The 283706-nt window shown below is 38.8% G+C and overlaps 33 protein-coding genes across 45 annotated transcripts; 15 read left to right on the forward strand and 18 right to left on the reverse strand.

Annotated features, from left to right (window-relative positions):
• Positions 1-7746: 7746 nt before the first annotated feature.
• LOC115620939 (uridine diphosphate glucose pyrophosphatase NUDT14-like) lies at positions 7747-9030 on the reverse strand. The gene is made up of 3 exons (XM_030514451.1): positions 8550-9030; positions 8066-8329; positions 7747-7992 (listed from the first exon to the last, which is right to left on the reverse strand). The coding sequence occupies exons 1-2, from the start codon at positions 8951-8953 to the stop codon at positions 8098-8100; spliced, it is 636 nt and encodes a 211-aa protein (XP_030370311.1). The 5' UTR covers positions 8954-9030; the 3' UTR covers positions 7747-7992; positions 8066-8097.
• A 60-nt stretch (positions 9031-9090) lies between these two features.
• Positions 9091-9942, reverse strand: LOC115620938 (uridine diphosphate glucose pyrophosphatase NUDT14-like). The gene is made up of 2 exons (XM_030514450.1): positions 9462-9942; positions 9091-9406 (listed from the first exon to the last, which is right to left on the reverse strand). Exons 1-2 carry the CDS (start codon positions 9935-9937, stop codon positions 9154-9156), a joined length of 729 nt encoding a protein of 242 aa, XP_030370310.1. The 5' UTR covers positions 9938-9942; the 3' UTR covers positions 9091-9153.
• A 73-nt stretch (positions 9943-10015) lies between these two features.
• Positions 10016-13034, forward strand: LOC115620524 (pyruvate dehydrogenase E1 component subunit beta, mitochondrial). Of its 2 annotated transcripts, XM_030513790.1 has the most exons (6): positions 10016-10130; positions 10197-10431; positions 10772-10933; positions 11931-12342; positions 12403-12522; positions 12586-13034. In XM_030513790.1, exons 2-6 carry the CDS (start codon positions 10243-10245, stop codon positions 12798-12800), a joined length of 1098 nt encoding a protein of 365 aa, XP_030369650.1. In that variant the 5' UTR covers positions 10016-10130; positions 10197-10242; the 3' UTR covers positions 12801-13034. The 2 variants fall into 2 exon arrangements, with proteins under 2 accessions (XP_030369650.1, XP_030369651.1); XM_030513791.1 differs by lacking the exons at positions 11931-12342; positions 12403-12522; positions 12586-13034 and adding an exon at positions 11295-11871.
• Positions 13035-13221: 187 nt separating this feature from the next.
• On the forward strand, positions 13222-15853 carry LOC115620666 (beclin 1-associated autophagy-related key regulator). Its single transcript, XM_030514020.1, has 3 exons — positions 13222-13553; positions 13627-14675; positions 15438-15853. Exons 1-3 carry the CDS (start codon positions 13279-13281, stop codon positions 15590-15592), a joined length of 1479 nt encoding a protein of 492 aa, XP_030369880.1. The 5' UTR covers positions 13222-13278; the 3' UTR covers positions 15593-15853.
• A 6-nt stretch (positions 15854-15859) lies between these two features.
• On the reverse strand, positions 15860-20638 carry LOC115620665 (yemanuclein). Its single transcript, XM_030514019.1, has 6 exons — positions 19770-20638; positions 19510-19713; positions 18726-19449; positions 18514-18658; positions 18206-18445; positions 15860-18148 (listed from the first exon to the last, which is right to left on the reverse strand). The coding sequence occupies exons 1-6, from the start codon at positions 20037-20039 to the stop codon at positions 16837-16839; spliced, it is 2895 nt and encodes a 964-aa protein (XP_030369879.1). The 5' UTR covers positions 20040-20638; the 3' UTR covers positions 15860-16836.
• Positions 20639-21141: 503 nt separating this feature from the next.
• Positions 21142-28214, forward strand: LOC115620573 (CTL-like protein 2). 3 transcript variants are annotated; one of them, XM_030513872.1, is made up of 4 exons: positions 21142-21173; positions 21485-21810; positions 25471-25822; positions 25895-28214. In XM_030513872.1, exons 3-4 carry the CDS (start codon positions 25499-25501, stop codon positions 27932-27934), a joined length of 2364 nt encoding a protein of 787 aa, XP_030369732.1. In that variant the 5' UTR covers positions 21142-21173; positions 21485-21810; positions 25471-25498; the 3' UTR covers positions 27935-28214. The 3 variants fall into 3 exon arrangements, with proteins under 3 accessions (XP_030369732.1, XP_030369733.1, XP_030369734.1); XM_030513873.1 differs by lacking the exon at positions 21142-21173 and having other exon boundaries at positions 21461-21810; XM_030513874.1 differs by lacking the exons at positions 21142-21173; positions 21485-21810 and adding an exon at positions 22029-22131.
• A 1155-nt stretch (positions 28215-29369) lies between these two features.
• On the reverse strand, positions 29370-31691 carry LOC115620574 (augmin complex subunit dgt6). The gene is made up of 3 exons (XM_030513875.1): positions 30741-31691; positions 30232-30678; positions 29370-30161 (listed from the first exon to the last, which is right to left on the reverse strand). Exons 1-3 carry the CDS (start codon positions 31603-31605, stop codon positions 29470-29472), a joined length of 2004 nt encoding a protein of 667 aa, XP_030369735.1. The 5' UTR covers positions 31606-31691; the 3' UTR covers positions 29370-29469.
• A 102-nt stretch (positions 31692-31793) lies between these two features.
• Positions 31794-38635, forward strand: LOC115620184 (V-type proton ATPase 116 kDa subunit a). Of its 8 annotated transcripts, XM_030513310.1 has the most exons (13): positions 31794-31869; positions 32366-32517; positions 32586-32762; positions 32823-32951; positions 34541-34638; positions 35081-35122; positions 35501-35627; positions 35916-37074; positions 37134-37351; positions 37600-37605; positions 37702-37915; positions 37978-38149; positions 38210-38635. In XM_030513310.1, the coding sequence occupies exons 2-13, from the start codon at positions 32401-32403 to the stop codon at positions 38316-38318; spliced, it is 2568 nt and encodes an 855-aa protein (XP_030369170.1). In that variant the 5' UTR covers positions 31794-31869; positions 32366-32400; the 3' UTR covers positions 38319-38635. The 8 variants fall into 8 exon arrangements, with proteins under 8 accessions (XP_030369170.1, XP_030369168.1, XP_030369174.1 ...); XM_030513308.1 differs by lacking the exons at positions 34541-34638; positions 35081-35122 and adding an exon at positions 33683-33834; XM_030513314.1 differs by lacking the exons at positions 34541-34638; positions 35081-35122 and adding an exon at positions 33743-33834.
• LOC115620185 (UDP-N-acetylglucosamine transferase subunit ALG13 homolog) lies at positions 38554-39196 on the reverse strand. Its single transcript, XM_030513316.1, has one exon. The coding sequence runs from the start codon at positions 39193-39195 to the stop codon at positions 38683-38685; it is 513 nt and encodes a 170-aa protein (XP_030369176.1). The 5' UTR covers position 39196; the 3' UTR covers positions 38554-38682.
• Positions 39197-39611: 415 nt separating this feature from the next.
• Positions 39612-49042, forward strand: LOC115621103 (aminopeptidase N). Its single transcript, XM_030514641.1, has 8 exons — positions 39612-39941; positions 45443-46184; positions 46242-46397; positions 46492-47208; positions 47269-47932; positions 47992-48197; positions 48257-48565; positions 48649-49042. The coding sequence occupies exons 2-8, from the start codon at positions 45457-45459 to the stop codon at positions 48884-48886; spliced, it is 3018 nt and encodes a 1005-aa protein (XP_030370501.1). The 5' UTR covers positions 39612-39941; positions 45443-45456; the 3' UTR covers positions 48887-49042.
• A 184-nt stretch (positions 49043-49226) lies between these two features.
• LOC115621104 (UDP-xylose and UDP-N-acetylglucosamine transporter) lies at positions 49227-50483 on the reverse strand. Its single transcript, XM_030514642.1, has 2 exons — positions 50421-50483; positions 49227-50363 (listed from the first exon to the last, which is right to left on the reverse strand). Exon 2 carries the CDS (start codon positions 50331-50333, stop codon positions 49353-49355), a length of 981 nt encoding a protein of 326 aa, XP_030370502.1. The 5' UTR covers positions 50334-50363; positions 50421-50483; the 3' UTR covers positions 49227-49352.
• A 969-nt stretch (positions 50484-51452) lies between these two features.
• Positions 51453-52481, reverse strand: LOC115621252. The gene is made up of 2 exons (XM_030514846.1): positions 52307-52481; positions 51453-52238 (listed from the first exon to the last, which is right to left on the reverse strand). Exons 1-2 carry the CDS (start codon positions 52408-52410, stop codon positions 51578-51580), a joined length of 765 nt encoding a protein of 254 aa, XP_030370706.1. The 5' UTR covers positions 52411-52481; the 3' UTR covers positions 51453-51577.
• Positions 52482-52690: 209 nt separating this feature from the next.
• On the forward strand, positions 52691-53867 carry LOC115620678 (phosphoglycerate mutase 1). The gene is made up of 3 exons (XM_030514042.1): positions 52691-52872; positions 52944-53441; positions 53501-53867. The coding sequence occupies exons 1-3, from the start codon at positions 52770-52772 to the stop codon at positions 53665-53667; spliced, it is 768 nt and encodes a 255-aa protein (XP_030369902.1). The 5' UTR covers positions 52691-52769; the 3' UTR covers positions 53668-53867.
• A 2-nt stretch (positions 53868-53869) lies between these two features.
• On the reverse strand, positions 53870-55801 carry LOC115620676 (eukaryotic translation initiation factor 2D). The gene is made up of 2 exons (XM_030514041.1): positions 55330-55801; positions 53870-55271 (listed from the first exon to the last, which is right to left on the reverse strand). Exons 1-2 carry the CDS (start codon positions 55748-55750, stop codon positions 53941-53943), a joined length of 1752 nt encoding a protein of 583 aa, XP_030369901.1. The 5' UTR covers positions 55751-55801; the 3' UTR covers positions 53870-53940.
• Positions 55802-57006: 1205 nt separating this feature from the next.
• LOC115621439 (putative nuclease HARBI1) lies at positions 57007-58310 on the reverse strand. Its single transcript, XM_030515092.1, has 3 exons — positions 58045-58310; positions 57286-57979; positions 57007-57224 (listed from the first exon to the last, which is right to left on the reverse strand). The coding sequence occupies exons 1-3, from the start codon at positions 58258-58260 to the stop codon at positions 57088-57090; spliced, it is 1047 nt and encodes a 348-aa protein (XP_030370952.1). The 5' UTR covers positions 58261-58310; the 3' UTR covers positions 57007-57087.
• Positions 58311-58558: 248 nt separating this feature from the next.
• LOC115621241 (histone RNA hairpin-binding protein) lies at positions 58559-59696 on the reverse strand. The gene is made up of 2 exons (XM_030514833.1): positions 59431-59696; positions 58559-59372 (listed from the first exon to the last, which is right to left on the reverse strand). The coding sequence occupies exons 1-2, from the start codon at positions 59590-59592 to the stop codon at positions 58713-58715; spliced, it is 822 nt and encodes a 273-aa protein (XP_030370693.1). The 5' UTR covers positions 59593-59696; the 3' UTR covers positions 58559-58712.
• Positions 59697-59907: 211 nt separating this feature from the next.
• Positions 59908-63395, forward strand: LOC115620813 (26S proteasome non-ATPase regulatory subunit 1). Its single transcript, XM_030514239.1, has 4 exons — positions 59908-59977; positions 60044-61012; positions 61086-62393; positions 62448-63395. Exons 2-4 carry the CDS (start codon positions 60079-60081, stop codon positions 63290-63292), a joined length of 3087 nt encoding a protein of 1028 aa, XP_030370099.1. The 5' UTR covers positions 59908-59977; positions 60044-60078; the 3' UTR covers positions 63293-63395.
• Positions 63396-63962: 567 nt separating this feature from the next.
• On the forward strand, positions 63963-71998 carry LOC115620461 (probable multidrug resistance-associated protein lethal(2)03659). Its single transcript, XM_030513692.1, has 7 exons — positions 63963-64444; positions 66991-67221; positions 67285-69270; positions 69338-69764; positions 69929-70079; positions 70145-71093; positions 71157-71998. Exons 1-7 carry the CDS (start codon positions 64365-64367, stop codon positions 71479-71481), a joined length of 4149 nt encoding a protein of 1382 aa, XP_030369552.1. The 5' UTR covers positions 63963-64364; the 3' UTR covers positions 71482-71998.
• Positions 71999-73633: 1635 nt separating this feature from the next.
• On the forward strand, positions 73634-80976 carry LOC115620182 (probable multidrug resistance-associated protein lethal(2)03659). Its single transcript, XM_030513305.1, has 7 exons — positions 73634-73710; positions 74149-74373; positions 75646-77562; positions 77616-77931; positions 77985-78135; positions 78195-79149; positions 80459-80976. Exons 1-7 carry the CDS (start codon positions 73634-73636, stop codon positions 80784-80786), a joined length of 3969 nt encoding a protein of 1322 aa, XP_030369165.1. The 3' UTR covers positions 80787-80976.
• Positions 80977-83545: 2569 nt separating this feature from the next.
• LOC115621239 lies at positions 83546-124246 on the reverse strand. Of its 2 annotated transcripts, none has more exons than XM_030514831.1 (7): positions 124104-124246; positions 99730-100723; positions 93363-93515; positions 90202-90342; positions 90029-90143; positions 88827-89014; positions 83546-84105 (listed from the first exon to the last, which is right to left on the reverse strand). In XM_030514831.1, exons 2-7 carry the CDS (start codon positions 100574-100576, stop codon positions 83864-83866), a joined length of 1686 nt encoding a protein of 561 aa, XP_030370691.1. In that variant the 5' UTR covers positions 100577-100723; positions 124104-124246; the 3' UTR covers positions 83546-83863. The 2 variants fall into 2 exon arrangements, with proteins under 2 accessions (XP_030370691.1, XP_030370690.1); XM_030514830.1 differs by having other exon boundaries at positions 88818-89014.
• Positions 124247-129703: 5457 nt separating this feature from the next.
• LOC115620183 (putative defense protein 3) lies at positions 129704-133663 on the forward strand. The gene is made up of 2 exons (XM_030513306.1): positions 129704-130173; positions 133547-133663. Exons 1-2 carry the CDS (start codon positions 129704-129706, stop codon positions 133614-133616), a joined length of 540 nt encoding a protein of 179 aa, XP_030369166.1. The 3' UTR covers positions 133617-133663.
• A 2594-nt stretch (positions 133664-136257) lies between these two features.
• LOC115620587 (probable phosphoserine aminotransferase) lies at positions 136258-137620 on the forward strand. Its single transcript, XM_030513896.1, has 3 exons — positions 136258-136416; positions 136479-137155; positions 137218-137620. The coding sequence occupies exons 1-3, from the start codon at positions 136372-136374 to the stop codon at positions 137588-137590; spliced, it is 1095 nt and encodes a 364-aa protein (XP_030369756.1). The 5' UTR covers positions 136258-136371; the 3' UTR covers positions 137591-137620.
• On the reverse strand, positions 137605-138311 carry LOC115620588 (guanosine-3',5'-bis(diphosphate) 3'-pyrophosphohydrolase MESH1). Its single transcript, XM_030513897.1, has 2 exons — positions 137827-138311; positions 137605-137753 (listed from the first exon to the last, which is right to left on the reverse strand). The coding sequence occupies exons 1-2, from the start codon at positions 138244-138246 to the stop codon at positions 137637-137639; spliced, it is 537 nt and encodes a 178-aa protein (XP_030369757.1). The 5' UTR covers positions 138247-138311; the 3' UTR covers positions 137605-137636.
• Positions 138312-138443: 132 nt separating this feature from the next.
• Positions 138444-139470, reverse strand: LOC115621490 (cytochrome c1, heme protein, mitochondrial). Its single transcript, XM_030515158.1, has one exon. It carries the CDS (start codon positions 139468-139470, stop codon positions 138508-138510), a length of 963 nt encoding a protein of 320 aa, XP_030371018.1. The 3' UTR covers positions 138444-138507.
• Positions 139471-168028: 28558 nt separating this feature from the next.
• LOC115620187 lies at positions 168029-171220 on the forward strand. The gene is made up of 4 exons (XM_030513317.1): positions 168029-168035; positions 169423-169810; positions 169870-170084; positions 170760-171220. The coding sequence occupies exons 1-4, from the start codon at positions 168029-168031 to the stop codon at positions 171218-171220; spliced, it is 1071 nt and encodes a 356-aa protein (XP_030369177.1).
• Positions 171217-174029, reverse strand: LOC115620641 (bromodomain-containing protein 8). The gene is made up of 2 exons (XM_030513981.1): positions 172238-174029; positions 171217-172177 (listed from the first exon to the last, which is right to left on the reverse strand). Exons 1-2 carry the CDS (start codon positions 174027-174029, stop codon positions 171303-171305), a joined length of 2667 nt encoding a protein of 888 aa, XP_030369841.1. The 3' UTR covers positions 171217-171302.
• A 245-nt stretch (positions 174030-174274) lies between these two features.
• LOC115620807 (nucleoporin GLE1) lies at positions 174275-176681 on the forward strand. The gene is made up of 2 exons (XM_030514232.1): positions 174275-174416; positions 174475-176681. The coding sequence occupies exons 1-2, from the start codon at positions 174414-174416 to the stop codon at positions 176587-176589; spliced, it is 2118 nt and encodes a 705-aa protein (XP_030370092.1). The 5' UTR covers positions 174275-174413; the 3' UTR covers positions 176590-176681.
• A 1081-nt stretch (positions 176682-177762) lies between these two features.
• LOC115620687 (CDGSH iron-sulfur domain-containing protein 2 homolog) lies at positions 177763-179487 on the forward strand. Its single transcript, XM_030514055.1, has 3 exons — positions 177763-177909; positions 178311-178531; positions 179210-179487. The coding sequence occupies exons 1-3, from the start codon at positions 177813-177815 to the stop codon at positions 179288-179290; spliced, it is 399 nt and encodes a 132-aa protein (XP_030369915.1). The 5' UTR covers positions 177763-177812; the 3' UTR covers positions 179291-179487.
• Positions 179488-179742: 255 nt separating this feature from the next.
• Positions 179743-181366, reverse strand: LOC115620686 (elongation factor 1-gamma). The gene is made up of 3 exons (XM_030514054.1): positions 181340-181366; positions 181054-181203; positions 179743-180947 (listed from the first exon to the last, which is right to left on the reverse strand). Exons 1-3 carry the CDS (start codon positions 181349-181351, stop codon positions 179826-179828), a joined length of 1284 nt encoding a protein of 427 aa, XP_030369914.1. The 5' UTR covers positions 181352-181366; the 3' UTR covers positions 179743-179825.
• Positions 181367-182136: 770 nt separating this feature from the next.
• On the forward strand, positions 182137-189392 carry LOC115621258 (ubiquitin carboxyl-terminal hydrolase 1). 2 transcript variants are annotated; one of them, XM_030514856.1, is made up of 5 exons: positions 182137-182237; positions 183637-184224; positions 185389-186418; positions 186756-187362; positions 187597-189392. In XM_030514856.1, exons 2-5 carry the CDS (start codon positions 183648-183650, stop codon positions 188710-188712), a joined length of 3330 nt encoding a protein of 1109 aa, XP_030370716.1. In that variant the 5' UTR covers positions 182137-182237; positions 183637-183647; the 3' UTR covers positions 188713-189392. The 2 variants fall into 2 exon arrangements, with proteins under 2 accessions (XP_030370716.1, XP_030370715.1); XM_030514855.1 differs by lacking the exon at positions 182137-182237 and adding an exon at positions 182293-182559.
• A 1165-nt stretch (positions 189393-190557) lies between these two features.
• LOC115620621 (aminopeptidase N-like) lies at positions 190558-197706 on the reverse strand. Its single transcript, XM_030513947.1, has 7 exons — positions 197101-197706; positions 196192-196347; positions 195731-196130; positions 195410-195673; positions 192394-193146; positions 191375-191892; positions 190558-190949 (listed from the first exon to the last, which is right to left on the reverse strand). The coding sequence occupies exons 1-7, from the start codon at positions 197556-197558 to the stop codon at positions 190685-190687; spliced, it is 2814 nt and encodes a 937-aa protein (XP_030369807.1). The 5' UTR covers positions 197559-197706; the 3' UTR covers positions 190558-190684.
• A 217-nt stretch (positions 197707-197923) lies between these two features.
• On the reverse strand, positions 197924-207577 carry LOC115621847 (aminopeptidase N-like). The gene is made up of 6 exons (XM_030515659.1): positions 207518-207577; positions 202634-203091; positions 201220-201375; positions 199750-201157; positions 198368-198888; positions 197924-198299 (listed from the first exon to the last, which is right to left on the reverse strand). Exons 2-6 carry the CDS (start codon positions 203086-203088, stop codon positions 198071-198073), a joined length of 2769 nt encoding a protein of 922 aa, XP_030371519.1. The 5' UTR covers positions 203089-203091; positions 207518-207577; the 3' UTR covers positions 197924-198070.
• Positions 207578-212335: 4758 nt separating this feature from the next.
• Positions 212336-215997, reverse strand: LOC115621848 (M-phase inducer phosphatase). Its single transcript, XM_030515660.1, has 2 exons — positions 215450-215997; positions 212336-214426 (listed from the first exon to the last, which is right to left on the reverse strand). The coding sequence occupies exons 1-2, from the start codon at positions 215503-215505 to the stop codon at positions 213016-213018; spliced, it is 1467 nt and encodes a 488-aa protein (XP_030371520.1). The 5' UTR covers positions 215506-215997; the 3' UTR covers positions 212336-213015.
• Positions 215998-283706: the final 67709 nt, after the last annotated feature.

Here is a 283706-nt window from a genome sequence, read left to right on the forward strand (position 1 = left end):
AAAATAGTTATGCAGTTTTGAATCCAAGAATTTCAAAAGAATAGTTGAAGGAATAACCTTGGGAATATTTTGCAAAAACTGATAAACCATCCTCTTCGATTCATATTGAAATATTGTATGATGTGATCCATTTGGACCGCTTTTGCGATGCTCATGTTAGGCAAATAGTTTAAAACATAAAATAATACTCATTTATAGAATTATTAAAACGTTTGCCCAGTTTTTGCCGACTCTTAAAATATCGCAGAGCCCATGAATATTCATTAACCAAGCCATAAATTGTAGGCGCCCATTTTTAACACTTTCGCACATTTGTGTAATTTGCATGGACAAGCTCAGACGCTACTTGCTGCCTGCTAGCGCTGCTCAAGTGCTACCAATTTCATTAGGGGGCGGAGCACACGTCAAACTGGCACACACACACACACACACACACACTCACACACATACACAAAAAATTGCCATTTAAGAGCAGTTGGCAAAGAGCGCAACTTAAGAGAAAGGCCCGCTCGCTCACACTAGAGATCGCAGAGCGCAGAGCACGAACGAAAGCTGCAAAGACATTTGACTCTAATTGCGCTACGTCTTTGAATTAAAGCCCGCAAATCAATCATAGACGGACACGGTCACAGGTGCAGTCGTGGCCACGCAGTTTGACAGTCACTGGGCTGTCGGCCGAGCAAGTTTCCTTGTGCGGCGCGTTTGTCAACCGTGCTGTCATAAATCAAAAGCAAAAGTGTGAAATTTTTTATTTTTAGCTGCGGACGAGTATGTGTGTCGCGCGCATTTTTAGCCATTTATGACTTAATTTCAATTATACGCATTTGGTTAAATTATTTGTTGACACTTCGAGGCAATTAAAATGGTAACACGTGCAGACTGCAGCCTTAAAAAACCACCAACCACCACAACATCTACTCGTAGTGTGTGAAATCTGTGGTAGCTGCTTTAAACTTGAAAAAATCTTGTTAACACATTGCCAAATATGGCCTGCTCTGACATTTGCTGCAAAATAACTTTATGTATTTGTGACACTAAAACTGTACCCGTAACCCATTTGGTCGTAAACTTAATTATTTCTCCCAAGCTTAACAACATTGAGTGAATATTGTATTAAATTTTATTTACATGCGAATTATGGGGCACATCCTTCCATTGGAAAGTATAATTCTAAAAAATATATTAGAAGTCTTTAGAATACGTTTTAGGGTGAGTTATGTACGAGTTTGTGATGTCATATTACTATTGAAGCTAAGTATATACAAGTTAGTTTAGTTTTATTACAAACAAAGCTGTAACAAAAGGATTATTAAAGAAAGCTTTTTTTTATTAAAGAATTACAAAATGAAATTCGTTTAGAAAATAACAAATAATACCTATTGCTGAACCAGAATCTTTATTTTCTCACTGTCCAGCTAATTCCCAATAAGTATTCGAAAGCGTTATAAGATGAGCGAAAAATAACATAGTTAAGAATTTAAAAGGAGAAATATTATTTATTTATTATCTATTTATAAGAAGGGTGAGTATATTAGTTTTTTCCAATCGATTAAAAGTGTATTTCAAAAATGAAAAATTGCAGAATATACATACTTATTGTAATATACAATAAATATTAAATGATTAAGTCTGATCAAAATTATTAAAAAACTATTTAAAGTTTAGCAGTAACTCGCCTATAAGTAAGTAAGACAATACATGCCTCAGAACTGAATATTCCATTCAGATTATTGCAGATGGGAGGTTAAAGCAATCGCTTTATCAGAATAATAGTTCACTAATAAGTTCAGTAAATTAGTTTAGTTAAACACTAGACCATTTTCCAATAAGGACTTGTGAAAGTTCAGTTTTATTTAAATTACGTTATTTTTAGACATAGTTCAGGCTAAAAATAATTTACCTAATAGAAATTCCGCCTTTTCTACCATTCTGGCCATAGGTATACTTTACACTTGTGTGGCAAGTCATGAGGTGCCATTCATTATCGTACTGCCCAAGTATCTGAAAAAGGTGTGCGCGCACCTTGCGCAGTCTGAGTTTTATGGCTGCGCCACTTTCGGTGAACAACGCCCCAAACCCAAACCCAAACCTGAAGCTGAACCCAAATCCAAATGCAAACCTTTGGCTATCCTCACCAACAGCAGCAAGGAAACTGATCCATCGATTTTAGAAAGTCCGTTAAAATTAAATCGCTGCGTTTAAAACGGTAAACTTACAGCCTGCAATGCCTTTTCCTTTTGCGACAGCATCGAGCGGCGGAAAAGCAAAGCAAAGCAAAGCGAACCCAAGCAATGGCCAAAATCCGCTGTGCCTACCTACAAGTATGTGTGTATATATGTATGTATGTATATGAATATATAACTCAACAGCAGCATCAGCAGCATAAATTTCATTGCAGACATTTGGCCTTTTATTAATTGTTTGACGGCGCCCGTGCCCATGAAGTGCTGCCTCCCAGAACCCCACCGCGGTCTCTGCTGCTGCTGCTGCTGCATTTTCCTTTAGCCATCGTCTGGGCGTGATGAGAAATTTAATATTGGCAAACGGATAAAACCGCCAGATAATTATACATTTTGAGTGGCCAAAGCTTGCAGTTGGCTGCCGCTCTTGTTGGTGTTGTTGTTGCTGCTGCTCACTGGCTGACTTACTGACTGGCTTAGTGGCAGTTACGGCTGCTGTAGCTGCTGCACAGTTTTCAGTTCATGCGCTTCATGATAGTATAAGATTTCATTTCATTAAAGTGCATCACGACGGACGGGACGACAGACAGCGGAATCAATGAGCGGCGACTACAAGTACATACACAAATGCAATACAAATACATACAAACATACACTTGAAGAAATCTAGACGAAACAGAAGATGATTGATTTGAAGCTAAGTCTGTTGAGATAAAAAGTGAGTAAAACAAATCCATAATTATAGCTTAGATGGCCAATCAAATCATTTTAATTATAATTGTAATTTTTAATTCAAATAACTCTCTTAAAATGTGGCTCTTGGAACACATTCTAAATACATATATAGTCGACTCTCGCTCATTCAAACCTGGGATAATTTTAACCTCTCTATAATTCAAAGTTATCACCAGTTCCCTACAAAATCTCCTTATATTTCGAACTAAATCAATACATTTTTATGCACTTGGTAATTCGAACGAACAAAAATCATTGCTATATAACAAAACGACGCGTTAATCGAACTCATCGGCGTCCAACACTCGACAATTCAAAGTTGCATAGAGAAAGAGGCGGAAAGATTGTATGTAAGTACATTTTGCGACAAGTTCAATCTTGTATCCACGTACAGGTGCTAGTCCCGCCCATCACGCCCCTCTTCATACCACCAAGCAGACCCAAAAATTGAATTCTGCGTATCTCAAGATCCGTCCCGGTAACTTTTATGACTAGATTGGCTTTTTAGCACACACTTCACACGAATTGGTTTGTTTAGTTATCACTCAGTTACTGTTACTCATTTGACATTGTTATATAATAGCAGTTAATAAATAATAATTGGGGGCCTCGGTGGCGTAATAATTGATCAACACTTAATAATTCGAAGCTTTATTTATTTTCTCTCACAAATTTCGAACCATTTCATATATCAAACTCTCGATAATTCGTAACATTTTAAGAGTACCTCGAGTTTCGAATTAACGAGAGTCGACTGTATCTCAAAACAAATTTTATAAGAGCCAGAGTTTTAGGAATATCAGCAGAATTCCTAGTTTTTAAAATATCAGCAATCATAAATCAATTGGGAAATTTCACACGCCCTCCAGAAGAACGATAAATCAAATCTATGAGAAATACTCTACAGTTCAAAAGCTTTCGGCAAAGTTATTCCCTATTTTGGGCTTATTAGAGTAAGTTTGTCTTAATCATCCCACCTAACATCCAAGTTTATTTGCAAACGTTTTGTGACTAACTAATTATAATTAACTAACTAACTAAAATATAATTCAATAAAAACGATATTCAAAAAACAAATTATAATAAATGCATTTTGTTTATTAAATAAATTTACAATATCAACATACATTTTTATTGAAACTAAGCACTAAACCCTTACAAAAAGACATCAAGTTCATTATTTAATATAAAAAAGTTAACTATAGTTATACTAAGAGACTCCTAAGAACATGTTTCGGATATTGAGAAGGGCTCTAATGAGCCGTTTTATCATAACAAGAATCCCCCTTTATGCGTCTGCCCTGCACTTCTTACGAAACGAAACCAGTAATTGGGCAAATGATTCTACGAAGATCTAGGAAAGCAACGACTGAAAGATGACAATTATTACTAATACCACAAGATGGTTCCGAAAAAACTAATTACAAACATAATCAATAGGCCTTTCTGTGAACTCGGTCTCACCAAACCAACCAAACTCTAGTAATGTTATTTAAATGTAGATCGCAGCAATTTGTGAAGCCCTTTCTTTCTGGAATGGCCTAGTAAAGAAATTTTGAAGTGACTTGAGTTATTTTCTCAGTGCAACTGCTAAGCTTCCGCTGCCACTGCCTCCCCCCACTCTTGATACGCTGGCTGCCGCAGTTACTTACCTTACTTACTTCGCTTCTTATTGGCAGATTACGACCGCCTTTTGGAATTGAGGGGGGAGGTGGGTTGGCTGCGACTACGACTGCGACTGCGACTGGGCAACTTATAATCAAATCCGATAAAAAATTTCATTATTGCTCCAGCAGCGTCCAGCAACAACATCAACAACAGCAACAACAATGCTCGTAACTGTTTTGCAGGTAATTTTTGTTGAGTCGTTGCTGTTGCAGCTTTGTTGCTGTTGTTATGATTGTTGTTGCCTGCACTTAATTTTCGCATGCGCACTAAACTTATGATCGCGATTTCTTTTGCTGGCCGTGTGCAGACGCCATTTTAGGTTTAGTTCTCAGCGCTCAGCGCTCAACACTGAGAGATCAGAAACGTCTAAGGAATAGAAAAGAAGCTTTTTGATTTGATATAACCATCGTCAGTTGTTGCAAGTTGCAGTTGCCGTTGTTGTTGTTGTTGGTGCTGGGGCTGGTGTTGCTGCTATTGTTGTTGCTGCTCTGTTGCAACATAAATTGGGACGTGATTATGAAATAATTGTAGATTTTTGTACTTTGGACTTGCGCAATGCCGCAGACTGGATCCGATAATCAACTAGACCTTAGCAGCTAACCATTGCCAGTTGATTTGGAGTCAGTTCATTACGAGAACTCCCTTTGGGAGTTTCGAGTTGTGTGCACACCAAATCAGACCAGTGACGAGCTACAAGCACAGGCTCCAATTGCCGCAGACTAATATCAAAACGGGAACATCGAGAAAGAGCGGAAAACTCTGTGTGTGTTATTTTACATTAAAGCTTAACTCAGCAACAAATGGGAAAGCATAGAAGAATTTTTCCAGACATCTACAAATGTATACTCCTATCAAATTTTTTTTTACCCACATCTACGCCTTTGCCTTCGTATATATTTCTGAAAATGCGTTCTACAATCCATTTTATTGAACTGCTTAATTACTGAATAATGTATTGAATACTAATTAATTAATTTTATTAATTTTTCCATTATTATTTTATATTTATTCATTTACTAGCAGGTCTTGCCTGTCTTTGATGGACTCAGTATTTTTGCTTACAATTATAAGCTTATTTACAACATGCTATTTCCCTTCCGATACTCTCTAAAGTTTCTAAAGGAACTGCCAATAGCAAATTACTTTGTTACGTTCCGAAAGCTAGGACATATATAACAATAAATACTGGGACCATACACGTATTATTTACATACATATGTATATTGTATGTATGAAAATTTCTGTAAAATAAAAATCTTAATATTTTGAAATTATATTGTGAAATTTATAAAAACTTAAATAAAAATATTGTGGCCGCCCTTCTCTGCGATTCTCATACCAAGTAACTAAGCGCTGGCAAATCGAGAATTTAATTGTGAAATTTCTCAAAAATTAAATAATAAATTTGTGGATTTAAATTGTGCATTTTCTGATAAATTAAATAAAAATATTGTGGCCGCCCTCCTCTGTGATTCTCATACCAAGTACCTAAGCGCTGGCAAATCAACAATTAAATTGTGAAATTTCTAAAAAAAAATAAAAAATAAATTTGTGGATTTAAATTGTGAAATTTGTGATAAATTAAATCCAAATATTGTGGCAGCCCTCCTCTGCGATTCTCATACCAAGTACCTAAGCGCTGGCAAATCGAGAATTAAATTGTGAAATTTCTAAAAAATTAAATAATAAATTTGTGGAATTAAATTATTAAAATTTCTGATCAATTAAATTAAAATACTCCATACACGTACTATTTAATAAATAAAATAAAATATCTATATATTTATGTAGTATGATGAAAAGCTCTAAAATTTGGCAAAGATATTTGTTGAACTTATGTATGCAACTGCAAAACAATATTTGAAAGGATATTTGAAATGTTTATGCTTACGTTAAATTTATGCTCGATTATGAAATGTGGAAAATTAATGTGAAAAATGAAAATTGTTTAATTACAATATTTAATTACAAAACAATGCATTTCAGGCAGAATTTTTATTTGTTTTCGTTCCATTCTTTTATATTTAAAGACTATGAAAAAGTCTAGTTTGTTATAGCGCTCTTTTTTGTTGATGAAATTTACGGAAGCTAAATAAATTTGTTTTTCAATTAAAAATCTGCAGCGGTTTTACGTGTCGAATCAATTGATGCACCTGACCAACGAGACAATATGTTACTCCCTCAAAAAATGTGCATTTTGTTCTCAAGTCGAAATCAGTCAATGAGGAAGTAGTGCGTCTTACCGACTGCTCACTGGAGCGCTCCATCCATCCTTCCATCCATGCAACAGTTCGCATGCAAACATATGTACATACATAAGTATGTATGTACATATGCAAATTAAATACAGACGTATGAATAATTTGAACACTCGCATTTTTGCTGAATTTTTGTACAACTCCGACAACTGTATGTCCATAATTTACATGAAGTTAACACGCAATCCAACAGCAACAACACCAACGAAAATGAAGGAGTAGCCTCAGGCACTGGCCTTGATTATCGGCTGCATAATGAATACTACAGTTGCCAATAAGAAACGCATAATACGGAATACACACACAAAAACACAGAACCAAGCAACACAAAAGGTAAGTCGAGTTGAGAAAAGTTTAAGAAATTCTATTACAATGTTGAAATATTGCCAAATCATGGCAACGAAGTAAATAAATTTCCACGCCACCGCTGCCACCGCTCACTTTGACCGCTCAACCTTTGCCGCCAATGATGCCAGGGAGTGAGTGCGCGCCCAGGAGCAGAATGAGCAGCAATGGCAGCGGCCGCGGCAGCTAAAATACCTTGCCGTGTATAAATAAGTAACCTGAGCTGTGCAACACGTTGCCTGACAGCCCAAAAACGGCACACGGTGCTGAAGACCCAGGGACTCGCTCGCCAACTTGTTTAGATAACCGCGCTGCTGCAGAAGCTACAGACAGATGCTATAGACGCTCGAACGTTACAACCAACCGGCTGCTCGACGAGCTCGCGTGTGCGCCGCCGCATCGGCAACGGCAGCCGCAAGGCGGTTTTTGATTTATATGCGATTTATGTACTTTGCTGCTGTCAGTTTGCCAGCCAACCGTTAGTAGAGGTGATGGTGGAGTTGGTGGGTTGGGGTGGGCGATGCCATGCCACTTGACCGATTTCAACGCATCGCAAGGCATTGTGGATATATAAAATTTTTTTTATTTCCGCACACATTTTTAGGAAAATACTCTAGTATACAAGACTCTCGACTGGCTCTGGAAAATCATTTCGTCGCATCAACAGTAACATGCGATTTGGAAAGCATCTGAAGTACTGTACGTGTGTCCATGTGTGTGCGTGTGAAGTTAAGCAACTCTAATAAATATAGTTGCGCACTTCAGCGTTAATATTTAGCTAATCTCTGGAATCAGCTTGCACTTATCTGCAATAATGGGTAAATGTGCTTGAGCATGTGATATATGTAGGCTTATCAGATTATTGTGTTTACTACTTACACACACACGCACACACGCATATGCGGCAAGGTTTATGTGCTAGCGGGCGCCTTATTTGCCAGAAACCACATTAGGCCCATCAGGCAACTGGGCGGACTGTTGTTAACGGCTCCTTGTCGCACCATAGCCCGTACCTCGTCCAGTGAAAGCTCCACGACTTCTATGATTTCATCATCGACACCGCCGCCGCTGTTCACCTTATCCGCATCGGTCACCTCACAGTAATACATTGCCTGTTTAGCGCCCGAGGAGCCCACGCCAGAGCTGCAAGAGATTGCCAAATGAATTATTTATCAACCAAATTATTTCCTTGAGAGTGATTCGCCAAGGCCTCAAATTTTGTACAAATACGTATAGCCAATGCTGGGCTATTCCCATTTCTAAATTAATTACATTTTAAATCACTCAAACTAATTGCAATATCTCAGCTTGCCTCATGATATGACAATAATACATACATATGTATGGATGTATGTGTACATACCGATACACCATGACCTCCTCAATGCGTGACACGGGCACATCATAGCCGCACTCCTCCAGTACTTCCTCCCGCGCTATTTCTGTCCAGCTCTTCGCTTTGTCCACAATTCCAGCACATAGCTCCAAAGTGACTCCAATTGCCGGCGGATAGGACTGCAGGTCGACATCAAATGTGCCGTTTTCTGTGGAAGTGACGTGGCCGTGATAAACCGCAGGCCGGAACTGACGCACCAGCACCAGTTTTTGTCGCGTTGTGTTGTAGAGAACAATGGCCACACTGTCGTGCACCTTCAACAGATCCCAGTTCTTTTCCACCCCATTCTGCACATAGTACATGCGAAAGGGTTTCACATAGGGAGAATCGGCAGGCAGTGGTCCCAGCCAGATCTTTGAGATGTTCTCCATGCCTAGAATAAAATTACTCGCTCCCTATAGCTCCTTTGCGCTTGACTATTAAAAAAACAAAGTACAACTAAAGGTAAACACACACATACACAGCAATTATATAAATAAGCACACAATGGAAGCGAAAAACAGCTGAGTTTGACATTTAACACCCAGTGGAAATTTTGGTTATACTTTGATCACATTTTGACGGTTACAGTTTAATTATCATTCGCGCAGCACGCACGATATTTCGACGCCTTATTGGCTAAAAACCACAAAAAAGCCACCAGCAGTCCGGGAGCCCCATTTATCTCTGTACCCGACTGCACGAAGCATTCCACTTCATCAATTGAGAGTTCCACAACTTCAATGACTTCGTCGTGCACTCCACCACCACTAGCCACTTTTTGCGAATCGTTAACCTCACAGTAGTACAAAAAGTGCCCGCCGCTAGACGCACCAATACCCGATCTAGATGAGAAAATCATTAAGTCAAATTCGGATTCCGTTCGCATTTCATTTATACCTGTATTTATAAATGGGCAATATGCTATCGACAGGAACATCATAGCCGCACTCCTCCAACACCTCTTCGCGTGCTATCTCCTCTAAACTTTTCTGCTTGTCCACCATGCCAGCGCACAGCTCCAATGTTACGCCCAATTCCGGTGGGAACAGCTTCAAGTCTACATCGCCTTCGGGTATATCAAGCGTGTTTCCTGAAATTATGCCATGATAAACAGCAGCTCTAAATTGTCGCACAAGAACCAATTTCTTGCGCGTCACATTGTAAATAAGGATCATTAGTCCATCACGTATTTTTATAATGTCCCGATCCTTTTCCACACCATTCTCAATAAAATGTAAACGACAGGGTTTTATGAATTTGGAGTCCGGCGGAAGTGGCGTAAACCAGACCCTCGTTATGTTTCGAAGCTTTTGCGCACCACTGGAGTTCACGATTGTGCAAAAACGCCGCAATTTGACACAGGTTTTAAGCATTTTATTTCGATTTTGAAATGTCAGCTGGTCGAAACGAATGTAAAATTGGCACCACTGCCACATATTTGGTAGCACTAAAGCTAGTGCTGCCAAGTTTGTCAAGTGTGGGGCCAAAAAAGTATTTGACAACGTCGCAATCGTTTTGACACTTGCATTGTAAAATTTTTGGAGCAGCAAGTTGGGACGAAAGTCGGCAAGTATAAAAATTTGCACTTGGTCGTATTAAATAACTTATGACTCGAAACATTCAACGACACAGACGCCTTCCAGACAGGTAAAAACGTGCAAAACACATTTAGGGAAAGATGCTGCGTTCAAGACTCACACAGGCAGCGTGTGCCGCCCAGCGTGCGTTCTCCACTAGCCCAAGGGTGCTAGCCAAGCAAATGACGGTGCGTGATGCACTGAACAGCGCTCTGGATGACGAATTAGCTCGCGATGATCGCGTATTCCTGCTCGGCGAGGAGGTGGCCCAGTACGATGGTGCATATAAGGTGAGTCGAAGATTTGACTTTGCCAATATGCGACGATTACGTAAAGGGGGCCAAAGTGACAGCTGGCGGCAATGACAGCTAGTGCATCAAGGGGGGGTGAGCTGTATTTGTGGGGGTTGTGCGTGTGCTGCTGTAACTGCTGATTATGATTTGCGCGTCGCCTTCTTGTTGTTGTTGTTGCTATTTTTGTTAGTATGTTTGTGATTGGCAAGGTCAAGCACGCAGAGAGTGTGTGAAAATTGTCAAAATTAATTGACCGAGCTGCTGACTGATAAGAATCCATAACATTTGTTTGGTTTGGCCACGATCTAATAAAAATGTGCGTTTTGTTTGCTTGCAGATATCACGTGGGCTTTGGAAGAAATATGGTGATAAACGGATTATCGATACGCCAATCACAGAAATGGGATTTGCTGGCATTGCCGTCGGCGCTGCCATGGCAGGTCTTCGTCCTGTTTGCGAGTTCATGACCTTCAACTTCTCAATGCAAGCTATTGACCACGTAAGTTCAAAATCCCTCATACATTAACATACGTGGAGAGTTAGTAGCCTAACTACTCATATTATCTCATGGAAAACCTAAACACGCAAACTCCAACTGTCTAGTCTAAATACCAATTCAAGTTTGAAACAAGGTTTGGGGGATAGGTGCTGTGCGCTTTTTTAACGTAATGGGATAATATGGGTTGAGCTGCAATTTTCCAAACAAACAAATTCAATCAAAATGACGCTACGAGTGCAGTTGACCGCGAGCGTCTGGATTTCAAATCGTAATCCACGCCAGTGTCAAAACGACTCGCATATCAACATGCCAATCGAAATGAAAGACTAATTTGTGACCCATATTATCCAATTATGCGCAGGCAAACAGACATAAGCCCTGTAACAGTACGCCAACCCATGCATCATTGTCCTGGCTAGCAGCCCCTGCACTTCCGCGTCCAATCGGTGACCAACAACGACTTAATAAAATCATCGAAAGCCCACGATCCAGTTGGCTAACGGAAATCAATGACATTTTGCATCGAGAGCGCATCGGTGAGATAATTGCGCCACCCATGGATAGTAGTAAGCCAGACAAAATGGAAGCGGCACGACTTATTGTCATACGACGTCGCAAAATGAAGAAGCACAAGTTGAAGAAACTGCGCCGCAAGATGAAATTCGAATGGGCGAAGGTGCGGCAACGTCGTGAAATGCGCAAGGAGAAGGCATTCCAGGCGAAACTAATGGCGCAGATTAAGGATGCGGAGAGTTTCAGTGCTGAGAAGCATGTGGCCGAAGTATTACGTCAAGCGAACGAGAAGCCGCTGCCACGTTTCTGGAAAGGTCGCCGACTTCCAGCATTTATTATTAAGGAAAAGCTAGGCATTAAGTGAACAAAAAAATTGGCTTGAACTCCAAAATAAAATGTGTTGTTATTTTCAACTTGAATTGGTATCAGTTGTGCATCTCCTACATCTCTCTAATTGTCAAGTATTAAATTTGCCTACCACTAGGTCATTAATTCAGCTGCCAAGACGTTCTATATGTCCGCCGGCGCCGTCAATGTGCCTATTGTGTTCCGAGGACCGAATGGTGCCGCCTCCGGTGTTGCGGCGCAACACTCGCAATGCTTTGCCGCCTGGTACGCACACTGCCCCGGCTTGAAAGTTGTATCCCCCTACGACTCTGAGGATGCTCGCGGTCTACTCAAGTCTGCTATACGCGATCCCGATCCAGTTGTGGTGCTGGAAAACGAGCTAATGTATGGTGTAGCATTCCCCGTTGATGATAAAGTCGCCGATAAGGACTTCCTTGTGCCTATTGGCAAGGCGAAAATTATGAAACCAGGCAAAGATATAACCATTGTGGCGCATTCCAAAGCGGTAGAGACGTCTCTGCTCGCCGCCGCCGAGTTGGCCAAGAAGGGTGAGTCCATATAATATAAATATGTATTATCGGAATATATATATTAACTTTCCACTTAAGGTATCGATGCTGAAGTTATAAACCTCCGCTCCATTCGACCTCTAGACGTTGCAACTATTTTTGCATCAGTTCGAAAAACTCATCACCTAATCACTGTAGAGAATGGTTGGCCACAGCATGGTAAGCGATTTCTGTTTTGCACTTTCTTTAAAAATATAGTTCGAACATACATATATTCGATAGGTGTTGGAGCTGAGATCTGCGCCCGCATCATGGAGGATCAAACATTCTTCGAACTGGATGCACCCATCTGGCGATGCTGTGGCGTTGATGTGCCTATGCCATATGCCAAGTCGCTTGAGATTAATGCGCTTCCCCAGGTGAAAGATGTGACAGAGGCAGCCATTAAGATAGTCGGTAACAAGGTTGGCAAAGCCGCAGCGACAGCGGGAAAATAAAGGTCTTTTCGAAACTGCCAGTTCTAGCTATGTAGATGGCAAAATAACCCATTAAGTAACTAAATTTACGGTCCCCTCAACGAAAACTGTGGATACAGGAGTAGTCCAATTATTGCACTGATCTGAATATCGAAAACTGAAATGTAATTGTTTGAAGCGGCACGGATGGCTTTCGTTCCCATTTCAAACATTCTAGTTGAATTTTTATTTGATTATTCGAAATCTCTATAAAAAGAAAAAAAAAAACTTTATTCTTGTTTAAATTAAAAACGGCTAGGGGCATTCCCAACACTGCACTGTGACTCATCACTTAGCTGTGACTAGCATAAAGTCACAATACCTTTTCAGTGCTCGATAATTTTGCGTTTTTATAATTTGGCCACACTCTGCGTCAGCAGTAAAAGTACCCAAAACAATTAATGAAAAACGACAACAAAACATATTGAAAAGAACACACAAGTGCAATGTTCTGATTGTAATGGCAAGTAGCTCCAGCTCTGATGAAAGCTCCAAGGCACCTGAAAACTTTCAAATATCAAGCGTGTCCACAAACGAGGACGAAGATGACATCTGCGATGGCGCAGGATACACAAAGGATCTCAGGAAAGCCCGCGTAGCCTCAACAGCTGCTGCTGCTGGCGCCTCCCCAGGCTTACGTTGTCCACTCTGCTTCAAGCATCAGCGCCGCTTCCATTGTCACAACTGTGTTAAAAATGGCAACATTACTCACAGCACGGCCGAAAGACCCGAAAGGTTATTTACTCATGCCTTTTTTTGCATGTGCGCAATAATGGACATCTGTTTATTTTTTGCTAAATATTTTCAGTTTGACAGAGAAACAACAAAAGTATATTAATCTGCAGGCCAATCTAAAGGCATACAGCGAACGCTATGAGAAGCTCATGCAGCACCTCAAATGCAATGAGAATCGTCAAGTTGAGATTAAACAGAAACGCGAGCAGCTACTGCTGATGAAACAGCTGATTGGAAAGACATCAGAACGTTTGCTGGCACTTGGCGAGCAACGCGACGAACTGCGTCGCGCTAATGCCGAGAAGCGCAAGCACCTGCCAAAGTATCCCATCAAAGTTAGAGAGCTAGAGGACTATGTGCTCGATCGCATTGTAAAAATTGACAAACTGCGTGATGCGAATCAGGGGTTGTTAGACAATATAAAGCAGTCGGCGCGCCGCAGCATTCAACAGCTGGTCGCCTACATATTTCCCATTACAGAAGTGGTGCTTAAGGAAGAACAGCAGCGCAAGGTGGTAGCAGAGCGCAGCGAGGAGGCAGAAACAATTGCAGCTCTCGCCGATGCTAAAAATACATCGTACATAAGGGGCAAATGGGTTTTCCATGGAAGTGGAATCAGTGAGGTGCAATATCGCATTGTGGGCCCCACTCTGCCCGCGAATGGCGACTACTCGGCCTACACCGATTGGCTGGCAGACAACAAGGACGACGTGCCCAAAGCAACGGTCAATGAAATAACACCCAGTCGCTTTGAGGCCTATCGCATTGTAGGCGCCCTAACTTACACAGCCCAACTGACGCAGCTGCTCAGCTTCTATTTAAACGTGCGACTCCCTCATAAGTTGGCCTATGGTGACTTCTGTCGCAAGCTGAACGAGGAAACCTTTCTGCGTAAGGTATCTCGCGTCAACTCCAACATCATGTATCTGGCCTACACACAGCAGGTGAAACTGCGGGCTCTCAACGAAAAGCACACGCTCGAAAATATTTTGGCCATACTAGACCTAGATCGCAGCGATTTGGGTCGTTACGGGCACCTCGATGTTAACAATGCGCCTCTGATGAAATCGGTGGATTCTCTGCTCATTGGCATAGAAACGGCCACAGAATCAGAGTCGGAAGGTATGTAAAAATCAGGATTGTGCCAAGCTAGGGATAGACAGAATTTAATTTAAAATTCATCGATCAGAGCATTGCAAGTTGACAACTAAATGCCACTGTCAAGTAGCACAGCTTAGTTCAATTCAATTTATTATTTTTTTAAGTTTTTGTATTTAATGTGAAACTGCGTTTATTAGCGATGTTTTAAGCCTACCTCTCTGGCTGTCCACTTCAAGTGCCAATTACCGATCTACCCATATTGACTTAATAACAGCCCTCATCTGTAACCATACACTTATTTATGTCTCTATTATTTAAAGGCATAAATACAATTGTACTAAACTTTAAATTGTTCTTCAGAGATGTATGTATAAGGTTTGTATTGTTTAGAGAAAGAGAACCAACTGATTGTCAAAGTGAATTGGATTTAGTCTTCGTACTAGCTTCTAGGTTTTTCCAGATACAAACAAGCATGCTTATAAAATAACATTATTTTTGCAAAATGGACAAATCGAAGTCGAGGAAGCGAACTGAAGATAACAAAAACGATTAAAAGATAAGCAATGCAAGCGGGGAACACTCGTTCTTAATAACACTTTGTATCCAACACCCGATATCAGGAAACAAGATAGATAGTTGTAGTATGACCAACTCTTATCGAGGCTTTGTTTTCTATATTATGTTCATTAACATTTAACTCTGGCTACCACAATCATTACATAGATATAAATTGTACCTTTGGTCGGCGATTCCTCGTTTCTCACGCTTCTCTTTTCCTTGCAGATGAGAATTCGCTGCGCTTGGACTGGGAAGCTGTTCCCAGCTTGGCAGCCCAGCCAGATCTGAGCGAATCAAATCTTATACCCGCGGCTGCCCAACAATCAACCATCGCCATGGCTGCCAATCGGATCACATCAATACTGCGCTGGATCAAGTGAGACGACCTACGATATCGGACATTGACCGCAGTGTTAACTCTTACAAATTAGGCTAGGAATTACTATATACACACATATGTATATAAGTGCATGTAGGTGGGCGCACAACGCCGTGCGCAGATTTCCAAGTTAATCGAACTACATTGATGGAACCAATAGTGATGAATATAGAAAATGGCTTTGATTCCAACCTTTTTATAATGGACATAATCTGTGCTTTGTCGTATATGTAATTAATTAAAGAGGATGTACCCGACAAAACGCACTTTTGTTTTTTATTGTATAACTTATATTTCTTTTATTTAATAAAAATGGTTCGCTATAAATAACTAGATTAACTTGCGCTGATTCTGTCTAAGTACTGGTGTAGTTGGTGGTGATGGGCAACAACAAACAAGAAAGGAACGCAACTTCTACTCACACCGAACTGAGAGGTACCCTTCCCCAAAGTTCTACAAGTTTCGATTTAAATTATAAACTTAAAAAATTAAAATGATATTAAAACCGATTGGACTCAGCTTTAGCTTGTAATTATGAATTGTTGGCTTCTCAACTGGTTTAACAAAATCTCTGTGACGACTTCTGACTAATTGAGAGATTGTTATTTCAATTCTCAACAGCAAAACCATTAGCAACGCAACTTTTTACAAAATAATAAAAAGTAAGACTAGGGCGAAGCTGGATATTAGACTGGTGCGATTAAACAGAAGGACGCATTGACGATTGTCGATCATCTTTGTATAGGTTGGACCTTTTGCAAATGCACATCATGACATTTGTTCACAAACTGTGGGAAAGGATATCCGTGACTCCCCACGTATGAAGCCTACGAGCTTATAATTCTGATCTCAATATGGTAATAGGTAATGGGAGTCTAGGAGATACATACAAATCAGGGCACAATAACTTAGCTTCTTCTAAAAAAACTTTGTGGGTTGTTGCGTTGATGTTGTTTGTGTAATGGATGGTGATAAAGATGCGCCACTACTGCTCATGACTTCGACAGCAGAAGAAGGAACAGCAGAGGCAGCAGCTGGTGGTGGGGAAGGCTTAAGAAATACTTGTGGCAGTGTGTGGGGAGACGTTCCGCTTAAAGTCGTTGCTGGCAAACCACCATTCAGAAGACCCAGATGTTTGTCATAGACGGGCGCACTCATGGACGAGAGCACAAGGGCTGCGGCAACGGCCTGTTCATGATTATAGAATGCCGACACTGCCGTAGACTGTGTGGCATTCAGCGCTGGTCATTGATGAGTTGAAGCACCCGCTCCCGCACCCGTATTGGCACCCTTTAGGCTACCGCCGGCGGGCAATGTGTGGGTGGACGGTGCTGACCACCTTTTCTTCTCTAGCTTTTTTAACTCGGACAACGTTTGCATAATCTGCGGATTGTTCATGAGATCGACGGTACTGACAGCATTCAAGGTGGAGGCAATGGTGGCACCAGCAAGATTTGTATTGTTGTTAAACATATACAGGTTATCCATGCTGAAGCCAAGCGAAGTTCCGTTTGCAGAAACTTGTGGCAGTCTGGGTACAGTTGCCGTAGGCACAGTCTTCGTTTTGTGATTGGCCCTGGATTTGGTGGGAGCTTTTGACTTTCCTGCAGCAGCTGCTGGAAAAACTCCAACAACTTCCACACAATCAGATTCGCTGCTGCTCTCACGACGTCCAACACTGGCCTGCCAATTGGCGCCGTCTCCACGTCCAGCAGTTGTGGTATAGTTTGTAGCTGCCAGCTGCTTTGACGTATGCAATATGTCACTGGGACTCTTGTAGTCATCCAGATTGATGACATGCGGCATTATTTTGGAATGTAATGGTTGTTGGACCTGCTGCTGTTGTAGGTTGCTATTGACAGCCATACTATTGGTCGTAGCCACAATAGGTGGCGTCATAATATTAAAGATACTATGATCGGTCTTCTTAGGTGGCGAGGCCAAATCAATTGTTGTCGCCATTGCCGCATTTAAGGCAGCGGCCTGCGCCGAAGTGCTGGGCATCTCAAGTAAAGTATCCAAATGCGGCACAGCCGTTTGATTGGTTGTCTTTTGAACCTTTCTTATCCTTGGCGCCTTGGCAATCTGTTTAGGACTTGGGGCCGCTGTTGTCGACGCTTCCTTCAACTTGCGCTTGAGACTATTTGATGAGGCACTTGTAGCAGAATCCGTGTCTGAGTTAGCGCAGGAACGACTTTGCGCCGAAGTCGCGAGCTCCTCTACTGCCAGAGGACTGGCACAAGTCGATGTTGTCGTTGAACATGATGCAATCAGCTTCTTGTTCTTCTCCTTGGCCTCCTTAATAGCCGCTTTGTGACGGTCAATTTCGCGCTGTAACTCCTCATAGGTCATCCAACCTTTGGCCCATATATCGACTACCTTCTCCTTCATATACCCATTTATAAACTCCTCCAGCGAATCCTTGCGCTTGCCTAGCACAGCATAGGATGTCCAGCGCGCCTGATAGACTTCGTAAAGAAGTTCGCGTAGCTCAGTGTTCCACTGAAACTTTTTGCGTGGCAATTTCGGTGGATGTTCCGCATTCAATTCGCCAGCTCTGAAAAGAATAATTATTATAATTAGTGCACTAGCCAAATATATTATTTAAACTCACTGCAGCTCGGCATATTTGCGTAGCTTTATTTCATAGTTTTCTATGGCTCTTGGCATAATCTTTGCAATCGCCTTGCGCAGATTGTCTAGCGCCAATGTTGTTTTATTCTTCTCCTCCTTTGCGCGTAAAGCCTTGGACTTGCGCAAGATAAAGTATTTGGGCAGGGTTAGTTGATATTCCAAGTGCGCAAAGACCATGTTGCGCTCATTTCGATCGAAGCAAAGCAGTGCTTCATCGATCCTGTACAATTAACAAACAAACGAACTCATTAGTTTGTGCAAATTTTACATTTAAATCGTAGAACTCACTTGAGTAAGAGTGCCGTCAGCTTGTCATCAAAGACTAATTTTCCGCACATATCCCGACTTCTAACAATTTCTTTGAAAGTATTTATGCACGAAAGGAGTTCTACATCCAATGTGGGTGGCAAAATTGTATCTGCCGATCGCAGGTCTGCAAAATATAAATAAATAATTGCTTAAATTTTCAAAGATTCTGGCATATTTGATTATTAACATACTCTCGGTGATTTCCTTTCCCTTCGTATGCTTATCTGCCCTTGCGCCTTGCTCTGTTGCTGAATCTGTACCGCCATTCTCGCTGCTAGTCTCGACATCCGTGGACGTGCATTTGACTTCGCCATTAACGACACCTTTAACCGCATTATCGCCTTGAGATTTAAGGAAGCTGTCGCGTTTCGCTTTCAACATATCCTTAACGGTGGTTGTTTTAACCACCTTCTTAAGGGCTTGAGCCTGCCTCTCATCGGTGTCCGATGTTTCGAGGACACTGGGACGCGGTGAGTTCGAAGAGGATGAAGTGGTAATGGCTAGCTTTTTGCTTGGCTTCTTGTTATTTAGATTCAGTTTGTTGTCCTTTTGCTTGGTGGATATGCTGGACTTTGACCTCTTCTCTCCGGATTTGTACTTTTTCTTCGACTTGGCAGATGCCGGGCCATCATCCTCATCATCCAAGCTTTCGCTTTCTGAGTCATTTTCATCATCATCGTCGTCATCCTCCTCATCATCATCCTCGTCCTCGTCGTCATCGTCATCTTCTGAAGAGGATGATTCCTCTGAGCTGCTGGAGAGCACACGTTTGCGCGATCGCTCAGGCATTTTTATGATAGCATCCGTACGCGTTGTGTACGATCGCTTGGTAAGGTTTTTAAATTCGAGTGCACCGGAATTGATATAAAAGCCTCCAGCGATTGTTTCGACATCCTCGGGTACGACTTCGTCATACTTTAAGAAACATCATAACAGTTTTAATTTTTCGGCATTAAAAAAAACCGCAACCCTTACCGCATCTGTATTGTCTATAAAGGAGTCGCTCTCATCATAGCCCATGCCTATGTCACAAAAGTCGTCTTTTCTGCGCCCCCTTCCACTGGCATAAGCATTTCCATATTTATTCTCCATTTCCTTAGCAATACGCGCCACATCATCATCGTTATCAGCAAAAGGATCCCCACTGTTCGTTTTTACTTTCGATTTCTTGGCCTTTTTCTAATAGAAAATTTTAAAAAATAATATAACAATTCATTCAAATTGGCGTCACCTACCTTCTCCAAATGCACCAGCTTGGAAAAGTTGAACTCTGGATACGTGGTGGAATCGGTTTCGAACAGCTCAAGATTAAGTCTAACGCACTTATTGCTGTTTTTGCTGGAATTATTTTTGCCGGGTGCGGGCGCTTCTGGCGCCAAAAACTCACCAAACCGTGAGAAGGCCGGCATAGCACCGAGTCCCGCCTCATTGTTCAAGGACGAAGACGCAAGGCTCTGGCTAATGGTGGTTAAAGATACACGCTTGCTCTCGCCTGTTTTCGACATCTTCTATCAGTCTGTGGCGAAGTTGAAAGAGCAAAACACAACGCGACACACAAACTGAAAAACACACACGAACCTTTTTCGCTTGCGCGCCCTTTTCCCGAGCTGCGCGCCACGTGCCGCACGGCAAAAAAATGGGTAAAAACAATGGCAATGCAGAGACAACTACAGCGACGACAACCACAACCCCACCTTCTCCTTCTTGTGCACCGCAGCGCTTGACGATGTCACTTTCTGCACGTACACAGGCGTAATACAACGACTAAGCGAATGCTGCACAATACAACGAATCAACTCATGGCCGCATTCTATTTACATTTCCATTCAATTCATATAGAAAAGGTCGTTTTGGCGGTGATTAGTTATAACTATAAACATAAACAAATGGAGCTATTCAGACTTTTTTGAAGCCGATGAATTGATTAAATGCACACACTTTAATTTCAGTTTTGTCTTCTTTTTCGTGCAAATAATTGTCGTTATTTGCTTAAGAAGAACCGGCGAACGACAATTAACGTTATTATGCAAACATATAAATTACGAGTAATAAATACTGGTACTTAATAAAATCACAGGCATGTGCAAATTATTTTAATCTGGGATTTTTGCACATTTGCTTATGGTTTGGCTTTTCCGTCTTCTCCTTAATAAATTCCATGCCGTCTGACCCCGCTGGCAACTCTACGGCATGCCGAAAAACGCGACGTGCTTAACAACACTGATCGCAATTTTTAAGCACAAGCAACTATCTCGTTCAGGCAGCGCTTTTCACAACAAGAACTTTTACGCATCAAGTTGTTTCAAATTACACATTAATTAGAATGTGTTTTGTAAAAGAGTGTAATTTTTTAGTAACATGAAATATGTTCTTAAAAGAGCATGTTATAGTTATATAAAGAAAAATGCTAAATATTAGCCTGCTAAGAAAATCTAAGCCCCCTCAAATTGAATATGGAGCCAGTCCTATGCAGAGTCAGTGTGAACAATACTGAGAGCTTGTTGTGATTTTTTGCTTGCCATTTTCCAGTACTGGTGCACAAAACAGCTGTTCGCACAATCAAATGGGGGCTTAGTGGGGTCTGCTTTGTACTTCAGTATTTGTGCGTGTTTGGAGCCGTGAACCTCGAGTGTTGATTTGTAAGTGTTAAAAAATAATTAATTTCATAGTTATTATGTCAATTTGTACATATGTATAGGTACTCGCATATGCGCTCCAGAAAATAAAGTGTGCGTGCAGCAAAATTTCAAGTGAAAATGCAAACCGTTATTAAGGGAAATTTATGTTTTTCGTGCAATTATGTGAATATGAAAACAATAAATTGAAGTGTATATATGCACTATAATGGTATTATTGTTAGAAGTTACAATTTTGTTTCAACGAAAGCGCTATTGATAGGGCATGCACTGGCTCTTTCACCTACAAAGTTTGTTGCCTTTTATGTTTGTAGTTGCTGGTACCAACAGCAGCAGCAACCCGTGCCCCGCACACCCTCTACGCAGTGCAAGTGACCGTTGAAAGTGCAACGCTCGCGCCGCAACAAAGGCTCCAATTCAGTCGTTTAGTGACGCCCAAGACGACAACAACGACAAAGACAACGACGCATGAAAGGAGGTGGTCCAGGAGCGGCTCGAGACAAAGCGCCCACTCATGCATTGTGCATCGCGAATCCAATTCAGCGTTACGTGCCACTCGACTGACAGTTGCTGAATAGAGTCACGCTTTGTTTTTTGCCTCGCCAAATACCGTAAGGTTTCAGTTACGCTCATACAAGCGGTGAGTAACACGCTCAATTCATAATTAATGCTGTTTGTAAAACAAATAAACAAATACGGCAAGTGTGCAAATAGACAGGTGGCGATAAGGACTACGTAGACTTGCAAGTAAAAGTTATCTTCTATTTATCTAATTGCTGGTGTGTGCGTCTGTTTTGGACAGGAAACTAAAAAATTGAGTTCATGTTTGTAATTTCTAAATGCATCACTAGTATTGCCCAGACGAGCCTGTGAGACTGTAGTAGTGCGGAAAGTTGAAGGGGGGCACAGTTTCTAAATTCAACAAAAAGCAAACAATTCATAACACGAAACTGATTTTACGGTAAGCGACCCCGAAATGTTGCCTTGCGACCACCAAATATGATTTTTTTTAAATATGTAACCGAACATACGACACTGTGAAAATAGATTCATCCACCTGTATTTTTAAGCACAATGTGGCGCCTGTTTATGGCAGCAACTGGTTTTTCTTTTGGGCCGCTGTAACAACAACCTTGCGCCTTATGCACAGTCACGCATACATATATACATATGTACATGCATACAAACAAATGTAGACGTGTGCATGTATATTTTTCAAACGGCAGTAATTTAATTTACTTTTAAAGTGTCATATAAAGCTAATTGTGCTGTTATCGTTTAGTTGACGCGGTTGATATTTCTGAGTATTTACGGCTGCCTCATCAGGTTTCCTTTCATTGTTGAAGAGCAGTAATGACATCAATGAGACAAAGAAATTACTCCCAGGCAGAATTTACATAAATGTATCTTCGCCTGTGGGCGGCTGACACTTGCACTGTCACTGTCACTATCAGCGTATGTTTCTGGTACCATTTCTAGACATGACGTAAGTACATGGCCCAGTCAACTACATAAATACCTCATGCCTATTTGTGGCCAAAAAATTACATTTCAAAGCAACAAATACAGATCGTAGAGCGAAGCAAAAACATCTTTTTAATTTGTATGATTAAGCAAGTACATATGTATGTAGATATTTGAATTATGTACATACTTATAGAATAGTATAGAATAAGATAAGCAACTTTTGCTCAAAATTTATATCATAATATAAATCGGTTCGTACACAAATCACTTGAAATATAACAAACGAAATACCATAGAAACCATACCACAGCACAGACGAAACTGAAACAAAGAAATTTCTCTTACCTATAAAACTTTATTTTGGGTGCTTATAATATTTACGAATTTAGAGCTCCATATCATAAGGGTTGGTTTTAATCAGCATACTAAATTACTTCCATAGAGAAGTTTTGAATGCCAGCAAATTGAAATAATCTTACTTACCATAAGACGATGTATGTATAGCCAATTATCCCTTAAACGACAGCTATGTGTACACTCAAAAGTTGTACAATTAAATACCTGCAAAATGTTTTTTTTGCTTAATTGCTTAACTTATGTTATATATTAACTTATATTAGTGAGCTTGTATAAAATACGAGTACAAATAGAAAAGTTCCAGCAGACCCAACCACTCAATTTGCAGTGAACATCTGCATGTCGTTAACACTCATGTTACGTTGTACTTAGTAAGTGAATAATAATAAAAAGGAATGAAATGCTAGAGCGCAGCGGGCCTACCTCTTAAGTACTCTGCACCCACTTCCACGAAAAGAAAACATTTTAAACAAATTCATATATAATTGAAGAAAATTAATTAAATTCAATTTCAAGTATATCGCCGTTCCGTCTAAGCGTGTGCGCGTGTATGTGGGCAGTACAGAGTTGAGCCAAACCAGCAGCATTAACAACTTAGGAAGATGACACATAAACACTAACCAATGTAATTGCCAAATTCGAGTTAAAAATGCATAGAAGTTTAGTTACTCTTCCTGCGTGAGATCCTTTCGTTCATAAAGACGGACAGAAAAACGGCCATCGCTATATCGACTCGTCTTGACATACTGATCAAGAGTAAACTTATAAGTATGTATAATTTGTGGGGTCTGGCACGCCTTCTGTGTGTTGCATACATCAACACTAAACTAATATACCTTTTACGCTTTTGGAACAGTGTATATAAATCGCTCATAAATGTGCGTGTTCATTGAATTTGCCTTTTCTCAAAACATTTCAACAAGCTACATATGGTAGATTATATTGACTTTAATAAAATCATTATAAATGGCATAACAATAAAAAAATGTCTAATGTATAGTCAATTGCTATGCCAAATGATAAGTAACATTAGACGATACTAATCAATCAGTAAGACAAAATAATTCTATTACATACTTAATGACTGCATAACTAAAACAGTTTTAAAGCCAGTTTTCTACGATTTTATTTAATTTTATTTAAAAATTCAAAGAATTGCGAGAGTTATGGAAAATGAAGTAGGGAGGTGCGTCAGAAAAAAACAAGAAAGGAATGCTATAGTCGAGCGGGCTCCACACTTAAATACCCTGTACTCCCACAAAAACGGAAAACCATTCTAAGCCAAGCTATTCCCTTGCAATTTTTTTCGTTGAACGGGAATGCATTCGCTCACTGACTAGTCGAAAATTGTTTACGGATCGGAAACTAATACAGCCATGGCCTTAATAGCACAGAACACATTTGCTTAGAACCACAAAAATATTTCTGGTTTTGTAAAAAAAACACCATATGCTTGGTTTATATAAATATGTACCTACATATGTACGTATATATGGACAGATGCCATCAACATCGGCCCCTGACTTTTTGCTCCTTTTTATATTGTTTAGTTTGCGTTTGTGTGAACCATTTCCATATTAGCGTCTTCATTATATTCTTGGTGCTTTTTAAGAAATTTGTCCCTCTTTTTATTGCGCCAATGTTTACTTTTATATTCATAACTCTCTGATTTTTATTTAATTTCTTCACGACTTTCCGTGGAACACTAAAATCTGTCGCAACCATCTCCACTGATATGATGAAAAAATTAATTAAATTGTTAAAAAAATTAATAAAATAATAGAACTATGGAAGCTAAAGCATGCTATATTTTATTTAAATAACTAATCAAATCGGACACAGAGATAAGAATAAATTATTTTATATGACAAACTCAACACTAATTTGTTGTTGATTTAACTAATCCACTATGAAATAAAAATGTTTATTACATGTAAACTTATCAAAATGTTTTACATTTTTTAGTGTGTAGTCATAGGCACAGCCCATTTTTAATACCCTGTACTTGTTGGGTAAAAAGGGAGTAGATAGAACACGAATTAGGTTTGTGCGAAATATGCAACTAGATGAACACATGGATTTCGGAAAAAAAAAGTTTGTTTTATTTTCATTTCCCCCGCTACAGCATTTCGTCAATACAAGTATTATTATATATAGCTACAGATTTGTTTACGCAATCAAAATACTTATGTATAATGGAGTCGCACTTCGCAGAATTTTTTTTGAGCTTGCTGGACTGTAGCATTTCCTCACTTGTTATAAGTATATTCTAAAGATCTGACTTTGGCAGTTAACAAATAACCCAATATTCTGGGGCTATCAGTGACCATTAATTTATAGGGTCCACGAGAACTAGATCGATTGGTGGATAGGGTATAACTTTTTGTATTTAATAATTTTTGTGGCTAGCGCAAAATGTTTCTATGTACTTATGAGTTTGCGATTTGCAATTAAATTTATTTTTATATGTTTACAGAGACTAATCCAGACCACATCTGTTCATAATGGCTGAGAGCAGGGAGCTGGTGAATAAATATGGCGAGCGCTTACCTTACGATCGCAATTTTCGGGGGCCATTTAATCGAAATCGCAGCTGCACTGATTTGGGTTGCCTCTTCATATTCGTGTTGTTCCTCGGTGGCTGGGCTTATGTGTCACTCTATGCCTACCGCCATGGTGATCTCAACAGTCTAATGGTGCCAACAGACATGTTTAATCAGAAGTGCGGCATTGATTCGGGCGTACTTTCCAAGAATAATCTGTTCTTCTTCGATTTGGAAAAGTGTATTGATCCGCTTGTGCCTCTAACTGGGTGTGATACGCCACAGGTGAGTGCTTCAAAATATATCGACTCATAGCCAATTTACCAGTCTGGGGGACTACTAAACATTTTTTTCCAGGTCTGTATAGAGTCGTGTCCCATAGAAGATTTCGATTGGAATACAATGCGTTATAAATACAGCCTGGAGGATTTAAGAAATCGCATGATCTGCCTAAACGACAACATTAAAAACAGTTTATGGACAATTCAAGATATGCAAAATGCTATATCAAGGAATGAATGCGTCGCCAGATACACGAAGAGTAGGGCCTTTCTCAATCGCTGCATGTTCGACTTCGAGATCTGTCAGCGATTCAAACGCTCGCCTCGAGATTTGCTCGCCCTGACCGGCAGCAATGCCACTAAGGAGCCAGAGTCCTTGCAGCGTCCCACGGCACTGTCGCTAAGCATGTCCGAACAGCAGCAACGTGTGGCTCAACTAAGCAATTTGCCGGTGGAAAAACGTGCTTTGGAGTGCGAAAAGCGTACCCAGAACGGCGCTGTGATAAAGGAGAAGATGATGCAGGCGAATACTAAGCTGGTCAAATTTGTGGGAAATCTCGTGGCACACTTCTATAATGGCACTCACGATGCTCAACGACTGGGTGAAGAGATTGTGGAGGATATTATTAATTCTTGGCAAATTGTATTGGTCGTGCTCATTTGCACATTGGTCACCGCATTCATATACATAGCATTAATGCGTTGGCTGTCGGGACCCATTGTCTGGTTCTCCATTTTCGGCGTACTCATCGGCCTAGTGGTGGGCATCTACTACAGCATTAAGAAGTATTCGTTTTGGAGTCAAACGGCTACAACACCCCATCACAGTCTTAATTTGCAGTCGACGCTTCTAAACATACTACAGGATAGGAGGACCTGGCTATATTTGTCCATCTTTCTGTGTGCGTGCTTTGTGATAATTTTGCTGTTGGTGATTGTGCTACGCCAGCGTATTCGTATTGCTATCGCATTGACCAAGGAGGGCAGTAATGCAGTGTCCAGCGTCACCTCGACCATGTTCTTTCCCATATTTTCCTGGCTGCTCTATATTGCAGCCATAGGGTTTTCCGTCGCTGTAGGACTTTATTTGGCCTCTATTGGCAAACCCAAATTTCTAATGGTGCGTCGTGTGATCGATCAGAATGTGGTAACCAATGAGAATTGCATATGCGAGGGTCCAGCTGTGAACTATTCAGTGGGCACAGCTTGTGAGCCGTCCACATTCCAGGAGTATTGCTACATTCCCAGTCCACAAGCGTTACGCTCGCGAGCGAGGTGCATGGATACCACATGTAGCTTCGTGACTATAGAGAATCCGCCGTTCGTGCAATGGTCAATTGTTTACAATATCTTTGGGTTCTTCTGGATGAGTTTCTTCATTTCAGCCTTCTTCGACATGGTGCTAGCAGCCACTTTTGCCAACTGGTATTGGACATTTAAGAAACGAGATGTGCCGTACTTTACGTTGACGCGCGCCCTCTTTCAAACAATCTTCTATCATTTGGGGACGTTGGCCTTTGGATCCCTCATATTAACCATTTGCCGCATGATTCGCTTAATTTTGGAGTACATCCATAAGAAGCTAAAAAAGTTTGATAATCCGGTGACACGAGCCATTTTGTGTTGCATGCGTTGCTTCTTCTGGCTGCTCGAGAACTTCCTGAAGTTCCTCAATCGAAATGCGTACATTATGTGCGCCATACATGGCACGAACTTCTGCACGTCTGCCAAAGACTCATTCAATTTGATTATGCGCAATTTCCTTCGTGTGATCACACTGGACCAGGTGACAGACTTTCTGTTCTTCCTGTCCAAGGTGCTGTTGACGGCAGGTGCTGGTGCAGCCACCTATTATTTTGTCGGCAATAATCCGGCCATAATACAGGTCCACTACAAGGCAGTGCCCACAACAGTAGTGGTGATTGCCTCGTATCTTATGACGAGCGTTTTCTTCGGCGTATATTCCATGGCTGTGGACACGCTGTTCCTGTGCTTCCTCGAGGACTGCGAACGCAATGACGGCACGCCCGAAAAACCCTACTTCATGTCCACTCAACTTAGAAAGATTCTGGGGAAGAAGAACAAACTGCTGCCACGCGAGCGTCGTAGCCAGTAGAGTTCCATTTGCAGGACCACAGCAAAGCTATCCATTGTAAACGAGAGTGCAAATTGTAGCGTAGGAATGAGGGACGCTCTAAAGGGAAGGTATAGATACATAGGTTATACATACATATACGAACACTAATATATAACATAAGTTTACATTTGCATAAGTACACACATACATATATATGTTCAGTTCCACCATCTCGGGGTTGTGCTGCATTGAAGAAAGACAGAAAAGAGTAGCTATACATAACATAGAAAAGAATCTAAACAATTTGCCAACGCTCCAATTGATCTTGACTTTAACTTATACATACAACAACATATAATGTTTAATTGGAACTACGAGTTTAATGTCTTATTATCGTGTATATAATACGCGGCATACACTCATACAGACGTTTACGACATACTTGGATTATGCGGGTGCTTCAATTTTTGTGATAAACAGAAAGTATAAAACCAAAAGCAATATGCATGAGACATACACACATATAAGTACACATATTTATATACATATATATATAACATATCTCAGTCTAAGATACTTAGAAACATACATATTTTGTTCATTATCACACTAGGCAATAAAAAATAAAATCTCAGAGTCCACATATATACATATTTTTTTTTTATGGGCCTGAGCATCCTACGTTTTTATTTTATAATTTACAATATCTTGAGCCAATCTAAATTAGTCCAAACTGATAAGCGCCAACGGTAGTTTCAACATATTTACATATAACCAAATTATCTCCCAGAAAATATCCGGAACTTTGAAGTAAATGCAAGATAAGAATTTTTATTATAAAACTGTAGCAAAAGCTTCGTTTTCATTCTCGTAAATATATATTTATGTATTACGTAATTGATTGAATTGTATGATATGCCAAATTGCGTTGAAATTCCTGAAGAAATAAATATAGAGTTTGTATTATTAAGAATTTACAAATTATCCTTATAGATCGCTCAAGATATAGTACAGTATATAAAGGATTCCTTTGTATTAGTAAAAGATATATATGGATTCTAGCGTTAAATTGTTGCCTAGTGTACTTTGTTATGCACATTGGAATTTATTTTTGCTTTATTTAAATTTACAATTATGTGAGATTTTTATTTGAATTGAATAAAATTGAATTCTGAATTTTTTTGTTTGATGGCATTATTTTCATTGACCTCATCCTCACACATTTCTACATACATACAACATATAGTACATGCATGAAAAAGGAGGATGTTTGTTACTATCCATAAAATAGAATTTACCATTTGGTATTCATGACTAATTGGGAAAAACATGCTCCTTGCAACCATACCGTCTACCACCACGGCCAAAGCAATTGCTCAAATGCTCATTAATGTAAGTCTGATTTTGTATGACAGTGTTCTGTATTTTTGGATAGAGCGTGCATTGCTGTAATATTAATAAATACACACATGGATACTGATTTTACATATTGGTTTTTATTTTTTTTTTACGAATAAATACTGATCTAAATATGTAAGAGTTGGAGGTGTGTTTTTGATTGCAGCCAGATATGGCTATATGGATATGTCATTGAGCACACTGTCGCTTATATTTTGCAGATCATCGTCTTCTTGATAGCCACTCAGATCGAGGGAAAATTTGGGTGGCGACACATTAGGAGCGTTCACATCATTCTCTTTCCGGTTGCTAATATCATCACTCGTATTAAGGCTTTTGTCATTGAGTAAAATGTGCGGCAGAGCTTTATTCTCTTCCTGTTGCAGTTGCTCAATGGTGGCCAACGGCAATGGAACTAACGGTTCTAAGCGACCAGATGGCGAGGTGCTAAGATTTTGCACGTTGAGCGAGGAGTCCAATACTTTCATTACCGGCGCATTCTTCTTAGCATACAGCAATGAGTTGCTCGAATAGTTATTATTGTCTGATGTTCCAGGCAATCGTTCAATGCGCGTGCGATCCATGGAGCCGAGTGGTGTGAATGGCGAATAGGTACCCGCGGAGCTGCGCTGGGGAGACGTGGGAGCTTCGACAGCGTCGAAACCAAATGACGACTGCAACTGTTTCCATTTGTTGCCGAGTGCCGAAAGATTGTGCTGTGACACTGGCCTTGCTCTAGCTGTGTTCTTGTTTATGGTGCGCAGCAATTGCAGTGGATCAACGATTTTGGAACGATTTAGCGTACTGTTCAATTCGGCAGACTGTTCATGGGCCTTGAGTTTGCGTGCAGAGCGAGGAGGTGCGGGCACTGCAAAAATTAAATATAATTATATTACAAATGACAGTAAGAAATGGAAAGCAGTTTTATAAAGACATACCTAACATACTGCTGCCTAGAGCATCGAAAGGCTTAGCATTGAAATCATCCTGCAGAGGTAATCGCAAGTGTGAGTTGCGTGCATTGTTGGGAAAATCTAGTTTGATGGGTGGCGTTGATATGAATTTCATCATTAGCGAATGCTCAGCAACGCCAGTAGCTAGGTTATTGACATTTTTCATCGGCGTTCCCGGCATCTGGGGTGCATTTAGTGTGATGCCACTGCTGGAACTACTGCTATGCTCCTTCACGCGTGCATTTATCCCACGTTGCACATCTGTGAGTTGCGTTTCAATTTGTATCAATTCTTTGTGAAGAGTCTGCAGTTCGTTGGTAACATATTCATTGGAATCGTTGTAGTGATTGTTAGCGTCCAATTGCTCGGCTATTGTACCGCTTACATTATTAAAGGCATTTAACAAAGCATTCATTTTTGAACAGCCACCATCTGTAAAAACAAAATGAATAATAAATGGTATTTTATGTTGTGTTTGTGGAAATTTTTCAAACCTGTTGCTTGGCTGGTGCCGAACATTTTGCGCATGCCGCATAATACTTTGTCAACCGCATCCTGGCTGTGCTTATGCTCCGTTTGTCTGACCAGAAACAACTCGATGTCTTTTTTTAGGGTGCAGAGCGGCTCTTCCTGCTTCGCAATATGTGTAGTGGGATTTGTGATCTTTCGATCACAAAGCTGACGATTGCTTCTCTCGAAGCATTCTATAAAGCAGTCGTCCAGCAATTGCACTTTGTCTATACCAATCTCTATCGAAATTTCAGAAAATATCTGTCTGATCCTTTGTATGCGTTCTTGCAACATAGCCGTATTTTTCTCTAATTCCTCAACATACGCCGAAGCATATTCTTTCAAGAATACGGACTGCCCTGCCATGGTCTTCACACTCAAGTCACTAAAACTGAATGCGTTTGCATCTGAGCCCAGCGTTTTTTCGCGCTGCTTGATCAGTTCCTGTACCACAAAGCCAACCAGATCCAGCATAAATGTGATGAACTTCATGCCACCCGGCATAACAACTAAATAGGATTTGATATTGGCCCATTGCAAATTGTGCTTTTCGTTTAAATGCTTCAGATAGTCAACGGTGGAAGACCGGAAGCTGGCCTCAGCCTTCTTGTCGGTGATGGGCCAGTAGAAACGACGCCTGAACTCGGCCGGGTCTAGCAATCGGAACAAGTAGGGCATCACTTGAAAAAAAGCAGTCTGATTGGGTTTTATAAACATATCCCAGGCCACGCATTTATTCATTTCTTCGCTCATTGGATGAAGCAGGTTCAGGCCCTGAAGTTTTTTGTGCAGTTTCTCGCTCAGCTCCTTCTCCTCTGCCTTCCATGGCGCAATAATTGTGCGATCCATTTCGAGAATAAGAAACTATTTTATTAAATTGCTGGATTATTAACTTACAATGACAGGCGTTTACGCCGCCATATTTTAAAATTTCTGTGATCGAGCAAACTCCTAAGCCGCTAATTTAGCATATTCGCATTTATCGATACAATTATGCGTGCAGAAACAGGGTTCATCTCTATGGTATTGCATCCCTGGATTTGCAGTTTTTCGTTCCTGTGTTTGGAGAATTGTTGTGTGTGGAAGAAAGTTAAATATATTATTGAATAATTGGTAATTTTTTAGTTAATTTAATGTGTAACTATACATAACTATACAAAAACAGACTCTAATGTTTAAGTACAAAGAACAGTGACTGTTTTCTGTATGCAAAAAAGGGGCGGCATTGTGGCGATTTTTCCAACGCAGCACTTTCTTTTTGCCTTTACCTCTGCGGATGGAAAAATCAATAAAATATGAGTATACAACAAATTCATATGCACGCATATAGTACATGGTTATGGTTGTGCTGATTATCAAGTTTATGGCAGTAAAACCTTCCGATTGCTAGCGACAAATGTACATAAAACTGATAAAAAAATATATGTGTAAATAATTAAATATAAACAAGTGGTGCTCCAAACCAAGTGTACATCCGAATTAAGCCAGTTTATTATTTGAACAATTTTGAATATGTGAATCATCATTATCGACAGCAGTACAAAGACCAACAACTGCCGTAGTGTTGACGCATGCATTATTGTTTCTTTATTTTCGATTTCTTTTGCAGCAACTAGCGGCCAATTGTAGGTGTAAGCTGCCAAAATGGGTTCGTTATTTCGCAGCGAGGAGATGACTCTATGTCAGCTTTTCCTACAAAGCGAGGCTGCGTATGCGTGTGTATCAGAGCTAGGCGAATTGGGTCTGGTGCAGTTTCGTGATGTAAGTAATAGGCATATGTAAGGGTCTTATTCGTCATTTTTAATGCTTTAATGAAATACAAATTGCAGCTCAATCCCGATGTGAATGCCTTTCAACGCAAGTTTGTCAATGAGGTGCGCCGATGCGACGAAATGGAACGCAAATTGCGTTACTTAGAGAAGGAGATCAAAAAGGATGGAATACCCATGCTGGATACGGGTGAAAGTCCTGAGGCGCCGCAGCCTCGTGAAATGATCGATTTGGAGGTAGGAGATTATTGCAACTTCTCCTTAACCACACAATTCTTATATGGCTTCCCTTTGCAGGCCACCTTTGAGAAACTCGAAAACGAATTGCGTGAAGTTAATCAGAATGCGGAGGCATTGAAACGCAACTTCCTGGAGCTGACCGAACTCAAGCATATTCTGCGTAAAACGCAGGTTTTCTTTGATGAGGTAAGGCATATCCCATGAGTCAAATAATATAGCATAATATAGCAGATACAACAGCTAACAGCTTGAAAGGTGCACGTGGCAACGGTTTGGTCAACACACAAATCTTTCAATTAACATATTTTGGTAGAAAAAAAGAACTAACCAAGTGCTAAACAATAACCATGTGACAAAACAATTGCTATTGGTTAGTGGTCTATTGGCTACGGTCTAAATGTTTTGCCTCTTCGACCGTTTTGGTCCTTTTTAAATCTGGATTACACAAAAAATATTTGCACGTTTCCCTTCCCCAATGAGCCTCAGACAGTGGGACTCTCGTGTAGAGTGGTCCAACGTTTTTGATTTTGTACAGCAAGTAATTTGTTGCTTTTATATTTTGTATGTATGTTTATTTTCTTGCAAATTATTTTTTAGCACTTTTTAATGCGTTTCGTATGATTTGCTGCGCGCACTTTGTTTTGATTATTGATGAATCCCAATTTGTATATACATATAGATATATATTTATTTATTTATAATTTATTGTTATTCATTGTTTTTATATATTTTTTTGGTTATTTGATTTGTTTTCTACAATTTTGTTCTTCCATCTCAATTAATTATACATGCAAATTCCCTTCCCATAAATCCCGCTCCCTCCCACGTAATCCTGACCATCGCAAAATTTCCCATCCCACACACTCAAACAAAACAAACAACATATATATTCGACCCCTCGCCGGTTGTGTTGCCAGTCGGTGCCCACGATTTATAAGTCGACCTCGCATTCATCAAAATATCGGCGCTATCTGCAGATGGCCGACAACCAGAATGAGGATGAGCAAGCGCAGCTTTTGGGCGAGGAGGGCGTTCGCGCCAGTCAGCCGGGCCAAAATTTAAAACTTGGGTAAATATTGAAACCGCACAACATCAACCCCAATAAATAAAAACAACAAAAACTAGTGAACAATCTACACCCAAAAAGAAATGGAAAACTAAACTCAATACAGCTAACGGCATAAAAACGTTCCCAGCTACCATCAAATCAAGAAATAAAAAAACACCGAAAAATCCAACTCGTCTCTAGAGCTCGCTCGCTCTCTCTGTGTCTGTCTCCTTGGCTACTTTGCATTTTTGCGTGTCATTGTCTATGTACAGTTATAGTTTATATACATATTATAAATTTGGAATGTGTGTCAAATTTATAGATACATAGATGTATGATGTATGTACGTGTGTGTGCTTTTGTGTAATTCTCTGCTTATTTTTTTACCAAATGGAAAATAAGAAGCAATGCAGAAATCTTTGTGCTTGCTCCGGTGGCGGTCTCACTTCACCCTTACTTCACCCTTACTTCACCCTCCTTTTCTCTATCCTCAACTACTCGCTCTCTAATTTCTCTCTATCTGAGTACTGCAACTATACTAATCAACAGTTATATTGTTAAATTGCGGCAAAGGCGTGCAGCTTTTTATACACATACATATGTACATAAATAACTAGCTATGTAGCTACTAACTGTTTAACTTACTACATAAATAACATATCTGCAGTTTAGAAACTGTTTTGTTTTAAATATGTTGCCAACAACAACAACTTTCGACAAATTCTAGCAAGAGGGCGGTCTAAACCACACCACAGAATCGATGACACGCGCCCTAATTACCGATGAGGTTCGCACCGGTGCTTCAATGGGTCCCGTGCAGCTTGGGTATGTATCCAACTCATGCAATGCAGCCTGTATAAAACAATATGTATCCAAATACATATATATACATATGTAATAATGTGTATAAATAATGTGCAACAAAAAATTATTGCTTATTGACAAATGCTCGCGCTGCAACTAATTGTCAACAATAAAACTTACGCCGCTGCTTACATTAAAGAACAAAATTAATAGAAGAAAAAATCGCATTTAGCTTCTATCATAATCACAATGTTCCTGCCGGAGGGCGGATTTATCCTGTGCCATTGGAGCCCGATTTCAAGCAATAATTTTCTGTGCAATTGCAAACAAAACTAAAACACTACTACAAAAACAACAACTAAAACAATCGTCGTTTTCTTCTTCTGCTCCTCTCTTCCCAAAAATTCTTTTCCCCTTATGCCCTCTGTAAAAAAAAATCCCAAACCGATGACTTTACTTTTAGTTATATGGAAAAATCAAATGAACGTGAGGATTATCTACCATGGTTGGTACACAAAATTTATAGACAGACACATATGTACACCAATTCCAAACTAGACTAGGAACTCTTATTGTCTCTCGTTTCCTCATTTGTACATAGACATGTCACCGTGGTCATTAGCTTCGCCAGTTCGCCGCATCAACCTCTGAAAACCATTGAACCATTTTCTCTCCCAAAATGTTTTGCCGCTCCTAAAATCCAAAACACTCCCAAGCCATTAATCATGCCTTAACTTTGCTGCGCCCATTGGTATTTGTGCTTGAGAGTTTAGTTTTCCGTTTGGTTGTCAATAACTACATAAATGGTGTTCCAATTTTAAGAAAATTAACTAATCTTTAACATTTTTCGTTTTACACACTAAAAATAAATTCGACCACATAGCTTTGTAGCTGGCGTCATTCTTCGCGAGAAGTTGCCCGCCTTTGAGCGTATGCTGTGGCGTGCTTGCCGTGGAAATGTTTTCTTGCGCCAAGCCATGATCGAATCACCACTGGAGGATCCTACCAATGTAAGTGATCTCGTATTTGTCACCTTTTAAAAGGTAAAAAATAAAATTCTAAAGAAAATTCGATATAATATAGAATTTAAAAAAAAACAATACCTTTAAAGACGGCCTTAGTCTTAAAAATATGTTGCGTTTGCTCTCCAAAATATATCATCTTTTAAAACTTATGAAAAAATAGATCTTATGAGTAGACCATATTAGTCTTCTAAAACTTATGAGTTGTGTTCAACATATTTGAACCGAATATGATTGATTGGTATTTAATATTTGCTTTCTTTTCTTAATTTGTAGGGTGATCAAGTCTACAAGTCGGTGTTCATCATTTTCTTCCAAGGTGATCAACTAAAGTCCCGAGTCAAGAAGATTTGCGAAGGTTTTCGTGCCACGCTTTATCCTTGCCCCGAAGCTCCTGCCGATCGACGTGAGATGGCAATGGGTGTTATGACACGCATTGAGGATTTGAATACGGTGTTGGGCCAGACGCAGGATCATCGTCATCGAGTGCTTGTCGCTGCAGCAAAAAATCTTAAGAATTGGTTCGTGAAAGTGCGCAAAATCAAGGCCATTTATCATACTTTGAATCTCTTCAATTTGGATGTGACACAAAAGTGTCTAATTGCCGAGTGTTGGGTGCCGTTGCTAGACATTGAGACGATCCAATTGGCACTGCGTCGAGGTACGGAGCGTTCTGGTTCTTCAGTACCACCGATTCTCAATCGGATGCAAACTTTCGAGAATCCGCCGACGTACAATCGTACCAATAAGTTTACCAAGGCGTTCCAGGCATTGATTGATGCATACGGAGTAGCAAACTATCGTGAAATGAATCCGGCACCCTATACCATAATTACATTCCCCTTTCTATTCGCCATCATGTTTGGAGATTTGGGCCATGGTGCTATAATGGCACTCTTTGGTCTCTGGATGATACGCAAAGAGAAGGGATTGGCTGCGCAGAAAACGGACAATGAAATTTGGAACATTTTCTTTGGGGGTCGCTACATAATCTTTCTCATGGGCGTCTTCTCCATGTACACGGGCATGATCTATAACGATATTTTCTCCAAATCACTGAACATTTTTGGCTCGCACTGGCATCTTTCTTACAACAAGTCGACTGTCATGGACAACAAGGAGCTGCAACTGAATCCGGGTACCTCTGACTATGAAGGCACACCCTATCCGTTCGGCATGGATCCGATTTGGCAGATAGCCGGCGCAAATAAAATTATATTCCACAATGCATACAAGATGAAAATATCGATTATATTCGGCGTTATTCACATGACCTTTGGCGTTATCATGAGCTGGCATAATCACACCTATTTCCGTAATCGTCTGTCGTTGGTTTATGAGTTCATCCCCCAATTGCTATTCCTGCTGTTGCTCTTTTCCTACATGGTGCTGCTGATGTTTATCAAATGGAATCGTTACGCGGCCACCAATCCAAGTAAGCGAACGACAATCCTACAGTGTCGCCGAATCTTAATCCTTCTCTTCTTTTTGCAGTGCCGTACTCCGAATCTTGCGCACCTTCGATTCTCATCACATTCATTGACATGGTTCTGTTTAATAAGCCCAAGGATCCGCCCGAAGGTTGCAAAGTGTATATGTTTTCTGGTCAGGGCTTTTTTCAATCACTATTCGTTCTGTTGGCGATTTGCTGCATTCCCGTCATGCTTTTAGGCAAGCCCATTAAGATAATGCAGGCCCGCAAATTGGCCAATGTAAGTACCGACCATGATTATCACGCGCGCTATTCTTCAGTTTATTCATTTAGTCGCCATCACAACCACCAAATACCATAATTTCACATAATACTTTACAAAAGCTTACAATAACAGATATGTGTTTGCAATTCTTGTTTTTTACCTTGTCCCAAACTAATCAATCAACATAAACGCCAATATTAACCAAACTGCACTCCTTAACCACACACCCGAAAATAAATTAAACACCAAACCAAATATTAAAGGAAGAGGTTAGTTGTGTTGTTTGTTTCTCCGATCATTTGATAAACAACTTATTAATTATTTTAAAGTATCGTTTAACTAATGCGTCTCTTTTTTGTTAACAGGTGCAGCCCATAACTGGTGCCACATCCGATGCTGAGGTGGGTGGAGTTTCCAATGGTAGTGCTTCACATGGCGGCGGTGGCGATCAGCACGATGAGGAGGAAATATCGGAGATTTTTATACATCAAGGCATCCACACCATCGAATATGTGCTTGGCTCCGTTTCCCATACCGCATCCTATTTGCGTTTATGGGCCTTGTCATTGGCGCACGCTCGTAAGTTTTCAAGAATTGACCGCAAACTTGCACTGCTCTTATATTTTTTTATTTTTCTGCAGAACTGGCCGATGTCTTGTGGACCATGGTCCTGTCAACTGGTCTAAAGCAAGAGGGCTGGCTCGGTGGCATAATGCTAACCATTGTCTTCGCTTTCTGGGCCATTTTAACTATTGGCATTTTGGTTTTGATGGAGGGTCTTTCCGCATTTTTGCATACGCTTCGTTTGCACTGGTAAGCCGACAACTACCTTGAAATGCAAGGAAAGTCTTCTTCATTTCATTTCTCTTTTAGGGTTGAGTTCCAGAGCAAATTTTATATGGGACAAGGATATGCCTTCCAGCCATTCGCCTTCGATGCTATCATTGAGAATGGCAGTGCTAGCTCCGGCGAGGCCGACTAAGCCGGCGAAGAAAGCAGAGTTGATGTCAGAAAAAAACCAACCAAAGCATATTGAGAGTCTCATCGTCTATGCATCTAAATATAATCAATACGCTAACTTGCTAACAATGAAATGGAATGTACCAATTTCGTCGTTACCGTTAATTGTGCTCGATGTCTATTTAGTGAGATTAATCATGAATTTATTGTCTATCCACGCACGTAGCTTTTGTGCTAGCTAATTAATATATAAAGTGTTCTTCATAGTCCTTTATTGTGTTTATAAACTACAAATAAATAGCAAAAGCGCCCGATGCTCGGGTTAGCCCAAAAACAAAATACGTACATGACCCATTGTCTGGGAATGGATGGGAATGTTGATGTCACTAGCACATTAGCTCGGCCAGCGAAGATACAAATTTGCGCATATTCTCCGTGCCCCTCTCGTAGGGCTTCAGTGCGTTGAAATCAAGAGAGCTCAGTTTGCTGGGCACTTGATTCACTCGACAGTAGTATAAATACTGCTCGTCGGCCAATTGTTGGGCCAACTCCATCTGATGATTGTCCATCAGTTCATCGTTGACAACGATAAGACCGGCTTTTCCGTTCTCCAATATGTCAAGACAAGTACCAGCACCGGCATGGCCTATGATTAAATCGGCTTCTCTTATGTCACTTAGGTTGGGTCGAAAACTGTATTGTTCCAATTTAATGCCGTATTTTTTCTCTATCTCTTGAATCCTTGCCAATTCCACCGGTAAACTGTTTCCTTGCTGCAACACAAGCTTCTGGCATTGTCGCTTTTTCAGTACTTCTAAAACCGTGTCTGATACCATAATAGTGGTGAGTGCATCGAATTTTGTAGTGCCCACCGTAACATAGACGACAGCTAAATTCATTTTTGTAGTGCTATATCAATGGTGCTAAGATCTAAGATTTGCTAAAAACAAAACAGCTGAGCGTTGCGTTCTATGGTCACTCTCATTTTAAAGAGAATAGGTGGCTTGGGTGTCTGCAACGCCGTTGCAAACCGTTACATTTTTGAAATAAATTCAAGGGTATCGGTGGTTCTAAATTTAATAATATATTTCCTAACATACATTATTATAAATTTTTTGTAAAGTCTTACCTTTAATGTATAATAATAATTTAAATACCAACACCGCACAAACTAAACGTCTGTTATATTTCTTTGATCAGCTGCTGAATTGTTTCTCGAGAGTCGCGACTGCTGTCGCTGCACGTTAAAGCGAATTCAGTCTATTCTCAGCCGTTGCGCGTAACGGTTGTGTTCGCTGATGCCGAATTTTTGGTTTTTATTCGAAGACTGCGCGCGATGCTGAATTACCGGCAGTGCAAGCAACAGAAAAGCAAAATCATCCTGCGCTGAAGTGCGATTGTGATTTGTTTATGTTTAATTCAATTAGCAACGCGCGTCTGTAAAAGTGCGGCCGCTGTCCGAACCTTGCTTGGGCATCTTTCTATATACAAATTTTGTGTGGGTGCCATATGCCTCTATTTGCCATTTACATCTTATAAAGAGCATAATTATAACATAAACTAAATAACTGTAAAGGTGTGAAAACGCAAACGAGCCAAAAGAGAGCCGCGAATCAGGAACCTCTAACTTACACAAAAACACAAGGTAAAAGAGTTAATGCAATGACTTGCGGTCGCATATTTGATTTTGCATTGAAATTAAATTGTCCAATTGGACAAATGTGGTTGGCGTGTGGTTGCAGCGCATCTCACTAAAATGAATACAAACATACACATATACATATGTACATGTGTGTAGCTCATGAATAATTTTGTTAATCAACAGTTCATTTACATACTTTATATTTCAACACAATTTCAACTTCATTATTTTGTTTAACACTCACGTAGCTTAGATGTTGATGTAGCTTTATTTATTGTAGCTGTTCTTATAGCTAATTATTTTTTGCATCTGGAATAGATTTAAAAACAATTTTCGCAAATAAAAACTGCTCGCATATGGACAGAAAATTAAATTTATGAAACACATAATTCATGAATCAATAAATATGTGCCAAAACTTTCCTATATTAAGTTTTTTATGGTCCCCAGAATATTGTAGCGCAAGTTTGTTCGAGCCATAAATATTTGGCAGTGACTGCTGAAGACGAAGTGATATTATTTAAATTTTATGTTGATACTTTGCGCTTCAATGCTTGGCACAAAATTCAATTAGACCGCAAGTGCGAATTAGTGTATGGAGGAGTCAGCCCAGCCCAAAAAGCAAGCAACAAGATGATCTCTTCATTTGCCGATCCCGCAATTGTGGGTGGTGTTTCTGGTTAACGGGCATTGGTGGTTCAGCGGGCGTTCGTGCAATAAATTTATTTTTTATAGTCTCGTGCACGTTTCTTGCTGTTGTTGTTGTTATTGTAGTCACAGATAGGCGTGCGTGTGTCTGTGAAAGTGAGAGACGGCATCAGAGCCAAAGTGACGCCGCGGGTGACCAGCGATTAAATGTGTTTTGATGTTTTAATCAACTCTACGTATGTATGTATGTATGTACGTACATGTATATATATATATATATATATATATATATATATACACATATGTATATGTATGTGTGTGTGTGTTTGCCTGCGTCAGTTTCTTTGAAAAAGAACACTTACATATTTATTTATTTATGTACTTACTAATGCGCGTGTATAATTTTCGCAAAATTTATGTATCAACATCCCACCCAATACACACACAAACAAACATACACACATACAGAGACACGCCAATCTCAATGTCCTTGTATTAATTAACTGATTGCAAGCCATATGCGTCATCAGCAGCGCCTTACACATTTTATCAATGAATTATTGCTATAAATTTGAGCTGCGCTGTGGGATACCCAGCCAAGTGACCTCTGCTCCCCATATATTTATCCCTCCTCTCTATCTCGCTCTCAGTCTCTATCTCTATGGATGCGTCGTATCATTTGAGTTTTTAATGAAGGTCGCCATGTCAGTTGTCGCCTTTTTTTTATTATTGTTGTTTTTGCTATTACGGCAGTCGTCGGTGTTTAATTGTTGCAATTTCCAGCAGAAACTGATCAAATTAATGTCATAACTCAATTAGCCAGCACCCATAAACGTTTATACAAGTACATATGTATGTATGTGCGTGCCTGTGTGTTCATTTGCATATGTGTGTATTTATGGTTCACTTAATGTGGGCTTTACTTTTGCCAATGAATGATATGTAAGGTCGTGGATTACATTGAACTATAGTCTGCGACATTACTACCTTGTTTATTCTTTGGATCCAACTGTATAGTTTAGCAATTATGGATGGATTAGCTAGTCACAGCTACGTATTTTTGGAAAAATATATTACATATTAGATATTTGCAAGATAGAGATATTTCTATAGGTTAGACGAAAGAAGGATCTTACTTTATAAGAAACAATATACCTTTTAGTTAAAAGCGAATCTAGAATATAATTTGGTAATAATATGTAATAGATAAGAAATTGTGGTTATAGCGTGGTTATATATTTCTTATACCTACATACCCACCCTTGAAACTACCTGCGAAGAAATGTATACTCCGTGTGTTTCTTGATGAAATTTAAATGTCGTTGAATTTCACCAAATTGACTTCAGTAAAGTTTGTTTTATATAATGGAATTCTCTAGAAGTGAGAAAGAAAATAAAGCCCACAATCTTTTAGGCCACCCGGATCGCTTTGACTTTTGATAACAGCCGCTATTTGTATTATACCGAACTGAAATTCAAACTGGCTTTAGCTGCTTTTATATTTCATTATGAAGATTTTCAAATAAGTTGATTTCTTTAGGTAATTATATTTCCTGCCTTCGTTTCAATCTATATACATTATTTGTTAAGTTCAAGCGAGCTACGCACTTGAAAATATGACTAGGCTTTCTATAACTGGGCTGTAAATCTACAATGTACGTCGGCTAATTTAGTAAATTATATACTAAAGCTTAGCCGAATGGAAGCAGTTTCGATTCACAAGTTGGAAAACACACCTTTCAAGTTCTGAGCTTACCAGACGGTAAAACCAGCATCCAGTGCCAGTAGCATTTTATTGCGGCGCAAATTAGCTTTTTTCAATGCTGCAAATAAAACAAATCATTGTATATTCTTTTCCTAGTATTTGCGGTTGGAAATTACCAATTAATGTTAATTTTTTTAGCCCAGTGCTGCTTAAATGTGACGTAGGTCGCTTACAGCTTACATACTGCAATTGCTTATTTCTATTATTTGCTGTTTTCTCATAAATCTCGCATACAATAGGCGTCTAATATTTTAAAAATTGATTGATGGATCATTACATGAGCAACAAATTTGCAAAAGCTTCAGCTCAAAACTTGCAAAACCAATAAGTTGGGCGAAAAACATACTACGAAATGGAGTAGAATTGTTTTCAGATCTCTGATTATCAATAGAAATGATAAGAGAGAACTTAATACTAGACTTTTTTGATGGATTTGTGTCGTTAGTTTTTGGATTATATAATATCATACCAAATGTTTTTTATGATTTTGGTTGCTGTTTTTAAATTGCATAGAAAAGAAAAGTGTATTTACTCTCTATATATACAAGTAAAAAACAGTTTGTCCTGACTGACTGACTGACTGGTAATCAACGCACAGCCCAAACGGTAAAAGCTAGGAAGCTGAAATAAGAAGCGACTATGGAGGGAAAACGGGCTCCAAAGATTGTATGAAAAATCTGCAATTTTCATTTGATTGGCTTCAAACTGGGTTTGTGTAATCTATAAAAGAATTCAAGAAACACTGCATACTTGATTTTTCACAATTTTTCCTGGGGCAAGAAAAAGGGAAGGTTTCCCGTAAAAACATTGAAACACAATCAACACCCCACAGCCCAAACAGTAAGAGCTAGGAAGCTGAAATTTGAGCTCTCCATCATAGTGTAGGTGAGCACTAAGAAGGGATTTTGGTAAATTCGAGCTCTAAGTGAGGGAAAACGAGCTCCAAAGTTTGTTTAAAAAATCTGCATTTTTCCACCAATCAACTTTAAATTTGGTTCTTATAATCTATAAAAGATTGCAAACATGCAGTTTGCATGTTCGGTTTTTCGAAATTTGTGTTGCAGCTTGAATTATTGGGGCTTTAATATTTATTCACGTTTTCAAATAAAATGTTTGTGTTATAAATTTTGCGCGATCGTATGTATGTAACCAAATCTCAAACTTTGCATTCAAGGATTTTAAAAATATAGAAATGCGGGTTTCGCATTACAAATGCAGGCAGAACAAACAACAGTTGGGGACAACTTAGTATACATACAGACACATACAAGCAGCTGTTCGTGTAGTTGCGTGCAAACGATTGCAATAGTCAAATCAACATGTGAGACACTAGTGTGTGAATGTATGTATGTGCATATGTACATACATACATATGTACATACAATCGTCTTACACTGACAGGGTAAGAAATGTTAGTTAATTTAAAATATTTAACATTTTTAAAAGTAATTTTTTCTTTGTTTAATACATTTAGCATTAGGGTTTTCATTAATAACTTTGTCTTTCGTTATTTTTATTCATATGATATGTTAATTGTGTAATTATTTTTTTTTTCGACGGTCTCCAAATTTGTAGTACATATAAGTACTCAGCATATGTATGTAACTAGAGCCCATTGCATAAAATAATATTGCAAATAAAATAGAATGAATGAAAATCGATTTTTTTTTTACTCTATACAATAAAAATATCACAAAAATTAACGAATTAACAATTTAAGAAAACGGACAACAAGTGCCAATGCAGGGGGAACATGTCGCAACATGAAGTCGATCACACATTCAATATTATGTCGACTTTTTTGCCTTAAAAAGGAGCTGAGTTGAACTTGTTGAAGTTTTTTTATTAATCATATGCATAAATTATTATTTAGTAACGGTGGATTCAACTTTCGAAAGTTTTACTCTAGCAAATTGAGATGGGTGTCAGTGCTTTTTGATCGTGGCTCATCACTGCATGATTGCCACAAGAGTCGTGTTTCATATTCCAAGTTGATGTGCGTGCGTGATTGTATTGACTGAATAGCGCACGAAAAGACACAAAGGTGAATTTAAAATTGGGATATACTCTTATAAATATTCCCCATTTTGTACATAGTCTATCTTAAAACGTTGCGTTATCTCTATATCAAACAGTTTGTCCTGACTGATTGGTGATCAACGCAAGTATCCTTTCATAGTATCCATCATAGTGTAGGTGCGCACACACTCTTGGAAAATTCGAGCTCCAAAGGGGGAAAACGAGCTCAAAAAAATATTTGTTATAGCGGTCATGTTTAACGAAATATTTTGGCAGGAACAAAAATGTAATAGACTACTGAACAATTTTTTGTCAAGAACAGAAAGTGTTCATTTAAATACCTTAAACTCCTTTCTAATGGTAACTAATAAGGTGAAAACATATGGGTAGGTCATGCACACACAAAATAAATAGATACAATGTAAAACATTATATTGAGTCGGGCTAAGACGGGCAATACCTGCTAGTGTTCTAATTTATAGAAAGTGAGACAGATCAACCCATCTACTAACAGCTCGATGCTATTATACCTATGGAATGAATTGGACCAATACACATCCATTCATTGGACAAATCGACTATCATATGTCGGTCTGTTTCTCCATTAAAACACAAACTTTACGTAAAAACATATTTTTATAGCTATTATGCAAATCGTCGTGCTAAAAACTTGTTTATGCAAAGCCTTGCCATCAACCCCATCAGAGTTGCAACTTCCGTCGGAGTCGTAGTTTGTTACATTGTTTCCCCTTTTTCTAAACCGCAAAAGGATGTGCATTAAGAATTTGATCGACGTGACACATGCTTGATGAGTGTTCTGGGCCTTGTGCCAGACATGTTGGGGGATGTTGGTCAAAGAAACCACTTAAGTGGCAAAAGCAATCTCGGCTTTCGATTGCTAAACGAGGCACAATGTGATTGCAGGCCGACCTGCAGTTGCATATCACATTACCAGTCGTAAGTTCACCCTGGAACAATATAATTAATGGACATACCAGTACATAAGCCACAAATTTTAAACGGAAGTGTTGCTGTGCTTATCGTTACTTATCAAGAAACTTCTTCCTGCACAGAGGACCGAGCTATCATGGTTGTCAAGGATATGCCGCTACACGAAAACCTTAACATGGATAATCGTCGTGGCAATGCAGTGCCAGCGGGACCGACAGGAACGGTTGCAGGAACTACTACCACCTTCTCACGCACAGGTCGTCGCTATACACTGAGCCTGACTACGGCAGTGTTGCTGGTATCCTTCTTTCTTTGCACTCTGCTGGCCGTTGGATTCATTGTCTATAACTTTGCTACCTGTGCGCAATTGACGGCTGCTCCTGGTGAGGATATCGTCTGCACCAGCGTTAGTTTGCGACACAATAAGACTGTACATCCTGCTGGCGATGGTCGTCCCAAATACGATCGCGATGTGCGTCTGCCTCGTTCCATAAAACCGTTGAAATATAATATCACCTTGGTACCTCATCTCAGCGGCAACTTTAGCTTCGAGGGCAGCGTTCAGATTCAATTGCGGGTTCTGGAAGAATGCTACAACATTACCATGCATGCGGAGGAGCTGAACATCACGAAAAGCGATGTGGCCGTCTATCGAGTACTTGAAAACGACGATGTCGACCTGAACAACGCACTCCGCATACACAAGCAATATTTGGTGGGGGCTAAGCAGTTCTTTGTCATCCAGCTCTACGATAAACTGGTACGGGGTGCTCAGTATGTGGTGCATTTGAAGTTTAGCGGCATTATACAGGACTATCTGCAAGGCTTCTACCGCAGCTCCTACGAGGTGTTGAATGAGACTAGGTAAATAATAAAGAAAGTAAGCTTGCTGCCGATTTGATAGTCGCTATTTTCATCTAGATGGTTGGCCTCCACCCAGTTCCAGGCCACAGATGCCCGACGGGCTTTTCCCTGCTTCGATGAGCCGGCACTCAAGGCCAACTTTACGCTGCACATAGCACGACCTCGTAACATGACAGCTATTTCCAACATGCCCATTGTATCCACAAACAATCAGTAAGTAAGGAATACACCTAAGTAAATGTTCCCTTCGATTTTGAGTTGTTTCTTTATACCAGCAAGTAACTTGTAACGTTTATTTCTTCAACAGTGATACGCTGCCAAACTATGTGTGGGATCACTTTGCTGAGTCACTGCCCATGTCAACGTATCTGGTGGCTTATGCCATTTCGGACTTTACACACATCTCGTCGGGCAACTTTTCCGTCTGGGCGCGAGCCGATGCCATTAAGTCGGCCGAATATGCGCTCAGCGTTGGCCCTAAGATATTACAATTTCTGCAAGACTTTTTCGATGTTCCATTTCCGCTGCCCAAAATTGATATGATTGCTCTGCCCGAGTTTCAGGCTGGCGCTATGGAAAACTGGGGTCTTATTACCTTCCGGGAAACATCCATGCTGTATGAGCAGGGTGTGGCTACGGCTAGCAATAAGCAACGTGTGGCTTCTGTTGTTGGTCACGAGTTGGCTCATCAGTGGTTCGGAAATTTAGTCACGCCTAGCTGGTGGTCCGATATTTGGCTAAACGAAGGTTTCGCCAGCTATATGGAGTATCTAACAGCCGATTCGATAGCACCTGAGTGGAAACTGCTCGATCAGTTTGTTGTAAACGAGCTGCAGAACGTGTTCCAAGTAGATGCGTTATCCTCATCGCATAAGATTTCATTTGAGGTGTTTAATCCACAGGAGATATCCGAAATATTTGATCGTATTTCGTATGCGAAGGGCTCGACGATTATACGCATGATGGCACACTTTTTAACCAATGCCGTCTTTCGTCGCGGCCTTAGCAAGTATTTGCGCGAAATGTAAGTGAAATAATGACCGAAGCAACAGTTTTGACATCTACTCTTCTTTGCTGTGTTCAGGGCTTACGGTGCGGCCGCACAAGACGATCTCTGGCGTTTTCTAACCAACGAAGCCAAAGCCTCAGGCTTACTCGATCGGAACACAAGTGTTAAGGAAATTATGGATACATGGACATTGCAAACAGGCTATCCAGTAGTTAAGATCTCGCGACATCCCAACACGAATGCCGTGCGTTTAGAGCAGGCTCGTTTCGTCTACGCCAATAGCACCAAGGAGGACGAAAGTCTGCTCTGGTGGATACCAATTACATTTACTACAGCAGCTGAGCTGAATTTCAAGAATACCCGGCCGACCACTTGGATTCCACGTACGAAGATCTACGAACTGGAGAATCGTAATCTCTCAACGGCCAAGTGGTTCATTTTTAACATCCAACAAACGGGCTATTATCGCGTTAACTATGATCTGGACAATTGGCGTGCGGTTACCGAACATCTTATGGATCCGGCTCACTATGACGATATAGCCCCAGCCAATCGGGCGCAGTTAATAGACGATGTGATGAATCTGGCACGTGGTTCCTATCTGTCTTACGAAAATGCCTTGAATGTGACACGTTATCTGGCCTACGAAACTGATCCTGTTCCCTGGAAGGCGGCCATTACTAATTTCAACTTTATTGATTCGATGTTTGTCAACTCCGGTGATTATGATCTGCTAAAGGTGCTTGTGCCTCTTCATTGAATTGAGTACGTGATTGAATTTGAATTGTCTCATTATAGAACTATCTGCTGAAACTCTTAGAAAAAGTATATGCAGAAGTTGGTTTTGAGGACTTGCAGAGCGAAAGTGAGGATATGTTGTTGTTGTTCAAGCGCTCTGAGATTCTAAATATGGCCTGTCATTTGGGCCATCAACAGTGCATTTCTGAGAGTAGCCGACACTTCCAAAACTGGGTTCAGTCTCCCAATCCGGACGCCAATAATCCGTAAGTGCTAAATACTTAATACTTAAAATATGAAATTTGATCTGGTCTATCTTTTTAAGCATTGGTCCGAATCTGCGAGGCATTGTGTACTGCTCGGCCATACAATATGGTACCGAATATGAGTGGGATTTTGCCTTTGAACGGTATTTAAAAACCAATGTTGTAGCTGAAAAGGAGCTGTTGCTTTCTGCTCTCGGATGCTCAAAGGAGCCTTGGATACTCTATCGATATCTACGCCGTGCTGTTGCCGGTCAGCACGTTCGCAAGCAGGATGTATTCCGAGTGTTTGCTGCCGTGGCGAACAGTGTGGTCGGTCAGCAAATCGCCTTCGATTTCATACGCAGCAACTGGCAAGATATCAATACTTAGTGAGTAATGGACTAAGCACGGATTAATTTCTTATTTTTAAACTAATCTGATCCTCTAAATTGTTTTTTTAATTTCGTCACAGCATGGGCTCGCAGATTTCCAATATACACACCCTGCTGAAATTCGCCACCAAGCGCATGAATACGAAATTCCAATTGGTTGAGTTCGAGCAGTTTGTGCGCGACGCGCACTGGGATTATGACAGACCGATTCAGCAGATAGTGGAGCAAGTGGATATTGGTGTTGATTGGATGAATCGCAACTACAAGTCGATTGTAAAGTGGTTGCAGCGGGAAGCGGCTGAAACGAAGGCTATCTAGATGCCTGCTCGGATGACTCTAAAGCTGCGGCAGTATTATGTTTGAATGTGCATTTGGCCGCATAAGGATGCTAAGTTTAGGCTCACAAACACAAAGTGACGGGCGCATTATAGTCGTTTGCATTTACTAAGCATATTATAAGTATTTACAGATGTGTGTGTGTGTGTGTTTTAATGTTTGAGTAATGTCAGTTGCGCCGTTTAATTTGTCACGTTAAGCCAAAGAAATGCCTAAATCTGTAACACATGTTGAAAATGTTTCTAATGATCAAATATGCCAGCATCCAAAGCATCGGGCGCCAGCCTCGAAACTACAGCACTCGTAGTGTTTTACGCCTTTTAATGATCAATTCTAAGAATTTTTATATTTTTATTTTGTCTGTACTTAAATGTAGAAAACAAACACCGAATAACAAATATTTGTTCATAATTAAAATGGAATGGTTTTGTTTGTCTTATTTAATTGTTCATTTGTTTTTCACAGTATTTACTTTTGTGCTGCGCCAACTCAAAACATTGGAAAACATCAAGGTGCCCACAAAAACGAGTAGTGTCCCGGCCCAATGATAAAGGGTAAAGGGGTTGCGAAAGTAGAGAATCGAGAATAATAACGAAACAAACTTTCGCAGAGTAAGAATTAATGTAACCGTTAACGAAGTACATTCCGTGGTCAGAGTATAAACTGAACTAATGCAGAGATACTGGGCTAGGACATTGCCCAGCAAATACAGCAGCATGAGAGGCACAGCAACGCCTAGCAAGGGCAATCTATAAGCTGGGCTTTCGAAGGCGAGTGACCAATGCTTTGTTATGTTGTCGTGCAGCAATAAAAAGAAAGGAAGCGGAAGCAAGTGTGTGTAATAAAGAGCTTCTCGCCCTTGCTTTCCATGGCGTCTGTACAGTAGTTCCTGCGTAATGCCCATGTAAGAGGATACGAACAAGGCCAAAACAAGCAGAAGCACGCCCACGAACCACCAAAACATATCCGCTTCCTCGGTGGAATAAGAATCATTTCTTAACTGGCGACTAGAAAAGTACGTGCATATAAATATGCCCAGACTTATCATAATTACAGCTATATACTGACTAATCCTGTACTGCCGCTTAAGTATAAGGGTGCCCAGACACATGTTGGATATTAGCGAACCACCACGTATGATCATGTGCAACGTCAGCGGTACATTAAACTTAAAAACGTAGTTGTTGCACACGCTGGTCATAAAAAACATGATCACTAACAGCGCATAATCTTTTAGGCTAATTATGCGCTTAGCACGACCAAGTTTTGCAGTGAATATAAAACCTTCCAGTGCAATAAATGCAAATTGCGCAGCTGTTATAAGATTACCTGCTCCTGGGTCTAGCTTTACGAGCAACTCCAAGAACACTATCCCACTGCAACAGCCGACAAAAACGCCGGTTGTAGCCAAGGTAACACGTAAACTCATCTTTCAATCGGCTAAATGACTTGTGGTGGCCTGCAGAATTTAACAATTATTAAACAAATATTTAATTGTTCTATATTTTAGATTCACCTCCGCTGCTAACTAGGGCATTGTGTGTACGAGCCAACTTTCTTTTGACCACCTGTAAATCAAAACAAATGCCACAGGTGGCTTATCGATAACATACTCAAATTCATATCGGGCGACTGTCAGCACTAGTCGCATTGAACAGCTGTTTTGCTGCGAGTGAGTTTTATTTAGTTTTGTTTATTGTTTTTTTTTTAAGAAAAATGACTAAAAAGGAGCAAGCTGTGCATCCGAGAAAGCGCCGTAAGCATCGAACATGTAATCCTCAGGAATGGAAACAGACCGTCCGGAAACGCTTGCGTCAGTCTGGGAAATCGTATATAAATACTAGCGGTGTTGAAGTCAGAGAGAGAAATGTGCGTCCAGGCTGTGGCATCACTTGCCGTTTGAATTGCAGTGCACGCATAACGGAGGACGAACGAAAACAAGTCCATTGCCGGTTTTGGCGTCTAAGTGACGAGAAAAAAAATTACTTTTATTGGAAGTACACTGCACGAACTGTGCCCAAAAAGCGACGGCCCCAAACTTTAGCCGAGGGAGTACAACACGAAACCGTGATCAAGCCCAGGCGAGAGTACACCTTTCACTACACATTTGAAATAGGTAGCAGAATGGAGCCAGTTTGCTCTAAGTTCTTCTTTGCCACCTTAGATATAACTGCGCGTCGAATTTATTATTTCTATGAGCATCACTATGATACAGAAACCTGCACGCCACGTGACGACCCGAGACGCGGTTTGAATCCGAAGCCAGCACTGCCTAATATGGAGCAACGCCTAGATGCCTTACGAACTCATATAATAACTAGTAGAAACAATGCTGTGGAAGAGGTCAATGTCGCGAAAATGTACAAATCATACGCTGAGACTAGTGAAAATCCACTGAAAAAACACTGGTACTACAAGATGTGTAAGGAATACTGGACTCTTGGAACAAGAGGTAATAAATGCGTCCAAGACAAGAAAGGTGAATAAAAATGTTGACATATCCTCTATTTTTCAAGTGATTGATTAGATTAGCATTGTAAATAAAATATTTCGTTTAATCAAAATAGGAATACTGATATTTCTAAGAGTTGATATTTGTCCAAAAATAAATGAATAATTCAAATGTCAAGACGGTTATTACTTAAACTAAAAATTCAGCGTTTTGTACGTAACTCAATGTTTCTTTTCGAGTATTGCAATTATTTTATCCAACTTTTGAGCTTGCTGCGCCTCAAAGTCGTCCAGCCTTTTCGAAATTTTGCTCTCCAACTGGTCCAGCTTGGCACAGATGTCTAAATAAAGACTTGACATAGACATTTCCTTATCAGCGTTAGTCTTTGTTTCGTTTTGGATGGTTTCGCCCTGTCTTTGCATTAGAGCCATAAATTGCTGAAATTTCGGACCACAATTATCGGCGGTGCCACATTGAAGTAGCTCCTGTGTCATCTTTAAATTATTCGGATTAACCAACTGTGTTGTAATGCCATTTGGGTTGGGAGCTATATGTAACATGGCACCATAAATACAAATCTCTTCGGACGAACTTAACAGTTTCAGATTAATGTCGGCAATGCCGGAACGATCAATTTCTACATCATAGCGGTACGGTCTAATAGGTACTTCATCATCATCCTCCTCCATACACTCCCCATAGATGGTTTGATAATACTCCTGCGATGGACCTAGGAAAAGCTCTACTTTGGGCACACTGCAAACGAGTGTGAAGGCGGCAATTTTAAAACGAGGCGAAATTGCAATTTGCAGTTCACAAGGCTTTTGGTTATTCAAAAACAGCGCCGAGCGTTCCTCATTCACTACGTCATACAAGTCGGGCCTGTACCATTATTTTAAAAAAAGAAAGTGACTTAACAAACAGGCGTGGCCTTAAATCCTTTGTCTTACTTGACAAAAACATCTTCGTCCGAAATGCGAGTTGGCAATAGCTTGGAGATTTCGTTGCCAGCCGTTTGTGTCCAGGTGCAACTTGCTCTCACTTTAGGTTCCATAATTGACAAGGCCAAAGGCGCAAATAAAAGATGCTTGCAATTCAAACTGAAAGATTATTCTTCTTTGTTTACTATCCGTATCTGTATCTCAGTCAGCAAAAGACTGATGGTCCATCACCTGTTGACTTCAAGTGAGTTGGCAGCGCCTACATAATATTGCGCTTTCCGCCCACAAACCATTCACATCGGTATTGGTCATTCACAGTGCACTGAGATTTTTTCGTTTGACAACTATGACCTTGAGTGGCTCCCTTGTAGGTCATATTTTCGCCAGGCGGATGAAAGCGACAGTGCTGTGTTATAAGCGCACCTGAAAAGTATACATAATTTTCCGCAGACTTAAGCAGTTATCATCTAAAATGGGTGGCAAGTACAAAATTGTTATGGTCCGTCACGGCGAGTCCGAATGGAATCAGAAGAATCAATTTTGCGGCTGGTACGATGCCAATCTAAGCGACAAGGGTAATTAATATACAAACGTATACGTGATATCAGTCGATAGCTTCAATCTTATGCTTGAATTTTGCTTACAGGCAAAGAAGAAGCTCTAGCCGCTGGAAAGGCCGTCAAGGATGCCGGTTTGGAATTTGATGTAGCACACACTTCGGTGCTGACACGCGCTCAGGTAACGCTCGCTAGCATCCTGCAGGCTAGTGGCCACAAGGAGATCCCCATCCAGAAAACTTGGCGCCTTAATGAGCGTCACTATGGTGGCTTGACTGGTCTGAACAAGGCCGAAACTGCCGCAAAATATGGCGAGGCCCAGGTACAAATCTGGCGCCGGAGTTTCGACACACCCCCACCACCAATGGAACCCGGTCATCCCTACTACGATACCATTGTTAAGGATCCCCGTTATGCCGATGGTCCCAAGCCCGATGAATTCCCACAGTTCGAGTCGCTGAAGTTAACCATCGCGCGCACACTGCCATACTGGAACGATGTTATCATTCCACAAATGAAGGAAGGCAAGCGTATACTGATTGCGGCTCATGGCAACAGCCTGCGCGGCATTGTTAAGCATTTAGATAGTGAGTGGCCCCTAATCGCAGCTTAAAATGTTTGCCTATTGATTTTAAATTTTTTGCAGACCTCTCTGAGGATGCCATCATGGCTCTTAACTTGCCCACTGGCATACCTTTCGTCTATGAATTGGACGAGAATTTCAAACCAGTGGTTTCCATGCAATTCCTGGGTGATGAAGAGACCGTCAAGAAGGCCATCGAGGCAGTCGCTGCCCAAGGCAAGGCCAAGTAAACGAGCAAAATCCATATACAAGCATACAATAGAGGCACAAAATCGCTTATCACGGCGATTTAAGTTTAACCCTGACCGTTGACGCAACGCCGTCTCAACTACGCTTTGAATCATGATTAAACATTATAGTTGTTGTTATTCTCGTAGCAGTAATTGGTTCATCCCCACTACAGTTAATAAATAATTTATTATAACAAACAGATGGAGACGTACACACTAGAGTTTATTGCCCAACGGGCAGGGATGGACATATCACGAATCGTGGTAAATTACTTACTTTCGTTTATTCTTCTTTCCATCCTTGGCCAGTTCGAGTCCCAATATACATTTGGGAGGCACCTTATATGTTTCCGTAAGTAGAGTGTATATAAATCGAACTTGATTTCCCTGCACTTGCAGTTGTTCGTGCTTCTGATGGGGCAGTTTCACAATAGTAGTACTAGCGGCAGCTCCCTGTTTGCACAGCTTGATGAATTCGCTGAGAATAATGCCATAGGCTTCTATATTACTGACTAGGGTAACTTTCTTATTGCCGGATCGCGTGGCTAAGGACATTTGTATAAGAGGTTTTCCACTCGTATCCTTTCCACTGCACATTTGAAATGAATGCTCCATCTTGCTGGTCACAATGGAAGTAATTGTAACTAGAGTGCCCTCCTGACATTCGCACAGTTCCTGCAATGTGTCGTCTAATTTCACCAGTTTAGTTTGCGAATTTAGAAGACCATGCTTGCTCACATATTCGCGTACAATTTTCTTAATCTGACCCACCGGAATGCCCTCGCCACGTTTATAGTTCATTTTCGTAAAGAATGCAGCCGTGGCATCTGTGACCACATACAACTCCTTCAGCTCGGAATGGAAAAGTGGTGTCTCCGATGCTGTGCCATTGTTAGCTTCATTAGGCTTGACGTCCGTAATGAAGTTGACCACCTCGGGATGTTCCAAATCCACCGATGTGATTTTATCTACGCCCTTGCTCTCCTCGCGTACCACAAGGAATCCCTGGTCCACCATTTCGGCAAGAAAATTGGACAGTTTTTTGTAACGTGTCTTCTTTAGGTCGAGCTGTTCACCAGCCTCAGGAACAACATATAAGCGATAAAAGTTACTCGTCAGCAATGGCAGTGGTAGTTTTTTCCCATTATTCTTAAGCGCAGCCAGAAATGCATTTTTAAGAGTTGTTTCCGGGGACCCTTCCGGCGTTTCGTCATTGGTTGATGTTGACGGTGTATTATCTGCGCACTCCCTTTGCTCTGAGCTTATGTGCGTTTCTTCGGAGGGTACTAATGGCTCTACAATAGCAGCTTTAGTCATTTCTGCTTCAATTTCTGCTGTCGCTGCCACGGGCAAAGCTTTTTGCATCTTCTTAGGATGGTCTGTCGTGCCCAGCGCTGGAAAATTGTCCGGTGTTAGCTGAGACTTTGTCTTCACTGTCGGTATCTGTTGAGTAAGGCTAGGCTCATGACCCCAGAGCTTATCGCCAAACATGTGCAGCATCTTAACTGCAACTCCATGACCACCACACATGTACAACTCATCACTGGAGCGAGCTAACTGACCTACTCCAACTGCAGAGCTGTTATTGGTCAAATTTACAGCCACTAAAACGAGAGAGAAACGTTAGAATTCTGGAAAAACACACGAAAACCAAACGCTTACCCAGCTGTCCCTTTTTATAGTGTCCATACATACTAAGGCCGGTGCCCATGGGCACTACACCCGGCAGCATTAAATCAGCTCCATTTGATAGCTTGGGTAGTACACCCTCGAATGTTGTGAAAAATGGCAGAATGTTTGGCGTAGACCAAATGGTATATAGCGTGGGCACTAGCTGCCCTGATGTTGCAGATTCGGGCTGCTCTTCTAGCTCGAAGAACATAGGCTGTTTGTCCACACAGAAAACTGTAGTCTGCGAACCGCCATGTGTCAAAAGCTTTAGCTGCGTTACGTTTGCTTTTGCAGGTATGAGCTGTTCGATTGGTATGTGTGAAAACGCTTGTTGTAACCTCTGACGCAGCTTTTTGCTCTCCGAACCCTTCAGTGCCGTGCTGCTTTTCTGTCTGTATGCTTTAAGAAACATTTAAGAAATATAAGATTGGAGCACACGAGGGAAACAGAACCGCAAAAGATATGCGCAACCAAACAAAACAATTCACAATATTTGTCATTCACAGTAGACATAAACCAAAATGAAGATTTACTGTGCAATGGATTTACTGTGTACTGGGCTGTTTCGATACCTTTTGCAAATGCATTTAAAACACTTATGTATATATGTATGTACATACATACATATGTATATGTAGGTTATCTACCTTACATATAAATGTAGAAAAACATATTAAAATTAAAATGAACTTTTTTGAAAAATTGAATTTGAAAATTGTTTTTCAGCATAATGTAAAATTTTATTTGCATACAAATGGAAGTAGTTCCTTTATTTATATATAATTAAACTTGTAATCTATTTATTTTTGCATGAAAAATTTGATTTAATAAATTCTTTTCTTACACGATGTTCCGTCGACGTTGTATTGTAGTTGCAATCGGGAATATAATTTAGGAAAAGTGGTCTATAAAGACACGTATTAGTTTCTATATCTGAAAGTTACCCAGCTGTCCCTTTTTATAGTGTCCATACATACTAAGGCCGGTGCCCATGGGCACTACACCCGGCAGCATTAAATCAGCTCCATTTGATAGCTTGGGTAGTACACCCTCGAATGTTGTGAAAAATGGCAGAATGTTTGGCGTAGACCAAATGGTATATAGCGTGGGCACTAGCTGCCCTGATGTTGCAGATTCGGGCTGCTCTTCTAGCTCGAAGAACATAGGCTGTTTGTCCACACAGAAAACTGTAGTCTGCGAACCGCCATGTGTCAAAAGCTTTAGCTGCGTTACGTTTGCTTTTGCAGGTATGAGCTGTTCGATTGGTATGTGTGAAAACGCTTGTTGTAACCTCTGACGCAGCTTTTTGCTCTCCGAACCCTTCAGTGCCGTGCTGCTTTTCTGTCTGTATGCTTTAAGAAACATTTAAGAAATATAAGATTGGAGCACACGAGGGAAACAGAACCGCAAAAGATATGCGCAACCAAACAAAACAATTCACAATATTTGTCATTCACAGTAGACATAAACCAAAATGAAGATTTACTGTGCAATGGATTTACTGTGTACTGGGCTGTTTCGATACCTTTTGCAAATGCATTTAAAACACTTATGTATATATGTATGTACATACATACATATGTATATGTAGGTTATCTACCTTACATATAAATGTAGAAAAACATATTAAAATTAAAATGAACTTTTTTGAAAAATTGAATTTGAAAATTGTTTTTCAGCATAATGTAAAATTTTATTTGCATACAAATGGAAGTAGTTCCTTTATTTATATATAATTAAACTTGTAATCTATTTATTTTTGCATGAAAAATTTGATTTAATAAATTCTTTTCTTACACGATGTTCCGTCGACGTTGTATTGTAGTTGCAATCGGGAATATAATTTAGGAAAAGTGGTCTATAAAGACACGTATTAGTTTCTATATCTGAAAGTAAATTCACAATTTAATAAAAAATGCATAAGATATAGCGATTAAAGATGCTTACCTATGCTGGGATCATTCCACTCAACGGCCATATTGTGTAAAAGCGCTAGGGCAGTAATCGTCTGTTTGGCCGATCCAAAAGATGCCCATAGTTCACTTCCTAATATTGCAAATCGACTGAACCATTTATTAATTGCAAGCTGTACAGGGGCAAAAGTAGTGTGATGAGCAAGATTGTAAAGCTCCTCCGACTGCTGGCGAGGATATTGCACTGGAGTTAGTAAAAAGTTGCAATTGGAGTCGTTGTCGTTCCCCAATAATATGCGCCCCCGAAATTCATTCTGCTCGAATCGCTCCTTGATTCTTGAGAGAGAGAACATTTCTTTTGCTGTATTTAAATCTAGTTCGTACGATGAACGCATATCCAAGTCTCGTATTTTATGTGTGCTATCGCATATAACCTGTAAATGTACAATATCTTCTGTAGGCGATTCCGAACCACTTTGAGAGGATTCGAAGTCAATCATCCGTGAGTCCATGCGAAGACGTACACTAGCATGTTCAAGGGCACCGATCACTTGGGGCATATTCGCTAAAGACTGGAAGGAACGGATGACTAACTCCTTCTCGGATAATGTTGCTGGCATTCGAATGTAGCGTGAGGCCTTTGAAGATAAAACCGAGGCAACGCGTCGTGTTATTTTGTTCATAGTGGCCACACTTACGCCATGAGCCATTGCTGTCAGTTGGGGGTGCTATAAATAGATCTTTTTATGTTAACACAAGACATCCACAATCAGCTGCAAGCCACATATTTTACCTCAGTCCCGCCCCAAAGCCGAATTGCAGATAAAATTTGTAGATCTATGGGCACCTGATTCCTGTTCGGAGGCTTATTATAATCGATTTCCAAATCATCGCGGACTATTTCAATAATACGACGAAAATTTTCCTTCGTGTATCGGTATTTAAGCCGAAATTGATTTTCATTGAGATCAAGTAGTGGGTGGAAGCGGCGCTGACGTTTTCTTTTCATTCGAAATCTTTTTATCAACGGTCTTCCATTTGAGGATGCTTGAAATGGTCGAAAATCGTTCATATATTTCAAATCCTTAACGAATTTTTCAAAAACTCTAACTTCGTGCATTTTTTAGTTTTTTATCTTATCCTTCTTTTTGTTTATGTTTACACTGTATGTATACCGAAGGGGAATCAGATACGTTCAGACCGCGAATTCCAACACACCCCCAGCAATCAAGTAAAACTTGTTGTGTAAAGTACTTTGTTTTTACGAGTATTTTCGTATTTTCTGTTAAATTTGAAAACACGGAAAATTGCTAGTAAATGCATTTTATTAACAAAGACAGATAATATTTAAATAAAAGGAAAAATACAAGTTTCCTTTAACTTTGCTCTTGTTATTTTGTACCATTCTTTTTAACTCAAACTAAGTAGCGCCCTTTAAATTGCCCCGCCCTGCACCATCATTTAATCGGAATCAGAATCTGAACTGGCACCCCGTTCAGTAGCTGATGCAGTAGGCGGATCGTAGACGTGCAGCTGCTTACGCCAAATTTTCACCAAGCCATCAAAGGCCCGACGGCTGTACTTGCCATATATATTAGGTGTGCGTGGATGGTCCCGTGTACGATCAGTCTTGGGCACCGCTTCGGTGTATCTTTCATAGGCAGCAGTATTTTTGCCATAATCAATCTGTTTTTGGCGACGCGACAGGACGGCTGGATCGGTCTCGTATGCCGACGAAGATGAGGAATTTGATGAGTTGTTGCTATTGTGACGTACCCGTTTCTCTTCCTTGTGAGCCTTGAATTGTGGTTTCTGGCTCGGTTTTGCATTATCATTGGCTTCATTAGCTGATAAGGAACTGTTGTTCGGACTGTTACTGCGACTGTTCTCGTTGCTGGGCGGTGTCTGGGAATGGCGCCTCTTGAATGGCGTCTTTAATTTTTCTTCCTTGACCAGACGGTCAAACTTTTCCTCATTGACACCATCCAAGAACTCGAATGAGATCTCACGTTTGATTAATGTCTCTTTCTGGCTCACTTCGATTTGTTCATTCTTGACAAAAACACTCTGTTGGTTCTGTCCCGTAGTGCTGCCGGCGCTGCTATTGAGTGATGTAGAAGCCTAAAAACACAGTTTGTAATATACCTTGAAAGGAACAATGGGTTTTTATAAAACGTACCTCATCGCTGTTCCCAAGCTCTGCGCGTATTACTTCTTGCGCCCAACTGCTAAGCAAAGGTTTGGCATCTATTGAAATTGAGGAGCCGGACGAATTAAGGCTTCCGGCGCCTTTCTCTACTGTTGCATCGTCCACTGACATTATTTGATCCTCGCAGAACATGTTGCTTAGGGTGAATAATGACTTTCACGAGAAATTGAGTGCTACAAACAAATTCCTTCCTTCGTTGTTTGCGTTGCACTTCTCGACTATTTCTGCGTTCGCGCGTTTTTGTTGCTTTGATGCTGTTCAGGGATGCACATCACCACAGCGCTGCCATTTCGCCCACATTCTATTTTTAAGAATTATTAAATCTTATATGGTATTTGCTGATCTGGCAGGGCTTTTAACCAAGTTGCCTATTATTATGTTATCCACTACACCGGTTTTCAACACTTTAATTACCCAGGTTTTACAGCACTGCATTGGTGATTTAGCGTTTTTCGGCATAAAGAAAATCAAGTGTATATTAAGCATAGAATTGTTGGTTAGTACTGCATAGAAACTGGTAATTAAGTTGTATGTAGAAAATTTTTGTGCACAAATTTAAAACACGTCACCTACTTTTTTGTAGAACATACTATTTCCTGGAAAAATTAAGGGTAAAACATGAGTCTCACGTCCGCTGCGGGGATAATTTCCCTACTTGACGAACCGATGCCAGACCTGAAGGTGTTTGCCTTAAAGAAGCTCGACAACATTGTGGACGAGTTCTGGCCAGAAATCTCCGAGTCTATTGAAAAGATAGAGATGCTGCATGAGGATCGCAGTTTTCCGGAGAATAAGTTAGCTGGCATGGTCGCGTCAAAAGTATTTTACCACTTGGGCTCCTTTGAGGATGCCCTTACATATGCGCTGGGCGCTGGCGATCTATTTGATGTAAATGCGCGCAACGAGTACACGGAAACAATCATTGCCAAATGCATTGATTTCTATATTGCGCAACGTGTGGACTTCATTGAGAACCCCAAGGAGGCAAAACCCGTAGACGAGCGTCTCGAGGGTATTGTAAATCGCATGATTCAGCGCTGCCTTGACGACAACCAGTTTCGACAAGCATTGGGCATAGCACTCGAGACACGACGCATGGACATTTTTGAAGTGGCCATCATGAAGTCGGACGATGTGCGCGGAATGCTGGCGTATGCCTATAATGTGACTATGTCTCTCATACAGAACCGTGGCTTCCGCAATGAGGTGCTACGTTGCTTGGTTGGTTTGTATCGCGACTTGGGCGTTCCTGATTATGTAAATATGTGTCAGTGCTTGATTTTCCTGGAGGATCCTTTGGCCGTCGCCGAAATGCTGGATAAACTTACGCGTTCTTCGGTGGAGACAAACAATCTAATGGCCTATCAAATTGCCTTTGATCTGTATGAGTCGGCAACACAAGAATTTCTCGGAAATGTTTTGCAAGCTCTGAAGGATACGGCTCCCATTCCAACAGCCTTGCCTAGTACATTTAAGCCTCAAGGCACCAACGAAACTGCGGCCAAGAGTGATGACGAAAAGGCAAAAGAAGATAGCAAAGAGGACAAAGAAGGTATGATGCGATAAATGCGAATAAATCTTTGTACTTATGAGTTACACATTACATTTTTGATATGATTTTGCAGGCGATGCCAAAATTGAACGCACCATTGAGTCCTTAAACGATATGGAGAAGCTGCATCAAAAAAATATTGAGAAACTCATTTCAATATTGTCCGGTGAGGTCTCCATTGATTTGCAGCTGCAATTCCTTATACGCAGCAATCACGCTGATCTGCAGATTTTACGCGGCACAAAGGAAGCCGTCCGTGTGTCCATTTGCCATACAGCAACGGTCATTGCGAATGCCTTCATGCACAGTGGGACAACATCTGATCAATTCCTGCGCGATAATCTAGACTGGTTGGCTCGTGCAACAAATTGGGCCAAGTTAACGGCCACCGCCTCGCTGGGAGTTATCCATCGGGGTCATGAAAAGGATTCGCTGGCACTGATGCAGAGCTACTTGCCCAAGGAGACGGGGCCCAGCTCCGGCTACTCTGAGGGTGGTGCGTTGTATGCTTTGGGTCTGATACACGCAAATCATGGCGCTAATATTATTGACTACCTGTTGCAACAGCTGAAGGAAGCACAAAACGAGAATATACGTCATGGCGGCTGCCTGGGATTGGGCTTGGCCGCGATGGGTACACATCGCCAGGATCTGTACGAACAACTTAAATTCAACTTATATCAAGATGATGCAGTCACCGGTGAAGCTGCTGGCATTGCCATGGGCATGGTCATGCTAGGCTCAAAAAATGCGCAAGCAATTGAGGATATGGTGTCATATGCTCAGGATACGCAGCATGAGAAGATTCTGCGTGGCCTTGCTGTGGGTATATCGTTGACCATGTTCTCCCGCTTAGAGGAGGCAGATCCTCTGGTTACCAGCTTGTCTACCGATAAAGATCCCGTTTTACGTCGTTCTGGCATGTACACCCTGGCTATGGCCTACAATGGCACCGGCAGCAACAAGGCTATTCGTAGGTTGTTGCATGTGGCCGTATCAGATGTCAATGATGATGTGCGCCGTGCCGCAGTGACAGCTATTGGTTTCATTCTTTTCCGCACACCAGAGCAATGCCCCTCAGTGGTCAGCCTGCTGGCCGAATCCTATAATCCTCATGTGCGGTACGGTGCTGCTATGGCTTTGGGTATTGCATGCGCCGGCACAGGACTGCGTGAAGCCATCGCCCTACTGGAGCCCATGGTCAAGTTCGACCCTGTCAATTTTGTGCGGCAAGGTGCACTAATTGCATCCGCTATGATCTTGATTCAGCACACGGATTTGACATGTCCAAAAACCACATTCTTCCGTCAGCTGTACGCAGAGGTTATTAGCAACAAGCACGAGGATGTTATGGCCAAATATGGTGCCATCTTGGCACAAGGTATGTGTTAAGCTATTGTTTCTTGTGCCTCCATTCAAACGTTTTGCATTGCAGGTATTATTGATGCCGGTGGTCGTAATGCCACGCTGTCGTTACAGTCGCGGACAGGGCATACCAATCTTCAAGCGGTTGTGGGAATGTTGGCTTTCACACAATACTGGTATTGGTTCCCATTGGCACACACTCTTTCGCTGGCCTTTACGCCAACATGTGTAATTGGTCTGAATTCGGATTTAAAGATGCCTAAAATGGAGTTCAAGTCGGCTGCAAAGCCATCGCTCTACGCATACCCCGCTCCACTAGAGGAGAAAAAGAGTGAGGAGCGTGAGAAAGTTGCAACTGCTGTGCTCTCGATTGCAGCACGTCAGAAACGTCGCGAAAATGCCGATAAGAAGGAGGACGACAAAATGGATGTCGACGAGGACAGCAAGGAAGGTGCTGCAGGCAGCAAGAAGGACGATGACAAATCTGAAGCAACAATAAAAACAGATGAGAAGGTCACTGAAGAGAAACCCAAAAAGGAGGAAAAAGAAAAGAAGAGAGAGGATGAAAAGGAAAAGGAGTCGGTAGCCAGTAGTAGCACAAGCGCTCTATCATCGGACAAGGATAAAAAAGAAGAGAAAGATAAGAAAGATAAAAAAGAGCCCGAACCTACTTCTGAAATCCTCCAGAATCCAGCACGTGTGCTACGCCAGCAGCTGAAAGCTCTTAGCGTTATCGGTGGTCAGTCGTACGAGCCACTTAAGGATGTTACAATTGGTGGCATTATTGTGTTCCAACATACTGGAAAATCAGACGAAATGCAGGAGCTGGTAGAACCGGTTGCTGCGTTTGGTCCCATGGCTGACGAAGAAAAGGAGCCCGAGCCACCAGAGGCATTTGAATACTCTGAGGAATAAATGAGCATGTTGTTCGTCATTATCTAAATAATCTTGTTCTGATGTCATTCATACTTTTCACGAAATGTACTAAAACAAAATAAACTTAAACAATTACTTCAAACTAATAGAAATAAAAAATTGCCTAAAAAAATGGTAATATAAATAAGATGGAAATGAAGGTGATGGTCATATATAGACGCCATATATCACTCGCAAGCTAGATTAATACAATAATTATCTTGTGAAATTCCTATCCCTTATCAAAGTATTTGACTCTGCCGGTATTGAAGCGACTATTCATTAATTTGTATGCTGTTGCAAAGCTTTCAAGAGTTTGTTGGGATCGACAAGCTTTGAAATTCACTGTTGAATTTCGCAAGCACCGGTAATATACTCTTTTTAAAGCATACGTAGTTGCCACATTACATTAAAAAAATGGTTTTCGTCGATTTTATTTAGTACACTTTCAAAGAAAAATATTAATTGACTTTAAAAATTTAAAAGCCATTTTTTTAGCACACAGTGTTACTAAAGTTTCAAAAAGGACATTTAAAAAACGTTGCACTGATTTTTGTTATAAGGTGGCAACTCTTTCTTACTCTCACTATAAAAGCGTGTAATTCTCATTGTTGTCCTCAGTAGTTTTTCTTTCGTGCGTGGGTGTTGTTGTGCGCGCGTGTTTTTTCTATTTTCGTCTTTGTTTTGTGTTCAGAATTTCTGTAAAATATTACTAACAAAGAATAAGAGAAAACTTTCTAAAAACAATTTAAAGTCTTTGTAGTTGTGACAAAACGCCTAACGATTTAAGAAGAAAGGCATATTGAAAAGCGCAGTATTAGTTGTTGTTAACAAGCCAACAAACGGTATTTCACAGTGCTCGAAAGAGCGGCAGCCGTGACGAGAATTGACCTCGACCTCGCTTAATTGTCGATGTAAATTTTTTGTTGCCGGCATATAATTTTATTCTTTGTTGCTGTTTTCCCACAAATTAATAAAAAATAAGGAAAAAACAAAATTTAAACACATTGCTGTGGCTATCTAATATCTGCCTTCTAACGGTAAAAAGCCAAATAAACCACACATATATATTATGAACCGTACCAGAAGAAAAGTTGTACGTCCTGATAATCCTTTCAAAACTGCAAATGCCTTCTCACGCTGGAGTTTTTGGTAAGTTCAAACATATTTACTTTCAGACATGTTTGTTCATTCGATTCCTTCACATCGCTTATTTGCTGCGACTGGGTAGAGAGTAAAATAAAAACAACTTATGGTTCGTTATTGTTAATTTGCTGTCTCCCAAGGCCAGAGAAGCACGTGCCGCAATCAATGCGTTTTTTGTTGTTGCTAAATATTTTCGATGTGATTTCTTATTGTGAAGAGGTTACTCATCGTAGCCGCGATTAATTTTACATACATATCAATTACGATTTCTCTGCGAAGCGAATCGTAATGCGATAACATTGCTAAATAGTACAAAAAACCCAAATTCAAATTAGTTATAGTGGGTGTTATTAATGAAAACAAACTAAAGTTTTATGCGTATTCAAAGTCGCAATCTTATCTATGCACTAGCCTCTAAATACTACAGCTTACAATATTTTTATAGGCACGTGCCCATGTGTTCACTTAGATTAAAATTGCGGTAAATTATTGATTAGAATAACATTGAACAAATGTTGTCCCATGTGCTTCAATGAATTAAAACTTGGAAGCGAAACAAAAAGGCTGCGAACAAAACATGTCGCTTTTAAATTCAGCACTTGACAACTACATTCTAAATATACATACATACATACGTAGTAAATGGTTATTTTTGTCAATTTCACAATATTTTAAATAACATATCATGGCTCAGAAAAAATATGTGCTACCTTTTATTTACAACTGCATTCATGGGAATAAAAACGAAAACCGAATTCTAACATTGTCGACCCAAAAACCCTATGTTCGGTTCAGAAAACTCCTTTATGTTAATATTCAAATTTTTGTTTTTAGTAATAAACTAAATCAGTATTAATCCGTTAATTAAAATACGAGTTAGCGTTCACAATGTTTTAGGCTTAAACAAGAATGTAATACTATAGCCTAGTAAAAAATTCCAAGAAATATGGGAGCTATGAAAAATCACTAATTGCGGGTTTGTGGGGCAATGGACTAATATTCTGAAAAAACATTTCCTGCGTATGCATATAAGGCATCTTTATGCAAAATTTGTCGTTTCTAGCTCTTATAGTCTCTGAGATCCAGGTGTTAATGCGGACGGACGGACACACAGGGCTAGATCGACACGACTTGTCATGCTAATCAAGAACATATGTATGTACTTTCTGGGGTCGGTCATGCCTCCTTCTGCCTGTTACATTTTTCTTGTCCCGCAAAACCAATATACCAAAAGTATAAACATGAAAGTCTTATATATGCATACAAATGTACATATTTACTATACATTGATTTTTGAGTGAGTAGCACTGTTATCAGAAATTCTGTAAGTTGCCATCCTAGTAGAAATGTGCTTATATATGTTGTATATACATAATATATGTATATACAAATATAAGAGTATGTAGACGTTATCTAGACGGATTGCGTCACTAAAATATAAATATGTACATGTATGTATGTATTTTACATGAATAGCTAGAAACCAAACTATCTTAATTTAGTTTTATCGAATACTAAAAAGTTAGTTCCGGTATACTATTTTATAGTAATTTTATTCGTTTGTTGCTAAAGAATTACGAATTTTGGCTTATTATGTTTAAAGGCGTGGAACTGCCTGCACTACAGAATTTCACAAATATGGGCTAAATAATTTCTGAGGAATGACCAATAGATATAAACTCCTTATAAAGGACACATGGACAGAGTTTAAGGACGTACACATGTACATATGTATGTATGTAAACCTATGTACATATGTGTGCAAATATTACCAAAAAGCGTATATATGTATTGGGCGAGTGCTTGGCAATATGGCGCCTTTAAATGCATTTTATAACACTAATTTAATACTTGCTTAAAAGTTAATATTACTAGGTACAGATTATTGCAAGTTTTGTTTTTGAATAGGGAGTAGTATGGTCACAGGAATCGATGAAATGTGTGAAGAGGCAAAAAAGATTATAATAATTATATATCAAACTACAAAATATTGAATCCCTCGATGAAATCGATATAGCATTTAAAGGCAAGTATATGGGGCACTCATTTAAAAGCTTGCCTACAGACCTTTCCAGGATAGTTAGATTTTCTATAAATTTAATTTCTATCGTAGGACGCAGAATCGAAGGAGGAATTAAAAAAAGACTAGAAAATCATGCAGGATCCAAGGAAAAGTTAATCAAACCTCCATAAATCCTGAGACATATCTGTATACATTTGTGCTGACACCAAGTGCTGGTGGTGTATATGGTGATAAAAGTTTGTAGTGGCCATAACTTTTAAATTCAGCTTTTCGAATCGACTGCATACTGCCTGTCGCACACACAATCTCTATAAAATATTTACCATTTCAGTACAATGTATACGAGTATGTAAGTTCGCATTCATGCAACTCTTATATGGTCTATAATGCTCTCAGAGTTAATTCCAGTAATCTGCAGTTAGATTTGATAATTACTTTATTGTGCAGTGGCAGCAAGATATCAAAAAAGCGCACAGGCTTTTGCCATAAAAAGTCGAGGTAACTTATTGTATTATTTTACTCTTTGCAGGTGGATGCGTAATATATTCAAGCGGGGCTTGCAGGGTCCCCTCACAGATGATGAACTTTATCAGCACAGGAGCACGCTGGACAGTGAGCGCGTGACCAATAAATTTCATGATCTATGGGATGATGAGCTGAAGCGTAAAAATCCCAGTGTGGTGCGCATGATGGCACGGGCCTACGGCTGCATTTTTGTACCTCTGGGTCTGTTTTATTCCCTCTCGGAGTCATGTTGCAAGTGCGTATTATTTTGATGACACGAATTCCGTAAATGTTCATATCGATCTGTTCTTTCTTACAGGTGTCTTATGCCGCTATTCTTGGGCGGTCTGGTGGGCTACTTTGCTACCAATCAGAATACGATAAGCACAACGGATGCTTATCTTTATGCATTGGGCATTGTAATATGTTCGCTGGTGCCTGTGATCACATTTCATCCGTTTATTTTTTACATATTCCAAGTGGGCACCAAACTACGCCTTGCTCTCTCGGGCCTCATTTATCGCAAGTGCCTGCAATTGTCAAAGAGCAGTAGCAACGATGGTCTACGTGGACGCGCCATTAACATACTATCCAACGATTTGGGTCGCTTTGATGTAGCACTTTGTTTTCTACACGATACGTGGAAAGGACCGGTGGAGTCGCTGTTGATTGGTATGCTGATGTATCGCGAGATCGGCATATCGGCGGTGATTGGAGTTGCCTTCATGCTCAGCTTTATTCCACTGCAGGCGTGGGCAGCGAAAAAGGCTGCTTATTATCGTCAGATGACTGCCGAGCGTACAGATTTGCGGGTGAAGCTAATGAATGAGATTATTCAGGGCATACAGGTCATTAAGATGTATGCGTGGGAGAAGTCCTTTGCCCGTATTATTGCGGAAGTGCGTCTGAAGGAAGTGAAGGCCATTCGAGGTACTTCGTACATTCACGCTGCCCTTAGTTGCACGTCCATGATCTCGCCTATGTCTGTTTTTCTGGCTCTTGTCTCCTATGTCTACTTGAGCGATGCTATCACTGCACAGAAAGTCTATATCGTGTCTTCGTATTTCAATATGCTAAACGATTCAATGGTGCATTTTTGGCCACTTTCATTAACTTTCATTGCCGAGGCGTTTGTCTCTGCGAGACGTTGTAAGGAGTTCCTGCTGGAGGGTGGAAAGGTGGAGGCGTCCATCACTTCAGAGCCCAAACAAAAACAGGCGAAGAAGGTGCGCAAGTCAGACGAGGTAGACAGAAAAAAGAATGTCGAACTGAATGGCTCATTGCTGAGCACTGAAAACCTGAAACATGGACGACAGCGTGACTACAACCCAGAGGCAACCAAAAAGTGTGTTGTGATGAAAAATGTAACAGCCACATGGGATACCAGCGACGGTCACAAAAACTGTGCAATCGAAAACTTCAGCACGGATATACAGGACAACACTTTGGCCGCCGTGGTCGGACCCGTGGGTGCAGGCAAATCCAGTTTTCTGAATGTTTTGCTTGGCGAAACGGACATCGATCAGGGTGAGGCTCTGGTGCATGGCAAGATCTCCTATGCCGCCCAAGAGGCGTGGGTATTTGAGGGTACCATACGCGACAACATTGTCTTTGTTGAGGACTACAACGAGCGACGCTATAAAAAGGTCATAAAAGTATGCGCTCTGGAGCGGGATTTGGAGTTGTTGCCGCGAGGAGACCTGACTGTGGTGGGTGAGCGTGGTGTCAGTCTGAGCGGTGGGCAGAAGGCACGCGTAAATTTGGCACGTGCTGTTTATCGAAAAGCGGACATCTATCTGCTGGACGACCCTCTCTCAGCTGTGGATACGCATGTCGGTAAACATATCTTCGATCGCTGCATACGCGAATTCTTGTCGAACAAAATTCGCATATTGGTCACTCATCAGCTGCAGTATCTATTCGATGTGGAGCAACTGCTCCTAATGGGAACCGGCAGGATCGTTGCCCAGGGTAGCTATCAGCAGTTGCAACGTTCACGCCAGTTCCAGTTCCTAGAGCAAACGCACGACGAGAGCGGCATCGATACGCATAGCGTCAGCAGCCATTTGTCGCGCAGTGATTCTGAGAAGAGCATGGAGCATCATCAGCACAATCAACTGCTGCGACCGGACGAGGAGGTCGAGGAAACTAATCAGGAGCAACAGGCTGTCGGTGCGGTTGGCTTCAATGTGTATGCTTCCTATTTCAAGGCGCTGGAAAGCACATTTCTGCTAGGACTCATTGTTACGCTTTTCATCAGTGCAAGGACGATGCTAACGGGCGTCGATTACTTTTTATCTCGCTGGTAAATAAGGTCAAACCTTACTTAGTTGGACCCTAACTAACTAAACTGCTGTTCTTTAAATCCACAGGGTCATCTGGGAGGAGAAAATTGCAGTTAATGGAAGCAGCAACAGGGAACCCTTAATGGCGAATCGCACTACTTTGTCTGGGAATGGTACAGAAGCCGAAATTTTCGAACCATCAGTAAATGACACGGTACAGTTATCTGGAAAGGAACTTAACAGCGTTGACGAAGGCATACGACAGGAGCTGGTTATTTTCTATGCTATTATACTGAGTGCCACAATGATTGTTTATCTTATGCGCACGTACGGTTTCTTTAAAATGTGCCTGCGCATTTCATTGCGTTTGCATGATCGTCTCTTTCGGGGAATCACACGCGCCACGATGTACTTCTTCAACACGAATTCGTCGGGTCGCATTCTTAACCGTTTCTCTAAGGATATACGTACCGTGGATACGGATTTGCCTCATACTCTGCTGGATTGCTTATCGGTAGGTATATGCCAACAATATTGGCTCACTAAATCGTCATAATATACGAGTATCACATCATTCAAACATTTTGTGGAATAAGATTTGTGGAATAGTATTTCTGGTTTAGTAAGAGCTACTAGTAATAAGTTTAAAATATTTAAGTACTGAATATTTCCTTTCAGTTTGCTATTGATGTTTCCGGTGTGCTGGTAATCGTAGCGATCGCCAATTATTGGCTTTTGGTGCCTGCTGCGGTGATTGTACTGCTCTTAGCGAGCATACGTTATCTCTATGTCAGCACAAGTCGCAGTGTCAAGCGTCTGGAGTCCATATGTAAGTCTATCTTGATTAGTACGTCATTTATAATAGAATCAATATTAATTTTCTTACGTCCGTAGCTCGCAGCCCAGTCTATTCGCTGACCAATCAAACTTTTCAGGGACTTACCACCATACGCGCCTTAGAAGCACAAGCTGTCTTGGAAAGCGAGTTCCATGAATATCAAAACAATAACACGTGCGCCTGGTTTCTTTTTCTATGTTGCACTCGTGCCTTTGCCTTATGGACTGATCTGGTGTGCGTGGCCTACATTAGTGCAGTGACGTTCAGCTTTCTGTTGTTGCCAACCAACTTCAATAGCGGCGACGTAGGTCTGGCTATTTTACACTCCACTACTATGATTGGCATGTGCCAGTGGGGCATGCGTCAGACGGCCGAATTGGAGAATCAAATGACCAGTGTAGAGCGCGTCTTGGAGTACACAGAACAGCCATCGGAGCCCCCACTTGAGACGGCTGAAAAGCTCAAGTTGAAACCGGAGTGGCCCACCAAAGGACGGATAGAGTTTGTTAACTTCAAGCTACGATATTCGCCCAAAGAGTCCTGCGTGTTGAGGGATCTAAACTTTACTATTGAACCCAAGGAAAAAATTGGCATCGTTGGTCGTACGGGAGCAGGAAAATCATCGATTATACAGTCCATCTTTCGGTTGGCTTGCAACGACGGCATGATTCGCATTGACGATCTGGATATAGAGCACATAGGTCTACACGATTTGCGTAGTCGCATTTCGATCATACCGCAAGATCCAGTGCTCTTCTCAGGCACACTGCGTTACAATTTGGATCCGTTGGATGAGCGCTCCGACGAGGATATGTGGAAAGCATTGGGAGATGTGGAGCTGCGCTCATATGTGTCGACATTAATTGGCGGCCTTAATTGTCGAATGTATGATGGGGGTTCGAATTTCAGCGTGGGTCAGAGGCAACTGGTTTGTTTGGCACGAGCTATACTAAGAAATAACCGGATCTTGATTCTGGACGAGGCAACGGCCAATGTGGACCCAGAGTAAGTTAAAAAAACAAACTTTTTTTTACATAGCTTATTTGTTCTTTTTCATCTGTTCAACAGAACGGACAAGCTCATACAGAAAACAATTCGTTCAAAGTTCGCCAACTGCACCGTATTGACCATCGCTCATCGGCTGCACACTGTTATGGACAGCGATCGCGTGCTGGTAATGGATGCAGGAGAGGCGCGAGAGTTGGGTCACCCGTATGAATTGCTGCAACGGCCAGGTGGCTACTTGCGCCAGTTGGTAGATCACACAGGCGCATCCACTTCCATTGCACTGCAACAGGCAGCCGAGGAAAGTTACCTCAAAAGAATGCTGAATAATGAAACTGGTGCTCAAGACATGAATATCTCATTGAATTTACAGGAACAAAAAGAATAGCCCATAATTAAATGCACAAACAAACACGAAATATAACTTCAGATTATAGGAGCCTGAGAAATGAAAGTATTAGCGCTGATTGATGGCGCAACCCGGTGATGAATGTACATAAGACTTGTACTTAATGTTACTTAACTTTTTCGTTTGTACCACCTATGTATGTGTATATATGTAAATGTTTTCCATACATACTGTTTTAGATCAAATCGTTTGGAAAATCTCGTTATCGTGCTTGATTATTATTTGTTACTTAAGGTCTAAAGCGAATTTATGTTATGTCACACTTGTTAACGATTACATCGAAGTTGTGTTCAATTATCCCAGAGCTCGAGAGCAATACACAAGCCAAGTGCACAAATCCCAAATATATATGCGAATAGAATATTAGGATAACAAACAGTGCTATTTTTTATATACACAATGTTTCTGTGTAGACTAATTCTTTCGTACTTATCATATGTATTTACTGCTAGTAATTATACAATCTCAATAAAGTGCCTGAGCAATATTAAACAAATCTATCATTTTGTCTTTTATAGTATATATATACATAGAACTTTATAGGGTTTTGAGAAAGTTGTCGAAAATGATTTGAAGAAATTGATGAAGACCCACATCGTTGGTGGTTCAACTATGTTTCTCCATCTAGTCCATTTGCGGTGGTTCAGTGTACAAAAATGTGCAGATTGGAAAATAATACTCTTCATATATCAAGTCGGAGTCTCCATAGGTTTATTCTCAGGATAATTTTTTAAATTGTGCAAGTATTTGTTTTAAGTCGGCCATTGTTAATAGTGTGCTCCTAAAAGTATGCAATCCCTGCATACAACTTTATAATCGCAACTTTCACTTTCGATTAAATTACATTTCCACTGCGAATTAGTGGACTTGCAACTCTTCTTAAACAAATGACGATTTTTTTCCACGGGTTGCCTGCAGGTGGATAGAAAAATGTGGGGCTTATGCTGTGAATGGTGATAATTGAAGCGATTCACCAAGTTTTCGTGCATACAGAATAAAATTAAAATACTTCTATTCCTTTTCCATTTTAACTAAATCTGCTGATTGCGAAGATTGTAAAAAAATAAATATGCTACATATTATAAATAAAGGGCCAAGCAATCAGAAATAAAAGCAAAGTTAAAGGCGTTTAAATAATAAAATTGACACAATTTCTCTAGAGATTTACTGGACTTAAAGAATGCACACTTAAGCTGCTTTAAAAGGAATGGATAAACATAAGGCTAAATTTGTCTATGTTTTAAATCACAGTACCATCCAAATGTTTGCTCTTGATACTAAATTAAAGAGAAAGTTTTTGTCTGAATATAAAAAAGAATGCAATGGACAGGCCCATTTAAATTAAAAGGCAATCAAACCTGCTAGATCAACAATTCTTATTAGATTTCAATTGCAAAAGAGATTGGTTGCAAAATCGCACTATTTGGGGGGTACGAAAATGATGAAAAGCTTTCTGCAAAATTATAAATATATTATGCAATAAATATGTAAGGGTTGATGAGCTGACACTTTTTTAAATAAATAGATAAAGAATTAAAAAACATAGTATCCAAGCAGCGCGCCCGCTCAGTGAGTATTTTGTAATAAATATGTCTAGTTTCAATTAAAGCTGTCAACTCTTGACTACAGTAATGAATACAAATAAAAATCTTGAGCAAGATAAGATATGAAACTACGACGGACGGGCATGAGTAGGAAAATGTTGCTGCTGCATCCGAAAATACGGAACGATCGGACAACAAGTGGTAAACAAAAATAAAATTTCCAGCAGGCAAAATGGCTGCGGCTGCCAACAATGATGGGTGGCTGTCAGTGGGAATTTTGATAAAAGCACCACTAGCTGCGATAGACTGGTGTGCGGATCTTTGATTTATAACAATGATTCGGAACATAGTAGTAGTAGTCGTGCTGTTTGGTTAAATATCAACTGCTATGGCGCGCACCGACTCAGTTGCAATTGAAATCGCGTACGGTTCGGTGGAAAAAAAAAGCTGATTAAGTTTGAATTTGTGAATGGTGAAAAGAAGTTCTTTTTTATATAAATACATACCTATTTATATACTTACATAATCGTATATATTTATATGGTATTTGGAACTTCAATGCATGCGATTTATTCTAAAATGCCAAGATGAATTCAACGATAAACCGGAATCGAAAACCGAATCCGCGACTGCAGGCCAACTTTTTCTCGAAGTGGTTCTTTATGTGAGTGTAAACGCAAATATTAAAGAGATTTGAAAGTAATCTTAGTAACAGGATTATCAGCTAAGCAAACTTTATGGATTAACAGTGAATTGTTCCTCCCATTATTTTTTTAAAAAATAAATTTAGAAGCATATATACATTTTTTGTGTAAAGCTAATGCGACCTCTGTGGCGTATGAGTAATATTTTGAAATTAATGAAATATTTGCCAAACCCCTGAAGAGTTTTAAAGCACGATTGGCATTTTGTGGTCACATCCTATTACCATGATAAGATAATACTGCTAAGGTAGTCTGGTCCCATAGATTTATGACGAGCGACTTGTCCGCCTTGTGACAGCTACATACATTCAATTTATAACCCCTCCGATAAAACAGAATTCGGTGCGATATCACAATGAATTAAAGCAAAAACCATTCAAACACTTGACTATTCCCAGCTGGACACGAGAGATTTTGAGACTAGGTGTGAAGGGCTGCGTACAACCTGCGGACTTATATGCCCACGTGCCATCGCTGGACAGTGCGCAGGTCTCCCATTCCCTCCATTGGGAGCTTGAGTTGCAGCGCAAGCGACCTAATCTGCTGCACATGGTATTCAAGGCATATGGCAGTAGTTTTGTGCCCCTCTGCATCGTCTATTCACTCCTGGAGATTGCAATACAGTAAGTGTGTGTGCCCAATGTCCTGATGTCAGATTAAAAGAGAGAAATAGAAAGTGAAACAGATATGAAACCTATCTTTGTGAAGTGCCTTAAGGTTTGTCTTTTCAACTTCAAATAAAATTAAAGCAAGAGAGAACGCTACAGTCGAGCAAGCCCGACAGTGAAATATCCTGTACCCAGCAAAAGGAAGAAGAAGAGCGAACTTGATGCTGCAACTTGTGGGCATAGTACCGGAGTACAGGCTAATAACTGTTCTTAGAATTAACCGATTTAGATGTGAAATGTGGACGGTATTGACGAAATTCTGTAGCGGGGGAAGGGCGGGAAAATGAAAAAAATAAAATAAACTCATGAAGCCTAGGGACTAGGAGCGTCTACATACCAAGTTTGGTAAATGTGCGCTCAACCGTTTCCGAAATCCAGGCGTTCATCCAGACGGACAGACGGATGGACGGACATGTCTAGATCGATTTCTCTCATCACGGGTACAGGGTATAATGATATGTAAAAAGTTCGTTTGTTTATCCGATCTACAAGTAATTGTATCAATTAGAAAAACTTATTTTTACTATTTATTGAAAATCAGCACTTTTAATACAGCACTTAATCAATGCCACTTTGAAGAGTAAAAATGTAAAATTAAATTAAAAGCACGGCCCTTATCGGCACTTCCTAAGAATGCCAAATCATTATCATTTGTTAGCATCTATATCTGGTTTAGTCATAGCCGTAAAATCAGTGCCTTTTAATAATAGAAGCGTCAAAACAATCGGACTTTTTTTTTGAAAATAAAATTAAAAGCTCGGCTTTTTTCCACACTGCTCTTACGAACCACTTCACCGAAGCTACTTTTAGCTGCTTCTTCTTCTTCTTTTTTGCCCAATAATTACAACACTCTTTCTCCGTCCGTCTGTCTGTCTCACCATAACTTTTGAAAAATTACAACTCTATAATAATAAATAACTCTAGTTTATAGAATTCGTTGTAGCCAGAAAATAAAGTGAAACAATTTGTGGAGCTGGATTTTCCATCCGGTTGTTAATAAAAAAAACAACCTTGTCCTGTCTTGGGAATATCTATAAAAATACCCCTCTGATTGAGGGTATAAAGGGCATTGTTTACAAGTAGCTGAGAAAAAAGGTCAGGGAAGGTATGCGAAAGAAATGTGTTTCTAAAAGAGGTCTGCCTAGAACTAACACATTAGCACACTAGCTTTCCCTATCTTCCAAGCCCCTATGCTGACGAAAACTAATCAAGCTTTACTAATTTTAGTGCAACGCAGCCGCTAATGCTTGGCGGACTGGTCAGTTACTTCTCGGAGAGCGGTAATGACGTATCGAAACGTTCAGCGTATTTATATGCCATGGGCGTGGTGCTTTGTTCGTTGATTACGTCGCTCTGCTACCATCCGTTCATGTTCCATATGTTTACCGTGGCGACCCGGATTCGACTGGCCTGCGCCGGATTAGTCTATCGAAAGTGTTTGCGCGTCTCTGTGGCTGCCGACAATACTGGGATGAGTGCCTATGCCATAGCGATAATGTCCACCGATTTGCCGCCGTTTAGGGAGTCCTTTTACTTTTTCCATAATCTGTGGTCGGGCCCATTGGAGGCCGTTGTTTTTGGTTACATAATCTACAAAGTGATTGGCTGGCCCGCACTGGTGGGCATGACCACCCTGATACTCTTTATACCATTCCAGGCGTGGGCTGCCAAGGCTACGGCCCGTTTTAAGCGCCTGTCGGCCGAACACGGTGATGAGCGTGTGAAGCTCATTGGAGAGATTATATCCGGCATGCAACTGATTAAAATGTATGCTTGGGAAAAATCGTTTGCCAAGCTAATTCAACGCGTGCGGAAGAAAGAAATGGGAGCCATACGGGGCTCCATGTATGTGTATGCTGCGCTTCAATGCACCGGGATGATCTCGAAACTGGCGCTCTTTCTATGCCTGATCACATACGTATACACCGGAGACATTGTGACAGCCCAGAAGGTGTTCATTGTGTCCTCTTACTTGGATCACCTCAGCGAATCATTGCTCCATCTTTGGCCTCATGCGGTTAACTGCTGGACCGAGACTTTTGTGGTGGGTCACAGAGTTGTGGATTTCCTGTTGCAGCACGAGGATCCTGCGGATGGTGGCATCGACAACTTCAATGATGACGACGATGAGGAGGATAAGGGTAATTTTTATGGTCGGGTCCATAATCCCCATGCCCTTCATAAGAGCGTTACGTTGCGTAAGCTGAGCGCTAGCTGGGATAAGGTAGTGCTGGAGGGAGAGAAACAAAAGAAACGTGCCCAGCACATTGAGGACATCAGCTTTCATGTGGGTGCCCAGGAATTTTTGGGTATTGTGGGAAATGTGGGTGCTGGAAAGAGCACTCTACTCCACGCCATGTTGGGAGAGCTGGAGATCAGTAGTGGCAGTGTGGAACTAAATGGCGTACTCAGCTATGCGCCGCAGGAGCCTTGGCTGAACTGCTGCACGGTGCGCGAGAATATCGTGTTTATGGAGCGATATGACGAACAACGCTATAGACGTGTGTTGCGGGTTTGCCAACTGGAGAAGGATATCAAGCAGCTACAGCAAGGCGATGCCACCATTGTTGGTGAGCGAGGGGCGAGTCTGAGTGGTGGGCAGAAGGCACGCATAAGTCTGGCACGTGCTGTCTATCGACAGGCAGACATTTATATATTTGATGACCCCTTGTCTGCGGTGGACACACAAGTTGCAAAATTGCTCTTGGATCGCTGTCTCAATGAATTTCTTAGCGATAAGATCAGGATATTGGTGACGCACCGCGTCCAATTGCTGAAGCATGCTGACCATCTAGTATTGATGGAGGGCGGTAATGCAACCATACAGGGTGGCTACGAGTCGCTTAAAGAGCTCATACGCTTCCGCATGTCCGTGCTCAATGATAACGAGGTGATGCGCCTGCGTCACGGCCGCTCCGATAGCATTTATGAGGCCACAGAGCAGGAGACAACAATAGGACAATCAGTCGACAATAGCGCGGAGGAAGAGTACAGGGAGCAGCAATTGCGCGGTCACGTCAAATTCCACACATACAGGGCGTACTTCGCTCTTCTGGGACTACCACTAGTGGTGCTGCTTATATTTCTCTTCTTCCTGCTGGCTCGAGGCTGTGAGTCAGCCATGGATATCTTCATTTCCAAATGGTGCGTATAGAGCTGTCAGAGGCAGACATTGAAAATAATTTTTGCTTTCTTAGGGCCACCTGGGAGGAGACGGAACCCAATCAGCATGAGCCCATGCATGAGTACACTGAGATTCGTATGCATATGGTCACTATATATGCCATCCTGATGGTGAGCACGCTTGTCCTCTATATTCTGCGCACGTTCGGGTTCTTCATGATGTGTCTGCGCATCTCGATACGGGCACACAACTATATGTTCCGTGCCATTATTCGTGCCTGCATGAGCTTCTTCACTGTGGCAACATCGGGTCGTATACTCAACCGATTCTCCAGTGATATTCTAGCTATTGATATAACCCTGCCACAGTCTATAATGGATTCCATTGAGGTGGGTGATAAGTGAGAGAGAGTTGTCTTCCGTATCTAAACACATCTTTTCAGTTCTTTGTGAATGCGCTGGCGGTCATGGCCGTTGTGGCAATGGCCAATACTTGGCTACTCGTTCCCGCTTTCATTGTCATTGTGCTTCTTTACATCTGTCGTCGGTTTTACATTGGCGCTAGTCGCAGTCTCAGGCGCATTGAAACTATCAGTGAGTATGCAGTAGTTTCCTAGAAAATAGCTCGCATATCTACTGAATATTTTCTGCAGCCAGAAGCCCCATCTACACTCATACGATAGCTACCTTCAGAGGTCTCACGACCATTCGCTCTCTGAACGCCACAAAGCGATTCGAGCGGGACTTCCATCGACTGGAAAATGATAACACCTCGGCACTATACTTGTACTCCAGCCTCAATCGTGCCTTTGCCTTCTGGACCGATTTGATCTGTGTCTTCTATATATTGGCTGTTACTTTCAGCTTTCTGCTGATCAATCGCGAGTACTATAGCGGCGATGTCGGCTTAGCCATCACCCAGTCCATGACCCTTGTGCTCATGTGCCAGTGGGGCATGCGACAAACGGTTGAAATGGAGAACAATATGACGAGTGTGGAACGAGTTCTGGAGTATATGAATACCCCACCAGAGCCGTCCTACGAAACCCCCGCTTCAGTCAATTTGCCAACTCAATGGCCCCATGCGGGCCAATTGCATTTTCAGAATTTGCGTCTGTGCTACAGCCAGAAAGAGAAACCCGAGTACGTGCTAAAGGGTCTTAATTTCACCATACATCCTATGGAGAAGATTGGCATAGTGGGTCGCACGGGAGCGGGCAAGTCTTCCATCATACAGGCGATCTTTCGTTTGGCCATCAACGAGGGTCTAATCGAAATCGATGGCCATGACATCGCTCAGCTGGGCTTGCACGATCTGCGCAGTCGTATCTCTATTATACCCCAGGAGCCGGTGCTTTTCTCGGGCACCTTGCGTCACAATCTGGATCCGTTCGAACAGAAAACAGATGCGGAATTATGGGACGCCCTCGATGCGGTCAAGCTAAAGAACAACGTGGGCAAGCTAGATGGCGGCCTGAGCTGTCGAGTACATGATAGCGGTGCCAATTTCAGCATGGGACAACGCCAATTGATCTGCCTAGCTCGTGCCATACTGCGCAATAATCGGATCTTAATAATGGACGAGGCAACGGCCAATGTGGATCCTGAGTAAGTTGACAATTAAAGCGAACAACTGGGTGAAAAGAAACCCTTAAAAGGGAATGGGCTACAGATTCCATATTCTTCGACAAAAGGTCAATTCGAATTCTAATAGTCAGACGTAGTATAAGCTTTCTTAGGTGTCTTATTTTTTCGACCATCTCGATCAATATTAGTGTAGTGTATTCCAATTATAGTAATGCCAATTATAGGGCTTTAATAACCTAGATCTACTTATGACAGGACTATGTAGTATGTACATTTATTTTCTATTAACAATACGAAACGATTCCTTGAAAACAGATTGAACAATTAAATAATTAATTTAAAAAAGAAACAATGTAAGCAACAAAATCATAATTTTGTGTTCTAGTATTTAAAACAAACCAATTAAAAATTTATTTTCATCTCTCTTCAACTAAAAACTAAACTAAAAAATGAGTTTGAAGTTGTTTTAAAATATTAATATTGGCTTTATCAATTCCTGTGCGCAACCCCCTTGATGGGAAATAATGTCGCAAATTCGATTAGGAAGATAATTGTATAAAGACATTCTATAGTCTAATGATTCGACTTTTGCAAACTACCTTCCAGATTCATACAGTTTACGTGAGAGCCATTCTCAATCACATTAACATCTGGGCAGCAAGAAGGGCATTCCAATAAATATACTTTCTGCCTATTTATACAGTTTTACACAACCCGGGCGGCTTAAGCCAGAGCATTATCAAGCTGGAAAGTGAAAGATAAAGGTTCAAAAATGTTGCCAAATTAAGGAAACGCCTCCTCAAGCAAGATTTTGTAGGAAGTTGTATTTAACTTTGACGATATAATATTTGAGCTTAAGTGCATTAGCTTAACCTAAAACTTAATTCGACAAATAGTTACATTCTTTGTCTGCTCTAAGCAAGGGCGTAGGCAGCTTTTACCAAAGGGGGGGCCCAAAAATATTAAAATTTTGATTAAATACTTGTAATGCACGATGCATTTAAAAAAAACGTGCATATGATCATTGAAAAAACTTCAACAAATCCAACTCAGATCCATTTTAAGGCGATATAATGCGTCATAATAATGAACGTGTGGTCGACTTTATATGGCAAAATTTTTTCTAGAGGGGCAACGCCCCTTGTCTTACCCTGCCTACGCCCTTGGCTCAGCATGAATTTATTTTGTTGCTGTGTGTGTAATTTGTAGAATTTTTTTTTTCGCAATTTTGAACTGCCAAGTTATTTGCTATTTTTCGTTATATCTAACAAATATTTGGCTCAATTGAATATATAAAGAGTGACTGATTGATTCTCATTCTCCATATTAGAACGGACCAACTCATACAGGAGGCCATACACACAAAATTCGAGAACTGCACGGTGCTGACCATTGCACATCGACTGCACACGGTGATGGACAATGATCGAGTGCTGGTCATGGATCTGGGGCGCATGGTGGAGCTGGGGCATCCGCACGACCTGTTGCAGCAACGCAACGGCTATCTCTATCGCTTTGTGGAGAGGACGGGTGCGGGCACGGCCAAGCACCTGCGCTTTGTGGCCGAGCAGAGCTACCACAAGCGAGTGGTGCAGAAACGATTGGCTGGGGAGGATCCTCAGATTAGAGGCAGCGTCTGCAAAGGCACAACCTTGTAGTTGGGTCTGAGATTACTGGTGGGATAAGGCATATATAAAGACTGTTAATCGATTTTGTTTTGTAAGGTATGGTAATATAATTTTTATTATAGTGAACTGATTTTTAAAGTTAGATATATGTATGTACTTTATATAACGTAGTTGTTTTTATGTATAAATAAAGTGTCGATTTTTTACTTTTTGCTTATAACATTGTTGTTTTTGTTCTTGTTTTCGTTTTGTTGTTAAGTTTGAATAGAGCATTGATTTGTTGTTTTTTGTTTTTATCATTAATAATACATTACTTGCATATTGTTCGCTACATTCGTTCCTACTGTCTGGTTTTGATTTTCTAAATAAGAGTACAACTACCTTCAACTTCTAGAGTTCTTTTCTCGGTTGCTCCGTAGTCACAAGTCACATGAGAATTTTATTTGTTCATTCATTTTTCATTTTTTTGTTTTATGAATATAGATTTTATTAGTTTAACATTAGTTTTCGAATGGCTTAGATGTGCGATTTGTAATGTACTTTCTTTTTGTATACTATATTATGTATATTAGCAATTCAAGTTGTTGGTTTTCTTGTCTTTGTTTGCTTCGTATATAAAATTCTTCTTTGGTAGAGTGTAAATGAATTTATCGCATAGTTTTCGCTTATGTTCCTCAAGACTAGACTTTAATTGTATGTATATATATAGGTATATACGTATGTATAAATATTAAAGTAAATAAAGCATTTATCATCGTAATATATATAATATATATTTTTGCTTATTCAAAATTCGCTTAAAGTCTGCCTTCAACATTAATTCATAGATGTTTGTAAATAGAAAAATCAGTGTTTTTGGAGTATTTTTTAAATTAGTTTTAAGTTTAGGTGTGGTGTGTGAGTGTGAGTGAGAGTGTTTTTGTAAAATGATCAAAAACATAGTTAAACTTTGGAATCCTTCCCCAAATTCCAAAATCTAAATTGTTTTCATATGTATTCGAATGCAAGTTCCTAAAAATAAGATTGTTGGATTGCTGTTTGAGAAAAAATTCGATGCATTTGGTTTGAATAAAAATGTTGCTAGTTCTTAAATTGTTCTTCTTGTCTTTTCTTCTTCTCTAATTTAAATTGATTTTTGGTTTTCGATTTAAGCAAAAAGTTTAATATACTTCGGCTTTTTAACATTTTAATCATAGTTTTTTGTATTCTCTAATTTTTTGTTCTACTAAGTGTTGCCATTTAGACAGCCATTTATAAATATTAGCTAGCACGTTTTATTTATTTACTTTTGTTCACATATAGAAACATGTGGTTTTTGTTTTTGTTTATGTTTCGGTTTTCATTGTTATTCTCACAGTTAAGCTTCTTTGATTGAGCACAAAAGCAAACGAGAGTTCTGTTCTGGGGATTTGCAGAAAAACAAACAAATTGTTATTTTGTTTTTTTTTTTAAATTGTACTTTCAAAAATGTTACATGCTATGGCTTAAAATTTAAGGTCTATGTGTGTTATTGTTAATTTGTTTTAAGTTGTGTTTGTTGTTTCTCTGTCTAAGACTTAGAGCATTGGACAAATCAAAAATCTTCCCCTATTCGTGGTCTGCCCAATGCCAAGTGCTAAACAAAATTCAAAAGTGTTGGAGAGGGGGTGTGGGGATGGTGGAGTTAAGGTTTTGAACGAAAATTTCAAACAAACCCAGCGAAAATATATTTTAAATGGAAGTCAATTGTTTTGTGTGTGTTGTTTTCTATTACCAGCTTAAATAGGCGCTAAGAACTACGACGTGTGTCTGTCTGTTTGTCTGTGTATGTGTGTGAGTGTGTGTTCCCTAAACTTTAGTTCAGCTAGCGTTTTACATATCGATAGGTTAAAATTTAGTCGTAATACAATATATGTACGTTCTTTGTCGTTTCGTAAAAGGTAAAAAGTGCACAGCTGGCGTTTGCAATTCACTTAAAGAGTTGTAGTTTTTATTTTCGTTTAAAATTGAACTAAAAATGTTTACTTTACATTTGTTGTATGTCATACTAGTTGTTGAATAACTAAACGTGCGTGCTTCGTTTTGAAACGCATATTTTGATTATAAAATATGGTCCCGAGGTTGTTTATCGTTTTTTCTTTGGTTATAACAAGCAGCCTATTGGTATCTCAACGCATCGGATCGCATCGCATCTCAATCGCTTGGCATGGAATGTTCTAGAGGCGTGGCTGGAACCTGCGTTATAACTACATAACTACTCCATAGTTGGGGCTTCTTTTCATATACATACATATATAGTAAATATATATATATTGTTTTTATAGATAAGGCGTTGTGCGCATGTACACTGTACATAATTAGCTTGTCATTGTTGTGTGTTGTGTCTAAGAGTTTGGCAATGTTTTATTTATTCATTTAAAGCATTACATGTGAATGTAAGTAAGAATTATCTAAAAAAAAGGGCATTCTAAATGGTTACCTTTAATTGTGTCTATATAAACGGGTTGTTCCTATTGTTCATTGAATAGCTAACGCAATAAATCTTTACTTGGGTGCCTACGCATAAAAGGGTCGGTTTTCCTTCTTTAACATTTTTTTTTTTTCATTAATTTTTAAAGCGTTTAACCCAAAGCTTTGTAACTGCGTACAATATTTGTATATATAAAGAACTTTGAAATTATTCACTTCATTGTATTTTTTCAATTTTCATTTTTTTGTATTCATTTTTATTTATTTTTTTTTGAAAAAAAGAGTAGTATGAATTTGTTATGCAAGGTTTTTTTCTAAATTTTTTTTCTTACGGTGTTTTTGTATATATCTGGACAATATATACATAGATTGCTCGCTATATATATATGTAAGTAATTATGTAATTAGCATTTGATTTCTCGTGTGTCTGCAAAAATGTTTATATGCCTTGTATATAATATTTCATTAAAAATTGTCGTTAATTGCAAAAAATGGTTTCGTTTAAAAAAAACTATTCATGGCATTATGTGTGTCTGACCATATGGGCCTTATTATTGCGTGCATATACATATATATGTACGATTTCGAACATTCCGTTTGTTTGTTTGTGTATATGTGTGTGTGTGTATTCGGGTGTTTCCAATGTTTCCATTCCGCCTTTACTTTGACACCGGTTCGATAATTTCGACGGTAACGCTCTCAGCCACCGGATTCGGGTTCGCCGTGATGTTGGTGATCAGCTTCTGATCCTGTGGCGACTGCACTGCATGATGTCCGTGCTGACGATGCGCCGATCCGTGACGCTCGTGCTGGGCACTAGACACCTTTCCCGGTGCCACGGAATTGCTGCGATTCGAGCGCACCGATGCGGCCGAGGCGTTGCTGGCGGTGCCATGCGAATCTATTGGGTTTATGAAATAAGACTCTTTAGTTATTACATATGCGAATAATTTCAGCAGTTTATGGACACTACGGATAACCAGTATGTGCAGTTATCACAGGTTAGATCACAGAGCACATAGCAGGTTACAAAGAAGGCAGTACATTGGACATAATTTTTAACTACTCTGAGCAGCTTACAGGACGCAGATAATTCATGTTATATTGAGCTAAGTATTTTCAAAACTATTTATTATTTAGTTTTAATTGATTGATACAAATTTAGAAACTATTTGCTTTGAGCATCTAAAGCATATTTATTTAATGTTTTGGTTACGTTATAAACTAATGGTCAGACATGCAAATAATTTGTGCACAAATTTATTTGATTTCTCCTAAAAATTATGTTATAATCAATGGGAGTTATGTCCTAAAATATACAAGAACTGCCTTGCGACTTACTTGTGCGGCAAACTATTTGCTGGTCTAAGAGTAAGGCTCTTAACGCACCCATAAATAGGCAGTGGGACCAAAAAATAATGAAAATCAAATATACAAGTATATTCAAATTGTTATTAGTTTTGAGCAGCTGGAGGTTAAGCCTTACAAAAACAAAAGTTTTCAGAACACACGCCTTGTCTTTTGATGACGACGTAATTGTTTAAAAGAAAACTTCGAGCTGGTTAAGTAATTATAATTTTTCTTTTTAAATTTGATTTGAAAAAGTTCCTTGTCCAAAGGAACGTCTGAAGCCCTTGCAAAGAGGGAATATGAACTTAGTTTGAACGAATTGTGGAGATTTCGAAAATTTGAATTTCTATCTATAATATCTATCCATAGTGTTGCCTAGAAAGTGCCTTTGCCTGATACATATAACGGCAAAATAAGAGTATGTCTATTCTTGTTTCCAGAAAACGTTGATTACGAAGTATTTTGTTGCAGGTTCAGTAACCTTATCTGTCATATGAGAATTTTTACGCTCCTTGTCACCAATATCATATCTGCAATATTATTTAAGGGTTTCTAATGGCTTTTGAGAAATCTCCAACTTATAACAACTTATTTAGGCTTGTTGATATTTTATCAGAATGACATTAATCATTTTCTGGACTCATAGTTGACATATCTTTGTCTTTCCACCGAGCAACCACTTTGTTTCTGATAAGCTAAGGGTCATCTATGGGTTTAATTTCACAACAGACGGCATATTTAAACTTTCTTAATTATAATTCAAAAAAATTTAAAAATAAAAATACAAATTTATCGATACATTTGGGATCGATATAACAAATAAAGGTGGTATGTGTATTTGTTTTTAAGAGCAATACGATTCTTTCGTACCATTTGTCAACTGGTGGGTTTAATATCTTCCCTTCTAAGGTCTATACTATAAACACATATTTTAAATAAAATTTGTCTTCAATGTCAACAAATATTATTTAGGTTTTTTTACTGACGTTCTAAAAATATTTTGACAGAAATATCGTTATCTAATAGTTGCTCCAAGTTTGTGGCTTAGCTTTGTAGGGAAAAACATGAGTTATCTGGCGTCTAATAGGATCTCAGCTCTCTACTTACATACATATACTATAATATTATACAATATACGGGGTAAGAAATATAGAATTGAAAAAAAAGAGTAAGCTTTTATGGTTATTTTGATGGTTTGGTTTTATGCCAACGAACCAAGGAGACACAAGAAAGAAAAATAAGAAAAATAAAACTGAAAAAGCCGTGCCTCAAAATCAACTAAATGGCGGAAAAGAAAATCATCATCAGAACTAAATGAAAATCACTCTCTGCTTTCTGGGTGGTGTAATGATTGTGTTATGAGTTCTGGCTGAGTCTGTTAAATACTAGCACAGAGAGGATCGGAGTGGGAGTGTCTAACTACGTTTGGTCACAGAACAGGACACACAACTGACATTTAGTTTTCAGAATTGTTGGGCAGTTGGGTCTTTTCTCTTGAAGTATGTTTGTGTGTGTGTTTTTGTTTGTATGTCTGTAAGTGTTTTTGTTGCTGGGAGAGAGGTTTGTAGAGCTGTAGTACAAGTAGTAGTAGTAGAGGTAGTAGTACGATATAAAAAGGCAGTATAGACTACATTTGAATGCAACTTCAACTACGACTTAGTACTAGATTTAGTTGTACAACAACAGCTTTGAACAACAACGACAACAATAACAACTACAGCAACAATACTGCTAACACATTCAGAAAAAGGACGATTATTCATTCATACCTCATGGGCGCCTTTTCTTTTCATTGATATGGTTAGCTTGCATTTAATATACGAGTATGACGATACTAGGCTAAAACTTATTCGCCCTAGCTGGGGCCTGTGACATGCCGCAAGCGGGCGCCGCACCCGAAGACGCAACGTAGGTGGTGGTTGTAACTGTGGCGGATGCCGCTGGTGATGCATGCCCCGCTTGTGAGGCAGCATTCGTTGTTGTTGTCATGGTTGTGGTTGTGGCAGCGGCACCGGCATGTGCGGCATGAGCGGCATTGGGCGCGGCAGCCGCTGTGGTTGTTGGCACATACGGCAAGAAATGGCTATGGACAGCGTTGTGTTGGCTGGCGGCACTCGGATGCTCCAGGAGGCGGGAACAGGTGGAGACATCGCTGACACGCGAATCACTGGAGCGCGTATTGCTCTTGGACCGTATCATGCGTCCTTAATGAGTTGGAAACGAGGGCAATACGTATAGAAGATGCTTTTTATATATATATATTTTTTTTGCTTCACACCCCAAAAACTCATCATTTAATAAAAGTAACTAAAAGCCAATTCTACGCTAACCGTCAGTGGAACTTTTAAGTCGACGAAAACAGCAACAGCAACAACAACAACAACAATAACATCAACAACAAACAACATTAAATACAAGTGTCTTTTAAACTGTAGCATTTACTTGTCGTCCAACTGTCAGTCAAATTGATAGAGCCGGGCAAAGTGCTTTCTTTATTTTTTATTCATTCGGTAGCGATATCTTTGTCGAAAAACAAATGACACTGCTAGCCAGTGATTTGGGCCCACTACTTACATTCAATGCCAATATTTCGCACTTTGCTAGTAATTTCAAAAATTATTACTCTGCTCTTTTATGGCTTAAAATGCAACACTCGGTATTTAAATATTAATTCATCTCACCAAGTTGGATAATTAAAATTAATGGTGGGCTGTTTGGGTTCAGTCGTAAACTAGTCATAAACATGTTCATGCCTATGTAATCAAACGACCTGCATTTGCATGAAAAATTCTAAATGTGTCTACGTTTATGACCTTCAACAGTGTTTTTACTGTACTGAGTCAAACCCACTTTTAACATTCATTAAATCACTGAATTTAATTAATTCTTTCAGCATCTCCTAAAAGTGTTCACCAGAGAATTACTTGTGTATTCAAAAACATTCTAAAATACTTGCTTATTTGTAAACTATTTGTGAGGATTTAAATAATAGTTATTATAACACCTTCCACCTACTATACAACAAATTCCTACTTGAAATGTTTGTTTTTGCATCATTTTTAACTTAAATTTAAGTTACTGTGTCGGATTCCCTTTATATATGGCAGAAACGATATAAACGATTCTTGTTTCCAAAAAACACAATATGTTTTCTGTTCAGAATCCTTGAAACCGTGAATAAATCTATCTCTTCCAATCTGGCCTAGCCGAAAAAAGAATTGATTCTTAATTGCAATTCTTTTTCATTTCTAAAAAAGTTCCAGAATTCTTTGGAAGAATCGAAATATTGTTCGATAGAATACTATCTATCCTTTTTCATTTTTAAAGTGAAAACAGGCCAGAATTATCTATTTTAGATGGCTATACACATTTCTTTGGATGTAAATCTTATCTGAATGTTTTCTAAAAATATATTTAAGGCGAAATATTTTATTTTAAGAAGCACAGTTCAAATTCTTGATGTATAGTGGAGTCATATACTCGATAATGATAATGATAATTGTGTGAGGACCCTGGAGAAACGATTATTAAGCTGGTACAAAAGCTATTATAAGAACAATATAACTGAGTTAATATTCTTCACCTTGAAATGTTTTTTAAATGGACAAGTTTTAGAGTTGATTTGATAATCGATTTGTTCAACTCAACAGCAAATGAAATATTAAACTAGAAAGAGAAAGCCCGTGTTTTTAGCAGTTTCTATATTTTCAAAAAATCCTAAAAGGTTATACTATATTTACAGAGTGGCTACGTATCTTTCAAGTTCCATTTGAATGACCAGTTCTGTATGAAGAATTTGTTTGCTTAAATCAAACTTTTGAGCAAACTCACGCGCTTCTGCCCTAAAAATACCCAAATTCTTAATTTGGTAGCAATTGGAATTTTCGCCAACTCACAGACACACGCACACAAATTCGGGTATACTCGTATTATTTATAATTTTACTGTCTATTTCTTAAATAAATGTGGTGATGTCGCAAGTATTATGATTGTTTGGTTGGTACTTATGTAGCATGTCGGCCGAGTTGTTGTCTGTTTGACGGTGCGTTTCTTTGTTGTGACTTTTTGTTAAGTGACTGTCGGATTTGCGGATTGACTGACTGACTGTCTGACTGACTGACTGACTGTCGAAGTTGCTGTAAACATAATTTTTGGCTTTTGTCGCTTCAACGCAAATCATGAAACAAAAAAGAAACCCAAAGACAAACAACTGGAAGTGTCATCAAAAATGAAAAAAAAAGAGGAATAGAATGGAATACAAACCTGTCTTACCTAGCGACGGATTGGGCGAGTGGGGGCGCAACGAGGCCATGCTGGGCTGGCGGGAGGGTGCTCTCACCGACATTCGGGAGCCACGTCGCTCCTGGCCATGCAACAGCTTGCTGTCCCTTAGTAGCGACACATTCATCAGGCGCGGATTGGGCGTATTAAAGATTGTCCGATTGTCATGCCAGCGAGCTCTGTAAGCAGAAAGGACAACAGGACAATAAAATAAGAATCAAACCAATATGGGTTTACTCGTAAAGGTGCTTGAAACATGAGTGTATTGTATAAACATTCGGGTGTCCCTTCGCGTGGTAAACAAATAACAAAACATACTTTTGCTTTAGTTTACTCATTTGTCAAAGAAATTGTGTTAGTAACAATGAATGATTGTCAAACTTTCTGAGCTTTAAAAAGTATATTGGAAGAACAAGAATTAACTTATCGCTAAATGTATACGTTTTCTAAAAGACCTTAACCCCATTTCAATTTTGAGACAAACTCGCAGGAAAGGAAGTTGCATGTTGAGTTAAAGCAGCAGAAAACATGTTCTAATTATGAGTTAAGAGTTAGAATTTTCATGTACGATATCATGCAGAAATTGAATAGTTTTTTAGTTATTCTATAGTTTCTATAGTCTGTGATTTCTTTACAGCAGCTCTCGTTTATGAATTTCTTCGGTTCTTTTAAGAAGTTTCTAATCAGTATACTCGTATCCATTTGAGAGGCGGTGAACAACATTCCCAGGCTATTTATGAATATCATTTCTCAGTCTCTGCCTGTCTCTGTATTATTTCTTCTTATTAGAACTTCTTGGAAAGAAACCCCGCAAGTACTATTATATTTATAACTTACAACTCTCTTTCCTTAATCATAAAGGATCTGACTCTGCCACATAGTTCCCCTACCGCCCACAGAGCCGTTAAATGCCAATTAATGCAAAATTTTGTTTATTAGACAGAATTTAATGAACGTGCCAATTATGGCAATTATTTTCATGTGTCATTTGGCAACACGTATAGGGCTATAGTTATGGGTGTGGTTATGGCAACAGCAGCACGATAGTGACAGGGGGTTACATTTTAATTAGCGTCCCTTTTCAAGCATCCCATTAACCCAGTTATTGCTGTAGTGCATAGTGTATAGACATAAAAGATGAAAAGAGCGCGACCGTGTTTTTATAGAAAATGTTTGCACTGCAATTTACTCACTGGCTAAACAATCGTAGGACGACACAAATAATAATAAACATCAATGCCATTCCTACCAGTACGCCAATCATGGCCGGATCAATGTATGTCTCGGGTCCGCGCTTATCCTGGCGACCTGCAAACAGAGACGCCATTAGCAATGCCAATATAGCGTGTGAATATGACTTTTCAACCTTTGCACTCGACAGAGCCATCCTTGCCCCAAATAGGCGACATCTCGAACCGACAAATACATCGTCCATCGCGGCATTCCGTCTGAAAATATTTAACCTCGCATTGCTCATTGAAGAAACAGGACTCGTTGACGGCGGCCTCTGTAAATAAAGTGTGGATTTGTGATTAGAAAGCATTGCTTATGGATATGTGATTTACTGTGTGTTTGTGTGTGTGTGTGTGCGTGTTAGTCAGTCTGTCGGCCAGTTTGTGTGCGACCTGTGATTCATTTGATACACAAACTGTCTATATGCTCGTATCTAGTCGCAGTCAACAGACAGACACTTTATGCAATATATTGCTTTATTGCGTCGGGGCATGTTTGGAAGTTTATTTTATAACTGCCGCATGGGGAAATAGTAGGGTTGGCCTGTCAGTCAACGGAGCCGTCAGTATTGTTCGGGCAGACAAATGTTGTCATAGCCAAAGCTAAACATAAATGATGAATGGCAGCGCGTTGGCAGACGTCTGCGCGCAAAAGCGGCTTAACAAGATGCACGTTCTAAGTATTTGGATAACATCAGCATGGGTGAGTAAACATTGGAGAAGGACTGGTAATACACACTGATTGTTGCAAATAAGTCCAAGATTTCTTACCAAAGCGTCATCATCATTATGATGGTGATTGCTAAAGCGCAACTTGAATGTTTTTAAGGGATATTGATCCCCGCTAACCATTATGCGAACACTACTTGCAGTTGTTGACTTCGCTTCTAGCGAATTCTTAGTACAAGTATAATAATTTCCGTTTATTGTAGAAGCTCATTCATTATAGCCTGTACCCAAAGGGTGAAAGGCTATACTAGTTTTGTGCGCATGTATGTAACACACAGAAGGAGGCGTGGCAGACCCCACAAAGTATATATATTCTTGATCAGGATGAGAAGCCGAGTGGATATAGCCTTGTCCGTCCGTCCGTCTGTCTGTCCGTCTGTCTGTCCGTCTGTCTGTCCGTCTGTCCGTATGAACGCAAGGATCTCAGAAAGTATAAGAGCTAGAATAACCAAACTTGGTTTCCATATTCTCCTCAGACCGAGAAAGTACGAGTTTGAGTTTTTTTTCGATGCACCCCCCCACTCCCCCGCAATTCGTGTTTTTACTTATAACTTCCGTAATTCTCGGAATTTTGAAATCAATTTTGGTAGGTACATCCAGTTAGTACTAATGTGTCAGTGTGCCATCATCATTTCATCATGATAGGTCAATTCTGAAGAAAGTTATAGCCATAAGTAAAATCGCTGCTCATGCGCTGCCTGCAGCACTGTCGGCAGCGCTGCCCGCAGCTGTTGTTGTTGTTTTTTTTTTTTAAATTTTTCTTTTTTGTGGAGTGTACAGGCTATTTTACTGTCGGGCTTGCTCGACTGTAGCGTTCTATCTTGTTTTAACTTGAAATTTGCCACTACTTCCTTTCTACGTTAGTTACAATCTACGATACATTAAACTAGCACATATACTTGTATAGCATATAGACATCGCAGTTTTATTATTCTAGATGCGTTAAAGACCGAAAAGGATGATTGATTGATGACAGTACAAATCCCAATAGTTATTCCAAATATATCCTTCATTATTATTCAAATATATCCTTAGTGGTTAAAGGCAAGGGCTTATGCAGGGGGGGTAGGGGGCCGTTGCCTCCCTCCTAAAGAAAATCGCAATATGATTTCGACCACATATTTATTATGGCGCACTATTTCGCCTTATAATGGAACTGAGTTGGATTTGAAGTTTTTCTATTGACCATATGCATAAATTATTGTTTTAATGCATTATTGAATGAAAATTTAAATTGTTTGGCCCCCTTTTTGGAAGAAACTGCCTACGCCCTTAGTGGAAGATATTAGTAAGAGTCGTCAAGAAGTAACACGGGTAGGTTTTAAGAATACTTTTGATCAGGCACAAACTACATTTAAGTTTTTTGTTTCGTTCTTAGACAACAGAATTGATATTTTGGCAAATTCAGTTTATTTTATTCAAAATAATCTTATTTCGACTTAATAACATGTTTTATGCGATCAGGAAGCATTTTGAACGCCTATTTAGAGGCTTCAACGTCCTTAAAGTATTTTTCTTTCATGGGCAAACCCATTTTTCGATAAGGCTTTAGTGACACGGCACCATGAGTGGCGATTTTTTGTCAAAATATCAGAGACAAGTGTCGAACAATGAGTCGCAATTTTGGGTTATCAGTCAATACACCTTTCACAAACCCAATTGTTCGGTTAAAATGCGATAAATTTTTGTTTTGAAGATATTTGATTCCATTTTCATTAATTTAATCGAATATTTTGGCTGATTTCCGATAAACTCACGCATTTTTTTGACTTCACCTTCGGTAATCACGAATTCTGGCTGGTCAAGATCTTCCTTGCCGTTCAGGTCGTTTTTGAATCGAAAGTGTTTCGTTCGCCATTATACCCTGTACTCAAAAGGTAAAAGGGTATGCTAGTTTTTGTATCGAAAGCACAAACAAAGTGTTAGTTTGCGTGAGATAAGTCGGTTTCTATCCATGCGATTCTCAAGAAATTTTAATGGGTTGTCGTAAAAGGAAAAGGAAAGTAACTAAAAAGTCCTGTTTGGAATGCAACTTGAATATACGATGCCTTTTAGCTTTAACAACTAAATCATAAATTTTAAAAATGGCTCACAAATTCATAGATCAGAGAGTCAATGGCAAAAGAAAGAACATTTGAGCACTGATTATTGCCCAATTCAATTTTAATTTATTATGCACACGTCGCGGGAATTATTAATTATCATTATTATATGAAATGTGCATAATTGCCAGATGTTTCTGTGCCTCGCCCTCTCGGGCGTTGCTTTACTTGTGTTTTGCTGCCACGTTCAATTTTAATTTACAACATTTTTTGTGCTCGCCCGGTAATCAACATGAAGCTTTTGGGGATTTGTTTGCCTGTCGCTGGCATTGCAATTTTTTAATGAAAACTTGGCAGCTTGACAGTCAAGTAACACAAATAAAAAAATAAACCACCAACAAAAAATGACGCAAGCAGTATTTGGTGGTGGAAACGAGGCTATGTGGCAAACCTCTTTGGTCCGCGGTTGGCAAACGTACTCGTACTACTTGTATGTATATCTGACCACAGATACTTTGACTTACCTTTGCCACATTTATCATAGTGATTGGTGACAGGCAGATCTTCGGTGCACTGGCAGGACTTCTTCTTGGGATCGCAGATGGAGCCGGGAAAGCCACATTCCAAAGTATTGTCGCACTTATCGCCATACTTCTTTTGCCCCCGGCTGGCATAATCTGAAATGAATGAAGAAGGGGAGACAAAACAAAAGTTAATCCCAAGTGGAAAATTCCGATGCTATGTGGTGTGCATTTCAATCAAAACAAATTCCGGCACAACTATTGCTAAAAGAAAAAGTCACAAAAATGGAAGGAAGGAAAAAACTTTTGCGAAAAGTGAAAAGTATTTGTTGGTACTTTGTGCGTGTTCCTGTGTTTGTGGCTGAATTCAGTCGGGATGCGAAAACCTCGAGCGGCTTAGCGACTCGGCTGTTCTAGATTAAAATGTAAATTTCTGAGAACAACAACATACGACCCAAGCCGCAGATGTTAGGCATGTATGTTGTTGCTCTTGTTGTTGTTGTTGTTTACCATACACACATACACCCACACAGAGACACACACACTCAACTGAACTCAGCAGGGTCTCAAGCATACTTGAGCGGTCCATGCGCTCTTCGCACACTTACCCATATATGTATGTACATGGGGGCACAGGTGAATTCTTCATTAAGTTTGTATGAAATGAAAACAGGCGCAGTGCAAAGTGAGTTGACTTTATGCTTTTTCTACTCTAGACCCACCCATCCCTGGCATGCCTAACCTCGTTTCACAAGCAGCTGAGCATCTTAATTAAACTCTTGGGAGCAACTGTAGCTGGCCAACAATGTGTGAAAAATCTCAACGGCGCGTTGAGACGGCTTTTTTTGAGGGCTGGAGTGGAGTGGGTTGGGGTGGGGTGGGGTGGTGTGTGTTGTGTTGTGGCCAAGGTGTTGTGTGGCTGCCTTGGCGCACAGTTTTTCACTAATTTCGTAGATATCTTTCCATAATTACCGCCCTCCGTTCCTCCAGCTACTTGCGCAACCAAAAACGGATGTGTGCACGCCTGACATTTAAGTCAGCGACGGAAGCGCAAAAACAAAACAAAATGGTTGCGCTTCCACACACATACATTTATATTGTATTTTGTACATACGAGTATATGCATGTGTGTGAGTCTATTTGCTTGCGGTTTATTTTTAAATGCAGTGCCTTCTATGAATAGAGCGACAAAAGACGCGCCCACAGCTAAAATGCTAAAAAAGCAGCAACTGCTGTTACTGCCACTGCCACTGCTGCTGCTGCTGCTGCTGCTGCTACTGCAGTTGCCACTACAATTTTTTGTTGTTGTTTTTTTTTTTTTTTTTTCGTTGGTTGGCTGGTTTGCGGCTGCGGTTCTGTGTGTGATGCAACTTTGAGAAAATTTCCGCAAGTGTTGACAAAGTGGGACGGATGCTTGCTGCACAGTCCCCTCCGTTCGCTGCTCACTCACTGCTTGCCGATGCCCCAAAAGGGCAGTCAGTTCGTCAGTCAGTCAATGAGTGACTCAGTCATTCAGTCATGCGCTTGCTTCGCCTTTGTTTTTGCCCACATTGCTGTTGTGCTGTTGTGTTGTTGTGCTGTGCTGTGCGCCTCTAATACCCTTTTCAAAAAGAGATTACGAATTTGGCAGCTTGATTTGTGGGCTCGTCGCAGCAAGCAAGCATCACATTATGTTGGAATTTGTTTGTGTTGGAAGGAACTCATTTTTTTTAAAAGCTCCTCATTGCAACTGATGGCAAACTAAGCTGCTGGCTCTGCCAAAACGGTCTGCCTGCCTGCCGTTTGTTTGTGCTCATGCCTATGCGATTACTTTGCACTAAGGGGTTTTTCCAAAATTTAAAAATTCAACACGACAAAAAGTTGATGGAATACCATTTAACATTGCTAAGTCATGGCCTGCAAGCATTTTAAGCCCAATATATACATACTTGTATGTACATACGTAGTTTGATATGCATTTATTTATATGTACCAAGAGGAACTTCGAGTTTTATGCTAAAATAACAATGAATTTTCACATCTACTCCCAAGCGAAAAAAGCAACTCTTTTGAGCTGCAAGGTCAGGTCAGGGTACGCATGACAGAATCGTGGACTGCTTGTTATAATTATTATAATTATATATTATACCATACAGTTATCAATTTTTTATTTCTAAAGATATCTGATCAACATAAGATATTCGAATATCCTATTCATAAAAGATGGTTTCAAATCACTTGTTCGTCGCATATTGTGACCATGGATGACAAATGCTCACCTAATACTTAGAGATTGTAGGCAAAGGATAGTGCGGAAGCAGTTGGGTAAAGTATACAGTTCGAGCCCCATAAACAAGGAGCAATAAAGTATTATTATATGACATAGTGAAGGGCATACAGCTGCGATGCAGACAAAGAAAGTTGTCTGTTTATTTTGTTTTCCAACAATGTCTCTGACTAAATTGTGCTGTGAATTGTGGCACAGCTAACCGAAGAGCAAATACAATTACCGCAACGAATCGGTTTCTTATTAAAGTTTTGATAGGTTTTTATTTTTAGAATTCTAAAAATGTATTGAAGAATGTATTTTATACCTTTGCCATTTTTCCGGTATGCGTTTGTTGGCCTATTTTCACAAAATTCGATTTGATAGTTTCTTATCACTTATCAGCTTGACCAAGACAAAAGATTCTTAGCTCCAAATTTGATTATAAAAATGTAAAAAAAACGGATTTTTCTTTGGAAACAATCAGTATAGATTTTTTGTGGGTATGGGATAGAGCCAAAGTCAATTTATATACCTTTTAAATGAATTGGGAGTTTCTTAATAAAACGAAAATCTACGATAATAGTTAACTATCATGCGAAACATTCTATCAGAGTAATGCTTCAGGAAAAAATATGTATTTTGTTTACCCCGTACCCGACCCCTTTCCACTCTACTGTTCTTTGACTAAAATAAATACTTATGCACGGAATGTTCTTTTGGCAGCTATTTAAAAGGTATGGTGTACCAATTTCAATAAAGCTACAGAATATGCTGGGGCACGTATAAAAACTCAATTTGGTTACGATTTCTTAATGAACAATAAAGTTTTTATTACAATGAATGCGCTGATCGTTCTTAATGGTTTGGTTTGCGATAAACTTTTCTGTTTCAAGTAGGCCATCCACATGCGAATTTATTCGTGTCGAACCAATGCATTTTTCCACTAATTTGCTTACAAACATTATTATCTTAAAAGTAAAAAGTAGAATGTGGAAGGTATGTGCTTAGAGCAACGTAAAGATTCCTGGCCATGTACTAAAAACTTGGAAACACAAAATTCTTGGTTCAGATAGCCTTTTCGCTTCTTTTTATTTTGTTTCATGTTAGCGTCTTTTTTTTTAAGTTATTGGTGCTTTTTAAGTATTTTGTCCCACAATTTATTGCGCAAATAATTATTGTATACATAAATATTACTTTTCCATAATAAATTCCTGCTTAATATTTTCGAAAAATAATGTTTGAGCAATCAATATTAACGAAAATGTTCGCACGAATACGCGCTAGACAGAAATATTTCTATTTTTCGCGAACAAAACTTTAAGCACTAAAGTAGCACTAACTCCTACTAATGATTAACATTTCGTCGAACCGAACACATTCGAAGAAATTCATTTATGGATGGCCTAAAGATAAAACAAGTCCATTTGCCAAATATTAAGACTTTAACTGTTATGGCTAAAAAGTTCACGACGCTGCAGATGGGCATATCTATTATATATTTGAAAACATAATAAATTAGTACTTGAATAGTTTTTGCAAATTGTGAAAAAAAAGTACTGATAATACTATAACGTAATGATTTGTTTTCTTAGTTGGGAAAGCATTTTCGTACATATTTTGTAGCTATATTACATCGTCTTGGCTGCTTCCATTCCAATGCATATGCTCTATTTTATGATGCACAATGTCCCAGCTTTCTTTTATAATAAAAGTTCTTGTGGTGTAAAATCAAGTATTAACATAAATTATTTTTTGATTTTTCTACAAACTTTTACTATAAGTTGCTAGTTGAAAAGTCCATGCAGCTAAGCTTAGCCAATGTATGCTGCAATTTTTTATTGTATAGTGTAGGTTTGTAAAGATACGGTAGTATTTGGACCGCACAAGTCGAACCTGCACAACATCTTCGTTCTCTTCGTCGCAAACCTATATGAGGTGGGACTCAACTTTTCCACTGATATATTATAAAGTTATGCACTTTGTTTAACCACTTGGCGTTTGAGGCACATTGCAGCGCATTTCGAATGCGTTACGCTCGAATGGAAAAATTTCAGTATGGGCCAGGACTCGTGCCTCTGCTTGGTCCTTTTTCGTGTCCTCAATGTGGCCAACGAATTAGAAAGGGGGTTGCGAGCACTTATTATGCAACACTAGCAAAAAAAAGAAAAAAAAAAAAAGAAAAGAAAACCTTCATGCACTTGAACAAAGCCTGCATATGAACCCTTGCTCCCCTCTCCATCTACTGACATTATTGTATGTGCTCTATAGATGACGTCATTGTTGCATGTTGGCGGTAATAGTTGGCCATATATGAACGGAAATATAGTGAGCACAGCGTATGGGAATAAGTCTATTCGTGCACAAAATAAAATGTACGGAACTTGTATATAAATTAAGAATTATTTTTAGTTTATAGCCTATTTCAAATCTAGCCTAAAATGAGAAACGCAGAGAGAAGCGTTCCATATAAATAAACATAGGGATTGTATACAAATGATGTATGTACTTGTATTTGAGAGAAGTTCATAAGAAGAATAGCTGATTAAAGCAGCAACAGAAACCAATATTGGTGAGTTGCTAGCCGTAGAACCCGTAATATTCAAAGGGAAAGTTAAAAATAGTCAATTCAAGGAGTGCATCAAGGCGCACCCAAAAAGAAAGAGCGTTTCAAGTTAATGAGCACACGTGTACGATATTATACTATAAATACTCTAGAAATGAGTTTAGTCTGTTTATAAATTAAAAGATGAAATTTTATTTCATTAAGACAAAATAAAAAATAGAGCTGAACTATTTTGATTTAATCTTTCGGTTATAGTTAATAAATGGTTGAAAGGCAAAATTATTGAGTTTTAAAGGCTTGATATTAAATTTGTATTCCAAAAAAGTAATGACATAAATATAACAAAAAGTGAGTTGTAAAATATATCATAAGTACACTCCTTAAGCAAGTACAAAAGGGCAGACGTTTCGTGTTCATTTCCTCTGGACCTTCCCTGAGACTAGTCGGACACTACAACCTCATCATAAATGAAATAAATTAATTGCCAAGTTTATTTTACCAATTCAATGAGTATGCACGATGTTTAAATACAGTTTTAAATAAAAACACTCAGCTAATACAAAATGTTCATTTGCTTACTGAAGTTATTTTCGAGTGACCTTAATTTAAGATCAACATCTAAGAATTTTTCTGTACTGGGTTTTAAAATTAAGATGTACTCGTCTGACTACAAAATCTTACTTGACTCTGGGGTGGTACGAAAAAAACTTTTGCTTCATGCTATATCTAGATCAAATTTAGTTGTGGTTTCAGTTTCTATATTTGTGTATATATTTGTTAAAAAGCACTTGGCAAGACAAATAAATCAGGTACAGAAAAACTGAGTATAACAAGTTCTTGCTCTTTACAATTTACAATATCAGTTAAGGTTTTCATTTCTAATTTCCACATACGATTTAAATATCTGGTAATAAACAGCTTTATAGTATGGAATAATCGAAACACTATTTAAGCAGATTTGGAACATTTGAAGAGAAATTTATACATTTCCCTTTTACAGTGAATCTTGTTTGCGTAGGCAGAAGCGTAGAGAAGGGTTCAATATTAATAGTCGCCTGCAATTTGCATGAAAATGCAATCACATTTCATTAAATCAGTGCTGGTTTATAAAAATAGTTTAATGTAAAAACTTCTACATAGCCTGAGCCTTAGACAAGAATAGGTGTGCTTACTTGAGTGCTTCTGAGGAGGAGTGCAGCAAAGGGTTAGTTTCAACATCAATATGCATTGTAATTCAATCTAGTTGCACTCAAGCTATCCGAGAGAGGTACAACTATATTTAAGGAACATGGACTGTATGCCAACACGCTTTACTAATTCAACACGTACGATATTCAATTACCAGGTGCATGCATGTGCGTGCCAATGCTGACCTGCGTAGCTGTGTTATGTGCACTTGCCGCACGACTGCAGCCAGGGAGTTGCAGCTGGAGGTGGTGGGAATACTCTGGGGGTGGCCAGCAATGGCAACAATATTTTGTGATAAGGTAAAGGCAGTTCCCAACTAGTTGGGAACTTATCTTATTCATGGCTATATTGCATGCATTGCGTCAACTTACCGAATTCGGGTGTTGTCGTCTCCGGTCCCATGCTGAAGCTATTAACCGCAAAGAAATTGTCCCCGTCATCGCCGAGCGTTAGCATTGGCAGCAGTGCGAGCGCAGAAATCAGGCACAGTAGGGCCGTGTCGAGTTGCACAGCCCTGCGATGAGGATGTGGGCTAGGACGAGGACGAGTACGAGTGCCTCGACTAGCCTTACTAAACTGGGCGACGACACTGGCGACGGCGATAGCGACGGCGCTGGCAGCCATTAGCATTAACGATTGTTGGGCACGCATTTTTAGGGACGCGACAATGGCGCGTTTCACGTTTCCGCACAAAGAAATGGCGGGCCAATTCAACGCTGTTGTTGTTGCTGTTGCTGTTACTGTTGCTGCTACTGCTGCAGGGGTTGGCGCGACACCTTTAATGTTTAAGTCCAAGCCAGCTTTGTTGTTGCTGTTCTTGGTATTGTTGCTGGCGCTTTGTTGCTCGCTTTGCTTTGTTGCTAGACTTGGAGGCCACAAGTGTTGCGGTTGTTCTTGCTGTTGCTGTTGCTGCTGCTGCTGCTGTTGTTGGTTAGCGTTAATTGCTGACTGCAGCTGCAGAGCCACTTTTTTAGCCTTTATCCAACGACAAGTGTTGGACAAGTCGTGGTTATTGTTGCTGCTTGTGTTTGTCAGACACTTGACAATTGCTGCTGCTTCTGCTGTTGCTGTTGCTGCATCTTCGTCTTCATCGGCGCATTGTTGTTGCTTTGTCTCACATTTTTCACGAGTTTCGCGCCTAAACTTGGCAACACCAATGGAGCGGCCCTGCAATGGTGCAGCTCCGTGGCGGGGCTCCAAAGCCCCATCCAATCTCATATTATTTGATAGTCGTCGTCGTGCTCCTCATCCATTCTGCTTCTCCTCTTCAAATTGCTGTTGTTGCCCTTTGGCACTGCTGGCGTCGTCGTTTGTCACTTGGTAGCTGCCTGCTTTCTCTCTTTCACATAAGTTTTATGATAATGCCTGCGAAACATAGAATCCAAATAAATGGTATAGTGTCAGCCAAAAAGTTAAATATATCGTGCCCAAGCCGCACTGCTAATCACTGCTGCTAAAAGTGTGAAATTACAAACCGACATCGAAGCAATTTCCGAAAGTGCCAGCCGCCCCCACCAGCTATCGGAAGTGTTAGAGCGGTGCCAGCCATTTTCTTTCAAACATAGGAGCGAACTTTGCTATGAAATGGGTCTATCGTTTAACGTTTAGTTTGAAAAATGAATTAAGTAAAAAGTGTTGATTCAAATGCTTTACCAAGTTTAATTAACTGTTGACAGTTTCGTGAAATATTTTACCAGTATTAAAAAAAAAAAAAAAAATTATTCCTATGAAATGGGTATATCTTTTAACGTTTAGTGTGAAAAATGAATTCATTTAAATTCATGGAAAGTCTAAATTATAGCAATAAGTTGAGCATAGGGCTATAAATAATTGAATGATAGCTAAATATATAAGGAGCTATAAATCATTATATAAAGATATGGCTTGAGAAATGCAATAACTAGACTTTAAGCTTAAAAAGGCTCTTTAATGTGAAACGGCGCTAGTAGTAGTATTTGTACAACGTTTACTACCATGTTTAATTAGCTCAAAAGCCAATAAAACTACTTGGATTAGTTATACAAGTAAAGAATGAAAATTTCACTTTAGACATGGTATATGATTTTTATAATATTAATGGACCTGCTATCATAAAATTTCGCACGACATTTTCACAACTGGCAATTCAAAAGAGTCAACAAATATTTAACTCGATTAAGATCGCAAACGTTTCAACTTGTTATGCGTAAATAAAAGGCCATATTCTTAATGTACGTGTATCGTAGTTACTAACAATATTTTCTTATCAGTTTATTGTTATTTGTATACAAATAAAATATATGATTTTTTCCATTAACAGATTAAACCAAAATCGTAACTAGTTCAACAGAACTGTGTAAATAACAAATTGAACTTAATTGTACAACTCTAGTGTGTGCAGAAGAGCTTCTGGTGCTGAAATTGAAACCAAGTTGATGCCATTGGGTGGGTCAGTTATACAATCCATGGCTGTCATGGACTCAGGTGCAGGACAACAAAGACTTCACACCACGCACAGGCCTTGCCTCTGCTCTTCCCAAACAAATACACACACACACAGACACAGACACACGAATATTCGACCAACATTGGCATCGACATCGACAGCGACATGGCCAACTGTCAGTCTGTAGTCAAGTTGTTCGGTTGCCCGTCCGCCTGGCACCAAAATTAAATTGACTGGCACCGAATTGGGGAATTATAGAAGAGAAGAACAGAAGTGTCAGTACGTGTCTATGGCTGACTTGCTGCACTAGGAGGCCAGTTAATTGGATTAAGCGTAGCATGGCCAAAGCAAAAACATTCAAATACACTCACATACTTCTATATACAACTACATACATACATAAGTCGTATGCAAACAATTTGCACAAATTGGCAGACTCACGCAGGCCTAATGCTAAAAATCTTTTGTTGAAGGCACTGCGTCAAATGCTCGACCCAATTTACTCATTACTTCCGCTCCTCAGCCATTCTATTAAATATTGTTTGAAAATATTTACATGCATTGTATATACATATTTTAATTTTATGACAGTTACATGTCTGCACAATCTGCCACCGACAGGAGATTTATGGCGCTCATTGCACGCCATACCGCTGATAAATAAATCAGAAATCTGAACATGCAACGCATGTTAGACGTACCGCCGGTATACTGACATGTTTAGCAGGCATTCTACATAAATAACGCATGTTTAAAATGTATGCATGTCGAACACACAAATACATAGCCACATACATACATGTATACTGCGAATATGTTTCTAAACTTTATATATGCCTACAAACATAAGTACATATAGTAGCTTAGTGGGAACACACGAATGTAGCTGGAAATTGTAACATATTTCAAACTGTGTCCAATCGGCTTGCCATTACATTGTTTTAAGTCTAAGGGATAAGTGTGATGTGTGTGATATGTAACACATATATGTGTTAGGTAATGATTGTTTTATGGCCTTCTTACTTAAGCTGCAACTTAATTTTCTTATTTGCTAAAAAAACATGAAAAACCAACCAAAACTCTAATATGTTCAGCCCTAATTCGCTCTCATTCATAGTCAAATTTGATCATAAATATTGTTAGATTTACAAATAAAATGAGAAGGAGTACAATTTCCAATTAACTAACTCAAATAAGTTAAAAGTAGTCTAAGTTTTTATACCCTGTACCCGTAGGGTAAAAAGGGTATATTAGGTTTGTGCAAAGTATGTAACATGCAGAAGGAAGCATCTCCGACCCCATAAAGTATATATATTCTGAATCAGCATGACGAGAGAAATCGATCTAGACATGTCCGTCCGTCTGTCCGTCCGTCTGTCCGTCTGTCCGTCTGGATGAACGCGAGGATCTCAGAAACTATAAAAGCTAGAATAACCAAAGTTGGCATCCAGATTCTCCAAGGTCCGAGTAAGGACGAGTGTATTTTTTTTTTTTTTAATTTTCCCCCCCTTCCCCCGCTACAGAATTTCGTCAATAGCGTCCACATTTCAAATGCTACCTCAACCAAACTTTGCACACATAATTTATATATAATTGTCTGTTGTTTAAAATTTTATTCAATTCGGTCAATTCTGAGAAAAGTTATTAGCGAAACAAATTCTCTACAGTAAAACCCCCACAAACTGCAGCAACAAGTTCGCTCTTCTTCTTCCTCTTTTTGCTGCTGCTATGGGCGCATATAACTCAGTGACGGAAGTTTACCTGGGTACAGGGTATTACACTGTCGGGCTTGCTCAACTGTAGCGTTCTCTCTTGTTATTTCTGTATTTTCAGAAAAAAATCCAAAAACTATTACACAAAACGTAGCCATTGGTGTCGCTGTAGAAAACTTATATTGAATCGGAATCAGTATGTTATTAGATATTATTGTTTTTTGTAGGATTCTATAGTTTGTTAGCTGATCAGTTGAAATTATTACGATATGGCGACATCATGAACTTATTTGTTGGCTTAATTAAATTAAATCTCAAAAATGCGGGCTTAGCATCTCAGCCAGCCTCACACAAATATTATTTCTATTTTACTTTTTCATTTGTTATCTTGTAAAACTATTTTCAAATAAATGTTAATTTATAATTGTGAAATAATAATGAAAGCTCCTCTACCACTGAATGCACTTTAAGGAAACCTTCTTCGAATTTGTTTTGCACTTGTCAATTTGACTGCACTAGGCGCTTTTTTGTATAGATGGGCAAGTTTTTTTTGGCCCAACCACTCAACTAAGAAAACGCTAGACCTGCAAGACTGAGGTGGACATTAATTAGGATTAAATGAACCAACTTGCTTTAAGTTTCGTTGTAGAGAATGGTTTGTTAAATCTTAACTAAATCTCATCTACCAATGCACGTTTTTTAATATATTTTAAAAGGTAATTTAAACACAACTTAGTTTCTCTATTTCCAATATTTCAATATATTGTTCAATGCAATGAAAACAAAGCTAATTTAAACCAAAACCGAAGACGAGTTGGGGAATAAAAATTTGCTATCAACAATAGTTCAAAATACTATACAAATTTTATTTTAAAATTGTAGGAATATTTTCAAGGTAAGCTGTATTTTTTCAACAAATATTAAAAATGCTCGAGCATAAATATTATTTAATAGTTCGTGGAATTTTGGCAAATTCTTTGCTTTTTTTCCTTATTATTCAGGAATATTTTTATGGCCTTAATTCATATTTAAGCTAATGCTTAAATTTCTTATTCCACACATCCTCTAACCATAGTGGGGCAGCAACAATTGTGTATAAACAGAAGTGTGTGGCCTAGCATTTTGATTATACCCGTATCTGAAACGTGACCAGCAAGCTTAGATATACTTGAAAATATTAATAATACTGATTGCATCAATAAAATAACTCTCACTCGGCTACATAAAAATTCCTATTAACATAGTCACAGCTTTTCGAAGGTTATGCAAAATTAATGCGAACCCATTAAGAGAGCCGCCGAGTGCTGGTGTGCGTGCGTGGCCAAAAGATGATTTAGCAGAGAATATAAGCCCCTCCTCCCCATTTATTGAAGAGTAAATCCACAACTAATTTATGCGCATGATATAGAAATGTGTATAACGAATTTAGAGTTATACATCACGTATTCATTCATCAGTTGGCAGGCTAGATATTATTTTCACATATGTGCAAGGCATAAAAACAAGACACGCACACTCATACTATACATTCACGCACACACGCACACACACACTACTTGTTGGATGGAAAAGCAGTGAAATTATATAAAGGAAACGTGTTGCATGCGCTTTCCGCATTTTCTTCAATCAACTCGTCCCGTTTTTGTTCGTGTTTCCGTGCTCTTAGCATACGTACTCGTATGTGCAATATTTATGCTTTGCTCATAAATTTATGTGAAGGAATTGGCGAATAAAACAAAAAAAAAATAAATAAAAATGAAGCTACCACACACATGGCGTATACGCAATGTCAATGACAAGCAGATGCGCAGCTTCCCAGGCTCTAAAGACGATGTGCCCATGGGCAACGCTGATGAGACAAACACTTGACACTTGAAAGGCGTCGCATTCGAGCAACTTGGCGAGCAACTTGGCGGAAATTACAACAATAATAACATCGGATGTTGCCACAATCTCACACATATGCTCGTTCACATGTGTTTGTGAGTGAGGTCACATTTGTTCGATGCCCGCAGCCAGGACACTGGCATTAGTGAATTTGTCATAAAGCAAGGATGTGCTACATGTCGTATACGTAACATAAAACATGTAGACGATCATTGTTTGTCGTCTGGAAGCCCGAATTCCAGGCCATTGCATAAAGTCCAATGGACAACACATTGTGGCGCTAATTAACAAAACGTGCGCATAAATAAAAACACCTATGCCATAATGATAAAACCACATGATTATCATTATTATTATTATTCTTTTCATTATTCCTTTTGTTTTTGTTTTTGGTGCTGCACGGGCCAATAAACATGTGCTGGCTATTGTTTCAGACTCTAACCCTTAACCTACCCCTGACCACTCCTACATATATATATGTGTGCATAAACATATACATATATATGTATATATGCTGACTATAGGCCCGAAGGCCATGTCTGAGTGCGCACAAAGCCTTGCAGCATGGCCCCTAAAGCCCCTCCGGTTACCCACACACCACACCACCCTTTTCTCAAGCTGGCGGCACGAGATGCGCGCACTTTTATGGCTCTGGCATAGTATAAAAATAAAACTAGAGCCAAAAGAGCCAATTCAGAAATTCGTGCAATAAATTCAGCAAACAATGGAAGAGCCCACATGTGTCTGCCTGCCTGACTGCCTATGTGTGTCTGTGTGTGTATGTGTGTATTGGTATGTGTACGCGCCTATATTTGCGTACGCTCTACCTACAACAATGGCAAGGCATAGATAAACAATGAAAAAAATAACACGGCACACAAAGGCAAACAAGGCGCCCAAGTGAGCTTTAGAGACGCCGACATTGCAAGGCACAAAATATACATATGAGGGAAGGAGCACCTGTTCCTTATCAAAACGAAAATCCAATACCCTTTTAATATTTTTTTACATTACGCAATACTTTCTTCTGCTTTGTTGCTTCAGCGTGCTAGCAGATACTTCAGATCTAAAACAAAATTAGTTTTCTGTCTGTAGGAACTTGGGGCCCGTCGTGGTTGAAATTTAAAGGGCTTTTTCTGCAAATCTGATTGCCAATAGCAATTTTTTTTAAATGGGTCTTGTTATTAAATGAGCATAAGCTACTATACAAGTTTGTAACAATTCCAAAACAAACTAAAATAACTTACAAAAAGCCCTTGCATTTTCCGCGTTTGAAAGTAAACTCATTTAAGAACTGTTTTGCAAATAAAATACTTTGCTGCAGCAGTAAAGAACGTGTTTAAGTTGTGACTGAGTGCTACGCTTAAAAAGCTGCTGTCCTCTCAAAGGGTTTACTTCTTCTGCACACGTTTAATGCAATTAAAACTTTTGTGGCATTCGAGGCACTGAAAATGCAAGCATGTCTCACGATACTGTCATGCACATCTGTAAGGCTTCATTCCTCATTTGGGGGAAACCTAAAAGAGTGGACAGACTCACCACTAAAACCAACCATCTATTATATTAGTAGTGTTTTTTTTTTTTCTTTTTATAATGAAATTTAAGTTGCAGTCAGGGTCTTTTAATTAATGCTGTCTCTTTTCTCTATTACAGCATATATTGTTACCAACGCTTTCCTTTATTTAAACAAAAAATAACAAGCAGCAATATTAAACTAGATTCTTAAAATATTTGTTAAAATTTTAAATCTTTCATTTGAAATAAAAAGTATAAAAAAAGTATAAAAAAGTATATAAAAAAGTTAGAGTGAAGTGCAAATCTAGGGGCCGTAAAAAAACTACATTTTGCTTAAGCACTACTATGAACAATAGCTCCTCTAGATCAAGTTGCATAAATATATATAACACACTTTTCAGCGATAAACTACTATAAAGCTCTAAACGGATATTTAGAAAGTGTATGATGAAATGAAAATAGTTTTAATACACTTCTGTACGAAAATGTCTAATGTTTATGTTTGATGCTTATTTAAGAGGTCTTATGTTGGCATCGTCGAATATTTCCATAACTGTATGTAACAAACACGATAATAAATGTTTATAGCCATAGCAAGGGTATAAAAACGCACTTTGGCTTTGCGCCAATGGCATATTTCTACGTAAGTGTGTGTGTGTGTGTGCGAGTGTATGGGTGCCTGCTAAATTTTATTGATTGCTGATGTAAATAATCTAAGTGCAGAATCTACACTAACTAACACTAGCAATGAGCGGGCCAAGTGTGCGTCTCATGCGAGCAGTTCATTCGCATATTTTAAGTGCCGCACCAGGCTTTGGGGCCTTGGCTTTGGCTCAGTTAGTTCGCAGGCTGCAGTCCGCAGTCCGCAGTCTGCACCCAATTTTAGGCTTTACAAGACAATGCAGTGTGCGTGATGTTGTTGTTGCCTCAATAATACCATAGAATTGCACACAAACAGCCAAACAGAGCACACAAGATTTATGCACAGAATAATTGCTGTGCTTTTTGGCTCCAAGACAATCAAATATCAAGCCTGAGAGCTATCCACGGCCAGTTAAATGAGTTACAACCAACTGGGTGTCGAAGACAAATTGCTAAGTCATATAAGCAGCGTCATAAATTAGGCCAGATTTTAATATGCAATACAGAACATTTCATAAAATATCCACTTATGCCAACGAACAGAAAATGCGCTGGCAATTCTACATTGCTACGTCATTTAGAAAAGTCGCACTGAATGCTCATATTATGTTCATGGTTTTGGTACACAATCTATTGATTTAATGTAAGAGCAACGCTGACATAATGTTGTTAGAAAATTTGGGTAAATAGGTAAATAAATTCGTCTATTTTAGCTAGTTGCCATGACATGCTGAATAGGACTAATGAGGGCAATCGTCGCCTGAATGAAAAGTTAATTTGGCAACTGATTTTTACGCACAGTTGGCTTAAACACAGTTGGGGTTCATTGGCTTGCCTATTGACGCATATAATTGGGGCAGCCCACGAAAAATGTCTGTAAATAAAATTAACATTTTTCAGTTGAAACGAGCTGAAAACATTTTCTTTTCACACAAAATAACTTTTATATATTTAGATAGCGCGAGCAGCGTTAAATCTAATATCAAATCAGTTTATGAGCAGATTAGGTAGTTCTGTGTTTAATCATTACCAGTTCATGTTTAATCTGTCTATTGTCTTATCTTAACAACAAATTTACAGCAAACACACATTTATAATATCAAATAGTCAGTGATAGACAATTGAATAATTATTGACTGTAATATGAATTTTAAGTGAAAGAAATTTAACCTATTTTTAAGTATTTCCGGTCAATTTAAAATTGAAAAAATACGTCTAATAATATTTTAAGCTTGTATCGTAATTATAGCAATATTTAATCAAATTTACAGGAATAGATAGCAGTAATTAAATAGTTAGTTATATTTATTTAAAATTTATTTTTCTATCTTTCTAGCTTTACACAAGAATTATACATTTTCAAGAATTTTAAAAAATTTACAGAAATGAGTCCTTACTATTCAAAATAAAGACCCCGTCAAAAATGGATTGATCGAAGACTGAACTATTCTCTATTTTAAATAAGTATGTATGTACTTAAGGAATAAAATTATTTGCCAATTTGTTACAGTATTTCTCATGCTGTCAGCCCGTTTCTAGAGCTCTAACTTGTTTTCAACTCTCATCTAAATATCGTAGTGAAAGGCAATGGTACACGACAACCTAGATTCCATAAGAAACATTTTACATGGCCTAGAAAATATAAATATAAATAATAAAAAAAAACGTTTAGTTACCCTACATAATCTGCTTTTCCTTTTCTCGGCTGGCACTTCAACTTGCCCTCATCCTTACATAACAAAAGTAAATAGAACTAACGACCTTTTATTGCTTAGCAGCCGTCATGAACATCCGCCCACTTCAAAGTATAGTCATTTATCATATTTATCCCTTACCTAATGTAATTCCAGCGCCTTCAGTAACTGCTGCTTGAAAGCTTTAACGCTGAATTAGATTTGTGAATTACAAAAATTTAATCGAATTTCTCGTTTCGCTTATAAAGAAGCAAATCTGATTAGAGAACGCAGAGCAACAATTTTTAATAACAATTCCAGTTAGTTCGTCATACGCAGAACTAAAGCTGATTCATTCACCTGGATTTTCCTATATATTTATATTTATTGTATACCAGGCGCTTGCGTTTTTCATGGTAAAATCACATCACGCTACAGTTATATATAGTTATATAGTTCATATAGTATATAAGTAGTCTATGTATAGTATGTGTTACATATATATTAAAACTCAATTAAATATCGCATGTTCTTAAATTGGCTATTATGCCAACGCCATCACGGCCGTTCCGAAATTCAAATTCTACTACGAGTATGTACACCTACGTATATGAATGCATGTGTGTGTGTGTGTGTGTGTGCGTGCCTTGCTGAACGACATTTGTACGCAGCGCCCCAAAAGTATGCAACAAATAATTCAAAACCGAGTTGGCGCGCTCTCATTATGAATTAATTTCGCTTCGCATTACATTTTCATACAATTTTCAAGTATAAGTAGGTAAGTAAGTTCCAAACAAAACAGGAACGCATTTTATAAAGTTGGCGCTTCGTGTGGCCGACTGCAATATTCCCTTCATCTTGCTCTGGAGAAAGTGTTGTAAAAAAGGCATTTTCTATTAATGCTGTCTTCAAAATGCAAAATTTCCAACTGCCCCCGGCGAGTCAACAACACCTGTGTTCTTTTGCACCAGCCGGCAAGCTTTTTCCTGCGTCTAGAACTCGGAGAATGCTAACTATTTTAAAGTCGAATCTTTTGGGGAGCGCATTTCGCAAAAGGGTCTACAAATTTAGGAGAAATTCTTCGACCCTCTCCAGTTTATTGTAAGGAGCTGATCAGCATTTTACTGCACTATAAAGAACGGAAAATGTTGCTTATTATTCCGGGACACAACAAGTTCGTTAAGGATGTCTACAGAGAGCTTGATATCATGGAAATTCTCGTGGGCTTCCGAAAGCAAATTAGTGAATGTTGTGTTTACAAAATCTAAACTGGATCTGCCAACAGACTAGAAGCGCTTACATAAAAAGATAATAAGCTCTAGATTTTAAATCTCTCTAATAATTTTGTCTTAAAACACGATTAAAATTCTTTGACAATCGTTCGCTGTTGAAATGATGGACAAAGAAAGGTAGTGTTGACCAAAAATATATAAACGTTTTAATGGCTGTTACAAACAACCAAATATTTTCATGGCATCCCTTTTAGATGTACGCACAGAGTATACGAGTATGAAGGTAAATGCGACATTCCATCTTCCTTGTTGCTGCTGTTGCTTGAACATACAATTAGCGCGCCAAAGCTTGCTTATATAGCAATGAATTATTATTATACAAAACAAAATTGTTTAGTGGTGTGTAGTGGGGGCTGGGGAGTGTGGAGGGGAAGTCAATTTCAACTGCTACGTATTTCTGTTGTTGGTATTTCAATTTGTGTCGTGCACTGCTTAAATTTTGTTCCTTGGCTGGTTGTGGGATTGGATGTGTGTGGGATTGCTTTTACCTATTTGCTTTTTACCAACTTTTCGGTTGCCACGTGAAGGGCAATAAATAAAATGGCGAAAAATGCGAAATACAATAAAATAACGCTGGCTGGCATTTTCTACACTTGTTGTTTTTGTTGTTGTTATTGTTATTATTTCTTTGTCGTTGGTACACATATTGGCCATCGCGCAAGCAAGCAAACAAACAAAGGTTACCATCCAAACATTGTAGCGACAACAGAGACGACGACAACAGTAGCAACAAAAACAACCACTCGGTTGGGAACGGAAATGGCGTGAGCTGTACATGTCTTTGTAGGCGTTTTGAGGTACGCCCGAAAGGTTGAGGCATATGCCCCAACAGCAACAGCAACAATAACAAACAATCACAATGGCGAGTGGCAAGGGATTGAGCCCAAAACCCGTTAAACGTAAAAAAAAGAAAAATCAGAAATCACGAAACATGGCGTGGTAAGGAACGGTTTCAAAATTGGCTGTTGGCGTTACCATCATACCGCTAATCTGGTCTATGCCTATACACATACATATATAGATATACTGTAACAAATAATGCACTCTACTTATAAACAAGAAACCACTATATAAAGCAAGAAGTATATACATCACAAATCAAAAGCTCATAAGTTTAAAGGGCGAAATACTTGTAGTGCTTTTTATAATATTTAAAAAAAAAATATAAAATTCAAAAGACAAACATCTTTGTTTTTTATGCTGATTTTTTACTGCTTATTAAACATATAAAATAAAAAATAAATTTAACATAAATTCTTATTACGATTTCCAGCTATATATAATGACAAACATACCAGCACCTATGGAAGCATCAGTCAAGTCTACAAACATTTTTTAAATAACCAAACCTCTTTGCAACTAACAATAACACCATGCACATAATTTTATTTGTGACACCTTTAATGCTTTCTTTATTTCCTCGTTCTTATACATGTTCTAGTTCAGTCGAAAATTTATTTTGTAAAATCTGAATCAAAATGAACTCAAATCTATATTGCTTTCCAGAAACTCATTCCATGAGATAAACTACATAGTTTGGTTAGACTATTGTATGAAAAATTTTAGGAAAGGATTATTCTATAGCTAACTGAACGAGTTGTTCTTTACAGCTTAGCTAAATGCTATAGAAATGAGCCTTTTGTCATGCGGTCTAGACACATAATTGGATATAAAATTGAATGCAGCGCAACCTCGATTCAATAACAAACAGCTTGATGTCTAGACACAAGAAGCCGCAACCGAAATTCAATCAGCTTTGTGTGCTGCAGCCTAGACATGGCCTAAAATGTTGACCGGCTCTATTTTTCTTAAACCCGAATAAGTCAAATGCCACATCAGATCAGTAGATCTAATATGTATTTTCTGTTGTCTTGATTTCGACAAGTGTAATGCGCTCAATTTTTTTTTCTTGCAGCCACAGCCGTCGGTGTAACGTAGAATCATTGCCAGCCATGTGTTATTATAGCGCCACGAACTACATGGCCAATTAGAATGGGTTTACATAGGTGCTGAGCCCAAAAGCCTCACACAGTTCTCAGTGCTGGCACCAATAACAATTTCATGAGATTTCCACAATGTCGGCGCAATAAACCCCTCTCCAATGCTCAGTGATATTTTGTCGCCGTTTTTGCCCGTTGTGCATATCCGTTTCCGCATCGTAGTAAACGGATTTCCACTGGCTCAATGCATTTTATTTGCGATTTTGTGTTGTTGTTGTTTCTGGCATTCAATGTGTAACTTTTAACCTTTCGTCTGACACATTATAAATAAATGTGCGGCTATAGCTTATAGTTGTTGACTGTGGCACACCAACTGTGGCTGCAGACCCAACTCTGTGGCATTGGCTTTTGTTTGTGTGCCAATGCGAGTGATGCATGACATAAATAACGCATACGCCGCATGTGCGGCAAGGGATTATGATTGTTTAGCAAATAAGTTTATAATGCACTTAACGAGCCGTGACAACTGCGATTTATATGCACATTTGTGCAGCAAACTGTTAATTTCCATTTGATTTATGCCAGTTTGTCGGAAAATGTGTCTCTTGTCAATAAAGTAGACAAATTCAACTCTATTATATAAATTGGTAAATTCATTTAGACCATTTTATTTATGTATTTATTCATGCACTTATCTAACATGCAGTTGAAATGAGTTTTTGGCAGAAATTTCGACGCGTAAACAGTACAGTTTGTTGTGTATTTTTTTGCAGAATAAACGCTGTTCTTGATTATAGAGTGCGAATACATCCAAAAGTCTATTTGAATCATTCAGTTCGTTTTAGTGAATAATTGTCTCTTAATAATGCATAAATTAGACTATTGTTATACCATGTCCGTGAAGGATAAAACAGATTATGAAATCTTTGAGTTTTTTGTCAGTTTCTTAATCAAAATGCAGGGACGGCTCGCTCGAGACATGTCGGTACTGTGTGTGTGAATGCTCTATAAAGATCACCTAAAGAATAATAGCCAGAGTAAGCAAACATCGTTCTGCAACATCCGGGAAACTACGAGTAAAATGTTCTTTTTGATACATCCCGTTATCCAGCAGGGAAGCAAACTATTCTCTGTCGCTATTCTTCTTTCGGTTTTTGAAACGTCACCGGCAACGGCAAGAACAAGAACAAATATCTGTGTGTTCGAGCAAGGCTGATCCGGCCTTCTCTGCGCCTAAAAAGAGCTCGAGCACTCATAAAGCTAAAAAATGTATACAGCGGCTTTAACGATGAGGAAGACGATAACATCATCATCCTTCGTCCAGCATTTTGTAGCCTCAGGTGAATTGTTTTCGGCCAACCCTTCCCAAATGAGTTCACATATACGACAACACTAGCGATCGTAATTTGAGCTCAATTCCTAACAAATAAAGAACCATGACTTCAGCCAACCCATTCTTACCTATCCTCACATCCCTTTACTTTTTCCGTATATAGTTATTGGCATTTCGAACTCAAATTGTTCAGCCGCAATATTATTTACTTATCTATCTTAATAGCTTAACTATAAACGAAGTTATTGCCGGATATAAAGGTAGAGTTGCATTCAGCTTGAACTGATGCAGATGCAGACAATCCGTATGATATTTAATTAGAATGAATCTGAATTATTACTATAAAAAGAAACCTAGAATGTCTCAATTGCTTCGACGTCGCACATTGTTCATTGAAAATTGAACTGAAAGAGTACCCAGTTGGTGACAGCGAATGAAAACATTCAGCTCTTTTGATTTTTTCATCTGAGTTGTTTTTTGGCATTTCATTCGCAATTTTGTTGATTTTCCTTCCAGCGCTGACCATGAAGCCAGCCAGTCTTGAAAAGTGCTTCAAATATTGATGCCAAGTCGCAAGACAAGTAATGACACCCATTAAGAACGACGGGTAATACTTGAATCTGAGCCTGGGGTAAAAAGGAGGACCAAACAAAAGTAAAGAGCTTTTAGATTGTTGCCGCCGCTATGTTCGTTTCAAAAACAAATTATCATAAAATTGTAGACTATTATGCAGAAAAGGAATACGCCACTTCATCAAGCTCATGGAAAAAAAATGATTTCAACTGCAACTCCAGCAACATTTATGTTTAAAAGAAGGAGAAAGAGAATCACACAATTTCTCCTTAAAATGTATATAAAATGCAACTGTCGAAGCTTTAAAAGCTGATAAAAAGAGAACAGCTGAGGCACATGTAAGAATCCTTAAATTACAGAAACTCTGAAATATCTCTTATACTTAAGTCCCATAGACTTCAATGGAAGATGCAAAAATGAAATTCTTAAGCCCTAAATGATTTTAAGAAGCTACTAACCATCTCCAGAGTTTGGCATGGACTTAGTAGTCCTATTGGAAATAATGTGAATAGTTGAATAATGGAAAGGGAGGGACTGAAGGTAAAATCAGTGATTTATGATGAGTTTGCAGTGAAGCTATAAGTTGTTTATATTATTTTTCTTATAGCCTGCCTTGTTGGTAGCCTAGCTGAGCATGGCTCTGGCAAAAAACCACCAACAGATGCTGCGAACCTAGGTAAGCAGGAAGGTCCAAGTGCTGATAAGACTACTTCCTGACGTCTTCTTTTTATTCAAGCTCCAGATGCAATCTATTTCGATTTGTAGCTGTCTACATCTTATGTTAAGCGGGCTGTTCTACTGATGCTATCCAAATCACATCGTTTAAGGATGACAGCTGAGGCGTTCCACTGCTTCTCAGTATCTACAGCAGTTTGTCTAACTCATAGATAATAAATGAAACGGATCTTAACAATAGAACAAATACTCGAAAAGTATATAAATTCTGCTTCGCAGAAATGTCGGAACAGTCAAGATAAATATAAAATTCCGATCCATTTAACATAAGGAAACACTCATTATGCCACACATGTAATTTACGAGCCATATTCGAAAGCATTTGCACATTGAGCTTTGCAATGGCAGCACACAGACTATAAATCTACCATAAACCACAAATTTACGTACATACCAGCGATGTGTGTAGGATGTGTGGTAAATATTTGAAGCAATGAAAGCCTTGGGCGCTCCACACTGCGGACTGCAGGATGTGCAACGGAAGTGAATGCGCTTTGCCGCACTTACAAATCGCCTCAAAACGGCTGCAATATTTTCTATACACGAATAAGTATGTATATCTATCTACAAACAACAAACGTACTATGTACGAGTATGTATGTATGTATTTAGTAGTGCTGGTGCTAGCTAGGGTGCATAATGTATCCAAAGCTCTCAAACGTTTGCATGCACACAGCAAGCGGGGCTAATGCGTTTGCCAATACACGACAATAATCTATAATGGCTAGCTGGTGGCCTAATAAAACATCCGCAGCCACAAATGCTGTTAACTCAACACGGCCAGCTACCAGCTACCATTTTTGCTGGTTTTAATTGAGTGAGTCGCCGATGGTGTCGAGAACATGGTGTATTGTCGCTCCTGATGCCGTTGCCCGTTGCCATCCCTGCCCGATGGCTGTCAATGACTGCCGGCTAAATGGGGGCACTTTGTCATTTTAATTGCGCATAAAACAACCGGAACAAACAGACACCTACACACCGACCATCACATACTACTACTACTACAAGTATATATAGTCGTAGAAACATAGACATATGCATGCATATGACAAAGAAAATATGCCAACTGTTTGTATACTTGGCTTAAATATTGTACGCGATCGAGCTACACACACAAACATTTTGACTAACAAACAAAAACAATTTGTATACGAATATAGGGTGTCCAAAAATGCTCCGATAGACCGTACACTTCTCCCAAAAGTTGTAGACATTGTGCGTCCAAAACAGTCCAGTAATAACCCGCACTTTATTGATAATTCTAACGTTTTATACCCTGTACAGAAAAGATATTTCGGGAACATAAATGCTGTGTCCTTAATATTAATGTACTGCTACCTAAAAATATCTCCATCCATCAACTGAAGAATGTATTGATAGAAGAGATAAATTTGCTAGAAACTGAACAATTTTGATCGATTCATAAAGCACAGAATATTGCAAAAAATTTCTTCAAATAATTCATCTTAGCTTCAGTCCAAGAGACAATGAAGCTTTCCAATATTTATTAAAAATACGCTTAAGGCTTTCAGGACTAACTAACCATGAACTAACTATTCAATCTATCTTTTTGCAGCTGAAAACATAATTATAAGCGTTCGTGCAGTTGTATTTATATTTTAGTCGTTGAAACATTTTGCGCAAAAATTTGCAAACACCCTATATGTGTGTATGTCTAAAACTGGTCTGACATTTTAGCCTTGCATTAGGTATACATGTATGTATGTATGTAGGTGTTTAATGAAAGCAACACCAAGTCTTTGCTCCCCACCAACAAGGTTCAAGTGGGTTTTCGCTTGCTTCTCTCGCCTTGTTTGTGTCATCAGCGAAATGGGCCAACAGAGTCATTTGCGGAGCTGATGGGGGGGGAGGGGGTTGTAGAAATGGCAGTGTTCTCCTTAAGCCCCAGAGATGCCAGTTTAGTACACAAGCTACTTATAGACTAGCGCACACACACAATTTGCAGGCTCACCTCAGCCAAATTAATTATAGCAATTAAGTGAAACGCATGTGGGGGGCGTCTGCTGGGATAGAGAGAGAGAGATTGTAGGGGTGTCGGTTTGTATGGGTGTGTGTGTGTGTGCATGTGTGTGTATGTAGGTGGGATAGTACCGCCGTATTGTGTCAACAGACATGTCGACAACTCAAGTTTAAATGCACGACAACGTCCTCGAACAAACAACCATTTATGTAGCTACTGTGTCGAAAAGTTTTTTGTACATATGTTCATGACCCATTGCGGTTTTCGAATTATAAATAGTTGATAACCAACTGCAGAGGTCAGTCTAAAAATATATAGTTTGCTGACCTTTCAATTGCAGAACCGGCCATATAGAATACAAATAAAATTTCACCCAAAGAGTACACTCACAAATAAAAGAGGACAATGTCAAAATTGTTTGCATATCTTACATAAATAATAGGTGCACTATTCTACATATAGTAAATGGATTATTAACAACTTAGGGCTAGAATTAAAATAATTAATCGAATAAATTATTCACACAGCTCGTACATATGTGATTCATACATCGACTTTATATACAAATATAAGGTCATGTATGTCGGATAACTTCATTCATATGTATGCTGTATGTATGGACTTGTATTATCACGGAAAAATATTCATTGGCCCACAGTCCAGTCGTAGGCAACACATTGAGGATGGAACTCAGATTGGCTTGGGGAGTCGGGTCCAGAGCAACGCGAATGAGACGTGGCTCATTATCTTCACTAAGTGATCCAAGGATATGAAAAAATAACAGCCACTAGACATGGTAGAACATGCTGGGCGGCTACCGCCCTCCACCCTAAGCTAATTGAGAAAATCTAATGACAGACATCCACGCGTATTTGTTGACATAGAAGCAGCAGGGCACATGGCTTTATAGAGCTATGGACACAGCTCGGTTAGCAGGAAGCCACATTGTATTTAGCAAAGACTGAATAAATAGTTACAATGGAGAGTGACTGTGGTGACTGTCAAATGCTCATCAACATATTTGTCGACGACGTTTCTGACCACTTTAGGAAACTCATGTACCAAAAATTTGTGATATGTAAGGCAATGAAGTGTAGTAGCTCCCCGAATTGCTAAGGGTATGATAAAGCAATAAACTAATAACCACTCAAATGGCGATCAAGATCACAAGCGATAGGCATACATTTATAAACCGAATAAGAGATTGCGAACCCTATAATGTCTTTTGTTCTTTTTGCAGTAGATATGAGCAATACTTATGGATTTGTTACTTTATCACGGCAACAAAGAAGTGTTAATGGTGGAAAAGGTAGACACAGCTATGAATATCTGTCACTGCAATACTACTCTTTAGTTTAGTTCCATAAGTCCTCAAATATTCGTTAAAACAAATCGCACAATAAGCTCAATCTGTAAATTATTTAATAAGGTGAATGAGAATACCAATGTATGTAAAGTTTGCAAAGAAAAATTATTGTAACCCACTTCTACCAAAAATTTGAATAATCACCTAATAGTATGGTATTAAATATTTAATTTACAATGAGTTGTAAACTCGGTAAAACTTATTTTTGATGCAACAAGTTTATGATAATAGTTGTATATTTTGTGGCGGAGTACAGGAATGGGGTATACGCGCTTCAAGATAGGTTATGATGGGTTCAATGGCGATTCGTCAATTTATTTTAACCGAACAATGAGGTTTGCAGTTTGCTTGCAAGAGGACTCCTTCCTGCTAGACCTTTGCGAAGACTGAAACGATTAGGTTTTTTCAAAACATTTAGATAAGCATAAGCCACCACTAACTTATTAATCCTCGCGCGGAAGTGCTCGAGGTTGGGCTATTTTATATTTGAAAAAATGTATTGTTAAGGTGCTAATCTGAATGCACGGCTTCAATGCTTTGATTAAACAGAAAAAAAAACACTAGAGTCAAAAAAAAGACCCAATCTTCTTGTGCGTGATTGTTTATATTTACTATTGGTTATAAAAAATTATGAATTTAAAAGGATGAGCCATAATAGAAAAATCATCATAAGGATGAGTTAAAAGTGAAGACAATGTTGATTTGTTTATACGATTTGAAGCGAGCTATTTATCTGGAGATCGTTCTAAATGGCCAAATGGTTAGTGCTGTATTTATTTACCGCATTTCTGACTAGTTTTAAAAAAAAAAAAAAAACAATCGCATTTTAGCCGAAAAGCACTTCTCACATTGGCCTGCCTTGGCTCCGGAAATTTTCGGAAATTTGCATTTGCCCATGAAAGGTACTTTAAGAACGTTGAAGCCGTCCAAAGGCTTGTAACACCAGTCTGAAAGGCTAGTTCAAAATTCTATAACGCTTTCTATTAAAGAGCTTCAGCTTGACAGCGGAGATGAAGAATTAATATACAGTGGGAAGCTCTTATTGTCCATTTTTCGTATTACACTAAGTAATTACTTTTCTTCAAACTAGCAGTTAAATTTTATTTGTATTTCTAGAACAGATGTAGGGCTTAACTTCCTTCCTACACTTTTAAACTGCGCAACTATAGAAAATTCATCAACTGCTTTCAACAATTTAGTTCTCTCAAATAACCATCATTATTTCAATCTTGTAAACCAATTGGGCGTTACGGCAATCAACGCCAAGCATCGCACAAGCAAAATGGCGAGAAAATAACCGCACAATTTCAATTTTCAGAGGCGCCTGAAACACAAACATACGCACACATATAAAACGTTCATACATATAACGAATATATGTATATTTAAATGCATATTTTAATAGGCCATAAAATGGCCTGATGCCGCAAGACAAATGTGTGTAAGTAAGAGTATGTATGTGTGTCTCTGGGCTTGTATCTTGGTTTTGGGACAAATGCCATTCGGCATATTTAAGGACTACGGATGCACAAGGCCAAGCTCGCTAGTCAAGTGAAACAAAAGCAAAAAATAGAAGCAGAAGCAGAGAACGAACCAAATATATAATAATAATATAAATTATAAACGAAAACTCTACGACGAGGACATTTTGCGCAGAAGACGACATGCGATTTGATGGGAAATGATTTTGCAGTTGGCGGAAAGCAGAAATCGAAGCATAAATGGCAGTTGAGTGAGCATGTGTGTGTGTGTGTGTACGCTGCACATGGTGTTGCCGCTGGCGAAGGTCAAGGGTCATGCTGGTTCTGGCATTGATGATGTCGAAATTTACTGCAACACTTGGCACGACAATCAAAATGCAGAAAACAATGCCCCAGGGCTCGATTCTAATGTGAAATAGCTCGCATATATTTTTAGGCTCTTCGATTTTTGACAATGCAATTGATGACGACAGAGCCAGCAGATTCACACACACATACATACATACATACTATAGTTATATAAATATTATATATGGACATATCGTCAGTAATTGCGAGTTACTTAATGTGCAGCAATGTGCAGCAGCAGCTGCCGCAATGTCTATCCTAAATCGATCCGAAATGCTTTGAGTACGTATAACTCCGTTCTGTTTTGTTCTGTTCAGTTCGTGTCATGCCATGGGCATGTTCTTATATATCGTACATATGTATATACTATGTATGTGTGTGCGTGTGTGTCTGTGTGTGTGTGTGTGTGTGTGTGTGTGTGTGTGTGTGTATGTGGAGGTCAGGCCTATACCACGCGATGTGATTGTGAATGCGAAAATGTGACGACGACCAGGCAGCGCAGACTCGCTCGACTGCACAATGGCATGAATTGACAATAGAAAGGACAAATATTTATTATTTAAGATTCAAAATATTCTACACCTTTCTTATTTTTTGAAGCTTTTTGACAAAACTGCACAATGGCATGAATTCACATTGAAAATGACATCATCTTCATATCTAGTTGGCTAAACATAAATTTATGGATCATCATGGTAGCTTTTAGTTTGCAGTTGACGCGCTTTCCACCTTTTTTAAGAAGCAATTTGTTTTAAATTATTTAAATATTAAGAATCAACAGTTGACGTAGCTTTATTTTAAAATAAACGAATTTTCGTTATTCATTATAGAAACTTTTAAAACTGGTGTTAAAATATTAATATTTTGGTTTTTGTATAGGCCCTCATAATATTTTATTAACAAATCCAAAACATATAGTCTTAACGATATTTTAAAAAGGGATTGTTATGCTTTTTTATATTTGAAAGAAATTATCATTGGAATGGTGCGCTGAAGCACTAGTTTTTGAAATTAACTTCGATGTTTAAATCTGTTTTGATGTGTATTTTTTATGTATAATTCTGATCCACTAGTTGTTTTAATGTCTGCTAAGCATTCTGGTGAGATTTATTTATTTATTTAATCTAACTTAATAATAATAAAATTATAGGCTAGCTTATTTTTTTTCTAAGCTATGGCAACAGAGGCCTTCAGCTCCTTCTGGTGAGATACAGAGATGGTAAAGATTGATCTAATGGCGATAGGAATTGCATTATAAATGATTATGTATGGATCAGAAAATAAATAAAATTCAGCACACTTTCATAATAACTTTTCTATTTCAATTATTTTAGTTTATTTTACTACTGTTTACTACATTTTCTACCAAACATATTTAAGGCATATATGTATATATAAGGCGACTGCCGGACTAAACAACACAACAACCGTGTAAAATGTATGTTTCAATAATTTTGTATAAATATTTTATGAACTTTTAAAAGCTTGTTTGTGTCAGTAAACTTAAGATTTTAGTAGTTTATAAGCGATCCAACTGATATGGTAATTCAAAATGCTTCAATTTAGCATTAATGAAGTCCAACTTCAATATGTAATATGTTGGAATGCATTTTAACTTTCATTTTGTTCAGCTGTGCCAGGGTTGTTTATTGGATTGCCTGCCTTTCTGCCTTTTTGACTTGCTCGCTAGGATGACGTAGTCCTCAGTCATCGTCGTTGTTGTCGACGTTGCGCTAAGTGTGTTAGTGTGCTTTAGCTTGGGGTTGTTGGGCTTGTTGTTGTAGTTGCTGTTGCTGTTGCACACACAAACAAGCACACACACACACACACACACACACGCAGAAAGCAGCGGCATTAAATGGTTTTTTTTCCAGCGCCCTCCTCTTATTGGGGTCGCCTTGCCATTTTATACTTTAAAGGCGCCATTTAGTTGGTGAGTGCGCTAAATTATTAAAAGCAAAGCATGGCCGAACGAAGAAATTTACACAAACACACACACACACATACACATATCTACAGCAGCCCTGACAGTTCATTAAATTCAATGTATGCAACAAAATGGCAAGAAAAGCAACAACATGTGGCTGCCATTTTGTCGTTGCCCCTAAAAGTATGCAATACCGCACTCATCATAATCATATGCTTCCTGCCTGACAGATTGACTGACTAACTGACTGACTGAACCTTGCATAGAGGCAGAGGTAGTATAGTAAGTATGTGTACTAGAGGTGCCTCTGTTGTTGTCGTTGCTGCGCAAAAACATTTTGCAAAGTTCGAAGTTGGCGTGCCTTCGTTTAAGCCTGTAGGCAACAATGTACGAGTGTGTGTGTATGTGTCTGTGTGCGCTTAAGCCAAATGGTACGAAAACAGACTAACCCAATAGAACTTGATGGAACTTCGTTACCAATATTTTCGTTAGCTTTATTTTTGTTTATTTTCACAATGAAAGACGCGCCATATGCTATTTCAAATTTTAATAATAAAAGTATAATACAAACACGTTTATCAAAAATGAAGACTTCTTCGTTCGAAGTGACAAGATTTATTAAAGCGAATATAATTTTTTAATCAAAATTTGAAGTGAAGCCACAGTAGAGAATCTAACATGAAGATTTTTGTTTTTATTGGACACTTTTTCATAAGAAAGCAATTGCCATATGTATTTTACAACAAATAGTTAGAACATCTGGTACATTTAAATTGTTTTTAATACCAAAAATATCTAACACAAAAAATGTATGAACATTTAGATTTTAAGCCAGTTTTGTGGATAAAAACGTTATGGGAATGGTCAATATTTAAAAGTATTGAGCTAGTCTCATATCTCTAATAAGTTTCAACGACATGCTTCCGATAATTCTCTACTACCTGTTTCTTATAAAACTGATCTATCTTCCTATGTATTTAATTAAACGAAAAATCAGAGCCTCGTGAATATAAAAGTTAATTACTTGACACCTTTTGCTAACGATGCTCGTCAACTGATCGTTTGCAATTTTAGAATAATTTTACTTAATTTTTATTCACTTACACAACTAAAAGTTAATCAGTACAACTTGTAAACTTTTCAGATGAAATAAAAGCATGGCGACTGTTTCCTCATCCGTTTCTAAAGTCGGCAAACACTAATAAAAACAAATGGAAGACTGCAGGTGTCTAGTAGAACTTTAGAAGGCAACATATTTGTTGCAAGTCATTAATAAAAGTTCTACTGGGTAGGAATTCTTCAGAAATATATTGACTAAGGCAGTAAGTAGTGCGTAGCGATTTTATACGTCACGTGAGAGTTTATTTTATTATTATTGCGCTGCTCTCCCAGCGTAGTATGCTTAATATAAATTTCATATCTGTGTACTATATATGTATGTATTCAAACATTGTACATATGTACATTCGCACCACGCATTGATTTTCTTTATTCTACTTTTCATCCTACATACCAACAACCAATTAGGACCAACACACTTAATTACTTTGCACTCGTCGAGGATCGCCGCTAAAGCAAAAAGTTTCATGCTCAAATATTTGCATTCCATAATAAAATGCTTGCAGTGTGCGCAAAAAGTTTTTTATTCTGTTTATATTGTGTTGAAAATCAACAGAAGCAACTGTGCTTCAATATTTTGTAGTAGCTGTTAGTGTTTTTGCTTTTCTTTTTGTTTATTTTTTTACGATTTGCCGTGTGTTGCACAGTTGCCTTTTTGCTTTCTGCTTTTCACTCGCTGACTTCACACAGTCAGACCCACGCACACACACACACACACACACACACACACATACTGGATAACACACGCACACACACACACAAAGACGCGTCTAAAACATATAAAGAAATGGCTCACAATTTCCTCGTTGCCTTTTTATGGTCGTTGTCTGTGGTTGCTGCTCCTGCTATAGTATTTGTAAGTTTTCTTCTTTCTATATAATATTCCTTTGTCACTTTTGTCACGATTTTGTCGCACACAACTCGTCCACGCGCTATAACGACTGACTGCGGTCTGAACGCAGATTTCGTTGGCGTGTCGAAATCAGTCCAAGTCCTTGCTGGTATTTGCATTCGTGTACGTTTGCTTGCTGGTGAAAGTTATACACCAACGAGCGGCATCTGCTCACAGGACATGCGCACTGCTCTGAACTATACGGGCCTGCAGGTGACACACTTTTGTATCCCGTCCCGCCATTTGATGAAGTGGATTTTCCCTGCATGGCCTACAAAGTGCCAAAATCTACTATTTACATCGGTTTAAGGCAGCACTTTTCGTTTGTTCGTTCGGTTTTTTCCCTTTTCGCTTTCTTCCTTTCTGATTTCATTTTGCATGCATTGCCGGGGGCCAGTTGAAGGGCCGGTTGGCTGGCTGGCTGGTTGGCTGACTGGTTGGCTGACTGGTTGCCTGGCTGGTTGCTTGCCTGATTCTTTTTTGTACTTGTTGTAATGTTTGCCTGCATAGCTCGCTGCGGTTTGTAAGCAGAACGTTAAAACTTTGGGCGTGATGTGGCACAAATGTCATTTTCCATGCTGGCTTGTCGGACATAGTCTCGCCGGGGAGATTTAATTTTCGCAGCTGAGCTTCTACATAAACCATAACTCTATGCAGTACATCCTCAATTGGTTTTGCTGCGGTCAAGCACTGGACTTGGCTAATGAACTGGCTAACTGACCTTTGCGGCTCCATCTGCGCAGAATGTTTGGCATTTACTGACTTAAAAGCACTGGAAACATAAAACGTTGTCATGTCGCTTAATTAGAAGCACTCAATTCAATTATAGAGTCAAATATTTTATAAAATTTCATATTTTAGAACTACTTTTATGTTTTCTAATTATGCGAGCACTTAGAAGACACATGCTTTCATTTTAATGCCATTTGTATTGCTCATTTAAATTATTTTTATTATTTCACCTATCAGTTCACATTGAGAAATTTTTTGAAAGGGACGCAAGGGTTCTAATAAGTATGATATGGGTGAGCGTCGAGCAAGGCAATACTTTATATCGTCGTTTTGTCAATATTTACATTCAATTTACAATTTTTCTATAAAGACATTTCAATAAAGCACACACAGTACATCAGTACATCAATTTATATTACAAGAACTATAGAACTATACCACAGTGATATACATTCGTGATTCATTTTAAATGATTTTTAAAGTAATAATAATAATAATTCATAATAAATTATTAAAAGATTTGGTTATGTAAAAATATGTAAATGTATATAGAAAATAATGCACAACAAGATGAGACTTGAAATAGGTCTTTTTTATTATTTAGTTTAAAAAAATGATTGAAAACCAAACATTCCATTCAAATTTATTTAGAACCACTTCTTTAAGAAAGCCATGTCCGTCCGTATGAACATCAATAACTTGTAAGCCACAATAGCTAGAGACGCCAAACATAGAATAGAGACTTATCTTATCATTAGCGTCATATAGCCTCATTATTTTATATAACTGCGATGGATGGGATCGAGGCAAAAATCACTCTTAGATGGATTACTATTTTGTTTATTAATTTGGTTATTATAGCTTTTTTACAATACCTTACAATACAATAACATTCTTAAGTTCAATAAAAATCAAAGCACTATATCATAGGAATGATCGCCGCGAAAATCTATAGTAGTACCAAAAGCTTTTCTATTTATTGCGATGCGGTATTCAAAATATATATTTGTTATTCTTCTATAGGGCCTCACAATAATCTGAAACTTTATCAAAATCTTTGCACTATATCATATAGCTGCCATATCAACGAATCGTGTACAAAGGTTTTAGTTGAAGGATTATGGAGCAGAGAGGGAGGGTAATGGGTAAACAAAAGTTGTACTCGTTCTAATTAAAAATGTAGAATACACAGTACAACAAAACCACAACCAACTCTTAAGTTAACCCAAAAGTTTAAACTAACAGAGTTGCTGCTTCTAGTTAACAGGAAACTGTTAGTACAAAATCTATGATTGTCACGAGTCCTGACCAAACACAATTAAAAGAAGCATAGCTCCTAAAACTAATTACTTCAAGTGAATATTGCACACTATTTTTTGCACACTTTATGCCAGACCAAACAAATATACTGAGTAAACAGCTGAGCAAGAACTGCAAATTGCGGTCTGCAAAATTAACAAATGCCCAGCTGGCCTTTCATTTACTTTCGTTCTTATAATGCGAATATGCAAGGTAAACGATTTTTAGTGATGGTTACAAAAAATTAAAAAAAAAAAGTTGACCTCTCATTGTTCTGAGTACATTTTTATATACATACTTTCGATTTTAAACCTCCTCAGATAACTAATCTGTAGTAGATTTAGAAGAACGATATTTGATTGTAGGTGTTTATGTTTTGAAATGTTTTGTATATAAGCCATAATTATTTTATTTCGATTAGGTCTTTTTAAAAAAATATTTTTAAATAAACTGTATTTTGTACCTAAGCTATTATAAAAATTTACGCATTTTCGTTAATTGCCATTTCGTTTTTTTAGTTTTTGCACTATTTTTTGTAAATATCAATCAAACAATATCAATTGTTTATTATAAATATATAGTTAGGAATATTAAATTCGCTTTACAATATATTACATTAACGATTAAGGATGAATTTTATATCAATGCTGTCTACAAGAACAAGTAACTCGAATTAAATCTAAGCAATAGGATTGTATTGAAACTGAAAAAATGTAAGCATTCACGAATTTAAGCACCAAAATAAATGTGATCCGGTACGTGTTAAACAAGAAAGGAATGCTAAATTAATTAATTAATTTAATTTAATTAATTAACTTAATTAATTTAATTAATTAACTAAATTAAATATAAAATATTCTATGCATGTATACATATACATTTACATTTACATCAGAATTGTGCCTTATGCGTGTTTGTGTACTTATACATATGTATGTATGTGTGCATTGGGCCTGGTTATATGGCTATAACTTTCTTTCTGATCAGTGGTGGGTGGATCAGAAAAAATGAACAAACTCGTCCTTTCTCGGTCTCAGGAGAATCTGTACACCAAGTTTGGTTATTCTAGCTCTTATACTTTCGGAGATCCTTGTGTTCATACAGACAGACAGACGGACAGACGGACATGGCTATATCGACTCGGCTTGTCATGCTGATCAAGAATATATATACTTTGTGGGGTCTACCAAGCCTCCTTCTGCGTGTTCCATGTACACTCGCACAAAACTAATATACCCTTGTACCCTTTGGGTACAGGGTATAAAAATATCGACAAGTTCTCAGGATAGGTTATCACCTATTTGTAAGAGCGACTTTAACTGTTTTTTCCCTTCCGAAATTAAAACCGAAATGTATTTGTTATTGTACATAGAAATGGAGCTCTAAGCTGATAAAACGAAAGTAGTATATTATCAAAGTTTTTAGTCGGATAAAAGTACTTTCTAATTGGTTTAACTTGACTGGTAACATCAAAGTATGGTTATCTACATTAATGTATATTAAAAAGATCTAAATCCAAATTCCAAATATGTTTGATGGAACTAGAAAAGCATGTATAGTAAATTCGCCCTAAACTGCAATTTGTCTAATAAGCTTGAAATGTTTGTACAGTATAGGGAATTTTTTTGGAAATAGAGAAATACATGTTTTACATTTAAACAATTTTCTTGATTCTAGCAAAGTTTCTTATAAAATTGGCTTACACTTGGGCCCGATTTTTTTTTTTTTTTTTTTGCATTACTACCAAAGAGCTTTTCTAAGTTGATTGTTGGTCATGTTTTATGTTTTGGTTGCTTGTTTATATTAGAACCAGTTTTTAAATTTCTGGTCTTAGCCATCACCGTCAGCATCGATGCAAGTTCTGTTCTAAATCGAGCCTAAAAGTTTCATAAAAAAAAACGACAAAACTGTCAGCATCACGCAATTTTTGTCACTACGTGAATGATATAATGTGTGGCTGTTGCATTGCAGGCTGGCTGGCACACACAGACACACATACACACATGCAGCCGCTCCTGCTTATGCCACATGCCACGAAAGGAAATCAACTTTGAGTTATTGCAATGGAAACGCAACAACGACGCGACGCAATGAAACGAAATGAAATCAAAAACTCAACGCCAACGGCATCGCTTGTCAATTAAAACATTAAACGTGCAGAAAAATGCGCAAAAAGGCGAAAACAAACAACATCAGCAGCAGCAACAACAACAATACGAGACGCCAAGTCGCACAGTGGGTCAGAAGACGTGTGGAAAAAAACAATTGATCAATTGATTGCCTTGAAATAAGAGTGTGTTTCAATTTTCTTTAAGGCAAATATTAGATGCCACAAATGGCATTAAAAGAGAGAAGAAGAATTATGTTTTGCAAAATATTTGATCAAGAGAAGAAACAGTTCAGGGTTCTAGTAAGGAATTTTGAATTTTTTAAATGTAATCTTTGTTTTGTGCAGTTGAAAACAATAATAATAATAAACAAATAATTTTAGTGTTATGATTAATTTTTGCACAGATCATTCCTATGGCAACTATAAGTTCTACTGAAACTTCAGAATATCATGAGGCACTTTACAAAACTTCTAAATACCAAACATTATTAAAATATCTCCTCAAGCAAAAAAGTTTTCAATGTGAGAGAGATTTTTCAAAAGTTTTCGGTGGACATACGAACAGATGCATCTAGATGGGCAGAAGAACAGCAGACGTCTAGTCTTGCTGATTCTTTGTGTGCCTAAAACAATTCACTATACACTTCGGATATACTATAGTGTACAAAAGTGTAAAAAGTTTGGCTTAGACCTATTATCAGACTTGTTATTCCTTATGGTTACTCACATATTTTTGTCCACACTGAATTTAGTTGCTGGACCACTGTGCGGCGTTGTGCGATTAGAAGCAAAGAATTTCGCAATGAAGCACTTAGCGAGCAGCGTTGTGCTTTTCAAAAACAAACAAACAAATAAACCAAATAAACCGAATGAACGAGCGAGCGAACCGACCCTGCTCAGACATTTTAGAGGATGGTGGGGTGGAGGGGTGGACAGGGGGAAGTGGGGTGTTAGGGAAGTGGGCGGGCTGCTGCGACGGGCGCGGCTGCATCAAAGCGCTAATGTGTGACCCAGTTTTGAGCGATGCAGGAAAGGAACTTCGCGTGGTTGTGGCTGTTGAATTTTTTTTCTATTTTTCGCGATCATTAAAAACTGGTTGGTCCGACCAAAATCGACAAAGCATTTTGGGCTTCAAAGCACACACAGGCATCGTATGTGTGTGTTTGTGTGTGTGGGAAACTTGGCTTGTCTATTGAGAGAGCTTTTTACATCTTTTTTAGGTAGCCACCGAGGCTTTAAAACCGCCGGCACACGCAGACGCCGCGCGAGTTTAAAACATTTTATTAACGGATATAAGAGCCAAGAGCGAGTCGCGCTACTCGAATAAATAAATACAAAAATAAGAATATAATAAAAAATGAAAATGAAAATTGTAGCGTCAATTGATGCTGGGTTCGCCCCCCACCTGTGCGTGCTATTGCCTTTGTTGTTGTTAGTGTGCAGCAGTGTGGTGACAGGTTTTCCGGATGGCGCACCGGCGGATACGTGTGTCAAGCAACGTGCGAATCAACCGAACCACGGTCAAGCACGCTCCCAGCCCCCCAATACCAACCCGTTCGAGGTGGTGGCCACCTCCCAGACCTATCATCCGGGCCAGCAAATCGAGGTGGTCATCTATTCGGCCAACGAACAAAAGAGCAGCGTCTTCCGTGGCTTCTTTTTGCAGGCGCGCGATGCCAATTCGAATGAATGGATCGGGGAATGGGTGCAGAGCGAGAACACCAAGACTATACCAGAGTGCTCGGCCATAACGCACTCTGATAATCGCGATAAGTTGGGTGCCAAGTTGATTTGGAAGGCGCCGCAGAATAAACGCGGCAATGTCTACTTCACGTAAGTCTCCAAAAATTTATATTCGTTTGTTTAGAAAAGCCAACAAGTAGTTGCGACCCAGATTCCAAGAAATGCTTCAGCGACAAAAATAACGATTTAAAGCACATTCGGACGGGGAAATAATTCGCAGACAAATCTATTTATCAATAAGGTTACAAGTTGGCTTCTCTCGAATTAATTAATATAGTGCATTATAAAGGTTTCGAAAACAAACAATTGTGGCAACTATTTTTCATTACTTGTTGAGCATTTTCTTTCCACCTATTTTCATTGACAAAGCTTTCTCACTAATACATGGGAACACTCTAAAAAGTAGCGATATTTTCTTTATTGCTATGACTAAAAATTACTTGTAGCTTTTTTCTCTACAATGTTGTATTTAATATAATTAAATAATTGGTACCTAGCCTTTCAACAATTTCTTTGTTTCTACGTTTAGTTTTAAACGCAAAAGCCCACAAGTTTGTGGGAAACAAATATAATTGATTCAAGCATGATGGCATGTAATCGGGTTGATAGGAAAAACCCCTAAATCCCGACTATTCAGCGCATTTTGACAGACCTTCTTGCTTCTCAACACCACATTCCAACAAAAACACAAAAAACTCAGACAAAAAACGTTAATTTTTGTGTTTACAAGAACTTGGTATCGGCTGACTATGTAGCTTTCAAGTTTTTTCGACTCATAAAGTTAGATGAAGAGACATATCTAGTCGAGTTTTAAGAATACTTCAAGCATACTAATGGAAACATCGAGCGAAATTAACTAATCTATTGAGACAGAACGATGCATTTTTACCCACTTAATCCCATATTGAATCGAGATCCGATAAGTATATTTCTGCTCATTTTTACGCCTTGTTTGGCCGTCCGAACTATACTCTCCTGAAACCTAAGAAATGATATTCATATTCTTTGCTGACAAATTTAGTAACATATTTAGTTAGTACAAGTATCAGTTAAATTGTACTTTCGTGTTCATTCAGTCGCAAATTTGTCGAAGTGTGTAAATTCATTCAAATGATACAAAAGGTGCTTAGCATCCATAAACATGTATTCATTTCGTAATGCATTTTAATCAAATATAGAGCACTAATTACTCTCAGAAATAACCATAAAGTCATTAAAATATGAGTATATCTAATGTAAGCGGACCAATTATAAAGCCTCCCTATCGAATTAGTTAAACTTTGCCAATTTACGGCATGAGAAGGCGATTTCAATATTGAAATACGAAATCGCAAGCTGTCTAATTGTGTGTGTAGTTAAAGGGATCCCCTTTGACAAAGCTAACAACTTTAAAATATTGTCAAGCAAATGGGGAGCCCTTGCAGGAAATATTTTGACTAGCTTGACGATGAGTTGGCTATAATGCGACCAATCCCAACAACAGCCACAACAACCATTAGTGGCGATGAAAAAAGCAGGCGACAGAAACGAAAACATCATTGCCAACGTCATCATCGTGAAGGCAAACATTAATCATACGGCACGTTGACCCACATAGTGAGTAAATGTGCGCATAATTGTCAGCAAAATGCCGGATAATCAAACGCCAACAGCAATAACAACACGAACAACAAAAAACGCATTATGTAATTGAATCATTCGGGTAAGACGACAGCACACACACACACATACAAGCATAAAAGCAGAAGAGCTATGACTAGTTACTTGCATTCAACAAATCGTTGACTTTAAAACACGTGTAATGACGTTGGAAAAAGTTGTCGATGTTTTTATGCTCGCTGCGTAACTTTATAAGTATTAATATAATGTCTGCTACACTGTCCAGTAAGGAAGGTGAAGCAACACAATGCAGAAATGAGAAAAGTCCATAAGCCTATTGTAGTGTAAGTTTTAAAAAAACAAAATTGTTTGCAATACTTGTAGTTTAAATTGTAAAATCCATGAAGCTTATAAATACTCTAAGAAGAAGGCGGTTGAAAGCAGAATAGAAAGAATAAGAATAAGAATAAACTCCAAAATGGTATCAATTTTGCATTTACTGAGAAGTAAAGAAAAGCATTTCTTATGGCTGGTTTGCACAGAAGATTTAACAGGGCGGGTGAATCTACATCCCAAGTTATAAAGGACTCCTATAAATAATCTAGCTACTGAAATAATCGCGTATATTAGCAAACAAAGGTTGGGATGCCAGCTTAAGCCAATTATAATATAAAAAAGAATTTGAAACTGGACCGATCTTATTCGATTTTAGTGCGTTTTATATTGAAGACAGCAAACGCGTGAAAAGTTTTCCAGCACAGGGCGTACTAGCGATTGAATTCTTTAAAGCAACTTTTAATGAGTCCAATTAAAAGTTGAAGTACTGTCGATCTCTATTGCAATGGTGACTAATTGAATTGGATTCTAGAAAAAGTAATTAACTTATATATTGAGGACAGTGAATGGGTAAGCTGTAAGCACTAATTACTCTCAGAAATAGCCATAAAGTCATTAAAATATGAGTATATCTAATGTAAGAGGACCAATTATAAAGCCTCCCTATCGAATTAGTTAAACTTTGCCAATTTACGGCATTCAAAATGTTGCTTTTGGAGCAATTAACAACATTAATTAAAACGATTAAAAATATATTAGTACTAAATACTTTGAAGTGTTGCATCGATTTACAGCATAGTTAAAAAAAACCAATTGAACTAGCAAAATTATATTTCTACAAACTATTCCCAAGAATTCCATCCAATTTACAGCATAATGTTTTAAAATAAACACTTATGTATATGCTTATAAAGACATATACTTTGCGTTTTTAAAAATTATTGCGTTACTGAGAATAGATCTTTGGGCAAATAGATAATCAATTACATGTAAACTAGAACTATGCGATTGCTATTATTATTAAAAATTAGGAAAAATCATTTCGGAGAAACAATACATCTAAGCCAATCTCATTTAAGCTGATCGAACACTAGTTCTAGAAGAAAAGCGAAATAAATCTTTAAGACCTTTTTGGACAAATGAAGAATCATTTATTTAAAGAAATTTGACAATCTAACCGACATAGAAAAAATTCCATTTTTATTAACAAGACAGACAGGCCATCAAAGGAAATTATTTCAACTGAATGAACTTTTCTGTACTTCTTGCACTTTTATGAAAGAGTATTAATACATATATCTGTATTCATAAATTTTTGGGCTATTTTGCTTCCCCCGAACCATGATTGCTCTTTTTGTAGCTCGGTGTAATCTTTTCCATGCATTTGAAAATGTCGAATCATCAATTTGCTGCTATTTATAACGTCCGCTTGCTTTCAATCAACGATTTTACAACTCATGCGCTTCTCGTTTTACAGCTGCACATTAACGATCAAAATTTTGGTTTTTAACATTTTTGTTATTTGCAGCGGCACTGTGCTACAGGAATATGGAACCTTCTGGAGCGACATTATTGGCAAGGTGCAGGCGCAGCCATAGAAGCAAATGCATTCACATTTCCATTAAGAGTTAAGCAATGAAAAAGCTGTACATAACTTGGCAATATATTGTAAATACAAGTACCTAAATTAGTGTATACAAATTGTTTTTCTATGCAAGTTGGCAAAAAATTGGTAACTTTTAACTAAATGTTTATGAATGGTAAGGCCAATACCTCTGCCCTCATTGATGTTGCTGCTCACGTTTAAATTTCTAGACACGTTGCCTACTTGAAGCTTACAATGGCAGCTCCTTCCCCCTCTACCACCCGCCCATCAGTCCAGCACCACATTTTCGCAAATTTGTTTGGCCAACTGGTAAAACTAAATTGGAAACTTTAAGCACCTTTCATGTTCGAGTGAGAGACGATAAAGTAATTAGTCCAGCGGTCGTGGCCCAGTGACGCCAAATTGGATAGCATGGAAAATAAAATGCAACAGCACTTTAATGAAGAGCCGAGTGTTGTAATATTTTAAACAACTGTGCAGATTTGTGGTTAGGACAAAAATTTATAAAGTTGGAATGACTACATAGAGTCGAAACAGACATTGTGGGGACACCTTCCTAAGCTTACAAGCGATTGAAAGCTAGAAATTCGAAGTCTCTGCAGAATGAAATGTTACTACTGCTTTATAGTACTACATTATACAGAAAGTAAAGAACAGTATTGGTTACTAGTAATAAAGAAGTAAACGATAACTATTGAATGTTATGCAAACAATAATCTATACATTAAAGATGTTTAAAGAATTTAGAATGACTTCATGGAGTCGAACCAACCCATTAGGCATTGTGGCAAGTCCTTTCTAAATTTACAATAAGTGATTGAAGAGCTACACACTAAACGAAATGTTTTCAATGTTTTTATATGCTATCCTGAAAAATATCTAATTTACAAGTATGTGTCTTGATATAGTAACTTTCGATTTAAAACAAGACGAAGAATTCCCTGAAAATTAGCGAAAACCGTTGAACGCATATTCTGTCTTCAGTTGAAATACCGATTTTGCTTAGTTTTTTGAACTTTAAATATAAATAATAACAAACTGTTTAATATGCTTAATAACTTTAGTTAAGTTCCTCAAATACATATGATCGTATGTAGTGTTGAGGTAAAGTGCCCAAAAGCTTAAGCAATAGATCCCAAAACATTACTAGGGTATTCCTTGAATACATCGGCTATATGTACTAGGAGATTTATCTAAGACTTCGCTTATATAACAAAATCACTTAGCTGTTTTTTATAAGATAAAGAACACAAAGGTATCTAAACAAGTTATTCTCCCCTAAAAAAAAAATATTCATAATTGTTGCGATTACGGCAATAGACAATTTATAATAATTTATAAATTACAAATTGTTTGCAGAACGAATAACTTAATCAATTGGGTTCTTTAATTAATGTTCGACGCTCTTCAAATATTTATGGATATTTTCTTCAGGGCTAACATAGGTAACAAAATCAAAAATTGAAACCCAAAGGTATACAGTATATAATTATTATTGTGTTTTAATTTGTTACAGCCAATAAATAACGTAGCAACACTACACTCCTCCAGATGAAAATCGTTCGTAACATTTTAGCTCACAACAATTTCGATCACTAATTCATTAAGGAAGAATTAAATAAAACCGAAAAAGTTGAAAGCTTGTATTTATAAGTACTTTCTATAAAGCCCAGAGTGTAGCCATGTGGGATACAAAGAAATGAAGGGAAGCTACTGCTAAAAAGCCAAACAATTAAAATAAAAAAATTTTTCTACTCTCAAGCCGAAAATGAAAAACATTCCAACAAAATTGTAATCTTAATTTTTCAAATCCTAAAATAATCTGCAATTTTTCTTTTACAGTTCAGGCTAAAACTGAGCGTATTATAAGCTCATTAGAACTGTTTTAAGAATAAATATTGCTGAGTCATATATATTTATAGATTTGAATATAATAGGCATAGATTGGGAGTGTAAAACAATTCATAATCCCTTTCTTTACACTCCAAAATTGGTATTCTGTTTTCGGCTCTTTTTTTAAAGAAAATATTTACATACTACATCGTTTAACCGGTTTAGCAATCAGTTGCCATTTAGAATGTGTGTGTTCTACATGTTAGTATGTACATAGTTCTAATTTGCATTTGCTGTGCCCGTATTTCGTTTATTTTAGAAATATGTACATATAAATATAACTAGTATTGTAAGTTAATAGGCATTCACGTACCGATTTGAATTGTCAAAGCAAATGCGCTCTCATGTGCTCTTGACGTTGCATTTTAAATTGTTTTCCTATTCGCTCATTGCAATTAAAACCAACTGCATAGCAGCAGCGGGCAAGGAATGAGGGGAGACAACCGCATGTTGTTTATTCTCATTGCAGCCGTCCGAGACTTGTTTTGATCAAATTCTGTCGCTGCCTCTTATGTCGTTGTCTGGCTTCGTTGAGCCCACACATGGGCGCGTGCGCCAGTGGCGTCTGTTCACGTTTTGTTTTTTGCAAAGATCAAGCGGATTTATACATCTGAAGCTACGCCACTGAGGTCTCTTGTCCAGTCTGTTTTCACGCACGCTTTGTTATTGCCTGTTTTTATTGTTGCTTTAAATTATCAGCAGCAACGCCGCTAACGCCGACGTCGATCGTTGCTTTTGTGCGCATTCGGCTCAACACTTTCAGTTATATATGCACGCCTTCCTAGCGAGGTTCTCACACCGCACGAATCTTTCAAACGGGACGCATATATAGCAGCGACAAAGAATACAAAAGCATGGTTATCAATTTTGCTGCCGGTCCAGCCAAGTTACCCGAAGAGGTCAGTTGTGGTCAAACATCAGCCGGTTTCAAGCGGTTCTCATCATCTAATTATTCCGACAGGTACTGCGGGATGTACAGAAGAATCTGCTTGACTGCAATGGCAGCGGCATTTCGGTTATGGAAATGTCACATCGTTCCAGCAACTATGCCAAGATTCAGGAGACGGCCATTGCCGATTTACGTGCTCTCCTCAATATTCCAAGCAACTATAAAGTGCTCTTGATGCAAGGTGGGGGTACGGGACAATTTGCAGCTGTTGCCTTCAATCTGATTGGGCGCTCGGGTAGCGCAGATTACGTTATTACTGGCTCATGGTCCTCGAAAGCAGCCAAGGAGGCAGCCCAATACGGTAAAGTGAACGCCGTACTGCCAAAGGTATCGAAATATGTCGAGGTGCCCAGACAGAGCACGTGGCAAACGGACCCAAAAGCCTCATACATTTATTACTGCGACAATGAGACTGTAGAAGGTGTGGAGTTTGACTTTGTGCCCGTGCCCCCGACTGGTGTGCCTCTAGTGTGCGATATGTCCTCCAACTTTCTGTCCCGGCCTATTGATGTGACCAAGTTCGGTGTCATTTTTGCGGGTGCTCAAAAGAATATTGGACCTGCTGGCACCACCGTCATCATAGTACGCGACGACCTTATTGGCCAGCATCTGAAGACAACACCGTCCATATTGAACTTTGAGCTGATGGATAAAAACAGCTCATTGCTAAATACGCCACCCACTTTTGGGTAAGTGAACAATCCAAAATATGTTAAGCCACTTGTTCTAACATTCCTTGCTCCTTTGTCAGAATTTATGTCATGGGCTTGGTTTTTCAATGGATTAAGCGCAATGGCGGCATTGAAGGCATGGCCGAACGTTCACGCGCCAAATCGCAACTCATCTATAACATAATCGATCAATCCAATGGTTTCTATTACTGTCCTGTGGAACGCAATGTGCGTTCGCGCATGAATGTGCCCTTCCGCATTGGCAGCGCAACCGGCAACGATGCGCTGGAGAAGGAGTTTTTGGCCAAGGCCGAGGCCGAGGGCATGATACAGTTAAAGGGCCATCGTTCGGTGGGCGGCATACGAGCTTCCCTCTACAACGCCATCACCTTGCCGGAGACGCAACAGCTTGCCAAGTTAATGCTTGCGTTTTATGAAAACAATAAAAACTAACTACACTCAAAGTGTCAGCTAAAATTATAAGTGGTTTGGTTTATTTTTACAGCAGTCCGCGCTCGCGAAATATTTCGTCCAGTTTTTCATCCAGAACGCCATTGATCCCTCGCATATTGTCCACAACACACTTGGCCCACACAAAGTATTGCTCGCGACGTTCCTGTGGTTATTAAGTAGATTTACAAACGTTTAATTGTACATTTGATATGTATTATATATTTTTAAGCGCCCACCTGCGTCCAACCTTGAGGCGTATTTTTCTGCAGGTCCCTAAGATTGTCCAATTTGTCCGCCAGCTTAATGAGCTTTGCTCGTTGACTACTCTTTGGCGCATTTACAATTTGCAAGCGCTTGCGTTCCTGCTTCTCCAGCGTTTTGTCGTCGGTTACCTCACGCACCAGACCACATACGTCGGCGCCAAACAGCTGCTCCACATCTTTAAATGTGGCTGTGGTGTCCTCCACGACGTCGTGCAGCAAGGCAGCCATTAAAACATTCTCATCCTCAATACATGCTTCCAGAGCCAAAATGGTAGCCACGTTTATGGGATGATTTATATAGGGCGTTCCTGCCGTATCTTTACGCCGTTGATCTTTATGCTGGTGAGCTGCATATTGCAGACATTCCATGAATTTACGCGAAGGATGCGTCATGTTTTATTAATACGATCCTTTCGCCACCGTTGCAAAAACTACGTTTTGATTCAATGCAACGGCATTTGCCGGCTGTGCTAGTGATGGTACTTGCTAAAGCCAAACAGCTGTTACCTGACAATTACAAAGAAAAAGCTTAGCTGAATACCCGCCAGATGGCGCGGACTAAAGCGCCAATGCGGAAATTCTCAAACAAATCTTTCTTAACGTATTTATTTCCGTGCTTTCCAGCAATTACAAAACTACAAAATGTTGCGAGCCTTAACACTCATCTTTAGGGGGCTTCACTTTGCCATTAGCAGTTCCTCCACCGGGCGGCACGTAGACGATCTTCCGCGACTTCAGCACCGACCACTTGAAACGCTTGACGTAGTAGCTAATGCCAGTTAAAAATGCCGAAATCATGACCACCTTGATCAGTAGAAGCTTACGCTCATCGCCATCCGGTTCCGAGGTCCACTTCAGGAAAGTCACAACATCCTTAGCTATCTGACTAGCAGATGCAGCGACCTCCTCGTCAGCATATGACACCACTTCGTTGGTAATCACCTGACCCATTGAAATAGCGCCGCCAGGAAAGTATGGATTGAAGTATTGTCCATCACGTAGCGCCATGCCGGCAGGCGGTTCACAGTAGCCCGTCAACAGAGCAAAAATGTAATCCTCGCCACCCTTCCGCGCATTCACAATATAGCTGAGATCGGGAGGATAGGAGCCATTGTTGGCCGAGCGCGCTGCATCCTCGTTGGCATACGGTGAGGGAAAGTGGTCCGACAACTTGCCAGGTCGATCAAAAAAGTTACCCTCCTCGTCGGGTCCGTCCTTCACAGTTATCTGCTCCGCCTCGGCCTTAGCTTCTGCCTCGGTCATGCAAACGCCCACCAAATTACGGTATGCTATGTACTGCAACGAATGGCAAGAAGAGCAGACTTCTTTATACACCTGGTAGCCACGACGCACTCCCTCCTTGTCCAGGGCTGACAACAATCCTCGATGGCCCCACATTTGCTTCGGTGGGTGCACCTCGCCGCCCGAAGCCTCAACACTTGCATCCAACGCGTACATCAACAAGCCGGCACCGCCGACAACCGCACCAAGAGTTCCCAATTTCTGACGTGAGCCCAAATAGTTTCGTTTTGCCGGAGTCGCTTGAGATATTGGACTAAGACGACTCCTGGCGGTTTTCAGCAGCTTTGTGCCCAGACGCAAAATCTTACTCGCCATACTCGCCTCCAACAAAAATTCTATTAACTTAACGCTGCAAAACTTTGTACAGTTTCTAATAATCTGCAGCCGTCATTCGGTCCAGTGTTGCACAACGGAAAATAGGAAGGAACTGCCAGTCCGATTTGCTATCACAAGTACTTAGCCTGATAGAAGTACTTAATAAAATATTTAAAGTATTCGCTATACTAAATAGACCCACACTATGAAACTTTTTTCGGTTTAAAGAAAAATATCTTTGCACACACCGTGCCTAGTTAAGATATACCAAACTATTAAGAAAAAAGGATATATGAAATTCTTTAGGCATTGTTTACTGTTGGCTTGTTATATCAGTATTTGCTAAAACTTTCAAACCCCTCTGGCAATATATTTAGAGGATGTACTACGAAAGAAAACATTAACAGTAACCTTAAAACTTTAAGTAGAACGTTACAAAGCGATACCATTTGTTGGTAAACCTGTTCTGAAATTGGTTTCAATCAAATCATTTTCCAGATGACAGAATGTAAAATATACTGATCCGCCTGCTCAATAGATCTAATCCTGTTCTAAAATAGTTATGTTTAAAGTTTTACAATCGAATATATTCAAAATAAATATAAGTTTCTGAATCTATAAATCGATATAATAGATTTTTAACACAACTAAATACAATAAAAATAAAAGTTTGTTCACAGTCTTTTAAATCAAAAATTCTTTCGTTCTTCAAGATTTTAGTTCGGAGTTTCGTTTGGGGTATCTTATTAATTAATTCAGCAGGGTATGATTTTATTGCAACTTAACTCAGAAGAGTTCACCTAAAATGTGCTCAACAAATCTATTTGAATCCATTTGATGGATTGCCAATGATTTAGGAAATACTTGTAAGTCCTTGCTTAAAAGCTTGTTTGGAATGTCTTTTAAATATTGATGGTTAAGTAGATAATCTCAATTGATTGCTAGTAAGAACAATCTGTTTACTGCCAGGCACCGAATCTTAAATCAAAGACAAAGGAAACAGTTCTAATCGTTGATCTTTCTTCATAACGCGTTTCTAAAATAAAGCCCCGATCATCTATTATGCCGTTCAAAACAAAACATGAAGTAGCATTTATTTCTTTTTATTGCTACCACACTGCCACCACCTCTTACTCCACCTCCTGATGCCACTTCAACTTCTTTGGCATTAGCTGTACACCCTAATAAATGCAGGCAAGCAGGCACTTTCATTTGTTATCTGGCGCAGTAATCTGTAAAAAATCTGTAACAGCCCACAAACAACGGTGCATAGGTACAATATTTCCTAGCTATTCTTCACACTGTGTGACCACGAAATCGTCAAAGTTAGGCCAGCAGCAACAATCCGTGCTGCCAATTCTACAGCGGTGAAAAAAGCTAGATCAGCAGTTGGAAAGGCTAGAAAGAGATACAATTATAAATATAAAACTAGAAAAATGTCACAGCTCTTAAACCTTGTGTAAAAATAAAAATTGTAGCACTTAGAAGAAAGAATTTGACAAATCGAAACCACACCCGGATGTCCTTGCCGGCTTCAATCCCTACTCCTTCCACAGATTTAACCTACATATATGACGATATGGCTTGATAACTTTATATTTTAGGTGAATAAATTCATTTTTCCACCAATCGTTCGTATGAACGTATAACACATTAATGAAAGTTATTGTTATAATAACAGAACAAAACAAAATATATAGAGATAAAATATTTATAGAATAAAATTAAAAAAAAAATAAAAACACATTAATGAAAGTTATTGTTATAATAACAGCAAAATATATAGAGATAAAATATTTAAAAAAAATTAAAAATCGTTCCTATTACAGGTATTTAAAATAATGCACAAAATTTGATGAAAGTTCAGAGTACTATGAGATAACATAATACGGATTTTGGCTATGACATTAGTTTTGTTAGTAAGATTGATTTTTGCAGCAATTGCTTCTATCAAAGCTATAGAATACAGAGCATCCTTTTTTATAAAACGTAGTATTATGCGACACTATAAAACCTCATAAATACCAAAGTAAGCTTAGATATATTTTTAAACAAAAAAGTTATTATACTGAAAGTGATTTTTCCGCGTCTATCCAATGGCAGCTATTAAATTACCAGGTTTGATATCCCTAGCTGTTATGGTTTTAAAATTCTCAGTACCATGTCTTTCCCTTGTAAACTGAACTACCAACGATGCTATAATTCGAGACCCTCCAGAGCTGGCGGGGTAAAATAGTTGAGCTGGCAACACTGACAACAACGCGGTTTTTGGTGAAAATTTGTACCTGATTTTATATTTCCCTTTTTGTTACACTATTTTTTATTATGTATTATCGTGTTTACCATATTTTTACACGCGCTTACACACCAACACTAAAGCTTCATGTAATAGTGTGTTTGTGTGTGTGTTGAGTGTGTGTGTGTGTGTGTGTACTGCGTTCTGCTTCTGCGCAGCGATGCATAATTCCCCACTTTGAATGTGCCGCGCAGCCGCAACAATTTTTGTGTGCTTGTGCTTCTTTTGTTTTGTTATTGTTGGGCTGTTGTTGCTTTTGTTGCCGAAGCTGTTAAGTTGGTTGCTGTTGTTGCTGCGCAATTAATAATTCTTCTTTTTTTTTTCGACTGGCGTAAAATTTTTATAAACAAGAAAGCAGTGGCAGTCACAGCTACAGCCACAACCGCACAAGCTTTCCATGAAAAATCTTTGTAAGCCCTTTTCACTCCCAGAACCAAACCCAGTCCCAGTCCCAGACCCAGACTTAAGCCAAACCACATCGTCATTAGCTGACCCCAAAGAAATGAGCTCACGAGCTCATAAATTTTATTCAAATTACAAATTCATTAATACGAGTGATTTTTATTTAGAATGCGTTTCGGTTTGATTTCTTCATTTCTGTGAAGAAAAGGCACCCAACTGGGTTGTGCTAGTGTTGTATAATTTCCAATTAGAAAATAGCACGCATAACCACTATTGAAATAAACAAACAACTTAAGCGAAAGCGTACTAATGCTGCGTTAACGTTTACTATGAGAGTTAGTCCATCATATTTGTATATTTATAGATATAAATATATACCGGATTAGTTAGCCGCATTTGGGTGTTACAATTAAACCGCAAGCCCACTGCAAAAAACATCTCTGAGTGCGTCTCAAAGAATGATTCGATTATATTTGATTTCTTCAATTTCGTTACTTTTGAAATGCAAAAAAAAACAAGAGGTCCTTAGTCGACCGAGAAGGTGATTATACCACGACAACTACAAAAAACTAAACTTCTAATCCTTTTTCAGTGCTGTTAAATAATTACCAAATTGTAAGAAATATTTAAAAAAATATAATAAGTAATTAAAAGCGGATGAAATGTACATACATATGTAAAATCGTTTTTTTGCAATCAATCAAATATTATACATGGGATAGCAGTTGAAATGGCGAAGAGAAAAAAAAAATGAATTAATCCGAATGCGTTGTTTATTAGTATTCAGAGGATTAATAAATTCTTTGGATCAACTTTTGATGAATCCCAGAACGATACAAAGAGATGATAAGATTGAGCAAAATGTATGTGCGAACGTTGTTTCTATGTCAATCGTATAAATGACTTATTATAATCTGGTCCGATGAAAAGTCAGAAACTAACATTTAAGGCAATTAAATGCACCTCAGATCATCCTGTAGATCGTTATAATAACTTTTCATCTCCTTTAATTCATTTCTTTACAATGAAAATGCTTCAATGTTTAAAGTATTTGACAAAGAGTCTTGTCATTATATTGCTATCAACTTGAAAGGCGTCTTTATATTAATGATAAGTGTAGATCTTGCACTCAAAATTTGAATTTATGTCGGCTTTCCTTTAGTTTTAGCAATCATGAATTGGGATGTAAAATTGGCTGTAAAATGTTCAATTAGTCCGACACAAGCATGCTTCACATATTTTCATTGCCAAATCGATGAAAAACTATCTGAAATTATTATACAAAACAAACCACGAGCTGCGAATAAAAATGTGCATGCGCATGCCTGCATGCATATAAACTCTCTCACACACACACATTCACACTCACATAAATATGTGCATCTAGAAAAAATATGCATAATTTTGCAATAAATGTAAATATTACTGGTCCGCTTCCTCTGGGAGCCAAAGCGCCATGCTGTTGTTGTTTCCTGCTGCTGCTGCTGCTGCCGTTGCTGTTGTTGTTACTGCTGTAGTTGTTGTTGTTGCAATTTTGGCCTCGTCGCCATCGTCATCTGTAGCTGGCTGTGTGTCTCTGGCCTGCTGCATTTTGCGTCCGGCAGCCACGCTCCTGCTCCTTATCTTTGCTCATGAAACCGCGACACGAAAGCCAGAAACAAGAATTATAGACCAAAAGCGAGTTGCAATGCAAGCAAGTAAGAGCCTCCTCAGTGTGTAGGCATCAACATCTATGTACATATATAAATACCTATATACATGTACATATACTCCTATATATGTGTGTGATTGCAGCTAGAAGTGAAGGCATACATATGTATGTATGTATGTACATAAACAGAGGACTTGTTGCGCAGCATCAGCAGTTTTTAAAAGAGTCAACAATTGCGATTACAGTTGCCAGCATAAAACCGAAGACGAGTAGAACGTTACACATTCGCGCCAGCCCGACTCTAGAGTACCCTGTATCCTCCCTATAAAATAAACTTTGTTGTGTCAATCAACAAAGCTATGCAATATACATACATATTATAGTTTCGCGATATTGTTAACACTTCAGATTATAATGCGGCAATTAAAAATACCATCCTTGGTATTAATATATACTACTTGTAATATTATAAAGAGGAAAGATTTGATTGTTTGTTTGTTTGTTTGAATTGAAGAGGCTCCGAATCTACTCGACCGATTTAATGGATTCTTTCACTGTTGGGAAGCTACACTATCGACGGTGAACATGGGCTATATTATATTTGAAAAAAAGAATGGAATCCTTATTAAAACGCCGATAATGTAACCAAAGGTGTAAAAAAATTACCTTAAAAAACTCCTGAATACAAGTAGCATGCTGTCAGTTCATAATCATCCTCGAAACATTGACACTTTAAATATTAAGGCAATATTATTCAAAAGCCCGCAGCCAAATAAAAAATTTAATTAATTAAGCCAAATATGATTAATATTGAAGAAATTTAAATTCACTAAAGCTTTCTATTTGATACGGTGGCGACTTCAAGCTCTTTATGTCAACCAGATTCCAAAGAACGGACTCCGCATTGCCAATCCAAAGACAACCTGCTAGTACTGTACTAATCAGAAAAGCTATTAATAATCAGAGTGATACTGGAACGATAGCTCTTATGGCAGCTCTATGATATAGTTCGCCAATCTTATGAAACTGTATCGATCGATGCTATGATGACTATATAAAATATTGAAGCTACCTAGCAAGTTTTATGCTGAAATGGTTTAAATGTAATCGGTGTGCATACTAACGAAGAGAAGCACGGATTTGACTCATCAAATGGGGGGTATATGGAGCCTCTTTTACCATTCCGGTATAGGGTATACCAACATCGAACGCTTGACTCGTTCGCACAAACATATTTACAAACAAACAATGAATATCAATAAATTTTATTTGAAGAAAAAATACACAAACATGCTCATAGTATGTACAGTGAACGCTCGAATTTAGAGCTTGCGAACAATTCTTAAAACAAAAAGCAGGAAATACCTGACTAAATTCTTGAATTAAAAAAGTAAACCAACCCGAAATTCGGGTATTATCTTGAACATTTACTTTGTAATCAAAGAATGTTGCAATCCCGAATTCCTATTGCCGCCCTTTAATAAAGCAAAAGTTTTTATTTATTTTAAAAAAGATAATTAAAGTAATACAATTCTTTATTATAGTTTAGCGTCTATTGTTTATAAATTTGTAATGCTTTTTTTCAAATATGTGTAATGTCTTTTGTAACCAGCAGCGAAATTTCTGAATTACTTCCAAAAATTGAACACTATGTTATGAACTGAACAATATGTTAATCAAAATCTGAAACAGATAATGTAAAAATGATTGCAAAATTTATTTCAATCCACTTACTCATCTGCCTATTCTTCTAATAGAACGTATGGTCCTATTCATTAAACAGTTAAGCTACATATCCCACCAGAATGAGTGTTCATATTCTGTATGCCTATTAGAATTACGTAAGCTTGATTCTAACTTGATTCTCCTGTACATTTTAAATGGCACTGTTATCATACAATGTAAATATAAATCCAGATTTGTGTTATCCCTAAATTATTATACTTAAGTGAATAATACTAAGAGTTTTGATTTGTCCATCTAAAGTATATAATGTGCACAGCTGTAGCAGAAATTATTACTGGAAATCTTTAATTTCAACTTGTTCTTCGTTAATAATTTGGTCTAAGAAATTTACCTGTTGTATGCAATAGTCATTTTTTTTTTTTATTTTACATTTTTAAAAAGTTGTTTAATAAAAGTACTGCAAAATTAGAGCTTCTGAGAGTTGCAGCTTTTGAGCATCTACTGTGTTTATTTTGTCTATGTATTGGTTGCAGCAGCTTAGGGCATGCTGCAGTTTATGCTGCTGCTAGTTGCTGGTAGGCAGCAACAGGAACAACAGCAGCAGCAGCGATCAAGATGTACAAAATGCACTGTTGGCTGGTTGCTCGGTTGGTTGTGCGATGCCATGTTCAAGCTATTTTATTATCATAAAACGAAATCACATTTAATATTTCTGGCACTGCGATTTTGCAGCTGCTGCTGCTATTACTGATGCTGTTGCTGCTGCAACTATATAGTGTTGCAGGCGATGCAATTACAATGGGCAATGCACATGCGTGCGTTTGGCGCGCTACTGTGGACGCGGCGTCAAACGCTTTACTCACCTTTCACTCTGAGTACATACACACACACACACTCGCACAGACACTCAATTTTACTCACTCTCTGGCTCGAGCCAGATCAACAATCGTTCATTCTTGTTCTCACACACACTCACTCGCTCGCTCTTTACCAGTTGGCGTTACCTGTGCATGTGTATGTGTAGCTTATGCTCGCAAAAAAAAGCTATGCTCGTTTATATACAATAACTCACTCCAGTGTTTGTGGAGTACTTTTGTGTCAGTGTGTGTGTCTATGTGTTTGATATTTATGTATCATGCGGTTTGCTGTCGATTTGTAAACTTTTGCTTCTAGCAAGCAGACACACACATGCATCCAAACATGCTTGTAGGTTTGCTTCATTATGAAGTTCTAACTGTTAATTCAATATCTTGTTTTTCGCGCTACATTTTAAGCAGTATGTTGTATATTCGTTTCAATTTGTCGGTTCTTCTCAGCAGACCCTTTTGTCAAACAGCAACAAAATCAGCAATCGCCGCCAATCATTGATGATCAGTGCTGCGTTCTATCAATACATTTCTCTGCCTATGCAATCTAGTAGATACAAATACATACACACACACAAACGTACATACATATGTATATATGTATATCTATATGTATGAATATATAGAGAACAGGCTTTACAATGCGCCTCAGTTGCTAGGCCCTTCACTCAAGTTGTTAACTGAAAATTGCTTTGATGGTTTGATGAAGCTGAAGATGGATCTCTTGTCCGATCCTCTGCCTATTCCCCTGTTCGTACTCAACACACAACCACTGAGTCATGGCACGTATCTATGCGTGTATGTTGTTTGTATTTACAGTGGACGCCCACAAATTACAACTCGCTCTCGAAAATTCACTCTCTCTCTCTCTCTGATTTGGCTTAAACACAACAAAAAAGCTTCAAAAAATAAGAAAAACAAACAAAATAAATCATTTTAAAAAGGTTATGTATAAAAAACGTATAAATAAATTCAATAATTAAAGTACTATAAATACATACAGCAAATAAATAATAAATATAATAATAAATAAATAAACGTTTACATTTGAAATGTTTTAAATTAAATAAATAATTTTCAAAGCACATGTAATTTTTTAATAAAATAAATAAATAATTGTATTAAATAAATCTATAAACACATTATATAATTTAAAAAAATAAGTGATCTAAAATCAATATCAACAGAAAAAAAAGTTTTTAGGATGGAAAAACTCATAAATATCTAATTGGTTTACGTTATCGAAATAAACCGAAAGATTTGTTGCAATAATTGTTTATTTCACTAATCGGTCCTAAATTAGCTATGTATATGATATATGTACATAGCTCAATGATTTTTACCAAATTTGGACAGACGGACAGATGGATTTATCTCATGATTGGATTTATCTCATCATACTGATTACATACATACTCACTCGTATATATCTAAAAAATTTGGTAGTTCAACTTCAAATCTTCGGATGCAGGTTATAAAAAGCAAGTGGTTGTATTGTTGGAGCGTCAACTGTATATTCTTCTATGTATCTGTGGATGCTTCAACAGCTCCTCTTGAGCTTCAAGCCAAGCTCTTGCTGCTGGCCCTATGCGAAACGTTGACGACGACGACGACGACGACGGCGGCCGTTGATGAGTTTTGTTTTAATTCTGCTTCTTGACTTCAATTTCTTATAAAAATTGTACATGCAAGTATGTATGTACGTATGTGTGTGTGTGTGTATTTGTGTGTGCCGTAGTAGTAGTATCTGTGTGCTGTTATTGTTGTTGTTGCTGTGATTTGGTGAATCGCGCGTAGCTGATTGTAATTATTGTAATCGAGTCTCGAACCGATCCAATCCGATACGTTGGAACACACACACACACACACACACACACACAACAAGACACAACCGGGAATCGCATCCATCGTCATGATTATCATTATAATCATCATCATCATTATCATTATCACGATGATGATCGTAGTTAGCTAGCACATTGATTTGATTTTGTTTTAGTTGTTTTGATCATTTTGTAATAGTTTTCTCGAGCACAGCGCCGCGCTCCTTAAATCATCGCTGACTTTGGCTGCTCCAGCATCCAGCATCATCGGCATCATCGACATCGGCATCAGCATCGTCGACATCAGCTTGGCCGAAACGAGCTGGTGGCCAATGGACCAGAGCTCCATGCCATGGTCTGCGCATGCGCGCGCTTTTCTCTTTGATGCCAACATAGTCACCATCACTGTTGCTATTTCTGTTGTGGCTATTGTTGTTGTTGTTGTTGTTGTTGCTGCTGCTGTTGTCGTTGTACTTTTTTGCTAAAAGTTGATTGACTGTCTGTTCATTTAGCCGCTCGTCCATGCCGCTCGCTCCGTTTGTTAGTTTGTCTTGCCATTCGCATTGCCTTGCCTCGTTTTAGGCCATTAGAGTTTTGAACATGTTCAAGTGCCATTCTCACGATTGTTTATAGTCTTTTAATTTCTGCTCAAGCACAAGAAATAAACAGTGAAATTTAGCAGCGTCGATTTGCTGTTCTTAGAGTTAATGCTTGTGGTTCCTTGTTTTATTTTATTTTATTTTTCTTTCATTTTTCTTCACCCGTTCGAGGATAATTGAGTGCAGTTGCAAACTAAGGCTTTGGGTCGCATTAACGCGTGTAGGCAGTACTATAGTGTAGTATGTTTGGAGCAGTTCGGTATTATCGGTAAGCTCGTAAAATTCTACTTAGCTTTTAACACACTCTTGAGTTTCATGTACTTCAAACCACTGCACAGTAGGCACATCAACATAATTGCGGCCAATTATGCCAAAAGTGGCCATAATTATGTTTGTGATTTGATTGTGGGTGGCCAGTTGAAATAGACCTACATAATTGCCGCTTGGATTATTTACATTTTATTTATAATTATTGAAAATGAAATTGATACAAGATTCGACTATTTTATTCTTAGTGTTATGTATCTTTTTCACCGTTAAAGCCAATTTCATTTGCATACTTCGAATTCGTAATGGACAGCTTTTTATCCGACCTCCCTATTACATAGTTATACAATTATTTCAAAAAAAAAAACCGCTACTCTAGTATTTTTTTAAAAAAGCTTCCGAAAGGTTACTTTACTGACATATATATACCCTTTGCAAAAAACCAGTCTAGTCTTGGTGGGCATAGCTTGACGCATGACAGTGTCTTCCTTTCTGATATCCTACGAAACATATTTTGTTTGATAAGAAGTCGGTTACATTATATTCAAATTAGAAAAGGCGGCTGCAACTCCTCAATAATTAATGCCTCCTCCTAGCCGAAGGAGCCAATATCGACTCCACGCAGTACCCATTCTCCTATTCTTTATTGTACCACCTTTTTTGTATTCTAATTTTTACGCAGACACTTTTTGAATGATAAAGAGTTGATAGGAAAAGTACTCTTCTAAATGAGATTTCAGTAGATATACTCGTATAGTTATCAAATTAATAAATCTATATAAGCAGAAATAAGGTATATTGAACTTCCTATCGCGTGCAAAACTTGGATGACAAAGGCAACTTTTTTGAAACTGTCTAAACTTTGTCGAATTTCTCAAATACAGGTCCTTAATTAAAGTTGAATAAGAAATATGCACTAAAATATATATTTTACCTATAAAAGATTTTTGGGACTTACTTTTCTTGGTCCTCATGTTAAATTAAATTTAAATTCATTAAATCTCTCTGCAGCTTATGATATTTAATCTTTATACAATCAGAATACAGTGACTTAGAAGAAATTAATTCAAATCAACGCAACAATGCTGTCGCATTCTCAAGTGGTTTTGTGTACATAGGAAACAGAAAGGCTATGAAAGTTACAAATTTATATTAAAAAGATAAAAATGTTAACTACATCTCTGTTTTAAAACATAATTGTGTTGAATGAAATGAATGAATGAATGAATCCGGTATGCTTAAAATTTCATTCAAAGGCTCAACATTAATTATTGATCATCCCTCTTCATATCGGTCAGCCTTAGTGGTCCGTCGTTACTTAGTTATCGGTCAATAATTTAATTTTAAGGTGGCTCTGGGATGTTTTAAAATCACGATTAAGTGTACCTAAGAACACGCAACAAAATTAGGGGTTTTGTACTTTACAAAATTATTAACAAATCTACGAAACTGTCGAGAGGGTACGTGCTCGATTTTAGAACGAAATAGTTGATTGCTTGAGTGTGTAGCTCAAATTTTATATCGCTCATGAGCTCATGAGACAATAAACTTCATTGAACTGCATTTTCTGATCAGTAATGCCGCAGCTATTTTGCTAATATTGCTTTTCTAGACATAAACATATGTATGTAAGTATAACTTTGTTCATGTGATGATCGAATCTGTGTTGCTTAAAATTTAGTAAAAGTTTAAGCATGTTTAACATGGAAGGGTATGTAGATAGCCCCTAAACAAAAAATATAGCTTAAAGGTTTTTGGACTAAATAGCCACATCACATTTCAGTTCGTAATGATCTTTTGAAACCTTATTAAACAAAGAGCAAGCCGTCTTTGCCTGCAAGTCAATGTGTTGGGATCATCGTTAATTAGCTGCCAACCCGTTTTACTTCGTTCAATTGACATTCTGAAAGCCAAACGTAACTAAACCAAAACAAGAATGAATTTGCCAATTTTCAAGTCGTTGCTGGATCTCCCCTCTCCCTTCCCTTCCCTTCCTTGTCCCTAATCTAGGCAATTTTCGCGCACGAAACTTTCAACTCCAAATGTAACTGACAATTGATTTGTGCCAAGAAACGACGTCAACAGCAACTTCAGCAACAGCAACAACAGCAACAACAACAACTACAGTGAACAGTCAACTTTGTTGCAATTTAAATTAAAAGCGCAATTGAACTGGAAAATTCGTCTAAATTGTTTTTACAATTACATGAAGCCGAGGAGAAAAAAAATGTAAGAGAAGTAATGAAAGAAAGAAAGAAGTTCCCCTCTCTGCGCTGGCTCATGTCCCTTTCCACAGCTTATAGCGACAATCAAATCCAATCATCATGCAATAGGAGAGCACAATACCAAAAAATTTCAAAACTAATGACGTTGAAGACGATGTTGCTACCAAGACGGCTGGCTGCTTTCGTTCACAATTTATGCATGAGAAGAAAGAAATCAGTTTGCCCGCTCGGCTGACCAAAGAAATGGTCTGTCGCTTTGTCGGTCGTTCGCTTTTTCTGTTTTGCTGTTGTTGTTGTTGTTTTTCATTTTGTTTTTTGTGGGAGTAGTATGCACGATAAGCATCGGAAAAGCCCGAAGTTTAGAAAGGCAGCAATAGCAACAACAACAGCAACTATAGCGGAGAAGCAGCAGCATCCAAGCCAAACGTCAGACGACCAGCTTCTTTCCACTCGTATCTATGTATCTGCAATACATAAATTGTATGTATCTGTATCTTCATAGTTCCATAGCTTGGTATATTCTGCTGCGAGCTTCTATGTGTTTCTATGTGAGTGTGTGTGTGTGTGTGTTTCTGTATCTATGTAATGAGCATGTAACTAAACTTCTGTGTAGCCAAAACTCCTACAACGTCGTCTACATTGCAGAGACAAAACCAAGCCAGCAAGCTGGTAGGTTTGCTGGCTGGCTGGCTGGTTGGTTGGTTCGTTGGTTGTTTGGTTGGCAAGACCAAGACCTACTACCAAACTCCCTCAATACTCGTTTGCCACAACTTCAATTCAACTGTACTGCTGTACTGTGTACTGCTTGCTGTATCTGATGATGGCCGTTAAGAGTTAAAGCTGAAGAGCGCCCGATTCCGACCCGCTCGCTCGATCAGACGACGCTCGTTCGCTCGTTTTGGCTTGAAGATTTTTTCATTCGTTGCCGTTGCTGTTGTTGTTTCTTAGTTTTCGTCGTCGTCGTCGTCGTCGCCTTCTTCTTCTTCTACATGAACGTCTACGTATCGTAAACATGAGGTACGTTCTTTTTTACTTCAGCTTGACTTCATTTGTTTGGCTTTTTTGGGAGAAAAACTGGTTATTACTTTTTTCTTGCTTTTCCCCCGCAACTTCTTTTTAGAGTTTTTGGTAGTGGCCCGTCTGTCTGTCCGTCCGTCCGTCCTTCCGTCCGGCTGTCCGGTTGTCTGTCTCTTCGGTATACAGTGCCTGTGCTCACCATCATCAGTGGCGTATGCAAAGGGGCAAATGGCCAACTTATTACAGCCAACTTAGTCAGCACGTACTTTTTCCACTACGACTGTGCCTGAGCGGCTGCGAAACTATATCTGTGTGTGTTTAAAGGCTTGTGTGTGTGTTGAACTCTACGCATCATAGAGGCAAAAAAAAAAAAAAAAAAACAAAATCAAAATCTTACTTCAGCTCTACTTGGTTAATACACTTTCAAAAAATATGTGTTTGAATACTTTACAATCCCAGTCAAAACTTTCAAGTAACGTGCTTATGAAACCCTTTATTGCTATCTGAATGGAAGATATTTCTGTTAAAACTAGACAAAAAGCAAAGCAAATGTATATTATAGCCCGTTGTAATGTAAATGATTAAAGCTTTAATTTTGAAGAAGAACAAATAGAATAACTGGAATAAACTGAACTATTAATTAAACTAAATGAACTAAGATAACTAAAGGAAAGAAAGGAATCTTGAAGGTAAGAAGAACAAATAGAATAACTAGAGTGAACTAAAATATAATTAATTAAAAGGAACTAAACTAACTAAATGAATTAAATAACTAAATACGCGACTAGCTCGTTCCTCGCAAATGGAACTACTGATATATATCCAAGTAAAGTAACTATATTTCCTAACTCTAGATACGATTAAGAGCATCATACATATGAGAAGTGCGGAGAAGGGCTGTCTTTTATAATTTGTGTAATCCATATGATGAAGTCAACTATTGTCGCTTGAAGAAACTCTTGTGTTAATCGTACATATGTCCACTCCAATTGTTTTCAGTGCAGATTCTAAGCTTTGTGGGCCGTCGTTGCTGCAACAGCGTCAGCAGCAGGCGTCACTCACGAAGCCCGCGCCACAGCCTGTAGCGGTAGGCAGCAGCAGCAGCATCGACTGCAACAACAAAAGCAATAGCCCAACAACAATAATAATAGCAACAAGTAGGAAGTGGGCGCTTGGCCTAGGCTAGGCTTCGGCCATTTCAACTAGCCAGAAAGCCAAAGCAAGCCAGAAAGGCAGCAACTTTTTTTTGTCGTTTTCACGTTTTGTGTGTGTGTGTGTTTTTTTTGTGTTATTATTATTTTGCCATCCCGACGCCGACGCCGATGCCACTGCCGATGCCTATGCCGACTTAGAGCTGCGACTCCCGACTCTAAGTTCGACTGCGACTTGGACTCCTTTGTTACATTTTGCGAGAGGTAAACGTTCGTTAGAAAGGTTTTATATGCGCTTTGGCTTTGGCAGCGTCCACAGATTTTGCGGGCATGTCGTTTTATTGGAGCTAGAGAGCTACTATGGTCATGTTTCTTTTGCCATCTTCTGAACAGCTTTAGACGTCGTCGTTTAGAGGAGATGCTTTTTTGTTGTTTTTGTTGTTGTTTTTTGTAGCTCTTGCGCCACGATAGTTTGTTTGTTTGTTTGGTTGCAGTTTTATCCATTTTGGTGGCCCGGTCCTCTCTAGTGGAAGTGGCATGAAATGCTGTTAACCTCGTTTGAACTTTGCCATTTGTTTGAGCCATTGGATAGCTCGATCTTTCTTTTTTTGGGCTGCTTAGACAGGCCCCGCAAAAGCAATTTAAATATATGGCAAACAAAAGGAGTGTATGTTATTTAATGTGAGTGGACGCGCGGTCCCAATCCCGAAGCCCATGGATGTGGACGAAAACATGGACTTGGACTGGCAGTTTGGCAACTCAGCACCACTGATGACCGTCGTCGATGTTGCTGCTGCGTTGCCGGTGCCGCTGCCGTTGCACTGACATTTACAAGCTGCTGCAACCAACGTCGGGTGATTGCATGGGTCAGACGGGCCTACACACCTATCCACCTATATCCAACTACTTGTATATATACGAGTACATGTGCATATAAAAATCCATGTGGAGCGCACCACGCGTACACACCTAGAAATTTTCGCAATGACAAGTAGCCAACAATTTGTGTGTGATTTTTTATTATGCACCGTGGCTTTCAATTGCTTGGTTTTTGATAGGATAGAAAAGGCTGTGGCAGCACATGGGCATATACATAATTAGGCCAACAAACTCATTAAAATGACTATAAAGTTATAATAACATGTGAAGGAAGCAAACCGAAGAGCTCGATTATGAACAACTTTTGACTAAAAGCAACAATATTTACGAAGCTTTTCGGCTTTGAGTTGTAATGTCTATATCGTTTTATTATTACATATATTATGGTTTAAAAACTTTAGGGAATAGTTACCAATTTAGAGATCTTAAAAGTAAGCTTTGGCTGACCACTTGGTCGATTGCCCTTCACCCGCATTCTAATGACGTAGTACCTATGTATATATTTGTGTAAAAAGTGCATAGAAGAGATTGAAAAAAGTTTACTTATCAACCCACTCCCCACTCAATAATTTCATTATAAAGTCCTGTTGTAAGCAACACTGCCAAGCCACTGTACAATGACCTTATCATTCCAACAATGATAGCTGAAATGCTCACCAACCCCTACTTGTCACTTCCTAGCTCTGCAAGCAGCCTACTTAAAACTCAGGAGAAACTGTCCACCAGCTCAGTAACTGATTTAAGATAAGATAAGAGATAGTTCATGCAATACTTGATATACGATTTAATAACTCACAAAGAATGGGTACAGTAAGTAGTATGTTTTTATATAAAGAAGCCTAGGTCTCTGCCTAAAATGGAATGGATTCTGTTATTTTATATTTGTTTTTGGCTTAACAAAAAATGTTATCAATTTTTAAAAGCTTATACGTTCAGTTCCAGCTCTGCATATTTAATCAGATTTGGCTTCAAATTGTAAGATTTTTATCTTTAACAAAACCAGAGAGAAATCCTGAAATAAATACAATGAAATAAAGTTACAAGATTTCCGAGATGACGATGAAAAACCGTAGTGTACGGAATACAGAATCAACAGTGTACATGAAATGTCCGGATCCGACCAATCCACACTCCGGGTTATTTTTATACCCTGTACCCAAAGGGTACAAGGGTATATTAGTTTTGTGCGAGTGCACATGGAACACACAGAAGGAGGCTTGGTAGACCCCACAAAGTATATATATTCTTGATCAGCATGACAAACCGAGTAGATATAGCCATGTCCGTCTGTCCGTCTGTCTGTCTGTCCGTCTGTCTGTCCGTCTGTCTGTCTGTATGAACGCAAGGATCTCCGAAAGTATAAGAGCTAGAATAACCAAACTTGGTATACAGATTCTCCTGAGACCGAGAAAGGACGAATTTGTTAATTTATTCTGATCCACCCCCCCACTCCCCCCCTATTAACGATTTTCTATAACTCCCGTAATTCTTGGAATTTTGAACTAAAATTTGGTAGTCACATTAGGTTAGTAATTATATATCCGTATACCAAGTTTCATTATGATAGAATGATCGGAAAGAAAGTTATAGCCATATAACCAGGCCCAATGCACACATACATACATATGTACAAGTACACAAACACGCATAAGGCACGATTCTGATGTAAATGTAAATGTATGTATGCATGCATGGAATATTTTATATTTAATTAGTTAATATTTAGTTAATTAATTAAATTAATTTAGTTAATTAATTTAATTAAATTAATTAATTAATTTAATTAAATTAATTAATTAATTTAAATACTTTTTTGTGGGGTGGTACAGGGTATTTAAGAGTTGAGCCTGCTCGACTTTAGCATTCCTTTCTTGTTATTGATGATTCTACGTTAACAAAGATTCAAAGCATGAATGGAATGCTAGTATCGAGTGGGGCGGTGCATCGGTTGAAAAAACTTGATCTGCCTAGGGATAATGCGAATATGAATAGGGACAGACGGGTGGATATATCGACACGACTTGTCATACTGATTATATACATATGTACATATACATACAACATACATATATGCATTTTGCAAACAATTAATAGACACCTTATATTTGCTGCTTATGAATTTTTATATTTCTGTTTATATTTTTATTACCTTTGTTAACTATATGATTTAAAAATACATTTACGAATAATATTCTGAAATACTGAAGTTGAAAACCAGTGCCTTTTTGAATTGAATTTTTGTGACTTATTTCGTTTTGCAAACAATTAGTTGACTTACTGTATATGTACACACATACATACATATACACAAATATACTTTGGGGGGTCTGCTACGCCTGCTCCTGTGCGTTACATACACTGGAACTAAACTACTATACCATTTTACCCTATAATTTTAATTTAACAATTTTAAAACTGCACCTCTCAGGCCACAAAGCTCAATGGGTTCCTTCAGCAGCCACCACCATACATTGTCCATGCAATTGCATTGAAGGCCGGCATCAGTGAATAACAATTACAGGAAGTGGGAAGTGAATTAAATTTTAAAGTACAAATTGCAATTAAATATGTAGAAGACATATGCATGTATGTATATGTATGTATCTACATTCATCCATATACTATCAAGCCCATTGACTACGCAGCCGAAAACTGTGTCACCTTGACAAAAAATGCGGACGTTGGCTTTCTTTATAATAGACTTGGCGAATGAGACTCTGCAGCTCATTGTCTTGTCCATTGAGGAACAGCTGCTTGAGTTGCGCACCGGGTGGGGGACAAACGCTGCAAATTTAAACGCCAACCCTTCTTCAAGCCCAGTGATATCTTTTGGCAAGAAATTGACAAAAAAAAAAAGAAACGAAAATCTTACACAAAGGTAAATATGTATGTATATATGATCATACATACATACATATGGATGTATGTACATACTTATGTACGCACGTAAATATATACTCTTACATACATACATATGTGTGTACACATTGCTAGGGGAAGAAGGCGCACAACCTTTCTCAAAATATGTATGCATGTATATGTACATACATACATAGATATGTATGTACATATTCTAGCACAATTCTTGAGCAGCAGATCAAGAAACCACCCCGCCATTGATAGCAAGAGCAGTAACAGCAGCAACCACAACAGCACGGCGCAACAAGAGCCAACAACAAGTTAAAAGTGCGCGCGTAGACAAAACCGCCAAACGACGGCGACGTCAACGTCTTTACCAAGTTGAACGCGCTGTTGTAATTATTTTAATATAATTTTTTTCACTGCGTCATCATTATTTTTCTCCGCTTTTGATATAATTCTTCTTTGTATCATTTGCACACGGATTGTGCGCACACATACTAACTCACGTATGTATGTACATATATATATATATCGACATTGTATATATTCGCAGTACATATAAACTATCGCACATACTGAAATACATACATACATATGTATGTATATGTATATAAACGCGAGACATGTGAACCTTTTCTACAATGGCTCTGCTTCTGCTCAGTCTCTGCCGGCGCGCATGTGCATGTATGAGTTGTAAGGCTGTGAATGTGTTTGTGCGCAGAGTTCAATTACCACTTCGAACTGCCAACTTGTTGCAGTTTCAAACGCATTTCGACGTACAATTAATTCAAAAATAGGTTATAACAGATTGTAATTTACTTAGTGGATATTTTCCATATACTGCCATATCCTGGGTGTCATACTTGTCGCACTTTTCCCCGATAAACCACAAAGTTGATTTGTACATTTTTGATTGTACGCGTTGGCAGCACCAGATCGCAAGCCGACACGCGCTTTACTGCCCATTTGATATTCGAACTCGAGCTAGTCTTATAAGAGCGGCGTTTGAGAGAAGTTGTTTTGGTTGTTCTTCTGGGCGTTTGGTTTTTGCAATTTGCAACAGGAACTCAAGTGGCTCCCAATGGCAGTTACAAGCCACAAAAAGAGCAACATGTCTACAAGAAAATAATTAAACAAGGAATTAAAGGAACATTAAAAAGAATAGTTCTTTTGATAAAACCCCGTGTCTGCCTTTCGCTCGATGTCCGTTAGCCTGCGTTTATGTGTTTGCGTGTGTGTATATGTGTGTAAAGCAACAATTTCATACAAATAACTGTACACTACCAAAAATTCGAACTAATCGCAATAAAGTGGAACCGAAATGGCGTCGGCGGATCTCGTGGGCGTTTGTTGCACGATAAATTGCCATCAGCTCTTCAATAACTCAATACAAATTTAATATACCTATTTATAAATATGTATAGCCGATTTGAGGACAACATTTCAAGTACAATATATTAAAATATAATGCATATAATAACAAATGGCAATGCGTAGCGACGTGTCTGAATGTGTATGTGTTGTGCTCTCTTTGTATTTGTGCGCGGTGCCGTTTTTTCTTTAAAATTGCCGTTGATTACATAGCGAGTCAGTCACTGTGTGACACGCACACATACATATTTATGTACATATACAAATACAAAGAGTTTACCGAAATAATGAGCGTTCCGTGCCAGCGGCGGATGCACGCAGCATTTACAGTTTGTCATCGTTGTTCAGAAACGTTCAAATGCATCAACCGACCGACTAATTAGAAATGATTTAATTTCAATATCAATTTAATAAATACGAAACGAAATTGACAATAACTTTGTCAAGCGAATGGCAGCCAGTGGCATGAGAAGCAGAAGCCGCATTTCTCGTCAGATCTTGTCTCCGTTGTGTATGTATGTATGCTGTGTAATTCGCCATAGTTCGTCAATTCAAAGAATGAGAATTCATAAGAACAAAAACAACAACATCACAACGAGACTTGAAAAAATATGGAAGCAGAGACAGGGCAGAACATTTCTCTCTGCTATCAACTTGATCTGCTGCCGCTCACCAATACAACGGCTTTTTAAGCTCTGCTTGATATCTGTATTGGTAACATATAACACACATATGCATATAGGTATGTGTGTATATGTAGATATTTATATAAAGCGCGCTCCCTGCTGAAAAAAACCCATGCCTTTAAATTTTCCCTTTATTTTGCGCTTTTGCCAATAAGCGAATCTTCTGAAGCGTTGCCACATCGCCGCAAACAAAGCGTGTGCAATTTAAATTGCAAAAACGGAAGAAAAAAACCACTACATTCTTAAAAACGGTATGTGTATATACAGAGTTATTTTATTTGCCGCTAATACATGAATACATGCATACATGAAAGAGAAGAAAGCTAAAGTAATGAACACTTGCTTATCACAAAAAGAAGAAAAAAAAAAAATGATTAAAAAGCAATAGCAACAACGATTGCAAACCAAAATGGGTCGCTTCGGTTTGTTTTGTTGTTTGCGCTGTACACTATCGCTTAATAAATGAAATTAAAAACTAAAACAAAATATGTATGTAAGTCGAGTGAATGTGCCCGCGCGCCTAAAAAAAAGTCCACACACTTATCTATTGACAGTTTTCTACATTGTTTGCTTATAGCCAGCAATGCGTACTTCTGTTGTTTTTAGTGAGTGAGGGTCCAGTGTTTCACATTGTTTTAAATTTGTGACTAGATCCACACTCATTAAAAACGGTAGTTCAAGCAACAATAAACACAAGTCTCCTGGACAAAATTGCAAAAGGTAATAAACTTGAGAACCGCCAAGTACATAATGGCTGGGAATGAAAAGATGATGAAATAAATTCTCAAATATGGAATTTACTTTAGTCAAAGGAGAATAAGTTTCTTCCTACCCTTTGTATGTTGTCTCTACTAAATATAACGCGAAGTCTTCTCACCTTTGTTTTCTATTTCCATGTTTCGTTATTTAATAAAACAAAGTGTGGAAAGTTGCCAAAGAAATACTGTTTGCATTGGCAAGATATTGGTTACAACTAAGATCATAATTTCCCTTCAATTGTATTCTCTCTCCAAAATTTTGGTGTGATTTATGAAGAGTACCGAAGAGAGGCAAAAGTAGAGCACATGCTGCCCACGCTTTTTTTTGCCTTCTTCTGTTACTGTACTTCATCTAAAGAGGCAATCATAAATCAATAGTGTAGGCAAAGTGAGGGCATTAGCATCTGAACAAAAACTGTCGAATCATGGGATTTGAAGTGTGGGTGATGCGTGTAGTGAGCCAAAAATAGCATTGGAACGGACAGACAGAAGCAAGTGAAAGAATAAGTTTTTCTTCTTGTTCAATTTTCTGTAGCCCATACATAATGCAACAATAGGTATATTTAACAATGGATTTTTAAGTCCAGTCGGTCCCTAACAGAAGCATCTCAATACAATAAACCTTAACGGAAATTCATATTTCCCCACATTATGTGCCTACACATATTTTGAAAAACATTTCAATGTCTGCCCATGCAACAACCACCTGTTTTTACCTTTTCAAGAAGGTAATTAGTCAACTGTCTGAGCCCACAAACACACACACACACACAAATGCGCACGCAACGTCGTCAGTGGCACAGAACGAAGCGCTCGTCTGAGCTGCTGAAGAATGGAATTTAGCCCAGCAGAACGTTAGGATGTGTGCTACCTTGATTACACGCACTAAATTAACGCTAATGTATATCATTTTGAGGCCTAAGCACAAAAGGTAGTATATGGAGATGCCCCCAGGCTGGCTGGTTGGCTGGCAGGCAGACAATTTGTAATGAGTGGCAGCGACAAACTTGAAAATTAATTGTCAGAAGGTTGGGAAAAATAATAAATGGTGCTGCTGGAAGGAGGGTATTTTATAGAAATTTTGAGGCCCACAAAAAGCCAAAAGTTCAACAGCACTTTCATGCTGACAGGCAGCACTAAGCTCATATTTCCCCCCGACCCCATTCCTAAAACGCTTTATATACATACATATGTATGTATAGTATATGAAGATCATCATTTGCCCTACCGGAACAAATTGCTGAAATTCTTGGAAGACATTTGTTGTGGTCGTCGTCAATTTGACGCATTTGTATATAGTTTAGAAGTATATATACTATATGTACATAGTTGTTGTGTTGTTTTGTGTGTTACTTTTGACTAATGATCTGACAGCTTTAATAGCTAGACATGTTGTGTAAACAGCTATTCCATAGAATCGTATATCCACAACGATCGTAAGGATCAGATTCTATTTGGTAAAATAAATGCAACTTCAATACTATCCGAAACTTTATGCATGGATCATCAGAAATTGAAACTGCATCGTCGTCACAATTCTTAAACAAGAAAACGACGATGAAAGAAAAGAAAACGTTGGATATTAAGTGGAACAGCGGGGGGGGTGGCGTGTAGATGGGGCTGCAGAAATTGTTGTATAAATCAGCGGAAAAAGCAACAACAATAATAAACCTTAATTCAAAGCTGGCAGCTTGATTCATTCAGTTATACAAAACTACATACATACGTAGCCAATTGTAAGCTACAAGTAAGAAAACCGATCAAACTGAAAAGCAATTGAAATTGTTGCCAGGGACCCGAAAACAAGAAAAATAGGCGGGCAATAACGACATCATGACATGCAAAAATTGTGCCCGAAAACCAAAATAAAAAGAAATAATAATGCCAAAGACCAATCAAACAAACCCAAAAAAATTGACAACGACGACGAGAACGGGTCCAGCCATTTTTCACAGAAAGTCATGCGCCAGCAATAATCACAACTGCAACAACACGAGAGCAGCAACAAACAATGTTGACGAAGTCGTCTCGGTGTTAGAAAGCCTGTTGCTGCTGCTGCTGCGCCTGCGCCTAAAACATCGGCCAAGCAACCACAATGCAATTGTTCCTCTCTGACTCTATTTTGTCGGCGAACATGGATCTAGTGCACGGTTCATGATTAAGTTCGTGACTAGATTTCATGCTCGTCTATTAAGTTGGGTCAATACGACATGGCGTATATGTATCTGCAAGCCATAAAAAAAGAGCGGAGCAATTGCTGCGACAATCACACACTAAAACTGAACGATGGAATACCCTCTCCACTTCGGGTATGTGTGTGTGCAATGAGTAGCATTTGTAGGCAATTAAACAATTATTATTCCTTCATATGGGATATTGTGTTCGGGTGCCTTTCTTTGACTGCTTGTACGAAAATATTTTCTTGGTAAGTAGCTTCTCGGCTTATAATTAAGTACCATATGTGTTAAGAGTGTTAAAGTGTGCTTACATTTTTGGCTACAAATCAGAACTGTTTTTTTAATCTGAGGAACCTAATGCTTAGGCAACCAATTGTTTATAGCCACAATAATTTACTCGTGCTTAAAAGTAAAGTAAAATGTGTAAAAATTTATTTTAATAAAAACCCAATTTAAAGTTAAAGTTTATGGGAGTATAAAGATGCAAGCGATTGTGGAATGAACAATTTATAAAAACAGTAATTTTACTTAGTAATTAACAATTAATTTGCTATACCTTTGTACGCAAAGAGGGGTATACTAGTTTGGTGCTAATGTATATAACACACGGACGCACCAAAGTACATAAATATAATTCTTGATTAGTATTTCGGGACATGTCGATATAGCCATATCTGTCTGTTCTTCATAAAATATTTGTTTTTCTTTTCATAAAAATATACTACACTTATTCAAAAAGTAAATTTTTGTGTCATGAAAAAATACTGCCTTTCAACAAAAAACAGTGTTTTTCTAAAATCTAATTAACATTTAAACAAATTTTAAATATATTGTTTTTCAATATAAAGTATACTATTTGTAATACTGTCTAATCAAATATACAATGTTTCATTTTAAAATATACTGTTTCTCTTTGTAAATATACTGTTTATTTTTTCATTCAGTAACTTAAATTTATAAAACTTCAATATCAACTCAATTAAAGTAGAACTTTCTTTTTGAATATAACCCTTTAAACTTCTATTATATCCTCTTATCGTGATTTCTTAAGAATGGCGATACAAAAGCATACAAAGCAGATATGTATTCTTTATCAGCTTAACAAGACAAATCGATCTAGACATCTGTCTGGATTAAAGAAGTGGATATTTAATTTATTTCTGAAAGAGATGAACTCACATTTTCTCCCTTCCCCAGTCACAGAATTTTGAAAATGCTGTATAATTCTAGAACTACAAGAACTTAATTTCGCCTACGTAATTAAAAAAAAAAAAAAAGTTGAATAACTTCTTTTTGTGGTGAACGGTTTTTTTTTGGATGCAGGGTATATCATTTTCAGTCTTGCTCGCCTCGTTACAAACTCTCTTGTTAATTTATGCCTTCAAAGATTTCTGATGTCTTCAGCTACGGTCACATATGCAAATAATCCATAGCTCTACAAAAATGAAAAGCTGAAGTTATATAATATGGGAAGCAGCTTGCTTCGATGTGTTACAACAGTTTGGCATAAAATAAATAGTTGCATGCTCCCTTTGGATAAAGAACTGCTAGACAACATCAACAATCTGGATATGGGCGTGTTACGGGCAACATCAATTAGTCGGGAGCTTGCAATAATAATGTGAAAAATATTCAGTTGCATGATTGACCCGTGACCCACATAATGCGGCAGCGCAGACGCTCACAAATAGATATAGGCCCCGCAGCAAGTAAAGCCAAACGTTGTTTATAAATGGGGGTAAGCAAACACACGCACACACTGACAAATACACGCACACAAGCACAGAGTAACACACACAGTTACACAGAGAGCGCAAAAAGTCATTGGCCTTTTAGCTGTCACCGTCGAGAAGTTGCAGCAAGCGGCGCATGCTTGACCGCTTCGACAGCAGCAGCAATAGCTATAACAACAGGCAGCAACTACTGCTGGTAGCGCGCGCTCACACACACACACACACACACACACACTGTTGTTATTATTTCTTTATAGTATTATTATTATTTTGGCTCACACGCAGGCGCCGCAGCGCTTGCCGCTCCCCGCCCGCTGTCGCCCGCATTCACAAATGTGGTAGCTGTCGCGCTGGTGCCTTGCTGATTTCTGCGCTTTTATCTGCAGCAGTCAGTCGCTGCTGCTGTGACAAAGCAGAGCGCGGCCCACCAATTTATGGTCGAGCAACACGCGATTGGAAATCGAAGCGCGCCCGTAGCAGCAGCAAAAACAACAACAACAGCAACGTCATGGGATACTGCTGCGACTGCAAACTAAAAACTGTGACTGTGACTCTTTTTGTTGACGTGCTGCAATAAATTGGCCAGCATTCGGCGGCGCAATAAAAGTTGTTAGTTTTGCGCCAGCGTGTGAAAATATATACGTTATACATGTCTATATATGTAGGTATCTACATACATATACATATGTACGAGTATGTTTGTATGTACATGAATAGGCGAGGGTTGCTGCACTCGTTGTGTTACTGCCAGTTGGGTAAGTGTTAGGTCTTGCTCAGACGCATGTCAAATGTAACCCAACGCTCCTTAGCTTCAAGTTTTCCCAAGGCGGCCGTTCCGTTTCCTCATTGGCACTCCTATACTTTGAAAGGAGCGACTATACTTAAATTGATTTCGATAAAGAAAATTGTCAATCTCCCAAATTGATGTCTGAACTTACTCAATCCGCTGTACAAAAAATTATCTTTCATTTCAATATTCTTACTTTTTCTCAACTTTCTTTTTTAACTTCACTTTTTCATAACTGAAGATACATACTATACATTCCGTAAACATTGTTATAAACTAAAAATATTAGAAAGATGTAAAACTTCTGCACCGTTTACACACTTTCCATTTAACCAAAGACTATAAAGATTCGGAAAAATTCTGAGGAATCAGATGAAGGAAATACGGAAATACATCGGCTCAGACAATAGAAGCTAATAAGGTTCTCTTCAGGTATCGCACACAAGCTCAATAACTCAAAGAACAAACAAAACTAAAATGAAATGGCAGAATACCTTTAAGAAAATATATGAAGAAAATTATTTTAATGTGTTTAATTTTTATTTTTAAGAAAATAGGTGTTAAAAAATAAAAATAAATACATATAAATGTTAAGCATTTTAAATGAGCGCTGTCTCAATAATTAAGGTTCAACTGTATAGGAAAATGTTGGACCGAATGTAATTTTTTTTTAGTTCCAAGTTGAAGCAAGATTTTAAGATTCGAAAACTCTTTTAATTAACTTAAAAAAGAATTTGAAAAAAGCTAACAGAAAATATTAATATCTGGATCATATTCGGGCATTCATCTCCAGCAAAGGCTATAAACAGAAGCGTCGAATTTGAATACCCATAACCGATATTTTTTGCAGGAGCCATCTGGATCCCATTCGGGCACTCAAGTACTCTAATAAAACAGAAATAGAGTAGATTTTGTATTAGGATTTCATGAAGGAACCATCTGGCAGACATCTTTATTGAATGGTAAAAGGGGGAAAGAGTCAAATTTGAATACCAATAATCTATATTAAATGTCGAAAGCTGGATCCCATGCAGGGATCCATCTTCCAGTAACTACCACTTAAATGCTTTTACGATTACTTGCTACATATGTTACTATTTTAACGGATACTTATCGCACTTCAGAACTATTGTCTGTGTTTTTCAGTGATTTGCATTTTATGGCGCGGGCGTTGCTGGCGACCAACTAACTGTATCACCTGCTGTGACGGTTGTTGCATTGAAAAAAAAGGAAAGAAATATAAGTTCTGCTTTTACTACAAGTATAATTTCAGATGCCTAACAACGTAGAACGTACGAGAGTACTACATATTGTGAACACCTTTCAACCCCCTCTTTTACGGCTCGACGGTGGCAGTTTTTTTTTCACGCTATTTAAATGCCAACGCACCAGGCCAAGAAAAACATTTGTTAGGCTATTTACATATTTTCTAAATGAGTGTGCGCTGTTATTTGTTGTTGTTGTTCCAGCCATAACCACGGATATGACTACTCTATATACAAACTATGTGTGTGTGTGTGTGTGTGAGTTCAACCCCGGCGAGCGCAGTGAATTGCAACGAAGTCGTCAAAAGTCTTGCGCTTTTCCCCATTTTGCCAGCCACACAACTCGCAGTATTTCCATTTCCTACCCAACAACAACAACAACCACAGCGACAGCAAAGAACAAGAAGTAACAGCAGCAGCAGCAGTAGAAACGACAACAACAACAAGCACTTGGAAACGATGCCAGCCGTCAAACACTGAAACTAATTGATATAATAGTTAAAATAACAAACTAACGAGAAAGAAGTTGGCAGCAGCAGAGGAAAAAAGCCACACAAACCAAACGCGAGTGCAAAACCTTTCCAATTTGAAAATAGTTGCATGAGTGCCTGTGTGTGTGTGTTTGTACTCGTTCCCACAAATAACAACAACACCGACTGCACTAGCAATGCCTGCAATTGCAACTGCAACGAGTGGCGGAATCAAGGGAGATGACAATGCAACGATTAAAGCAAAGCAACAACAACAACAAGCAAAAGCACAACAACGCGCAGCACAACTTGAACTCTGGCCACTGAAGCTGCCACAAAGCCGCCCAGCAGCAACAGCAGCTGGAAAAATGCTTGCCCCAATGCGCGGCATTTCCGTTCGCCACTGCTGAGGTTGCTGCATTTGCAGTGCAACAACAACAGCAACACAACAGCAAAATAGTAATCACATTTATTAAATCAAAATAAAAGAAGATGCTGTACATATGTATGTACATACGACTATGGACGCGATACCATACTATGTATATGCACTCTATTAATGTGCACTACACTATTGTTGGTCTCTTTGCGAGCGTCAAATATTTAATTGCATTATAATATTTATATTATTATTGTATATTAATTATCAGTCGAGTTGTATTTTTATGCACATAGTTCATTTGATAAATAAATAAATAATGCAAAATCGAACAATTGTTAAAATCTTAGTTATTTCGAAAAGTATTTGAAGAAAACATTTTCTTCATAGATAAACTAAAAAAAAACTGTTATAACTAAAGAGGTGAACAGTCATGGATGGAAACATGCTACCTTAGTAATTTAGATTTTCATTATGTAATATTAGGAAACTTGTACATTTTAATTTTGTAATTATAATTTAATTTTTTACACTTCTATTACATATAATGTTAAGGTTTTTCTTTATTAATAAATTGTTAAATTTCAAAAAACGCTTTGTTTGAACTATTCTCAATGGAAATCATTTGCAAATGTTATTCGTCAAAAATGCATCGAAATGGAATTGTTAATTGTAAATATTATTGGACCAAGAGCTACATTAACTAAGTTTCTTACCATATTATTAAGAAAGAGCAACGCAACAACGGGGAAAATATGGCATTAAAGATTTCAAACTTTGAACTCATTTTAAACTGAGCGAGCAAAAACTTTACTTGCCTGTTGATCCCACTGTGTGTAGCTTTTGTTTTTGCGTTCTTTTCCAAAATTGCGAACAATAGGCAGTGCCGCTATTGCGAAAACAAATGGCTTACCATGCAGCGAGAATTCGAATTCAAACATTCTGCACATTTCTGTAATTACATGACAGCACACTAAATGCATCTGCCTAATACCTTTTGTAAATCCAAAATCTTGCAGGAGTTCACCCGCTACCCAAACGATCGTTTTGATTACATCAAAAGGACAAATTTTTGGCAAAACCTGACAACACTTCAATTTACAATGCAAATATTATGTACATATGTGCAATTTTAAAGAAAACATCGCTTAACGGGTCTTTCTAGTTCTTTGTGTCATGGCTGTCAGTCGTTAAAGCAGTGCTGCAAAATGCCAAGTGAGTACATTGTTCGTCAAGATAGCGTCGATGACTTTGCGGCGTTATTTTACTTTAAAATATCCCATTTAAATTCAAATCTTTTGCGCGCCCCTAACAGCCCGATTTAAATAAATAATATAAATCCAAGCTTTGAGCGTTGTGGCTCGGTCTGATTACAAGTACTCGACTATCAATAGTTGGATGGGTTGTCTAGCAAATAGTATCGAAACATAAAAAACCCCGCCAAGTTCAAATCGTTTTTCCCACGATTTGTCCGTTTTGCTTCGAAGCTGCTTACAGCTGAAATAACACAATTGATTTTCCACATTGTCTTATTTAGCTATTATATATTTTATGTTCAAAATCAACAGTAATCATAATATTATTATGTCTCATAAGATATGATTTAAATTAGTTGTTAGTTTTTTGTAGTAATAAATGTGGAGCGCGATATTTTAATATCACATTCGAATATCATAAACGAACGACTAATGCAAATGTTAATATGTTTAGCACTATGAAAGTAACTAAAAATAAATTAGCATGTTTGCAAAGTGGTGGAATGTGGAATAATTTTTCACTTTTGCACTTTCTCGTGACTAAGCGGATCAGTGAACATATAAAATTATAGATTACATGTGCATATAGCTGAATATACTCTCGTATGTAAATAAATAAAGCAACACATGTAATTATGACTACAATTTAACATTTGTTTTATTTCTATGGTTGTTTGCATGCCCAGTCTTACAAAAGCAAAAATAAAGCGAAAAATGCAATATCATGCGCCACTTCACAGCCCCACCTCCATCCAGCCAGATTCAAAATAGAGCTGCTGCAGTTACACGTTATATAAATAAAATTGTAGCATTACAAAGATTTTTGACCATGAACTGCTTACGCTTGATGTTCGCCTCTATGGCTATAACCTTCGCCTTAACTCTAGATCCATGGCGGGAGACGGTGATGGTTGTAATTTTTTGCCGCTCGTAAAGAGCAATTGTTGGTAGGAGAGTCGGAGAGGGCAGGAGGGGGGCGCATCGTAATGTAGGTAAGTGACCCATCAAAGTGGCGCGTATTTGTGCCACTGCCTTGGTCTTGGCTGTTATTTTTGACTTAAGCCACAAGTCTTGTTTTGTTTTGTTGGCCGTATTCACAACTTTTATGCGTCGACGTTGGCGTCTCTATTATTGTTGCTATTAACACGATTGTGGGCTTTTATGCTTCATTTTTTTTTTTTCACATTTTGCTTTATGTGCTCGACCAACTACCGCATTTCGCTTTAATTTCTTATTGGCGTCCGTCTCGAGTGGTTCGCGCATGCGCAAAAATTGATTTAATTTGAAAATGTTTTGGAACTCGTTGCTGTTGCTGCTGACGTACCGCATCGTCTGCACTTTGGCAGCAAATGAGTCAACAACAAGTGCGTGGAATGATATTAGAAATGCCTTCAGGGCTGTCACCAACGATAGCGAACTGCTCGATCATATAATACCGGAAATGTATGGCTCGACAATGCGAGATGCGAATCCAACCTTTGTCTTCAAAATGCCGTCTCAGCCAGACGACGGCCCCGCAGCCTTTGAAACTTTAACAATGCTCCGATCTGATTTTGAGGAACCAATATTTCCAAATATAACACAATTGACGACAGTCGTTGGCACGTCCGAGCAGGTGGCACATGTGAAGACCGGTCTGCCGGAGGCACCACAAGGTCAGTGGTTGCAGCTGGGTCTGGGCGGCTGGACGGGAGAAATAATACGACCCGTACCCTGGCTGGAACAGAGTCACAAGTGAGTAGAAAGATGGGGCGTGCCGTTATTGTCCAATATTTCTGCTGCTTGATCGGCAGAGACAGTCAGCCTTCCAACTGGCAGGCAAGCTATCCCCGCGAAGAAATACTACTGGATCTGAAGAGTTCGCACTTTGACGGACGTGTCACGGATATACGAGTTATCACCGGCCAAACAAATGCTAACGAGGCCGAGCTGGAGGATCTGATGAATGCCGAAAACGTTTATATAGCACGCGTCAATGATCCCTTCGGCTATTCTATGAAGTGGACGCGCAGGTATGTAAATAGTTTGAAGCGTGCATAGGATTTTGAAGAATAGACATACTTTTTCAGGCGACAACTTTTATTATAATCTGTAATATGTTCGTTATAAGATATCTGTTTATGATCAGCAAAGACTTGTCCGTCTGTATGAACCCTGATTACTTTTAAACCATAACAGCTAGGGATATCAAACTTTTTATGTATACTTGTCTAATTACACGGGAAGCAATGGAATAAATAGGATAGCGCGCTGCTCATGAAGATTATACCTAGAGCAAATCTTGTGTTTATGCCTAATAATATTCTGAAGTTTGTTCAAAATCGGTCAATTAAAACATATAGTACATACCTGTAGGTGCACTGAGACTGATTTCAACGACAATGTTTACATTATTTGAAAAGCTGTGGTGAGAATAAGGGTCATGGCAAAGCCCCGCTTAATTAATTTTGATTTCAATCGAGGAAAAAACGTCTCTCTGACAAATATAGAAATTATGAACTTACCTAATAATTAATTGGATGCTTAACTTCGTTAGTACTATTTTTCCACAATCAGACCCCAGGCGCAGCTATTCATTAGCAAGAAATTTGCAAATGTGCTTACTGTGGGGGACAGTCGGCGACAATACATGAAATCACCTTCATCCATAATACTACTTGTACTTGTATTTTATTTGTTAAAGTGACACTCTCATATGATTTCAGCAATACGACCGAAGAACTAGCCACCGCTGATCGTGGAAAACGCGATGTAGCCAAACTGTACTCAATGATCAAGTGTTCCACGGGCTGCGATCCCTTAATATTCAAAGGCTATGGCTGCTATTGCGGCTTTGGGGGCCATGGGGTGCCCTCCGATGGCATCGATCGCTGTTGTCGAATGCATGACAAATGCTACGAGCAGAGCAACTGCATCTCCTATCTGGAATACTTTGTGCCATATGTGTGGAAATGTTATCGTGGCAAGCCACTATGTGCCGTAAACCATGGGCAGTGGGGTGGTCCAGATTCGTGTGCGGCACGCTTGTGTCAATGCGATTTGCGCCTCTCCCGTTGCCTGCGGAAATTCTATTGTCCGCGTAAACGCGCCATTTGTTACTCATCGAGAGCACGTCGCTTACAGAATTTGATATTCTTCGATTAAGTTTGAATATAGAAATGTTAAGGTTAAGTTTATTGAGTCTTTTGTTTGTTATTTTTTAATTTTGTGTCTTAGAATAGAAGTTCTAATGATGACGTTGACTCTTGCGGGAACCACTACGGGCCTTATGAACGCCGTGTTTCTCCCTATCCATTTTCATGCCAGATGTTTCGGGATGAGCCGCAAGCTCCTTGATTGCCTGACAATCCTGCAGAAAGAGCCGAGCCGTTTTATAATGCGACATTTGTGGCTTATAAATGGTTAACAGATTCTGGCACATCAGCAGAATATCGCGATGCAATTCGCTAAGACTGCGTATCGCGCCGGAGTCGATGTTACGCTTGATGGTGGGCAAGTCCATGGGCCGCAGGCATAGCTCGGAATATTTGTGCGCATGCTCGTCGTGGAAGGCTCGTCGAAATGGTGCTGCATGTTTGCTTTCGTTCAGCGTGCTGTAAATGGTCAGGAATAGCTTTTTGGTGGCGGCACGTGTCTCCCTACGATCGTCTGTGTGCTCGCTAGATGCCGGCGAATTTGGAATGCTATCTATCAGCGGCGTTGAGGAGCAGCGTCGACGCGCATTTGTCGTCTTCGCCGTCGAATGATCGCTTGCCGTGGCCATGTCATCATCAATCATGGGACTCTCGGATCGATCGCGATGCGGCAGCTTGCGTAGCAGTGGCGGTCGGGCAAGCGCGCCTGGCGGTTGTGGAATAACATGAGCGCCACTTCCACTACCCGACGGTTCCGCTTCAGTTTTTGGCTCTACAGTAACTGACTCTCGACTCGGCATTTTTGGTTGCTTGGCATTGCGCGTAGGCTCGTCCTGTTTGCTGCTATCTGTGAGCGAGGAATATTCTTCATCCGTGTCATGTACGGAGATTGTGATCGTAGCTTTGGGTTCCATCGTTGCTGCATCCGGTTTGACTTTATCATCAATTTTCAACTCTTCCTTTATGCCTACAAAATGAAAAGGTTTCTTTTTTGTATTTGTTTTACCATTATTCTAGGTTTACTTACCTTCTTCTGTTGTCGTTTCCTCAATGATAGCCCCTTCAATTGTGTCTTCAATTGGGGTTGGAGTCGATTCACTATGTCCCTGTTGCGGTTTTTCCGCCTCAGTTTTTTCTGTAGCTATAGCCACTTCCGGGGGCTGCTCCGATTCTTTCTCAGCTATTGATGCTGCCTTCTCCTGCTCGATACGTGCAGTCATCTCCATTGCAACATTTTCGTTAGCCTCCTCCACAGGCTCTATAGTAGAAACTATTTGTGACGTTTCGTCATCGTTTTGACTCTGCATTTGACTCTCTTTGCTCTCCTGCGAGGCCACTGTGGCTAATGGTATGTTATCGTTTGAATCGTCGCTGGAGCCAATTACCACTTCAGTTGGTTTTGTAACGCCCGTTTCGTTGCTATCACTCGTCCCGTCAGCTCCTGGAGCTGGTGAGCTGGCAGCCGTTTGGCCGCGCTTAAGTGAATCTAATTTGTCCTCGAAATCAACCACTTCGGGCTTGTCATTGGGGGACGCAGTCTGTTCAGCCTCATCAGCCACGTCCTTTAAAATATCCTCATCAATAACACTGGACATGTCGATATCGATGTCGTCTATAATGTCATCGATGTTCTCGAAGACTTGCAGCAGCTGTTGCTCCTCATTTGGATCAGTTTCGTCCGATTGGGAGTTGGTGCTATTTGGTATTGCACTTTCTGAGCTGGACTTTGCATTCATTGCTGGCTGCTGCTGGGAACTGACCTCTGTATCTGTAGGCTGTGCCGGCTGTTGTGCCGTGGACGAAGTCTCACTAGATTTCATGGCTTTGTTCTTCTCCAACAACATGGAAAGCGTGGGCGCTGCCTGCGATGGACTTGGGCCCGGCGTACCTGGTGTAGTTGGTGTGTGCGCCTCGACTGTGGGAGGTCCACTGATAGGCCTTGTAATAAACGCGCTATCACTGGCATTCTTGAGCGTAATAGCTGGCTGATTGGATATGGCGCTGGTGCCGCTGGTGAGCAGCGTTGTAATTGTTGGGGCTGTAGCACGTGCCACGCTGCCAGCTCCTACTGCCGGCGAATGCACTGGGGACACTGCAGTTGGTGCTGCTGTTGGTGATTTCAGCAACGACGTTAGCAGCGGTGAGGGTAAGGCACTTTTGTTGCTGGTCGTCGAACTTGTGCTGCTGCTGCTCGCCGCAATCTCTTCCACATCCATGTCCACCGAGGTGGTATCCGTTGCAGAGTTGTTGCGTCTGGCTGCAGTGTTACGCCAGCTTATAGCCATTTCTTTTTTGCGTTGTTCTCGCTCCCGCATGCGATTCTCCAGCTTCATTTCATCAATACGTTGCGTCTCCTGCTGATTCTCCACCTGTTGCCACATCTCCTGCAACTCTTGCTCCGTAATGTCGTCCGATTGCAAAGCCTCAATTTCGCGGAACACCTTACAATACTCTTCCTGATCGCGACGCATTTGCGCCTTAATCTCAGCCATGCGTTCTTCGGTCAGACGGCGTAGCAACAACTCCGTTGGTGGCTCAATGGCCGGCGAGGATACTCCACTTTCGCTGCTTCGCTTCTTACGCTTGGTAGTTTCAACGCTTTCCAACAGGTGTCCATATTGCACAGCGCAGTTTTTCTGTGAATACCAATCGGGAGTCGCCCCATTGCCGCAGACGGTCTTGAGCGTGCGACTCACTGTGATCCAGTTTTGATCACCGCTGCAGGACACTGCCGATGCCAAGCACAATTGCTCGCGTTTCGACCATTGGTCGAGCGGCATGCGACTCATTTGCAAGCGATCTTGAGCCAGCGCCGACATAGAACTTGTTTATTAATCCGTTGTTTTTGCGGAAAATTTGCGTCTGCCGACCTTAGTGATGTGTAATTAAAAAAAAGTGAATGTGGTATCGATAAATAAAATACCAATAGCTTCGCAAATTTATAAATTTTTTGTTGTGTGTTTATCGGCACACGCTCGTCGGTACCTTGACGTTTTATTATATTTGCCTTACTATTGCTATATTTTTTGTTGTCCGAAGCATTAAATAGTGCGCCAAATTTTCGTTTCAATTTTAATTAGTATAGTGTACTTACATCAAATCTCCAGCTGCAAAGATATATTGGCCTTTTATTTTTATTAAACGGGCAGTCTGCCAAATTTTTTATACATAGCTGGTGCCGGTAAAAAAAAAGACGAACAGCCATGGTACGTATTCGCGATCCTGTTGCATTCGTTCCTTAATTAGTTTATATAATCATTTCAGACCGCCAATGTTGATGATTTGGTGTCTGAAATGACGCACCTCAGCATTGAGAGAGCGCTCAGACATGCCGCTGTGGTCTCCCTTACATGTAAAGCTGAACGCACACTGGGTCCGGATCGGCCGACATGGACGGAGCAGTTACATTCACAAAAGAAAAGTAAAGACTTGCCACCACCAGTTTCTGCTCCTAAAACGAAGCCCGAATCAGAACCAGCGCCGAAATTGGCCGTAGTGAGGCCGTTGACGCCGACTCCTGACGACTTTCCAGACATAAATACGCTCAACAATAGCATTGTTAAGCGGGAACTCGCCGAACAATGCAAGCAGAGTGTTCGCAATGCACTCACTGCTCTTCAACAGCAGCGCCAACAGTTGTCTACCGAAAAGGAACGAAGTGCCATGGAGCTCAATATAGAAATTCAGGAAGAGCGCTCTAAGCGCTTGGCATTGAAAAAACAAATGGACTTGCGCATCGAGCAGCAGGCCGAGCAACTGGCCAATGCCCAGCTGGAGGCGGATAAGCGGGAGCAGGAAGCTTTGCATAAACAAACAAATCAGCTGTTGCACGACCTTTCGTTCGAGGGTGTGGCGCGTTACCAATTAAAGTTTCGTATGAAGTACGAAGGTATTGCCAAGGTACTCATGGCACTCGATAAGGAGACGCAAAAGGCCTGTGGCGCCCATAACCGACAATTGAGCAGCTTGGTGCAAATGTTCGACAATCTAATAGGCCAAATAAAGGCCGGCAACTGCGGGCCGCAGGAACTCATGTCGGCGGAGCAATTTTGTCACTCTTTGGATGAAGTGGAGGACAAATTCCACAAACAGCTGAAGGAACTGTCTCAGCAGCTGGCGCATCGACAACACCAGCTGAAAGTGGATGAGGCAAACAAAGCTAAACAATTGGCAGAGGAAAAACAGCGCGCGGAACATGAGGAGCAAGTGAAAAAGGAGCAGGAGTTTGAGGCTCAAAAACAAAAGGAACAGCAGCAACAACAACAGCAGCAACAACAACAGCAGCAGCAACACCAACAGCAGCAGCAACAACAACAGCAGCAGCAACAAGAGGCTTCAATGGCAGCAGCAGCCCCTGAGGCGCCACCAACAGGCATGACAACAACAACAATAGATGGCAACAACACAGCAGCCTCATCGGTACCTTCAATATCTACCACATATGTCCACCCCACACGCCTTGCTTTCTCTACTGATATCAATAACTTTTATCAGATCAAAGTAGAGAGCGTTAAGCCACTGCAAACGGATGAGGCATGGAAAAAATATCGCACGAATTGCCAGCGTGCTATTAACGTGCCGCTTAATGCCATCACAGCCGTCAGTGCGCAACACTTGACACTAAATTTTGAAAAATTATTGAACTTTTTCGCCGGCCAACCCGTCAAGACGACAGATGGTAGCTCCATAACCATCAATGATCATCCGTTGGCACGCGATTATTGTGTCCTGTTGATGGCCAAGAAATTTGTCAGTCAAAGTGAGACGGCAATTTCGAGTAATCCACAAGCGGCATTTCCTTTTGCATCTGTGATTGTAACATTTTGGAAACTACTGCCTGATTTTGGCAAAATATTTTTAGCGTACATTTACAAAGAATCACCGTATTTGATACCCTATATAATGCCACAGCTGCAGGGACAGACACCAGAGCAATATCTCAAATCCATTGGATACAGACTGTCTGATAAGAACGAAATAGAGAAGCCCGATATGTATCTAAAGCGCCAGACCGGCCTGGCACGCCTATATGCGGCCGTTATTATCACACCGGGAAGGAAAGTAGACGGCCCAGCACATCCGTTTGGCATTGAGGAGGCCTGGCGATGGCTGACGCATATCTTACAGGTCAAGCCACTGCCCGACATTTGCGCCACGATGATTGTGGAGATGCTGCAGACGCTGGGCTTTGAATTATGGCGCACTTACGGACGTCAATTTCTTAAACTTCTGTTGTACATTCAACAGCAATATATACCATTATTGACGGCCTATGTTGAGGGCGGACCAAAGACACGCCTGGAGATGCTTTTGGCGAAGTTCTTGCGCGAGGGGCAGATACCTCAGGCCGTGGGCATCCTACCGCCCGGCTTTTGGTAGCATGTATTGTTTGTGTTTTTCGGTTAAGTAAATTTATATTTCTTGTAATTCTACCCAAAGGTAGTGTTTATTAAACAATTTTTATTATTAAACGTTCTTTTAACATGTATAGTAGTTTTCCCAAAACTTAGGTCGTCTAATACCATTTTGTTGAAAATGTCCATAAGCCTAGTGACAAGCCGACTAATATCAAACGCATTACAACCAGGTATTGTGTGTTAATGAGTTCTGCGTGATGGTCTCTACAAAATAAGGGACGGATCGTTCTTGTCATTTTAATGAAACAGTACTCCGATTAGTGGATTGTAGTTTATAGCTTAGGAAACAAAGAAGTTACTAAGCACATATGTATGTACGTAACACCGTTGAATTATATTTTCCTAATTGGTTCTAGACTAGTATAATCCAAATATCAAAGAAAAGCTCCACTGACCAAAAAAGAACCACATGTCTTCCGTGTTTAGATATTTGCCTTCGTTGCTAGCAACAATTATCCCCAGTCTACTGTTAAATTATTTCCATTATTTAAACACAATTGTTGGGCTCCATTAACTAAAATGCGTTTTAGATTTCTTCTAATACCTTTAAGAACTTATAGTACAACTATTCCCTTGCCTTTGTTTAACGTCCATGGTAGAACTACATGTTTAAAAAAAAAAATGTAACAAAAATGCGTCCTCGTTTACTTAAAAATATACAATCAAACATTAAAACATGATCCATTTGTTCCACCTGAAGGCGTTTCAAACATTGGTAATTGTGCCGCGCCATATCAAAAAATATCGATGCAAACTCGAAAGCTTACGGTAGAGCTGTCAAAAGAAAAAATCGAAATTGGGCTTACTCGTCAAAAACAAATCGCATTTAAATTGATTAATCGGAATACATGCTTAACAGAAGAGTTTAACAATAACATTAAAATACATTTAACAGATCAACAAAAGATTTAATTGTTTTTAAAGCAAATTACTATATAATATGATTGAGACAAACATATATACGAAATTCATTGAATCAATTATAGATCAAATTAAAATTCACAGAATTCAAATATAATTAATAATATTAATCCAAAATTATTTTTTGATAAATATCAATTTATCGATAATTTAAAAATATCGAACTAATCGATTCTGAACTTTCTAGCTCATGGTCCCTACGCCAATTATTAGTTATAAATTCCGATTCTAAGGCAAGCGCGTGGATTTAGCTCGGCTTTTGAAATGGAACCAATTTCGCATCTTATAAAGCAAAGTCTGCCCAATTACCTATCCAGCTTACCGATTCCCGATACCATCGGAGGCTGGTTTAAGTTATCTTGTGAGTGTCCAATTAGAACGTAAAGCGCCCTAGATACATTTATATGCTCCGAGTGAGACGTAGCTTTGAAAATGTCTGTTTATATGTACATATATAAAATGTGTACATGTAATAGAACCTAAAAGCTTAAAGGTTATGGTGCGAGGTGCAATTTCAATGCACACTGTACAGAATTCCAGATACTGGCCCCTCAGCTATTCTTCAAACTATTATGCAACAACAAATATTGCTGTTTCGTTGTTTTTGTTGTTTTATGTCAGACAACAACAAACAAAACGGACCCCTATTTTTTATCGGCTTGTTAATGAGCGAGATAAACCAAATTTAATTATTGAGGTGAAAGTAGTGTAGTCTCGAATGTACACGAAACTATTGTTTTATAAATTCCTTTATTTTTACAGTAAAGGATTGGCTTGCGCTCATTCCGCCTACAGCCGTGGTTGCTGGCATTGGCTATATGAGCTATTTGGCTTTTTGCCCAGCTGCCCAGGGCAGATGCAGCGCAAGGAGCGGTCGTGTCAATAATTTTGTAAAAAAACATGAGGCAAAGGTTGTGGATATGATCGATGTGGAGGATATTGCTGAGAAGGTGGCCCTTTGTCGTTGCTGGAAAACCAAGTCGGTAAGTGGCCCCTTTTACTCCTCTGATGAGGTATATGTATGCATACTCTCGAATGGTCCGGCTGTGAATTGGGTTTTATTGGTTTGGGAGTTTTTCTAACACTGCTTGGACTGGGCACAATGCAATAAAGAACCAACAACTTTATGTGGGTTCACACTATCAAAGAGACTTAAGACAGTGAGTGACTTGATAACGACCACAGATAACATCTAGAAAAAATGAATGGAAAGAGTCGAGTGGGCTCGACTCTTAAATACCTTGTATTCACTCCCACAAAAACATTTTGAAGTTTTCTTTTTGATTAAAATTAAACTAATTTAATAAAATGAATGTAATCAAAAATACAAACTCATCCTTTCCCGGACTTGGCAGACTCTGGAAACCAAGTTTGGTTATTCTAGCTCTTTTACTTTCTGAGATCCTTACGTTAATACAGACGAACGGACACATATATGTACTTTCTGCCCCACCTCTTCGTGTTACATACATTCGCATGAAACTAGTATACCCTTTGGCTACAGGGTACAAAAATGGGGCAATAGACGTTATCGTTGTGAGGCTGTATAACAAAGTTGTCGGTCAATTGGATTCTTGATCTAACCATCTTTAGTCTGGTGCAATACTAATTAACAAAGAATAACCTAAAAATCTGTATAATCTTTTTATTTATTTTTCTAGTGGCCCTATTGCGATGGCAGTCATGGCGAACACAACAAATTGACGGGAGATAACGTGGGACCTGTTGTCGTAAGGAAGTAAAACATACTGCTTTTAAAATTAGCATTTGTTGAAGTTTTCTAACAAAAAATTCTGTAACTAATTTACCCAGAGCTCATTTATAATTTGCCTTTAATGATGCTTCAAAATTGTAATCAATTGCTAGTTTAGTAAAATCCGAAATCTATTCTAATGTAACTTTAAAAGTGAAGCCAATAAAATTGCCGAAATGAATTGAATTCATTGGAAATTTAGTTTAATGCAAAACCAATTTTAGTTTATATAAATTATGTATTCCTGTTGCAGGCTGTTTATGTATTTCGTTGAAATTACAAAACAAAATTCAAATACAAATGATTACAAAAAGAGAATTAGAAAGCCGCATTCGAAACTGCAAAAAGGGCAGCTGGACGTCGATGACTGCTAACGACGATGTCTTTTTGTTTAAACATAATTACTATCAGTTGGATAACTTAGGAATATAGACATCGTTCATTCGTCGTGCATTATGAATCTCAAAATTTTTATTGTTTTTGTTTTCTAATTTTTGCGAGCGTTGGCGGCAATGATGTTTAGCTTATTTGAAAATCTTGCCCTGGTTGAATTTGCGGCCATTTTTATCGGCACCGGCCCAAGAGAAGTATTGAGTGACGAGCTTTTTGGTTTCCTCGCTCTTGGGATCAAGCTTCTTCCAGTCGTAAACTTCGTAGTCTACCTGCCAGTCGGGCGACAAGGTGAAGGCAAGATCCTGTCCACGCCACACCCACACGCCAGAGATGGTGCTGTTATTGTCCTCGCCGAAGAGGCACACAGAAGCAAATGCCTGTTTGCGCATCTTGTCCAGACGCTGGAACATGCCGGTGATGAGGTTGCAGGACATGAATACTTTTTGCAGTTCATCGTTGTATTTGTACTCGCCAAACCAGATGGAATAGTTCTCGGGATCGAACTTTTCAAAGAAGTAGGGAATGGACTTCTCCTCGGCCTCATTAGAGTACACACGCTTGAAGTCATCGAAGTTGAAGGTGCCCTTTGGCATGGCATCGAAGGGATCCTTGGATTTGGGCTCCAGAGCCAATGCCTCATCAGCGGCATCGAGTTCCTCAGCGGGTTCATCCTTCTTCGCTTCCTTCTTCTCCTTGGGCTTCTTTTCCTCCTTTTGTTTTGGCTGCTGTTGCTGCTTGCCGCCGGTCTTGGCCTGGAATTCGGCATACTTCTTCGGATCGAAGACCAACGCCTTTTCGCAGATCTTGAAGTCCTTGACAACAGCCTGAACCTGCGGCTGGTTCAGAATGGTAACGAACCAACGGTTCAAATTTCCAAATGCACTGCGCACGCTTGGCTCCAGAACGTACTCATACAAATGCAACAGGCTGCTGAAGACGACAATGTCGGCCAGGCTGATGCGTTCGCCGGCCAAGTAGGTGACATCGAGCAATTTCTTGTTCAGCAGCTCCAGCACGACGAGCGCGTCCTGTTTGGCAGTGCTGTTCTTCTGCTGAGGCAGAATACCCAATAATGGGAACACCCATGCGCAGGAGGCAGGCACGATTTCATTGTCAGCAAAGGAGACCCATTGTTGCACCTGAGCTTGGACAAAGGGGCATTTACCACCACGCAGCTGCTCGTTAGCCACATAGTATGCGATGGCATTAGACTCGCTCAGGTATTTGCCATCGGCGGTCTCGAATGCTGGCACCTGTAATTTGCACACGCGACACAAAAAGATTAAAATGCCGATAGTGCGTGTTGCTGACGTAGCAGCCGGCCAGACCAGCCCACACCTAATACCAATAATTACTTACCTTTCCGCTGGGGAACTTCTTTAGGAATTCCGCCGATTTGTTGGTCTCGCCAAACTTAAAATTATCGGCCACTTTTACCTTTGCGCCTGAGTACTGGGCAGCAATGAGTGCCTTGTACGCGCGGAAGTTTTCGGGATAAGTGTAAAGAGTCTGTAATTAAGAAATGTGACAACAAAAGACCATCATTAACAAGTACTACAATATTTGACGAACAAAATATGCTATCATTTGCAATTAAATGCTATCGGATGTATTCGCAATTTGCAAATTTAAAAAAATTACTTACTCCAGTCGCCATCGTGATTTGCCGGAGAGAAGGAAAAAGACAGCGCGGCTAGCGATGTAATAAAAATCGATGCATAAAAAACATCGATATTTTGAAATATTTTTCGAAAGCACGGCATATCGTCTTTGCATAGATGTTTTTAAAAACATCGAGCCAGCTCCAACTTAAAATATAGGGACGGAAATTTAACGGAAATGTAAAAATTCGGTGACGCGACGCAATTTTCACCCAAAAAAATAAATATAAAAATTCTACTTGTTGCTATGCAGGTATTAAGCGTTAATATAAATGTAATATATCTATATGAATATATCTCTTAAAAAATTAACTAACAAGTCCCAAATATGATAAAGAGAGTGATATTGATTAATTTAAAGTATAATTCACAGGTAAGTCATATTTTTTAAATTGCAATATTTTGTTGGTTGATTTAAAACAATTAATAGTTTTTTGCAAACATTATACGATTAAAATTTCAAAAGCCTAATTTGCGATCATTACAACATTTTTTTAGATTACCAGTTTACAGGAGTATTGTAAGCTTGGCCTTTAGTGCAAGTTTAAGAAGTCGTAAAATTACATGCAAAACAAAAACTTTTACATATTCAGCTATAGTTTTGTAATTTTGGGCTGGTTGCTATATAAATGTCATTAACACTGCTTTCATAACTGTCTCGGTATTCGCCCATCACTACAAGGGATGTGACAAATCAGAAGATTTGTGTGTTGACAAACGAGTGTAACGCCGTTCATTGAGTAGGTGGCCTCGAAGTCTGCGTTTTGGGTCATCGATAGCGTTTTTTTACATCCCTATACGAATGCTACGCGCAGAATTTTTACGCGATTTTCTGCGTTTAATTTATAACAATAAAAACAGTTTAAAACATAATATAAACGTGTAAGTGGAACACTTTGGAAACAATTTCAAGTATTTTTTGAACAATTTGTTCAAACGGTATTTACAAATGTTGAGCGTTAGAGTGAAAAAGTGAAAACTTGAGTGGCCTAAAGAAGAGGAAGCAGACGTGTTTGTGTGTGTTTGCGTGCGTGTGTGTGAGGCAAGGAGAGATGAAAAAAAAAAATGAAAAACCGTGAACAAGCTACACACATTTTAAGCAGCAGACGGCATTAATATGCCAATTTATTAATATAAATTGTTTATATTCGTAGCAGCGTTGAAAGGCACCGCGCACTGCCCGCAAATGTTCGCCTATAAATATGTGAGTTACATTTAAAACTGCAGCGCCTAGAAACGGACTTCCAAAAAAAAAAGGAAAAAACTGCCATTGAACATCTCAAGCTCGCCACGCCGCAAACCGATCTGCATTATCTAACTGAAAAACTGTTAATTTGATAAATACATTTTGCGATTGTTGTTGCTATTTTTGTTGATATTGTTGCTGCCCCTGCGCTTTCTATTATTTACAATTAGAAGCATAGCCAACCCAAGCGGGGTTATTTTTTTTTTTTTTTTTTTCTCAGCAAACTACAACCGTTTGTCGCTGCTTGTGTGTGACATGTGACCTTCGTTACAGCAACAAAATCAATAACAATATAGTTAACGTTCACTCTTTCTGCCTTGCATTCACCGGCAGTCCGTCGGTCCGTCTGTCCATTTGTCATTCAGTGAGACTGCCTGACCGTGATTGTATGTTTGCTCGTATGTACGCCCCACCAAACAATCAAAAAAAAAAAAAAAAAAGCACTTGGCTCACCTGCCCACCTGTCGCCCACCGGCAACGCAAGTTTCGCTTTACATAATAAGCCGAATGACCAAATACTAACTTGTTAAACAATGGCACAAATATATATTTTTTTCGTCATGGATTTCTTTGTACTCGTAGATTGCGCTTTCAAAAGGGTGCGATAAGAGTAATAAATGCGCAAGCATGTGATTTAAGGCCGGCTGACGCATAAGGAGGCACTGCTAATCACTTCTCGAATTGATTTTATATTCGAATGACCAAACATACGTATAGACCTGGGCAACATGCGCACTTGTTATCAAAGCTATGATATAAATTGCGAGGGAAGTTTATAAATACACAAAGCTTATTCGCGTTAAACATTATATACTTATAAATTATTTGCTTCAATAAAAGTGATTGAATGTATCATGTTCTTATCAAATTAAAAGTAACTTAATAGCTCATACAATTTCGTGTTGTGTCAAGCGAGCTTGTGATATTCGTTTGCGTTTTCTGAGCCAACGTGGTTATCCCACACCTTTGAAAACATTGTGTTGATAATTTTTTCCGGAAGAAATGTCCACCAATCATACGTTTCTGGTATTGCAGGATAATGAAAGATGCACGAATATGACGTAACTGAGCTAAAAGAGGAACTTGACAGTCTTCCCGTAAACGAAAACTACAATTATATACAAACAAAAACATTACCGCCGCGACCAGCAAGACAACTTGAAGCTTCCATCAATTCAGAGTCGCACAAGAAGGATATAAAAACTAATTCTATACAACAATTTGATGATATTATCATAATAAGTGACACAGATAGTGAGCAAAAGGACGATAAAGACTCAGAGAAATCATCCTCTGCCTATAAGGCCATATATCCTGTAGTTGAGGAATATACCGACCAGCTGCCAATAGCTCACCTACCTTCCAAAGAGGAAGCGCCAAAGAACGCTGCTGCGGCAGTCGAGGGCGAAGAAGAGGTAGAAAAAGCATCGCCAACTAAACGCAAACGAACACGTCGGGTATATGTAGCGGAAGAATCGCGTTGTGCCAGCCTACGCTCAAGGAAACCCCCACAAACAGAAGCAACAGACATTACAGAGCAAACATCGAAAGCTAAGCTAACGCGTCAAACAACACCATCGCCAACACCATCAGAATCTAAGGAGCAGAAATATATTCAGTCAGGTAATTAAGCAACAATAAAAAGCCGTGCAGATATTTAGTTCCTTGTGCTCGGCAGGATAAATGCATATAACGGGTAGAGAAGCTAAAGTCGGGTGTTCCGACTTTGAAATACTCTGTGCATATGTGTGAAATTATTATTATAACTTCCTGTTAAATCGGCTTATCATTTTGAAACTTGGCATACGGACTATATAATAATAATAACTACAAGTATATTTTCTGAATTTAAATGAAAGATTCCAAGAAATACGGGAGTTATAGAAAATCACTAATTGCGGGGAAGGGAGGAAAATTCAAAATTCACATTTTCCGCGTATTTACATAAGTGTCTGGGGCGAAAATGTTGTGTCCCTAACTTATGGTCTCTGTGATAGGGGGAAGAGGGGGGAAATCAAAAAAATAAAACGAACTCGTATGGCGTACGCACATAAGGCATCTTTGTGTAATATTTGGTGTCTCTATCTCTTATAGTATAGTCTCTGAGATCCAGGTCTCCTCGTCTTGTCATGCTGAATATATATAGAATAGAATATACTATTTTTCACCTCCCGCAAACCAATATACTCTTATACATGAAAAGTACTCTCTTTGTCAGTGTTTCATTCATAAATACATAAAATTGTAGAATCGAATACAAAACAATGACCCCAAAAAAAGCATGTATTGGTAAAAAAAAAGAACCACAAAACAAGGTGAGCGAAAAAAGAACAGCTGGAAATGCCGATGAATCTGAATCACGTTTGCAAGATCTTCGCGAAAGGGTGTCTAGAGCCATATAAACGGAACAAGAATGGGAGTCGCGACTTCGGCAAATGCGCGAAAGGGCATCTACATCTAAAGCCATAGAAATAGGAACGGAACAAGAACGGAACAAATAAATTTATTCATCAACGTGTCTGTATCAATCATTACTCCATCCTCAGTTTAAAAGAAAAGTAGTCCTTTTCCAACTCTAATATTATATTGTTAATAATGTAAATTTGTTAATATAACAATGTGGATTAGATCAATATAAGACAGGTTATAATTTCATATCAAATAACAAAAATATTAGTTGGAAGGTAATATCTTTTTCGAATCAGTTTATTTATCTGCACTGGATTATGTTGTCTCTTCTAATTGCCTATGGAAGTATTTCTAATAAAATTTTTTCCCTCACTACAGAGCAATTTAAGCCGGAGTTCTGGAATTTAATTGATACGCTTGAGGAGCCGGAACCTAAGCCTTCTCGTAAAAGAGCCCGAGTCTTTGGTGGAAGGCAGAAAAGGAAACGGACTGCAATACCACCACTCGATACGGTCTACTCACCGGAAACAGCGGCGGCCATTAAGGCGGCACAGTTGGAGCTTGAATCACAGAAGCCAATTGGACGTAGCGCTAGGAAGCGTACGGCCACCATGTCTCTGTACGACCGTCGTTATCAAACAACCGATGAGCGACGCGTGGGCAACGGTTATAATAATAGCAATTCATTGCGGTCGGGTACTATGACTGATGCAGACACACAGGATATTACTAGCAGCAGTCACCAGTATTATGTTCCCTCAGGGGGGAACAGTGCAAGTGGCTCCAATGCCGGTCAAAATGGCGCTGTGGCCACCCTGAGTCATGCACCAGCGATGGGCACCTTGTGCAATATTGGCAACACTTGCTATTTAAACTCTGTTGTCTATACCCTACGCTTTGCGCCCCACTTTCTACACAATCTGCACCATCTCATCCAGGATTTGAATGTGGTGCAGCATACCATCTCGCGTCAGCACAACGCAAAGTCTGCGTCGCTAGGCAGAGGTGTGAGCGGTGCTCATTTGGAGAATGCACGCAGCTGGAGTATCAAGGATTTGGTCAATAGCAATAACACCAATAACGCCTTGGAGCCGTATAACAATAGCAATGGCAGTGTCAGTGGTCAGACTAACTGCAATACCGTTTTGAGCAAATCAAGCCATCAGTCCGTGACTGAGAAACTGCACGAGCTCTATCACAGTCTCCATGGCAATGAGATGGCCGAATCCACAGAACCCTACCATGCAGATACATTGTTACATGCCATACAGGATGTGAACGCCACCTTTGAGGGTAATCAGCAACAGGATGCGCATGAATTTCTAATGTGTGTACTCAATTGCATACGCGAGACAAATCAGTCGCTCATTAAGGCCATTGCCGAGTGTCCTGATGTCATCGCAAATGGGTAAGTGTGAAAACAGACGAAGAATGACGGTATTTAAAAAGATTTCATAAAAGAAAATATATATGTATATACAAATACTTTTTTTTATGTAATCATTATAAATATATATATTTTACCCAAATTGATTGAAATGTATACTTTCAGTATACAAATACAAATATTGTTCATCTTCAAAGAGTTATGAAAACATTAGATATCAGAGGGTGAATTGTATATAATGTAATAATTGTGCATGAAAATATCCCAATGTTGTACCAAATCAGTTGAATATATAATTGTTGTACATACATATATACATTCTGATCAATATTATTTTATTAATTATTTGCTTTTACAGCTATATTGCAAATCCAGATGAAACTGACTCCAACGATATGCAGGATCGCATGGATAGCAGCACTGCCTTGGCACTGAACAGCGGTGGCAATGGATCTCTGCCAACTAGTCATAGCACATCGACAAAAACGTCGTTTTTCTCTAGAAAATCAAAACGAAAAGATGAGGTGAAATCGTCAAAGAGCACGCGACTGCAATCGCCGCTGAAGGACAATCTCAGCCCCACGGCAAATAGCTTAACATCAGCGCCGGCCTCAAATAGTCTCTTCTACTTGAATACAGTTGATCTCAGTGGCCTTGGCGGCGCAGGAGCCACCAGCATTCCGACACCGCCAGCGCCTTCGTTGCCGGCCAAATACTCCAGCGATGATGAAGTTAATACGGTTAGTCTGCTGAAGGATAAAATGCGACTGGAGGAGCGCATACGGGAGCTGAACTTGAATTTCTTTAGCTCCGACTTTGAGGGCGTTGTGGTGCTAACCACAAAATGTCTAAGCTGTGAAACAATTACACGGCAAAAGCAGGGCATGCTCGACATTTCAGTACCTGTGCCGATATCAGGCTATGACAATGCCGAATTCAATGACAAACCCAGCGCCTATATACAGGTATAATTACATAATTATTATATTGGATTGGTCCAGAGGTGTTAATCATAAATTTGTGTTTGGGAACTTCTCTAACGGCTTTAATGATGACGCCAATTAACGCCCATTCTTGTTTCTTAAGAAATCTGTTACGTAAAAACGTTTGGAGTGTTTAAATTAAATTTAAAATTACTATTAAATTGTTTCATACTTGTACTAATTTGTGCATATCTCTAACGTTTATCTTTTGTACAGAACTCGTGCATTACCCGTGAATATTTTCGCGGAGATAATAAGTACAGCTGCAATCAGTGTACTGGCTACACAGAGGCCATACGTTCCGTTTCGTATGAGGTGCTGCCGCGTCTGTTGGTCATCCAGCTGAATCGCTTCTCGGGTGGCATGGAGAAGGTCAGCACGTATGTGCCCACAGCCTTTACACTGGAATGTTTCTGCGCCAAGTGCTGTGAGCGGAGCGAGGGCGACAAACTGCATGTCTATAAGCTATATAGTGTGATTACGCATGTGGGCGCCACACTCACTGTGGGTCATTATATAGCCTACACATGCTTTCTGGATTTGGCCAGCGAGTATGTAAACTGCCCAAAGGATCGTCGCAACAATACGCCCGGGCAACAACAACAGCAGCAACATCAGCAGCAACCGGCGAATGAGAATATGGCACCCAATAATGGTAGCAGCGGAAGTAGCAGTATAAGCACCCCCGTTTCCACGGCCGCCTCAGTGTTAGCATCGTCGGGTACCAGCCTTATGAAAAAAATGAAATTTGGGCGCAGCAAGGCGTCGAGCAGCGGAGACATGAGCAAGAACGTTAAACAGCTAAATGGCATTACCAGTAAAACCATTACCAATGGCATTGGCAAGCTGAGCATGAACACCACCTGCCATGGCGTCAACTGCTGTGCCATGCGCCTCTGCTGCGGCCAGCAGCAACATCAGCAACCAAATGCAGGCAGCAACAGCGCCAGTAGCAGCGATTTCAGCGAGGAGTCCCTGCAAAATGGCACCAACAGCAATCTCAACTACGGCAACAATGCCTATCCGCCGGGCTATGGCAGCACCGGTCGCGGAGGCGCCAAAGCCAACTACACCTGCCCTACGGCGGATCCCTTGTGGTATATGTGCGACGATGACAAGATCAAGGTGATGTCCCAGCGGGAATTCGAGGAGCTGCTCTCGGCTACCCGCAAAATAACCATCACACCGTATCTACTGTTCTATGTGCGTTTTGATACACATGCGGATGCGGGTAGGCAGGGCTCATCGTCTACGCCACCACCACCGCCATCGTCGTCGTCATCCGGCACACCACAGAGCTCCTGGTCAAATGATAATCTGCACAAGATGTGAGAGCTGTCAAGCATTGTGTGAGAAAATCTAAAGTGTCTAAGGCATCATTAGATATAAATACATGCATACTCGTATATGCGGAAAAGCAGGTCAAGCAGGTTAAAAATGTAAAAAAATATTAATAATTAATTATAACAAATTCACATGCATACATTTATTGTATTTGCTAAATAGATAATATGGTCTTTAGTGTTTAGGGCTGTATTAGAAGATGATAATGATGAAGAAGGCTGTTTGTTAAACAATGTAATCGTTGTAAGCTCTATCGTTTATCTACATGCATAACTCTATATTTAATGACTCTTTGAAAATTGTTTTTAACTAACTAGCGTTGACTGATGACCCTCCCATCCGCCCTCACAACAATACACATACAAACATATTACATATAATAAAATTGATAAACCGAGAACTCACAGAGGACTCATTAAAATTGAATAATGAAATCAATCATAAAACACAACACTAACTGCAAAAGCCTCGGCTTTTGGATTAAAGAATCGCTGTATATATACTTATATAAAAAAGCACTGCAGAAATGTATTGAAGACGAAATTGCTCTTTGTTCGTAATTTACACTCTTTTTAAAGCATTTATTTTATTTTTTTTACTTGTCTTAACTGAGTTGTTTCCTTATTCGGCATAAGCGCCACAACAATCTTATTGGACTCTAGTTTTAATCATCAAACTTATAGATTGATCAAGTAACTTTTATGAACGTCGTTTTTGTAATTTGAAAATGTTGAGCTTGGAAATCATATTTTCTTTTTATGTGTCAAAGGTTAAATGACATTTCCATTACCAATGAATTGCAATCGTTTTATTTTATTTTTTTTAAAGCAGTGAACGTTTTTGTGCAGTATTTGTTAATTGCAAAACAAAACAAAAGCAAATTTACAAAGCCAACACGAATTTAATACGTTGCAAACGGCTAACTAAAGCTAAATTTGTTTTTCCTATCGCACATAATATTAGAATGAAAATAAAACAGTTGGATAACTGAATTGATAATTATAATTTGTTAAAGGAAATTTAATAGCTAAATGTTGTACATTGCTGAAACAAACATGTAAATAAATTCGATATTGATTTATTTTGGAACACATAGCTCTGTAAACATGCATACAAGTATTACAAAAACAAAGAGCAAGTAACTCAAGATTACAAAAAAACATACATATTACAGAAATACATGCATAGTTCATCACAGTTTGTTATAAACAATGGGCTAGATACGCAAAAATGTTCATCTAAAGATAAAACTTATTAAAAAGAACAACGTGCATATATCAAATGTTAAATAGTTGTTAACTAAGCATTCAAAATAACATTCAATTCAAATTGTTTGAGCACACACACTCACACACCCATGCATAAACAAATAATACCCATACACTCATAAACACACACACGCGCTCCAGTAAAAGCAAATGAAAGTTTTCAACTCAGATCTGAAAAATGCTATTAAACGCAAAATAGTTGTACACAGTTTTTATTAACATTTTCATACGGCAATTCAAAAGAAGTACAGAAAAAGGAATAAAAAACAACAAAAACAATATATACTATATATAATTATGTATGTAATTAAAAAATATGAAATATGTATGTATAATACCGCAACCTACTTAAATATATAATTTAGTTTTTGAAGAGCGCTGCTTTAGTGATATTAACATTTACATTTACAAGTAAACATTTATTTACATTGTAATTAAACAGTTCAGTCCCCCTCCCCCACACACATGCAATAAAAATGTTTATACACCAACACCAACACACATACACACACACACATCCGCATAAAAGTAAGGAGATGAACAAACAGTTGTGAAAACCAGCGCAGTTCAATTCCAATTACGATTATTATTATTATTGATTAACAATATAGAGCATGCATAACTAAATATACAACATACATACTATATATATATATATTTATGAATGATTACTGGTCTTGCCAATCATATTATTATGCAGTGGAACTGGGGGTGACCCGCTGTTTCAGCTTTTTGATCGCCTGAAATATTTTCATAGAATTCGCCACTCGCCAATGCACCTTAACCGCCATCTCCTTGACCCCTGCTTCCAAGATAAGTGATTCCTCCCCAGTTATCTTCTTGTGAGTTTGGACCAACTCACTGAAGCTCTTCATGTCAACGGGAGTTACGATTCGGCGCAGCACAACATCCAAAAGTGTGCCCATCAGAGTGAGTTCACCGTTTTCTTGGGTATTGCTGGCAGTGGGTGAAAAAGTTCAAATATGATTTCTTTTTGTTTTGTCAACCCAACCAAAGCTAAGTGGATTTTGACTCCCAAGTAACTAATTTGAAATGTACATCATACTTGTAAGTACACAAATTTGGATTCACTTTCTTTACATTCTAGCATTTTGTTATTCAACTTATGAGTAAAGGATTAGCTGCTGGATGTACTGATTAATGTTATATATAGTATATATACGTACTCGTATATACTATATATGTATATTTGTTCTTGTAAACATTTGAACAGTTTGTAAACTCAATGATCTCCCAGCAAATTACTGTTTACGTTAGAATAGATTGCCCCCCTTTTTGCCCAGATGAGGGTTGAATTCTATGGAATCTAAGTTGCTATATATACCATGCCTTGAATTGGATGGGTAGGCAGTATTACTTACTTTTTCATAACATTTGCAAAATATTCTATAACATAAGCTTTGGTTAGATGAAAACCAATGGTCTGACTTGCAATGGACTCCAATGCGAACTGTGTATCGATTTCGGGTATGGGTCCATTGTTTTGCATTAAAGCTTCGATGAGGCGCTGAAGCAGCCACACTTTGCTCGTGCAAGCCAGACTTGACAGCAGAACGACGCGGTCGTCTGCCTCCTTAGAGATGGTGTAGCGTTCCCACAGGAATTTCCAGTCATCATCTCTACCATTTCGTATGGCTGTGCAGTAGACGGTGGCACGCATATCCAACGGTATTGGATTTTGCTTATCCGGTTCCGGATTATTTCGCCAGACCGCGAACATTTCCGCTGCCCTTTCGGCACAATCAAGAACATTGTGGTAACAGGCCCAGCCGAGAATCTGAATCTTCAGCTTTTTCTGAAGCGTTCCCAGCTTCATCAAATTGTTGTTCATGCCATCAAGGTGCTTGTAGATGGGAGTTATCAAATATTTGATGTACCACTGAAATGGGTGAATGGAAATTATTATATAAAACAAGGGAGAACGCTACAGTAGAGAAAAGCTCGAAAGAAATTTATTATTTAGAACTTTTCTTGGAATTGACCGATTCGAATGAAATTGAACAGAATTGAGTTGTGTATAGATTATGTGTGCAAAGTTTGGTTAATGTAGCTTTTGAAATGTGGACAGTATTGGCAAAATTCAGTAGCGGGGGACGGGGGAAAAAATTCCAAAAAATAAAATAAACTCGTCCTTTTTCGGATCTAGGAGAATCTGGATGCCAACTTTGGTTATTCTAGCTTTTATAGTTTCTGAGATCCTTACGTTCATCCAGACAGACGGACGGACATGTCTAGTCCAATTTCTCTCGTCATACTGATTTAGAATATATATACTTTATGGGCTCGGAGATGCTTCCGTCTGTCTGTTACATACTTTGCACAAGCCCAATATAAGCTTTTTACCCTACGGGTACAGGGTATAAAAATTATTGCTGCTTACCTCAAATTCCCCGTACTGCGACGAGTGTCTGAGAATGGTATTTAGGCTGTCCAAGTTGGAGATAGCCATCATCCAGGGCTCGTATTCGTGCTCCCTTCCCATATAGGAGACCAATTCCAGCGCTGTGTAGTAGTCAATTACATTGTTCCAGGCCAGCTTCATGACATCGTCAACGAGTTGTGCTCGATTGAGGGTATGTATGCTCTCAAATTTGTCAGAATTCAGGGTACTTATAAGCAATTTCCAATTATTCATATCATAGTTGATCTTATAGAAACCAGTCATTTGCAGGTTGAATAATATCCAATCGTTTTCAGTGGCCTCTGTTTTAACTTCCATTGTTCTCCTCTTGGACCCGTCGCATTGGAACCAATGTTTCGGTATAGTGTTTTCAAAATTGAGCTCCGCAGATGTGGTATACGACAATGGTATCCACCAACAATCGTCACGTTTCGTAGTCTGTGAATTGTATAGGAAGCGCTCCTGGGTGATATTTATAGTACCTATAGTTTTATTATCTGCGTAATTGCGGGCCACATGTATTATGGGATATCCTGGCTGGGACACCCAAGACTCCATAATAGTCGCCAAATGAATATTTTCCGGAAGCGCTTTATTCTTGTGCGCCTTATCAGAGAGCGTATTCCATAAATCATTCTTGTCCGCATTACGATAGGCATATTTGGCCAAATATTCGCGTAAGCCGCCCATAAAACTAGCGTCCCCAATGAAATAGTGGAGCATACGCAAAAGCTGAGTATAAAAACCAAAAATAAAACAATTACAATTACCATAAGCAATGATCAAACCTCACTGATTGGATTTAAATTATTTGTAATTAAACATTATCAGGTCTATGTCAATGTAATACGAGAGTTATTATTTAACTGTCCCTATCTATCTATTATCTATTATCTTTCATCTACCATTTACTTATGATGATAGCATATCATCTATATATTATCTACATGTTATAACATAACATCTATTTATTATCTCTGATCTATTTACCATAAATCTATAATCTATCTTTCATCTACCATTTACTTATGATGATAGAATATCATCTATCTATTATCTACATGTGATAGCATATCATCTATCTATTATCTACATGTGATAACATAACATCTATTTATTATCTCTCATCTATTTACCATAAATATATCATCTATCTTTCATCTACCATTTACTTATGATGATAGCATATCATCTATCTATTATCTACATGTGATAGCATATCATCTATCTATTATCTACATGTGATAACATAACATCTATTTATTATCTCTCATCTATTTACCATAAATATATCATCTATCTTTCATCTACCATTTACTTATGATGATAGAATATCATCTATCTATTATCTACATGCGATAGCATATCATCTATCTATTATCTACATGTGATAACATAACATCTATTTATTATCTCTCATCTATTTACCATAAATATATCATCTATCTTTCATCTACCATTTACTTATGATGATAGCATATCATCTATCTATTATCTGCATGTGATAACATAACATCTATCTATTATCTACATGTGATAACATAACATCTATTTATTATCTATCATCCACCGACCATATATCTATCATCTATCTTTCATCTACCATTTACTTATGATGATAGCATATCATCTATCTATTATCTACATGTGATAACATAACATCTATTTATTATCTCTCATCTATTTACCATAAATATATCATCTATCTTTCATCTACCATTTACTTATGATGATAGAATATCATCTATCTATTATCTACATGTGATAGCATATCATCTATCTATTATCTACATGTGATAACATAGTATCTATTTATTATCTCTCATCTACTTACCATACATCTATCTTTCATCTACCATTTACTTATGATGATAGCATATCATCTATCTATTATCTACATGTGATAGCATATCATTTATCTATTATCTACATGTGATAACATAACATCTATTTATTATCTATCATCCACCTACCATATATCTATCATCTAACTTTCATCTACCATTTACTTATGATGATAGCATATCATCTATCTATTATCTACATGTGATAGCATATCATTTATCTATTATCTACAAGTGATAACATAGCATCTAATTATTACCTCTCATCCACCTACCATATATGTATCATCTAACTTTCATCTACCATTTACTTATGATGATAGCATATCATCTATCTATTATCTACATGTGATAGCATATCATCTATCTATTATCTACATGTGATAACATAGTATCTATTTATTATCTCTCATCTACTTACCATACATCTATCTTTCATCTACCATTTACTTATGATGATAGCATATCATCTATCTATTATCTACATGTGATAGCATATCATTTATCTATTATCTACATGTGATAGCATAACATCTATTTACTATCTATCATCCACCTACCATATATGTATCATCTAACTTTCATCTACCATTTACTTATGATGATAGCATATCATCTATCTATTATCTACATGTGATAACATAACATCTATTTATTATCTCTCATCTATTTACCATAAATATATCATCTATCTTTCATCTACCATTTACTTATGATGATAGCATATCATCTATCTATTATCTACATGTGATAGCATATCATCTATCTATTATCTACATGTGATAACATAACATCTATTTATTATCTCTCATCTATTTACCATAAATATATCATCTATCTTTCATCTACCATTTACTTATGATGATAGAATATCATCTATCTATTATCTACATGCGATAGCATATCATCTATCTATTATCTACATGTGATAACATAACATCTATTTATTATCTCTCATCTATTTACCATAAATATATCATCTATCTTTCATCTACCATTTACTTATTACCATTTACTTATATATCATTTATTTATTTTCTAGCTCACCAGTCAATAAATAAATGATACAGACGAACAGACAATAAATATATGAGTATGTTACACCGACATCTTTCTTTATATTATATACTCGCATAAATAATTTTTATTACCAGACCGCCCTTTTTGTACGACAAATCGTCAAAGGCCTCCCTAATTTCCGAGACTTCAGTGATCTTTCGCGATACTGCCTCCGTGTCGTTGTGCGCATCCGAGTTAAACATGTTCTGTAGATTTCTTATGGTCTTAAATGAAAGTATGTGCAGATTTTTATCGGCGTTTTCGAGGCCTACTCCACTGAAGTAAGTGGCAAAGCCTTCGTTTAGCCAAATATCTGACCACCAGTTGAGAGTGACTAGATTTCCGAACCATTGATGCTAAGGATAAAAAGGATTTCAAATTACTAATATATATTTAGGTCGAGTTCATTTTACCGTGACCTCGTGCGCTACGATTGTGGCCACAGCGATTTTTTGGTCAATCGAACCTTTTGAGGAGTACACTATCAAAGGTTCGTTGAATTTAATTAAGCCCCAATTTTCCATGGCACCATTAAAACCAGGAACTGCTAACATATCGACCTTGGGCAAAGGGTATTTCATATTGAACATATATTCGTAAAACATTAATAACTTAAAGCCAATTGCATTGGCATAGGAAACCGATTTCAATAGTATGGGATCAGGACGGGTCCATGTACGAAATTCAATGCCATTATCTGTTTTCATCGTGATTGTATGTTTGAAGTCTTCTGATAATGAAAAGGCCACCAAATATGTGGGCATTGGGACTGTTGTCTCGAATGTTGTCACAGCGAGGGCTGGAGTGCTATGGCTGTATAACGATGGATTAAGCAAAAATGTGTGCGAATACATAAATAATGTGTGATACTTACTCTGCAATGTTATACAGTAGAGGCATATTGGATAATGCGGTGTATTTCTTGTCACGAACCAGACGTATGGTAAAATTTGCTTTTAGATCGGGTTCGTCAAAGCAAGGGAAAGCATAACGCGCGGCAGTGGGTTGGAACTGAGTTGCAGTCATGTATCTAAAGAAATCTTTAGTGGTTTGTTTTTGACAGAGGATAGGGGGATTTTCGGTATACGTTACTTCTTACTTCTAAGTATACTCTCCCATGCTTTAAGCTGAACAACTCAATCATCTCTAGTATACTTGAGTTGGAGTGTTTCATAACAAAGATGTTAAATTGAAGGAGAAGTAAATCGAACGGACTCAAAAAATAATCACTGATGAACAGCCTACAGAAGAGCAGGGCTATCTTCCTACAGCAGCCAGAGGTTTTTAAATTATAGGTTCACATTTCTTCTTAATATTAACGATTTTTATTCTTTAATCTTAATAACTCAACCATCTCTATCAAGGGCGTACCCAGGGCGGCGGCTGTTACCCCCCGAAAAAAAAATCTCGCAATATAAAGTCGACCACACATTCATTATTATGTCGCACTATTTCGCCTTAAATTAGAATTGAGTTGGATTTGCTAAAGTTTTTGTAGTCATTATATGTATAATTTATTATTTTAACTCATCGTGCATTATTTAATTAAAAATTTACATTTTTTGGCTCCCCCCTTTGGAAAAAGCTGCGTACGCCCTTGATCTCTAGTATAATAAAATTGGAGTCTTTCGCTAAGGCGAAGCCTACAGAAGAGAACAGAGATTTTTAAAATTGTAATTAAAGTAAAAATACTTAGTACTCTTTCATCAAATATTAAAACTAAAATGAACCCGCCTTCGGTACTGTTGTTTGCCAATAGCTTAACTGCGTTGGTAATACTTACTTGGTTTCATTAGTAACATGATCCTTATATGTATTTACGAAGTAACCCTCCTTCTCCTGACTTAATTTTCCCGAAAATGTAAGCGCAAGCTTGTATTTCACTCCCGGCTCTAGTTTCTTTTCCAAATTCAGAATATAAAACTCATATTGACTATGAGTTTGTGTATCGGAAATTTTAATTATTTCGCTGTTTTCCTGATTTATTAAGATCGTTAGTGTCGGATCGATTTGATATTTGGCAGCATGCAGTGTTATATTATTACCGGCACCGCTTAAAGCTACAAAATCTATTTGAACTTCGCCAGTAAAATTCAAATTTGCGGGATCTTCTAAATTAGTTTTGATCTCGACATTATAGGTCAGGGGTTTCACAGCCTTCGGTAGACGGTAGTGTGTATATTGGGCATCACAATAGCCACACAAAATGGCTAATAAAATGGAAAGCCTTTGCAAGGACATGTTGGTAAAGATCACAAAAAATTTAATTTCTAAGTTCAGTGGCACATGGTTTTCACCGAAAGGGCAATGGGTGTGTTTTGTAATCCTCGTTAATCCTTTGTAGTTCAGCTACAAATTGTTCACTTCTTCTGCTGAGATACTAAGCACTTGCACTTCACACTACTCCAGTCTCAAAATTTGACTAAACGGAGAGCGTCGCAAGCTGCTTATTTATACCCATTTCTTATCAGCGGATTTGCAATAATTAGAAAACTCTCAACCCATCTGTTACAATGGCCATAATGTATTTAAAGAAGAGGAAGGTGCAGTCTAAAAGGCTCGGCTTCGTAGACCTCAAATGTCTGCTACAAATACGTGTCTACAAGTAGTTGGTACTATATAGTTAGTTTATTCGGAACATTTAAATGTACATCTTTCCTATATTTAAACAATTTTGAATGAGCTGGTGTGCAGTGTTGAAAATGCAGAAATGAGATTGGTGGCAACTCAGTGGCCCTGGCTGGTCGCAGGACCTAGAGCAGCAGCTGAATGGAGCGTGTCAACTGATGATAGTTGCGCTCCTTCCATTGCACATTGGTCAGAATGGTCTCGAGGGTTTGCTGTAGGGCTTGGTCCAGACCCTTTAGCGATTTCCGGTTCTCTTTGATGAAAGCCTTGAAATTGTCAAAATCGCTTTGGCTGATTATCTGCTCTGAGAGCGGAGGCAGCAGTCGCGACATATCCTTAGTAATTGGATGGTAGCTTTAATGAAAGGAAAGACGGGATTATATATGGTTTGGCTGTCAAAATCTCAGACAATTGCTACTCACAATTTATAGAGCGAGTCGACATTGGCCATGAAATAGTTCTTGGCCAAATGGAAACCGATCTCATTGGAAGCCACCGCCTGGAAGGCCCACATAGAGTCCTGCTTACGTATGGCATCGGTTGGATCGTAAGCCAACTCCAGGAATCTTTGGAGCAACCAGACCTCCCGCGAACAACCCAGCGATGTGAGAATGGAGCGCTTCTCAGCGGCCACATTTGATTTCTTGTAGCGTGTCCACAGGAACTGCCAGTCGTCCTCGTTACCATTCCGCACGGACGTACAATAGACGGTGTTCCGTAGATTTATCGGCACCGGATTCGTTTCATCCGGATTGGGCGATTCGCGCCATTCACGGAAATACTCCTGGGCATGTGGCACACAGTCCTCAACCTGATACTGACACGCCCAGTTGGCCACCAAAGTTTTCAGCAATATGTCATCCTGTTGCTCTATGCTGGCGAATGTGTCGTTCAGACCGCCCAAGTGCAGGTAAATGGGCGTAATCAGTTTTCGCATGTAACGCTGTTTTGTGGAGGGTAGAGGGAAATACGTTAATTGAACCTGTTCTCGGGGACTCGAGCAAAACGTGAAAGGTATATGGCCAATTGTGCAATGCTTAAACTTACGGCAAAAAACAACTTTCAGGCCGAAATGTGTGCAAAATAAATCGATTTGTTACAAAATAAATGAGAATTAGAGGTTTCAGGTTGTGATTACGTCTAGAGAGGTAAAGGCATGGCTATATAAGTGGATACAAGTATGTACGATAATATCGATAAGATAGTCTTCGAGTTTTTTATTGCAATCAGGAATTCACATGGCACTCATAAATTGAAGAGAAATTTGAAGAAACCTAGAACTGGTTTTGGAGAACTGGAACTATTGAATAACTTTTTAAATAATGTATTAATCTTTACAAATTTAATTGATATATTTTAGGCCTGTGAGCCTATTCGAATATAGCGGCTTACACCCCGGTTCAAAGGTGTTTTAGGAATATTTTTAGCCAATTTTTATCCGGTTTTGAGAAGATTGGTAATTGGGTTCAAAACCAACTCCAGATGTAGTTAAATATGATATGAGTATTCTCCGAACCTGTTAACCAACGTTGGATAGAACTGTATTGGATCTAATCGGATTCAAAGCCAACTCCAGATTTAGTTAATTATGATATGATTATTCTCCGAACCTGTTAACCAACGTTGGATAGAACATGAGTCTCGAAATAGGAATAGAGAAAGAAACGGTTCCCGTTCAAAATTCATAAACCACTATCCGTCGATATGATCCGCAATTGGATTGCTTTCTAATTAAATCTCTGATTACAATTGCTGTTTCTCAAATATCGATTTATCGGCAATGGAGATCCCAACATCAACTCACCTTGAAGAACTCAAAGTCGGGCGTCTGTCGCACAATGCGACCCACACGCTTCAGGTTTTCGAAAGCCGACTTCCAAGGTAAATATTCGCGTTCCCGTTGCAGATACTCGATCAGACGCATCGCTATCTCATAGTCCTGTTCGCCGGTCCAGGCCAGATAGAGGGCATCATTGATGAGTTGTGCTCTGTTGATGACGTGAATTCGTTCGAATTCGCCATTGGTGAGTGTCTCAATGAGCAGCTTCCAGTTCTGTTCGTCGTAGTTCACTTTGTAGAGCGATGTTACCTGGGTGTTGAAGATGACCCACTCATTCTCGTTCGGCATATTTTCTATGGTCTTGGGTAGCGTTTCGCCCGCTTTGCCGCACTCCAGCCAAGCCTTGGGGGCGGTATTCTGGAAGTCTGACTCTGACTGTGAGGTATAGCTCAGAGGCACCCACCAACAGTTGTTCCGATGGGCCCGAGAAATCTGGGTGTTCAAAAAATAGCGCTCCTGGCTCAATTTTGCGCTGTTGGCTTTATAGTTACGTGTGACATTGATGACAGGATATCCTGTTTGTAATGTCCAGGAATCCATAATCGATTTGATGTCGTAACTTTTGGGCAGAGCGCGGTATTTGTGAGCAGCTTCTGTAAGGGACTCCCAAAGATTGTCCTGATCGGCATTATTGTAGGAGTACTCTTGCAAATAGCTCTGCAGGCCCGATCGGAAGGAGTCCTCACCCAAGAACATGTGCATCATGCGCAGCACCGTGGAACCCTTCTGATAAGAGATGGAGTCGAAACTCTCCGATATTTCAGCAACCTCTTGAATAGGCCGCGAGATTGGGTGACTGCTCTCTAGAGCATCTTTACGGAATATTGTAAGCAGATTGTTCAACGACTCCTTCTCCAGGTAGCGCCATTCTGGATTTATTTTCTCCACACCCAAGCTGGCAACGTAGGTGGCGAAGCCCTCGTTGAGCCACAGATCTGTCCACCATTTCATGGTCACCAGATTACCGAACCATTGATGGGCCAATTCATGGGCTATGACCGATGCCACACGCTGCTTGTCCACCAAGGACGAGTGGGCGTCCGAGTGGAGCAAAGCAATCTCACGATAGGTGACCAAGCCCCAATTCTCCATAGCTCCGGCACTAAAATCTGGAATGGCTATTTGATCGATTTTCGGCAACGGGAACTTAATGCCGAACAGCTCCTCATAGTAATTCAACACCTGGGGACCGAACTCGGCTGCATAGTCGCACTGTTGAATGGCATTGGGGCGTGCCCAGGTGCGGAAGAGTGTGCTGTTCGGGAGTGTCGATGGCTTATGGCTGAAGTCGTTCACAGAATAGGCAACCAGATAGGTTGACATGGGCACCGACTCTTCAAACTCGCACCACACATAGTCAGCAATGGATTCACTGTAATTAGACTTGTTTTCTAAGTTTCGTGCCAACGACATCTATATGCCAGTTGAACTTACTGTGTTTTGGTTTCCTTAACAGGCATGTTGCTCAGACCAATGTACTTCTTATGGTAGCCCAAGGTGACGACAAATGGTGCCTTGAAGTTGGGCTCATCAAAGCAGGGGAAGGCCAAACGTGCGGATGCTGGCTCGAATTGTGTAATGGATAGCCACCTGGAGTTGAATTAGGATACAGTAAGGTATGGTTGATCTCTTTCGAAGAAGCAAAGGACCGGGTTACTTTCGCTTTGTATATAGTAAGAACTAAGCGATCTTTACAATTATGTTGTAAAATAAATATAATTTCTTAAGCTATCTGATGTCAACTACTCGAACCTGGAGATGACGCTCTCTGTCTGCCTCAGGCTTAATACAAAAGGCTTCAAAGCCTCTCGCCATCCCCATCATTGTAGGCCGAATACCGATTTTCATATACTCCAATAACCAGGCAGCGCCTAAAGCACTCGATTACCAATTAGACAGCTTTATTTTCCTAACTCAAGCTTAGTTTTTATTAGATTAGATTTATAAAAGGAAATCCTTCCCAGTTGTTAGAATTGTTTTAGTTTTGTGCTGATCTTTGCTTTTAAACTTAGTGGCATAGAAAATTCAGCAAAATGAAATCTCAAAAAGTAAATTTTTAGACATGGAATCTAGAACTGAGATCGTTGAGCAACAGATGACGCCATTTTGTGAGCTTAAGCTACTGGAGAAATATCGCTTTAGCAGCTTCAAAGGCTGGGCCCTTCCTGCTAAGTCTTCCTGTTGCAAAGAAAAGATGGCTGAGGCGGGCTTTTACTGGACAAGAACTGAGGAAGGACAATGCCACATGTTTTGTATGTGGAATCACTCTGGAGAGTTGGGACTTCGAGGATGACCCCTGGATAGAGCATTCCAAATATGCTCCTCAGTGTCAATTTGTGAAATTGGGAATTCCCGAAAAAAATATGACTGTGAGTCAATTTATGAAGAAGAGCATTGAGGAGGCCTGCAACGAGTTGAAATCAAGACTTGAAAAAGGAAGCAGAACTAAACTCAATAAGTTTATGAATTCGTAAGAGAGGCTTGCAAAATAAATTTGCCAGAAAACTACAAATTGAAATAGGGATTGTATAATAAGTATAGTAGAAATAAGTGCAGCTTGATGCTTTAGCCTTAACACTAATTTAAAGCCCTGGCTAGATGAGATCGGTAGCCAAAGTCCTTTTAGTCAGTGCGGAGTAAACCAGATTCTTCCGCAGATATGAAGAATTTCAATGGCAAAGAAAGAGAACTCTTATGTTCTTTACATTTCTAAATTGGAGTTGGTAAAAATCTAGTTAACCAAAGGAAAAAAAGCTTAAGAACTTAAAATAATTTGTTTAACTACGTGAAACCTTTTATATTTTCTGAAAATGATTGCTTAGTGATATTTTTAGTTTAAATTGCTTACCTCGTCTCATTAGCATCCTGATAGGAGCTCCTGTAGTAGCCCTCTAGCTGACGATTTAGCTCAGAATTGAACGGAAGTGTCAGCTCAAAGGTACTGCCCGCTAACAATTCCTGGCACGTGTGCATTATATAGAAATCATGGACAGTATTCACCTCGGTGGAGGCGATGCATATCTGTCGATCGCCATTGATCTCGCGCAGCTTAATCAGTGACTCGTCAATGGTGAGATTCTTGGCATGCAGCGTTATGTTCTTGGTATCCTCCAGAGCCTCGATCAGTATGGTGACATCGCCCTCAAAGCGCAAGTTCGCGGGATCCTCCAATTGGGTGAGCACCCGCAAATTATATTTCTGGGGGCGCAGTGAAGTGGGCAGGCGGTAGTGGTTGTAGCTGACCGCTGTCGCCGCCACCAGAAAGGTCAAGAGCAGCACAAGTAGCTGCATACTGATCGCCATTAACTGTAAAGGTCAACAACAGCCGTTAATGGTGAGCGGAAGCCGCAATAAGTAATGCAATTAAAAACGTAACTGCAATTAACTAAATTATGTTTTCAATTATTTTAAAGCTCCATCGAGCTCATTGCTGCCTGCGTGCGTTTCACTTTTTTTTTAGCTTCTCTCATTTGTTGTTATTGTTGTTGTTTTATGCAAATTAGTTGTGCGGGCGGTTGGGTTGAAACCTTAAAGCTTGCCACGATTTGAGCTGCTCAGGCAGGGCATACACGTATTAAGGTCTGGGACAATGAGACTTGATTTAATGTTGCTGCCTCTGAAGTGCTCGTTATTTACATATTGATTTACTTTTATTTGGTGTGCATTTAATATAATTTACTTTGCGTTAACAATCAATTTCAAGCTCTGCGCTACACACACACATATTGTACTTGTACATATATATCTTCATAACAGGTTGCTTATTCTTGGCAAAAAGCCGATTTCAGTCACGTGCACGCTGTTAATAACAAGAAAGAACAACAACAAACGTGTCTGAAATCGAGTATTGCCCCAGAATATAGAGAATATACTTGTACATATAAGTTGTTAAGGTCTTGGCATGAGAGTGAGACTGAAGCAGAATATTCTACATATACGAGTATACCTTACTATATATGCTTATAACTATATAATGATTTGCAATGCCAATTTAACATTTAATGGCCTCGTCTATATAGTCACACTTACTCGCCAAAAGTTCATTCTACAAAACCTGTTCTTTTGAGAATTGGACTTCCCAAAGTCTCAAGAGAGTCTTAGAAGCAGAAATTAAAAGCACACACAATGTCCGAAGTTTTGAAACCTTCTGCGCTACAAACTAAAGCATTATAGACTAGTCTGCAAGATTTGAAATGAAAACTTGCGTAAAAAAACGCTGTGCTACAAATATATGTATTTGGTTAGATAGATGATCTACTAATTTGGAGATAGATTGATACACATATATGTATAAATATATGGGCTTAAGGATAATTAAAAAAACACACAGAAAAATGCAGTACGAATAATGTTCATGCCTTTTGATAATTTAATATTTTCACAGCCTTCTACAGTATTGTGACTTGGTTTTCGGCTTGCTTTTTAATAATATTGTTAATTGTTGATCTCAATTGTCCAGCTGCAGTAATTTGTTCCTCCAATTACGTGCCGGGTTTTACCCGATTTATAATTTAACAATTAATTATGAACATATTTTATGTATACACTGAAAGACAAAACTCACGATCAAAACAATAAACGGCTGTAATAAAATATGTACACATTGCCATTCTATACTGAATATATAGGGAGACTACCTTATTTGAAAAAATGTTTCATAGATGGCGCAGCTAACACTCTTAATGTTCATAGAAAATGACAAAAAAAGACAGCCGATGTAGCATCGATACATCGATGATATGATCGTTTTCTTAGACATCGGTATTTTATTCCCGATGTTCGATGTTCGATGTTCTTTACTAGTTGTCCACCACTGAATTTTTATTTTTGTATGTTATATTTTCCTTGGTTTTTGTTATATTCTTTGAATTTGTGCAAATATCGTTTGTTTTGAAACCTTTTGTATTTAATACAAAACCTTAGCTTTAAATAATATGACAAATCAAAATTAAGTTCCCTATGTTTAATAAAAAATTCGTTAATAGAAGTTAGATGCATCGATAAATCGATGTTCTTCCCCGAAAAACATCGAAACATCGATGTGGGTAAACATTGTTGTTTCTCCAGCATTACTTAACTTGCCGATGCAGCTAAGCATCGGGGCAGCTAAGCAAATTATACGGTATAATTTATATATTATACATGGATAGATAGGTAGATATTTGGCTAGAAATATAAGTAAATATATAGTTAGACAGATAGATAGGCAGATAGATATTTAGATAAAACGATAGAACGCAGCTTGATAGAAAAGATATCTATCTAAGATAATTAGTTAAAAAGATAGTTAGTTAGATATGTAAATGGCAAGTAAGATGATAGATGAGTCAGAAAATTGAGATAAGAACAAAGAAGATTTGTCTAAGATAGGCAGGAGGTAGTAGTAGATAGTTAACAATACATATGTTTAAAAGGATATTGAGATCCTCAGTTTGAGAGACTAACTAAATAATCTGCCAACTAAGCAGATATGTACATATGTATATAGATAAATGAAAATATAGCTAGATAGAAAAAATTCGAAAAAGACCCAAAGACAGATGATAGACTTTTTGCTGTATTCTTCAATTCTCCTTCTCATTCTTCGCTGAACTAGGAATCAAGCGTAACAGGCAGGAAGACTGGATTTTCTAGCTTCAGATCACACACACAGGCACACACACACACACACATCAGCTCAGAGATCGTTCCAGACCTCCGTCTAATGCAACTCCAACTCGTTTTTCTCAGCTTTTAAATATTTATTTATGCGCAAGTCATTGCCTCATTGGCGGCTGCTGGCAGAGAGATTTTTGCCGTCGCAGTCATTCTGGATTCGGATATTAAGATGAAGATGGTCAGTGACCTTTAATTTGCATGATCGTATGCGTATATGTGGAACTGGAATAAGTTTCGGCCTTTTGCAATGCAGATGAAATGTCCCATAGATTGCATGAGATCCATTCTATATACGAGTACGTGTATATTGATCGATTGTCATTCAATAAATTTGAATATAACGTCAACAGCAATTTGCGAAAGCTATTTCTTTATATTAAAACGCCTATAGGAAATATTTTCTTTGTACCGTGCCTTTAATTGGCTCTGATATAACATTTTTCAATTGAACTTAACACTTTTAAAAACCTTTAATGGAAAACAAATGTGATAGGCGAGTCTTGCAGGGGCGAATTCATAAATGTGTATATGAATACTTTTTAGTGTAAAAAATTGAAGTAATTGTTTATAAATTGTAATAAAAGCCGAACATAAAGTTTTTCACTCTTTAGGTAAAACTTTCAAATTAAGTCCAATTCAACATACAATTCTCAGAATCATTGATACTCTTCCTAAGTTTTTTCAAACATTGGATGTAATGAATCAAGTATGAATCAGTGATTCTGATTTTAACTCATGCTGTCACATGACTTTAAAAATCATTGTGCATAAGATATGAATATTACTGTCTGGTTTTTCTACGACACTATTAATTATCTTTTTGCTGTCTGCATGTCATATCGTGTGGTTCATCTTTTCTAAATACTCTATGGTAGAATTGACTTTCTCTTTCTTAGTTTTCATTGCTAAAAGAGATATAAAAAGATGCACATAAAGTATTTGAAAATAAAATGCTAATCTTGAGGCATTTTTAAATCATTTATGACTAATATGATAAATATTCATATAATTAATTTATACTGCGTCTGAAGTTCAACTCTGTCGAATGAAGTCAGAAGCTCAGTTCAACATTGGCTCAACGATTCATATATAATTCGCATGATAAACATAAACAATTTAAACTACTACAATATGTCACTTTTTATATATAAATACATACTCCAAACCCTAAGAGATGGGAAGCTGCAATCTAGACACAACTTTTCTTTTACAATTGAAAACTTCGACCTCTAAAGAAGGAAATCGGGCATCTAAGCTTGTATGAAAAATTTTCTGAAAAACACATTTAACATTCAACACCCGAAAAGTGAGTGATTCAATGATTCAGTTAATGCTGAGCTTGGACTTAATGGCTAAATAGCAAATATTTAAAAAAATTATAGAACTGTAGAGCTTGAATAAAAATGCTTTAATATATGTACATCATAAATATATTGTTTAGGAACGACGATGCACATATGATTCGAACTTTTGTCATAGTTGTTAGAATATAAACAAACTCCTCGTTAAATAGATTCATATGATTTGCTATATCGTCAAACTGTTTGAAGTTTATTGTGTTCATGCATGGCTCTAGTAAAATGTATATAGAAATTGATTGTTACGCCTACAAACACATTGATATATGCTTGTAGATGACTGTGCTGGCAACGTCTCATAAATATAATTATTGAGAGCAATATTTAGTGCAAGCCCATCAATATTGGGCTGTAGATTCACGATACATTGCTGATATCTGTAACTAACTAACTAATGCCATAAATGACTATTGGAATTACTGTCAATATTTTAGGTTTGCATTTTAACGCGTCACACAAGGTCGGTTCACTATATATCTGAGCTGTTTACTGTTTGGAAGTTTAAAAACTTTTTCCTGTTAACTTTTTGGTAACTAAATTTATCATGCACACATACACATACACAGTTTGTTTGTTAAGTTTTGAACTTGTTTTTGTACTTTGTTGCACTTGGTTGTTTTAAATTTTATATAACAGCTCGGGCCATGCAGCCGCAGCAGCCACTTGACACACTCAGTAAGTATGTAAAGGCCAACACTACTTAATGGAACACTAACCGAGGCGAGTTGACAGCAGCAATAGACGGAATAATCCAAAGACGAATGCGACCAGTATGACGGTCGCCGCCAATCTGAAGTTTTCTGAGCGTAGCGCTTGTATCTTATAGGCCCGGCAAGCACACACTTGCACACACTTGCACACACACACACACAGACATACGCACACATGTATGCATATAAATAACCGGAGAGACAAACAATATATGTACACACATAGTATATGCTTGTAAACGACAGCGGAGACGAGCAGAATGCGAAAACAAAAAAAGAAAAAAAAGAAAATATTGAAACAGCGGCGGCGATGGCGGCTTAAACGATTCGTGCGTCGGCGCAGTGGAAGCTTCGGAGATGGCTGCCATTTATCACACACACACACACGCACACGCACACACACACACTAGCACATATATGACGGACACTACGCTGTCGCCTGCAATTAAATAATGGCCTGGCTTATGCGGCGTATGCGCGATTTTGAATTTCCCTGCACACACACACACACATATATACAAAGGCGCGTGCTTTTTTTTGCTGCTGCTGTTGTTGTTGTTGTTCTGTGCGCGACGCCAACATATTTTTGACCTTAATTCTGCTGCTTAACCCGTTTCGCAGCACTTGGGAGCCAAGAGCAGCAGATAAACAATAAAAGAAACAAACATCAGCCGTCGCTCAGCAGGCGATTTATACTCCAATCAGAACCACAACCGCCACCACCACCTCCACCAGCTTAATGCGATTTATGAGCGGGCCCGTGTTGGGCCACCGCTGTTATTGGCCGCCACCTACCACCTCCCACACCCCACCCCCACGGGCCAAGCCACTCAAACGATACAAAACACAGCGGTTGGCCGCAACCAGCGAGCCCAGGCTCAGTGTGTGTGCCTTCCTTCTGTTCTGGTTACTAGCGTGTTGCAATCATTTCTTGGGTGTCGTTACGACTTTGTGCATTGGTTTGGTTTAAGCGATTATCCCCCCTCCCCTCTAACATAGATCCACCTACGACACCGCAAATGATGGCCACTTGTCCCGGTTTTATGGCCATCGCTTTGGCATTGCTCGCACTTATGCTCTAGTTGGGGAAAAAGGGTTCGCTTAATTAACTCAAAGGGCGTTCTTGACATTGTTTTTCTTAATTTTGTTGCTTTCTAAGAAATAACAATTTTTGGATCTATTTTTCTTGGGTCTATTTTTTATATTGGAAGCTTTTTTATTGCATATTTTAATGAGATTGCATTCTACAAACTAACAATATATCTTTTTTGATTGTAATTATCTTTTAAATTGCTGGAACTTATGCTCGAGTTGGGGAAAAAGGGTTCATTTAATTAACTCAAAGGGCGTTCTTGACATTGTTTATCTTAATTTTGTTGCTTTCTAAGAAATAACAATGCTTGGAAATGGGTCTATTTTTTATATTGGAAGCTTATTTATTGCATATTCTGATGAGATTGCATTCTACAAACTAACAATATATACTATCTTTTTTGATTGTAATTATCTTTTAAATTGCTGGAACCTATGCTGTAGTTGGGGAAAAAGGGCTCATTTAATTAACTCAAAGGGCGTTCTTGACATTGTTTATCTTAATTTTGTTGTTTTCTAAGGAATAACAATTTTTAGATCTATTTTTCTTGGGTCTATTTTTTATATTGGAAGCTTATTTATTGCATATTCTGATGAGATTGCATTGTACAAACTAACAATATATACTATATTTTTTGATTGTAATTATCTTTTAAATTTCTGGAACTTATGCTCTAGAGGGGGGAAAAGGGTTCATTTAATTAACTCAAAGGGCGTTCTTGACATTGTTTATCTTAATTTTGTTGCTTTCTAAGAAATAACAATTCTTGGAAATGGGTCTATTTTTTATATTGGAAGCTTATTTATTGCATATTCTGATGAGATTGCATTCTACAAACTAACAATATATACTATCTTTTTTGATTGTAATTATCTTTTAAATTGCTGGAACCTATGCTGTAGTTGGGGAAAAAGGGCTCATTTAATTAACTCAAAGGGCGTTCTTGACATTGTTTATCTTAATTTTGTTGTTTTCTAAGAAATAACAATTTTTGGATCTATTTTTCTTGGGTCTATTTTTTATATTGGAAGCTTATTTATTGCATATTCTGATGAGATTGCATTCTACAAACTAACAATATATACTATATTTTTTTATTGTAATTATATTTTAAATTGCTCGCACTTATGCTCTAGTGGGGGAAAAAAGGGTTCGCTTAATTAACTCAAAGGGCGTTCTTGGCATTGCTTATCTTAATTTTGTTGCTTTCTAAAAAATAACAATTCTTGGAAATGGGTCTATTTTTTATATGGGAAGCTTATTTATTGCAGATTCCATATTTGAAATTGTTATTTTTTAGTTGTAATTGTATTTTAAATTAAACCCTAATGCGACTACTTTTTATTGCATTTTATGCTAAATTTAAATAAAATAAAATAATTAAATCATGCAATATATCTACGGGAAGCTAAGCGTCTTTGGTGCTGAACAGATTTATTTCCTAGATATTAGCGGGTTGAGGTTTAGAAATACAGAACAATTGCTTTTTAAAGACCGATAAATTATTTCTTTTTTTCAAAAAGGTAGAGCGGGTTCGGAAATAAATAATGCTCACTTATATGCAATTGATACTAACAAGGTTAGTAGGTTTAAGCTTATATAGTTTCGGTTCCGGTATGATTTTTTAATATTTTTCCCCGTTAATACTACAATTCTAAAGCTGCACATGTTAAAGGTAGCACACATAACTATATATATTTCTATACTTTTGTTTTGCATTTAGCATACTCAATTAATTTGGATTACAAAATTTTAATAGACGTACGTAATAAGTTAGATACTGAAGCGTTAAATGCGTTCAATTAGGACAGGACGCAGAGGGGGGCTGTGTTTTTAATTAACACGTAAAAATTAACTTATAAAATGTGAATATATTATTAATATGTTGGTCTATCAAGGGCTACAACAAAATCGAGTAATCATAAATCTTAAATTCTACAAATTTTTCCACCCATCTTTAATTGTTCTCAGAAATAAATATGAGATATAAATTAAACTTATACAATACAGTTAAATAGATTGAAGAAATTGAAGCAAGTCGATGTTTTTTTTTTTTTTTTTTTGTTTTTTTGAGAATCAGATCGATTGGGAACATTCAGTATTTCCTACCACTTGATTCGCATGGCTCGTGTTCTCCTCGCTACCGGCAGATGGCGCAGCTGGGAAGTGATGGCTAACCGTTCAAAAGGCTATAATTACGGTATTTAAGAAAAAACACCTTCAATTGGGAAAATAAATGGCATAAGCTTTCTTAGGAATTATAATCCCAATACAAAAGTTATCAGAGGAATTAAACAGAGAATTATTAATAGATAATTAATCAAAAAGGGACTGTTCAAATCGGTAGGAGAAGATTTATTTGCCTTTTAGAGAGTTTGTAAAGGAAAGGATTTCATCCATAACGATACTTAGGAAGGATACTTAGGAAGGAACGACATCAAAGGACAAAGCAATCTACACACCCGGCACTCAACACAAGAACAGTGCTTCGACTAAATGGCGACGGAGTACATTAATATTTGTAGCAATGATTCTTAATATGAATATTAAAAAAGTATTCATCTAAAAGGTTGCCCGAAAAAGCATGAATCACATCTCTTTCTAATTTCTTTTTTAAAAATGAACAATTTGATTACGTTGCGCCGCAGATTTGCAGAGTAGGTGCAGACTTAAGCTCTACAGCTTGGCCGCAAACAATGTGCGCAGATCTGTTATCGGAGAGGATTACGTTATGTTGGGTTTGGTGCACGGTTTCATGTTTCAGAGCTTACAACAAGTCGTGCGGCAGACTTACTCAGACTGTATGAGAAATGTTCAGCGTTTGATTTTTTTTTGTGTTTTCTGTAATCACTATTGGATGCAGTCCATCGTTAGTTATAGGAAAGTCGTTAAAATACTTAAAGAATGGCTTAGAAGTCACCCTAAAGATAGTAGATTGACTGTCTGGTAATTTGTTTTCGAATTGTTAGACCGAAATAGAATTTCTGAGACAATCACAATATCTCAAAAGCCTAATGGAATTCAATTATCATAAAGTATTTTAAGCTATTGTGAGTGGTTTTAACTTTGTTTTACGTAAGCTGCTGGAGCTAAGAAAGTAACAATTCATAAATGCCGTAACTTTTTTTTAAGCTCCTGCTTGAATTGCTTTTTGAAATAGTATTTAAGCTTATTATATCACCCATTTTTTGTTTAATTATCACAGTAAATAAATTATTTTGTAATATTTCTTCCATTTATGGCACGATTTAACAAAAAGAGGGCAAAAGGCTTTTTTAAATTAAGTTTCCCATTCCTCAGTCTGGCAACCTCATTTCTAACAGTCAAGCAGTGCATTTGCTAATGTTCTGTGCCAGTCAGCTTGTGTCACGACGTATTTGCCACTGGCTCTGTTGACGAACCGGAACTGGTGCATTTGGTCTTGGCTTTGTTGGCGCCAAGTTCAAACAGGGCGGAAGCAAAATCCAGCTGAAAATATAAAGATGACGGCTCTTTCTCATCATTTTTAACAACTGGCTCGTTCTGCCCCTCAAGCGTTTGCAGCTTTTTACCAAATGCAATAAAAAAGTTGGACTTTTTTTTTCAGTTCTGTGGCTTAAATATATTTAAGTTCTTTCATCTTTGTTCAATAATATTGCCTTTTTTGATACAAAAATAAGCTTTGCTTAAAATAATAATCATTAATAATACGGTACATAAAAATTAAACAAATAATAAGCGTAAATTGTGTGTGTACCTAGCAGAAGTTTTTAACTTTCAACTCATCCTACATGTATTTAATAAATGTCTAAATGCATAAATGTAAGTTTGCGTGTGTTCTTGTTGTTGTTGTTGCTTGTGTATATATCTATATATGTAGATTTGGATGAGTGTGCACAGGTGGTGGTTTTTTTTTCATTTTGTTTCTATATGGCCATATCGTTTATCTGCTTATCAACTATGCGTTTATAAGGAGTCTGAATGAATGGGTTTTGTTCTTAAATTCTACCGACAATGACTGACGATGATGACGAAGACGACATTAAACCTTTGTAATTTTTTAGATAATATAATGCACATTTTTGTTACGTTAGAATTTGAACTAAAGCGGTAGGTAAGGTAATAAATTCAACTAAAGCACAAACCTAATGAAAACAATAAATTGACGAAACAAATCACTAACTTAAAAAACAATAATGACATGAAAAATTCGTTTTTGTGTGTGAATGAGTGCGTTGTGTATGAATCAGAGAGGGGGCGCGCGCAATTACAACTTAAAACTTAAACTAAACCAACAAATCAAAATCAACAAAATCAACTTAAGATTGGTAATCAAAAATAAATACCCACTTTCCTATATACAATTTAAATATACCCCCCAATTGTTTTCTTTTTTGTTTATACTATGATCATGCGACCCTTTCATAAGCGCTTATAGCATGAGACGTGAACGCGACTTCTTCAGCCGCCCAGTGGCGCCGCCCAAACCATCGCCATTCCATGACTTTGACTTGGCACGAAAGTGGCGATAGTCCTCAGTATATGCCGGCTCCAGCATGGGGCGATACGAGTGCGGTTGGCACAGATCGGCATGCGTCTCGAAAAAATCTTTATAGCCATTGTGCAGTAAATAGATTTCGGGATAATGTAGAGCCGGATACGCATTAGTATTACGCTCACGATCCAATTTGCGCAAGAAGCGCGACATCTTGGGGCCGCGCTCCGAAGAGAACTCGCAATGAAAAATGATGATGTTGCGTTTGTTGCCTGAAGCAGCATTTTGTTGTTGCTGCATCTCGGTTTGTTGGGTGGTCAGGAATTCCTCGAGAATTTGCTCGTGGGTGTACAAATTCTTGGCGCCCTCAATGTGGCCGCCCTCGAACTCGTAGGGATAGCGGCAGTCGATAATGCGATAGCTGGCCACCTGCTGATCGAAATCGCCGCGCAGCAAACGGGCCACAGTGGCGCTAGAGATGGACTTGAGGTCGCTATGGCGGCCGGGCACCAGGGGCAGAACATGCGCCTTGCTCAGATCACCAATTAGCTCCGGTTCGTTGCGATTCTCGGAACGGGCCAAGGCCGAGGCGATCTCTGCATCGTTTAGTGACATGCACTTGCGCAGTGGTGGGGGATGACTGGTGGTTTGGGTGCTGGCCGTGGTGGCTGGAGTAACTTCAGCAGGTGCTGGACAGTTCTCCTTCTCGGCACAGCGATGACGTTTTGTCTGCACGGGCGAACAAGTCGCCGATACAGGCGGTTCGGGACGCTTGAAACAATCCCGGGCAGTCTCTTTTGTTAACAGCATCTCGGGCGTCTTTGGTGAATTCGCATTCGTTTCTGTCATGCTGAGGCAGCGGCGCACCGGTGGACGACGCATCATCAGCGAGTCGGGAGTTTTGGGAGCGGGTGGTGAGGATTTAATTTGTCCGCTGATCAGCGAATTCAAACCGCTGGGAAAACCAAAACTGGGCGCCTGCTGTGACTGCTGCTCCATTTCCATTAGCTCCATGTACTCATCATCCATAGATGATTCCATAGAGCCGGTGGATGACAGACTATTAAAGACGCGAAACGTGCGCGCTGGCGTTGCTGCGCTATTACCGCAATATTGTTGTTGTAACTTTTCTTGCGGCAGAATTTGGAAACGCTGTGGCGAACCCTCTGGCGACAACAGGCCCAGCAGCTCGGGGTTGGGCATGGCCTGCTGGTCATGTGGGACGGACAGTGTGTCGTCGTCGTCATAAAAGGACAACTCGTCAGAGTCCATGGCCATGTCATCGATCGAGGTGAGACTGCAGGGCAGAGCACGGCGAGCGGCGCGACGTGTGGAGCCATTCACATTTCTGCAACGGAGCAAAGAGAGAGCGGGCGAAGAAGGCAAGAGATTAGTCAACTGCTTCAAATTTGGATAGAGAGCGAGAGCGGGTATGTGTCCTAAGCTGTATGAAGAGCGGGTCATTAAACCCGCAGTATAAAAATAAATGCATGTGCGGCGGTGGCGGCGATGGTGGTGTAAAGAAAAAACAACAACACCAACAACAAGGAGGGTTGCTACACACAGTTCCAGTTCTTATAGCTGTTCTGAACATATGCGCAAGCGTGCGAGCGAGCGAGCCCTTCTTGTAATTTTTTTGTAAATTGGAATTGGAATTTGAAATTAGAAATGAAATGTGCGCCTGCTTGCATGTGTTGGTGCATTTCGTATGCATGTATGTACATACATTTGTATGTGTGCCTCACTTTTGCGGTACTTTGGCAGACGGCGGGCGTTGTTCGTTCTTCCCTACTAAGCGGAATTCCCTTTTGCACGTTCTGCTCGAGCTGTTTTCATTTTCATTGGCAAGGAAGTGCATCCATCTGCACATTTTGGGTCACGCAAAGCGCAAAAGAACACGAAAAATAAAATAAGACGACGACTTTGACTTCAACTTTGTGAGTGTCTCGTCGGACAGTCAGTCAGTCAGTCGGCGAGCGGCAAAGAACCGCAAAGAATAACAACAACAAAGAAATTACTCACTGCCCCACGCTTTGGGGCTTGCAGCGATTTTTTTAAAAGTATTTTTTCTTTACTTTTTGCGCGGAAGCCGGTTTAATGAATGAAAAACAGCAACAACAAAGCAAGGCAATAACAACAACAGCTGAGCGCTGGCCTGTAGCCGACAATACGTGCCGGTGGCTCTTCAGGAAAGAAACAAAAAAAACTCGTTGGCTCTTTGTTGTTTTTGTTGTTGCTGTTTTCAAGTTCAAAGCGTGAAGTTATAACTTGTACTTTCATTTACGACAAGCATTAATTATTGTTACTATGTATGGTACACTTTTCACATAAATTTTTGTTGCTCCTACTGTTTCTGGCATTTGATAATTACCTTGAACATTCCATGCTGTTGCAGTTATTTTCCTCGATTATCGTTTCCCACAGCATTTTGTTGCTAGTGTTTTTGTATTATATTTATTTCCACAAAGAACAGTTGCGTTCACTTCGATCTTCCTCTCTTTTCGCCTTCGCTTATTCAAATTGCTAAAACACAATTTTCTCTTGCTTCGCGCACATTTACGGTTATCCCTGCATTTGCATTTGTTTTACAGTTTTAATGCGCGATTTTGCACTTTGTAGTCCTTTGTTGGTTGCATTTATTAAAACTAATATTGCATTTGTTGTTACAGTTGCATTTTTTGGAGTTTTGTTGATGATATTTTAAAATGTCCGGTTTAGCATTTTTGAATTTGATTTGTTGTTCTTTTTTGCTTGCGTTTATTTTTGAAAACATTCATATATTCGTTTAAAATATCCAGGCATTAAACACATCCGCACTCATAAAACTGTTGTTCTTTACTACCGTTCGATGTGAGTTGGCCGCCCAACTCAGAGGGAGAACAGCAGATGTTGACACGACGACGAACAGAAAACAAATGTATGACCGTCTCTGAGCGCAGCTGGTTTTTATAGAAGAGCGCAACCCTCTGCTTCGATGCAGGACTGCAGAGGCAAAGGCAGAAGCAGAAGCGGCGCTTACTGCGGTATGTGTGTGCAGAAGACTATGCGTGTGTGTGTGTTTGTGAGAACTAGTCAACTAAATTAGTTAGTGCATTGTTGTTGTTTTTGATCTGCTGCCGCTGCTGCAGAGATTCTTTTCATAGAACAGAAAAAAATTTGTGTTGCCTTGCTGCTCATTTATGTGTGCATGAGGAGGAGCAGCATATGTATGTGCAGCAGGGGCAAGAGCGGGAGCTGAAATCTATATTTATGAGTACATACTTATGTACTAGTATATGTGGCTCGGCACAAAAAGTAAAATGTGTGAAAGGAAAAAACGGAAAATCTAAGTAACTTGGAGCGATCTTGTGTGCAACAGGTAGTTTTTCTTCGTAACGAAAGGCGTACACAAATTTCCCCTCCACACCAATGGATGTGGCAGGGATTTGCTCCTGATTACTGCCGTCGACTTGGTGGTCGCCAGCGCTTTGCAAGCAAAAAATTTTGGCGGGCTTGCTTTTATACCAATCGCAGCGTCCCCAAAGAGCGCAAAAAATAGGCGCACAGCCGAGTGGGGCACGAGTGGAGCCGAAAACAAACGAAGCAAAAACATATGTGCGAGAAAACGGATTGCGTTTCAGTTCTGCCAATATTCGAGCTTCAAAAAAGCTAGATCAGCCCTTGAAAGAAGCTAGAAATGGCCAAATAATATTCAAATATCACTATATGCAATTATTGTTCATACTACCGACAAAACCGCAGTTATGGTTATTTTTAAATAAATATTAATAAATATATACGAGTTTTCATACAGCTGTACCAGTAACTCCGTTGTTTAATAAAATGTGTTTTTTATGCTAGGACCTTTTTATTACGTGCCTTGTGAAAAAGCGTTCTGAAGTCTCGCCAATCTCAGTTTAAATATTGTTTCTACAATATTAATATGACAAACTTAAAAGCTGGTGGTAAAACAGCTAAATTTGTGCGACTGACTGGCATTGCAGTTTGTTGAAGCGGCAGCTATGGGGGAAGGAAACGTGCAAAAATCTTTAAGCAGAATTTCAAGAGGGCGGCAACGCCAACGTTATGGCATTACCACAACGAAGAACAAAAAGAAGAATCGATTGTGTCGTTTGCAGGTAATAATGTGAGATCCACGCATTCCCAAAGTGTGCAGGTATGCACATTTATACATATATTTGTATATAAAAATCCGTACATACATAGTTTATATACATACATATATATGTAGGATGCTCCAGTCATATGATCGTCGCGGTGGCCAGGCGGACTGCTTTTGTATTGTGTTGTATGTGAAGACGCCAATGTCGTTAAGTGAGCAGCGCTCCAGTGGGGGCATGTGTGTGTGTGTGTGTGTGTGTGCGAGCGCGGCAAAGTTAAAGCAAAAATCGAGTTATGTGTGCAGTGGTGCTGTTGTTGTTGTTGGTTTTGTATGCAGGCCCTGCTGTCTGAAGGAGCGAAGGAGGGAACACCCATGGGTAAACAGGCGAATGGATAAAGAGTGCAGTGGCGTTCTTGCAGTTTTTGTTGTTGCTGCTGCTGCTGCCTGTTTGTAAGGCTTCGCGGCTTCTTCGACAAGCAAATCAAAGCGAAGCAATGATAAACAAAGGGCAGAAAGCAATGGTATGGACGTAGCAACAAAATGAAATCATTTACCCAAGCAAGCCTTCAAATTGTTCATTACCAGTAGAGGAGTAAATGATATAAAAGTGATTACCTCTACCAGTTGATGAGTAGAGCTCCAATAGCGGCGCAAATATTGCGCTCAAAGCTAAATGAGCTACGGTTTCATTCTCTTGAATTCCTTTTGGCCTCTTTGTTACTGCAGGAAGAGGATCATCTTATATAGTGCGCAACAAAAACAACAATAACTACAGCAGCTACGAAAAGGACGACGAAATCATAAAGTGGTTTTGAACAAGTTAAAAAGCGCACTTCTTATGCTTGCGATGGGTTAGAGGGGGGTTATGGTGCGCGGTACTGAGACTCGTGCAGTAAAATTGTGTGAAGCTAAAAAAAAACCTTAAACTCATTCATAGCCAGGCACCGTGGTTCAATAATTAAGAAAATAAGGTAAGCACATGGTCAATTGTTTTAAAATAATAATATGAAGCACATAACATACTATAATACGATGTTTTCTCTTGCAAATTCCGATTAATTTCACTGACAATTTGGTTAGAAAATGGCTTCAAGTGAAATGCAATATTCACAAATTGTTAACAATTAATATACTTGTAATTTGGTATAATAACTGATGTGAATATAGATTGACCAATTGATTATCATAATTTCAGATTATAACAATAAAGCCTGATGGTTAAAGCTTTGGCTCACTTGGCTGTGAGTCGGGGCAGGCTATATGGGTAAGTTCCACAACTATTTTTCAATATATGTAAAGATAGGGTTTTTTAAACTAAAGCCACTGAAGGTGCTTAATGAATTTCGCAATTATGTATAATTTATTATACCAATTGACTCACGCAAAATTGATCTTATTCTATTGCAATTTTTATAATAACTGATTGTCCTAATTACTTGAATCCAAGTTGGATTCAATACCGCTTATTCAGAGATCGAATTTTGGAAGCCCTTCAATCAAAAACAAAATCGAGGTCTAAAAATTTAAAAAGTGTTTATCTTAGCAACTTTAATTATAGTTTTTATGTTTTAAACAAATTTTAATAATTTGTAAATGAAAAAGTATTTCCAACATTAAGATGCTGAAATTCATTCCTTTAATAATTCAACATGGAAGATAGAATCGTTTAAGTTTTGGGGTACGACATAGTCCAGTTTAGTTTGTTGTTCTTACAGTTATTGATTTTCATTCAGTGTGAATCAAAGTAAAGCTACATATGAGTTCATCTAATTACTTCCACAATCGTGGACAATAATAGTAATTTATCAGATGACTTCCAGAATATGCCCATCTTATCTTTTTCTGTTCAAGAAATCAATTTTAGTTTAATTTTCATCACGAATTGCATTTTCCTACCATTTGGAAAGTGTGGCAGGTTATCAATTTGAATTACATAAAGAATATATGGAGTCGATGCTTAACTGAATTCTTCCGGTATATGTGTACGCATAGTCCATGATAACAGACACCATTTGGTAGGAGAGTTTGTATTCTACTGTAAATTAAGAACAGTTTTTAGAGGTATAACAGGAACTTTAAAAATTAATAATCATTTAATTTAGTATATAAAGTAATAAAACTTTAATTCCTTCATCGAATGCAGTGAAGGGTTTAATGGATTTATCAGTTTTTTTAACCATATTCTTCATTATTATAAGCTCAGGAGAGTGTGCTGGTAAAATAGAGTAAATAAATTCCTTACCACAGTGCGCAAAAAGGAACAAAAAAGAACGCGAAATCGACTGTGTATGCAAAAAACTTTTATAAACATATGTTTGTTTGTATGTATGTGTGGACATAGCTGGAGAATTTGATTGCGACAAAAGAATGGGCTGCATACACACACGAGTATGCGAAGAGTTTGTAACAACAACAACATGAATGGGAACAACAATAGCAGCGAGAGCAGCAAACAAATCAAACAAACCAAAAGAAAAAAAACAACAACTAAATTGTAAATCGAAATTCCAAGAAGTGAGCTTTAAGATTCTGTTTTATATATTTTTTACTGTGCGGCGGCGGCGACGTCGACGGAGGCAGAGTAAAAAAGTGTGTGCAAAAAAATTGGGTAAAGAACGTTTGAGATACTTTCGCGCGCGCGCGAAACCACGGGTCTTGGGTCGAGAAAGGGCGGCGAGGTGGGCTGGAAGTTGAGCGTGCGTCCGTATGTGTGTGTGTGCGTGTGTGGCACTTAGGGCGGTGCTGTGCATACACAAAGGTATCGCATGGCGACTCTGCAATGCAATTAGAGGATCACTGTTGAGGAATTTGTATGCCTAGGCAGACGTGCCATACAACCATATCAGTAATATATACATATGTATGTAAATAAGGCTATATACATATGTATGTTAATTCCCCTAACGCCCCCAACATGGCATTTGCAAGTCAAATTGACGAAGGTGTTGACAGCTTTGGGGACTCATGAACTCTTTCTTTCTCGCTTTCGCGTTCGCTATTTCACTTTTGTAGGCTCCCACGTGCTTCATCTTCGATTTGGTCTCGCACTCCCGCTCTCTTGCACAAAACGCAGGGGAAATCATTGAAGTATATACAATACATAGAGAAAAAAGAAACGCGGGCAAGAGCGAAGAGCAGAAAATCAAATACTGATCAGAAAATGCCGACAGGCCGGCAGTTAGACAGACGGAGGCAAGGACACAGAAGGCGAGGCAAAAACAAAAACTGCTGTTAGACAAGGATACCCCATTATTGATACCTGACTGACGACGACTGACTGATTTGGCAGCAGAGGCAGCAACAGCGGGGAATGACCCTCGTCTTCTCTCATATGTTCGATCAGCTGATCAGTCGAGGACGAAGGATATGCACAGCAGAGAGGCAAAGAATTTGTCCTGCTGTGCCTTGCTGTGGTAAGTGTGTGTGTCACGAGGACAACAACAAAAACAACAGCAGCAGCAATATTGTCGAAGTAACGCGCGCGCAAAATTCCTTAACACGAGCTCACGTCGCCCTTCAAGTCCTTGTGAGTGTGTGTTTGTGTGTGTGTAAGTCGACAGAGGGGGGAAACTGGCCAGAGATTTCTTGTGTATGCAATGGAAGTGGAATTGCATTGGCGAGAGGAGCGACCGTAGAAGTAGGTGAAGAGTGCGGCATGGAATGAGCGCGCAAAACGGAAACGAAGTTCGTTTTTGCGCCAAATTGTTGGGCCGTGTACATACAGTGTGTGTGTGTGTGTATGTGTGTGTGTGTGGTGTGCAGGACTCGTCTGAGGAAGGCAGCAAAGGTTTCTCAATATTTAGTGTCTGTCGGCTTGTCTGGCTTTGTTGTTGTTGTTGCAGCTCTTCTCGCCGTGATTTCTTGTAGTCTTTGTCGTTCCTCAGATTGTGTGCATTGTTGGTGTTGCTGGTGTTGTTGTTGTTGCTGTCTGGTTGTCTTTTTGCCTTTTTTTTAACCAAACGATTTTTGTGTTGCTTTTTTGTCGCGTTCGGTGTTTTTTTATTATTATTATTATTCCTTGTTGCTTGTCTACAAACTGATTGTGAGAACAACACATACATGTGTACATATGTATGTACATACATACATACATATGTATTGATATTCCTGAGATACATTTCGTTACTTGACTTGACTTTCTGCTCTGCATGCCTGCCGCCCGCCTTCTGCCTCCATGCCGATCGTCCGTTCCGCCCAGTCAGCAAGAATTGTGGATGCCGCCTCGCCTTTATGCTTTGGCTCCACTAATTGATTCTCTGCATAAATTTTATTTAAAGCTTTAATAAATGTCAAAATAAGCAATTCATTTCGATGTTAGAGACGCACTCACGCACACTCAGTCAACTCGCCAGATACAGTTAAATGAAGCTTTCTCGTAGGCAATCAATTGCCGGGTTCAGAGTTTAAATATCCACGCAAGAAGAAAGCACAAGAAGAAAGCAATTGAGCAATTCTCAGACTGGGGTAACGTTTCTATAGAAGAAGCTCCGCAACAACAGCCTCTACGATGGAAGTAAGTCATTATCAATCCATGATCCATCGATTGATTAGTTGAGACGCTGGGATCTTTATTATTATTATTTAGTTTGATACTCTAATTTTAAAAAGCATGTCTAATGTTTTGCTTTTAATATTCTTAAATGGTTATTAGTGTAGATAATTGGATATTTTTTCGATTTGCTAGAATTTAGTATAGTGGCTTAGAATGGTTTTTGCTTTATTCGAATACAGAAATATATAAAATATATAATAATATATATAATATATAAATACATACTCGTAGCTCGTAACTTTGTTAACTTTGATTCATCTAATATCTTAAGCAAAATCATTCAGAATTGATATTCAGTTTATCTTTTTAGGACTTCACTAAGTTGTATGAATACAGAATTTTATTGAAGAGCCTTATCGAAGAAAGAGATAGCTACTACATATTTTGGAATAAACTCTCCCCGCTTTGTTTTATCAACTTTCTTAAGTTAATCATTTTAGGATTTCATTTAGTTTTCTATGCCCAGGTCGAGCCCAGAGGATGTTACATAGCTTGGAAATGAACATTGCATTTATCTTTAGTGTCTTCAATAAAACATTTATTCAATTTTTTGCTTTTAAGTATAAAAAGTTATTTTTTGAATACTTGATTTGAAAAATATCTTATTTTTGTTTGAATTGAAGGTTAGAGAATGCCACTTTTAATTTAATACATTTAAAACAGGATCATAATGTTAATAACTGTAATTAATTAATTAATTTTTGCAAATTAACTCTCATTAAATCTTGCTCAATTCCACTTCTTTGTCATTAAAATTCAAAGTGGTCCGTTTCTGATCTATCGAAGTAGCACTGTGATATCAATATTAATACCAACAAAGCTAGCTACATTGCGAGCAAGATTTCGAAACGTTATTTAGGAATGCGTTACTAAATACTGTGCACATTAGTTGCTCATTTAGCGCAAAAGTGCCCATTTATTTACGCATTCCTAAACAATCTGAAGAAATCTGCTATCTGGACATTTCACTCCAGCTCCCCAAGAGCCGGAAACGGCACAATTCTTCATAATATATATACATATGTATAAGCATTGTTACATCACATTCCCATACTCTAAGACCTGATGACTCCATGAGCTGGGCAGCTAGCCCTGGCTTGATGCTAGGCTTGTTCGCTGCTGATAAGCTACGTTCAAGCTCCCTACTACGTTCAAATGTTTGTATGTAGTTTGTTTGCATAGCTCTGAGCAAATAGGCGTTGAAATTGTATGCTATGTGTACATAAGTAGGTATGTACAAGTAAAAAGTTTGCTAGAGCACAGCCTCAGGAAGTACTAATCAGCAACAAAGTTGCTTGTCGCTTGCTGTTATATTTTTCATAACAGCTCGACAAAAGCAGCGCAAAAGTTGATGTATTGTATGTACATACGGGAATATGCATATATTCAGTACTTATCGGCGACGACTCCCAACTGTTGCCTAATGAACGAACAATGTTCTTGACATGCTTAGATATACAATTTTTTATGAGCACGCGAATTTGGCGCGCTTTTCGATCTAGATTTTGATAATGGTTGGCATATTTTCTTGTTGTCGTTGTTTTTTTTTTTTGAAGGGGATCACAGAAATAGTAACTGTAAGTAGTAATTGACATTTTGACTCATCTGCTGACCATATTGTGTCAGATATACATACATACTTGTATAGACGTACCCCCTGTTCGGCCACTTGAGTTTCCCACACTGGAAATTATTGCAAAAAAGACGTGGGGTGTCTGGCTGGGCCCCTGCCTAGTTAATATCGTATAGGAACAATTAGTTTCTGTTTAGCCAAGCAATTTTCCATTTCTTCGGCATTTGAATAGTGGACAGCGAGTTATTGTTTTTGGTCAAGTGGCTTGCCATTTAGTGGCACATTCGATCTTGAGTGTTTTTTTGCTTTGTTTCTCAACGGTTTTGTTTTTGCAAACAATTTGGGTCACAATGTGCTGCCGAACAAGTGCTGACAATGAAACAGTCGTCGAGCCTGAGCCTGAGCCTGTGGTTGTGCCCTGGCATCGGGCATGGGCCTGAATCGAGAGACAGGCAGTGCGAAATGTTTTTGTCACATGTTGCACATCGTTTCGGGTTCCCACACAGCAGGCAGTTCTCTGGTTTTTTACGAGCCTGTCTCAGTCTCTGCCTCCTCAAGTGGCACGACTTTTGGCGCGCAATTCCTTGGGACTGCAATTTATGCCATTACTTGTTGGGCCTTGTACTACTCAGAAACTTTAATGTGAGTTGTCAGAAACGTTTCCAAATCATCAATACTTATATGTTTATTATAAATTTGTTTTTGAATTTGTTTTGCAACCATTTTTAGTTTACAAATTCAATAAAGTTCACATTTTTTATAAGAAGCAACATTGTGTATATTGATAATATTGACCAACAAACATTTTTGTTGAATTAAAAATCTGCCATTTCTTTTGTTAGTCTAAAACTTCTATAATTTTAATGAGGATCCTTTAAGGTACAAACTAACTAAATTAAGATATAAGATTTAAAATTATTACAAACTCTTCAAATTATCATAAATAACCACTTTAAGACATTCATGTTAGTCGCTTCACTGTACTTAAACTCATTGGGCTCACCCCTTTGTTGGCTAAATATTTATTTATATTAATAGCATGGCCACGTGGCTGACCCACGTACTGCTGACCACTGGTCAGCAAATTGTGTATATCCTTATGCAGCTATCCCGCAGTCTTTGGCAACCGCAGCATAATTCAAGTCAATCTATAAATAGCCTTGGGAAATTTTGAAATTAATCAAAGTGCCTTCAGACAACCCTCCAATCCTAACAATCCTTTCACATATACAATATATGTGGACCTCCCCTTCGACCTTTTGTCGAACTAGCCTAGACCGAAATGGTGCACTGTGTATACACAGCGTGTAATTAATTGATTAACATTCTTAAGGATAACATGTTTTTTTTTTTCGTGGATTGATGTGCCGATCTTATCAAGTTACACATTCGCAGCGCTTTCAACACATTCGACAACCCTTTAGACCCTCGCCGATTCTTGGCCGGGCATCCCATTCATTCAGACATACATGTGCGCATCTTTGAAGATGATTTTGTTAGTGTTGATCTTGATCTTCATCTAACTCAGATCTAACATAAACTGCGCAGCTTAGTTCGTGGAACTCGGACCTGACAGCGGGTCATTTATATTTCTTAAAAAAAACAAACAATCGCATTTTAAAGCACAGGAATCAGTCAAATCAGCAGCCGGCTAAACCGCATAAGCGTCGCATTTAAGAACGACCTGGTCCAGTAATTTTTCAATGTCTGTCTACATTACACAGCACATTAGATGGCAGCAAAGCTACTATTGCATAAGCCTAGACGGGCCCAGCTCCGGACAACGGTTTTCCCTTTTCCCAAAATGAAAGACGCGCCAACCAGCTGCCAAATCTGCAACCCCTCCTTGAACAGCCAACGTTGCAACGTTCGTAAGCAAATTTCGCACCTTTCCCATTCCCAGACAGGATGGGTCGGCCGGTCGGTCGAATCGGTTGCGCGATCTGATCGCCTTGCTTGCTTGCCTTAAGGGGCAAGTCAGGACAGCAATTTCTTTGTTTTACTAACAACATCAAAGTTATGACAAGATTTTGTCTATCACAGTCTCAAGCTGTTCTCATCCTTGTCTTCGTGCTCGTCATCTTCTATGCTATTTAGGGGGTAGGGATGCAACGGCCCGCCCGAAACACCGAACGGCCGCCTGACTGACTGACTGGCTGACTGACTGATATGACAGAGTTACAGCAACGCGTTGTCTTCGAATGCATTACGATTGAATTTCAAATTAAATCGCATATACAAATTTTATTTATGTGACATGGGTTCGTGCTTCGGCATTATGTAACCAAAGCCACTGTGGGATGAGAAGTTTTCGCTTTCCAGCCTGACGATATCTTGAAGCCAATGGTCCATGTCAGCTTTGATGATTTCACTTGGTTCCCATTTGCAATTGTTGTCGGGAATTGCAACGAAAAATTGTGTGAGTTGCTGCTGCAGTTGATGACAGGGAAAAGGATAATGGGTGGGATTGCAGAGAGTGTACTTAGAGAAGTTGAGCAGATTTATAAAATGTTTAGTTATCTTTTAGTTGAATTTGAAGATAGCTTTAATTCTGTGGATAGTGTTTTAAGTTGTTACTTTGGTTGGTAAAAGGGGTGCGCGGTGAGAGGTAAATATTTTTTGTATTGCAGTTCTAATTCAAAATTGTTTAGAACATTGTCTTTAAATTTGAGTTGAAATATTAAAAGACCTTTTTTCATGTGTTGCCTCTAAGATTCTTTTTCCTATATGCTCTGAAATCAAATGCAACATAAGTTGTCTATATGTTTAAGAGAGTAATGCAAAAATCTTACACATTCATTTAAGACGGAAAAACTTTTGGTTTCAATCGTAAAGAGGAAGAGCTAATATACGAGAATATATTTTATTTAATGAAGCATGGTATTATTATGGCTCCAATGGTTACTTTTAATGAGCTATAGGACTTTAGTGACCAATTATTATTACTATTGCAATCATAACAGCTATAGAATAAAAGTAATTTATTTTATATAATTTGTCTATATGGTCACTTGGTTTTCAAACTAAATCAGTTATCAGATTTATTGAGGAAGTCGATGGTAATTCTATTACGACATTTATTAAGTTCAAAACGTACACACGGCTGAGAAATGGTGATAAATATTTCAGATTCAAAAGGCCCCTATCTTGTCCTCTCTTTTAATGATAGTTTTAAATATGAAGATTAAAGGCCACTTTTCAATAAGTAATATCTCAATATTGTAAATAAAATGAACAAAATACTTTAATAATCATCAATCTGTGGAAAATATCTATATTAGTTGAGCCACATGCTAAGTCGCATGCACACTTTGTAGTTCTTTCGAAATATTTCGTTTCTGCGCAAATCCGCCCCTCATTAAAAACAGATATGGAATCTTAGCCAGAAAATCTCAGCACTAATGTCGACAATTGCACATTCAGCACATTGTGCAAAAAACAAAGAAAACACACATCGAATTAGAATAAAAACCAAAAGGGAACAATCAACGGATATGCCTGACAGTCAAGTACAGCTCAATCCATCATAACGCTGTGTGGCGGGACGATCTGGACTGGGGACGACGTCTTTGGCCATATGTGTGCAATAATAATCTGTAGAATGTCGGCGGTTAATTCGAGCCAACTGTATGAACAAATGAAGTCATTGTCAGCAGTTGTCAACGCTGCCACACCCACCAGGCAGGCGGGTGCTGACTGATAAGCAACGCAAAAAAGGAAATTCGAAATAAAATTTGGAAAAATAATTTTTAAATTACGGGTAAAAATGCGTAAAACAAAGTGGGAATAGTGAAAACACAAAGACTAAAAGGCGAGGCGCGTACTGTGATTTTGCCTCTCTCTCTGCGGTTCTTTGTCTACTCAAAGGAGTGTACACTGATCCAACCCATAATTAACTATTCAAACAATAGACATATACAAAAGGATCAACAATCAAACACGTAGCAACAACAACAACTTTATGTTTCAAGTCACGTTTGCTGACACAAATCCTTCTTAGGAAAGGCACCATGGCGATATTTTCTAGTCATCGCCTTGATCACCATCATCATCACCAAACAGCAGAGAGCAAGAGATAGCAAGACAGAGAGGGGGAGGGAGGAAGGGAGAGAGAGAGAGAAAGAGAGAGAGGGTCCCGTAAACATTATTGACAGCCATGCATAGCCCGTGCATACCAAAAGAGATTGCCGAGATTTTCGAAACGTTAGAAAGACGAAGGCAAAAGCAGCAACAGCAACAGCAACAACAACAAATATACTATAAGCATGTGAGTCCATTGTTCAGCCCACAACCTGTCTGCACAACTGTGTGTGTGTGTGTGAGTGCATCGTGTAAGGTGTTTTCTTTGCTCCTTCCCTCGATCACACCTATTCCTACTGCTAAGACGTCGCTGTCGACAGCGGCAGCAGCAGCAGCAGCAGCAGCGACAGCGTTGTTGGCTGACTTCGGTCTCGTTCCCAGCGTGTGTGTGTCACTTGCCAAGTCTCGTGTGCCCCCGACATCGCCGCCACCGCCGCCTCTGCTGCTGCTGCTGCCACAGTTGCCTCTATGCTGCGGCTAGCCCGCCTTGACAGCCCCGACTCATAATTCACTCACTGCAGGTTTGAAATTCTTAAAAATAACTTCGTTTGCATGGAATTCGCTGTTGGTGTGGACCGCATTAAGTTGACATTGGCGTTCTCTCAGACATGGTATGCAGAAATACCTACAGATATCAGTACATATATGTATATGTGTTTATACACATGTCCATATATATTATGAGATATGGCCTGAAACTGAGCTCCATCCACGAAACTGTGCTGTAAGCATGTCTGCAATATACATAGCTCTCCAAATTCCTGCAAGTGCTCAGCTAACCTTTTTAGATCTCTACGACACTACTCTTGAAAAACTAATAATTTAGATGTTAGGAGGTCTTTTAATAGAATGATCGCTATATTTGGTAAAAACCAAGGTCATTGAACTAAAATGAACTTGTGCATTACAATATCAGACATTGATCTCTATTTCAAGAGAGTGTTACTTACATTTTGTATGACAACAGACGTTTGGCGGTCACTAGAGAATATTGATATTGGTCTGTATTTTCTCCTTTTGTGTAAAACCAACCTATTCCTACTGAAACCTTTATATGTCAAGAGGTATTTGCTTAGCATGATCATGTTACATATGTATTTGGTAACAAAAGGTCAATGAACTGAAATAAAATGTGGGCCTAAGGATATCAGAGATTATTGGTCAGTAATTCTCCAATCTATTTCTACTGAATCCTTTATAAGTATGTTAAGAGGTTTTTGCATAGAATGTTATTTTTTAAAAGAAGGTCAATAAACTGAAATGAAATGTGTGCATAAACATATCAGAGATTCATCTCTAATTCAACCAAAAATCTTCCAAAAGAGGGTAGAACCTAAATTTGTGGAGATAACAAGCTATGGGACCCTTACTAGAGAACATTGATCAATATTGACATTTTCTATAAAATTAAACAATAGAATAGAATGATCGTTTAAGTTGGTAAGAAGTTGGAAAATTACATAGGTTCATCTTATCATGTTTAGGGAGATGTAGGCATAAATTTTTGTTTGACTTTTGCTCGTTCTGAGGTTTGGTGTACTATTTTGGCCGTCTGATCGCTAGTGGAAATATATTCATATTAATTCTATACTTTAAGCTTCAGTTTCGCTAGAGTACTGTCTTTTATAATCATAGCCTGCAGCGTTAATCTAGTAGGTAGTCCATCGGAGATATATAAGCTGTCGAGCTATTAAAGTTTGTTTCCCTAGCTAGGCTCCCTGTTTCGTCCTTAGGTACACAAATCTCAAATATTAGTTTCATAACTTTAGAAATTCTTAAAAACTCCAAAGATAAGCACAATTCTTTGAACTTGGCTTGTGGTTTTTGCTTAAAACTATTTTTAATTGCTTAGGAGGCACATTTTTGATATTTTGAATTCCGTTATCTGAAGAATTTTTGTAGAATCAGTGTTGCTCATCAAAATCAGTATTTTTGTCATACACCCGTTCTTTGTATTTTATTGAGCATTTGTCTCTTTCTCTGATATACTTAGTTATGCAAATTGTATGCACCTCACGCCCCTGCTCAGTCACTTTGATACGCAACTTCCTACGTCCTGTGTGAAAATTGAATGCATTTGGCACGTGTGCCGGATACAATTTTCACCAGTTTTCCAACACAAAGGGAATAGAAGAACGTTAGAAAAACTGCCGATGTTGGCGCCCGTATAAAAATATGCGTTAGAAATATTTTGAAAATTGTTAATACATAATAACAAAGGGGCTTTGTCAAAAAGGATACGATTGTATTTGCATTAAAAGTGCCATTGTTATGCCAGCATAAGGATATCACGCACAAGGACACGGGCACGGGCACTGGCAACAGCACAGGCGGCAGTGAAAAGAGAGGGTGTGTGTGTCGGCACAGATTCTACTATATTTCCAGTCCACAGTCAAATGCGCGAAAGTGTGGCAGAGGCACACAGGCATAGGAGCAGGCGCAGGCGCAGTTTGAGGGGCGCACGTGCGCTCTGATCCTGCGCAAAAATTAGGGGTGGCTCGTAAATGAAAACAAGTGGACGCCATTTCCGCAAATGGCTTAATTGCCGTGGTGCTGCGATAGTGCGCTATGGAGTGGTATAGAGTGGTCTGGTGCTGCTTCAGCCCGGTTGTTTGTCTACTTTATGAGTACAGTGCGCAACCAGCATGGGCTAGGACTAGGGCCGGGCAAAGCGCCAGGATATGCGCGTGTGAATTTAACGGCTGCGCTGTCAGCTAGGGGGTGGGGTGGTGTTGTCTAGCCGGTGCTGCTGCTGTTGCTTTTGCCGTTGTTGGTGGTGGTGGTGTCGGTGGTGGCTAGCTGGGGTGGTTGTTTGCTGTCAGTGCAACCCCCAGGAAGTGGCACGGGTCCTGTGTAAGTTGTAAGCCAACACAATCAAAGGCAGGTGCAAGCAAAGTTTGTTTCGCCTCTATTTCATGCTGGTGGCTGATTTTGATTTCGTTCGCGATGATACCGTTCAGTGATGCTGCTACGGGTGGTGCAGCACTAACGGCAGCTGCTAGCTGCACATACACACAGACATACACACACACATATGTACGGAGCGGCGCACGCGCACAGTCAATGACCCACTAGCTTAATCAGCAAATGAATCCTCATTACATGGGCGACATAAATCAAAGCGACCGCAGACAAAGGACAGCTGCAAAAGCTTTGCACTCAACAGGCTCCTAATCAACTACATACATGATAGGACACTGAATAGAACTCTATTTTGAGTGGGATTTAAATGCGCTGGGGCGTGCATAAAATCTTGGTTTCTTTGCCGCAGATCAGTAAGCCATGAAATAAATAATACTTAATAGCCTATAAGACTTGCAATAGTGAATTAAAAGAAGGATACTCTTTTGTTTAAAATTGAATGAAAGCTTAGATTTAATGGTGGTGGCCCTGTAATTATGATATGATACTGTTTTGTCTAAGATAGGATGCATGCTTAGATTTAACGGCAAGAGCCTAAAATTGATTTTTTCATTACATTTCTCTTTTTATACCCTGAAAGGGTATACTAGTTTTGTGCGAATGTATGTAATAGGCAGAAGGAGGCGTGGCAGACCCCACAAATGAGGTATTTTCTTGATCAGGATGAAAAGACGAGTCGATATAGCCATGTCCGTCCGTCCGTCCGTCTGTATGAACGCAAGGATTTTAGAAACTATAAAAGCTGGAATAACCAAACTTGGTATCCAGATTCTTCTAAGTCTGAGACAGTACATAAAATGAGTTTGAGTTTTGTTCGATGCACCACCCCCACTCCCCCGCAATTCGTGCTTTTTCCATAACTGCCGCAATCCTTGTTTTAATACAGTGACTAGACAACCATTCCCTCTTTTTTATCTCAAGCTAAATCAAAAACCTGAACCCAAATACTACACTTTCTTGTTTTGTAGAGTGAATTCGCTCTCTTTGGATGGACGTATAATCCTCAAATAGTGATATAATTTCAACCAGCTAGACACTAAAGATCTCCTTTCTTTCCTTTTAAACACTTTTGTGAGACTCCCGTTGACTATACATTTAATAAGATTATACCTCTTTTCTTACAAACTTTTCCATATTTATTCATTCGGATTTGAGATTTCAAGGTTCAATATGCGAAATACTTATTGGTATTTTTTCTCTGCACCTCTATGGGGGTATTGCGCCCCATATGCGCCGGTCCAAATATGAATTCATGCAGCTGATCGATCTGTATATACATACTCGAATTGGACAGCGAGCGCTGGTCAGGACAATAGTCAAATTTGTAGAATAGCACGGCAAGGAACTGACCGCAGACGACACACCGGGCCATCTCATCATCATATTCAACAGCAGGAGCAGCCAAATTCTAAAGACGGGCACGAGACAAACGCAACGGTCTGCACAAAATAATCAAATAAATTATCGACAGGACATTAGCTGCGCATTATCCAAGGGCAACAGCAGCAGCAATCATTGCGCAATGTCACCAACCAACAACCACCAAGTCCAAGTCTAAGTCCAAGCTGTGCAAAAATCTTAGACAAGAATCAAGAAATCAACAATGCGGCCAAACGGCGCAGGGATAGCAAGGACAATCAGTGGAGGACGCACATCTTGCATTTTGCGCCCGTTCTTTGTAATATTTATTTACGAGTATTTCCCTGCTGCCTAATGTTTATGCCATTATTCTTCCGGCGCTCGACGCTCTGTCTATTGTCCTGCATTAGGGCAACACTAACCAGCAGCTCCCTTCAATTCCAATTCCAATTCCTTCTTCCGTTGTCGTTGTCGTCCTCGTTCTCGTCCTTGCCAAATGCAATCATTGTAATCGATTTTGCACAATTTCCAATGCGCTTGCCACTCAAGATGCAAACCGCTTGCTTTTTAGGGGTTGTTAGACGCCGCCGCTGCTGCTGCTGCTGCCTTCTTCTTCTTCTTCTTCGTCTTCGTCCTCGTCTTAGGGCTTGGCCGCCGACGACCAACGCCACCTGGTTATGTTTTCATCCCCTTTGGCGTTTGGCTGCCTAGGCCAATGCCTATTCCAATGCCTAGGCGTTGGCAGCACAGCTGATCGTAGCTCGTGCCAAAGCGCGGGGTTTTCTTCTTCCCTACTTCTTCAAGAAGAAAACTGTAACACACACACACACACACACACACACGCACACCACACAGAGACAAATAAATAGTCAACGAAGCGAGCAAATGCAGCAAATAATGAACATTTATGCCGAGCAGCCGGCGCTTCTTGCCGCCACCGCCGCCGACACTGCCACCGTCATTGCCGACTATAGTTCCCTGACTCTGACTCTGCCTCTGACTCTGACACCTTCAACTTTTTGCTTTGGCACAAGCCAAAAACCTTAAACATCTGTCCCATATTTTGTGCTGTTTTAATGCGACACATTCGTTGCCAAGTTCCAATGGGGGTTCGACTTATCGCACAGCGACAAATTTGGTAAGTGCGCTTAATTGTCGCTGATCCATGGCAACGGGGTCTGTCGCTCCCTAATCCCCATACAGACATTCTTACACATACGAATAAACTGTAAATGGTTTACCAATACAATATCAATTTCAAGGTTCAATGCAAACTATTTCTTCTCTTATTTAATTAGCTGGCAAGGACTAGGACAAATGCAAGGGTTGCATGCATCCCCACATGGCGTAGTCTCTGGACACCTTAAGATATGCCGTCTCCTTCGCTTATTGAAGCTCATATTATTGAACTGCGTTCAGTTGTTTTGCATAATAGTCGCTAATTCGATATTATGCGACAAATACATTACATAAATTCTTAATGGGCACAAGGTGAAAAGGCAAAAGAATTGAAAATGTGGTTTAGAATCAAGAACTGATGAAAAATACGTTACATTGCATTGTTTAATAATTTAAAAAAACAAAACAAAGTAGGGGGGCTAAAGGATACACAAAATGCCGAAATCAATTTGTATAATCAAAGATATGGGCTTTAAAACTTAGAAATCATTTTTAATGACAGTTGAATTGTTATTTGTGAAAAAAATATTACAAATAAAATTCAAATAGTATAAATATAAAAAACACGTTACATGGTACTTTGGCTATCCACGACACTTCTAGATTTAACACATTGTACAGAACTTGGGTTTTATATACGTGTATGTATCTATGGACTGAAGAATGGCAACAGCGGTGAAGAATATCTATCCTATGGATTTCCATAATTCAATTGATGTTATCTGTCTACATGACAATAAGAAACATTGCTTTGTTCTTGTTGGTGAATTTCGAAGCGTGCCTTTATGGTGAAGATGGAATAATATTCAGAAACATGTGTGTCAGCCAGAACAACCAGTCTAAAATAAAGTTTTAAAGTTATTTAATATTTCCGAAAATGCTGGTATTTCGAATGGACTGCTTCCAGATTTTGAACTTTCTGTTATTGCTTCGTATGTATATTAAATTTGATTTTCTAAAATAGATGTAAATTCTTATAAAAATATTATTCTTGATTTGAGAAAATGGGACATTAGCTTATAATATAAATAACAATAAAAATAATAAATAAACCAACCAGAGATCGACTAAGGCTAATTATAATATAATATCTCTGACTATTTAATACAAGTTTTAAGACTGCGATCTAAGGATGAAATAGTAAAGGTATTCGATTTTTTACAATGCTTCCTCTAGCATTTCTATAGAGCGACTTTATCCCTAGTTCAGTTCCCTTTTTGTAGCAGTTCCTTTCTTAAAATTTCAAATATAAAAAATTAACTTTAGCTAGTTATTAAATCATAGCTTTTGTAAATATATTTTGAAACTTTAATATACATGCAATTTATTCGAAATGTTTTGTTATTTCGTATAACTTTCACAAGATTGAGACCCTGATCCTGATCTAGTCTAGTAAAGAAAACCCAACTTATTAGCTGTATTATAAGTGCCTGGAAAACAGACACAAGCTGTTAAGTTTCTATCTTTTAAAATAATTAATACATTGTTATGGAAATATAACTAGAGCTATGGCTACACATGGAATTAATGAATTAATGTTTTCTTCTTCAAAAACGATATAGTTTGATATGGTGTAGTTTCCATATTCCATAAAATATCCCAAGTTGTGCCTTTTTTTATTTTATTGATTGATTTATGTATTTGTTTTTATCATAACTTTATTTGTTGAAACTCTTGGTTCTTCGAGGCAATGTTCCGTTGATTGCTTCATGCGTGCTGATAAGCCCTCATATCTTTGCAGACAGAATATCTTGTAAATAGTGAAGTAATGTACTCAAAACAACACATTATTTCTCATTGCTGCTTAATCTACAATTGAATTTGGAAAGCCAAGCAATTGTGTACCCCCTTACGCTATCTCCCCCTCATTTGCTTTTTTTTTGTGTAGTTCTTTAGGAAAGCATGTCATGGCACACTCTAAGAAGTTCAACGAACCGCCCGCCTGTGTGTGCGTTCGTCTATGCCTAACCTAAGACAGTAGCTAGATAAGTGGCCCCTCGGTTACACTCCCTGCAGTGTAAATGGAAAATGCTCCACATAGCAGTGTGATAAGGAGGAAAGACTCCACACTCCACACTCGCACAAACTTCTAACGGAACTGTGGCTTTAACAGCATATTAATAACATTCGGGTCATTGTCATGACAGGAGTTCCGTTTATTTATGTCTCGAAACGCAACTCATAAACGTCGGCAACTATCTTCCCCCTGCCTGCCAGCCAGCCAGCCAGCCTGCCCATAAACTTCTTCGGTTGGGTGCAACTGAGGAGATGAGGAAAGAAACCCCCTATGAATAATGCAGTCTGTGCATGTTGTTGGTGTTGTGGAAGACGTGTGGTGGCATTAGTCGGGCGGTTGTGCGTGTCTGTCGATCGATCGGGTGGTGGTGTGGTGGTGCTTTACTCGCAACCAACTAATACATACGAAGAAAAGTTGAACCCTCTTTGGCAAAAAGTGCCATTAAGCAGCTGCTGACTGACTGACTGACTGGCTGGCGGCTTAGACTTGGAGAGTTTTCCTTGGGCTCGCCACGTTTCGTTAAATGCGATTGCTGCTTGCAGCCGACTGTGTATGTGTGTGTGTGTGTGTGTGTGTGTGTGTGTGTGTGTGTGTATCCGAGTGTGTGTGTTTGTGAGGCAAGGAGGCGAGCAAGGAGCTGCCTGCCAGCCAGATTACTTATGGGCGATCGAGGTGGCATATGCGTTTTCTTGGCGCGAGCTATGCAAGAATGGCAGCACGAAAATAAGGAAGGAAGGAAGGAAGCAAATAAAAACAGGGAGAATAATGGAAAGAAGTTGGGTAGCAACTAAATTGGGGTGACGTCTACTGCAGCAGCCGTGGCTGTTGCCACAGCAGGAGCAGGCAGGATCAGGAACAGCAGCAGGATTGCCAGTAAGGTGGTGCTCAGCCCATAGCAGCCGGTGGTGCTTTTTTGGTGTAGAAATGCGCGCAAATGCAAAAATCTTGTCAGGAAAGAAATCATAAAAAAATTTCAAAATCTTGAGGAATGAGGAAAACTGAAATAGCAATCAAAAAGTGCAAGGAATGTGTTGTGTGTGTATGGTTCTGTGTGTGTTTATGCAAAAAAAGTGCGCTTTATAAACAAAATTGGGTACGGCTGTGTGTGTGTGTGTGTGTGTGTGTGTGTATGTGTGTACTTGCACACCCTACTAACAAATTTCGGCGCGTTTCCTTGGGGGCAGCCAAGTCGTCTCCTTGCTACAGACGTCGCAGCTGAGGCTGCTGCTGCATTTCTTCTTTCACACACACACAAGCACATCCAAACAATTTCCCCTGCAAATTGTTGTCAAGAACAAGCAACAGAAATTGATGAAGTTGCACAGAGCCGGCTGCTTGTCATTGATAATCAAGCCGGGCAGGACTCTCCACTTCAATGGGTGACTGACTTTCTTCGGTGCTGCTGCTGCCATGCTCATGACTTTCGATTTGTGTCCTTGCTGGAGATTTATTTGCAGGGGCGTGTGTGGACACACATTGTGACGTGTCACGCCCAGTTGCCCGGCTTGTTGCCATCAATAGACGCTAATTATTTTGGCATTGTTCGTGGGGTTTTGCAAGATGTTTGGAGCAGACGGAAACTGTTGGCAACAACTTCCTTGCGGTTCAGAAAGTCAATTAGTGTGGGTTTGAACAAAACTGTCGACTGTGTTTAAGGTGTCACTTCCATATTTCTTAGATATTGCCGATTGAAATTTTGGTTTTAAGATAGGACAGTGTGGATTTTTAAACAGCATTCGAAATTGCTTGAGACTTGGAGGCAAATAAATTATGGCTTATGTTAGGCAATACTTGAAGTAGATGTGAGATTATTATTACTTTCATTTTTATTCGCTTAAGTAGTACGTTAACATTTAATTCAAATGCATTAAAAGTCTAAATTATATATTATATATTCGGATATAAATAAATTTTAAAACTAAGGTATATCTATAAATAAAAAGTTATCAGATTTTATACAATTAAATTGTGTTTATTCTGATTAGAATCTATTTACCAAGTTTTGGATACATTCATACATTTAAAGGAAAATTCATACAGACATGTCTAAATTAAATGACAATACTGTCTGTATGATAAAAAAAAAGGAAATTAATTTGGAAAAAATGATTATTCTACAAAAAAGTGTTGAATCTTTTAAAAAAAATGTCAAAAGAGTCAACTTTGTAAAATATTACAGAAGGTAATATTTTGAGCAATTGAGTTCTTTAGTTAAATGAACTTAAAAATAAGTGAAATGCTTATTCACTATTTTTAAACTCGCTTTTGTTCATGGCCTATTTAGTGCGTAACATAATAATGTCATTTAACCATCAATTTAAAAAGTTCTTAATCTTCAAAGGTCAGTATTGTCGATTTTCTTATTCCGATTTTAAAATCGCCTTAGCTTGGCTCAATCCTTAATCCTATAGCAGATTAAAGTTATGTCAGAATGTCCCGATGAAAAATGCTCTATTGCTTTCAAGCTCTGCATATTCATCTGAATTTATGTGTTCCTGAAAACTATTTTTATATATACTATTTGCTTACTAGAATTTGTACAATAATAGAATTATTAATTTTGAAACCATTTAAAGGTTTATAAACATTTGATTCTTTTCACGTTTCGAGACTTCAATCTTTGTAAAGAAGTGTCTGAGGTTTTATTTGATATTTATCATCTCTCTGTTGCAAGCATTCTTAATAATATTGTATTAAATGGCTCGAATATTTTTGTTATAATCTTTTCACGTTTCGAGACTTCAATCTTTGTAAAGAAGTGTCTGAGGTTTTATTTGATATTTATCATCTCTCTGTTGCAAGCATTCTTAATAATATTGTATTAAATGGCTCGAATATTTTTGTTATAATCGTGTTTGTACTACAAAACAGAAAAGCCATAATCCGTACAACATATGTACGTGGATAAATTTCCTCTTCATGTACTCTCAATAGACAACCATCGCTCTTTTACATAGACGAGTCAAAAGCTAAATTAAAATTCACCTTTTCTGCCTCTAATAAGCCAAAGAAAGCCCACCCGCCAATTCTGCCAACACCTTGGGCCGAACAAAGGGCTCACCTGGCGCACACCATGCCTAGCCTAGTAAAAAAGAGCCGACAATGTCGACGGCCTGTCAAAATCAATTAGGAACTTTCCTTACAACATTCAAATGTAAAATGCAAATATGCGTAAAACTTCAAACCAATTAACTGCTACCAAGTAAGCAACTTAAGACGCCTTGCGGGCATACAAACGCGCTCCATGAGCTGATTTGAATCAGCAAAGCCTTGGCAGCTTTCACTACGGGACCCCAAGAGGATCGGTTGGAACAATCAAATGGGTTTTGGCACACGCGAAAAATGGTGAGCCATTCAGCGCCAACGAAACGGAAAATGCTGAAAACAAAGTGCATGCTGATGAAAATGCAAATGGGCTTTCGGAAAATCGATAGATGGTTAGAGCATAAATCTTTAAGATGCATGGATTGCAGCTCATTACGGGGTTCATTGTGCCAAGGGGACAGGCAATCAAATTCACATTTCGCAACATTAACATGACAATGCGGCAAGGATGAAGCTGAGTGGTGGTCTTGAGGCAGTGCCGATGCAGTGAAGCGTTGCTAACTGTTGCGGCGTAGTTGTGCGTCGTTCGATCTATTGAGGGAATCGTTCAACCATCCATCGATTCGACTACCCTATCCCTATCTGTGCAGAGTAGATCGGTGAGCCAACAACTTGCGGAGCGGGTTAAGCAGCCAGCTGAGACGCACAGCTGAAAATTTGCAATGAGCGCGCGCTAAAAAATGCAATTAAATCCTTTCGCCCCTGGTTTTTACTTCCTCTACTCGTGCAGCACACCAACTTTTATTCCGGACTTACCGCTTCTTTTCAGCTAGAAATTTGTAGCAAACGTCTTGGGCTTTGACATGCCCTACCCCAGCGGCAGTTCCTTTTACCCTTTTCGCAATCCGCCGCGTCTCAAACACTTAGGGAGTGGCATGGCAAGGTAGGATTTGTTCTCTCGTCTCTCGTCTCTACGGCACAGAGCAATGTGTCATGGGGTTTTGTTTGTGTTTTTTTGCAATTGATTTGCGGAGAAAGCATCGATTGTAAGGTAATTGTGCAAAAATTGGAAAAAGTCACAGGAGACGCATTCCCTCGAGTAATGCAACTCCGTGAATGTCAAAATGGGCGAGACTCTGCCTTTGTCAAGCCACTACTCGTATTGCGGGGAGGGGGTTCAACGTTTTCACATGTGTTCTTGGTTTTGAAAAACGTTCCGAGCTTAAGCTGAGCAGGCAAAAGTAACGGTGCAGTCATTCATCTGCTTTGCTTTTCTGTTGATTACCCTTTATTGCCACTGAAAGCGACTTTAATCTATGAATGGGGCCGGAGTAACGCCTCAATATGGTAAAATTAAAGTCCATTGTTTGACTCTGATCGAGTTGTTGCAAGCGCAGTTTTACCATACCATGAATAACATGAAACACAGTTAACTGAAGTATTGCATTAGTGAGCTTATTTATAAAAAGATTTCCTGGATTTCCAGCCTTACAATTTCTTTAAGAAGACTCTGCTCTAAGTTCAGAGACTTTTTTACGGAGACAATCCATTGAGGTGATTTGGATTCCGAGGCCCCGATTCTAATAGAAAAAGAAACTGCTCTCCAGCGTCTGCAAAACAACAACGCCTTTCAGACTCAACTGGGGCTGAGGGAGATCTGACGTTTAAATTCAGGACGCCGAGACATTTGTAGTCAGAAAAGAAAAGTAAGAGCAGACTATCCTTTATCAACATCTTTGTGGTGGGCCTTAGGCCCTCGATCAATTGCGAGCCAACTAACGTTCTGTTTGGGACTTGGTGTAAGAGCTTTATGGTTAGCTAAACAATTGAGCTGATATTGTATTGATCTTAAGCTTTACTAAAACTTTCCACTTTCCAGACATTGGCCAAAAAAGGCAAAATATGCAGTAGATATGAAGTCGGAGACTAATTCGAAAACTAAAATCGATTTGGTTTCGATTTGCAGAATAAAAGCTTGAAACTTAAACGCTCGGCGTTTGTCGTCTTTACTTCAATTTTTTTAAATTAAAAGGACTTTAAGCTTAAATTGAAAAAGGCTTGAACTTATATTTGTAGAACAGCTTCCTAATATTTTAGTAGAAAAATTAATCAAATCCAAAAACTGATTGGATCTTTAAAACACATAGATTCCAAATACCTGAATGTAACAATAAGTAGTTGATTTATTTAAGTATTTTTAAAAGCTCTGATATCTACCCTTTTTTTATCGGGTTAGATCTGCTAATAAGTAAAAAAAAGCATTTCATTTAATTTCACAGAGAAACCTTTGTTGAATTGAGGTTTCTATCCATAAACTCCACAACAAATTGCAGTTGGAATTAGGTTCGTCATTTTCTCCATCATAGACAGTTTATGAAGCCCAAGATGAGAATTGTCTCAGTACCTGATTGACCTACTTACGTACCTTAGTTATTCAAGTTCGATCCCATGCCCATCATACGCCATCAGGACGCAAGGCTCAAGGATGGAATCCCACGAAAGACACGAAGAAATTGTAACACTCTCCCTCCTTAAGGTTGTACAGCTGCTGATTCACTTTTTTCTCTTGCTGTTTACTTAATTACCAAATATTTATTGAGCACACATTAAAATTAATGTCGTGCCGCTTTCCCATGTGCCGTGCGTCTCCTGTTCGAAAAGGATCGGATCGGATGCGTCACGAATTTTGCAATTTGCAAGCAAGTAGGACGAACAACAGGAACATGAGTTTCGCATTCCTTTCACTTACTGCCACCCCATCATAACTCAACCTGGGCCTCAGCCTTACGTAAGATTAGGCGAACCTTCGATGAGTTGCTTAAGACTTAAGGGTGCATTGATTCTCATCGATCGAGTCTTGAATTCCGCACCCTTCGCTCCCGTTTGCACTCATTTGCCTTCATTGTAATTTTTGCACGACTCAGCCAATTTTCATATAAATTGGACAGGATTTTCGTGTATTTTTGTTTTCCCATCAAATAATTTATTGCGTTTTCCACATTCCGAAGGTATTGTACACAAGTAGACAGTAATTTGTGATTTGAATTTAAGGCGCTTCGATTGCTTTAGTTCTTATAATAATGAGTTGGGTCTGGGTTTGTTGTGAATGTGGTGGGCTTGATTTTGGGATTGAGCACTTTTTACATAAGCATTGGGTTAAAAATCTCTGAACTTGCAATAAGGAATGGAATCTCAAGGGGAACTGATTTGAAAGGTAGAGTAAAGCCGCTGCTTATTAAAAGCATAACTGCAGAAGTGGACCAATGTGGAATGCAATAATCTAGATTAGAGCTGTAATGTGGCACCGATTTATCTAATTAGATTTAAAGTTGATATATCTTCTGTAGGCTCCTGAAATATTTTTCACATTTTAGACATTTAGTTAGATTAGAATTATTTCATTGGATAGTATATATAGGTGATGAAGGAAAATGAGAAGAAAGGAGTTATAATGGAGATATAGACGCGTGTACATAATAGGGAAAATATAGCATATGAAAGAAAAATGCGTTTTAAGATATTACTTGTAAATTTATTGAGACTCCTATATGTAACTGTAATTTGATTTAGATTATTGAATTAATAGATAGAAAGTTGATGAAAGGAGTTTTGGTCTTGCTCGATTGAAATTTGTTTGAGAGCTTGTTGAAAATATGCGTTGATGGCGCTTCTTGGATCGGTGAAGTACAAGTATGTAGTTAAAAACAAAGGAACTTCTTGAGTAAAAAAATAAAATGTTTTCTTCACCATTCCGCAATACTTACCAATAGTTAGAAAATGTTTCTAACATTAAAAAAAAAGAAAACACAATAGCACACTAATTTGTATGGCCATTTAAAAATCTAGAACCATACTAGCGCATTTATACATTTTCTATCAATACGAAACATATTTAAATTCCAGTACAAAAATAATAGATACTCGTAGTCTTCATATTGAAATTATGACAAAATATATTTAAACTAGCCTTTTATTTGATATGTACATATATGGACAGGATTTTCAAAGTCTGGTAACGCAGCTTATAAATGGAAAAGTTGACACAAAACTTCGTCATCAATTATATTATAAATATTTCTACAATTTTTAGCAAAGCTTCATTAAAAAGCACTGATTATATGCGCAAAGCTCAAAAACTTTAGCTTCTTCCCTAATTTTAAGAACGCAGTATCACAATGTACCAAATGGCCCAAAAATCTGTCTTCAATTGAGTGTTATAAGCTGTTTTTTTTTGTTTGCTTCCAGACACGTTCAAAGCGCATTTGCATTTATAGCACTTTAAAAAAAATACACGCCTTGCTGTTTTCCATGGCTTTTCATTTTGTCAATTCACGAAAAAGAGTCGTATTTTTCCACCTTAACACGCTTTTGCCATCTAAATAAAACATTTTGTAAAGCTAATTTTTATCCCATTTTCAACAAAACAGGCAACTTTTTTTTATTGTTCTTCGTTTTTCTTTTCCGTTTTTTTTGCGCTTCTCATGTAAAGAAAGTGCTGAATACCATTGAACGCCCCAGGCGCGCCATTGATAGCGATACCCCGAAACAAAACAGCGAAAAAAACAACAGTCAAAATTATGTTATAAATTATAACAAAAAAAGGGTAAAATCATGTTGAAAATTTCAAGTGTTTTGTAATGAAGCGCAGTGACGAACAAAAAAAAAAATTGTATAAAAAATGCAAGCCAACCCCAAAAACACAATTTCCAAGAATAAGAAAATACTACAATAGATGTCAAAATGAGACAAGAAAAAAGTTTGCTTCATTATTTGCTTGTTTTTACAATGCTTCTGTTGTTGTTGTCGTTGTTGTTGTGTATTGTGCAACTAAACCCAAAAAACTACAAATTGTTTTTACCCGCCAATGCAGCAGATACGCTGCAATCGCAAGAAAAGAACATAAAAGCTAAGCAAGAAGGAAAGAGTTGAGCTGTTGAGGAGTTGAGAAGTTGAGGAGGGACAGGGAACTGGCATAACCTTGCGCAGTCACTCACCCAGTCACTCACCCAGTCAGTCAGTCAGTCAGGCGGTAGTTGTTGTGCCACCCCTGGGCTGAAGGGCACCCTGCCATGCCTGAACCGCCTGGTGGCACCAGATATAACACCAGACGGCCGATGCTGGCACAGCTAAGTAAACCAAAAGATTTCACACGCCGCTACGAAAAGCAGGGCCTCATTTTTTTGTTTCTTTTTCGGTTAGGTTGCCGGCATCCTTTTTTTGTGCCCCTCAGTGTCACTTTCGCCGCCGCAGCATCACCCCGGACTTTTCTTTCACCCAGCCAGCAGAGGGTCGTTGCATTTTTTTACTTAACGCCTCAGCACAAAGCTGCATAATAATTATTATTTCCGATACCCTTATCACGCGTTACAAGGAGTGCGAAAAATCGTTGGAAAAATCTCATTTGAATATGCAGCATCTTGGGAAACCTTCGGGCTTGAAATTAATGAATATTTTAGAATACTTTATGAGGCATGCCAAACATAAACTGCAGCAACCAATTTATTAGGTTCAGGGTCTTACTAATTTGCATACATAGGTTTGCATACATAGGTTGCCGAACAGAACAAGTTTATGAGTTCTTCTGGCTTCTTGGTACGGGGAGGAAGTGTCAGAGCCGCGCACATTTCCTGCCCAGCAACAACCCATCAGTCGACACCTGTGGCCAACAGCCTCTCGACTCCCTGCACATCCTTTCCAGCTCTTACTACTTAAAACGCAATTAAAATTTATATCAGTGCAGCAAGTAGCTCTCTCACAGAGTAGCGCATTGAAAACGACTACACTTGGAGAAAACAATATATGCTGCCTGGACATAAACAACTCGAAATTGGTAATAATTTGTAGTTATGCTGTGTGTTTGAAGAGTTAATTATATATACTATATGATCAGCTACGCGACACTTATCGATATATAGTACAAATGTTCGTCCGTTCGTTTGTATGAACACCGAGAACTTTTGAAACATAACAGCTAACGACACCAAACTTGGTATATAGTCTTGCCTTATGCACTCATACAACAAGTTTATTACAAACTATAGATAGCCATACTAATATATGTGGCCATACAACAAACAGCACTCTTAGTATGAAAACTTGTTTGTTTATGGACAACAACATAAGCAAATCTGAGTAGCTATGAGTTTTGTATAGTGCTCTGAAGTTTCACTAAAATCGGTAGCTGTCTTAAGAACAATCGGTTGAAAAATCACTCTTCATAATATTCTGTATATTTCGGTGTCGTAACCAAAATTGGAATTTATTTATTTAATCTAAATCGGTCAAACTATATCATATTATTATCACAGGATTATTGGTACAATAAAGCTTATTTTGGTTTATCAGCTATAGGTGGCCAGATATACAGGTGTGCAAATTTTATGAATCAACTATAGAAATATTTGGTATATTTGAGTATATTTACATTTTTCCTCTTTTTCCCAATTTTTTCATAAAATCCTAGAAAATTGCTCAATCATCAAGAGTTTTTTAAATTTTTTTCAAGTATGAAAATTAATTAGAAGTGTCAATTCAAACGCTATTGTTCTTCAATTTCTACTTTCCATTTTTCGCTGAGTGTATAATTTTTTGGGGCATGAGAAAGTGCGCAGCTCTAAAATAAAAACGGAGAAAAAACAAACCATATGTGATTAATCATCGGAAATGCTTGTCGCTATATTACGTGCCGCTAACCCATTTACAGCAGCTCGTAAATAATTTGTATAAACGCGACTACCCCAATTCAATAAAGACAAGGGGTGGGCGGCTGCGTAACAACAAAACAATTAGAATGCCAGCATCAAGCTCTGTGATCTTAAGTGCTCCTACAGCTATCGGATTTCTCAAGTGTCTGTGTCTCAAAATTTTGGTTTTCCTTTTGAGTGTGTGCTACGAAAAGTTTGACAACTCCGTCTTTCGATCTACATCTACATCTTTGCTTTGCATTGAGCTCAATTTTGGGGGTAAGCTCAATGCGTAGCACTTGTGCTGCTCTCCGAGTATTAGGTCCATTATGAATTTCATTTTTCATTCCTATGAATTTATTGGGGTTCGTTGTACTCTTTGTGGCCTCATTTGCGTTTCTCTCCGGCGTTTTATTATATAGTAGTCTATGATTTCGTTTCCTTGTGCTGCTCGTCGCCAACATATTTTGTTGTCTAGGCTTTATAAATTGAAATTTATTAAATAGATTGCGCCTTTTATTCAAATATGTTTCGTTTTTAATGATTTAGTGTAATTAGCTCGGGGCACTCAGTTCGAGGCCTCAGCTGCGACGCCTCTAGGGGATTTACATATGTTTATATATATTGTGTGCTGCTGAGTTTTGAGCGCCGTTTTCGATTAAGATGTTGACTTGAATTTTTGTTGAATTGCTGTGGTGTTGGATCCATGTGCGTGAGTTCGTGTGTATGTGTGTAGGGGCCGGCCGCATTGGAAATAGCAGAAAGTGGGTAGATTCTGAGATCATCAATAGAACTTTTGATTATTAATTGAATATCTTTTCATTTTCAGTCTCATTGTAAGGGCTGTGTCTAATTAAGATATAGCATCAATTGATATAAGTTAACGAAGGCAAATCAACTTAAATCCCATAATTGGAAATGTGAAAAAGAAAATAGTTTGTTATGGAGACTATTGATTAAAATGGGACATTGTACTGCAAATATTAGTCTGCAACATATAAGTTGTAGAATCACTAAGTTTTTAAACTTCATGCATTAAGAAGGATCTAAATTTTGTTTTTATAAATAAAATAGCAACTACAATGAATATGAGAATGTGTTTATACACTGATTGGTTCCTCGTAGTTTATTTCCAATGGCTCCATTCCTTACCAATCCTTGAGTTTGTTCCAACACAGGTCGAATATTATGGATACGGCTTCCATGGATATCAAATGAGTGCTGAAAAAAAGTTTATGAAGAAACCATCAACAACCATCAGCACTGATTGGATATCCATGTCAGCCGTACAATTTTAAAATGTAATCAGTGATATAATTCTTCGAGCAAAGAATTATTAAATACGTCATAAAAACTATTCGACTATTTAAAAGAGTAAGTTTAAATGAAAAAGCTATTGGGGTTTGTTTTTGTTTTCAAGCTGCTTTTTGTTAGAGTGTGCGCAAAATTTCCTTCATTTATGTATTTTTTCATCGTTTTCTATCGTAATCTTCTTTGTAAAGTACTATGTTTGATCGTGGCTTTCATTGTTAAAGCTTGTAAAAATGTATTAGTTCGAATAAAATATTGGGCTTACAATAACTCCGTATTTCTACATATGTAACGTATTCTAACGGAAAGTTTTAAAAAGCCCTCAACCCTCTCCAGCAATTTGTTTACATTTATGCAGCCATTTTCTTGAGAAACTTTTACTGTTTTTTTTTTTGTACTTTTTGTATAAACTCATCCCATTTGAGACCACAAAGAAGGCAGCATCGTGCCTCTTGCAACAAATCAAGACAACAGAAAAACTGGCATGTTTGGAAAGCTGAATGGCACTTTTGACCCTATTTCGCGTTGCCGTTTGACACTCGCATGTAAATGCCAGAATAATTCCCATAAAGCAGCTTAGATGAACACTTTCTTGCATACAATTTTCCGGACGAAACACTTAAAAAAGCGCATAGCATTTTGTAAAAGATTGCGCTAAACGAATGTTGATCAGCGGGGTTGGGTTGAACATCTTGCATTGTCTTTAAAGCGAATGCGCCCACTTTGTCATGCCCAAAGGGGTTCAGAAACCTCTAATTTCCGTGACGTCTGCCAGTTCTCATGTGGTCCCTTTTCAGTTTTCTTTCAATACCTTCTTCTGGTTTCGCATGCTGCACATATTCATATCACACATAAATTTGAAAGGGCTGGCGTAACTGGACCACGACATGTTCCTGTCGCTGTCCCGATTGAAGACAAGCTTTTCATTCATTCCTCCATCCATTTCGCTATTTGTTACATTTGATTGCGCTTCGAGGGGTGTTCCAAAGTTGGACGCTGGGAAAATAGTTGAGCGCATGCGCAGCATCTGGGCATTTGCATTTGCATTTGGATTTGGATTTGATTTGGGTGCGCGTGTTGGTCTGGGCGCGGGGTCATGGATGCGGCTAATGACCGGCTCTCAGACACAAAGGATGCAATGGACGGGGAAAGCCGCTGGCCACTGGCTGCTGTGTTTGGCCTTCTCGGATCTATTAGCGTATACAAAGCAATCAAAGAGCCATGAAGAAAGGTGAGCGAGAAATTTGCATTTGAAATCAGCTTTCAGCTCATCCATTTTTTTTTTTTTTTGCTTTACTTTTGAGTGTGTTGTCCCCTTTGTGGACAATATCTTTGGACATTTTTATTTTCTTTTGTGATTTACTTGGTCATTGAGCAAAGGATTAGCCAGGGGAAGCATTTGCGGATGCTGCGGCGTAATATACCGCTACTTGACCTGTTTTGCCAACTGAGTCGTGACTGTGTGTTGAAGAAGGAAAAAGAGAGGCTGCGAAATTTATAGTTGTTATAAATGTCAGTGAAGTCTTTAAAGTTTAGTAATTTATAAAAAGTTGGACAGCCACTCGTAGTTGCCGCATTCTCTTCGTCCTTCTTTGCGATTCTCACCCAAGTGGCTTACATTTCAGTCGTTGACTGTAATTAACGAAAATTAGTTTGATTTTCATTTCAAGTTTGCATTTGTTTTCTGGTATTTGAAGTGTTTGTGCAGCAGGCACGCGCCACAGCCGGAAGTGGTTATTCAAGGCGTCTTTTGTGGCTCTATTTTTAGAAAGCATCCAAATTCGGGGGCGTTTTGTTGAATGTAACAACGTGCCCGTTTGTCAGCACTATTGTAACGCTTTGGTTTTGTAGATACTAGATTGTTTTGCTCAATTGGGGCGCTCTGCTTCATGCCCATCACCGAGTCACTTATTTTGAGCCCCAGCTTCTAGTGACTAAGTGACTGACAGCTGTGGCTGCGAGTGCGGCAGCGGCAGCGGCTGCGCATGCGTAAATGAGCGTGAAGTACATTGTACTCGTACTTGGGCTTATTTTTGGTAAATTTCATTTAAAGAAATGCGTGCGGCATGCGGAGGATGTTTGCTGTACAGTTGTAGCCAACTTACGGTATCCAGAAAGTGCCTGCTTTTCGGACATTTAAAAGCTGATTAAACGCATTTCAAACTCAATTAGCGCTCGTTAGTAAATAACTTTGGCAACTCCGTCGACTGAGCGGAAAAAAGGCTCCCGCAAAAAAATCATTCGAAGAACCTAACACGCAAGCAGACTCAGTAGAAGAAGCAAAGAGTTACGAAGCTGAAGCATTGCACAGTGGTACCATTAGTAGTATGTATCATCAGATTACTTGATCTCTATTTCTAGTTATCATTCAAAGTAATAATAATTTTAAAATAATACTTCAAAAATTAGTAATAATACAAAGACTGGACTATTTTGTCGTAAAGTTGGTAGCCAACATTTCGTTAAAATACAATGAAACTATCGCTAAAGAAGCCCAAATGGCTCAAAATAATATCACAGACAATTTCAAAACCCGCAAAAGCAACCACCAATATATAACCATTATATGGCAAGGCCTTGATGAAGTTAATGATAAACGAAAGTTACTGAAATGCATTTCCTAATTCTGAAATAAATACGTCTGTTATTTTGTTACTACTTATGAAGGGTTGTGGACTTACTTTTTTCCTAAGATATGTACTCGCATGTTTTATTTGTAAGTATGGAAAAAATAAATTATAAATTATATATATTTAAAATATGATCAACATTCCATCTTAATCTCTTTAGATTATATCTCAGGCTGAAGGAGATCAACAATCAATAATCGAACGCCATAAGGTGATCTGCTAAACGTGGATCACTATTTTTCTTTAGCGTTTGCTGAAATAATAAAAATAAAAGAGTAATGTGTTCCACGTAATTCTTATGAAAGTAAATTACAATACAAAAACTAAGTAGAAGTGAACCAAATCAAAATTTTTTGAGTGTGAAAAGATAATAACCAGATCAAAATTGTTTAAATGTGAAAAGATTTGTAGAACATCCCCAATCGACTCTGTCAATTCCTATGTAGATATTCAATGTCCAGTCTAAATAGTGTAAAAACATTTGCTAACAGATATGTAATGTGTTCCACGTAATTCTAGAAAGTAGATTACAACACAAAAACTAAGTAGAAGTGAACCAGATAAAAATTTTTTAAATGTGAAAAGATTTCTGGAACATCCCCAATTGACTCTGTCAATTCCTAGATATTCAATGTCCAGTCTAAATAGTGTAAAAACATTTGCTAACAAATATGTTTTATATCAAATTACAAGATATTGTTAGAAGAAATCATCAGCAAAGGTTATACTTTTGTCTATTTATTTGAAGGCTTCATTACACTGTGCCTGAAAGCGTAGGGCAGTGCGTTAAACGGAAATGAACATTGACAACGACAATTGGTTGTTATTTGCAATACGAATTCCAGTGCTTCATCAACTTGGCGTCGACCTAGTGTCCGTTCAAAGCACTGCCTTTAGGCTTGCCACAAAGCGGCACACACAAACACTAAAACACACATGCATGCATGCCACACCCTTTGAGGGGACCCGAGTGCAATTATAATTATGAGAGAAGCGGGGCAGCAGCATCATTAACGTCAGTTTGAGCTCATCATTGGCATGATTATCAGTTGGAAGCATCATTATTACTATAAACATTATCATCATTGGAATCATCAGTGCGAATTGGTGCGAAACGCACTTTGACTTTTCTGCTTTTTGCTCGTCGTCCAGTCCAGCAAAACTCGAAGCAAAGCTTATTACGGCCGGCCCGGAGTGTTGCGGGGAGGACAGCTGGAGGGAGCATTGTGCGTGGCATGTTGTGATGCATTGCAGCACGATTGCTGTGGCACAACGTCATTGCAATTGCACTCTTTACCCCACGACGACCAGCACGCCTTTCGGTTCATCCGTCATCTTTGTCAAGTCCACAGCTGTGGTGCAGTTTTTTGTTTTATAAACTCCATCTCTTTGCATAGCGACCGTCGGCACTTGTCCTCTGTTTGTCTTCCATGTCCATGTCGGCAGGATGAGGCACTGCTCTGGGCTGCCTCTGAGCTCAGCTCTGTTCTGCCTCACTATGTTGCCTTTGTTTGTAATGCAATTTTCAAAGCGCGAGAATTACAGCGAAACAAAACAATAAAAATCGCCTTCGTCAACATCTTCGTTTCATTTCTGCAGATGAGTCTGCGTCTCAAGCATGGAACTGGGCCCGTTGGCGTCTCAGTGCTCAGTTCTCTGTTATACCCTCTCTGTGCGGGCGCCTACTCCTGCTGATCGTGTCTGTGAGCGCGGCACGGCGCGGCGAGGCGACTTCAATTTCAATTTAAATGAAAACAAACTGTAGGCACTTTGTATTTATTTTGCGTCGTTCATTCAGCTTGTTTGCATCTTGAATGCTTCGTGACTTTGGAGTATACTTGAAGATCCAGATGGATGCAAAAAGCATGTATGTGCTTGCAAAACTTGCTGATAGTATACTTGTATACATGTACATGTACATACGTACCAGTAGACTTGCATATGCAGACAGGCCAGTCCATGAGACTTTGTATAAGCAAGTCATTCTTAAGTCTTGGGCCTTTATGAAAGTGTTAATTGAGAATTACGCTAATTGGTGTGGCGTTTCTTACATTATATGCTGAATGAGGCTTCTACGATCAAATGTTTAGCTGTATATTATTGCCTTTTTACAATATGTTGAAGAAAAAAAATATACATGTAGAAGCAGTTGTGGTTATCTTATAGCTGGATTTTTAAAAAGTTGGCTCCAAGTTATCAAATATGCCATTTATTTGTGTCAGGTGTTGTGTCTATAAAGAAATACTCTATTCATTAAGTGGCTCTCCAATGTAAGAGTTTGTAGAAAGTTGTAAATCGTTTTTCTCAAAATTTGGTATAAAATTAGCATGTGGGGGTTTTAAACAAAATAAAATCATTAAAATCATAAAGTTTAATTTCTTTGAACGACTGATTGTAGCACAAATATGTATATATATATATATATATATATATATATATATATATATATATATATATATATATATATATATATATATATACTACATGATCAGGCAACCATCGTAGTTTTACTTTACGGAAAAAATAAACTATGAAACATTTTTCTAATTAGGTGACTTACGCAAGACTTATGAGAATAGAGCGGTACCCGAAAGTCAGGGGAATATACATACTTATCTGGTGCGCTTTAATGGAATTTAAACTTCTATATATGTATGTCAAATATCTAAGCAACATCAAATAAATAGTGAAACAATTGTATTAAATATTAGTATGATTGCTTTTAAATTTTAATTTGAAATACTTAGCACAAAAGAATGTGCCATAGAAGAATGAGTGTGGATTAATTTTAGCGTACTGAGGTAATTATAAAGATACTTTCGAATCATTTAGTTTCCTTGCTTCCTTAGTGTATTAATTTAAAAACTTTTTATACTATAGACAGACACGTATTTTCTCTATATTTCCTGATCCTGATCTCTGCATTATAATAGATAACTTGCTGCTTAATTGTTTTTAGATTACATTTCTCTTGAAACTGTTCAACAGCAAAATTTCCTGTGTCGACGATTGTTAGATAACATATTAAAATATTTTGAAACAAATTCTTAGAAATGTGATCCAAACAGACTTATGTGTAAGTATTAAGCCACAGTCCGTTTGCTTAATTTCACAGAAAAAGATAAACAGCCAGATATGGATGTATCTATTCAAATGACTAATCCAAGAATTATCAGAAGAGAGCGCTGCAAAAATCTGAGGCCTGAAATGCAAAATACTTACTTTCAGTTGAAAATAAACACGAATAGGCATTAAAAAACTGAGTTGCCGGGCAATGTGTGAAAATAACTCTTTGCCTCATATTATTATTATTTCTGTTATCATTTGCCAGTAAAGCAATTGTTTGTTATTCAATGCATAGGCGTCGTGTTCTACGAAAAACCATGGAATGTATCCCCACAGCATCAACAGCTGACAAACGGAAACGGGCAGCCTTTCAAGTCATATGTGTGCTCATATGTTCAGGGCGCGTCAAAAAAGTATTTTGAATATGCAAAAAATACAAAAAAAAGAAGAGGAAAAGAGAAGATTGCTCCATTATGAAAGGCGTTCTTCTCGTGATGTTTGCGCAACAGTCGCTGGTGTTGTTGTTGTTATTGTTGCTGGCGTTGCTATGCTGTTACTTTGTTGTAGAACACACAATAAAAACGTCTGACGTTGGCGTCCAAGGGCTCGCCGACTACACTTGGAAAGGCAACAAGTCGAGCAGTCGAGCAGTCGTTAAGAAAGAGGCATATTTGAGGATCATAAAACGCGCTAAGCAACGTTAACTAATCCGCACTGTTAGAGGGAGATGAAGCGAGAGAGCGCGAGAGTGAGATGGAGGGAGACGAGGATAGAAAGAGCTCGGCAAGCGTATTCACATGCGAGTGTGAAATTGTCAAGTTGTTTAAAGTTTACGCAGCATATTAAATATTTGCCAATCGGCGTTTATAGATGTTGCCCGGCTGCCTGCCAGCAGGCCGGCGGACATGACCGTCAGTCCATCCGTCTGTCTGTCCATCCTTCCATCTATATGCATGTCTGCCTGTTGTGGATTTTTGGCATCTCCCTCGTCTTGTGTTTTCTAATTTTTATTTTTACTGTAGCAACTTCAATCTGCCATACGTCGTGGGAATATTCTAAGCGCTTGGCGATTTCATTTGTTGTTGTCTTTTTTTCCTCTGTGTATATTTATTTGATCTTGTCATATTGCCCTTTTTTCGCGCTCTTTTCGGTTTTTGGTTTGGGGTTTGTTTGGCCAAACCGCATGGTGGTCCCCGAAACTGCCGAGTCGATAATGATGATGTTTATTTATGTTGACAACATTGTGGATATGCTATGATCTCTCCCGCAATATTGCTGGGAAGTTCGCTTATAAGTGGCTAATTTTATAAATTCTCTTGAAAAGTCTTCGTAAATGAATTGAAATTTTTGCATAACCCCTGCCTGCCTTTAAAAACTTGTTCTCAATTTGTTAAAAAGATTCACTCAATTAATTAATCAATCATAATCAGTAATCCTGAAAGTATACAAGAAGCTTGTCTTGCTTCAATAAAAGAGGTATGTAGTCTGCGTTTCAAACCAAATATAGACAAATAAACTACAGAATTACTTCGAATATGCAAGTATTTAGAAATAATTCCCGCCCATTATTGGGTTGTTCTTATCACTGATCCACAATATCGGCAATAAGCAGCAGATATCTTACCAAATGCAAATAAAATTGGGGCTTTTGAATAAAGCTTACTGTAAATAAGAAAGAAAGGTATTCCGACTTTATCTTTCTGCAAAGAAAATGATTTATGAAAATATTTCAAAGGGCTAAGAGTGTTTAAATAATAAATAATTCAAGGACTGATCTAAATATGTAATTCATATCATTAATGATTAGGAAAGTAATTAAATTTGCAACAATGTTCACAACTATATATATACAAGTACATACATATTTAAACCAAGCTTTAGAAGATTATGCCGCTCTTAAAAAATAAGCCAAAACATTTCTAAATATCTCCTCCTCATCTCCTCAATACATTTTGATGTCCAAATAAGAAAGTAAGTGCAATATTTAATATGTACCTAATTGGTATGATTAATTCTTAGCTCAATCACAAATATTGTATTGATTTGAAAGTGTTAACAAAGGCAATAATACTTACTGAATTATAATTGAATAGAAAATGAAATCTCGATGAAACCCCTTTATGTATGCATGTGTGTTGTAGGAATTACTTGGAACTTTGTCAGTTTGTATATAATATTAATATATGTACTAATTGTGTTATTATCATTATTTAATGGGTATATTTAATTCAATCACAAATATTGTATGGATTTGAAAGTGTTCACAAAGACAACAATACTTGCTCAATTATAATCGAATAGAAAATGAAATCACTTTATGAAACGCCTTTATGTATGTACATATGTATGAAGTAGAATTTATGGCTACACAAGTGGTTGTCTGTATTTAGATATGTACATATGTATGTATGTATGTACTTTTGCTGCTCCTCTTTCGCTCTCAATACGCTTTTTGCATTGTGTACTTAATTTATAACGAGTTGTGTAGGTCTCTGCCTGATTGCCTGCCTGCCTCTCACTTGTCCGTTACAAAATAGAAGCTACTTGTGTGTGTGTGTTTGCTTTTGTTGGATGCTGTATTCACATTCTCCAAGAGAAAATGTCTCCACTAGGGCTGCTCTAGCCGAGCTAGCCACATAGGTGTAGAGTTTTTAATCTTAGATGCGGGGCGTTGAGTGTTGAGTGTGTGCCGGGGCCGGCTTTAATAGCTACAACGATGCTGTCGCTTCTGTGTGGGGGGGTTGTGGCTGGAGCTGAAGCTGTGGCTGTGGCTGCAACTGAGATCGTTTCAATATGCGACTAGCTCTCTGCATTAACTAAATGCATTGACCTTTCGCTTTTGCTTGCTGGTGGCAGAAATACGAGTTTTCCTCTGTATCTATACCTCATGTGTGGCTGTGTGTGTGTGTGTGTGTGTGTGTGTGTGTGTGTGTGTGTGTGTGTGTGTGTGTGTGCGCGTGTTGGTGCTTGTGTGTGGGGAGTTGTTCTTGAACTTGTCCTGCATCTTTTCTATGCAACGCTCAACACATCTTCGCGATGGCGTGGGGGCATTTGATTTGCTTCTTATATTATTTTTAGCCGGGCGTTCTCGTTTAAAGTGAAGGCTGGGGGGCGTTCATTTTGTTTTTCCCTTTTGTTGAGGCAGTTAATGCGAGGTCACAATTGGTTTGAAGAAACAGGCATTCCGCACGATATTACATTTAGGAAAAACATTAGCATAATTAGTGGATTATTATTATTTAATTATCATGTGGGCCACAGCAAAAATCAGCCCATTTCTGATTTGGCTCGCTTTAAAACAAAGACAAACAGCAATGTAAACAAGAAAACAATGGTGAAGTCGAGCGAGCTCAACTCTTAAGTACTCCCACCAAAACGGAAAAAACCAAAAAAAAAAAAATGTTTTCAATTAATTTTAAAATTATATTAATTAAATTATTTAATTAAATTAAATACAAATTATTCAATACAAAGTTGAACCAAAGCAGCAACAACAACAATAGCTGCGAGCAGCGTTGCAAGCAGAGCATGGACAGGGATTTTATTTCTGACTATAACTTTCTTCAGAATTGACCTATCATGATGACACTTGGCATACGGACAAATATCCAACTGAAACAATAATAACTGGATATATATGCCAAATTTGAGTTAAAAATTCCAAGAATTACCGGATTTAGGAAAAACACGAATTGCGGGGGAGTGGGGGGGGGGGGGTGTATCGGAAAAACTCGATCTGACTAGGGCTTAGAGGAACCTGAATGCCGAATTTGGTTTTCCTAGCTATTGTACTTGCTGAGATCGTTGCGCCCATACAGACAGACGGACGGACGGCCGGACGGACAGACAGATGGACATAGCTATATCGACTTGTCTTGTCATCCTGATCAATGATATATATACTTTGTGGGGTCTGCCACGCCTCCTCCTGTGCGTTACATACATTCGCGCAAAACTAATATAGCCTTTCACCCTTTGGGTACAGGCAATAAAAAGTGAGAGCTTTATAATACTATACTATAATGACAATTGTCAATTAGTAATATCAATATTTGTCATAATTAAATAAAAATTCAGTTCAGCTATAGTTTAAATATTGATTTGTGATGAAGGATTTATTAGAGAAACGGAAATGGAGTGAGTTCTTACCTTATGTTAACAGTTTCTTCAATATTGATTAAGAGAATTAATTGACAGTGGTTATAATTGGTTATAATCTCTCGATCTCATTTTCGATTCCGGCTAAATATAAAAGCATTTTTCATCTCTATGAACTTCCTTCTTCTTGTTAGGGCGGAATGGGCCTTGATCAGTAAAATAAAAAGTTATTTATTTATTAATAATCAAATATCAAATATACATACATACTATATGTATGATTAAATTGTCCTTTCGTGAATAGTTTTCGTATTGGACAAGTCTATAAAGTGTTTGATCAAAGTAAGTACAATCTTATTAATATTTAACAAATATTCAGTCTTCATTTCAAAAGACTTAAATTTTCATATACAAATGATTATTAAAATCTCCAAAACATTGTAGCCTAATCAGCCCATAAATGAAATTTGTGGGCCAAATTTAAACATTGATATGATTTTCCCATGGGACACATACAAAAGAAAGAGGAAGTACTGAACAGGAACAACAACGAACAAGTTAGCAACTCGAGGCTTATCGAATGACCGCCCATGCCGAGTACATGCATATACGAGTACATACGTATGTATGTATGTATGGTATGTACATATAACAGTGTCCAAATGCGTGAGTATGTGCGTTTGTTTGAGTGCAAAACGCGTTAAAACCCTCTTGTTGATAAGCGAAGCGCGCGCAAATGTTTTTCACATCTACTGAAGAGAAAGAAAAACGAAGCCGACATACAATGCGCATGCGTATCTTTCATATTTCCTAATCACTTAATTTGTTTGGTTTTTGCGGCGAACGCAGGATGAGTAAGAGAGGTAGGGAGGGAGGGGAGAGAACGACAGGTAGGCAGACCACCGGCCAACGACGACCACTAATTGGCCAAGTGCAACAGACAGTAGCTGCAAATTCAATGCCATTGCCAAAATCTCTTTATTGGAGGAAGTGCAGGGGCAGGAAGCAAGTGGATGCACAAAAGAAATTCTGGACACAATGGCCAAGGATCTACGCCATGCATGCCACATAAATGGCAATGAATGAGGCTAGTGTGTGAGGGATAGTGAGGGCGAGACCGCGGTGACTGACAGCCAGCCAGCCAGCCAGACCAGCCAGTGCGGCCACATGATGACGTATGACGTGCTAATCGAGACCAAAGACTCGGGTAATGTGTGCAACATTGTTGCCAATTTTTTACACGCTGACCGCAAATAATCAGACAGGAAGCTGTGCTGCATAATGCCATAATGCGTGGACCCCAGACCCAGACCCCAGACCAACAAACAATACTCTATACGCGTGTGTGGGCTGCACTTTTTTCTTGTTTTCCTGTACAAATTCATACTCGTAGTATGATCACTTAACTTTGCTGCAGGGCTGACAATTTCATTAGTAAGTGAGCCCCCAACTTGAACTAACCAGGGCCGATTCCTGAAATTAACTTAATTTAGTGCAGCTCCTAATGGCTAAGTGGCTTTTAATGCCTCTATCTCTGCGACCCTTTCCTTTGCCTTGCCCAATTAATTGTGTCCAATAAAATTAAAATTATATGCACATATTATTTTTATACATACAGTATATATCGACTACATAATGCCACTGGTTATTGGGTGCATTGGGTGTTACATTTACAAAAGAGTCCTAAAAAGGCTTTATTCAATACATTCTCGATATATCTCAGCAGTATAGTCGACTTTGGCAATGAAAACAAAATAATAGATCAGATACTACTGACCTCTACGATGTTTAACTGCCTTCGATATCGCTTACTTAACTCTTTCATTCCCTGTCTAAGCTAAAAATGATCCAATTTTATATGATATCGTATAATAGTCAAAAAGTGCTTGATATATAAATGATTTTTACAATTTTGGTAGTAACATGAGAAACATTTGTTGATAAAACATCAGAATTGGATGAGGGACTAAAAATTCCAAAAAATAACACACGCTATGGGCTAGGTTGTTGGAGTGAGTTGTCCATGTTCATACATATCATTGATTTCACTGCTTAAGTCTGATTTGCGAATCTATTAGCTGACTATGTTGCTAACGTCTATCAAGTTTTTGTCTAAGCGATCCACTTAGGAAGACAAAAGTATATAGTATTTGACAATTTTCACTGATAAGCTTTGTGCCGTATATAGGTACCATATCCAAAGTTATAGTAGTTTATGATGCAAATAAATCACAAAATAAAATAGATGAACTGGTGTATGTTATATATTCTGGACACTCCTCTGCGCTTCTCAAAACAACTGCTGAGATGCTCAAATTTTAGGGGCATGCAAATTTAATCTGCATTCACTCATTTGCATGCCATTAGGTGATATCCACTGTACGTTTCATGTCAGCGCCGAAAGTCCAGGCCTGCCAGCCAGCCAGCCAGCCAGCCAGCCACGAAGGGCTCAACAAAGCGCACGGAGCAAAAGATTTGCAGAAATTTTGGCGCCAAAATGCAAGTTGATAAACCAGTTGCGTTGCATATTTGCTTCAAATCTTTGCGCCTTTTTTTTAGCTGATTGTGTATGCCCTTGTGTGAGTGTGTGGTTGTGTGTGATTGTCGCTTATCGGCGCCGACGTCAGCCAGTCAGTCAGTCAGTCCGTCTACATTTATAGCAAGCTCACTCACACAGACACTTGTGCACACACAGCTTTATGAGTATGGATTCTAAAAAGGAAAAACAAAGAGAAAAAAGTCGTGAGGTTCCAAAAAATGAAACCAGAAAATAACAGAGGACGCTGCTGGCGACAGCGACAGCGACGTCTACGGCGACGCATAATTTGTAATAAAGCTTCAGGACTAATGTGATTTTTTTTTTTTTGGCTTGTACCTTGTGTGCTCATTCCCCCGTAACCTCGGCTCATAAAAATCACTGACAAGGCAAAGAATGAACTTAAAATTTGAGCCTTTAAACTTTTCACTTAATGAATCTAAGATGGCAGGGAGGGGAGCGGAGCAGAGTGGAGTGGAGTGGAGTGGAGACCATGGCAAAAGGCACGGGCTCAGGTTCAGGCGTTGTCGTGGCCGTCATAGCAGGTAGTAAGGTTGTGCAACATTTTTTCCCAGGAACTTTTTGCTGCTGCCGTTGCACTCAGAGAAAAGTACGAAACACATTTAGACTGATTAGAATTAATGTATTTATTTATACAAGTATGTATGCCAACAAACATTTACTGTCGACTGATAAAAAAAACGTTATAAGCTAGGAAAGCATAAGTAGGAAAAATCAAATTAAATTACAATTATTACAATTACAGGCAGCGCATGAGGAGCGATTTTACTTATGGCTATAACTTTCTTCAGAATTGAGCTATCATGATGAAACTTGGCACACGGACACATAAGCACTAACTGGATGTAACTACCAAAATTGATTAAAATTCCGAGAATTACGGAAGTTATAAGAAAAAATACGAATTGCGGGGGAGTGGGGGGTGTATCAAAATAAAAAAACAAACTTGACCTGCCTAGGGCTTAGGGGAACCTGGATGCCAAGTTTGGTCATTCTAGCTCTTGTACCTTCTGAGATCCTTGCGCTCATACAGACGGACGGACGGACGGACATGGCTATATCGACTTGGCTTGTCACCCTGATCAAGAATATATATACTCTACTTCTTTGTGTTACATACAAGCGCACAAAACTAGTATAACCTTTCACCCTTTGGGTTCAGGCTAAAAAAAATCTACTGAATAGAAGTTACTGTCTTCTTGTATTTAGATGCCTTGTCGGACTTCCTGATTGTGATGCTGACGCAGAAGGCAGCGTTCCAGCACAAGTTGTAATCAGTAAATACAAATATATGTAGCATCGTGTGTGCTAAAAATGTGGAATTGGATTTACGATATCTCAGAGTAATTATGAAACATAAATGATAAAACGTATTCTCAAGGGGTCCTAAATTAAATGAAATTATGATAAAATCATGAGGTCATTAAATTAATTTCTCCTTGTATGTGGTCCATTATATAAGAATGGTATTTTCGCTGAATTCAGAATAATTATAATCGAAACGAACTCGTTCCACATAGGTGTCTGATTCATTTAATTCGCTCGTTCGTTCGTTTCATTTATTTATTTAATTAATTTCTATTGTCATTATTGTTTATTTTTATACGACACCATTTTTGATACCATAAAGTGCGAGAATATACATATGAGAATTATTGATCAATCAGAATTTGCGAATCGTCCAAATCGAATCGAAAATTGTGGAATTATTTCACTGCCTTAGCCGATTGCTCTTTTTTTGTTTTATTGATTAATCTTTTATAGAATAACACATTTTTGAGTCGGAGTTCTACAGTTTTCTTACTTTATATATTTTATAGGCTTTTGAAATTTATTTGTTATACATACTTGTAGTTTCTTTACCAAAATATATAAGAAAGAAAGTTTAAATTAAATGTAAGCAACGAGAACGCAAAGGCGATTAAAATATATACAAAAATAACAACAATGGAATAATTGAACAAATTTATTGGAGAATAGATAAACAATTACTGGAATGAGGAATCAGGCTGAGGCTTTAAATTTAACATTTTTCTTCATATCTATTGCATGTGTTTTTCTGAGTGTGCTCCTTATTGAAGCATAACGAAAACTGGTGCCACAGCATTCCATGGGACATCCACCCAGTTCCAAAGCCCAACGCAAACAGAGAGCTCTACGGTCTGGACCAATCCAAGCAAAACTTCTTCAAATGCGAGCCACCGCGAACGTATCAAGGAACTAAACAGCCATTGATCAATGGTATTTGTTGCTGTTGTTGCACTGTCTGGTTAGAAGAGCTGCACGTTGGGCTTGTGTGAAGGCCCGCAAAAGCATTTAACGTGCCAGACACATTTTCGGCGAAAACTTTTTAACTGCAGGCCAACTGGACAATCGGCCATACGGACAGCGGCCGAACTGTCCGCCAAACGAAAGCTCAAAAGTCCGTCCCAGCCCAGATCGAGGTCCAAGTCTGCAGGAAAGGCAGGTTAAGAAACATATAACGATAGCGCTAAAAAAAAATCAGCCAAAGAATTTGCCATGCGAGTTGCGTGATTAGAGAGCTAAATTGAGCGGAGCATTCAGCGAGTTTTATTCCTTTGGGTGTGTGTGTGTGCGTGTGTGTCTGTGTGTGCGTGGTGTGTGAGATTTCGATTTCGATTTGGACTTTCGTGGCATATTATATGCCTTCTCCTACTTCTTATCGTGTTTGTTATGGCGGGCGCGACAAGCCCAAGATCGTTATGTGTGGTTTTATGCCAGTGTGTGTGTGTGTGTGTGCCACTGTGGAGGGCTCCATTGTTGTATGTGTGTGTGTGTGAAGCAATTTTTGGCGCGAAAGTTGGCGTCTGTCTGAGCTTTTGGCCTGTGGTGTTTGCTTTAGGCACGCTTTAAGGCGCGTAGGCGTCTTGTATACGATTTTTGTGGCTTAAGAGAGGAAGAAATGGATAAGCAATAAGTAATCTGATTTGTATTCCCTTTACCCAAGGGTGTAGAAAGGGAATAATAGACTAGAAGGCACTGAAGACCACACTACTCGATATATTTTGTTCGTTTGTCCGCGTGAGTCCGCTTAAGAGAATACCTAAGTACTTTGTACATCAAAGCGTATGTTGTAGAAGAAGTGTCCGCCTACGAGGGGTATACGGTTAAAAGAGTTTTCACTGTATACTCATTTCTTTACATATGTAGCTGTTATATAACCGATCAGATTACTACCGATCATCATCAGGGATAACTATTTTCTTTCTAAACGTTTCACACTAAAAATCTAGTATTAGAGAAGAGAGAAGATTAATATTGCCTTGTGATATTTTGAAGATTCATTTAAGTCGGGTATATCTTTGCAATGAATTTTTTTGTGGACCCTGACTATAATAGAATTTCTTTGTTCGTTTGTTATAGTTATTCAAAGATAATTATGTTCGCGCTGAATAGCTTTAATAAACAACTAAGAAATTGTTGATGAATATTTGATTTGTTTACTTAAAGAACGTTTAAAATATGCTAATAAATAAGTTCTTAATTAAATAATTTTGGAGTATTTTGAAGATTAACTCTTGTCGAACTATCAAGATGATGGTACTAGTATGAAATGAATTAAAATTTTAGATTGTGAATTCAAGTTAGACGGACGGTGTTCATATATTCCATGCTGTTCCCCACACCATTAGACTGCGGTCTGTTTATAAAGCAGGGGCATCCCTAACACCTGTTACGGAACTACATTTCCGTTCTCAACTACACCCCCACAAATAGGAAGTAAGCTAGCACTGACCTTTACATAGACCACTGGCAATTTCTTTACGGAAGGAAGTTTCATAGTTTGCTGGGAAATATACAACAGTTATGGGCAATAAGTAGAACTTCTGTGCATACTATGCATCCTAAATAAATAGGCGACGTGTCACAAAACCAAACCGACGACGACCAAGACGACCAAGACGACCACATCCTCCATCCTGAGTGTCTACTCGAAGCCGTTAAGCAAAGTTCAATGTTATGCCGATTGACCGCAGAAACCGAAAAGTGTGTGTGGAACTAAAATTTACATGGGACGAAATTCAATATCCTTGCAGGGACTACAAAGAGGGCTTGTACCGGGCTTACGTTACATAATCGCTGACGTTGACGGCCACTTGGCTGCCAGAAGTGGCGTGGCTCGACCGATCGACAGTTATGTTGACGTTGCGAACTTAATATTTGCTCAAGTGTGTGTGTGAGTGCTTGTGTGATTGGATTTTTAGCGGGAAACCAAAGGTTGGTTGGCTAGTAGTGGGCGTGGCACCTGTGCGTGACTAAACGTTCAAATAAGTAGCTGGCTTGCGCAATCCGAGGCGTTTGTTAGTTTCCGAGAAAACGACCACCAGGCCATGCTAAAAATTGCTCTTCGAGCTCTGCTGACATTTTCCAGAGATATGAATAAAGTCGGTGTCGCTGTTGCCGCCGATGTCGTTTGACATATGATACTCTAAGCGCATCCGGGACATTTCGCTACATTGTGGAAAGTGGAAAAGTGGACGAACTGAAAAATTATCTTTCACTTAAATCTAAGCGCACCACTTGAACGCCGCACTTGAGCGTTAAATTTTCTCATGATTGCCAAAATGCGTTGGTCAATTAATGAGTCTGGCACCAAGTACCAAGGAGTACATGAGACGTGCAAAAGGTCCTGGAGCTCAACCACTGCTTAAATATCCTGTTGTGCACTTTGGTTCAGTTGACACTCAAGCAAAAAGGTTATTTCTTTTACGTTTACGCTTAGTTATGGCACTCACAAAGATATCCTCTATCCAACAGACAGGTTGACATTTGTGGACAATCTACAAACGTCGCGTCCTGTGGTGTCCTGTTAGGCAAACAACAAGTGACTCGGCTCTTGATTTTGTGTGCGTTTGCATGTGTGTGTGCGTCTGTGTGTGTTTGCGCACGAAAACGGACCTTAAGACGGGAGGGGATGGGATGCGATGGGATAGGACAGGATCGTGCATCATCAGCTGAGAAGCGCTGGGAAAATTTTGGTGCAATCAGCTGTTCTGAAAACGACGACGACGTTATGGGAAAAATGCTACACTACTACCAGGGCTTAGTATTAGTTTGTCTGCTCGTACGTGTGGAAGGATGCTTGGCCAAGACACTGAGATAAACCTGTTTGACTTTTTGTATGGTTCTTTCTTGGTTTTGATTGTTAGTGTGTGTATTGGTGGGTTTTTAATGCCCCTGCCCAACGTTCAAACTGACTTGTTGCTTGGGCCCTCCTTTGTCGTTGCCTGGCCAACAATGGCACAGCAAATCATCAAGTGCTGATGATGGGAATCGAAGTCGTCTATAAACAAGTAGATTGCACCATCATTTTTCAGCTGCACGAGTGTGGCGAGTGGGTAGTGTCCATATACATATATACTCTCTTATACTCGTACCTGCCGTGTGCTGATCTCACGCTTAACAAACAATGAAGTCAAGACACAAAAAATGCGACCGTTGGAGTGTGCAGAGCAGGTTGCTTGGTCTGCCAAAAAAAAAATTAGAAAAAAAAACTACCAATAATGAAGAGAAAAACCCCTCCTAAGACGTTCGACAAATAGACCCTAATAACTTTGCGTGGCTTTGTTCGCATCTAAGGTGTTGCTCTTACAATTGCAGAATTATTGTCATGGGAAACGGCTCCACCTACGATTCGTAGGACCACCGGCAAGAGTGTGAAATGCAGCACATTCGAAAGGGCGGGGGAGGCAGGAGCAGGAGCAGTTTAACCCTCGCCTTGAACCTCAAAACTTCGTACACCCGCTCAATAAGCATTTTTTTTTTTTGCAACGCGAGTCCAAAGAGGGGAAAAGCGATTGCCAGAAGGGGGCGTCGACGTCGACGTTGCTGCTCAGTGCATAAGAAAATTTTGTCCGTTACAAAATCTGCCGCACATTGTTGAGCCGGCGCGGCGGCGCTCACAATTGCACTCGTGTGCTCGTGTTCGTCTCTCTGGGTGTGTGTGTGTGTGTGTTTATGTTTTTGATAAAATACGATATGGGCACATTCTCATTCCCATTTCCATTTCCATGCTCATTCTCGTAGGTTTGAAAATAACTTGCTGTCGACGTCGCAGTCGCTGCATTGAGCTATTGAGCCCGTCACTGCTCAACAAAACCCCCCCGACCTGCCTGCCAGCCTGCCCGCCTGCCAGCCTGCTCCGTTGCAATATGCCCGCAGAGCGGCAGAGAGGCAGAGTGAGCGAGAGGGCGCGCGAAAGAGTGAGCTAGTGAGAGAGATGGCGAGCTTGAAATAACGTGCTGGGCTGAGCGCGCGCGCAACATTCAACCCGCCAGACCAGGCGCAACATAGCTCGTTTATAACGTATTTTTGCTGTCGGTGTGGCAAACACAAATATACATACACACAGACACACACATAGACGCGCACTTACCAACATAATCATCATCATCACCATGCCGGGCTCGCTGTTGGTCTGCCATAGAGTGTCAACTTTTTGAGACTCGAAGTCAAGGCAATAAAAACAAAACACATAATTGAAAAACAGACAGCACATACAACCATACATATGTACATATCCATATGTATAGGCACATATGAGAACTATGCTTCAAAAATACATATCTTGAAGATTAGATGCGTTCGAAAGGGGTCTGCTGCCTGCCTGCCTGCCTGCCTGCCTCGCTGGGGTCTGACGAACTGGCGATCGCTCTGAATGGGGGCATACTCTTATGATTAATGTGCTGGCAAAATTGAAAATATATTTTTACCCCAAACAACGGAAGGAACGGAGGAAGTCGTCGTATGGTTTATGTTCTGCTAAAAGAGTTGGGGTGTGCTCGGTATGTGTGTGTGTGTGTGGAGTTCGGTTCGACACTCGAGCCAGATCAGAAGTTTAAAGATTAGTTGAGTATGGTTTTGAGTTATGGGGAAAAGGGTGGGGGCGGTGGGGTGAGCACTTATTGTATACAGTTTCTTGGAATTAATGTTCATTGTAGTTGAAATAAATGTGGAAAGGAATTGCGCGTGAACAAGAGAGAATTTCTAATTTCTGATAAGATAGAGCCATTTTCTTAAAAAGATTAACAGAAAGTGTTAAAAATTATACATATTCAATAGTTTTAAGCTTTGAAGCTAGTTTCACTAATAATTTAAACCATATTGTGGATGATGTAATCCATCAATTTGTCGTAGCATATTCGCAGCATCTTTCAATAAAAACACATTCCCATTTTGTATATACTATGTAGATACGCCTGTTGTTATGCTACAGTTTTTTAAAAATTGAAATATTTATAGAAGAAAGTTATTTTTTAATGATCCAATTAAATATTTAAAAAATTTTTTTGTTCATTTAAATAAAATTAAAATAACTACGTTTGCCTAAATGAACTCAAATAAATATATTATAATATTCCACAACATGCAATACTTACTATTTATTACTTGGCTTTCGGACATTATTTTATTACAAATTCTATTTTCTGATTCAACTATAGAGATAGATAGTAACGCCGCTTGGTTCTAACATGCGGTTTAACTTGAGTTGTTCATCGATATCGTGCTATTGCTTGTTGGGTTTTCTTAAGTCCCAAGCCCATGTCAATAACCCGAATCTATTGTAGATATACTCGTATATATGCGTATAGACACGTATATCTAGTGTGAATATTTCAATTAGTTTTTTAATACGTTGTTGTATTAGGTCCTACCCCTGTTAGGAATTTAAATCGAGAAACAAAAAGTAATTAAATAAAAAAGTTATATAATATGTTCAACTCGAAATTTTTATATTTTTATAGCTTTTAGCTGTTGCTTACAATAAATTCTTTATTTCTCCATAGTCGAACTATGTTTCCTATCCTCTTATCGTTAACATCTGATTTCAACAACACTCGATATATGCAATTTAAAAACATTTTAAAAACATTATTTTACAGAGGAAATCATAGAATACTAAAATATTTAGATTCCATATTAATAAGCTTTTTAAATTATATTTAATTCAATAGCGGAATATAATTGCATTTAATCAAGTACTTAGAGCAATATTTGAATACCTTTTCCTATATCTTCGTTGAATATTAAAATTAAATTAAAATTGTTTCAAACATTCACATTCATAAAAGAGAGTCTACTTCGTTTTCAATGCTTACTTTGTTTTCTTTTGAATACTTAATTAACTTCCCTTTTGTTTTTACGTGTCAATACAATAACGTTTAAGGACCCCCAATTACATACTCATTGTACATTCAAGAGCGAGCTGTGAGCAGTTCCCCGAATCATTTAATGCGCCGTAGGTATATACTCGTAGTATGCACATCGATTTCAAATAAAAACAAATGCACGTGCGAATAATTCGAGGATTCGTGATCCCAAAAGGCAATATCAACATTAACAATATCGACAGCAAATTACGCAGTGAAGTCGGTGAAAAATTACCTGCTGTCAGGCACAAAAACGACGCTGACACTTGGCCAACCCACATACATATACTCGTACACACACGACACCCGTTGAGCTCGTGTGTCTGTGTGTGTCTGTATGCGTCTGAAGATTTTTCCCAAAGTCAGCCGAGAGTTGAGGAGAAAGGAAAATGGGTAGACAAGTAATAATAATAATAAAATGGACTGGGCAAGTGGGAGAGATGAAGAAAAAAGTATTGTAAGAGTAAACACGCCAGGATATCAAGTGTACACATGCCAGACGACACAGGTTTGGATCGTGAAGAGCATGAGTTATGTCTGTTGTTGTCTCCGGTCGTCTTGTTGTTATTGTTGCTGGGCGGCGACGTGCGGGAATCGGACATCGAGGAAGGACGGACGCATGCGAAACATCTCCAGTTTCTGCACTTGCAGTTGAAATTGCAGGCATTGTACGGACCCGGTAGATAGCCAGCCAGCCAGCTAGCAGAAAGAGAGTATCGTGGGAATGGGCATTGTAGAATTGAAACTGTTGTCTATGGGCTTTGTCAACGTTTCAAGTGTCGCCAATGCCAATGCCCGTTCGTACTTGTTGTTGTTGTAGTCTGTGTTTTCTTAGACAAATGTTTCCAAATTTGTGATCATTTTTATTTTTTTTGATTTTCCCATTTTTGCGCTGACCTTTTTCTTTCCACGGCTGCCCACAAAAGAAAGTGTAGTACGCGTTTACCATGCGACTAAATCATGCGCCTCCATAACAATTTCCAATTTCAAGTGGTCAGCTCAAGGCTGGGAACTGGGCGCACTCTTTTGTGCTCTGCTGTCTAATTTGTACGCCAGCACTTGAGTCGAAAGGCAAAGGAAGCGCACGAAGTGAAAGAGTAGGGCTATGAACAGTACAGTGCAGGATCGGACATGCAGCTGCACTCTTGGGAGTGCGTGGGAGTCAGTCTGGTGAATCGTGGGCATGACGCAAGGCACAACATGCATTCAAATGTTTTTCCCACGATCTCACGATCGGCGTGACTGTGTAAGGTGTCAATTTTAGCTAAGAAGCCAGACAAAGTCTAGCACAAACTCCAGTATGTGCAAAGTCTCTTAACTGATCAATTAAGTGGGATAGATTTTGCCAAATGACTGTCCAATAGTTATACTCTTTTATGAGCGATTGGTGGCATTTATATTCTAGCTATTATAAATGCCGATCAGATCATATCAGTGTTGCAATAATTACGTTTCAAGTTTTAGTTGAGAGATTCAAATGAAAAGTTTTGAAATAATGGGCAGCCAAAAAGCATGGAAACCCGATAAGGGCTACAAAAAGGCTCATTTGGAATATCACATTTCTTACCCGTGACAGTAGTTTATACAACTCATACATTGAAGAAAACGGCATGATCTGAGGTGTAGGTTTTGGTCATGTTTTAAGGAATAATAATAATGGAATAATAAATCATTCAAAATAAATTTTCATTAAAATTTATAAATGTCTTAGGAAAACACCACTTATATTTTTTTAAAGCCACTTTGAAACCTTTGGCTAGGCAGCTGACTGACTGGCTTGTGCAAAATATCTTTCATTTTTGGTTAATAATTCATTAGCGTCCATTAGCGTCTTATTACGAATAACGAACATATTTTAAATTACCTTAAATTTCTCCATTTCGTTTAATGGTTAGTTTTATCAAATTTTACCTGTTTTCCGAGTTCGAACTGTAATTGATTTAAAAAGTAAAAAGTGATCCTAATAAAATTACAAGTGTTTTTCTTTTATTACTAGGAACTAACTTAAAATATAACGATTTTTTATTCAAATACAAAAAACGGATTACAGTCACGAAAATAGTATTTATAGTAAATTTTAAATAAAATGAAACAACCGTGTAAAAACACATTGATCATGCAAAAATAGGTGATTGGTCCCTTAGCTCTAAAGAAATATGTGTACACGGTTTGCAAATTGAAAATTTTATATATGGTTACACGACATTATTCCATTTAGCACGATTTATAATAACATATGATCAATGTCTTTTTTTAAACGGTTTTATTTTTACACGATTTTTTCTGGAACCAATCTACCGGGTAAAAACAGAATTAGGCGTATACACAAACATGATTTTTAATGACATGTCAGGTATTGAAAGTCTAAACAATTTTACATGAATTCGTAGAAATGCCTTGTTTGCATTCATCTGTTAACCTGTTGCATTGCCGCTTAATTTAGAATTGGATTAGCATGTAATTTATGGGTTGTACTAGAGGGGTCAAAGGCTATTCACACCATCGGTGCTGGTTCTGTTTGGATCACCACTCTGCAACAGTTGATCAACATCGACGACAGTGTCGGCACACATCATAAATCTTCAATAAAATCGCTTTAAATATCTCGGAGGCAAACCGAATGACAGCAGATATTGCATGAATGGAACGGCCTGCAACAATGTTGCTAAGATTGTACAAACATTTAAAAGTTTGTTGCACTGCTGTTTGCTTTTAGAGATAAATTGTACTTTGCAAGTAAGAAGTAAAAAGGCAAACGACGGCTGTGGCCGTGATCGATAAGAGCTGGGAGCCCGCACACGGCTACCCTAACAGATATGGCCAACAACAATTGCATCATATGGCAAGCAGATAACAACATCTGAGGGCAACAATCAAAATATTTTAAAGAATCTGGTGAAACATTGCATTCTTTTTGTTTTGTGTTTGCAGTGCCAGAAATCAATGTTGGGCCACTGATAAAAATGTTGAGCCAAATGCAAACGCCGCGCGGAGATGTTTTGTGGAAGCAAACAACAGATACTACAGATACTTGCACGAATGAGTACACTATGTACTTGTATGTGAATGTGCAGATACTGTATAGAAACATCTACAGATAAAAATAAATTGTGTGTGCAGCCTGAAATGCGCAAACATATTTGAACTTATTAAAAAGCGCGTAAAAAGTCGATAAATGTCACTTATCTGTTTGCGGCAAGTCAATAACAAAAAGAGTACAACACAGCGAGATAAATTTGTATGGTTGAGAGAAGTCGCCTATGGGATACTCTTTAAAGTCAATGCCTGAATTTAATCGTCTAATATATAAGCCATGCTACCATGTCTTTAGGTCTTCAGGAAATGCCTATTAAGTGGCAAAATATCTTTTCTCTCTCTCTTAAACCTTTATTTAAGATCTGTCCTACCTAGGACAATTTTTATAGCCTGTACCCAAAGGGTGAAAGGCTATACTAGTTTTGTGCGCATGTATGTAACACACAGAAGGAGGCGTGGCAGACCCCACAAAGTATATATATTCTTGATCAGGATGAGAAGACGAGTCGATATAGCCATGTCCGTCTGTCCGTCTGTCCGTCTGACCGTCTGTCCGTCTGTCCGTCTGACCGTCTGTCCGTCTGTCCGTCTGTCTGTATGAGCGCAAGGATCTCAGTAAGTACAAGAGCTAGGATAACCAAAATTGGTATCAAGGTTCCTATAAGCCCTAGGCAGAACGAGTTTGTTTATTTTTTCTGATACACCCCCCCACTCCCCCGCAATTCGTATTTTTTCTTATAACTTCCGTAATTCTCGGAATTTTAAAATCAATTTTGGTAGGTACATCCAGTTAGTACTAATGTGTCCGTGTGCCAAATTTCATCATGATAGGTCAAATCTGAAGAAAGTTATAGCCATAAGTAAAATCGCTGCTCATGCGCTGCCTGCAGCTCTGTCGGCAGCGCTGCCCGCAGCTGTTGTTGTTGTTGCTGCTTTTGTTCAACTTTGTGCTGCATACATACACGCATATAAACACGCATAGGTACGTGATGTAAATGTATGCTGTTTAAACTGAACATAAACATGTATTCTAATTTAATTTAATTAATTATTTTAATTTAATAATTCATTCATTTTTTTTTAATAATTTAATTTTTAAATAATTTTTTTTTTTTTTAATTTTTCCTTTTTGTGGAGAGTACAGGCTATTTTACTGTCGGGCTTGCTCGACTGTAGCGTTCTTTCTTGTTAATTTTTATTATTTTACTTTAAATTTGTTCAATCACGAGTTCTGTCATATTGATTTTTGACGTGAGGCCGCCTTTGAAGTATCAAATATCATATATCAATTTATAATAAACATAAATAATTTTCAGTTTTCAATAAATTTGTTGCCGTTCTCTTCTTTCTTCCCTTGACTAATACAGGGTGCGCCATCTTTTATGTCGATATGCAAACATTGAATATCCTTGAAAATAAACAACCGATTTTCAAGTCAAGAGATATTTTTATTTAATTTGGTTCTGTACAATTTCTTGAACTGAGGTTTTCAAGTCAATCGGTTCACTAATGACAAAGTTATTCAATGTCTACATACCGACATAAAAGATGGCGCACCCTGTATATGGTGAAGGGATCGTTCAAAAATAGTGAGCTTCTCGCAAAATTGTAGCTGTTATTAACGAAGTTTTCCATCGTCATCTTTAATAGTTAGAGGGGTCAAGATGTCTGCCTCTATGAAACTCTGTAGCAACTATGTGAAGGCTGCGAGATCATCAACCGGGAAAGGAAAGCGTATCGCCCCATTGCCTCTTCTTTCACTCTCGCAAAAATTAAATTAGATTAATGGATAAGTAAGAGCGTACATCTAAATGGATGTTGAAAGTGACGCCACAGTGAATAAACCTACAAGTATTATATACGAATACGTACTTGTATGTAGACTGCGCTAGTCCTAGGATAAAGCTTAGCATTAGGAAAGGTGTAATTCTTGGAGACAACAAAGTATTAAAAAATTTGAATAAAATCTTTAAGTGCCTAAATTTTAAGGACTGTTCGTCCAAACTTAGGTGTGTTAGGGTGCTACTTTGTGGGAGATCATACATAAAGTTGTTACATAAACGCACTGAAAACACATATACTCCTTTACTCTCCCCGAAGAGAGTATCAACGGGTAATGTGGAAAATGTGAATGAAGAAGTAAGCAAAGAAAAGGCAACAATAACTATAACTTTAAGTAGCATGTGCTGCGGGTCTGGGCAACGGAAATCGGCGAACTGGCGATGCGAAAAATTAGCGCCAGCTGCACTGCAGTGACGTCATAAAGTGCTCATGCTGTTGTTGTTGCAGTTGTTCTTGTAGTTGTTGTTGCGTATACGCCCCCAAGACCCGCATGCCTCTGCAGGCGCAATCAAGTCGACTGAATGACGACTGACTGACTAACTGACTGACTGGCTGATAAAAAGAAATTTATGAATGAAACTGATTTTTGATTGCTTTTTGTATGTTAAGCGCGCATTTGTAACTTTTGCTGCTGCTGTTGTTGTTGTTGTTTCATTTTATTGCTGTTTTTATCAATGGCAGCGGACGTTTCGCGTGCAATCTGAGAACGCAACATTTGGCGGCACGCTGCACATAAAGCTTTGAAGAAAGCTAAGCGACTGCGCGTCGTACGCCGCGATTCTGCATTATATTGACCTTGAATGCCTTTATGTACTATATATATACTGATATCAACATATGTATGTATGTACATATATGCGTGTACTTTTTCTGAATGTGCCAAGTCATATACAGTCCATATGTAGCGCATTGTACATACATATGTCGCTGTCTCTCTGTCTACATACATACATATACTATATACACATGTATGTATATATATATTTTTTTTGAGTGGCACAAAATCATATTTTATCTTACTACGGAAATGCTTCGGACGTGCTCGAAGTAGAATTGCGACGTGTCTGCCGATTTGCAGTCAAATTCGCTACAATTTCAGTCAGTGAGTGCAAATATATGTTTGTGTACTTATGTACAGATGTCTGTTCATATATTTGAATATCTGAATATGTGTACAATCGCACATTCATTTGATTTTATTTATTTACTTTTCTGCAATACTTACTAAGCTCGGCGCGTGCTTTGGTTATAAATGAAGCAAATTATGCCTATCGTTGTGCATTCATTTCAATACACATACAGTACAAGCAAACATATGTAGATACATATTTCTATCTAAATAGAATACCCTACACATGGATTACGATCTTATCAATTCTTCAAGATCAGGTAGAAATAGTCGTGGCGGATCCTACAAAGTAAATATATTTTTGATCAGTAGTCTGTCCGTATAAATACCTAGATCTCTGCAACGTTAAGAGGTACAGACATAATGATAATCCCGATCATATAAATAACCTGATCTCAAAGACTATAAGAGCTAGTGACATTTTTTTTACCACATATTGTATTTTGTTTTTTTTTTTTTCAATTTAATTAATTTTACTAAATTTATATAATCATTCTTCACATACGTAGGTACAGAGTATTTTAAAGTCAAGGTACCCGATTTCAGTATTTTTAATTGCTAATAATCAATTTAAGTTTTTCCAATTTTGGGGAGCATTATTATTAATATTTCAAAGTCAAAGCGTATGTATGGGCAACATTTCAATGAACTATTGAAGAATAATTTAAAATACTGAAATCAAAAAGAAAAATCTAACCAAATAACAGATACTATATAAATATTCAATCTGTCACACCGTTAAACAAAAACGCCTTAATAATAATATTTTCAAAGTTGATCAAAAAACCGCCAGAACTTAGGGAAGATGTACTAATTGGAGCCCACGAAAAATGGGGTCATATGAAAGAATCTCATTATTTGAGAAAGCGATTTAGGCTCTACGCTGTAAAGGGGGTACAGCTTTTAAGCTTCCAATGAATTGCCATTTGTTGACTTTATACATTGTTGGCATTTCAGAATATTTTGATATCACACAGCTGCAATGTTATTCAAAATATTTGCTGTCTCCTATTTAATGAATCGCTTATAAAATACTTAAGTGGATAGGGTATGGGAAATTCCTAGAAAATAGTCGGCGTTCCACAAATGTTATCTATGCTGGCGACGATAGTTTTCGGCTGCCTTGTGCCGCATTTTTCTATCGCTGGAGGGACATCTAGCTCAATGAGATTTCATTTGGGACGAACAACTGACCACTCCTTTTCATTCATACGCCTTTGACAATGCGTCCAAAAACCAAAATCATTCATTGAATGGTTGTGGTGCATTCCTAGAAGTCATTCAGGTGTCACAGTCGATGTATATGAGTATGCTTACATATACTTGTACATATACTTAGATGACCCTGGTCGAACGCGAAATTGTTGCCCACAGCGCTGAGCGTTGTCTCGCGGTCACATCAAACTGGGCAGCAGCCGCGCATGCGCAGAGTTGAGCACCCCGCAGTACTTTAAAGCGCACCAGAAATTTTTAGTATACCCCAGCAAAACAAAGGCCAGAGTATAGTGGGAAATTATGCCGCAGGGCGAGTAACAAAAGTGTTAAAATTGCGTAGAGAAATTGTTTGGAAAATATGAATTACAAGGTGCCCGACTTCAGGGGCAAGTGGCCGCTGTGCTCTTGAAACTGAAGAGTTACCTGCCGTGTCTAGCAAGGAGTTTTCATTATGTAAGCCATTCGCTTGTTATTGTAACAGGTTGTTCGGTTTGTTCTTTTTTTTCTTGCCTACTGTTAAAAATGTTCTTGTTTTTTAAGTGCATGCACTGCTGTGGCTTAAAGGCTAAGTACTTCAGTTCGGTAATCGGAGCCTTTTCAAGAGGTGTTAAACAAACAGCAGCTAGGCATGGTGCTGTGCAAAAATTGATTAGCCGGCAAGTCCAAAGTATTTCAAACACAAAGCATTATGAATGCCGTCAAGTCTCAATGGTGGCTAAAGGGCTCGAGTGCTACGAAGTTCTTTATGAAATTTCATTTCTCTAGGAAAATGTTTATTGCTAACATTCTGCGAATCAGCATCAGCCCTAAGCATGTAGAACGCATCAGAATAAGGCTTCTTTTTGGCTCTGAGCTCTTCTATATTTTCGATTGAGTAACAGCGGATTTTATCTAAAATAAAATCCATGGTTGATTTGCTGTGTGATAATCCAACCTTTTTCTGGGACAAATAAATGTTAGAATAGTAAATTTCTTGAGTAGTAACCTCATAAAACTACATAAGGCCCTTAATGAACATAAATATATTTTGACAAGCCAACGAGCTTGAATTACCAGTTAAACTATGCTTAATAATCTTAAAATATACATAGTAGCGCCCCAAACATATGAACTCTGCAAAATAGTGGTGGGAGCGACAGTCACATCAGGTCAACCAAGTTTCTTTTCTTGATGTGGACGGTCTTCAATAATATATGACGGCATATTTGTAGCTCCAGATGTAGGTAATGGTAAAGCGTCCAACTAGTCGCATCCCGTAAAAAGCAATCACGGTTTTTTCCGGAGTGTCTGGTCCTGTTTTTTGTTCGACGCAGCAGCCCTTCCCCAAATCTAGTATCCCCAGGTAGGTGCTATATTAGCAGCGTAAATGGATCTTTAATAACGCAGAGTGATCTGCTAGAGAGCATCCAGTTAAGTCTGGACGTATTTTGTCTACAGTGCGAGACCTATACGTAAATAAGCAAGTTAAAGGTCTACCACCTCAACGTTTAGCCAAACCATAGGTGCCTTGCCTCTAGGAAAACAATATAATAGAACTATTTTATATGTATAAAAAAAACTTTACAGCTGCTATATATTTTAACTTGATCTAGGATTTGGATGGTCCAAAATTGGCTATTGTAATCATAAGAAATCTTTAAATTGTTTGGCTTCTAAAAAAACTGATGATACATTTAAAACCTTCATGTTCTTTAATTTTGTTTAACTACTAAGTACTATACTAGATCTTGATCTTGGCACAATCAAAAGTCAAAAGTTTTCATGTGCCAGTTCCTTATCAAAAAGAATTATAATGCTACTTTAAGTGATATTTTTGGTTTTATCCTCAATATACAATATATTTAATGGATACCAATGCTAAGAGCATTAAAAAGCCAATTCCATTCAATTAACAACAATAAAATTACAACACTACTGCAACAATAAAACTCCTCCAACAACAAATCGTTTAGGATACAAGAGCAACAACAATGGCAAACAAAAACCATTGTCGCTCTCATGCACTTGCTCTGAATTTTCATTTTAGGGCACAATGTGAATGCCTCTTCTATTTAAAATAACTCGTAACTTGCCGCCCGCCCATACAAAGGTGACACTGGCAGCTACATTAAGGGCAACCTTATTGCCGATTTGGTGCAGCAAATGTATCGACTAGACGACAATGGGCGTAACAACAACAGCAACAATAAAATAGCAACAAAATGGAAAAAAAATATTGCACGTGCGTGAGGTAAACAATTGGACCGCCGAATGCAATTGTGTCATGTTCATGTCCTCGAAAAGTATTCGTTCGGACACTCGACTCCTGTTTGTTTCGAATCAGCGATGTGAAAATTTGTAGTGCAAAGCCAGGAACGTGATTTTTTCTTGTCGTTTTTAGTTTTTATTAGAAAATGTTTGGCGAGTTTGTTGGGCCAGTCAATTGTTTGGGCAGTTCATTAGCAACCCGGTCTAGTCATTCAGTTATTGTTCTGCTTGGCCGAAAACCTTTGAGACACGTACATGGTGTTTGGTTGATTTTTTTAATTTAATTTTATTTCTATTCTGGTCAGTGAAAATTTGCCGCCAAAAATGCAGAAATATGTACGAGTATGCAGCCCATGCCCGACTACTGTGGCATTGTTCAGAATCCTTATCCTTGCCTCTAAGCAGTTTGCGGCAACTTCTCGAGACCAACGGGCAGGAAAGACGTTTAATGTCTAATGTATGCCAAGCTGCGCAGAGCTTTGCCGCGCATGCGCTCGACTGCCTTTTTTCTGTCGGTCCCGACCATTAAACTAATTTATCACCAATATATGCCAAGTTCCTAGATTGGGCTGGCACCCCTTTCCGGCAACACATGCTTGTGGGAATTCAGCCTGTTTGGCGGTCTAGGTGTGCACTGAAAGAAAAAGTTGTGCTACCACACACAAAAAAGGTATATGATATATGTGGCAATAAATAATTGTGGTTGAATTGATAAGAGCATGCATTAATTTGTCTATTCTTTAAGCTTTATCAATCGTTCGATTATGTTTGACAGATTTGTGAGTTGTTGACTGCACGCTTAAATATATAATTTGACACAAGAAAATGTAGCACTCAAATGGGGAAACCGGGAAAGAAACTGCTTTTTTATACATATAAGAAGTATTTATAAGAAGAAGTTGTAAAGTTATAATCTTTATTTTGTATGTTCTGGGGCTGATGATTTGTAATTAACATTTTCACAAATCCAAACATAATTAGTAATAAGAAGTTAATTTGCCGAATTCAATCCCCAACTGGGTGATATTCCTAAACATTTCAAAACTTGCATAGTAAAATAAAATATCTCACTTGATTAGCTTAGCTACAGATTGTTTTTTCCAACGAAGTTTATTAGCGAAATTCAACCCCCAACGGGGGGATATTCCTAAATATTACAATTCTTGCATAGTAAAATAAAATATCGCACATGAATAATCAAAGTTGTATATGTATATGCTTAGCTACGGATTGTTTTTTCACCCAGTAAATAAATCACCAACGAAGTTAATTAGCGAAATTCAACCCCCAAAGGGGGGATATTCCTAAATATTACAATTCTTGCATAGTAAAATAAATAAAATATGTCACTTGAATAATCAAAGTTGTATGTGTATATGCTTAGCCAGTGTTTGTTTTTTCTCCCAGTGTATAAATCAGCGGCAATTGCTGTGCATAGAAAAACGGGGGAAATCGGGCGGAATCGGAATTGGTGTTGCTATGCGGTAGAGAACGAATGAACGTGCGTGCGAGCGCCTTTGTGCCTATTTACCATAATGAAAACATTTTCAAATATTTTATGCAAAGTTGTTGCTGCAAGGCCGCCTTGACATGACCTTAGCTCAAGCTCAACGCGGTCCTGCCGGTGCCTGCTGTTGCGGATGCGCGCTGATGTCCTGCCTGGGAATTGCATTCCGAAACACAGGGTTACTACCGGTTCGTAATTTGCAAGCTGAACTAGTTTCATTCCATTTTTTTTTTCGGTTTTTTTGGTATTCCGATTGCCAACGGGCGCTGTCATTATGTAGATTTTGTGTTGGGCATGTGTCACTTGGTTTGTTGGCAACCCAAAACTCCCCCCGCATGGAGAACAGAAAAGGCATTTGTTAGCGGCTTGGTAGAACTACAAGCTGGTATTTGTAGTCTATATGTTATTGTTGTTGCAGGGTCAGAGCGGTAGTTGAACTTGCCCGGGCGATGTTAGCTGAAAATGTTCTCACAGGAAATACGTTTTGGTGGCCATCATAAAACCTTGAAAGCACAAAGGCAGCTAGACAGCAAGAAATAGAGTATATACGAGTAGAGCTGATAACGATCCAAATGTATCCACAATAAAAAATAAATGAAAGGAACAAAGCGCATTGATGTATTGTGAAAATCGAGGCAAACAGCAAAATATCCATTTGCAGGATACGAGTGTAAATTGCCGTTGTGTTGTTGCTTTAGTTGGTGTTGTTGCTGTTGTTGCTGACTGACTGTTTGACTGTCTAAGCCGCAGGCACAGGTACGAGGTGATTAACTTCAATGCTGCTCGAAATCTCACCGCAATTAGGACTGGCATCCTAATAAAAAGCAATGAGCCAGGAACTAGTGCAATCGGGGCAAACTGTAAGGACGATGGCAGCAGAGGCTGGCAGGTTGGCAGGTTGGCAGGCAGACCGAGCCCGATGCCGAGGCCGCCAGACAGGGTCAGGTCAGCTGATAATGGCACAGAATTGCGTCGTCACAGGTTCACAGATCATCTGATCGGTCGGTCGGTTGGTCGATCGCTCGATCTCTCCCTCTCTCGGTCGCTATTGCACGTGAATTAAAGCGCTTACACATTATGATGCGGGGGGAACGTTACACAATTTTTAACAGCAAACAAATAAAGGTCAAAACACACACACACATATGTACAACAAAACTGAAATTAGTGGCAAGAGTGGAGGAGAGAAAAAAAAAAACGTACAGAGCTCAGGACGCGCTACAAAGGAGCGCGTGATTTGTTGCGAGATTTCTGTGTAAATGGCATAAAAAAAAAATAACTCGGGCCGGGCGACAGGCCGTGGGAGCGACGGTTGCTGCCGTTAATGGCACAATCTTGGCATGACGATGACGACGACGACGACTTCGCCGGGCTCGTAGCCCTGCAATTAACACAACAACAACAACAGCAACAGCAACAACATTAACTTAGATGGCACATCCTTGGGAATGTCGAGCAAAACGCGTCTTACTACAATAAAGAAAATCGGCAGCCTCCTTTTTTATGAATTGTTCATATTTTGTTCGCTCTTCATCGCTTTGTGGGGATCTTAAAGGAAGGCCGCCGTCGAACTTGCCGCTGTCGCTGCCGCTCAGCTGATTTTTTCCCGCAAGGGGGCAGCGAGGCAAAGGGATTAATTATGTTGACAGGTTGCCGCAATTGAAGTGCCTTTTTAGATGGGTTGGCTGGAATCCAACTAATGAATGGCATGAAATGGATTGGTGTGTAGATGTGGCTGTGAATGTGGCCTAGAAAGTAGAAAGAACTTTCAATGCGATTGTTGGGTTTGCGTTTCGTGGAAGTCATTCCCAAACTCGTAAATTTCTCAATTGCTGGGAATTAAAATGGTCACCAACGGTTTCTGTTTAATACGTAAACAAGTGCGAAGACTTTATTCCATGAACTATGTAGTTCATAAATGGAACAAAATTAGGGCTCTATTCTACTGAAAGTCAAAACTATTTTTTTTCTTTTTAAAAAATAAGTTTTATGCCGACTTTTCTGGAATTATTTTCATTGTGATTTACTGGAAAATAAAGGTCTGAGTTTGTAAATGAACAAAGCACCTGCTCCTTATCTAATTGGCTTTGGTTTTGTTTAAGCTTTTGTAAGTCTTTAAAAGCTAGGTTTTTATGCAAATTAAAACAATTAAAGTAAGCCTTGATAAACGCTAAAGCTTGGGTGTTTGATGCAAACAATACTATCTTTCCTATTTTAGTCGGTTCCTTTTTCATTAGGTGTAGGAAATGGGACAAGACGGGCAGCTGCCTCCCCCGGTTTTAGGAAAAAAAGTGTAAGTCAGCTACAGTTTTGTTCAATCCAAGCCATAGATTTTGTACAATATTTTCTTGAGATTCCCCAAGGAAACGGATTAACTTATATTAGTGGGCACATATTTTATTGTTTGCGAAATTGTAAAAAGGCAATCATTTAGAATAGGAAAAAATATACCTTTGCCTTGACAATTTATGCAATTATGCCGCACATTTCCAGCCAGTTTACGATGGGAAAAAATCGAAATGCGCCTAAAGGAAATGAATTGGCAATAATTTGCCTATTATCGGGCAATACAAATATTTTCGCTAGAAATTTCTAAATATTTCAAAACTGTACAATTAAAAAATTTGCAATTGATTCTCCAGAGACCTGGCCCTGCAATATGAATGGAAAACTGATTCATAAAATGCAGCCACAGCTACCAGTCAGTCCCTTAGTCGGTCGGTCGATCGTTTGGTCATACAGTTGAGTCAGAGACTCTTTCAATTGTTGAATGAAGGCAGAAGGAAGAAGAGGAAAAAGGTGACACTAGGGCTCAGTGCAAAACTCAGCTGGTTGCATTGTGCGTGGAATGCGTTGCGTTTGAATGTCACCTCAGGTGACAAATTGAAACGCTTGCAACAGGTTGGTCGGTTCGCTTGTTCGGAGCACGCACAGGCAAAAGGCCAAGGTCTGCGATGGCCGTCAATGACGCGGCAGGTTTCGTGGTTCGGCCAAAATGTGCCATTTCGCACCTTCATAAATGTCGGCGGCGTGGCCAACGAGAAAAACGTGACCCACCATTGTGCAACCCCTTCGTCCTTGGACATGGCGAGCAGTTGCACAATTATTGACTGCAGTCTCATGTTGGCTCTAATGTGTGATTTCCAGTAAACGGGCATTTGCATAATTAATTTTCACACACAACATCGGAACTTTCTAGCGTCTGCTGGTCAAGGCGAACGGATGTTGGCTCATAAATGCCGAGAGCCACAAATATTTACATAACATTTTTTGGCGCGCAAAAATCGCTGCGTTTCCTGCTACAGCAGCGTGTGTGGTGCATATCCTTTTTAAGTCCTTCCTGTCTGCATGTCACGTGTGAGCCTCTGAGCGAGAAACCGTGTAGGTGTTCATGTGCGTGTGTGTATGTGCGTGTGCGTGAACCACCCAGGATATGTAAGTCGTAGGCGGCACGTTTTATTTGCCCAATAAACACTTGGCTTAATAGAGTTATTTCCACACATTCCAGGACTCTCTCTCACGCCTGTCTCATCCTGTCGTTTTTCCAGCGAAATTGCGCGGCAATTTTGCTTTAATGGCAAAAATATTATACACTTTTTCTATTCATTCATGCAATACGCTCGTTTCATTCCTTCATACATACCCAATGAATTCACTCGAAGTCCTGTAAAAAATATACTGCACTACAATATCCTATATTGTACCTAAACAATACGTTGGCTGAAGCAGCATAATAAGGACACAACTAACAAATCTCGGCACATACTTCAGCAGCACAATGGGCCAGAAACACACAAACGACGTTTATAACGCCGCCCTCGTTGCCTTGGCCCAGGCAAATTTTTATTTTTTTCTTCATCTTAAAGGACATTCAACAAAGTTCTCACGTTCATTTCTCTTTTTCGGGTGATTTTTTCGGCATTTTTCGCTCGTTTTTTTAATGTTTTTAATGTTGGCTAAGGCGCTGCCGGATTAAACCTCAAGAGTGAGGTTCGATTTGCAAAAGAAGAAGTAGAGCGGATGCGCTGCCACTCGGGTGTTCCGCATTTCATCATCATCAGCTGATGATCATCCGGATATATGTTGTTCAATATAGTTGTGTTGTTGTTTTTTTTTCGCAATCTCTCCCCATTGGTTGGTTGATGGTCGGTCGGTGTTTCCCTTTGTGCAATTTTCGTGGAATTTTCAACACATAATCAGCTCGTAATGCCTTTGATTATCTCAGGAATTTCTATTCAGCATCCTTATTGAGCAAAGTGGCGCCGCTGCCTCGTTGTCCTTGCAGTGCTTCCGTTTCATATTTCGAGCTGTGCTTCTCAGCACTGTGTGCGGCATGCCAAAGTGAGAATTTATGAGTTTTGGTTTTCATTTCTACTTTAATGTGGAAAAATCCTTGGAAACTGTTTTGGGGTTTGTTTGGCTCTGTGTTCACTGTAAACCTTGGGATTCCGATTGTCTTCTGGGAAGTTAGTGGGGTAGGACATGTCGTTACATCAAAGCAGACACTGTCTGGTGTCACAAGAATTGTGACCAAAATGGTAGATCGACTTAGGAATTCGGGTCAGTATGGGAAAAGGAAACTCATTGCTTCGATTAGTGTAGTGAAAAATGTAAAGGTTGGGGAACATCTTTCATGTAGAGTTTGATGCGATATTGTATGATTATGATTTGCATTATCTCTAGTTATCGATGCTTTTTAGCTATTTAGCTAAAAACTGAAGCAACAGAGCAATGACTCTACATTTTCAAGCTGATTCTGGCCAAGGTGCTTCTTGGCAGCTTGGGGATGTTTTTTAAAAAAGACAAAAAAATAAATGCACTGTTCCAAATTGAAAATCCCTTTTATGGATAAATTTAATATAAGTACATCGATTTCTATGGCTAATACATATATAGTGTACTCGTAAATATCATCGTTATTATATGCAATTTTTCTAGTTTTGCGAGCATACATATTGGTTTTAAATATTTATTTTTATACTTCAGAAGTAATTGTTTTTGAAAGTTCAATTTATTTCTCAATCTGCTCTTGAACAAATTCCAATAATTTTTTCAGGTTACTTTTAAAAGTTCCAACTGACATGAGGCTGCCAGTATTTATTTGATTTTTAAACTCTTTCGTTATATTATTAAAATAGCAGTATATACAGATATACGAGTATCTGTTCTAATTTTTTACAGATGGAATTCCGTATGTCTCTTTATCCGAGTAATATCTCATAATAAAGGAACAGAAAATACATTATTTTCATTTTAAAATAAATTTTATTTATTGAAAGTAATACAAGTAGTATCAGAGAAACATATTGAAGTGATTTATTTTTCAATATATTCAATATTCAGGCCTTTTATAAGTTTTAATCTATGGGATAAAATCATTTTCAAAGTCTTTCTATTTGCATTAAAGTAAAGATAGTTGGAGCAAGTAATCTAGGGTAGTAAGCTGCTATTTTCACAAGCTATAATACTATATTTCAATAGATCTATTGGGTATTCATCTTCCATAGCTTTTTATATTCAAGCACTAAGTAAGGCCTAGTACTCACGGAAGTAGCTTCCTGTAATCAAATCTCGCTGTAAAAACTCGAAATATCTCATGCTGCAGGAAGCGATACCTAGTTATCCTTGTTTGTTCTTACTCGTACATTTCTTTGGAACTGGCTGCAACTCTAATGAATCTGAACTATTATCAGATTTGTTTTTACATTCACAACTACCTTTTGTTTGGCAAGAAATTTAATTTGATTATACAATATATACATACATATCTATGTGTGTGAATCAGACATGAGTGTGAGTTTTCCCAGCAATGCGAGCCAAAAATGTTGTCAACAACCCCAGCCCGCATGACATTTACTCTACTACCATATAGGTGTAGATATGTATATACATACATACATGTAAATATATGTATGTATGTACATAAATCTGTGGTGGCCGCAGCTTTAAATTATGCAGTTTCCATGGCTGATGATAAGCACGTTCTTCTACTATTCCCCGCTGGACTCAAATCTGTGTCATTCTGCTGCTGTTGTTGGTGATGAAGATGAATGATGTAATAATTCCATCATAAAAATGCAAGTCCAGTCAACATTTTATGCTTAAATTAAACTGACAGGCTGACCAGCCCCAGAGTCAAAGGGTTGGTTTGTTGGCAGCTTTCTGTCTAGAACTTTACTAAAAAGCTAAATACTACATCCAGCAGCTGTCGACTGAAAACTGTTGTTGCTGTTGCTGCCGCTTTTGGTGTTGATGTTGCCGTTGTAACAACAACAAGTTTTTACATTTGCCACAGCGCTGGGCTAAA

Source organism: Scaptodrosophila lebanonensis, unplaced genomic scaffold (genome assembly GCF_003285725.1).
Source record: "Scaptodrosophila lebanonensis strain 11010-0011.00,11010-0021.00 unplaced genomic scaffold, SlebRS2 tig00000024-arrow-pilon, whole genome shotgun sequence".
In the NCBI taxonomy this organism is placed as follows: domain Eukaryota; kingdom Metazoa; phylum Arthropoda; class Insecta; order Diptera; family Drosophilidae; genus Scaptodrosophila; species Scaptodrosophila lebanonensis.

Coding starts and splice junctions, on each gene's coding strand:
- LOC115621103 (XM_030514641.1), top strand. CDS start 45,457: ATGGTTGTCAAGGATATGCCGCTACACGAAAACCTTAACATGGATAAT. Junction 47,209..47,268: donor AGCAAGTATTTGCGCGAAAT/GTAAGTGAAATA, acceptor TGCTGTGTTCAG/GGCTTACGGTGCGGCCGCAC. Junction 48,198..48,256: donor AATCCGGACGCCAATAATCC/GTAAGTGCTAAA, acceptor TATCTTTTTAAG/CATTGGTCCGAATCTGCGAG.
- LOC115621239 (XM_030514830.1), bottom strand. CDS start 100,576: ATGAGATTGGATGGGGCTTTGGAGCCCCGCCACGGAGCTGCACCATTG. Junction 90,343..93,362: donor CTATGATAAATGTGGCAAAG/GTAAGTCAAAGT, acceptor CTTTATTTACAG/AGGCCGCCGTCAACGAGTCC. Junction 90,144..90,201: donor TGGCTCTGTCGAGTGCAAAG/GTTGAAAAGTCA, acceptor CTCTGTTTGCAG/GTCGCCAGGATAAGCGCGGA.
- LOC115620574 (XM_030513875.1), bottom strand. CDS start 31,605: ATGGATCGCACAATTATTGCGCCATGGAAGGCAGAGGAGAAGGAGCTG. Junction 30,679..30,740: donor CGGCACCAGCCAAGCAACAG/GTTTGAAAAATT, acceptor TTGTTTTTACAG/ATGGTGGCTGTTCAAAAATG. Junction 30,162..30,231: donor TCTAGGCAGCAGTATGTTAG/GTATGTCTTTAT, acceptor TAATTTTTGCAG/TGCCCGCACCTCCTCGCTCT.
- LOC115620687 (XM_030514055.1), top strand. CDS start 177,813: ATGGAACCAATTTCGCATCTTATAAAGCAAAGTCTGCCCAATTACCTA. Junction 177,910..178,310: donor AGGCTGGTTTAAGTTATCTT/GTGAGTGTCCAA, acceptor TTATTTTTACAG/TAAAGGATTGGCTTGCGCTC. Junction 178,532..179,209: donor GTTGCTGGAAAACCAAGTCG/GTAAGTGGCCCC, acceptor TTATTTTTCTAG/TGGCCCTATTGCGATGGCAG.
- LOC115620461 (XM_030513692.1), top strand. CDS start 64,365: ATGAACCGTACCAGAAGAAAAGTTGTACGTCCTGATAATCCTTTCAAA. Junction 70,080..70,144: donor CAAGCGTCTGGAGTCCATAT/GTAAGTCTATCT, acceptor TTACGTCCGTAG/CTCGCAGCCCAGTCTATTCG. Junction 71,094..71,156: donor ACGGCCAATGTGGACCCAGA/GTAAGTTAAAAA, acceptor TCTGTTCAACAG/AACGGACAAGCTCATACAGA.
- LOC115621847 (XM_030515659.1), bottom strand. CDS start 203,088: ATGGCGATCAGTATGCAGCTACTTGTGCTGCTCTTGACCTTTCTGGTG. Junction 201,376..202,633: donor CAGGATGCTAATGAGACGAG/GTAAGCAATTTA, acceptor ATTCAACTCCAG/GTGGCTATCCATTACACAAT. Junction 201,158..201,219: donor GTTAAGGAAACCAAAACACA/GTAAGTTCAACT, acceptor GTCTAATTACAG/TGAATCCATTGCTGACTATG.
- LOC115620676 (XM_030514041.1), bottom strand. CDS start 55,750: ATGTTTCTTAAAGCATACAGACAGAAAAGCAGCACGGCACTGAAGGGT. Junction 55,272..55,329: donor CTATAAAAAGGGACAGCTGG/GTAAGCGTTTGG, acceptor CTCTCGTTTTAG/TGGCTGTAAATTTGACCAAT.
- LOC115620573 (XM_030513872.1), top strand. CDS start 25,499: ATGGCTGAGAGCAGGGAGCTGGTGAATAAATATGGCGAGCGCTTACCT. Junction 25,823..25,894: donor CTGGGTGTGATACGCCACAG/GTGAGTGCTTCA, acceptor ATTTTTTTCCAG/GTCTGTATAGAGTCGTGTCC.
- LOC115621439 (XM_030515092.1), bottom strand. CDS start 58,260: ATGAAAAGAAAACGTCAGCGCCGCTTCCACCCACTACTTGATCTCAAT. Junction 57,980..58,044: donor GGCTTTGGGGCGGGACTGAG/GTAAAATATGTG, acceptor ATCTATTTATAG/CACCCCCAACTGACAGCAAT. Junction 57,225..57,285: donor GTGGAATGATCCCAGCATAG/GTAAGCATCTTT, acceptor ATTTACTTTCAG/ATATAGAAACTAATACGTGT.
- LOC115620666 (XM_030514020.1), top strand. CDS start 13,279: ATGGCAAGTAGCTCCAGCTCTGATGAAAGCTCCAAGGCACCTGAAAAC. Junction 13,554..13,626: donor ACGGCCGAAAGACCCGAAAG/GTTATTTACTCA, acceptor AAATATTTTCAG/TTTGACAGAGAAACAACAAA. Junction 14,676..15,437: donor CACAGAATCAGAGTCGGAAG/GTATGTAAAAAT, acceptor TTTTCCTTGCAG/ATGAGAATTCGCTGCGCTTG.
- LOC115620183 (XM_030513306.1), top strand. CDS start 129,704: ATGAAAATTGTAGCGTCAATTGATGCTGGGTTCGCCCCCCACCTGTGC. Junction 130,174..133,546: donor CGCGGCAATGTCTACTTCAC/GTAAGTCTCCAA, acceptor TGTTATTTGCAG/CGGCACTGTGCTACAGGAAT.
- LOC115620641 (XM_030513981.1), bottom strand. CDS start 174,029: ATGTCGGCGCTGGCTCAAGATCGCTTGCAAATGAGTCGCATGCCGCTC. Junction 172,178..172,237: donor GGAAACGACAACAGAAGAAG/GTAAGTAAACCT, acceptor TTCATTTTGTAG/GCATAAAGGAAGAGTTGAAA.
- LOC115620678 (XM_030514042.1), top strand. CDS start 52,770: ATGGGTGGCAAGTACAAAATTGTTATGGTCCGTCACGGCGAGTCCGAA. Junction 52,873..52,943: donor TGCCAATCTAAGCGACAAGG/GTAATTAATATA, acceptor TTTTGCTTACAG/GCAAAGAAGAAGCTCTAGCC. Junction 53,442..53,500: donor CATTGTTAAGCATTTAGATA/GTGAGTGGCCCC, acceptor AATTTTTTGCAG/ACCTCTCTGAGGATGCCATC.
- LOC115620813 (XM_030514239.1), top strand. CDS start 60,079: ATGAGTCTCACGTCCGCTGCGGGGATAATTTCCCTACTTGACGAACCG. Junction 61,013..61,085: donor TAGCAAAGAGGACAAAGAAG/GTATGATGCGAT, acceptor ATGATTTTGCAG/GCGATGCCAAAATTGAACGC. Junction 62,394..62,447: donor TGGTGCCATCTTGGCACAAG/GTATGTGTTAAG, acceptor TTTGCATTGCAG/GTATTATTGATGCCGGTGGT.
- LOC115620587 (XM_030513896.1), top strand. CDS start 136,372: ATGGTTATCAATTTTGCTGCCGGTCCAGCCAAGTTACCCGAAGAG. Junction 136,417..136,478: donor CAGCCAAGTTACCCGAAGAG/GTCAGTTGTGGT, acceptor TTATTCCGACAG/GTACTGCGGGATGTACAGAA. Junction 137,156..137,217: donor AATACGCCACCCACTTTTGG/GTAAGTGAACAA, acceptor CTCCTTTGTCAG/AATTTATGTCATGGGCTTGG.
- LOC115620621 (XM_030513947.1), bottom strand. CDS start 197,558: ATGTCCTTGCAAAGGCTTTCCATTTTATTAGCCATTTTGTGTGGCTAT. Junction 196,348..197,100: donor CATGTTACTAATGAAACCAA/GTAAGTATTACC, acceptor AGATTTCTTTAG/ATACATGACTGCAACTCAGT. Junction 190,950..191,374: donor TTTGCAAATGTTATGAAAAA/GTAAGTAATACT, acceptor ACCCACTGCCAG/CAATACCCAAGAAAACGGTG.
- LOC115620938 (XM_030514450.1), bottom strand. CDS start 9,937: ATGCTTAAAACCTGTGTCAAATTGCGGCGTTTTTGCACAATCGTGAAC. Junction 9,407..9,461: donor TTGCCCATTTATAAATACAG/GTATAAATGAAA, acceptor TTTCTCATCTAG/ATCGGGTATTGGTGCGTCTA.
- LOC115620588 (XM_030513897.1), bottom strand. CDS start 138,246: ATGACGCATCCTTCGCGTAAATTCATGGAATGTCTGCAATATGCAGCT. Junction 137,754..137,826: donor CGCCTCAAGGTTGGACGCAG/GTGGGCGCTTAA, acceptor TAATAACCACAG/GAACGTCGCGAGCAATACTT.
- LOC115620665 (XM_030514019.1), bottom strand. CDS start 20,039: ATGTCGAAAACAGGCGAGAGCAAGCGTGTATCTTTAACCACCATTAGC. Junction 19,714..19,769: donor AGCTGGTGCATTTGGAGAAG/GTAGGTGACGCC, acceptor ATTTTCTATTAG/AAAAAGGCCAAGAAATCGAA. Junction 18,446..18,513: donor CTGACGGCACTCTTACTCAA/GTGAGTTCTACG, acceptor TTAATTGTACAG/GATCGATGAAGCACTGCTTT.
- LOC115620524 (XM_030513790.1), top strand. CDS start 10,243: ATGCTGCGTTCAAGACTCACACAGGCAGCGTGTGCCGCCCAGCGTGCG. Junction 10,432..10,771: donor AGTACGATGGTGCATATAAG/GTGAGTCGAAGA, acceptor GTTTGCTTGCAG/ATATCACGTGGGCTTTGGAA. Junction 12,343..12,402: donor CGCCGAGTTGGCCAAGAAGG/GTGAGTCCATAT, acceptor TTTCCACTTAAG/GTATCGATGCTGAAGTTATA.
- LOC115620686 (XM_030514054.1), bottom strand. Junction 180,948..181,053: donor AGAAGTTCCCCAGCGGAAAG/GTAAGTAATTAT, acceptor TGCAAATTACAG/GTGCCAGCATTCGAGACCGC.
- LOC115621104 (XM_030514642.1), bottom strand. CDS start 50,333: ATGAGTTTACGTGTTACCTTGGCTACAACCGGCGTTTTTGTCGGCTGT.
- LOC115620187 (XM_030513317.1), top strand. Junction 169,811..169,869: donor TGGCTGGAACAGAGTCACAA/GTGAGTAGAAAG, acceptor CTTGATCGGCAG/AGACAGTCAGCCTTCCAACT. Junction 170,085..170,759: donor CTATTCTATGAAGTGGACGC/GCAGGTATGTAA, acceptor TATTTGTTAAAG/TGACACTCTCATATGATTTC.
- LOC115620184 (XM_030513308.1), top strand. CDS start 32,401: ATGGGTTCGTTATTTCGCAGCGAGGAGATGACTCTATGTCAGCTTTTC. Junction 32,518..32,585: donor GTCTGGTGCAGTTTCGTGAT/GTAAGTAATAGG, acceptor TACAAATTGCAG/CTCAATCCCGATGTGAATGC. Junction 33,835..35,500: donor GGCCAAAATTTAAAACTTGG/GTAAATATTGAA, acceptor TCGACCACATAG/CTTTGTAGCTGGCGTCATTC.
- LOC115621848 (XM_030515660.1), bottom strand. CDS start 215,505: ATGCTGTGGGAAACGATAATCGAGGAAAATAACTGCAACAGCATGGAA. Junction 214,427..215,449: donor AACAGCATGGAATGTTCAAG/GTAATTATCAAA, acceptor GCTCCGTTGCAG/AAATGTGAATGGCTCCACAC.
- LOC115620182 (XM_030513305.1), top strand. CDS start 73,634: ATGAATTCAACGATAAACCGGAATCGAAAACCGAATCCGCGACTGCAG. Junction 77,932..77,984: donor CTATAATGGATTCCATTGAG/GTGGGTGATAAG, acceptor ACATCTTTTCAG/TTCTTTGTGAATGCGCTGGC. Junction 78,136..78,194: donor CAGGCGCATTGAAACTATCA/GTGAGTATGCAG, acceptor TATTTTCTGCAG/CCAGAAGCCCCATCTACACT.
- LOC115620939 (XM_030514451.1), bottom strand. CDS start 8,953: ATGGAGAACATCTCAAAGATCTGGCTGGGACCACTGCCTGCCGATTCT. Junction 8,330..8,549: donor GAGGAGGTCATGGTGTATCG/GTATGTACACAT, acceptor AATCTCTTGCAG/CTCTGGCGTGGGCTCCTCGG.
- LOC115621252 (XM_030514846.1), bottom strand. CDS start 52,410: ATGGAACCTAAAGTGAGAGCAAGTTGCACCTGGACACAAACGGCTGGC. Junction 52,239..52,306: donor GACGAAGATGTTTTTGTCAA/GTAAGACAAAGG, acceptor ATAATGGTACAG/GCCCGACTTGTATGACGTAG.
- LOC115621258 (XM_030514856.1), top strand. CDS start 183,648: ATGCACGAATATGACGTAACTGAGCTAAAAGAGGAACTTGACAGTCTT. Junction 184,225..185,388: donor GCAGAAATATATTCAGTCAG/GTAATTAAGCAA, acceptor CCCTCACTACAG/AGCAATTTAAGCCGGAGTTC. Junction 187,363..187,596: donor AACCCAGCGCCTATATACAG/GTATAATTACAT, acceptor TCTTTTGTACAG/AACTCGTGCATTACCCGTGA.
- LOC115621241 (XM_030514833.1), bottom strand. CDS start 59,592: ATGTTCTGCGAGGATCAAATAATGTCAGTGGACGATGCAACAGTAGAG. Junction 59,373..59,430: donor AGCTTGGGAACAGCGATGAG/GTACGTTTTATA, acceptor CTGTGTTTTTAG/GCTTCTACATCACTCAATAG.
- LOC115620185 (XM_030513316.1), bottom strand. CDS start 39,195: ATGAATTTAGCTGTCGTCTATGTTACGGTGGGCACTACAAAATTCGAT.
- LOC115621490 (XM_030515158.1), bottom strand. CDS start 139,470: ATGGCGAGTAAGATTTTGCGTCTGGGCACAAAGCTGCTGAAAACCGCC.